We start from the raw sequence: 284,648 nt of genomic DNA on the forward strand, positions 1-284,648 counted from the left end.
TGGCAAGTTCTTAAAGAAATGGGAGTGCCTGATCACCTCATCTGTCTCCTGAGAAATCTCTATGTGGGACAAGAAGCTACAGTTAGAACTGGATATGGAACAACTGACTGGTGCAAAATTGGGAAAGGAGTACGACAAGGTTGTATATTGTCTTCCTGCTTATTTAACTTATATGCAGAATTCATCATGCGAAAGGCTGGACTAGATGAATCCCAAGCCGGAATTAAGATTGCCGGAAGAAATATAAACAACCTCAGATATGCAGATGACACAACCTTGATGGCAGAAAGTGAGGAGGAATAGAAGGAAACTTTCTAAGAGGTGTAAGCACAATTTATAAAAATCAGAAGGGTACATTGATAATAAATGGGGAACTATCGGAGGCAATAGAAATATCGAGAGGAACAAGACGGGGATGTCCACTCCCCCCCCCTCCTTTTCATACTAACAATAGAGAGCTTGCTAAAAGAAATAAAAGAAGACGATAAGATTAGAGGAATAAGAGTGGGGAAAAGTACTTATAAGATTCAGGCCTTTGCAGACGACATTATTATAATATTAGATGATCCCCTAGAAACAATTGGAAATCTGGAAAAAGTCTTTAAAAAATTTGGAGAGGTATCTGTCTGTAAAATAAATACAAAAATAAACAAAAAAAATGAGAGAAAAGGAAATTGAAGAATTAAAGAAAAAAGTGAAATGGGAAATAGTGAAGAAAGTAACATATTTAGGAATTGAAATAATGGCTAGAATATAAATTTGTTTGAAAATAATTATGGGAAGAAATGGAAAAAGATAGAAAAAGATTTAAAGAGATGGGGCAATTTAAATTTATCATTATTTGCAAGAATAGCAGCAATTAAAATGGTAGTATTACCCAAATTGTTATTTTTATTTCAAATGCTCCCGATTATTGAAAAAAGGGGAATCTTTGAGAAATGGAGAAAAGGCCTGAGCAAGTTCATATGGGAAGGAAAGAAACCCAGAATACAATATAGACTCCTGACAGACATTAAAGAAAGAGGAGGTTGGGGAGTGCCAGATCTAAGGTTATACCACGTTGCAGCGAGTCTATGTTGGATTGGGGATTGGATAAAATTAGAAAATGAAGAGATCCTAAACTTAGAAGGCTTTAATAATATTCAGGGATGGCATATGTACATGGTTGAAGAAAAGAAAGGAGGGTTTAAAGAATTCACAAATCATGTCTTTAAAAGATCTTTATTAAAAATATGGATAGAATATAAAAATATCTTAGAGCCAAAAACACCTTGGGGGGCCTCCCCCGTGGAGATGACAACAATGTTCAACAAATCAAAAAAGGAGAAGTGGCCAACTTATCAGGAGATCCTAGAAAAAGAAGAACAACAATTAAGATTAAAAACATATCAACAAATGAAGAAAGATGTACAAGCTGGCTGCATTATTGTCAAATTCAAAATTTATTTAATAAGCATAAAAAATTGGATTTCTAGAAAATAAATAAAAAATACAAGAACTATTGATTGAAAACATGAACAAACCAATGTCAAAATTATATAAATACCTGCTTGAATGGGAACTTAAAGACGAAGTTGTTAAAACCACAATGATACGGTGGGCCCAGGATATAGGGAGACCTATATATAGTGATCAATGGGAGAGGATATGTAAAGAGGGACTACGATTCACAGCATGTACAGGAATAACAGAAAATATATTAAAATTAGTTTACAGATGGCATCTAACCCCAGTTAAAATTGCTAAAATGCACAAAAATAGTTCAAACAAATGTTGGAAATATCAAGTCGAGGTTGCTAGTTACTACCACTGCTGGTGGCAAAGCGCTAAAATCTATGAATTTTGGAATGTGGTGTATGAAAAGCTAAAAAAGATGTTTACAATGATGTTTGAAAAGAAACCGGAGCTGTTCTTACTAAGTATAGTCCCCGAAAATATCCCTGAAATTAAAAGAAATATATTGTTATATGCCAGCGCAGCAGCTAGATTACTTATAGCTAAGAACTGGAAGGGGGAGAAAACGCAGACGATTCTTGAATGGCAGGAGAAATTAGTAGAGTTCAAGAACTTGGCCAAGATGACTGCAGCAATTAGAAATATTCCCAAAGAAAAATATATAATGGAATGGAAACTTGTGGAGGATTATTTGATTAAAGAAAGCTTTAATATTAATTTAGTGATTTCTTAAATTGAAGGAGGAGTAGGGAATTATAGAAATTGAGATAAGAAAATATGGAGAGATAGATATTGGAATTAATATAAACAAGAAAAATAGTTTTAGAGAAAGAATTTGGTAATTAAAGTAAAGCAAGACTAGAAGAAAGTAAGAAAAAGGAAGTGATGTACGAGCGGTAGGGAGTTATTTTTTTAATTTATATGTTTATTGTATTAATTGTAATGTTTTGTTTTGTATTTTTGATTTATATTATTTATATTATTAAGTGTTTTGAAAAATTATTTTGCGTATGATTTTGTTTTTTCCTTTGTTCTTTATTTTTCCTTTGTAAACCTTGATTTCCTTTGTATTTCTTTGTATTTCTTTTTGTTTGTGTTATGTTTTTTTCTTATAATTTGGTACTATTTGGAAGAGTTTAAATAAAGTCTTTTTTTAAAAAAAAGTGAGGAGGAATTAAAGAACCTTTTAATGAGGGTGAAAGAGGAGAGTGCAAAATATGGTCTGAAGCTCAACATCAAAAAAACCAAGATCATGGCCACTGGTCCCATCACCTCCTGGCAAATAGAAGGGGAAGAAATGGAGGCAGTGAGAGATTTTACTTTCCTGGCCTCCTTGATCACTGCAGATGGTGACAGCAGTCACGGAATTAAAAGACGCCTGCTTCTTGGGAGAAAAGCAATGACAAACCTAGACATCTTAAAAGCAGAGACATCACCTTGCCGACAAAGGTCCATATAGTTAAAGCTATGGTTTTCCCAGTAGTGACGTATGGAAGTGAGAGCTGGACCATAAAGAAGGCTGATAGCCAAAGAATTGATGCTTTTGAATTATGGTGAGAGTCCCATGGACTGCAAGAAGATCAAACCTATCCATTCTGAGGGAAATCAGCCCTGAGTGCTTACTGGAAGGACAGATCGTGAAGCTGAGGCTCCAATACTTTGGCCACCTCATGAGAAGAGAAGACTCCCTGATAAAGACCGTGATGTTGGGAAAGATGGAGGGCACAAGGAGAAGGGGACGACAGAGGATGAGATGGTTGGACAGTGTTCTCGAAGCTACAAACATGAGTTTGACCAAACTGCGGGAGGCAGTGGAAGACAGGAGTGCCTAGCGTGCTATGGTCCATGGGGTCATGAAGAGTCGGACACGACTAAACGACTAAACAACAACAGTTATTGTTAGCTAATGTCTCTTATGGCAGCAGTCAAGGCACATTCCAGGTGAAAATTAATTGGCAGACAGGGTCATCCAAGTTATAATCTCAAAATATCCCAATCTCAAAAATCATTAAAAGAAGGGAAGTTTAGCTGACCTGAGGTCCTGAGAGTTACCTTCAAGGCTATTTTGTAGTAGTTGTTGTTGTTATTTTGTAGTATCAGGGCACAATGGCGGTTTCTCGCTCCAAAACTTTCTCTGCATCCAAAAAGTTCTCATATTCAGGTAAAGAACAGCTTTCTTCAGAGCATGTGAGATTAATCTCCCTATCACACAAGGGAGGGTGTACTAACGAAGATTTCTGTATTGGCTGTCAACGTGAGTGTTAAGCAGCAAAATTTCCTCCAAGAAGTCAACATGTAAATAATTATGAATGAACTTGTTTGAATAGTATGAATGAACTGTGTATAAACCTTACCCTTCCTTTTTAACAGTAAAATGATGGCAAATCAAAGAGATGCCTTAATTCTTTATTCTTATTAGTTGCTGTCTGTTGTTCAGCTCTGGCCTAATCATGATAATGTAGCATTTAGGGGCAAAGATGCAGCCCAGTAACCCAGCACTGGAGGCCAAGATGGATAAGATCTCCACCATCACCATGTACTTCCCTTTGGTGCTCAGGTAGGTTGGGACAAAGGACAACCAAACACTGCAAAACAGCAACATGCTGAAAGTAATGAACTGGGCTTCATTGAAACTGTCAGGTAATTTGCGGGCCAGGAATGCTGCCAGGAAGCTGAAGAAAGCCAGGAGGCCCATGTAGCCCAGGACACAGGAAAACAAGGTCACAGACCCTTCATTACATTGTATAGTGATTTCTTCCATTAGTGAGTGCATGTCTAAATCTGGGAATGGGGGAGAAGTTGCCAACCAGAGAGTGCAAAGACTTGCCTGAATGAGGGAGCAGGAAAGGACAATGGAGTTGGCCAGTCTATTCCCTACCCACTTCCTCAGGCTGGACCCTGGTTTGGTGGCCATGAAAGCTACAACTACAGTAGTGGTTTTGGCTAGCACACAAGAAACAGCCACCGAGAAGATGATGCCAAAAGTAGGTTGTCTGAGAAAGCAGGCCATTTCCCCTGGTCTGCCAAGGAATAGCAAAGAAGATTGAAAGCAGAGCAGAAGAGAGATGAGGAGAGTGTAGGTGAGGTCTCGGTTGTTGGCTTTGACAATGGGTGTATTTCTGTGCTTTACAAAAACTATTAACACTAAAGCTGTGACAGTGGAAAAAGAAAGAGCAATTGAGGCTAAGCTGATCCCTAAGGGTTCTTCATAAGAAAGAAAGTTCATCGTTTTGGAGATGCATCCATGTTTGCCCATGTTTGGATATTGGTCTTCTGGGCATCTGAAACAGTCATCCATATCTGAAAAACAGTAGCAGGTCAAATTTGCTTCTCCCAAATGGCATCAGAAAGAAAGGGGAATTGTAATAATTAATAAAACAATCCAAATGCAGGAGTGTTAAATTCATTTACCTGGGAATAAAAAGCATAAATTGGCATTTGAGATGTCTTGTGCAGATTGGACAGACATGCATTCCTGGTACATCATCACTTCACTGTTTCCTATCTGGAACTGTGTATCTGGTTGTCTATTTGAGGGGTGCCCCATGCATTTTTGCACCTGACATGTGTTGTAGGGGGCACTAAGGAGAAACTTAAATGTCAGACCCAGCATCTACTACTAATAATCACACTTTGATTTCACCTCTTAAAAGCATAAATCTGTCAAACTCTCCATGACCATCATCAGGAGTGTTAACATTTCTCTACTGACTTTTTGATAGTTTTGTTTTGGCCATTTATATATATATATATATATTCTACCACAACTTGTGCCCTCTTTGAGGGATATCATAAAGTAGCTGTACAACTAGATCATTCAGACTATTTTAGGGCTTACATTCAAATCCATGTAAAATGTATTAAATGAGGCTTATTCATTTTTCAAAATGTCCTTGGGAAGATATCAGAAGTCAACAGAGAAACATTACAAACAGCATAGTAATTAAACATAGCAGTTAGCTCTAAAGAAGCAAACCATCCTAATCTTATCCAATGAAAATAAAACATGAATTATATGTCACAAACCATTCTGGTCTGCAATCTTCCCTTCTGGACATGGAGCACAATCATAGCAGCAAAATTGCTCCCCTTCCTTCCTTTTCTTCTGTTGACCAGGGGGACAGCAGTGGTTGCACACAGAAATAGGCACCACCTATCCATAAGGAGGAAAGAAAATTCAGATGGGAGCACATCTCCATTCCTCCCATATATAATTTCTTTATTTGTTTTCTTTTTTGCTCTTGAACTTGAAATACTCATTTCAGAAATTTTAAATATAAACCTGTCCTATAAAAGTACAGCACAAATCCCCAAAATCAGATGAGCTTTGGAGTTTTTTTCCAGTGGGACAGAGCCTGGAGGGCCCACAATTACAATCCAGGGATCCATGAATACCTGGTTAAAAACTTTGTGCCATGTAATCTTATCCTCATGAATGATGAATCTTCTTGCTTCAAGGTCATCATTGTCCACTTGACCAACTTTCACTCGAAGGAAGGACTTGTTTGGGAATGTGACTATGTTCATGATGTCAAGTGCACCTCCTGTTTGCTTTTTACCATTGAAACTCACTATTTCTCCAGCAGAGTTGTTAAATGCAATGTCAAGAAGAAATGGGTGGAGCTAATTGCAACATAACAAGACACAAAGGGCTTAAAAACATAACATTTGCAAGTATGGTTTAGTACAGTTCAATAATCTAAACTATAGGAATCCATTTAAGATAACCTGGAATGCCTTTCAGAAATTGAGCTTTTCTGATTGGCCCAAGCCTGAGGGAGGTCAAAAGGTCTCTAATACACAGTTTGACTGATACCACCCTTTCCCCCAGTATAAGTTCTGCTGGGTTTCCAGGTCATGTGAATTATCTGAAAGGGTTTTAGAATGGAATTCTTACCATGCTTTGACCCAGCCCACAACACCATCCTGGACTCAGCCAGCTGAGCCACAAATAACATAGGATGGATGACAGATACTGGAGCATCTTCAGTTTTATTGGGCCCATGAGGAACCTAAGGTGGCTCATCCCAAGTTTCACCCATTACAATCCACCCTCCTCCAAGAAGAAGTTGGGTTTGCATTGTACCATATTTGTGAAAAATCAGCTTTTTTGCCATCACAGATGGGCCATTAATAATGCAATGTAGATTAAATTTATTTTGAGGGGGAAATTAATCCAGATGATATCAACATAAATTCCTGCACTGCAGAGGATTGGACTAGATAACCCTTAGAATCCCTTCTCACTATGCAATTCTATGGTTCCATGATTCTAGGTTTCTCAGGGAATAAGTTGTATTTGTGGATGGTAATCTGGGTGAAGTCTCCTTTTGGACTTCTAAGGCCATTGAATTAAGAATAATTTGATTTCAATACTTTACCTTGAAAGGTTGCAGATTCTGAAGTTCATATTTTTTCTCTTGGACCATTGCTCTTTGCTTCAATCTTGTTGAGACAATGGCATGCAAAGCATGAGCCACAACATAGACAGCATTGTAGATACTGTAGCTGTGGCCAGTCATGCCCATTTCAAACTGAGGCCCAGGAAGGCTCATTAGCCCTTCATCCCCAGTACATGATTCATTGACTTCCACTGTCACACTGGGGTTTGAGAATGTACAGTCAAATGCTTGCTCCCAGAAGTCCCTGAAAAAACCATCTCCTTCTGTTTTATCAGGCTTAATGCTCTGAAGAAATTCATTGAACCCTGGAGGCTCTTTCGTATGAATTGTGAAGGAAATGGAACCTTGAAAGGGCTGAAGATCTAAAAGCTTTTGCAAACCCACTAATATGAAATCCATCTGGGTTGTGATGATCCACACCTTTCTAAATGATGAGCTTCTCTTCTTTCCAGAATCTCCTAGAAATAGTACTCCCATCCATATAAGGGTTAAAGATTCTCCAAAGATTATACATGCACTGACTTTATCATCTGTTAAAGAGAGATAAATATCGAAGAGCACATCAACTGTTTCACTAAACGTATCTATATTGGCTACGTGCGGTATTTTTTGTGTGAAGGATGAACAGATTCCATGCCTAGAAAGCAATGGTTCCAGAGTCTGCAAGAAATTTTCTCCACCATCACCTTCCACAACAAAAAGTCCAACCCATGTCCATCCAAAATGCTTTAGTAAGCTGATGATTCCCATATTCTGATGGCTGTCATTGGGAACCATGCGGTAAAATGAAAGGAACTGGTCTGCATCACTCTCCCCTGGAGGAAATGACCCATATGTGAGCTAAAAGGAAGTGTACAAACATGATAGCGTTACATATGGATGAACCTTCATTTTGATCCTGTGCCTGTTCATTCATTCATTCAACAAAGGTTAAGTCAGAGCCATTCAGTTCAATCCAAGGATTTTTCTAGATGATTTTTTCTATTGTTATGGTGATATTAAGAAATCTGAATATTTTCCTTCACCCTTCATATTATATATATTTGTGTGTGTGTGTGTGTGTGTGTGTGTGTGTGTGTGTGTATTCCATATAATACACACACACACACACACACACACACACACACACACACACACAAGAATTTAACTCTGGCTTACAAGAATGGCACCTCAGTAAACAGTTTATTTTTGAAGCATTATTATTATTGTCGTCATCTTCTTCTACATCAGCCTTCTAAATGGAATTCCAGTCAGTAATATGGCTGCTTCATTTTGCACCAATTGCCATTCCAAATATGTTGTCCAGGAGAGTCAAATGACAAATCTGGATTAGTAGCAACAGAAGAATATAAATTGTGAAAAGCCACATTCCTCAGTCCTACCTGTGGAATCTTGTAGAGGCCTATGGTGTCAGCCATAGAGAGGGAGGTATCAAAGCTAAGTCCCCCAATGATGGCTATAAGGTTTTTTTGAATGTCACATTTGTAGTTGGGGACAAATCTATGCGATTTGAAAAGTAGGTCCAAAGTTGTCCGATAGGTCATCCTTGCATCGTAATAACTGTCAAAGATGTGGAATCCAAGGGTAAGATTGGGCAAGATCTTGGGGTTCTCATTTATCTCTTTTACAGCAAATGCCAAGGCAAGGGTGTGCTGGTAGAATTTTGTCACCACACTGCAAATGAAGTTAGATATTCACAATTTCTAGTGTAAGTTCTGCAATGTGTGGAATCAACATATCAAAAAAATTTCTGTAACTCATATGTCTAAGGTAAGAAACACCATATAGCCCCAATAGCATATATTTTTCATCAGGTCATTTGCATTCTGCATATTGATTCAAGAAACCTATTATTAATCTCTTGCTTTTCCTTTTCAACTGACTAGATTTTTTTTAAAAAAAACTCTCAGCTCTTTCTGTGTTCAACCACTTCATATTCATGATTAAGTGTGCTCTGGACCATGAAGGCTACAGCCCTAAACCTACCAGGAAATAAATCCCATTGACTTATTGGTAGACAGTCCTGGATGGATTGTTGTTCTTTGGAAGTTTGGTGGACCATCAGTTTTCCATCTAGAAGGTCCCAGGTGACAACTCCAGGTAGATCTGGGAAAGTCTCTCTACTGGATACTCTGGAGATCTGCTATCCATTCCTGTTTCCAATACTGAGCAAGATCAATCAATGGTCTGACTCAGTATAAGGCAGCTTCTGGTGTTTATTTGTAGGAATGCACTGTAAGTCCATTAAAGTTAGTTCTCATTTAAACCAATGAAGCAAGTTAGCCATGACTTTTAAGGTACCACTGATCCTAAAGGGAACAAGTCTGACGACATCCAATTCAAACCTGGGCATCATAGCTGCCAAGTTTTCCCTTTTCTTGCGAGGAAGCCTATTCAGCATAAGGGGAAATCCCTTAAAAAAGGGATAACTTGGCAGCTATGCTGGGCATGTCTATTCAGAATGACATCCAACTTTGTTCGGTCGCTCTTACTCTCAGAGGACTGAAGCCTTAAGAGTTCATTATCAGAGCTATACATTGTAATGCAAAAAATCATATAAAAATTAAAATCAGAAATCAGGTGAATATTGTGTAAATATCTATTCTAAGATGCCTGCAAAACTTTGATGTGATAGAAACGTTTTCGTTAGGCGTTTAAAGATTGAAATAGAAGGTGTCTTCCTGTACCCTGTTTTTTATCAATTTAAATATACCAGAAGAATCTGTGTCACTTTTCGTAATTGGGAAGACCATTACAACAACTTTGGGGAAATGAGAATTCACTATGCCACAGTCAGCGAAATATATTTACTTTTGTCCCAGTTAGTATTTGTATTGGATCTGACCTGATTCTAAATATGTGTTGAATTGTTCTTTTATGTGCAGATGTCTTAGCTCTTTTCACGTTTCATTTCAATGATCATTTCAATGTGCTGAAAACAGAACTGGGAGCAGAAACTACCAATGTTTACTCATTCCTTTCATGTCCAGAAAGGAAATCAGTCCAGGGAATATGATCTGCGTCCGCAGCTCCAGTTGCTTGCAAGCAGAAAATGCTACACAATTTATTCCATCCCCTGCCCACCCATTTGTATTACATTTCCCTGTACATTGAAATGAAATGGCAATGTATCTTACATTTACAAAGTAAATGTTACATGAATTTACCCCATGGATAGCCAGGTGAATAATTTAGTTTTTGATGGAAGTCAAAGTTTAGTGGAATGGAATCAACACTTCCAGGGAGGGGAATTACAGGGAGGAATGCAAAGCAATGCGTTTTTAATTCCTAGTCTCGTGAAGAACACTTCAAAAACTAAGTAAATAATGAAATAATAAATAGTTTCCATGACTTTAAGAAGCATGAGCTTAGAATTTGAGATAGGAAATTGTGAGAATACTTTGTACTACTAAAAGGTGTTTTGTGGGTGGGTATTTATCAGGTGGATAGATTTTGAAACAGCGCTTGTTCTCTCTCTCTCTCTCCTCCACATTACCTGTATTTTTTCTTTCCATTTTCACCATTTCCCTCCACAATATCTATACTATGTACTACGTAGGGATTGTACATTCATATGGGGAAAATAAAACCAAACATACAAAGCCTTCTCCCCCATTTTTTATGGTGAAAGAAAAGTCTGTGTTGAACATCTCTTAGCTTAATAAACTCAGACAGTGATAGAGAATGAGAAGTGCTCAGAGATGAACCTCTTGGAACTTTCTCAATTATGTAAATGCTTCTTTGTGAACCAGTAGAATTATTCATGCACCTGAAGTATTTTTATCCCCTTATTCAGCCACTTAAAGGCCAACAAACCAGCTTGCATACAACAGCGAGAAGGAACTTACTGCTTTTAGGCATAAAATCTGGAAGACATGAGACAAAAGGAATGGGGATTTGAAGGGGTAAGTGGGGAGACCCTTACTATGGAATTGTGAACATATTCTGTGAAGGCTGTTCTCTGAAGAAAACTTCATAGAATACATAAAAGATCTGAGAAGAAATCCCACCGATGATGAGGCCACCTGGCTGGTACCATTCATGAGGAACAGGAAAGGGGCCACTGGTGGGACACCTGGTCGTATCTGCATGGCACACACCAGGCACTTGCAAAAACAGCAACACCAATAGACAAAACTTATTTCGTCTTTCCACAATCCTTGTAAAAAGAAATGCCTCCCGGTCTGTGCATTTATTGGCACATCCTCTGTTGATTTCCATCACTTTAATTGTTCTATAGTTTGCTGCTCTCGTTTCCTTTGAGAGGAAGGGATTACATTGGGTTAGGAATTTCTCTGCCAATACTATTCTAAAAGAGGTTTGAGAGTTGCATTTTAGAAACAGGGAGTTACCAATGGAGCCTTGATTAGAAGGTGAGGTTTCAATTTTGGCCAATAATGGGGAAATGTGAGAAATGAAATGAACATGGCCATGCCTGGAAGCTGCCCCTACACTAACTATTCTGCTGAATAGGGTATTATTTATTCTAACAACTTCAAGGCTTGCATATTGACTCATTTCAAGTGGCTACTGCAAAGCCCCTTGAGCTTTGATGAATTGAACAAAATACAATGATTTGGTTAATTGCATGGAGAGACATTTTTTTTCCAGAGAATTAGTGCAGAGTAGCACTTTTGGTAACCAATGCATTGGGTTGGATTTGTTTTCTAAACTGTGACTCCATGTTACCTCTGCCCACGGGTGGCCCACAAAGTGGCAAGTGGCTTGAAATCTTCCGTCATGAGCAAATATTGCCAGGAAAGTCAGAGTGAAGCCATTTCTTTTGTAGATGCAAATCACAGTCAATTCTGTTTTTGAAATATAGGCATTGTTATGATCAAGTATGATTTTAGTTCTGTGCATTGTAAGCCACCCTGAAATAATGTGATTAAGAATGATATCAAAGTCTTCAAACAACCCCATATTTCATTTATACTGGGGCTTGGGATGTAATCCTGCAACACCAGGGAAATGATCTTGGTGCCCAAAACATGCAAATCAATATCAATAAAATTCAAAAATTCAGGGGCCATTTTTTTTTTGGGGGGGGGGACCCAGTCAGTAGAGATAAAATGATCACCAGGGCTAACTGGCCAAGTTGGTCCTTCTAAGGCCAGCAAGGAGACCGGGGAAGAATTTAAATGTGGGGTCCCAGAAAGGGTTTCTTCATAGAAGAGGAAAGAGAAAAGGGAATAGAGGATCAGGCTAATTCAAATTGAAGGCCAAGTGGAATAGCTCTGTCTTACAGGCATGTCTAAATCTGAGAATGGGGGACAAGTTGCCAACCAGAGAGTGCAAAGACTTGCTTGAATGGGGGAGCAGGAAAGGACAATGGAGTTGGCCAGTCTTTTCCCCACCCACGTCCTCAGGCTGGACCTGGTTTGGTGGCCATGAAAGCTACAACTACGGTAATGGTTTTGGCCAACACACAAGAAACAGCCACAGAGAAAATGATGCCAAAAGTAGGTTGTCTGAGAAAGCAGGCCATTTCTCCTGGTCTACCAAGGAATAGCAAATAAGATTGAAAGCAGATCAGAAGAGAGATGAGGAGTGTAGGTGAGGTCTCGGTTGTTGGCATTGACAATGGGTGTATTTCTGTGCTTCACAAAAACTAATACTGTAACACACTAAAGTTGTGACAATGGAGAAAGAAAGAGCAATTGAGGCTAGGCTGATTCCTAAGGGTTCTTTATACGAAAGGAAGCTGATAGTTTTGGGGATGCATCCATGTTTGTTCCTGTTTGGATATTGGTCTTCTGGGCATCTGAAACAGTCATCCATATCTGAAAAACAGACACAGGTCGAATTCCAAATGTGATTCATATACTTCCTCTGCCTCCCAGAAACTCAGCAGTTCAGAAACAGTATTTTGAGTGTTATTCCTTGGATTTTAACCCCTATTTTAACAGTTTAAAGGGGTTGCAAATCCTTTTGTGTGCTCTCACTGAATTGAATGGGAGAACTAGATCATTTTGACTCTTTTAGATCTTAAACTCAAATCAATGTAAAATGTATTGCATGATGTTCATTCATTTTTTCAAAATGTTCTTTGAAATATAATGCAAGTCAACAAAGAAACATTCTATTAACAGCATGCGATCAGACATTAATTAGTATATTTTAGGCCCCAAAGCAGTTCTCTTATGAAAATAAAAATGAATTCTTTGTCACACACCATTCTGGTCTGAAATCTTCCCTTCTGGACATGGAGCACAATCATAGCAGCAATTTCCCCCCCTTCCTTCCTTTTCTTCTGATGACCAGGGGGGCACACACAGAAATAGGCACCACCTATCCATAAGGAGGAAAGAAAATTCAGATGGGAGCACATCTCCATTCCTCCATATATATATATATATATATATATATATATATATATATATATATACATATAATCTATTTGTTTTCTTTTTTGCTCTCGAACTTGAAATACTCATCTCAGAAATTTTAAATATAAACCTGTCCTATAAAAGTACAGCACAAATCCCTAAAAAGGTGGATAAGAAAGCTGATCACTGGTGCAACTGGCTGTTTTTGATTACAGAACAGTGTTTATTTTCAAAGCCTACAAATGAGCATTGGATTCTGTTCAATGGAATAGAGAGAGAGAGAGCAGGGCCCACAGTAATACCCCAGGACCCATACCCTTGTGCCATGTTATCATGTCCTCATGAATGATGATTTTTCTTGATTCAAGAGCATCGTCATCCACCTGTCCAACTTTCACTTGATGGAAGGACATGTATGGGAATGTAACTATATTCCAAACACAGCCACCCACCCACCCACCAACACTGCAACCCTCACCCATTCATCAACAAGAGGAGAATTAATCAATTGCTTTCCCTGGCTTTTTCTCTTTTTTTCTTAACACCCCCCCCCAGTTTTTTATGTTAACATTATTTCCATACACTCCAAACAATTCAGAATGAACTGCCCTGCAATGCACAATTTGTGGGGCTGTCCCTGATGTCCCTGAGGCTGGCTTTTGCAGCTAGTGCAAAATGCAGTGGCTCAGTTGCTGACTGGGACAGAATTTCACCATCATATTATGGCACTATTGATGATAGAACTGAAATGCCTGAAAACAAGGTCAAGGTGCAGCTTGGGATCAGAATACTTAAAAGACGCTCTTCCCAAAGTGAACAACTGAATCTAAGGATACAATTTTCCTCCTATTCAGCGTCCAACTATCCCTCTAGAAGCTTAATGGGAAGAAGGGACTAGTCATGAAAGTGTATTGAGCAGGACTTCCGGTCTGCGCCATCAGCCGCCGGCGGGGTTCGTCTCGGCTCCCGAGACACCCACCGCTACCGAGGAGGGGGGGAGTCGCGTGGGCGCCGCGACCCCCCGGAGAAGCCTCAGATTGTGCGTTCTGAGGGCTGGGATACCCAGCGGGCTCCAGAAAGCCATGGAAACTGCCCGGAGAGCCCCCGTCGGAGCCTCCGAGAGCAGGCTGCACATGGCGGAGCCTTGGGTCCATTGCTACCTCGGTAGCGGAAAGCTCCGAGCCGGAGACAGAGGAGCGGCAGATACCTTCAAATTAAGATTCGGACTGTGAGTAAGACAATTTTATTGGATTTAAAAATAAGAATTTGGACCTGGGAGGGGAATAAAAAACGGAGGTCGTTCCCCCCCCCTACCCGGAAGGCTGCGACACAACTAACTTGCCTGCAGCCGATCGAAGAGAAGGGGTGAGGATACCCCTGAAAAATTGAACTTGTGTACCCCCTTAGAAGGCAGAACTAAGGGGGGGGGGAATATATGCTTTAGACTGCATCGATAATCATATTATTGTGACAAAGAACCCCCCCCCCCCGGAAACCGGGGGCAGGAACCTAAAGCCGCGACCAGCTGACAAATATAAGGATTTACAAAGAGTAACTGCTGTGACTCTGTGATATTTTTTGGATTATATCTAAGTTGACCGATGTAATAAAGAGGAGAACTGGAAAAGTTGGACTAAGAATTTAAATTATAAAGGATAAATATGGTTGGAAATAAACAAAGGAACTAGTCTGGACATTATAGCACCATCTCTGGCGGATCAAGTTATAATTCCCACGGGAACACAGAAGGACAAAGAAGGCTGCCAGCCAAAACAACCCTCTTACAAATGGAGGAGGTCGAACTGCAGTATATTCTAGACTTTATTAAAGAAATGACAGAGGAAATACGTCATGGTAAAGGAAATATTCAGACTTTAAAAGAAGATCAGCAACAGATATATCCAATGGAGACTTTAGAATTGCAACAAGAAGAAATCATTGAACAACAGGCAGAAAATAGGGAGCAACGGACTGAGAAATCAATGCAACCTGTGAGAGAGGAAGCATTGATCACCTATGTGACTTTGGACGCTAAGGACCAAGATGGACCCTGGGATCTGGTCTGCTCAGTGAGAGAGGGCGACCAGATCCCAGAAGGAAACAAACAAGTTGAGGAGGGAGGAAAGAGTCTGGCCTTTGCCCCCCCAGTGAGAGTGAGGGGACGCAGGCCAGACAGAAGATTGGAAATAGGGGACAGTGGAAATAAATATGAGGGTGGGAGGCTGGTGGAAGAATTAAAACAATGGAAGGGGAAGAAGGAGGAATGGGATGGTTTAGATTGGTTAAGAGTGGGAGTGGGGTAAAGAAGGAATATAAGGTAGAGGAATGGATGGATTAAAATGTTTGAAATTGGATGATATGAAGACGCTGGCCGGGGAAAAAAGGGAAACTGCTACCTGGGGAGGGAGGGGGTGGGTTTGGAGGTTTAGTTAAAAGATTGGATAGAATCTGAATTAGGCAAAGGTATATCTTTTTAGGGGGAAATTATAGGCTAAAGGAAATTATTAGAAATAGTTAAGAGTAATATAGTTCAAAACCTAATAGAATTTATTGTGTGGGGTATAAAAAAGAAGTTGTGAAGTTGGATATGGAATTGACCCGGGAGGGGAGGGACGGGGAAGTCGGGGACAAGATATTGTTAGAGATACTATTTTTCTTTCTTTTTTCCTTTTTTTCCCCTTTTTTTTCTTAATTTTTTTTCTTCTTTTATTTTTCAAGCTTTTGTATTTTTGTGCTGTATTTTTTTTATTGTTAAAAACCTCAATAAATATAATTTTTTTAAAAAAAGTGTATTGAGCAGAAGGATGCAAATTTTCTTTCAACATTTTCTGCTTTCAGTTGCAAAACAAAATGGATTCACTTTGACTTTCCTGCTAGAATTCACTTGTCATGGAAGACATTGAGGTAAATGCCACCTTTTGTGCTTCTAATACAGGCTCGTCCAACAGGTAGATCATGATCTGCTGGTAGACCACTGGACCTCTGTGGTAGATCACTGGCTCCCCCCCCCCAAAGAAGCTCAACAACTTTGGCTCCCCTAAAGAAAGCTCAATATTTTTGCCCTGCACCCCTCAAAATGTGGCTTTCAACCTCCCTAAAACATCAACAACTTCGACGTGAACCCCCCAAAACGGGACTTTCCATCCTAAAAAAACCCTCAACAACTTTGACCTGAACCCCCCAAAAGGGGGTAGATCAGTGCCAGTTTTTAACTCTGTGAGTAGATCACAGTCTCTTGGGAGTTGCCCACCCCTGCTCTAATGGATAGAGGTAACATGTAGGCTTTTTGAAAATAAACTCAGGACTCAAAATGTTGTTTTTTATAAAGCGACCCTTGGAACTGAAATTAAATCTTTTACTGATTTTTCAACCTACAATTATTCAAATCACTATAATCTGTGCATCTGGTCAGAACTCCAGAGGCATTTCAGAAGGCACGAGAAAGCTGTCAATGAACAGCCATGAAAGAGATTATATTAGATGAAACTCTGCACAATGAATAGATAGGAGTAGTCAAGAGGCAGGCATGACTTTCATTCTTCTTTCTCCCTTTTTCTTTTTTTTATATTATTGGTCAGACTAGCAATCAGAGTTTTGGAAATCTCACCTATCGGCCAAAGCATGTGTTCATACTCTTTTGATTCTAAAATAAGGTGTGCCAATCTCCCTTGTTGTGCTGTAGTGACAGAGAGGTCTCATGCAATCTATGTTAAATTAGTCTGCAGGTACTGAAGGGCACAAGAGCATCCACATTTTCTGAGACGCTTGACTACAAGGATGCTGTGGTCATTCACTTTGCTTTTTCTGTTGCCTCATGTTTTGTGCAAAGCAGCTATGAGGTGCCCTGAGACTGAAACATTTCCTGTTCCCCATGAGTGGTACCAGTCAGGTGGCCTCATCATCGGTGGGATTGCTTCTCAGTTCTATTATTGCATCATTGAAGATTTATTCAAGGAAAACCCTTCACAGAATCTGTTTGATGATAATCCACAGTAAGAGACTCCCCCTCCCCCTTCATTTGTGGCATTAATCCTTCCCAGTACTTTAGTATTGTGCATCCTACTAAGTTGGCAGGCAGTAAATGATCGCTTTGACCTTTTGATTAATGATCATCCTTTCTATTTTGATAAGCAATATGGAGATGTGATTTGTACGGTATGCATAGTTTTAATTGCACCAAATGGATAGTTTTAATTGCACCAAATGGACCAACAAGAGGAGGATGGAGAGGATACTACTGTACCTAGTCTTGGGGCACAGACTCTTTTAATCTTCCTAGAACATATATCATGAATCAGGGACTGTTTGAGTGAATTTCTTTGAAATATTGCTACTTTCCTGGGCTACATGCATAGAATGGTCACCTGTAAGTTAGCCAGTTTGAGTAAAAAGAGAAAGAGGGGGAGATTGTTGTTGTCTTTTGAGGGTGGCAGGCAACTGAGATTAAAGGTCAAACAAGACATAATACAGAGATGGATGGTATATATTATTTTAGAGCCATCATAAAAGACAAAGTTAGTTCAATATACATCGGTTTGAGACAGAAATGGCCATTTGTTTTGTCTACTTCCTGCATTGTACAATTCTCCTCTGAAATTTTTAAACTGACCTCATTTGCAGCATGGTAACAAAATTCTACCAGCACATCCTGGCCTTGGCATTTGCTGTAAAAGTGATCAATGAGAATCCCAACCTCTTGCCCAATGTCACCCTGGGGTTCCACATCTACGACAGCTATTATGATGCAAGGATTACATATCGTAACACTTTGGACCTGCTCTTTAAAATGCATAGATTTGCTCCCAACTACAAATGTGACTCACAGAAAAACCTCATAGCCATCATCGGAGGACTTAGCTCTGATACCTCTTTCCATATGGATGATACTTTAAGGCTCTACAAGATTCCACAAGTAGGTTTTATGCATAGGGACATGATCAACCCCTCCCCAACAAATCTCACTTTTCTCTTACCATTCCGAAAATGATTTTGAGATTCAGAATGTGAATATGACTGATCCTGAAGCACTAGAAGCTACAATGTCTATCAGAAACATAGATTACTCCTTAACAGTAGAGATTGTTAGACTAGTGAATGCAGAGAGCATTCAGCACCTTGGACACTTCCAACACAAGCACCCTGTTGTTTAGTCGTTTAGTCATGTCTGACTCTTGCTGACCCCATGAAACAGATCATGCCAGGCACTCCTGTCTTCCACTGCCTTCCGCAGTTTGGTCAGACTCATGTTCGTAGCTTCGGTCCAACCATCTGCAACACATACATACAGCACTTTGAGTATGTGAACTGCAGTTCTTCAACCCATATGGATCAAAGAAAACTGTTATGTCTTCCTCTGCCATGTGCATTGTGCATCTTATACATGATTCCCTACAGTTGAACTAGAGTAGCATTCAGCTGGTGCATTGAGGAATTTGGCCAGCCTATCGGACATGGCAAAGATTTATCTAGGGTTAATCCAACTAGTGCGGCTTCTCTCCAATACTAAATTTCCACAAAGTAATTCCACAATAGGATTGGACTCTACAAATGAAACAAAAGGACATTTCTGACAAGACATGAATACTTTATGAAAGAAAATATCCAGAAAGTGGAAAATGTCACCACAACTCTAGAATATTGAGCTGGAAGCATCCTTCAGTTTAACTTTCTGGAAACCTCAAAATTGCTTCAACAAACATTTCTTGAATGAAGACAGACCACATGCTCAAAATAATTGTTTATACTTAGGTAGCATTATTATGTCTGTTCTTTTCCTTGTAGCTTGCATATGGCTCATTTCCCCAAGAGGAGAGTGATATAGATAGCTTCATTTCCTTTTACCGCATGGTGCCCAATGAAGCTCATCAGTATATGGCGATCATCAATTTGCTCCAGCATTTTGGATGGACATGGGTTGGAATCTTTGTTACAGATGATGACGGAGGAGAAAATTTCTTGCAGGCTCTGGAGCAATTGCTCTACCAGCATGGGATCTGCTCAGCCTTAACACAAAGAATGGGAAAAATAGCTCGTTTTGATATGTTGGGTGAATTTTTTGAGATACTTAATAGGTATTATGTGGATCTCACAAATGACAAAGCCAATGCATTCATCGTCTATGGAGATTCTCAGACATTGACCTGGCTGAGATTTGTTATATTTCTACGAGATCCTGAAAATAAGGAAAACTCAACATTAGGAAAAGTGTGGATCATGACAACACAAATTGATTTCGTATTAATGAGTTTTCAAAAGTCTTGGGATCTTGAGCTCTTTCAAGGTGCCATTTCCTTCACCATTCACTCAAAAGAGCTTCTCGAGTTCAGTGAATTTCTTCAGAGCATAAAACCTTACTGGAATCCAGGTGATGGTTTTCTTAAGGACTTCTGGGAGCAAGCTTTTGACTGTCCATTTGCAGATCTGCTCATGCAAGATACTGAAACATGTACAGGGGAGAAGAAGTTAGAGGGTCTTCCTGGCCATCTGTTTGAAATGGGCATGACTGGCCACAGCTACAGTATCTACAATGCTGTCTTTGTTGTGGCTCATGCTTTGCATGCTATTTATTCATACAGATCAAAGCACAAAAGGTTTGAACTTCAAGATCTGCAGCCTTGGCAGGTAACACGTTGCAAAATATTATTTCAGTGAGACAATTACCCGAAACCCAAACTTTATGAAATAGGACATTTTCAAAGTTATTCCATTTTGTAACTTTTCTATCTGCTATATGAAAGTAGCTCATTTTTTATACTTGTTCTGTGTTAGGTGCCGATCCATAAGCAATATTCATACAGAAGGGAGTAACATAATGCAATCCAAATAGTATTTCAGTTAGCCAATTACTCCAAAGTGACACATCATAAAATGTGATATTTTTAAATAAAAGAGTGCCCCTTTCCCTGTATGTTTAGCATGCACAGTATTTTAGCCTTCTGTTACTTTGTTATAACTTTTCCATCCACTAGACCAGGTATCCCCAAACTGCGGCCTCCAGATGTTTTGGCCTACAACTCCCATGATCCCTAGCTAACAGGACCAGTGTTCAGGGATGATGGGAATTGTAGGCCAAAACATCTGGAGGGCCGAAGTTTGGGAATTCCTGCACTAGACTGAAATAGCACATTTTTTTTATATTTGGCCTTCACTATATGTATGTATAGGGGACCCAGGTGGCGCTGTGGTTAAACCACTGAACCTAGGGCTTGCTGATCAGAAGGTCAGCGGTTCGAATCCCTGTGACGGGGTGAGCTCCCGTTGCTTGGTCCCAGCTCCTGCCAAACTAGCAGTTCGAAAGCACGTCAAAATGCAAGTAGATAAATAGGAACCGCTACAGCAGGAAGGTAAACGGCGTTTCCATGTGCTGCTCTGGTTTGCCAGAAGCGGCTTTGTCATGCTGGCCACATGACCTGGAAGCTATACGCCAGCTCCCTCGGCCAATAATGCGAGATGAGCGCGCAACCCTAGAGTCGGTCGCGACTGGACCTAATGGTCAGGGGTCCCTTTACCTTTACCTTTTATATGTATGTATATATTTCTTCCCCCCCTTTCCCTTTGAATCAGCTCCACTACTTTCTGCAAGGCATTTCATTTAACAACTCAGCAGGGGAAACAATGTCCTTTGATGAAAAAAGGGAAATGAGAAGCAGATTTGACATCACGAACATGATCACCTTCCCAAACAAGTCCTTCTTTCGAATGAAAGTTGGATGTGTTGATCCTGATGCTCTTGAAGGAGAAGCATTCATCATTCATGAAGATATGATTGTATGGCACAGAGGTTTTAATCAGGTCTCTATTCTAGAAATCCGTCTCCACTGTTCTTATGATGTGTTCTTTGGGTGTCAGGAAATTCCATTTTCTTTAACACTGCTGTTTGTATCTGATAGGGCAGAGGACAAATGTGGCTTCCTAGCACATTCAAATTTGATGTGGCTTTGAACTGCCTAGGGGAGGGGGAACCCTGCATTTCTGTAGAAGTATTTTTTTCATTTATATTTACTATACCTTCCATATATAAAAAGCAAAGATTTGGCATATCCAATGAAATTGCTTCATAGCTGCCCATTCTCTAATCTCTCTTTCTATCTGGCCACATGACCCGGAAACTGTCTGCGGACAAACGCTGGCTCCCTCGGCCTATAGAGCGAGATGAGCGCCGCAAACCCAGGGTCGTCCACGACTGCACCTAATGGTCAAGGGTACCTTTACCTTTAATAGATCCCATATGAAAGGTCCTATGTTCAATCCCTTGCATTTCCAGGCAGGGTTAAAATGAAGTCCAGGTGAGATGTTTTTCAATTGTTTTGCAGCATTTTGCAAAATATAGTGCATTTTGTTGAGCCCTCAAACTGTGTGGCTTACCTGCCAAATCAGGAGCCTTACCTGCCATCACAATCCATGAATGCAAAACTTTGGCACAGGTTTGGAGTGGATTGGACAGTATTGGATTTGGGGTGAGCAGGGTAGCACCTGGTTGGGGAATTCAGACAGTGATTGGAGAGCACCGCATAATGTTGAGTTTGTGCTGCAGAATGATTGCAAAATTTGTCATAGGTTTGGAGGGAATCCAAATAAGGGGGTTCATAGTTAATGCAGCTGTGTATGGCAGCTACTTATATTAAACCTTTTTATGCTGAGGGGTGAACTCCATTAAGAGAAGTCAAATAAGCAATTAGTTTCTCTGATCTCCTAAACTGCTTTTCTGCTATTGAAAGGTGATTCCCCTTTCTCTGTGTAATGACCACTGCCACCCTGGGAACCAGAAGAAAAAGAAAGAAGGGGAAAAGTTTTGTTGCTATGGGTGTGCTCCATGTCCAGAAGGGGAAATTTCAAACCAGGATGGTGAGTTATGTGGAAATCATATTTTGCATCCTACGAGGACACTGGACAGGGGGGGGGGGGTGAGTTGGGGCACATGATAAAAATGCCTAACATCTGTGGAAGAATGGCAGATGAAATTGATGGATTATATGGAACTTGCTGAGATGACAGGGAGACTACGTGACCAGGGAGAAGAATTGGTGGAAGAAGACTGGGACCAAATTAGAATGTATTTTAAAAAAATATTGTAGAATTGAATTTGGAAACAGATTTTCAAGTATATAGAAACTGAAGATTTTTGAATTATGTTAAAAAATGTGTGATGTTTGAGGGAAGTTTACTTTAAACCAGAATGATTTAAATTTAAGATATAGAATTTGCTAAAGAGAATTGGGAATGAACCGCAGAGGAGGGGAATTCGAGGAAGATTTTTTTTTTTTTTAAAGTCATGAAAAGTATAAGATTAGAAATTGTATTTTATGTTATTTTTATTTTTATTTTTTTAATTATTTAGGCTGCGTTGTATGTGGGTTATTTATCTATGTATGGTTAATGCTTTATGTGTTTATACAGTGGTACCTCGGTTTATGAACACAATTGGTTCCGGAAGTCTGTTCATAAACTGAAGCGTTCATAAACCGAAGCGAACTTTCCCATTGAAAGTAATGGAAAGTCAATTAATCCGTTCCAGGCAGTCCGCGGAGTAAGTGTTCATAAACTGAAGCAAACTTTCCCCTTGAAAGTAATGGAAAGTGGATTAATCCGTTCCAGACGAGTCCGCAGAGTACTTAAACTGAAGCGTTCATAAACTGAAGCATGGGTGTAATTGGTTCCGGAAGTCTGTTCATAAACTGAAGCATTCATAAACTGAAGCAAACTTTCCCATTGAAAGTAATGGGAAATGAATTAATCCGTTCCAGATGGGTCCGCAGCGTTCATAAACCGAAAATTCATAAACCGAGGTGTTCATAAACCGAGGTTCCACTGTATATAAAATACCAGTTTCTGGGAAGTGTGGGGGATGGGGAAGACTTCTGTTTCACTCAGGTCCTGCTTCCAAGCTTCCCATAGGAATCTAGTTGGCAACTGAGAGATCAGGAAGCTGAATGAAATGGGCCATTGACTCTTATCTACTTATCCCAAAGACAGTTTGAAGGATTTCGACTCAGCTATTATCAACTTAGCAGACAACCTATGATAACCTTAAGAATGAGTGAGAACAAAGCATATATATATAAACACCAAAACACATGGTTCCAATAGATTGAATTTCATGTCACCAAAGCGGTCACATGGAAGACAAAATACTGTTGAATCAATATTGAAATTTGACCTTGTTTATATTTCAGATATGAATGACTGCTTCAGATGCCCAAAAGCTCAGTATCCAGACAAGAACAAAGCTGCCTGCATTCAGAAAACGATGACCTTCCTTTCTTACGGAGAACCGTTGGGTATCAGTTTAGCATCCATTGCCCTTTCTTTCTTCCTCATCACAGCTTTGGTGCTAGGAATATTCATAAAGTACAGAGACACTCCCATAGTCAAAGCCAACAACCGGGACCTCACCTACTCTCTCCTTGTCTCTCTCCTGCTCTGCTTCCTCTCTTCCTTGTTATTTCTCGGTGAACCTAGCAAAGTCTCCTGCCTCCTCCGGCAACCAATGTTTGGCATCATCTTCTCAATGGCTGTTTCTTGCGTGCTGGCCAAAACTGTCACTGTAGTTCTAGCTTTCATGGCCACCAAGCCCGGGTCCAGCATGAGGAAGTGGATAAGAAAAAGACTGACAAATTCCATTGTCTTTTCCTGTTCTCTTATTCAATCAACTATTTGTATTGTCTGGTTGATGGCATCTCCCCCATTCCCTGAACTGGACATGCACTCTTTAGCTGAAAAAATCATTGTGCAATGTAATGAAGGCTCAGTCACCATGTTCTATTGTGTCCTGGGCTACATGTTCCTCTTGGCTATTGCCAGCTTTGTTGCCGCATTTGCAGCCCGCAAGTTACCTGACAGTTTTAATGAAGCCAAGTTCATTACCTTCAGCATGTTGCTCTTTTGCTGTGTTTGGCTGTCTTTTTTTCCAGCCTACCTGAGCACAAGAGGGAAACTCATGGTGGCTGTGGAGATCTTTTCCATCTTGTCCTCCAGTGCTGGGTTATTGGGCTGCATCTTTGCCCCTAAATACTACATCATTATTATGAGGCCTGAGCTGAACAACAGAGAACAAATTATTAAGAAAAAGTATTAAACAATTGTTTTCCCCCTCACTCTGGTAATTATTTCCATACACTCGAAACATTTACCATATATACAATATTGGGATTTATACAAAGCCCTCAGACTTCCCCCCATCTCACCCTGGTTTCCATAACAATCCTGCTAATGTTTCTAAATAGCTACAGTGGTTTTTAAGGTACTCAACAGAATTTTCCCATTCTTGTTTTAAATTTTTTATCATCTTGATGTCTGTTCTCTACGGTCATCTTTACGATTTCAGCAAAATCTTCATTTTGATAATCCACTCTTATTTTGTTAGGACCTTCTCTTCCTTCCACATGCTTTCCCAGGCTTTTAAGCCCTTCTGATAGTGTTTCATTTGCACTGGTAGCCTTCAGAATGAATTGCCCCTGCAATGGACATTTTGTGGGGCTGTCCCTAAGGCTGGCTTTTACAGCTAGTGCAAAATGCAGTGGCTCAGTTGCTGACTGGGGCAGAAATTCACCATCATGTCGTGGCATTATTGATGGAAGAACTGAATTGCCTGCAAATAAGATCAAGGTGCTGCTTGGGATCAGAATACTTAAAATACGCTCTTCCCAAAGTGAACAACTGAATCTAAAGATACAATTTCCCTCATATTCAGTGTCCAACTATCCCTCTAGAAGCTTAACGGGAAGAAGGGACTAGTCTTGAAAGTGTATTGAGCAGAAGGATGTCAATGTCTGTGGGAAGGTGGGAATGGTCTCTTGATTCCCATGCAGTGTTTTGAAGGGAGATGGTTCAATGATTCCATGACAGAAATCTTCAGATTAGAGAGATCTGTCAAATGTTTTTCACCAATCTCCTCTCACTTAAATGGCCCCAGAGACCGGAAGAAACGGTCTCTTCTGCAACCATCTCTCATTTCCAGTATAATGTACAACCATAGTTTAAACAATTTCCTCCTTCATTTTTATTCAGCTCTTAGAAAGGAGACTTAAACCTTTATAATGGAATGATAGGAGAGTACAATGATTTTCACGACTGAAGTGCAAAAATATCTGTGAATCCCTTTCAAAAGAATCATGGGGGAAATTGTGGCATTTCATGAGATGAAAAGGGGGGGGGGAGATTCAGATTTTACAGAGAAATGTAGAGCTAAATTTCTAATAGCACAGTAGCACCCTATAAGATCATGGTGTAGCTTGCAGATCTTGAAATCCAAAACTTTTATGCTACACCCCCACCACTGCAAGGCCATAATTTAGCGGTGGGACATCTGCTCTGCATGCAGAAGGCCCCAGGTTCAGTCCCTGGCATCCCCAGGTAGGGTTAGGTAGGAAACTGCCTGAGGCCCTGGAGTGTTGTTGCCAACTCAGGAGAAGGAAATAGGAAGCTAGGAGGAGAAACAGGTCTGTTTCAGTTAACAAGCAATTCATTCAATAAAATAAAATTATTAAAATAAAATAATAATTTTAAAAATATTTCAACCCAATTTGTGCTGGGGTGGTTGACTGGTTGCTGAAAGAGTGGGCAAATAGCGCCTTGTTAAGCTTGCAACACACTCCCTCCTCAGCCGCACAGTTTGGATTCCTTCTCTTTCCCCTGTTGTGTTTGTATTTAGCAACTTTTAATGTATTAAAATGGCTGCTTGCATTCATTTCTAATGCGACATCGCAACCTCGTTTGTGGTGGATATTGTCTACCAAAAGAAGAAGAAATGGAATTGGGCAAGGTCAGCATAGTACAGGGGGCTGTAAGCAGTCTGAGACACATTGAAAGTGAAAGTTGAAACCCAATTCTTTTCTTCTGGGTTCTGCAGCCTGTTGACTGAATGCAGATCACCTTTGGAGCTAACATGTAACACCTTCTTAGAGTTGTGGGGCTGCCTGATGGGATGGGCCAGCAAGGCCTCCCTGCCCCCTTAGATGTGGAACAGATGGAAATAGGTGTAGTTAAATCCAACCCTGTCTAGGTGGCAGTGTGTGACTTGACTGAGTGGTTAGCAGCTAAATTTCAACACAATCAAATTGAAGATAAATCGGGTCCTCCCTAACAAGAGGGCACGTGTTGCGGTGCGACCTGGCAACCAGACCCTGTGGTGTGGGTGGGAATGTTTGGATGGCCACAACACCCTATTGGAGGTCCCTCAATGCTGGGAGAAATTAGACCAATGGGATGCCAGCTAAAGTACATTGAGGGACCTCTACTGAAGCCCATGCACAAGTCCCTGAGCGTCCTCTTTTGTGCTTTGTGCATCGGAACACCCACCCCCCTCTCCCTATATTTATATATCCCTATATATATTGCTATGCCGTTGTGTGTCGTCTGTTCTTGGGACAGGAGCACGACAGGAATTTTCCCCACTTGGCTGATTGGCTGGTGCCATTTGGGTTTCACCTGCCATGTAGCAAATCATCACAACTTGTAAGGTTGCGGATAGGCTCTGGTTCAGGTGATTGGGGTGGCAGAAGGGTCTCGCCATCTCTATGCGATGGGTATTCTGGCTAAAGGAATCCAGAGACTCATTGGTTGGTCAACCCTGTGAGGTGTTGTGCCCTGAGCCTGAGTCCAGGGGGGCATCTGGGTGGAGGACTAGCAGGGCTCCTGCTTTCCACTGTCCCAGGTGTTCACCCAAGGTTGACCTATGGTTGGTGCCCAGGGTCAGCGCTGCCTGCAAGGGTGCAGGGAGAAAGTTGAACCAGAGCCTATGCAACCACTCACTTGATTGTAATCAATAAAGTTGTGGCCTAAATTCTGCCAAAAACCAAACCAAAATTTGAGTCATTTTGGGGGGTGGTTAAAAGGTCTACACACGCAGTTTAAACAATTTACATAAACACCCTGACTTCACTTGTGCCACACACCTTTATTTCATGTTTACTGTTGCAATAGTATAATTTCCCTCTTATGGATGATGCATTTGTTTCTTTGTGCCACAAATTTATTGTGGAGAGAAATAATAGTTGCCAGGTCATGTGGTGAAATGGGAGTTGGGCAGTGTTATTTCAACATTTGTTGCTTTGAGTCACAAAACAGAATGGATTCACTTTGACATTCCTGCTGAAGTTTTCACTTAACATAAAAATAATAATAATAACAATAACAACAATAACAACAACAATAATAATTTATTATTTTTACCCCACCCATCTGGCTGACATTAAAAGCTTCCCTAAACAGGGCTGCCTTGAGATGCCTTCTAAAGTTCTGGTAATTGTTGTTCTCTTTGACTTCTGGTGGGAGGGCATTCCACTTCAAGCTAATTGCCACTTTTTGTGCCACAAAGGGGCAGAGGCAGGGCGTAGGCAGATTTGAGACGAAACACAGAACTCAACATGATGCAAAACAACAACAAAAAACAACGACCCATCATTGGAACTACAACTTTTTAAAAGTTATTAAGTCACCGTACAATTATCCGAATCATCATAATTCGTGCACCTCGTCAGAACAACAGAGGAATAAGAAAACTGTCAATAAACAGCCATGAAAGGGATTATAATATTGTTCCGCCGAATCACAAGGAGATAGGAATAGTGGCAAGAGGCAGCCATGGCTCAATTTTTCCCCTCCCATTTTGTATTTTCTTCATATTACTAGTCTGCCTTGAATTCTGAGTATTGGAAATCTCACTTAGCACCCAAACCATGTGTTTATACTGCTTTGATTTTTAAATAAGACGTGCCAATCTCTCTTGTTTTGCTTTGTTGACAGAGCCAGACATCATGCAATCTAGTTTGCTGAAGTCATTCTGCAGATACTGATAGGCACAACAGCATCCACATTTTCAGAGAAGCTTGTCAAGGATGCTGTGGTCATTCACTTTGCTTTTTCTGCTGCCTCATGTTTTGTGCAAAGCAGCTATGGGGTGCCCTGAGACTGAGACATTTCCTGTTCCCCATGAGTGGTACCAGTCAGGTGGCCTCATCATCGGTGGGATTGCTTCTCAATTCTCTTATTCCCTCTCTGAAGATTTATTCAAGGAAAACCCTTCACACAATCTTTTTGATGATGATCCACAGTAAGAGACTCTCCTTCCCCCTTCATTGTTGGGATCAATTCTTCCAGTATTTTCTTTAGTATTGCGTATTCTACTAAGCAGACTGGCAATAAATAATGGCTTTTCTCTCTGTGAAAATAATAATACTTTCTATACTGAAAAACAATGTGGAGAAAGGGAGGGAGACTTTGTATGCCTTGTTTTAATTCCACCAACAGGGACCAGCAAGAGGGGGATGGAGGGGTTACTGCTGTGTATGTTCTTGGGGCACCTAATCTGCAAGTGTCTAATCTTCCTAGAACAGATGTCATGAATGAGACAGTGTTTGAGTCTGCTTTGTGAGATATTGACCTTATGGTTTGAGAATTGCTTTGTGAGATATAAACCTGGTTCAATATATTTCACTATTCTATGAAGTCACACCTGGCACTGACTGATAAGTGAAATAGAGAAATCTAGAAATTTTAACAAAATGTGGTATGTGTTGTGAGTCTGTTAAACTGATTGTAGCAGCAGCAAGTTGATGGGAGATTTATTCCTTTCCCAAGGTATGAGTGACAAAAAGGCATGAGCTTTGCTGTAGATACTGTGTTTCTCATATTATAAGACACGTCTTATATTTATTTTTTTCCTCAAAAAACACACTATGGCTTATTTTCAAGGGATGTCTTATTTTTTTCCTCCTCCTCCTGCCGCGGCCGGCATTGCTGCTGCGCCTATCACTATGTCTTATTTTCGGGGTATGGCTTATATTCCTTGAATGCTTAAAAATCCTGCTATGGCTTATTTTATGGGTATGTCTTAAAATATGAGAAACAGGGTAGCACGAGGTATAGATAATAAATCACCAAAATGTGCTCTTAGAGCATGCTACTTGCAATTATTTGCATGCACTACTATGGATGTTTCCTTCATTCTAATACCCATTCTAATACTCTAATACTTTTACTTTTACATTTACCCTTTTTTCCAAAACCGCAAATTCCAATTTTTTTGTTTAATTAAAATGCTTTAATGGCATGAAATTATATTCAAAAACTTTTGTCTTTTCTCTCTTCCTTGAACTGCAAATTGTTGTTGTTTAGTCGTGTCCGACTCTTCGTGACCCCATGGACCAGAGCACGCCAGGCACTCCTGTCTTCACTGCCTACTGCAGCTTGGTCAGACTCATGTTTGTAGCTTTGAGAACACTGTCCAACCATCTTGTCCTCTGTCATCCCCTTCTCCTTTTGCCCTATATCTTTCCCAACATCAGGGTCTTTTCCAGGGAGTCTTCTCTTCTCATGAGGTGGCCAAAGTATTGGAGCCTCAGCTTCAGGATCTGTCCTTCCAGTGAGCACTCAGGGCTGATTTCCTTCAGAATGGATAGGTTTGATCTTCTTGCAGTCCATGGGACTCTCAAGAGTCTCCTCCAGCACCATAATTTGAAAGCATCAATTCTCTGGCGATCAGCCTTCTTTATGGTCCAGCTCTCACTTCCATACATTACTACTGGGAAAACCATAGCTTTAACTATACAGACCTTTGTTGGCAAGGTGATGTCTCTGCTTTTTAAGATGCTGTCTAGGTTTGTCATTGCTTTTCTCCCAAGAAGCAGGCGTCTTTTAATTTCAGGACTGCTGTCACCATCTGCAGTGATCATGGAGCCCAAGAAAGTAAAATATCTCACTGCCTCCATTTCCTCCCCTTCTATTTGCCAGGAGGTGATCAGACCAGTGGCCATGATCTTGGGTTTTTTTTTTTTTATGTTGAGCTTCAGACCATATTTTGCACTCTCCTCTTTCATCCTCATTAAAAGGTTCTTTAATTCCGCCTCACTTTCTGCCATCAAGGTTGTGTCATCAGCATATCTGAGGTTGTTGATATTTCTTCCGGCAATCTTAATTCCAGCTTGGGATTCATCCAGTCCAACCTTTCACATGATGAGCTGCAAATACAAGCTGCAAAAATCATTGAACTCTGTGAAGGTTTTGTGGTTTAACAATTCAGCTTTAAATTAGTGAAATATAGAGCAATATGCTATGTATGCATTTCTGACCATGGTATAGTGATAGAGAAGTGAAGATAAGTGTAGAGGAGTTAGTTTATTCTTCTATGAAGTTTAGAATTGAATATATTTGATAGTGGTGATGAAAGCTGAAGAACCTTAAAACTGTGATAAAAAGAAACCATTTCACCCCATTTTTCTATGCCTGTCTTACATAGCAATCTAAGAGGTGACTTCTAGTATATTAAAAGTGAATGATTGCACCTAAACCAATCTTATACCAAATTTTTGGAAGTTGTTCCCATTGAATTCATTTGGACTTGCATTTGAGTAGAAATGAATGAATGAATGAAACTTTCTTTGCGTCAGCCATCAGCCTTAGCAACAAAAGAATGTTGTGGTATAGACAGAACAAAATAAAAAGTCAATTATATAAAACATAGTTTAGAATCCTGAATCAACAGTCAAATAGTGAACCTTATTCTTATTGCCCCAGCTTAAAGACCTTACAACCTTTGCTGTCATCTGCTCCTCTTGATCTGCCAGGAGAAAAGACACTGTGGCAGTGGTTGGGCGGCCTGGAATAGATAATAAAAGAGAAGTGATAATGTCACTCCTCAGGCCTTTGTAATGAGTGCAAGCCAGGAGGGCATGCACCACTGATTTGGTGTTGCCATCTCCGCAAGGACATAATCGTTTTTTGTATGGAATCTGTTGGAATCGTCCCTCAATCCAATAAATGAATACTAGAAACTGCCATGTATAAGGATGGTAGTAACTAACTAATTCAAAGAATTATAGTTGCTTTCCTGGGCTAGATGCATAGAATTGTCACCTTCATGGCCAGTTTGAGTACAAAAAGGAAGAGATGGATATTGTTGTAGTCTTTTTTTTGGGGGGGGGGTGAATACTAAAGATCCCACAAGGACTAACTAAAAGATGATAAGAGTAATATAGAAATGGCATGATGAGTAATTCATTTTATTTAGGCAGAAGAGTTTGATATGTATTATTTTAGAGCCACCATAAAAGAGAACAAGGTTGAAGTTCAAGATGTATCAGTTTGAGACAGAAATGGCAATTTGTTTTGTCTACTTCCTGCATTGTAGAATTCTCCTCTGAAATTTTAAACTAACCTCATTTGCAGCATGGTAACAAAATTCTACCAGCACATCCTGGCCTTGGCATTTGCGGTAAAAGTGATAAATGAGAGCCCCAGCATCTTGCCCAATATCACACTGGGTTTCCACATCTATGACAGCTATAATGATGCAAGGATTACCTATCGTAACACTCTGAACCTGCTCTTTAAAATGCACAGATTTGCTCCCAACTACAAATGTGACTCGCAGAAAAACCTCATAGCCATCATCGGAGGACTTAGCTCTGATACCTCCTTCCATATGGCTGATACCTTAAGCCTCTACAAGATTCCACAGGTAGGTTTTATGAGTAGGGGCATGGTTTTTTGTCCCGCAAATCACACTCATCTCTTCCCTTTCTGAAAATGATTTTGAGACTCAGAAAGTGAATATGACTGATGTTGAAGCATTACAAGCTGGAATGTCTATCAGAAATGTACATTACTCCTTACTAGTAGAGATTGCTACACCAATGAAAGTCTGAGTCAAGCATGAGAGCATTCAGCTCCTTGGACATTTCCAACACCAACACCCTGTGCCTCACATCAACTGCAAGAGACGTTGTCTCTGCAAGGAGTTGGGTTGACCTGAAGACTTACAAAGCTGAGCATAGACTTTGCCTCCTTGGAGAGCCTGGATAACTTATTAAAGGACCCTAATTTATCACAATTGGACATCTGCAGGGCTAGAGAGGTTCTGTATGTTACTCATCATCTGACTCAGATGACTTTAGGGAAATGTTTCCTCCAGCCAATGTAGCTCTGAATTAGATGTTAGTAGTTCTCCTGCCATGAAAATGGTACAATACATTTTAAGACAAGTTTCCTGCCATGCACTCTATTGCCCCATTCATAGATCATGACAGATCATTCACCTTTGAAGAGACCCCAGAGAGCCGGAATGTACCTGGCATCCACAAAACATCCACCACAAACACACACACAACACCTTAAACATGCAAACCACAGGTCTTCAATACTTAAGTATCACCACAACTCTAGAAACTGGAAGCACCCTGAAACTTGAAGCATCCTTCAATTTAATGGTCTAGAAAACTACCAGTTGTGTCAAGTAAGTAAGTAAGTAAGTAAGTAAGTAAGTAATTAGTAAGTAAGTAAGTAAGTAATCTTTTTTACGGTCACTGACCAGCACAATAATTGCATTACATCATTAATGCTTAAAATATTATTTAAAAAATTAAATAAGCTAAAATAACTTATCAAAAAGGGACCAATCAACCTTTGATCCTTATTTTTATATTAATTATTTGCGCCATAAATTATAGTGGAATCTGCCTGGCTCTGTTGAGGAGTTAATTTAAGTACTTCCTATGTAGGCGCACCGAATTCTGATAGCATTTGTGCAGAATCTTGCCACCATAGTGGTGACCTCTTGGTTAGAGCAGGCACCCCCAAACTTCAGCCCTCCAGATGTTTTGGACTACAATTCCCATCATCTCTGACCACTGGCCCTCTTAGCTAGGGATCATGGGAGTTGTAGGCCAAAACATCTGGAGGGCCGCAGTTTGGGAATGCCTGGGTTAGAGACTGAAAGGAGCAATTTAATTTGCAATTCTTCAGATCATCCAGGTAACTCATCAAATATCTTTAGGGTAGATTCATTTTGGAGGTCTCTGTAAAGGGAGCAATGAAAAAATACATGGGTGGTCGTCCCTATTTCAACAGAACTGCAGAAACATTTCTTGAACGAACAGCCAAATGCTAAAAGTAATTGTTTATACTTATCTTCATAATGTCTGGTCTTTTCCTGCTAGCTTACATATGGCTCATTTCCACAGAAGGAGAGTGATATAGATCACTTACTTTCCCTTTACCGCATGATGCCCAATGAAGCTCATCAGTATATCGCGATTATCAGCTTGCTTCAACATTTTGGATGGACATGGGTTGGACTCTTTGTTACTGGTGATGAAGGAGGAGAAAAATTCTTGCAGGCCCTGGAGCAATTGCTCTACCAGCATGGGATCTGTTCAGCCTTCACACAAAGAATGGAAAAAGCATCTCATTCCGATTTGTTCATTGAACTTTATGACATACTTGAAAGTTATTATGTGGGTCTCACAAATGACAAAGTGAATGCATGCATTGTCTATGGAGATTCTCAGACTTTGACCTGGCTGAGATGTCTTATATTTCTACGAGATCCTGATAATAAGGAAAGCTCAACATTTAGAAAAGTGTGGATCATGACAACTCAAATTGATTTTGTATTATTGAGTTATCAAAAAGCTTGGGGTCTTGAGCTCTTTCAAGGTGCCATTTCCTTCACCATTCACTCAAAAGAGCTTCTCAAGTTCCATGAATTTATTCAGATCATAAAACCTTACTGGAACCCAGCAGATGCTTTTCTCAAGGACTTCTGGGAGCAAGCATTTGATTGTAAACTTCCCAAACTGCACATGCAAGATACTGAAACATGTACAGGGGAGGAGAAGTTAGAGTGTCTTCCTGGGTTTCTGTTTCAAATGGGCATGACTGGCCACAGCTACAATATCTACAATGCTGTCTTTGTTGTGGCTCATGCTTTGCATGCTATTTATTCATACAGATCTAAGCACAGAGCAATGACAGGAGACAAAAGGTTTGAACTTCAAGATCTGCAGCCTTGGCAGGTAACACATATTTTAATATTTCAATATAATATAACTGTATTTTAATATTTTACTGGAAGGTGCCCAGAGTGGCTGGGGCACGCAGCCAGGTGGAGGGGGTATAAATTCTTCTTCTTCTTCTTCTTCTTCTTCTTCTTCTTCTTCTTCTTCTTCTTCTTCTTATTATTATTATTAACAAAATATTATTTCAGTCAGCCAATTACTCCAAGGCCAGATATCAAGTGATTACATTTTGTGAGTGTCCCCCTTTCTTGCATATTTACCATGTACAGAATTTTTGCCATCTATTGCTGTGTTATAACTTTTCCATTTGCTATATGAAAATAGTTCATTGTTTAGAATTGGTCTGCATTACACACACACACACACACACACACACACTCCTTTTTTTCCCTTTTTCTCTTTGAATCAGCTCCACTATTTTCTGCAAGGCATTTTATTCAACAACTCAGCAGGAGAAACAATGTCCTTTAACGAAAATAGGGAAATGAGAGGTGGTTTTGACATCACGAACATGATCACATTCCCAAACAAGTCTTTCCTTCAAATGAAAGTTGGACGAGTTGATCCTGATGCTCTTGAAGGAGAAGCATTCATTTTTCATGAAGATATGATTGTGTGGCACAGAGGTTTTAATCAGGTCTGCATCCTTGGACTCCATCTGTTACTCACTGTTCTTATGATGTGTTCTTTAGATGTCAGGAATTCCATTTTGTTTACAACTGTTGTTTCCATCTGATATGGCCAAGGAAAAATGTGGCTGCCTGGCACATTCAAAATTGATGCCACTTAGAAATGCCATGGGGGAGGGGGGAGTACATTTTTGTATAACTATATCTTCCATATACATAAAGCAAAGCATTGGAGTATATAAATGAAATTTCTACATAGGCACCAATTCAATACTGTAACCTCTTTTTTTTAATGTATGGAGACAATAACTCAGTAATAGAACACGTACTGCTTGCATAAGGCTCCAGGCAGCATTAAAACGAAGTCCTGGTGAGCTGTTTTTCTATTGTTTTGCAGCATTTTGCAGAACAAACTTAACATTTTGTTGAGCCCTCAAACTGTGTGGCTGACCTGCCAAACCTAGGGTCCTACAAGTCACCCCCAATCCACTAATACAAAATTTTGGCACAGGATTGGAGTGAATTGAACAATATTGGAATTGGGGTGACCAGTATAGCACCATGTTGGGGAAATCAGACACTATTTTAGGACACCTCGGAATGTGGGGTTTTTCATTGCAAAGTTTGTCATAGGTTTGGAGGGGATTCCAAATAATGGGATTCATAGTTAACACAGCCCTATAATGCATACCTTTTAGATTAAACTTTATTTGCTGAGTAATGAACTTCATTAATAGAAGTCAAATAAACCATCAGTTTCTCTGATCTCCTAAAAGGCTTTTCTGCTATGGATAGGTGACTCCCCTTTCTCTATGTAATGACCACTGCCACCCTGGCAATCAGAAGAAAAAGAAAGAAGGGGAAAAGTTTTGCTGCTATGATTGTGCTCCATGTCCAGAAGGGGAAATTTCAAACCAGGATGGTGAGTTATGTAGAAATCATATTTTTCATCCTACGAGGACACTGGGAAGGCTAGACAGTAGCATTTAAGGGGGTTATTTTAGTGCAAAAACGAGTAAGGAGGAACATGATACAAAATGGATTAAATTTTTCCATGTATGGGAATATAGAATCAACATAACACTGGATCTCAGGGACATCAAAGGTAATTGAGTGTTGGATAATTCAGAACATGCAAAAGAAAGCTAACCTATTCATGAAATGCATGATTAATCTATGGAATTGGTTTCCACAAGAGGGAATGATGGGAACAGATTAGACAAACTCATGGAGATTATTAATGGCTATGATCTCTGATGGCTTTGCAGTGCCTCCATGGACAGAATCTGCATTCTTCCAAATATGAGATGCTGAGAAGTGTGGGGGTTGGGGGAGACTTCTGTTTCACTCAGGTCCTGCTTGCAGGCTTCCTATAGGTATGCGGTTGGCCACTGTGAAATCAGGAAGCTGGATGAGATAGGTCATTGGCCTGATCCAGCAGGCTCTTATGAGAAGGCAAAATACTATTGAAAAGTAAGAAGTGAATCAGTATAATGGCTTTCAGAATCAGTGAGATCAAAGCATTTATATCTGAACAGTAAAACACATAGATCCAATAGGTTTAATTTCATGTCAGTGAAACAGTCACATAGAAGCCAAAGTACTGTTCAATCAGTATTGAAATTTCACCTTGTTTATTTTTCAGATATGAATGACTGCTTCAGATGCCCAAAAGCTCAGTATCCAAACAAGAACAAAACTGCCTGCATTCAGAAAACGATGACCTTCCTTTCTTACAAAGAACTTTTAGGGATCAGCTTAGCATCCATTGCCCTTTCTTTCTTCCTCAACACAGTTTTGGTGCTAGGAATATTCATAAAGTACAGAGAGACTCCCATAGTCAAAGCCAACAACCGGGACCTCACCTACTCTCTCCTTGTCTCTCTCCTGCTCTGCTTCCTCTCTTCATTGCTATTTCTGGGTGAACCTAGCACAGTCTCCTGCCTCCTCCGGCAACCAATGTTTGGCATTATCTTCTCTGTAGCCGTTTCTTGTGTGTTGGCCAAAACTGTCACTGTAGTACTAGCTTTCATGGCCACCAAGCCAGGGTCCAGCATGAGGAAGTGGATGAGTAAAAGACTGACAAATTCCATTGTCTTTTCCTGTTCTCTTATTCAATCAACTATCTGTACTGTGTGGTTGATGACATCTCCCCCATTCCCTGAACTGGACATGCACTCTTTAGCTGAAAAAATCATTGTGCAATGTAATGAAGGCTCAGTCACCATGTTCTATTGTGTCCTGGGCTACATGTTCCTCTTGGCCATTGCCAGCTTCGTTGCCGCATTTGCAGCCCGTAAGTTACCTGACAGTTTTAATGAAGCCAAGTTCATTACATTCAGCATGTTGCTCTTTTGCTGTGTTTGGCTGTCTTTTTTTCCAGCCTACCTGAGCACAAGAGGGAAACACATGGTGGCTGTGGAGATCTTCTCCATCTTGTCCTCCAGTGCTGGGTTATTGGGCTGCATCTTTGCCCCTAAATGCTACGTCATCATTCTGAGGCCTGAGCTGAACAACAGAGAACAACTTATTAAAAAATGTACTAAATAAATATTGTTTTCCCCCTCACTCTGGTAAATTATTTCCATACACTCAAAACATTTGCCATATATACAATATTAGGATTATACAATCCCCTCAGACTTCCCCCCATCTCACCCTGGTTTCCATAAAATGATGTCTTTTCTCTTCGGTCATCTTTACAATTTCAGCAAAATTTTCATTTTGATAATCCACTCTCATTTTGCTGGGACCTTCTCTTCCTTCCACACTCTTTCCTAACCTTTTAAGCCCTTCTGATAGTGTTTCATTTGCACTGGTAGCCTTCAGTATGAATTGCCCCTGCAATGCACATTTTGTGGGGCTGCCCCTGGGGCTTGCTTGGAATTTGAAGCTAGTGCAAAATGCAGTGGCTCAGTTGCTGACTGGGGCAGAATTTCAGCATCAGGTTAAGGCATTATTGATGTAAGAACTGAACTGCCTGCAGATGAGGTCAAGGTGCAGCTTAGGATCAGAATATTTAAAAGATGCTCTTCCCAAAGTGAACAACTGAATTAAAAATTAAAAATTAATTATTAAAAAAGTAGTAAATAATTGTTTTTCCCCTCACTCTGGTAAATTTTAAATTGTGCTTGAGATTACTTTTTCGCCACTTGTTTAATTTTATTTTATACACACAGGTCTCAGTATCCAACTTCACTTACTCTAACGTGAGTAATTAGTACCCAAATCTTGTTATATACACTGTAGATTCAGCTCTCCAAACAGTTGTACCTGTATTTAGCACTGTACACAAATAAGCAGAGTTTTCTTCCTTCTTTTACAAGATTTCAGAGGATTTTCGTGGGGTTTTCACTCTTTGGGGGGTGTCAAAATTTTGAGACTGACAACACATAAGAAATATTCCCATTGGAATTCATGGAAATTGTTGACTTGTTATGTAAATGGCCACCTAACAAACGATCTCCTGAGAATGCATTGTATTCAGATAATGAGATTTTTGAGGAGTGTGACGTACCACAGCTCTATGTGAGTATTTGGCTTTTTGTCTAGTTCAAGGTTGCCTTTTAAGTTCTTTTTAAAACAAACATTTGTAATAGTTATTCTTTCAAACATGAAACCCTTTGTTATTGCAGATAGCACATTCTTTTCTTCTTGATATGTTTTATTATTGACTTAGATATCACATAGCTATATCGAAATCTCTTTATTGCCATTCATGGCAGCTTATTCTCCCCCCTTCCCCCCCTTTAAAGCTAATTTCTTTTTCTTTTGTTTTTTATGAAGCCTGTGTCTGGTTACTAAAATTCATTAAAAATATTTGAAAAGAACAAACACATTGTGGAATGTGAATTATTTATTTTAAAAGCAAAATTATAGATTAGCCATGTCCCAAAACATATTCAGGACTACATCTGGGATGGAATGTGGGTGGTCCCCAGTTTGACCAATTATGTTTACCATTCACACTGGGGTTCGAATCCCCATGTCATGAAGCCCGCTCTATTTGAAAGCTTTACAAACTGCTCATGTTGGTGACACAGTTTTAAAATATGTATCATTTTCAGACATAATAATTCAGTTTTACTTGCAAACTGAATGTTAAAATAACCCCTTTCCAGCCCTGGGAGGAGTGTGGGGACCATTTGTGTGACACAACTACACACTGCAGCTGAAACACTAACATGTTACGACACAAAGTTTAAAAAGCTCTTCTCTATGTTTTTGGGCGAGCTGTTTTTTCTCTCTCTCAGCATACCCTACCACACAGGGCTGATGTAAGACTAAAATGTGAGTGCTCACTGGAAGGACAGATCGTGAAGTTGAGGCTCCAATACTTTGGCCACCTCATGAGAAGAGAAGACTCCCTGGAAAAGACCCTGATGTTGGGAAAGATGGAGGGCACTAGGAGAAGTGGATGACAGAGGACAAGATGGTTGGACAGTGTTCTCGAAGCTACGAACATGAGTTTGACCAAACTGCGGGAGGCAGTGGAAGACAGGACTGCCTGACGTGCTATGGATGGTCAATGGGGTCATGAAGAGTCGGAAACGACTAAATGACTAAACAACAAAAACAACAACTAAAATGAGGATGGTTAGAACCATGTACATCACCTTGACTTCAACAGAGCATAAGGCAGTCGGATAACTCGGCTGGTTGGAGCATGGTGCTGAGAATGCCAAGGTTGCAGATTTGATCCCTGTAAGGGACAGCTGCACAGGCCTGCATTGCAGAGGGTGGACTAGTCCAGGCATAGGCCAACTCTGGCCCTCCAGATGTTCGGGACTACAATTCCCATCATCCCTAGCTAACAGGACCAGTGGTCATTTGTTTTCTTTTTTGCTCTCGAACTTGCAATACCCACCTCAGAAATTTTAAATATAAACCTGCCCTATAAAGTACAGCACAAATCCCGAAAAAGTGGACAAGAAAGCTGATCATTGGTACAACTGGCTGTTTTTGATTACAGAACAGTGTTTATTTTCAAAGCCTACTTGGAGATGCAGAGGGCTGAACATGGGACCGTTGTTACACACAGAAAAGGGCAGAAAAAGGCATCATCTACCCATAATGAAGAAAGATTTTTTAAAATTACATTTTATTTAATTTATTTGTTTAATATTGCTTGTAAACTTGAAATCAACTCATCCAGGAAACTTTAAATATAATTTTAGAGCCCTAATCTTTGATTTATCTGGATCTTTATTATTACAGGCCAGTGATATTTTCAATTGTATTTGGAAATGCAGAGGATTGAACCTGAGGGGTTTGCATATCAAGCATTTTGATATACAAATGAGCATTGGATTCTGTTCAATGGAATAGAGAGAGAGAGAGCAGGGCCCACAGTAATACCCCAGGACCCATACCCTTGTGCCATGTTATCATGTCCTCATGAATGATGATTTTTCTTGATTCAAGAGCATCGTCATCCACCTGTCCAACTTTCACTTGATAGAAGGACATGTATGGGAATGTAACTATATTCCAAACACAGCCACCCACCCACCAACACCGCCACCCTCACCCATTCATCAACAAGAGGAGAATTAATCAATTGCTTTCCCTGGCTTTTTCTCTTTTTTTCTTAAGAACCACCCCCCCCCCCCGTTTTTTATGTTAACATTATTTCCATACACTCCAAACAATTTCCATATATATAATACTGGGATTAACCAAACCCCTCAGACTTGCCCCCTTCCCACCCTGGTTTCCATATTTTACCCTCTTTTCTTGCATATAATAATAATTATCCATTCTTTTTCACTTACTAATCTAATTCATTTTACTTCATGAATGGTATATCAATCCTGCTAATGTTTCTAAATAGATACAGTGGTTTTTAAGGTACTCAACAAAATTTTCCCATTCTTGTTTTAAAATTTTATCATCTTGATGTCTGTTCTCTACGGTCCTCTTTATGATTTCAGCAAAATCTTCATTTTGATAATCCACTCTTATTTTGTTGGGACCTTCTCTTCCTTCGACATGCTTTCCCGGGCTTTTAAACCCTTCTGATAGTGTTTCATTTGCACTGGTAGCCTTCAGAATGATTTGCCCCTGCAATGACAATTTGTGGGGCTGTCCCTGAGGCTGGCTTTTGCAGTTAGTGCAAAATGCAGTGGCTCAGTTGCTGACTGGGGCAGAATATCACCATCATGTTATGGCACTATTGATGATAGAACTGAATTGCCTGAAAACAAGGTCAAGGTGCAGCTTGGAATCAGAATATTTAAAAGATGCTCTTCCCAAAGTGAACAACTGAATCTAAGGATACAATTTATCTCATATTCAGAGTCCAACTATCCCTCTAGAAGCTTAATGGGAAGAAGGGACTAGTCTTGAAAGTGTATTGAGCTGAAGGATGTAAATTTTCTTTCAACATTTGCTGCTTTGAGTTGCAAAACAAAATGGATTCACTTTGACTTTCCTGCTGGTATTCACTTGTCATGGAAGACTTTGAGCTAAATGCCACCTTTTGTGCTTCTGATGCAGGTTCGTCCAACAGGTAGATGATGATCTGCTGGTAGACCACTGGATGTCACTGGTAGATCACTGGTAGATCACTGGCTCACCCCTCTCCAAGAAGGTCAACAACTTTGGCTCACCTAAAGAAAGCTCAATATTTTTGCCCTGCACCCCTCAAAATGTGGCTTTCCACCTCCCTAAAAGAAGGTCAAAAACTTCGACGTGAACCCCCTAAAACAGGACTTTCCATCCTAAAAAAAACCCTCAACAACCTTGACCTGAACCCCCCAAAAGCGGGTAGATCACTGCCAGTTTTTAACTCTGTGAGTAGATCACAGTCTCTTGGGAGTTGCCTACCCCTGATCTAATGGATAGAGGTAACATGTAGGCCTTTTTGAGAATAAACTCACAACTCAACATGTTGTTTTTTTTATAAAACGACCCTTGGAACTGAAATTAAATCTTTTACTGATTTTTCAACCTACAATTATTCAAATCACTATAATCTGTGCATCTGCTCAGGCCTGCAGAGGCATTTCAGAAGGCACGAGAAAGCTGTCAATGAACAGCCATGAAAGAGATTATATTAGATGAAACTATGCACGATGAATAGATAGGAGTAGTGGCAAGAGGCAGGCATGACTTTCAATTTTCTTTCTCCCATTTTATTTTATTTTTATATTATTAGTCAGACTAGCCATCAGAGTTTGGGAAATCTCAGCTATGAGGCCAAAGCATGTGTTCATAATGTTTTGATTCTAAAATAAGGTGTGCCAATCTCTCTTGTTGTGCTGTAGTGACAGACAGGTCTCATGCAATCTATCTTAAATTAGTCTGCAGGTACTGATGGGCACAAGAGCATCCACATTTTCTGAGACGCTTGACTACAAGGATGCTGTGGTTATTCACTTTCCTTTTCCTGGTGCCTAATGTTTTGTGCAAAGCAGCTATGAGGTGCCCTGAGACTGAAACATTTCCTGTTCCCCATGAGTGGTACCAGTCAGGTGGCCTCATCATCGGTGGGATTGCTTCTCAGTTCTATTATTGCATCATTGAAGATTTATTCAAGGAAAACCCTTCACAGAATCTGTTTGATGATAATCCACAGTAAGAGACTCCCCTCCCCCTTCATTTGTGGCATTAATCCTTCCCAGTTCCGGTACTTTATTTAGTATTGTGCGTCCTACTAAACTGGTAGGCAGTAAATGATGGCTTTGAACTTCGTGATTAATGATCATCCTTTCTATTTTGAAAAGCAATATGGAGATGTGATTTGTATTCTTAGTTTTAATTGCACCAAATGGATAGTTTTAATTGCACCAAATGGACCAACAAGAGGAGGATGGAGAGGATACTACTGTACCTAGTCTTGGGGCACAGACTCTGTTTAATCTTCCTAGAACATATATCATGAATCAGGGACTGTTTGAGTGAATTTCTTTGAAATATTGCTGCTTTCCTGGGCTACATGCATAGAATGGTCACCTGTAAGTTAGCCAGTTTGAATAAAAAGAGAAAGAGGGGGGAGATTGTTGTTGTCTTTTGAGGGTGGCAGGCAACTGAGATTAAAGGTCAAACAAGACATAATACAGAGATGGATGGTATATATTATTTTAGAGCCATCATAAAAGACAAAGTTAGTTCAATATACATCTGTTTGAGACAGAAATGGCCATTTGTTTTGTCTACTTACTGCATTGTACAATTCTCCTCTGAAATTTTAAACTGACCTCATTTGCAGCATGGTAACAAAATTCTACCAGCACATCCTGGCCTTGGCATTTGCTGTAAAAGTGATAAATGAGAATCCCAACCTCTTGCCCAATGTCACACTGGGGTTCCACATCTACGACAGCTATTATGATGCAAGGATTACATATCGTAACACTTTGGACCTGCTCTTTAAAATGCATAGATTTGCTCCCAACTACAAATGTGACTCACAGAAAAACCTCATAGCCATCATCGGAGGACTGAGCTCTGATACCTCTTTCCATATGGCTGATACTTTAAGGCTCTACAAGATTCCACAAGTAGGTTTTATGCATAGGGACATGTGCCCCCCTCCCCAACAAATTTCAGTTTTCTCTTGCCATTCCAAAAATGATTTTGAGATTCAGAATGTGAATATGACTGATGCTGAAGCACTAGAAGCTACAATGTCTATCAGAAACATAGATTACTCCTTAAGCAGTAGTGATTGCTACACTAGTGAAAGCTGAGAGCATTCAGCACCTTGGACACTTCCAACACAAGAACCCTGTTGTTTAGGCGTTTAGTCGTGTCAGACTCTTCGTGACCCCATGGACCAGAGCATGCCAGGCACTTCTGTCTTCTACTGTCTCCCGCAGTTTGGTCAGACTCATGTTTGTAGCTTCGGTCCAACCATCTGCAACACACACATACAGCACTTTGAGTATGTGAACTGCAGTTCTTCAATCCATATAGATCAAAGATAACTGTTATGTCTTCCTCTGCCATGTCCATTGTGCATCTTATACATGATTCCCAACAGTAGAACTAGAATAGCATTCGGTTGGTGCATTGAGGAATTTGGCCAGCCTATCGGACATGGCAAAGATTTATCTAGGGTTAATCCAACTAGTGCGGCTTCTCCCGAATCCTAAATTTCCACAGAGTAATTCCACAATAGGATTGCACTCTACAAATGAAACAAAGGGACATTTCTGACAAGACATAAATACTTTATGAAATAAAATATCCAGAAATTGGAAAATGTCGCCACAGCTCTTGAATATTCAGCTGGAAGCATCCTTCCGTTTCACTGTCTGGAAACCTCAAAATTGCTTCAACAAACATTTCTTGAATGAAGACCACATGCTCAAAATAATACTTTATACTTAGGTACCATTATTATGTCTGTTCTTTTCCTTGTAGCTTGCATATGGTTCATTTCCCGAAGAGGAGAGTGAAATAGATCACTTCCTTTCCTTTTACCGCATGGTGCCCAATGAAGCTCATCAGTATATGGCGATCATCAATTTGCTCCAGCATTTTGGATGGACATGGGTTGGACTCTTTGTTACAGATGACAATGGAGGAGAAAATTTCTTGCAGGCCCTGGAGCAATTGCTCTACCAGCATGGAATCTGTTCAGCCTTCACACAAAGAATGGGAAAAATTGCTCGTTTTGATATGTTGGGTGAATTTTTTGAGTTGCTTGATAGGTATTATGAGGGTGTCACAAATGACAAAGCCAATGCATTCATCGTCTATGGAGATTCTCAGACATTGACCTGGCTGAGTTGTATTATATTTCTACGAGATCCTGAAAATAAGGAAAGCTCAACATTGAGAAAAGTGTGGATCATGACAACACAAATTGATTTCGTATTAATGAGTTTTCAAAAGTCTTGGGATCTTGAGCTCTTTCAAGGTGCCATTTCCTTCACCATTCACTCAACAGAGCTTCTCGAGTTCAGTGAATTTCTTCAGAGCATAAAACCTTACTGGAATCCAGGTGATGGTTTTCTTAAGGACTTCTGGGAGCAAGCATTTGACTGTCCATTTCCAGATCTGCTCATGCAAGATACTGAAACATGTACAGGGGAGGAGAAGTTAGAGGGTCTTCCTGGCCATCTGTTTGAAATGGGCATGACTGGCCACAGCTACAGTATCTACAATGCTGTCTTTGTTGTGGCTCATGCTTTGCATGCAATTTATTCATACAGATCAAAGCACAAAAGGTTTGAACTTCAAGATCTGCAACCTTGGCAGGTAACACGTTGCAAAATATTATTTCAATGAGACAATTACCCGAAACCCAAACTTTATGAAATAGGACATTTTCAAAGTTATTCTGTTTTGTAACTTTTCTATCTGCTATATACTTGTTCTGTGTTAGGTACCAATCCATAAGCAATATTCATACAGAAGGGATTAACATAATGCAAACAAAATAGTATTTCAGTTACCCAAAATAGTATTTCAGTTAGCCAATTATCATGAAATGTGATTTTTTCAAAGTGATAACAGTTTGTGAGTGCCCCTTTCTCTGTATGTTTAGCATGCACAGTATTTTAGCCTTCTGTTACTTTGTTATAACTTTTCCATCCACTAGACAAGGCATCCACAAACTGTGGCCCTCCAGATGTTTTGGCCTACAACTCCCATGATCCCTAGCTAACAGGACCAGTGGTCAGGGATGATGGGAATTGTAGGCCAAAACATCTGGAGGGCCAAAGTTTGGGGATTCCTGCACTAGACTGAAATAGCTCATTTTTTATATTTGGCCTTCACTATATGTATATGGAGTGCCTGGCGTGCTATGGTCCATGGGGTCACGAAGAGTCGGACACGACTAAACGACTAAACAACAACAACAATATGTATGTATATATTTCTCTCCCACCCCCCTTTCCCTTTGAATCAGCTCCACTACTTTCTGCAAGGCATTTCATTTAACAACTCAGCAGGGGAAACAATGTCCTTTGATGAAAAAAGGGAAATGGGAGGCAGATTTGACATCACGAACATGATCACCTTCCCAAACAAGTCCTTCTTTCGAATGAAAGTTGGATGTGTTGATCCTGATGCTCTTGAAGGAGAAGCATTCATCATTCATGAAGATATGCTTGTATGGCACAGAGGTTTTAATCAGGTCTCTATTCTCGGAATCCTTCTGTTCTCCACTGTTCTTATGATGTTATCTTTGGTTGTCAGGAAATTCCATTTTCTTTAACATTGCTGTTTGCATCTGATAGGGCAGAGGACAAATGTGGCTTCCTAGCACATTCAAATTTGATGCGGCTGTGAACTGCCTAGGGGAGGGGGAACCCTGCATTTCTGTAGGAGTAATTTTTTCATTTATATTTACTATACCTTCCATATATAAAAAGCAAAGATTTGGCATATCCAATGAAATTGCTTCATAGCTGCCCATTCTCTAATCTCTCTTTCTATCTGGCCACATGACCCGGAAACTGTCTGCGGACAAACGCCAGCTCCCTCGGCCTAAAGAGCGAGGTTGAGCACCGCAACCCCAGAGTCGTCCGCGACTGGATCTAACGGTCCGGGGTCCCTTTACCTTTAATACATCCCATATGAAAGGTCCCGAGTTCAATCCCTTGCATCTCCAGGAAGGGTTAAAATGAAGTCCTGGTGAGATGTTTTTCAATTGTTTTGCAGCATTTTGCAAAAAAAGTTTCATTTTGTTGAGCCCTCACACTGTGTGGCTTACCTGCCGAACCAGGTGCCTTACCTGTCATCCCAATCCATGAATGCAAAACTTTGGCACAGGTTTGGAGTGGATTGGACAGTATTGGATTTGGGGTGACCAGTGTAGCACCTTGTTGGGGAATTCAGACAGTGTTTGGAGGGCACTGCAAAATGTGGAGTTTGTGCTGCAGAATGATTGCAAAGTTTGTCATAGGTTTGGAGGGGATCCCAAATAATGGGGTTCATAGTTAATGCAGCTGTGTATGGCAGCTACTTATATTAAACCTTTTTATGCTGAGGGGTGAACTCCATTAAGAGAAGTCAAATAAGCAATTAGTTTCTCTGATCTCCTAAACTGCTTTTCTGCTATTGAAAGGTGATTCCCCTTTCTCTGTGTAATGACCACTGCCACCCTGGGAATCAGAAGAAAAAGAAAGAAGGGGAAATTTTTTGTTGCTATGGTTGTGTTCCATGTCCAGAAGGGGAAATTTCAAACCAGGATGGTGAGTTATGTGGAAATCATATTTTGCATCCTATGAGGACACTGGACAGAGGGGGGGGGTGAGTTGGGGCACATTATAAAAATGCCTGAAATCTGTGGAAGAATGGCAGATGAAATTGATGGATTATATGGAACTTGCTGAGATGACAGGGAGACTACGTGACCAGGGAGAAGAATTGGTGGAAGAAGACTGGAAAAAAAATTAGAACGTATTTTAAAAAAATATTGTAGAATTGAATTTGGAAACAGATTTTCAAGTGTATAGAAACTGCAGATTTTTGAATTATGTTAGAAAATGTGTGATGTTTGAGGGAAGTTTAATTTAAACCGGAATGATTAAAATTTAAGATATAGAATTTGCGAAAGAGAATTGGGAATGAACCGCAGAGGAGGGGAATTCGAGGAAGTTCTTTTTTCTTTTTTTTCTTTTAAAAAAGTCATGAAAAGTATGAGATTAGAAATTGTATTGTATTTTATTTTTATTTTTTATTTTTTAGGCTGTGTTGTATGTGGGTTATTTATGTATGGTTAATGCTTATGTGTTTATATATAAAATAAATAAAAATTATTTTTTTAAAAAAATGCCTAAAATCATGCAAGGCACTGAGACATTAGATAAAAAAGAAAAATTACACTTCTCATAATACTAGAGCTTGGGGCATCTAAGGAATTTGAGTGTTGGATGATTCAGAACAAGCAAAATAATGTTAACCTCTTTATGAAGTACTTGATAAAACTATGGAATTTGTTCCCTCAAGAGTCAGTGATGGGCACAAATTTCGAGGGCTTCAAAGGAGAATTAGACAAACTCATGTAAGATAAGGCTATCAATGACTATGAGCTCAGATGACTTTGCTTGGCCTTCATGCTCAAATCTGCATTTTTCCAAATAAAAGTTCCTGGGAAGTGTGGGGGATGGGGAAGACTTCTGTTTCACTCAGGTCCTGCTTGCAAGCTTCCCATAGGAATCTAGTTGGCAACTGAGAGATTGGGAAGCTGGATGAAATGGGCCATTGACTCTTATCTACTTATCCCAAAGACAGTTTGAAGGATTTCTACTCAGCTATTATCAACTTAGCAGACAACCTATGATAACCTTAAGAATGAGTGAGAACAAAGCATTTTTATATGAACACCAAAACACATGGATCCAATAGGTTGAATTTCATGTCACATGGAAGACAAAATACTGTTGAATCAATATGGAAATTTTACCTTGTTTCTTTTTCAGATATGAATGACTGCTTCAGATGCCCAAAAGCTCAGTATCCAAACAAGAACAAAACGGCCTGCATTCAGAAAACAATGACCTTCCTTTCTTACAAAGAACCTTTGGGTATCAGTTTAGCATCCATTGCCCTTTCTTTCTTCCTCATCACAGCTTTGGTGCTAGGAATATTCATAAAGTACAGAGACACTCCAATAGTCAAAGCCAACAACCGGGACCTCACCTACTCTCTCCTTGTCTCTCTCCTGATCTGCTTCCTCTCTTCATTGCTATTTCTGGGTGAACCTAGCACAGTCTCCTGCCTCCTCCGGCAACCAATGTTTGATATCATCTTCTCTATAGCCGTTTCTTGTGTGTTGGCCAAAACTGTCACTGTAGTTCTAGCTTTCTTGGCCACCAAACCAGGGTCCAGCATGAGGAAGTGGTTAAGAAAAAGACTGACAAATTCCATTGTCTTTTCCTGTTCTCTTATTCAATCAACTATTTGTACTGTGTGGTTGATGACATCTCCCCCATTCCCTGAACTGGACATGCACTCTTTAACAGAAGAAATCATTGTGCAATGTAATGAAGGCTCAGTCACCATGTTCTATTGTGTCCTGGGCTGCATGTTCCTCTTGGCCATTGCCAGCTTCATTGCCGCATTTGTAGCCCGGAAGTTACCTGACAGTTTTAATGAAGCCAAGTTCATTACATTCAGCATGCTGCTCTTTTGCAGTGTTTGGCTGTCTTTTTTTCCAGCCTACCTGAGCACAAGAGGGAAACACATGGTGGCTGTGGAGATCTTCTCCATCTTGTCCTCCAGTGCTGGGTTATTGGGCTGCATCTTTGCCCCTAAATGCTACATCATCATTCTGAGGCCTGAGCTGAACAACAGAGAACAACTTATTAAAAAATGTACTAAATAAATATTGTTTTCCCCCTCACTCTGGTAAATTATTTCCATACACTCAAAACATTTGCCATATATACAATATTAGGATTATACAATCCCCTCAGACTTCCCCCCATCTCACCCTGGTTTCCATAACAATCCTGCTAATGTTTCTAAATAGCTACGGTGGTTTTTAAGGTACTCAACAAAATTTTCCCATTCTTGTTTTAAAACTTTATTACCTTGATGTCTTTTCTCTTCGGTCATCTTTACAATTTCAGCAAAATTTTCATTTTGATAATCCACTCTCATTTTGCTGGGACCTTCTCTTCCTTCCACACGCTTTCCTAACCTTTTAAGCCCTTCTGATAGTGTTTCATTTGCACTGGTAGCCTTCAGTATGAATTGCCCCTGCAATGCACATTTTGTGGGGCTGCCCCTGGGGCTTGCTTGGAATTTGAAGCTAGTGCAAAATGCAGTGGCTCAGTTGCTGACTGGGGCAGAATTTCAGCATCAGGTTAAGGCATTATTGATGTAAGAACTGAACTGCCTGCAGATGAGGTCAAGGTGCAGCTTAGGATCAGAATATTTAAAAGATGCTCTTCCCAAAGTGAACAACTGAATTTAAGGATACAATTTTCCTCATATTCAGTGTCCAACTATTCCTCTAGAAACTTAATGGGAAGAAGGGACTAGTCTTGAAAGTGTATTGAGCAGAAGGATGTCAATGTCCTTGGGAAGCTGGGAATGGTCTCTTGATTCCCATGCAGTGTTTTGAAGGGAGATGGTTCAATGTTTCCATGACAGAAATCTTCAGATTAGAGAGATCTGTCAAATGTTTTTCACCAATCTCCTCTCAAAAATTGCCACAGAGACTGGAAGAAACGGCCTTCATGTCTCTTCTGCAACTCTCATTTCCAATATAATGTACAACCATACTTTAAACAATTTCCTCCTTCGTTTTTATTCAGCTCTTAGAAAGGAGACTTCAACCTTTATAAAGGAATGATAGGAGAGTACAATGATTTTCATGACTTGTGCAAAATTATCTGTGAATCCCTTCCAAAAGAATCATGGGGAAAAGTGTGGCATTTCATGAGATGAAAGGGGGGATCAGATTTTACAGAGAAATGTAGACCTAAGTTTCTAATAGCAGTGTAGCACCCTATAAGATTATGGAGAAGCTTGCAGATCTTGAAATCCAAAACTTTCATCCCCTTCAATTGCTCTGTGCTTTGATCTGAACTAGTAAATGGGATGCAAAGGATGTGCCACAACATAGACAGCCTTGTAGGTATTCTATCTGTGGCCAGTCATGAGCACTTCACACTGAGGTCCAGGAAGGCTTTCTAGCCTCTTCTCTCCAGAACACACTTTATTATCTTCCATTGGCACATGAAGATTTGGATATACAGTCAAATGCAAAGGGGAGGGGAAAGCCTGTATGTGGCTGCTTTCCCTGGAACTCAGGGCCATTTTTGCCCTGAGAACTCCAGACAGGCACCATTCTTTGGTATGCTACACTTCCACCACTGCAAGGCCATAATTCAGTGGTGGAACATCTGCTCTGGAAGGCCCCAGGTTCAATCCTGGGCATCCCAAGGTAGGGTTTGGTGGGATCCTGCGTGAGGCCCTGGAGTGTTGCTGCCAACTCAGGAGAAGGAAATACGAAGCTAAGACGAGAAACAGGTCTTTTTCAGTATAAGGCGGCTTCTCTTGTTAACTGCTTGTCATGGTGGATATTGTGGTCTAACAAAAAAGAAGAAGAAATGGAATTGGGCAGGGTCAGCATAGTATAGGAGTGTAGTATATCTGAACTAGTAAATGGGATGCAAAGCATGTGCCACAAGATAGACAGCCTTGTAGATATTCCATCTGTGGCCAGTCATGAGCACTTCGCCCTGAGGCCAGGTAAGGCTTTCCAGCCTCTTCTCTCCAGTACACACTTTATTGTTCTGCAATATATGACACAATAAAAATGAAACATTTTTCATACAAATTACTAAAGAAAATACTACATAAATACTTTGTTAGGACCTTCTCTTCCTTCCACATCCTTTTCCGGGCTTTTAAGACCTTCTGATAGTGTTTCATTTGCACTGGTAGCCTTCAGTATGAATTGCCCCTGCAATGCACATTTTGTGGGGCTGCCCCTGGGGCTGGCTTTTGCAGCTAGTGCAAAATGCAGTGGCTCAGTTGCTGACTGGGGCAGAATTTCACCATCATGTTATGGCATTATTGATGTAAGAACTGAACTGCCTGCAAATGAGGTCAAGGTGCAGCTTGGGATCAGAATATTTAAAAGATGCTCTTCCCAAAGTGAACAACTGAATTTAAAGATGCAAATTTCCTCATATTCAGTGTCCAACTATCCCTCTAGAAGCTTAATGGGAAGAAGGGACTAGTCTTGCAAGTGTATTGAGCAGAAGGATGTCAATTTTCTTTCAACATTTGCTGCTTTGAGTTACAAAACGAAATGGATTCACTTTGACTTTCTTGCTGGTATTCACTTGTTATGGAAGACTTTGAGCTAAATGCCACATTTTGTTCTTCTAATGCAGGCTCATCTAACAGGTAGATCATGATCTACTGGTAGATCACTGGATGTCAGTGGTAGACCTAAACTAGATCACTGCCAGTTTTTAACTCTGTGAGTAGATCACAGTCTCTTGGGAGTTGCCCACCCCTGCTCTAATCGATAGAGCTTACATGTAGGTCTTTTTGAGAATAAACTCACAACTCAACATGTTGTTTTTTTAATAAAAACGACCCTTGGAACTGAAACTAAATCGTTTACTGATTTTTCAACCTACAATTATTCAAATCACTAGAATGGGGAAAACCAGAGATCTGTTCAAGAAAATTGGAGATATGAAAGGAACATTTCGTACAAAGATTACCATAATCAAGGACAAAAGTGGTAAGGACCTAACAGAAGCAGAAGACATCAAGAAGAGGTGGCAAGAATACACAGAGGAATTATACCAGAAAGATATGGAGGTCTCGTACACCCCAGGTAGTGTGGTTGCTGACCTTGAGCCAGACATCTTGGAGAGTGAAGTCAAATGGGCCTTAGAAAGCACTGCTAATAACAAGGCCAGTGGAAGTGATGATATTCCAGCTGAACTATTTAAAATTTTAAAAGATGATGCTGTTAAGGTGCTACACCCAATATGCCAGCAAGTTTGGAAAACTCAGCAAGGGCCAGAGGATTGGAGAAGATCAGTCTACATCCCAATTCCAAAGAAGGGCAGTGCCAAAGAATGCTCCAACTACCGCACAATTGAGCTCATTTCACACGCTAGCAAGGTTATTGTTATGTACTGAGCTGAATCTTAGAACAATAGGATTCAGAATCAGCGGGAGCTACCCAATCCAACTCCAGGTGGAAGTGAATCCGCAACCTGATTGGTCTGCTGGAGCAGCCAATCAGGCGGCTGGCAGAAGTGAATCTGCTACCTGATTGGCCTGTAGGAGCAGCCAATCAGGCTGCAGGCAGAAGTCAATCCATAATATAATTGGCCCAGCAGCAGCCCCGGGCCAGAATTCGCTGGCTACACAAACCGCAAACATGAACTGTCGGCCCACAAGGGGTGCCTGTTATGGGGAAGCAGGGTTGTTGTTCCCCAGCCCCTCCGCAAAAGGGTCCTCACAGCCCTACACGAGACACACCCAGGGGTAGTGAGGATGAAGGCCCTTGCCAGGAGTTATGTGTGGTGGCCGGGGATTAACAGAGAGATAGAGGCCTGGGTCCAACACTGCCAGACCTGCCAAGAATCCCGCCCGGATCCCCCAAGGGCCCCAGTCCAGCCCTGGGAGTCCGCCCGACATCCATGGTCACGCTTGCACGTGGACTTCGCTGGCCCCTTCCAGGGAAAAACATTCTTCATAGTGGTGGATTCCTACACCAAATGGCTGGAGGTCGCACTGGTACCATCCACTTCTACGGCGGCAGCCATCCGGGTACTACGTAAGCTGTTTGCGACCCACGGGCTCCCTGACACCCTCGTCTCGGACAATGGAACCGCATTCACGTCAGAGGAGTTCCAGACCTTCACAGCGCAGAACGCCATCCGCCACATCCGCTCAGCACCATTCCACCCTGCCACCAATGGCCAAGCGGAGCGCATGGTGCGGACCACCAAGGACAGCCTCCGCCGCATGACACAAGGGGACTGGGAATACCGCCTTGCCGCATTTCTTCTAGCACAGCACAGCACCCCAAGCACAACGACGGGCCGGAGCCCAGCTGAATTACTAATGGGCCGGCGCCTTGCAACTAGACTGGACCGACTTCACCCCGACAGAGCTCAGGATGAGGTAGTGGTGGGGAAAGGCAGGAACCCCCGGACATTTGTGGCCCAGGACCCAGTGTATGCAAAGAATTTTGGGGCAGGCCCAGCATGGGTACCTGCCACAGTCACCAAGGTGACCGGTCCCGTGTCGTACGAGGTACTAACGGAAGGGGGGCAATGTTGGCGCCGCCACTGCGACCAGCTACGACGACGATTCCCAGGAGGAACCCGGGAGGAGAGCGGGACAGAGGGGTCCCAAGGGGACAGCAGGGCAGTGAGGCCTGTAGAGCGAGAGGGGTGGGCAGGGGAAGCAGAAGCAGTAGGCACAGAGGGGCGCCCCGAGGCTGGAAGGACACCGGAACCAGAGCTACAACCTAGTGGTTCAGTGGCGCCAGACCAGACAGCCCTGGCACAGCCAGCAGCCTCGGAACACGAGCCAGAACCAGAACCCCTGACCAAGGAACACCCCAGGCCACAACGCACACGGAGGCGGCCAGCAGACCTTGGGGACTACGAATGCAACTTCCCGGGCAGGACTGGAACTTAGAGGGGAGGGGTGTTATGTACTGAGCTGAATCTTAGAACAATAGGATTCAGAATCAGCGGGAGCTACCCAATCCAACTCCAGGTGGAAGTGAATCCGCAACCTGATTGGTCTGCTGGAGCAGCCAATCAGGCGGCTGGCAGAAGTGAATCTGCTACCTGATTGGCCTGTAGGAGCAGCCAATCAGGCTGCAGGCAGAAGTCAATCCATAATATAATTGGCCCACAGGTGTAGCCCTGAAGTAGCCAATCACGCAAGGCCCATTGTGTAAATAATGTATATAAGCAGATGGTTTGGGGAAAAGAGCCATTCGTCTTCTCTTCTCCTTGATGACTATGAGCTGAATAAAGAGCATGAAATTCACTCTTGACTCCGAGTATATTTCAGTTATGCTTAAAATTCTACAAGGCAGGCTTAGGCAGTATGTGGACCGAGAACTCCCAGAAGTGCAAGCTGGATTTCGAAAGGGCAGAGGAACCAGAGACCAAATAGCAAACATGCGCTGGATTATGGAGAAAGCTAGAGAGTTCCAGAAAAACGTCTACTTCTGCTTCATTGACTATGCAAAAGCCTTTGACTGTGTCGACCACAGCAAACTATGGCAAGTTCTTAAAGAAATGGGAGTGCCTGATCACCTCATCTGTCTCCTGAGAAATCTCTATGTGGGACAAGAAGCTACAGTTAGAACTGGATATGGAACAACTGATTGGTTCAAAATTGGGAAAGGAGTAAGACAAGGTTGTATATTGTCTCCCTGCTTATTTAACTTATATGCAGAATTCATCATGCGAAAGGCTGGACTAGATGAATCCCAAACTGGAATTAAGATTGCCGGAAGAAATATCAACAACCTCAGATATGCAGATGACACAACCTTGATGGCAGAAAGTGAAGAGGAATTAAAGAACCTTTTAATGAGGGTGAAAGAGGAGAGCGCGAAATATGGTCTGAAGCTCAACATCAAAAAAACCAAGATCATGGCCACTGGTCCCATCATCTCCTGGCAAATAGACGGGGAAGAAATGCAGGCAGTGAGAGATTTTACTTTCTTGGGCTCCTTGATCACTGCAAATGGTGACAGCAGTCACGAAATTAAAAGACGCCTGCTTCTTGGGAGAAAAGCAATGACAAACCTAGACAGCATCTTAAAAAGCAGAGACATCACCTTGCCGACAAAGGTTCGTATAGTTAAAGCTATGGTTTTCCCAGTAGTGATGTATGGAAGTGAGAGCTGGACCATAAAGAAGGCTGATCGCCGAAGAATTGATGCTTTTGAATTATGGTGCTGGAGGAGACTCTTGAGAGTCCCATGGACTGCTAGAAGATCAAACCTATCCATTCTTAAGGAAATCAGCCCTGAGTGCTCCCTGGAAGGACAGATCGTGAAGCTGAGGCTCCAATACTTTGGTCACCTCATGAGAAGAGAAGAATCCTTGGAAAAGACCCTGATGTTGGGAAAGATTGAGGGCACTAGGAGAAGGGGACGACAGAGGACAAGATGGTTGGACAGTGTTCTCGAAGCTACGAACATGAGTTTGACCAAACTGCGGGAGGCAGTGCAAGACAGGAGTGCCTGGCGTGCTATGGTCCGTGTGGTCACGAAGAGTCGGACACGACTAAACGACTAAACAACAACAACAACATGCTTTTTCTTTTTCTTTCGTTTTTATTCTATGTGTTTAATTTTCTTTTTTTCCTATGTAATGTTGTTATTTTTCTGAAAATCCTAATAAAAATATTTTTTAAAAAAGAAGTCAACAGAGAAACATTACAAACAGCATAGTAATTAAACATAGCAGTTAGCTCTAAAGAAGCGAACCATCCTAATCTTATCCAATGAAAATAAAACATGAATTCTATGTCACACACCATTCTGGTCTGCAATCTTCCCTTCTGGACATGGAGCACAATCATAGCAGCAAAATTGCTCCCCTTCCTTCCTTTTCTTCTGATGACCAGGGGGACAGCAGTCGTTGCACACAGAAATAGGCACCACCTATCCATAAGGAGGAAAGAAAATTCAGATGGGAGCACATCTCCATTCCTCCCCGCATATATATATATTCTTTATTTGTTTTCTTTTTTGCTCTTGAACTTGAAATACTTATCTCAGAAATTTTAAATATGAACCTGTCCTATAAAAGTACAGCACAAATCCCCGAAAAAGTGGATAAGAAAGCTGATCATTGGTACAACTGGCTGTTTTTGATTACAGAACAGTGTTTATTTTTAAAGCCTACTTGGAGATGCAGAGGGTTGAACATGGGACCATTGCATTTTTTTTTATTCAGATGAGCTTTGGCGTTTTTTTTCCAGTGGGACAGAGCCTGGAGGGCCCACAATTACAATCCAGGGATCCATGAATACCTGGTTAAAAACTTTGTGCCATGTAATCTTGTCCTCATGAATGATGAATCTTCTTGCTTCAAGGTCATCATTGTCCACTTGATCAACTTTCACTCGAAGGAAGGACTTGTTTGGGAATGTGACTATGTTCATGATGTCAAGTGCACCTCCTGTTTGCTTTTTACCACTGAAACTCACTGTTTCTCCAGCAGAGTTGTTAAATGCAATGTCAAGAAGAAATGGGTGGAGCTAATTGCAACATAACAAGACATAAAGGGCTTAAAAACATAACATTTGCAAGTATGGTTTAGTACAGTTCAATAATCTAAACTTTAGGAAGCCATTTAAGATAACCTGGAATGCCTTTCAGAAATTGAGCTTTTCTGATTGGCCCAAGCCTGAGGGAGGTCAAAAGGTCTCTAATACAGAGTTTGACTGATACCACCCTTTCCCCCAGTATAAGTTCTGCTGGGTTTCCGGGTCATGTGAATTATCTGAAAGGGTTTTAGAATGGAATTCTTACCATGCCTTGACCCAGCCCACAACACCATCCTGGACTCAGCCAGCTGAGGCACAAATAACATAGGATGGATGACAGATACTGGAGCATCTTCAGTTTTGTTGGGCCCATGAGGAACCTAAGGTGGCTCATCCCAAGTTTCACCCATTACAATCCACCCTCCTCCAAGAAGAAGTTGGGTTTGCATTGTACCATATTTGTGAAAAATCAGCTTTTTTGCCATCACAGATGGGCCATTAATAATGCAATGTAGATTAAATTTATTTTGAGGGGGAAAGTAAACCAGATGATATCAACATAAATTCCTGCACTGCAGAGGATTGGACTAGATAACCCTTAGAATCCCTTCTCACTATGCAATTCTATGGTTCCATGATTCTAGGTTTCTCAGGGAATAAGTTGTATTTGTGGATGGTAATCTGGGTGAAGTCTCCTTTTGGACTTCTAAGGCCATTGAATTAAGAATAATTTGATTTCAACACTTTACCTTGAAAGGTTGCAGATTCTGAAGTTCATATTTTTTCTCTTGGACCATTGCTCTTTGCTTCAATCTTGTTGAGACAATGGCATGCAAAGCATGAGCCACAACATAGACAGCATTGTAGATACTGTAGCTGTGGCCAGTCATGCCCATTTCAAACTGAGGCCCAGGAAGGCTCATTAGCCCTTCATCCCCAGTACATGATTCATTGACTTCCACTGTCACACTGGGGTTTGAGAATGTACAGTCAAATGCTTGCTCCCAGAAGTCCCTGAAAAAACCATCTCCTTCTGTTTTATCAGGCTTAATGCTCTGAAGAAATTCATTGAACCCTGGAGGCTCTTTCGTATGAATTGTGAAGGAAATGGAACCTTGAAAGGGCTGAAGATCTAAAAGCTTTTGCAAACCCACTAATATGAAATCCATCTGGGTTGTGATGATCCACACCTTTCTAAATGATGAGCTTCTCTTCTTTCCAGAATCTCCTAGAAATAGTACTCCCATCCATATAAGGGTTAAAGATTCTCCAAAGATTATACATGCACTGACTTTATCATCTGTTAAAGAGAGATAAATATCGAAGAGCACATCAACTGTTTCACTAAACGTATCTATATTGGCTACGTGCGGTATTTTTTGTGTGAAGGATGAACAGATTCCATGCCTAGAAAGCAATGGTTCCAGAGTCTGCAAGAAATTTTCTCCACCATCACCTTCCACAACAAAAAGTCCAACCCATGTCCATCCAAAATGCTGTAGTAAGCTGATGATCCCCATATTCTGATGGCTGTCATTGGGAACCATGCGGTAAAATGAAAGGAACTTGTCTGCATCACTCTCCCCTGGAGGAAATGACCCATATGTGAGCTAAAAGGAAGTGTACAAACATGATAGCGTTACATATGGATGAACCTTCATTTTGATCCTGTGCCTGTTCATTCATTCATTCAACAAAGGTTAAGTCAGAGCCATCCATAGGTTCAAGGACAGTTCAACCCAAGGATTTTTCTAGATGGTTTTTTTCTATTGTTATGGTGATATTAAGAAATCTGAATATTTTCCTTCACCCTTCATATTATATTTGTGTGTGTGTGTGTATTATATGGAATACACACACACACACACACACACACACACACACACGGAATTTAGCTCTGGCTTACAAGAATGGCACCTCAGTAAACAGTTTATTTTTGAAGCATTATTCTTATTGTCGTCATCTTCTTCATCAGCCTTCTAAATGGAATTCCAGTCAGTAATATGGCTGCTTCATTTTGCACCAATTGCCATTCCAAATATGTTGTTCAGGAGAGTCAAATGACAAATCTGGATTATTAGCAACAGAAGAATATAAATTGTGAAAAGCCACATTCCTCGGTCCTACCTGTGGAATCTTGTAGAGGCCTATGGTGTCAGCCATAGAGAGGGAGGTATCAAAGCTAAGTCCCCCAATGATGGCTATAAGGTTTTTCTGAGTGTCACATTTGTAGTTGGGGACAAATCTATGTGATTTGAAAAGTAGGTCCAAAGTTGTCCGATAGGTCATCCTTGCATCGTAGTAACTGTCAAAGATGTGGAATCCAAGGGTGAGATTGGGCAAGATCTTGGGGTTCTCATTTATCTCTTTTACAGCAAATGCCAAGGCAAGGGTGTGCTGGTAGAATTTTGTCACCACACTGCAAATGAAGTTAGATATTCACAATTTCTGGTGTAAATTCTGCAATGTGTGGAATCAACATATCAAAAAAATTGATCATTTCTGTAACTCATATGTCTAAGGTAAGAAACACCATATAGCCCCAATAGCATTTATTTTTCATCAGGTCATTTGCATTCTGCTTTTCCTTTTCAACTGACTAGATTTTTAAAACTCTCAGCTCTCTTTCCGTGTTCAACCACTTCATATCCATGATTAAGTGTACTCTGGACCATGAAAGCTACAGTCCTAAAGCTACCAGGAAATAAATCCCATTGACTTCTTGGTAGACAGTCCTGGATGGGTTGTTGCTCTTTGGAAGTTTGGTGGACCATCAGTTTTCCATCTACAAGGTCCCAGGTGACAACTCCAGGTAGATCTGGGAAAGTCTCTCTACTGGATACTCTGGAGATCTGCTATCCATTCCTGTTTCCAATACTGAGCAAGATCAATCAATGGTCTGACTCAGTATAAGGCGGCTTCTGGTGCTTATTTGTAGGAATGCACTGTAAGTCCCTTAAAGTTAGTTCTCATTTAAACCAATGAAGCAAGTTAGCCATGACTTTTAAGGTACCACTGATCCTAAAGGGAACAAGTCTGACAACATCCAATTCAAACCTGGGCATTTCTATTCAGAATGACATCCAACTTTGTTCAGTCGCTCTTAAGGACTGAAGCCTTAAGAGTTCATTATCAGAGCTATACATTGTAATGCAAAAAATCATATAAAAATTAAAATCAGAAATCAGGTGAATATTGTGTAAATATCTATTCTGAGATGCCCGCAAAACTTTGATGTGATAGAAACGTTTTCGTTAGGCGTTTAAAGATTGAAATAGAAGGTGTCTTCCTGTACCCTGTTTTTATCAATTTAAATATACCAGAAGAGTCTGTGTCACTTTTCGTAATTGGGAAGACCATTACAACAACCGTGGGCAAATGAGAATTCACTATGCCACAGTCAGTGAAATATATTTACTTTTGTCCCAGTTAGTATTTGTATTGGATCTGACCTGATTCTAAATATGTGTTGAATTGTTCTTTTATGTGCAGGTGTCTTAGCTCTTTTCACGTTTCAGGATGATCATTTCAATGTGCTGAAAACAGAACTGGGAGCAGAAACTACCAATGTTTACTCATTCCTTTCATGTCCAGAAAGGAAATCAGTCCAGGGAATATGATAAGGAGGAGGATTGTGTTAATATTATAAGAATAAGATTCTGAATTGGATTAGAAAATCCGCCATAACTATGTAAAGAGGTTGGGAAATCCAGGAGGAGGAGAGTCGTGGAAGCCATTAATATTTTTCCTTTTTCCTTTTTTTTCTTTCCTTTTTTTTCCCTTTTTATATGTTTGCTTCCCCCCCCCCCTTTTTTCCTTGTTTTTCTTTTTTCCAGTACAGTGGTACCTCGGTTTATGAACACAATTGGTTCCGGAAGTCTGTTCATAAACCGAAGTGTTCATAAACCGAAGCAAACTTCCCTCTCTCCGCGGTGCCGGCCGGGCGACCTTCCTGAAGCCTCCTCAGAGCAGCCGCCGCCGCCACCAGACGCCAGGACTGGCCGGGGTGGCTCGCGGTGCGTCTGGCTTTGGTTGGAGCGGCGGCGGCGATGGCGGCTTCTCTCAACCCCGAGCCTCTCCACTCCGCAGGGGCGCAATGGTGAAGGCCCGGCCTCGGTTCTCTTGACCCCTCCGCGAGGCCGGGCCTTCGCCGTCGCGCTCCTGCGACGTCTCTCCAACTTCGTCGTCGCACTCCTGCAGCAGGGCTCAAGAGAAGCGGACAGCAGGGCTCGCGGAGGGCTCAAGAGAAGCGGACCTTCGCGCTCCTGCGACGCCTCTCCACAGGAGTGCTACGGCGAAGGTGGAGAGGCGTCGCAGGAGCGCGACGCGAAAGCCCGCTTCTCTTGAGAAGCCTTCTCCCCCATTTTCTATGGTGAAAGAAAAGTCTGTGTTGAACATCTCTTAGCTTAATAAACTCAGACAGTGATAGAGAATGAGAAGTGCTCAGAGATGAACCTCTTGGAACTTTCTCAATTATGTAAATGCTTCTTTGTGAAGCAGTAGAATTATTCATGCACCTGAAGTATTTTTATCCCCTTATTCAGCCACTTAAAGGCCAACAAACCAGCTTACATACAACAGTGAGAAGGAACTTACTGCTTTTAGGCATAAAATCTGGAAGACATGAGACAAAAGGAATGGGGATTTGAAGGGGTAAGTGGGGAGACCCTTACTATGGAATTGTGAACATATTCTGTGAAGGCTGTTCTCTGAAGAAAACTTCATAGAATACATAAAAGATCTGAGAAGAAATCCCACCGATGATGAGGCCACCTGGCTGGTACCACTCATGAGGAACAGGAAAGGGGCCACTGGTGGGACACCTGGTCGTATCTGCATGGCACACACCAGGCACTTGCAAAAACAGCAACACCAATAGACAAAACTTATTTCGTCTTTCCACAATCCTTGTAAAAAGAAATGCCTCCCAGTCTGTGCATTTATTGGCACATCCTCTGTTGATTTCCATCACTTTAATTGTTCTATAGTTTGCTGCTCTCGTTTCCTTTGAGAGGAAGGGATTACATTGGGTTAGGAATTTCTCTGCCAATACTATTCTAAAAGAGGTTTGAGAGTTGCATTTTAGGAACAGGGAGTTACCAATGGAGCCTTGATTAGAAGGTGAGGTTTCAATTTTGGCCAATAATGGGGAAATGTGAGAAATGAAATGAACATGGCCATGCCTGGAAGCTGCCCCTACACTAACTATTATGCTGAATAGGGTATTATTTATTCTAACAACTTCAAGGCTTGCATATTGACTCATTTCAAGTGGCTACCGCAAAGCCCCTTGAGCTTTGATGAATTGAACAAAATACAATGATTTGGTTAATTACATGGAGAGACATTTTTTTTCCAGAGATTTAGTGCAGAGTAGCACTTTTGGTAACCAATGCATTGGGTTGGATTTGTTTTCTAAACTGTGACTCCATGTTACCTCTGCCCACGAGTGGCCCACAAAGTTGCAAGTGACTTGAAATCTTCTGTCATGAGCAAATATTGCCAGGAAAGTCAGAGTGAAGCCATTTCTTTTGTAGATGCAAATCACAGTCAATTCTGTTTTTGAAATATAGGCATTGTTACGATCAAGTATGATTTTAGTTCTGTGCATTGTAAGCCACCCTGAAATAATGTGATTAAGAATGATATCAAAGTCTTCAAACAACCCCATATTTCATTTATACTGGTGCTTGGGATGTAATCCTGCAACACCAGGGAAATGATCTTGGTGCCCAAAACATGCAAATCAATATCAATAAAATTCAAAAATTCAGGGGCCATTTTTTTTTGGGGGGGGGGGGACCCCAGTCAGTAGACATAAAATGATCACCAGGGCTAACTGGCCGAGTTGGTCCTTCTAAGGCCAGCAAGGAGACCGGGGAAGAATTTAAATGTGGGGTCCCAGAAAGGGTTTCTTCATAGAAGAGGAAAGAGAAAAGGGAATAGAGGATCAGGCTAATTCAAATTGAAGGCCAAGTGGAATAGCTCTGTCTTACAGGCATGTCTAAATCTGAGAATGGGGGACAAGTTGCCAACCAGAGAGTGCAAAGACTTGCTAGAATGGGGAAGCAGGAAAGGACAATGGAGTTGGCCAGTCTTTTCCCCACCCACTTCCTCAGGCTGGACCTGGTTTGGTGGCCATGAAAGCTACAACTACGGTAATGGTTTTGGCCAACACACAAGAAACAGCCACATAGAAGATGATGCCTAAAGTAGGTTGTCTGAGAAAGCAGGCCATTTCTCCTGGTCTACCAAGGAATAGCAAATGAGATTGAAAGAGGTTCAGAAGAGAGATGAGGAGTGTAGGTGAGGTCTCGGTTGTTGGCATTGACAATGGGTGTATTTCTGTGCTTCACAAAAGCTAATACTGTAACACACTAAAGTTGTGACAATGGAAAAGAAAGAGCAATTGAGGCTAGGCTGATTCCTAAGGGTTCTTTATACGAAAGAAAGCTGATAGTTTTGGGGATGCATCCATGTTTGTTCCTGTTTGGATATTGGTCTTCTGGGCATCTGAAACAGTCATCCATATCTGAAAAACAGACACAGGTCAAATTCCAAACGTGATTCATATACTTCCTCTGCCTCCCAGAAACTCAGCAGTTCAGAAACAGTATTTTGAGTGTTATTCCTTGTAGGTCTATTGGATTTTAACCCCTATTTTAACAGTTTAAAGGGGTTGCAAATCCTTTTGTGTGCTCTCACTGACTTGGATGGGAGAACTAGATCATTTTGACTCTTTTAGGTCTTAAACTCAAATCAATGTAAAATGTATTGCATGATGTTCATTCATTTTTTCAAAATGTTCTTTGAAATATAATGCAAGTCAACAAAGAAACATTCTATTAACAGCATGCAATCAGACATTAATTAGTATATTTTAGGCCCCAAAGCAGTTCTCTTATGAAAATAAAAATGAATTCTTTGTCACACACCATTCTGGTCTAAAATCTTCCCTTCTGGACATGGAGCACAATCATAGCAGCAATCCCCCCCCCCTTCCTTCCTTTTCTTCTGATGACCAGAGGGACAGCAGTTGTTGCACACAGAAATAGGCACCACCTATCCATAAGGAGGAAAGAAAATTCAGATGGGAGCACATCTCCATTCCTCCATATATATATATATATATATATATATATATATATATATATATATATAATATCTATTTGTTTTCTGTTTTGCTCTCGAACTTGAAATACTCATCTCAGAAATTTTAAATATAAACCTGTCCTATAAAAGTACAGCACAAATCCCAAAAAAGGTGGATAAGAAAGCTGATCAACTGGCTGTTTTTGATTACAGAACAGTGTTTATTTTCCAAGCCTACAAATGAGCATTGGATTCTGTTCAATGGAATAGAGAGAGAGAGAGAGCAGGGCCCACAGTAATACCCCAGGACCCATACCCTTGTGCCATGTTATCATGTCCTCATGAATGATGATTTTTCTTGATTCAAGAGCATCGCCATCCACCTGTCCAACTTTCACTTGATGGAAGGACATGTATGGGAATGTAACTATATTCCAAACACAGCCACCCACCCACCAACACCGCCACCCTCACCCATTCATCAACAAGAGGAGAATTAATCAATTGCTTTCCCTGGCTTTTTCTCTTTTTTTCTTAACAACCCACCCCCCAGTTTTTTATGTTAACATTATTTCCATACACTCCAAACAATTTCCATATATATAAAACTGGGATTAAACAAACCCCTCAGACTTGCCCCCTTCCCACCCTGGTTTCCATATTTTACCTCTTTTCTTGCATATAAGAATAATTATCCATTCTATTTCATTTACTAATCTAATTCATTTTACTTCATGAATGGTATATCAATCCTGCTAATGTTTCTAAATAGATACAGTAGTTTTCAAGGTACTCAACAAAATTTTCCCATTCTTGTTTTAAAATTTTATCATTTTGATGTCTCTTCTCTACGGTCATCTTTATGATTTCAGCAAAATCTTCATTTTGATAATCCACTCTTATTTTGTTGGGACCTTCTCTTCCTTCCACATGCTTCCCTGTGCTTTTAAACCCTTCTGATAGTTTTTCATTTGCAATGGTAGCCTTCAGAATGAATTGCCCTGCAATGCACAATTTGTGGGGCTGCCCCTGCTGTCCCTGAGGCTGGCTTTTGCAGCTAGTGCAAAATGCAGTCGCTCAGTTGCTGACTGGGACAGAATTTCACCATCATGTTATGGCACTATTGATGATAGAACTGAAATGCCTGAAAACAAGGTCAAGGACAAAGCGAAGGTTTACAAAGGATTTAAAACCCATATAATTAGGAAATCATTGTTAAATGTATGGATGAGGTACAAGGATTTGCTAGAGAGCAAAACGCCCAGGTGGATTTCACCATTGGAGGCTAAGGCCTTTAAAAGGCGAAATATGGAAGCCAGATGGCCAAAGTATAAGGATATTTTAATACAAGAAGGAAGCCAGTACAAAATTAAACCATATGATCAGTTGAAAGATGTATTATCTGATTGGTTACAATATCACCAAATTAATGAAGTGTTTAAAATGGATAAAAAAATAGGTTTTCAAAAAGAAGAATCCAACTTGGAAATACTTTTATTAAATTCGAAAACTAAAAATTTATCCAAGATGTATAATTTATTGCTGGAGTGGCAAACCAAAGATGAACAAACAAAGTTAGTAATGATAGAGTGGGCTAAAGATGTTGGGCATAATATAATGATGCAGGACTGGGAAAGAATGTGGAAAAAATCCATAAAGTTTACTGCATGTAATGTTTTGAAAGAAAATATGTTGAAAATTATGTACAGATGGTATTTAACCCCAGTTAAGCTAGCAAGGATGTACCACACACATGATAATAAGTGTTGGAAATGCAAAGAAACAGAAGGAACGTTTTATCACATGTGGTGGACTTGCCCTAAGGTAAAAGACTTCTGGGATAAGATTCATAATGAACTGAAGAAAATGTTTAAAAACACGTTTATTAAAAAAACCAGAGGCCTTTTTGCTGGGAATTGTGGGGGAGGAGATACCAAAGAAAGAGGTTACTGTTTTTTTGTATGCCACAACAGCAGCGAGAATGTTGATAGCACAGAAATGGAAGACCCAGGACATACCTTCAGTGGAAGAATGGCAAATGAAAATGTTGGACTATATGGAACTGGCTGATCTGACCAGGAGACTCCGCGACCAGGGGGAGAAAGCGGCAGAAGAAGAATGGTCGAGCTTTAAAGTTTATTTGAAGAAATATAGTATTCTGATTGATTAATAAGATAGGGATTTTGAATGTTACTAGTAGTTGCAGTGTAGTATAAATGTAATGCGAGAAAAGATAAGACGATGGATGTAAATACTGAATAATAGAAATGAGAATTAAGAATTTGCAAAATTATAGAAATGGATTACGAGGTAGAATTGCTAAACAGGATTAATAGTGAATCGCAGCAAACAAGGAGTTGAGGAAGTCACAGCACAAGGATTAGAAAAAAGGTTAAGAATTGTGAAAGTTCTGTGCAATTTTTTACTTGTGTGTTTTTATTTGTACTTTTATTGTTAAAAAGAATAAAAAAAATTTGAAAAAAAACAAGGTCAAGGTGCAGCTTGGGATCAGAATACTTAAAAGATGCTCTTCCCAAAGTGAACAACTGAATCTAAGGATACAATTTTCCTCATATTCAGCATCCAACTATCCCTCTAGAAGCTTAATGGGAAGAAGGGACTAGTCTTGAAAGTGTATTGAGCAGAAGGATGTAAATTTGCTTTCAACATTTGCTGCTTTCAGTTGCAAAACAAAATGGATTCACTTTGACTTTCCTGCTGGAATTCACTTGTCATGGAAGACATTGAGGTAAATGCCACCTCCTGTGCTTCTAATGCAGGCTCGTCCAACAGGTAGATAATGATCTGCTGGTAGACCACTGGACCTCTGTGGTAGATCACTGGCTCCCCCCCCCAAAGAAGCTCAACAACTTTGGCTCCCCTAAAGAAAGCTCAATATTTTTGCCCTGCACCCCTCAAAATGTGGCTTTCCTCCTCCCTAAAACATCAACAACTTCGACGTGAAGCCCCCAAAACAGGACTTTCCATCCTAAAAAAAACCTCAACAACCTTGACCTGAACCCCCCAAAAGGGGGTAGATCAGTGCCAGTTTTTAACTCTGTGAGTAGATCACAGTCTCTTGGGAGTTGCCCACCCCTGCTCTAATGGATAGAGGTAACATGTAGGCTTTTTGAGAATAAACTCAGGACTCAACATGTTGTTTTTTTATAAAACGACCCTTGGAACTGAAATTAAATCTTTTACTGATTTTTCAACCTACAATTATTCAAATCACTATAATCTGTGCATCTGGTCAGGCCTGCAGAGGCATTTCAGAAAGCACTAGAAAGCTGTCAATGAACAGCCATGAAAGAGATTATATTAGATGAAACTCTGCACAATGAATAGATAGGAGTAGTGGCAAGAGGCAGGCATGACTTTCATTCTTCTTTCTCCCTTTTTCTTTTTTTTAATATTATTGGTCAGACTAGCAATCAGAGTTTTGGAAATCTCACCTATCGGCCAAAACATGTGTTCATACTGTTTTGATTCTAAAATAAGGTGTGCCAATCTCTCTTGTAGTGCTGTAGTGACAGACAGGTCTCATGCAATCTATGTTAAATTAGTCTGCAGGTACTGATGAGCACAAGAGCATCCACATTTTCTGAGACGCTTGACTACAAGGATGCTGTGGTCATTCACTTTGCTTTTTCTGTTGCCTCATGTTTTGTGCAAAGCAGCTATGAGGTGCCCTGAGACTGAAACATTTCCTGTTCCCCATGAGTGGTACCAGTCAGGTGGCCTCATCATCGGTGGGATTGCTTCTCAGTTCTATTATTGCATCATTGAAGATTTATTCAAGGAAAACCCTTCACAGAATCTGTTTGATGATAATCCACAGTAAGAGACTCCCCCTCCCCCTTCATTTGTGGCATTAATCCTTCCCAGTACTTTATTTAGTATTGTGCATCCTACTAAGTTGGCAGGCAGTAAATGATCGCTTTGACCTTTTGATTCATGATCATCCTTTCTATTTTGAAAAGCAATATGAAGATGTGATTTGTACGGTATGCATAGTTTTAATTGCAGCAAATGGATAGTTTTAATTGCACCAAATGGACCAACAAGAGGAGGATGGAGATGATACTACTGTACCTAGTCTTGGGGCACAGACTCTTTTAATCTTCCTAGAACATATATCATGAATCAGGGACTGTTTGAGTGAATTTCTTTGAAATATTGCTGCTTTCCTGGGCTACATGCATAGAATGGTCACCTGTAAGTTAGCCAGTTTGAATAAAAAGAGAAAGAGGGGGAGATTGTTGTTGTCTTTTGAGGGGGGCAGGCAACTGAGATTAAAGGTCAAACAAGACATGATACAGAGATGTATGATACATATTTATTATTTTAGAGCCACCATAAAAGACAAAGATAGTTCAATATTAATCTGTTTGAAACAGAAATGGCCATTTGTTTTGTCTACTTCCTGCATTGTACAATTCTCCTCTGAAATTTTTAAACTGACCTCATTTGCAGCATGGTAACAAAATTCTACCAGCACATCCTGGCCTTGGCATTTGCTGTAAAAGTGATCAATGAGAATCCCAACCTCTTGCCCAATGTCACACTGGGGTTCCACATCTACGACAGCTATTATGATGCAAGGATTACATATCGTAACACTTTGGACCTGCTCTTTAAAATGCATAGATTTGCTCCCAACTACAAATGTGACTCGCAGAAAAACCTCATAGCCATCATCGGAGGACTTAACTCTGATACTTCTTTCCATATGGCTGATACTTTAAGGCTCTACAAGATTCCACAAGTAGGTTTTATGCATAGGGACATGATCCCCCCTCCCCATCTCACTTTTCTCTTACCATTCCGAAAATGATTTTGAGATTCAGAATGTGAATATGACTGAAGCACTAGAAGCTACAATGTCTATCAGAAACATAGATTACTCCTTAACAGTAGAGTTTGTTACACTAGTGAATGCAGAGAGCGTTCAGCACCTTGGACACTTCCAACACAAGCACCCTGTTATTTAGTCGTTTAGTCGTGTCTGACTCTTCCTGACCCCATGGAACAGATCATGCCAGGCACTCCTGTCTTCCACTGCCTTCCGCAGTTTGGTCAGACTCATGTTCGTAGCTTCGGTCCAACCATCTGCCACACATACATACAGCACTTTGAGTATGTGAACTGCAGTTCTTCAACCCATATAGATCAAAGATAACTGTTATATCTTCCACTGCCATGTGCATCTTATACATGATTCCCAACAGTTGAACTAGAGTAGCATTCAGTTGGTGCATTGAGGAATTTTCCCAGCCTATCGGACATGGCAAAGATTTATCTAGGGTTAATCCAACTAGTGCGGCTTCTCTCAAATACTAAATTTCCACAAAGTAATTCCACAATAGGATTGCACTCTACAAATGAAATAAAAGGACATTTCTGACAATACATGAATACTTTATGAAAGAAAATATCCAGAAAGTGGAAAATGTCACCACAACTCTTGAATATTCAGCTGGAAGCATCCTGCAGTGTAACTGGAAACCTCAAAATTGCTTCAGCAAACATTTCTTGAATGAAGACCACATGCTCAAAATAATTGTTTATACTTAGGTACCATTATTATGTCTGTTCTTTTCCTATTAGCTTGCATATGGCTCATTTCCCCAAGAGGAGAGTGATATAGATAGCTTCCTTTCCTTTTACCGCATGGTGCCCAATGAAGCTCATCAGTATATGGCGATCATCAATTTGCTCCAGCATTTTGGATGGACATGGGTTGGACTCTTTGTTACGGATGATGAAGGAGGAGAAAAATTCTTGCAGGCTCTGGAGCAATTGCTCTACCAGCATGGGATCTGCTCAGCCTTAACACAAAGAATGGAAAAAATAGCTCGTTTTGATATGTTGGGTGAATTTTTTGAGATACTTAATAGGTATTATGTGGATCTCACAAATGACAAAGCCAATGCATTCATCGTCTATGGAGATTCTCAGACATTGACCTGGCTGAGATTTGTTATATTTCTACGAGATCCTGAAAATAAGGAAAGCTCAACATTAGGAAAAGTGTGGATCATGACAACACAAATTGATTTCGTATTAATGAGTTTTCAAAAGTCTTGGGATCTTGAGCTCTTTCAAGGTGCCATTTCCTTCACCATTCACTCAAAAGAGCTTCTCGAGTTCAGTGAATTTCTTCAGAGCATAAAACCTTACTGGAATCCAGGAGATGGTTTTCTCAAGGACTTCTGGGAGCAAGCATTTGACTGTCCATTTCCAGATCTGGTCATGCAAGATACTGAAACATGTACAGGGGAGGAGAAGTTAGAGGGTCTTCCTGGCCATCTGTTTGAAATGGACATGACCGGCCACAGCTACAGTATATACAATGCTGTCTTTGTTGTGGCTCATGCTTTGCATGCAATTTATACGTACAGATCAAAGCACAGAGCACTGGCAGGAGACAAAAGGTTTGAACTTCAAGATCTGCAGCCTTGGCAGGTAACACTTTGCAAAATATTATTTCAGTGAGACAATTACCCGAAGCCCAAACTTTACGAAATAGGACATTTTCAAAGTTATTCCATTTTGTAACTTTTCTATCTGCTATATGAAAGTAGCTCACTTTTTATACTTGTTCTGTGTTAGGTGCCGATCCATAAGCAATATTCATACAGAAGGGAGTAACATAATGCAAACCAAATAGTATTTCAGTTAGCCAATTACTCCAAAGTGACACATCATAAAATGTGATATTTTAAATAAAAGAGTGCCCCTTTCCCTGTATGTTTAGCATGCACAGTATTTTAGCCTTCTGTTACTTTGTTATAACTTTTCCATCCACTAGACCAGGTATCCCCAAACTGCGGCCCTCTAGATGTTTTGCCCTACAACTCCCATGATCCCTAGAAAACAGGACCAGTGTTCAGGGATGATGGGAATTGTAGGCCAAAACATCTGGAGGGCCGAAGTTTGGGAATTCCTGCACTAGACTGAAATAGCTCATTTTTTATATTTGGCCTTCACTTTATGTATGTATATATTTCTCTCCCCACCCCCCTTTCCCTTTGAATCAGCTCCACTACTTTCTGCAAGGCATTTCATTTAACAACTCAGCAGGGGAAACAATGTCCTTTGATGAAAAAAGGGAAATGAGAAGTAGATTTGACATCACGAACATGATCACCTTCCCAAACAAGTCCTTCTTTCGAATGAAAGTTGGATGTGTTGATCCTGATGCTCTTGAAGGAGAAGCATTCATCATTCATGAAGATATGATTGTATGGCACAGAGGTTTTAATCAGGTCTCTATTCTCGGAATCCTTCTGTTCTCCACTGTTCTTATGATGTGTTCTATGGGTGTCAGGAAATTCCATTTTCTTTAACACTGTTGTTTGTATCTGATAGGGCAAAGGACAAATGTGTCTTCCTAGCACATTCAAATTTGATGTGGCTTTGAACTGCCTAGGGGAGGGGGAACCCTGCATTTCTGTAGAAGTAATTTTTTCATTTATATTTACTATACCTTCAATACATAAAAAGCAAAGATTTGGCATATCCAATGAAATTGCAACCCCAGGGTCATCCACGACTGCACCTAATGGTCAAGGGTACCTTTACCTTTAATAGATCCCATATGAAAGGTCCTAAGTTCAATCCCTTGCATTTCTAGGCATGGTTAAAATGAAGTCCTGGTGAGATATTTTTCAATTGTTTTGCAGCATTTTGCAAAACATAGTGCATTTTGTTGAGCCCTCAAACTGTGTGGCTTACCTGCCAAATCAGGAGCCTTACCTGCCATCACAATCCATGAATGCAAAACTTTGGCACAGGTTTGGAGTGGATTGGACAGTATTGGTTTTGGGGTGAGCAGGGTAGCACCTGGTTGGGGAATTCAGACAGTGATTGGAGAGCACCGCATAATGTTGAGTTTGTGCTGCAGAATGATTGCAAAATTTGTCATAGGTTTGGAGGGAATCCAAATAAGCGGGTTCATACTTAATGCAGCTGTGTATGGCCGCTACTTATATTAAACCTTTTTATGCTGAGGGGTGAACTCCATTTAGAGAAGTCAAATAAGCAATTAGTTTCTCTGATCTCCTAAACTGCTTTTCTGCTATTGATAGGTGATTCCCCTTTCTCTGTGTAATGACCACTGCCACCCTGGGAACCAGAAGAAAAAGAAAGAAGGGGAAAAGTTTTGTTGCTATGGTTGTGTTCCATGTCCAGAAGGGGAAATTTCAAACCAGGATGGTGAGTTATGTGGAAATCATATATTGCATCCTATGAGGACACTGGACAGAGGGGGGGGGTGAGTTGGGGCACATGATAAAAATGCCTAAAATCTGTGGAAGAATGGCAGATGAAATTGATGGATTATATGGAACTTGCTGAGATGACAGGGAGACTACGTGACCAGGGAGAAGAATTGGTGGAAGAAGACTGGGAAAAAATTAGAACGTATTTAAAAAAATATTGTAGAATTGATTTTGGAAACAGATTTTCAAGTATATAGAAACTGAAGATTTTTGAATTATGTTAAAAATGTGTGATGTTTGAGGGAAGTTTACTTTAAACCAGAATGATTTAAATTCAAGATATAGAATTTGCTAAAGAGAATTGGGAATGAACCGCAGAGGAGGGGAATTTGAGGAAGTTCTTTTTTCTTTTTTCTTTTAAAAAAGTCATGAAAAGTATAAGATTAGAAATTGTATTTTATGTTATTTTTATTTTATTTTATTTTAATTATTTAGGCTGTGTTGTATGTGGGTTATTTATCTATGTATGGTTAATGCTTTATGTGTTTATATATAAAATACCAGTTTCTGGGAAGTGTGGGGGATGGGGAAAGACTTCTGTTTCACTCAGGTCCTGCTTGCAAGCTTCCCATAGGAATCTAGTTGGCCACTGAGAGATCAGGAAGCTGGATGAAATGGGCCATTGACTCTTCTTATCCCAAAGACAGTTTGAAGGATTTCTACTCAGCTATTACTTCTACTCAGCTATTATCAACTTAGCAGACAACCTATGATAACCTTAAAAATGAGTGAGAACAAAGGATTTATATATAAACACCAAAACACATGGTTCCAATAGATTGAATTTCATGTCACCAAAGCGGTCACATGGAAGACAAAATACTGTTGAATCAATATTGAAATTTGGCCTTGTTTATATTTCAGATATGAATGACTGCTTCAGATGCCCAAAAGCTCAGTATCCAAACAAGAACAAAGCTGCCTGCATTCAGAAAACGATGACCTTCCTTTCTTACGAAGAACCTTTGGGTATCAGTTTAGCATCCATTGCCCTTTCTTTCTTCCTCATCACAGCTTTGGTGCTAGGAATATTCATTAAGTACAGAGAGACTCCCATAGTCAAAGCCAACAACCGGGACCTCACCTACTCTCTCCTTGTCTCTCTCCTGCTCTGCTTCCTCTCTTCATTGCTATTTCTCGGTGAACCTAGCAAAGTCTCCTGCCTCCTCCGGCAACCAATGTTTGGCATGATCTTCTCTGTAGCCGTTTCTTGTGTGTTGGCCAAAACTGTCACTGTAGTTCTAGCTTTCTTGGCCACCAAGCCAGGGTCCAGCATGAGGAAGTGGATAAGAAAAAGACTGACAAATTCCATTGTCTTTTCCTGTTCTCTTATTCAATCAACTATTTGTATTGTCTGGTTGATGGCATCTCCCCCATTCCCTGAACTGGACATGCACTCTTTAGCTGAAGAAATCATTGTGCAATGTAATGAAGGCTCAGTCACCATGTTCTATTGTGTCCTGGGCTACATGTTCCTCTTGGCCATTGCCAGCTTCGTTGCCGCATTTGCAGCCCGCAAGTTACCTGACAGTTTTAATGAAGCCAAGTTCATTACCTTCAGCATGTTGCTCTTTTGCTGTGTTTGGCTGTCTTTTTTTCCAGCCTACCTGAGCACAAGAGGGAAACTCATGGTGGCTGTGGAGATCTTTTCCATTTTGTCCTCCAGTGCTGGGTTATTGGGCTGCATCTTTGCCCCTAAATACTACATCATTATTCTGAGGCCTGAGCTGAACAACAGAGAACAACTTATTAAGAAAAAGTATTAAACAATTGTTTTCGCCCTCACTCTGGTAAATTATTTCCATACACTCGAAACATTTGCCATATATACAATATTGGGATTATACAAACCCCCTCAGACTTTCCCCCATCTCACCCTGGTTTCCATAACAATCCTGCTAATGTTTCTAAATAGCTACAGTGGTTTTTAAGGTACTCAACAAAATTTTCCCATTCTTGTTTTAACATTTTTATCATCTTGATGTCTGTTCTCTACGGTCATCTTTACGATTTCAGCAAAATCTTCATTTTGATAATCCACTCTTATTTTGTTAGGACCTTCTCTTCCTTCCACATCCTTTTCCAGGCTTTTAAGCCCTTCTGATAGTGTTTCATTTGCACTGGTAGCCTTCAGAATGAATTGCCCCTGCAATGCACATTTTGTGGGGCTGTCCCTAAGGCTGGCTTTTACAGCTAGTGCAAAATGCAGTGGCTCAGTTGCTGACTGGGGCAGAAATTCACCATCATGTCATGGCATTATTGATGTAAGTACTGAATTGCCTGCAAATAAGGTCAAGATGCAGCTTGGGATCAGAATACTTAAAAGATGCTCTTCCCAAAGTGAACAACTGAATCTAAGGATACAATTTCCCTCATATTCAGTGTCCAACTATTCCTCTAGAAGCTTAATGGGAAGAAAGGACTAGTCTTGAAAGTGTATTGAGCAGAAGGATGTCAATGTCCGTGGGAAGGTGGGAATGGTCTCTTGATTCCCATGCAGTGTTTTGAAGGGAGATGGTTCAATGTTTCCATGACAGAAATCTTCAGATTAGAGAGATCTGTCAAATGTTTTTCACCAATCTCCTCTCACAAAAATGGCCCCAGAGACCGGAAGAAACAGTCTCTTCTGCAACCATCTCTCATTTTCAGTATAATGTACAACCATAGTTTAAACAATTTCCTCCTTCATTTTTATTCAGCTCTTAGAAAGGAGAGTTAAACCTTTATAATGACATGATAGGAGAGTACAATGATTTTCACGACTGAAGTGCAAAAATATCTGTGAATCCCTTTCAAAAGAATCATGGGGGAAATTGTGGCATTTCATGAGATGAAAAGGGGGGGGAATTCAGATTTTACAGAGAAATGTAGAGCTAAATTTCTAATAGCACAGTAGCACCCTATAAGATCATGGTGTAGCTTGCAGATCTTGAAAAACTTTTATGCTACACCCCCACCACTACAAGGCCATAATTTAGTGGTGGGACATCTGCTCTGTATGCAGAAGGCCCCAGGTTCAGTCCCTGGCATCCCCAGGTAGGGTTACGTAGGACCCTGTCTGAGGCCCTGGAGTGTTGTTGCCAACTCAGGAGAAGGAAATAGGAAGCTAGGAGGAGAAACAGGTCTGTTTCAGTTAACAAGCAATTCATTCAATAAAATAAAATTATTAAAATAAAATAATAATTTTAAAAATAATTCGACCCAATTTGGGGTGGTGTGGGTGACTGGTTGCTGAAAGAGTGGGCAAATAGCGCCTTGTTAAGCTTGCAAAACACTCCCTCCTCAGCCGCACCGTTTGGATTCCTTCTCTTTCCCCTGTTGTGTTTGTATTTAGCAACTTTTAATGAATTAAAATGGCTGCTTGCATTCAATTCTAATGCGACATCACAACCTCGTTTGTGGTGGATATTGTCTAACAAAAGAAGAAGAAATGGAATTGAGCAAGGTCAGCATAGTACAGGGGGCTGTAAGCAGTCTGAGTCACATTGAAAGTGAAAGTTGTAACCCAATTCTTTTCTTCTGGGTTCTGCAGCCTGTTGACTAAATGCAGATCACCTTTGGAGCTAACATGTAACACCTTCTTAGAGTTGTGGGGCCGCATGATGGGATGGGCCAGCAAGGCCTCCCTGCCCCCTTAGATGTGGAACAGATGGAAATAGGTGGAGTTAAATCCAACCCTGTCTAGGTGGCAGTGTGTGACTTGACTGAGTGGTTAGCAGCTAAATTTCAACACAATCAAATTGAAGATAAATCGGGTCCTCCCTAACAAGAGGGCACGTGTTGCGGTGCGACCTGGCAACCAGACCCTGTGTTGTGGGTGGGAATGTTTGGATGGCCACAACACCCTATTGGAGGTCCCTCAATGCTGGGAGAAATTAGACCAATGGGATGCCAGCTAAAGTACATTGAGGGACCTCTACTGAAGCCCATGCACAAGTCCCTGAGCGTCCTCTTTTGGGCTCTGTGCATCGGAACACCCACCCCCCTCTCCCTATATTTAGGGCTTGCACTTGACCTTGCTATGCCGTTGTGTGTCGTCTGTTGTTGGGACAGGGGCACGGCAGGAATTTTCCCCACTTGGCTGATTGGCTTGTGCCATTTGGGTTTCACCTTCCATGTAGCAAATCGTCACAACTTGTAAGGTTGCGGATAGGCTCTGGTTCAGGTGATTGGGGTGGCAGAAGGGTCTCGCCATCTCTATGTGATGGGTATTCTGGCTAAAGGAATCCAGAGACTCATTGGTTGGTCAACTCTGTGAGGTGTTGTGCCCTGAGCCTGAGTCCAGGGGGGCATCTGGGTGGAGGACTAGCAGGGCTCCTGCTTTCCACTGTCCCAGCTGTTCACCCAAGGTTGACCTATGGTTGGTGCCCAGGGTCAGCGCTGCCTGCAAGGGTGCAGGGAGCAAGTCGAACCAGAGCCTATGCAACCACTCACTTGATTATAATCAATAAAGTTGTGGCCTAAATTCTGTCAAAAACCAAACCAAAATTTGAGTCTTGTTTGATTTTATTTTGGGGGGGGGGGTGGTTAAAAGGTCTACATACGCAATTTAAACAATTTACATAAACACCCTGACTTCACTTGTGCCACACACCTTTATTTCATGTTTACTGTTGCAATAGTATAATTTCCCTCTTATGGATGATGCATTTGTTTCTTTGTGCCACAAATTTATTGTGGAGAGAAATAATAGCTGTCAGGTCATGTGTTGAAATGGGAGTTGGGCAGTGTTATTTCAACATTTGCTGCTTTGAGTCACAAAACAAAATGGATTCACTTTGACGTTCCTGCTGAAGTTTTCACTTACCATAATAATAACAACAACAACAACAACAACAACAACAACAACAACAACAACAATTTATTATTTTTACCCCACCCATTTGGCTGACATTAAAAGCTTCCCTAAACAGGGCTGCCTTGAGATGCCTTCTAAAGTTCTGGTAATTGTTGTTCTCTTTGACTTCTGGTGGGAGGGCATTCCACTTCAAGCTAATTGCCACTTTTTGTGCCACAAATTGGCAGAGGCAGCATGTAGGCATATTTGAGAATAAACACAGAACTCAACAATGCAAAAAAACAACAAAAAACAACAACCCATCATTGGAAATACAACTTTTTAAAAGTTATTAAGTCACCGTACAATTATCCAAATCATCATAATTTGTGCACCTCGTCAGAACAACAGAGGAATAAGAAAACTGTCAATAAACAGCCATGAAAGGGATTATAATATTGTTCCTCTGTATCACAAGGAGATAGGAATAGTGGCAAGAGGCAGCCATGGCTCTCAATTTTCCCCCTCCCATTTTGTATTTTCTTCATATTACTAGTCTGCCTTGAATTCTGAGTATTGGAAATATCACTTAGCACCCAAAGCAAGTGTTTATACTGCTTTGATTTTTAAATAAGACGTGCCAATCTCTCTTGTTTTGCTCTGTTGACAGAGCCAGGTATCATACAATCTAGTTTGCTGAAGTCATTCTGCAGATACTGATAGGCAAAGAGCATCCAAGTTTGCAGAGAGGCTTGTCTACAAGGATGCTGTGGTCATTCACTTTGCTTTTTCTGATGCCTCATGTTTTGTGCAAAGCAGCTATGGGGTGCCCTGAGTCTGAGACATTTCCTGTTCCCCATGAGTGGTACCAGTCAGGTGGCCTCATAATCGGTGGGATTGCTTCTCAATTCTCTTATTCCCTCTCTGAAGATTTATTCAAGGAAAACCCTTCACACAATCTTTTTGATGATGATCCACAGTAAGAGACTCTCCTTCCCCCTTCATTGTTGGGATCAATTCTTCCAGTATTTTCTTTAGTATTGCGTATTCTACTAAGCAGACTGGCAATAAATAATGGCTTTTCTCTCTGTGAAAATAATAATACTTTTGAAAAACAATGTGGAGAAAGGGAGGGAGACTTTGTATGCCTTGTTTTAATTCCACCAAACAGGGACCAGCAAGAGGGGGATGGAGGGGTTACTGCTGTGTATGTTCTTGGGGCACCTAATCTGCAAGTGTCTAATCTTCCTAGAACAGGTGCCATGAATCAGACAATGTTTAAGTCTGCTTTGTGAGATATTGACCTTATGGTTTGAGAATTGCTTTGTGAGATCTAAACCTGGTTCAACATATTTCACTATTCTATGAAGTCACCCCAGGCACTGGCTGATAAGTGAAATAGAGAAATCTAGAAATTTTAACAAAATGTGGTATGTGTTGTGAGTCTGTTAAACTGATTGTAGCAGCAGCAAGTTGATGGGAGATTTATTCCTTTCCCAAGGTATGAGTGACAAAAAGGCATGAGCTTTGCTGTAGATAGCACGAGGTATAAATAATAAATCACCAAAATGTGCTCTTAGAGCATGCTACTTGCAATTATTTGCATACACTAATATGGATGTTTCCTTCATTCTAATACCCATTCTAATGCTCTAACACTTTTAAATTTACATTTACCCTTTTTTCCAAAACCGCAAATTCCCATTTTTTGTTTAATTAAAATGCTTTAATGGCATGAACTTATATTCAAAAACATTTGTCTTTTCTCTCTTCCTTGAACTGCAAATTGTTGATGTTTAGTCGTTTAGTCGTGTCCAACTCTTCGTGACCCCATGGACCATAGCACGCCAGACACTCCTGTCTTGCACTGCCTCCCGCAGTTTGGTCAGACTCATGTTCGTAGCTTCGAGAACACTGTCCAAACATCTCGTCCCCTGTCGTCCCCTTCTCCTAATGCCCTCCATCTTTCCCAACATCAAGGTCTTTTTCCAGGGAGTCATCTCTTCTCATGAGGTGGCCAAAGTATTGAAGCCTCAGCTTCAGGATCTTTCTTTCCAGTGAGCACTCAGGGCTGAATTCCTTCAGAATGGAGAGGTTTGATCTGCTTTCAGTCCATGGGACTCTCAAGAGTCTCCTCTAGCATCATAATTTGAAAGCATCAATTTTCTGGCGATCACCCTTCTTTATGGTCCAGCTCTCACTTCCATACATCGCTACTGGGGAAACCATAGCTTTAACTATACGGACCTTTGTCGGCAAGGTGATGTCTCTGCTTTTTAAGATGCTGTCTAGGTTTGTCATTGCTTTTCTCCCAAGAAGCAGGTATCTTTTAATTTCAGGACTGCTGTCACCATCTGCAGTGATCATTGAGTTCAAGAAAGAAAAATCTCTCACTGCCTCAATTTCTTCCCCTCCTATTTGCCAGGAGGTGATCAGACCAGTGGCCATGATCTTGGTGTTGTTGTTTTTTATGTTGAGCTTCAGACCATATTTTGCACTCTCCTCTTTCATCCTCATTAAAAGGTTCTTTAATTCCGCCTCACTTTCTGCCATCAAGGTTGTGTCATCAGCATATCTGAGGTTTTTGATATTTCTTCCGGCAATCTTAATTCCATTTTGGGATTTATCCAGTCCAACCTTTCACATGATTAGCTGCAAATACAAGCTGCAAAAATCATTCAACTCTGTGAAGGTTTTGTGGTTTAACAATTCAGCCATTAAATTAGTGAAATATAGAGCAATATGCTATGTATGCATTTCTGACCATGGTATAGTGATAGAGAAGTGAAGATAAGTGTAGAGGAGTTAGTTTATTCTTCTATAAAGTTTAGAATTGAATATATTTGATAGAGGTGATGGAAAGCTGAAGAACCTTAAAACTGTGATTAAAAGAAACCATTTCACCCCATTTTTCTATGCCTGTCTTACATAGCAATCTAAGAGGTGATTTCTAGTATATATTAAAAGTGAATGATTGCACCTAAACCAAGTCTGCAATCTTATACAAAAATATTGGAAGTTGTTCCCATTGAATTCATTTGGACTTTGAGTAGAGATGAATGAATGAATGAAACTTTCTTTGCGTTAGCCATCAGCCTTAGCAACAAAAGAAGATTGTGGTATAGACAGAACAAAATAAGAAGTCAATTATATAAAACACAGTTTAGAGTCCTGAATTAGCAGTCAAATAGTGAACCTTATTCTTATTGCCCCAGCTTAAATACCTTGCTACCTTTGCTGTCATCTGCTCCTCTTGATCTGCCAGGAGAAAAGACACTGTGGCAGTGGTTGGGCGGCCTGGAATAGTCAATAAAAGAGGAGTGATAATGCCACTCCTCAGGCCTTTGTAATGAGTGCAAGCCAGGATGGTATGCGCCACTGATTTGGTGTTGCCATCTCCGCAAGGACATAATCGTTTTTTGTATGGAATCCGTTGGAATCGTCCCTCAATCCAATAAATGAATACTAGAAACTGCCTTGTATAAGGATGTTAGTAACTAACTAATTCAAAGAAGTATAGTTGCTTTCCTGGGCTAGATGCATAGAATTGTCACCTTCATGGCCAGTTTGAGTACAAGAAGAAAGAGATGGACATTGTTGTAGTCTTTGGGGGGGAGGGGGGAACGGATTTTAAAGATATTCACAAGGACTAACTAAAAGATGATAAGAGTAATATAGAAATGGCATGATGAGTAATTCATTTATTTAGGTGGAAGAGTTTGATATTTATTATTTTAGAGCCACCATAAAAGATAACAAGGTTGTAGTTCAATATGTATCAGTTTGAGACAGAAATGGCAATTTGTTTTGTCTACTTCCTGCATTGTAGAATTCTCCTCTGAAATTTTAAACTAACCTCATTTGCAGCATGATAACAAAATTCTACCAGCACATCCTTGCCTTGGCATTTGCGGTAAAAGTGATAAATGAGAACCCCAGCATCTTGCCCAATATCACACTGGGTTTCCACATCTATGACAGCTATAATGATGCAAGGATTACCTATCGTAACACTCTGAACCTGCTCTTTAAAATGCACATATTTGCTCCCAACTACAAATGTGACTCGCAGAAAAACCTCATAGCCATCATCGGAGGACTTAGCTCTGATACCTCCTTCCATATGGCTGATACCTTAAGCCTCTACAAGATTCCACAGGTAGGTTTTATGAGTAGGGACATGAATTTTTGTCCCGCAAATCACACTCGTCTCTTCCCATTCTGAAAATGATTTTGAGACTCAGAAAGTGAATATGACTGATGTTGAAGCATTACAAGTTGGAATGTCTATCAGAAATGCACATTACTCCTTACTAGTAGAGATTGCTACACCGATGAAAGTCTGAGTCAAGCAAGAGAGAATTCAGCACCTTGGACATTTCCAACACCTACACCCTGTGCCTCACATGAACTGCAAGAGACTTGTCTCTGCAAGGAGTTGGGTTGACCTGAAGACTTACAAAGCTGAGCATAGACTTTGCCTCCTTGGAGAGCCTGGATAACTGATTAAAGGGCCCTAATTTATCACAATTGGACATCTGCAGGGCTAGAGAGGTTCTGTATGTTACTCATCATCTGACTCAGATAACTTTAGGGAAATGTATCCTCCAGCCAATGTAGCTCTGAATTGGATGTTAGTAGTTCTCCTGCCATGAAAATAGTACAGTACATTTTTAGACAAGTTTCCTGCCATGCACTCTATTGCCCCATTCATAGATCATGACAGATCATTCACCTTTGAAGAGACCCCAGAGAGCAGGAATGTACCTGGCACCCACAAAACATCCACCACGAACACACACACAACACCTTAAACATGCAAACCACAGGTCTTCAATACTTAAGTATCACCACAACTCTAGAAACTGGAAGCACCCTGAAACTTGAAGCATCCTTCAATTTAATGGTCTAGAAAACTACCAGATGTGTCAAGTAAGTAAGTAAGTAAGTAAGTAATTAGTAAGTAAGTAATCTTTTTTACGGTCACTGACCAGCACAATAATTGCATTACATCATTAATGCTTAAAATATTATTTAAAAAATTAAATAAGCTAAAATAACTTATCTAAAAGGGACCAATCAACCTTTGATCCTTATTTTTATATTAATTATTTACTTTGTGCCATAAATTATAGTGGAATCTGCCTGGCTCTGTTGAGGAGTTAATTTAAGTACTTCCTATGTAGGCACACCAAATTCTGATAGCATTTGTGCAGAATCTTGCCACCATAGTGGTGACCTTTTGGTTAGAGCAGGCACTCCCAAACTTCGGCCCTCCAGATGTTTTGGACTGCAATTCCCATCATCCCTGACCACTGGCCCTCTTAGCTAGGGATCATGGGAGTTGTAGGCCAAAACATCTGGAGGGCCGCAGTTTGGGGATGCCTGGGTTAGAGACTGAAAGGAGCCATTTCATTTGCAATTCTTCAGATCATCCAGGTAACTCGTCAAATATCTTTAGGGTAGATTCATTTTGGAGGTCTCTGTAAAGGGAGCAATGAAAAAATACATGGGTGGTCGTCTCTATTTCTCCAGAACTGCAGAAACTGCAGAAACATTTCTTGAACGAACAGCCAAATGCTAAAAGTAATTGTTTATACTTATCATCATAATGTCTGGTCTTTTCCTGCTAGCTTACATATGGCTCATTTCCACAGAAGGAGAGTGATATAGATCACTTACTTTCCCTTTACCGCATGATGCCCAATGAAGCTCATCAGTATATGGCGATTATCAGCTTGCTTCAACATTTTGGATGGACATGGGTTGGACTCTTTGTTACTGATGATGAAGGAGGGGGAAAATTCTTGCAGGCCCTGGAGCAATTGCTCTACCAGCATGGGATCTGTTCAGCCTTCACACAAAGAATGGAAAAAGCATCTCATTCCGATTTGTTCATTGAACTTTATGACATACTCGAAAGTTATTATGTGAGTCTCACAAATGACAAAGCCAATACATTCATTGTCTATGGAGATTCTCAGACTTTGACCTGGCTGAGATGTGTTATATTTCTACGAGATCCTGAAAATAAGGAAAGCTCAAGATTTAGAAAAGTGTGGATCATGACAACTCAAATAGATTTTGTATTATTGAGTTATCAAAAAGCTTGGGGTCTTGAGCTCTTCCAAGGTGCCATTTCCTTCACCATTCACTCAAAAGAGCTTCTCAAGTTCCATGAATTTATTCAGATCATAAAACCTTACTGGAACCCAGCAGATGGTTTTCTCAAGGACTTCTGGGAGCAAGCATTTGATTGTACATTTCCAAAACTGCACATGCAAGATATTGAAACATGTACAGGGGAGGAGAAGTTAGAGTGTCTTCCTGGGTTTCTGTTTCAAATGGGCATGACTGGCCACAGCTACAATATCTACAATGCTGTCTTTGTTGTAGCTCATGCTTTGCATGCTATTTATTCATACAGATCTAAGCACAGAGCAATGGCAGGAGACAAAAGGTTTGAAATTCAAGATCTGCAGCCTTGGCAGGTAACACATATTTTAATATTTTAATATAATATAACTGTATTTTAAGATTTTTCTGGAAGGTGTCCAGAGTGGCTGCGGCACGCAGCCAGGTGGACGGTGTATAATTCTTCTTCCTCCACTTCTTCTTCTTCTTCTTCTTCTTCTTCTTCTTCTTCTTCTTCTTCTTCTTCTTCTTCTTCTTCTAACAAAATATTATTTCAGTCAGCCAATTACTCCAAGGCCAGATATCAAGTGATTACATTTCGTGAGTGTCCCCCTTTCTTGCATATTTACCATGTACAGAATTTATTGCTGTGTTATAACTTTTCCATTTGCTATATGAAAATAGTTCATTGTTTAGAATTGGTATGCATTACACACACACACACACACACACACACACACACACACTCACACATATTCCTTCTTTTTCCCTTTTCTCTTTGAATCAGCTCCACTATTTTCTGCAAGGCATTTTATTCAACAACTCAGCAGGAGAAACAATGTCCTTTAACGAAAATAGGGAAATGAGAGGTGGATTTGACATCACGAACATGATCACATTCCCAAACAAGTCTTTCCTTCAAATGAAAGTTGGACGAGTTGATCCTGATGTTCTTGAAGGAGAAGCATTCATTTTTCATGAAGATATGATTGTGTGGCACAGAGGTTTTAATCAGGTCTGCATCCTTGGACTCCATCTGTTACTCACTGTTCTTATGATGTGTTCTTTAGATGTCAGGAATTCCATTTTGTTTACAACTGTTGTTTCCATTTGATATGGCCAAGGAAAAATGTGGCTGCCTGGCACATTCAAAATTGATGCCACTTAGAAATGCCATGGGGGATGGGGGAGTACATTTTTGTATAACTATATCTTCCATATACATAAAGCAAAGCGTTGGAGTATATAAATGAAATTTCTACATAGGCACCAATTCAGTACTGTAACCTCTTTTTTATAATGTATGGAGACAATAACTCAGTAATAGAACACGTACTGCTTGCTTAAGGTTCCAGGCAGCATTAAAACGAAGTCCTGTTGAGCTGTTTTTCTATTGTTTTACAGCATTTTGCAGAACAAACTTAACATTTTGTTGAGCCCTCAAACAGTGTGGCTGACCAGCCAAACCTAGGGTCCTACAAGTCACCCCCAATCCACTAATACAAAATTTTGGCACAGGATTGGAGTGAATTGAACAATATTGGAATTGGGGTGACCAGTATAGCACCATGTTGGGGAAATCAGACACTATTTTAGGACACCTCGGAATGTGGGGTTTTTCATTGCAAAGTTTGTCATAGGTTTGGAGGGGATTCCAAATAATGGGATTCATAGTTAACACAGCCCTATAATGCATATCTTTTAGATTAAACCTTTATTTGCTGAGTAATGAACTTCATTAATAGAAGTCAAATAAACAATCAGTTTCTCTGATCTCCTAAAAGGCTTTTCTGCTATGGATAGGTGACTCCCCTTTCTCTATGTAATGACCACTGCCACCCTGGCAATCAGAAGAAAAAGAAAGAAGGGGGAAAGTTTTGCTGCTATGATTGTGCTCCATGTCCAGAAGGGGAAATTTCAAACCAGGATGGTGAGTTATGTAGAAATCATATTTTTCATCCTACGAGGACACTGGGAAGGCTAGACAGTAGCATTTAAGGGGGTTATTTTAGTGCAAAAATGAGTAAGGAGGAACATGATACAAAATGGATTAAATTTTTCCATGTATGGGAATATAGAATAAACATAACACTGGATCTCAGGGACATCAAAGGTAATTGAGTGTTGGATAATTCAGAACAGGCAAAAGAAAACTAACCTATTCATGAAATGCATGATTAATCTATGGAATTGGTTTCCACAAGAGGCAATGATGGGAATAGATTAGACAAACTCATGGATATTATTAATGGCTATGATCTCTGATGGCTTTGCTGTGCCTCCATGGACAGAATCTGTATTCTTCCAAATATGAGATGCTGAGAAGTGTGGGGGTTGGGGGAGACTTCTGTTTCACTCAGGTCCTGCTTCCAGGCATCCCATAGGTATGTGGTTGGCCACTGTGAAATCAGGAAGCTGGATGAGATGGGTTATTGGCCTGATCCAGCAGGCTCTTATGTTCTTATCCAAAAGAGGAAATAAATGACAAGGCAAAATACTATTTAAAAGTAAGAATTGAGTCAGTATAATGGCTTTCAGAATAAGTGAGATCAAAGCATTTATATCTGAACAGTAAAACAAATGGATCCAATAGGTTTAATTTCATGTCAGTGAAACAGTCACATTGAAGACAAAGTACTGTTCAATCAGTATTGAAATTTCACCTTGTTTATTTTTCAGATATGAATGACTGCTTCATATGCCCAAAAGCTCAGTATCCAAACAAGAACAAAACTGCCTGCATTCAGAAAACAATGACCTTCCTTTCTTACAAAGAACTTTTAGGGATCATCTTAGCATCCATTGCCCTTTCTTTCTTACTCAACACAGTTTTGGTGCTAGGAATATTCATAAAGTACAGAGAGACTCCCATAGTCAAAGCCAACAACCGGGACCTCACCTACTCTCTCCTTGTCTCTCTCCTGCTCTGCTTCCTCTCTTCCTTGCTATTTCTGGGTGAACATAGCACAGTCTCCTGCCTCCTCCGGCAACCAATGTTTGGCATCATCTTCTCTGTAGCCGTATCTTGTGTGTTGGCCAAAACTGTCACTGTACTTCTAGCTTTCTTGGCCACCAAGCCAGGGTCCAGCATGAGGAAGTGGATAAGAAAAAGACTGACAAATTCCATTGTCTTTTCCTGTTCTCTTATTCAATCAACTATTTGTACTGTGTGGTTTATGACATCTCCCCCATTCCCTGAACTGGACATGCACTCTTTAGCAGAAGAAATCATTGTGCAATGTAATGAAGGCTCAGTCACCATGTTCTATTGTGTCCTGGGCTACATGTTCCTCTTGGCCATTGCCAGCTTTGTTGCCGCATTTGCAGCCCGCAAATTACCTGACAGTTTTAATGAAGCCAAGTTCATTACATTCAGCATGTTGCTCTTTTGCTGTGTTTGGCTGTCTTTTTTTCCAGCCTACCTGAGCACAAGAGGGAAACACATGGTGGCTGTGGAGATCTTCTCCATCTTGTCCTCTAGTGCTGGGTTATTGGGCTGCATCTTTGCCCCTAAATGCTACATCATTATTCTGAGGCCTGAGCTGAACAACAGAGAACAACTTATTTAAAAAAGTATCAAATAATTGTTTTTCCCCTCACTCTGGTAAATTTTAAATTGTGCTTGAGATTACTTTTTCGCTACTTGTTTAATTTTATTTTATACACACAGGTCTCAGTATCCAATTTCACTTACTCTAACGTGAGTAATTAGTACCCAAATCTTGTTATATACACTGTAGATTCAGCTCTCCAAAGAGTTGTACCTGTGTTTAGCACTGTACACAAATAAACAGAGTTTTCTTCCTTCTTTTACAAGATTTCAGAGGGTTTCCACTCTTTGGGGGGTGTCAACATTTTGAGGCTGACAACACATTAGAAATATTCCCATTGGAATTCATGGAAATTGTTGACTTGTTATGTAAATGGCCACCTAACAAACGATCTCGTGAGAATGCATTGTATTCAGATAGTGAGATTTTTGAGGAGTGTGATGTACCACAGCTGTATGTGAGTATTTGTCTTTTTGTCTAGTTCAAGGTTGCCTTTTAAGTTCTTTTTTAAACAAACATTTGTAATAGTTATTCTTTCAAACCTGAAACCCTTTGTTATTACAGATAGCACATTCTTTTCTTCTTGATATGTTTTATTATTGACTTAGATATCACATAGCTATATCAAAATCTCTTTATTGCCATTTATGGCAGCTTATTCTCCCCCCTTTCCCCCCCTTTTAAAGCTAATTTCTTTTTCTTTTGTTTTTTATGGAGCCTGTGTCTGGTTACTAAAATTCATTAAAAATATTTGAAAAGAACAAACACATTGTGGAATGTGAATTATTTATTTTAAAAGCAAAATTATAGATTAGCCATGTCCCAAAACATATTCAGGACTACATCTGGGATGGAATGTGGGTGGTCCCCAGTTTGACCCATCATGTTTACCATTCAGACTAGGGTTCGAATCCTCATGTCATGAAGCCCGCTCTATTTGAAAGCTTTACAAACTGCTCATGTTGGTGACACAGTTTTAAAATATGTATCATTTTCCGATATAATAATTCAGTTTTACTTGCAAACTGAATGTTAAAATAACCCCTTTCCAGCCCTGGGAGGAGTGTGGGGACCATTTGTGTGACACACCTACACACTGCAGCTGAAACACTAACATGTTACGATACAAAGTTTACAAAGCTCTGCTCTATGTTTTTGGGTGAGCTTTTTCTCTCTCTCAGCATTCGTTACCACATAGGTCTGATGTAAGACTAAAATGTGAGTGCTCACTGGAAGGACAGATCGTGAAGCTGAGGCTCCAATACTTTGGCCACATCATGAGGAGAGGAGACTCCCTGGAAAAGACCCTGATGTTGGGAAAGATGGAGGGCACTAGGAGAAGGGGATGACAGAGGACAAGATGGTTGGACAGTGTTCTCGAAGCTACGAACATGAGTTTGACCAAACTGCGGGAGGCAGTGGAAGACAGGACTGCCTGGCGTGCTATGGATGGTCCATGGGGTCACAAAGAGTCGGACAGGACTAAATGACTAAACAACAACAACTAAAATGAGGATGGTTAGAACCATGTACATCACCTTGACTTCAACAGAGGATAAGGCAGTCGGTTAGCTCGGTTGGTTGGAGCATGGTGCTGATAATGCCAAGGTTGCAGATTTGATCCCTGTAAGGGACAGCTGCACAGGCCTGCATTGCAGGGGGTGGACTAGTCCAGGCATAGGCAAACTCTGGCCCTCCAGATGTTTGGGACTACAATTCCCATCATCCCTAGCTAACAGGACCAGTGGTCATTTGTTTTCTTTTTTGCTCTCGAACTTGCAATACCCACCTCAGAAATTTTAAATATAAACCTGTCCTATAAAGTACAGCACAAATCCCTAAAAAGTGGAGAAGAAAGCTTATCATTGGTACAACTGGCTGTTTTTGATTACAGAACAGTGTTTATTTTCGAAGCCTACTTGGAGATGCAGAGGGTTGAACATGGGACCGTTGTTACACACAGAAAAGGGCAGAAAAAGGCATCATCTACCCATAATGAAGAAAGATTTTTTTTAAATTACATTTTATTTTATTTATTTGTTTGATTTTGCTTGTGAACTTGAAATCAACTCATCCAGGAAACTTTAAATATAATGTTAGAGCCCTAATCATTGATTTATCTGGATCTTTATTATTACAGGCCAGTGATATTTTCAATTGTATTTGGAAATGCAGAGGATTGAACCTGAGGGGTTTTTATATCAGGCATTTTGATATACAAATGAGCATTGGATTCTGTTCAATGGAATAGAGAGAGAGAGAGCAGGGCCCACAGTAATACCCCAGGACCCATACCCTTGTGCCATGTTATCATGTCCTCATGAATGATGATTGATTCAAGAGCATCATCATCCACTTGTCCAACATTCACTTGAAGGAAGGACTTGTATGGGAATGTAACTACTGTATGTTCCAAACACCGCCACCCACCCACCAACACCCCCACCCTCACCCATTCATCAACAAGAGACATAGCTGCCAAGTTTTCCCTTTTCTCGCGAGGAAGCCTATTCAGCATAAGGGAAAATCCCTTAAAAAAAGGGATAACTTGGCAGCTATGACAAGAGGAGAATTAATCAATTGCTTTCCCATGCATTTACTCTTTTTGTCTTAACACCCCCCCCCCAGTTTTTTATGTTAACATTATTTCCATACACTCCAAATAATTTCCATATATATAATACTGGGATTAAACAAACCCCTCAGACTTGCCCACTTCCCACACTGGTTTCCATATTTTACCCTCTTTTCTTGCATATAATAATAATTATCCATTCTATTTCATTTCCTTATTTACTAATCTAATTCATTTTACTTCATGCATGGTATATCAATCCTGCTAATGTTTCTAAATAGATACAGTGGTTTTTAAGGTACTCAACAAAATTTTCCCATTCTTGTTTTAAAATTTTATCATCTTGATGTCTCATCTTCAAGGTCATCTTTACGATTTCAGCAAAATCTTCATTTTGATAATCCACTCTTATTTTGTTGGGACCTTCTCTTCCTTCGACATGCTTTCCTGGGCTTTTAAACCCTTCTGATAGTGTTTCATTTGCACTGGTAGCCTTCAGAATGAATTGCCCTGCAATGCACGATTTGTGGGGCCGTCCCTGAGGCTGGCTATTACAGCTAGTGAAAAATGCAGTGGCTCACTTGCTGACTGGGGCAGAATTTCACCATCATGTTATGGCACTATTGATGATAGAACTGAAATGCCTGAAAACAAGGTCAAGGTGCAGGTTGGAATCAGAATATTTAAAATATGCTCTTTCCAAAGTGAACAACTGAATTCAAGGATACAATTTTCCTCATATTCAGTGTCCAACTACCCCTCTAGAAGCTTAATGGGAAGAAAGGACTAGTCTTGAAAGTGTATTGAGCCGATGGATGTCAATTTTCTTTCAACATTTGCTGCTTTGAGTTACAAAACGAAATGGATTCACTTTGACTTTCTTGCTGGTATTCACTTGTCATGGAAGATTTTGAGCTAAATGCCACATTTTGTGCTTCTAATGCAGGCTCTTCCAAAAGGTAGATGATAATCTGCTGGTAGACCACGGGACGTCTGTGGTAGATCACTGGCTCCCCCCCCCCAAAGAAGGTCAACAACTTTGGCTCACCTAAAGAAAGCTCAATATTTTTGCCCTGCACCCCTCAAATGTGGCTTTCCTCCTCCCGAAAAGAAGGTCAACAACTTCGACGTAAACTCCCCAAAACAGGACTTTCCATCCTAAAAAAAACCTCAACAACCTTGACCTGAACCCCCCAAAAGCGGGTAGATCACTGCCAATTTTTAACTCTGTGAGTAGATCACAGTCTCTTAGGAGTTGCCCACCCCTGCTCTAATGGATAGAGGTAACATGTACACTTCTTGAGAATAAACTCACAACTCAACATGTTGTTTTTTATAAAACGACCCTTGGAACTGAAATTAAATCTTTTACTGATTTCTCAACCTACAATTATTCAAATCACTATAATCTGTGCATCTGGTCAGGCCTGCAGAGGCATTTCAGAAGGCACGAGAAAGCTGTCAATGAACAGCCATGAAAGAGATTATATTAGATGAAACTATGCACAATGAATAGATAGGAGTAGTGGCAAGAGGCAGGCATGACTTTCAATTTTCTTTCTCCCATTTTATTTTATTTTTATATTATTGGTCAGACTAGCAATCAGAGTTTTGGAAATCTCACCTATCGGCCAAAGCATGTGTTCATACTGTTTTGATTCTAAATAAAATAAGGTGTGCCAATCTCTCTTGTTGTGCTGTAGTGACAGACAGGTCTCATGCAATCTAGCTTAAATTAGTCTGCAGGTACTGATGGGCACAAGAGCACCTACATTTTCTGAGACGCTTGACTATAAGGATGCTGTGGTCATTCACTTTGCTTTTTCTGCTGCCTCCTATTGTGTGCAAAGCAGCTATGAGGTGCCCTGAGACTGAAACATTTCCTGTTCCACATGAGTGGTACCAGTCAGGTGGCCTCATCATCGGTGGGATTGCTTCTCAGTTCTATTATTGCATCATTGAAGATTTATTCAAGGAAAACCCTTCACAGAATCTGTTTGATGATAATCCACAGTAAGAGACTCCCCCTCCCCCTTCATTTGCGGCATTAATCCTTCCCAGTACTTTATTTAGTATTGTGCATCCTACTAAGTTGGCAGGCAGTAAATGATCGCTTTGACCTTTTGATTAATGATCATCCTTTCTATTTTGATAAGCAATATGGATATGTGATTAGTACGGTATGCATAGTTTTAATTGCACCAAATGGATAGTTTTAATTGCACCAAATGGAGCAACAAGAGGAAGATGGAGATGATACTACTGTACCTAGTCTTGGGGCACAGACTCTTTTAATCTTCCTAGAACATATATCATGAATCAGGGACTGTTTGAGTGAATTTCTTTGAAATATTGCTGCTCTGCTGGGCTACATGCATAGAATGGTCACCTGTAAGTTAGCCAGTTTGAGTAAAAAGAGAAAGAGGGGGAGATTGTTGTTGTCTTTTGAGGGGGGCAGGCAACTGAGATTAAAGGTCAAACAAGACATAATACAGAGATGGATGATATATATTTATTATTTTAGAGCCACCATAAAAGACAAAGTTAGTTCAATATACATCGGTTTGAGACAGAAATGGCCATTTGTTTTGTCTACTTCCTGCATTGTACAATTCTCCTCTGAAATTTTTAAACTGACCTCATTTGCAGCATGGTAACAAAATTCTACCAGCACATCCTGGCCTTGGCATTTGCTGTAAAAGTGATAAATGAGAATCCCAACCTCTTGCCCAATGTCACCCTGGGGTTCCACATCTACGACAGCTATTATGATGCAAGGATTACATATCGTAACACTTTGGACCTGCTCTTTAAAATGCATAGATTTGCTCCCAACTACAAATGTGACTCACAGAAAAACCTCATAGCCATCATCGGAGGACTTAACTCTGATACCTCTTTCCATATGGCTGATACTTTAAGGCTCTACAAGATTCCACAAGTAGGTTTTATGCATAGGGACATGATCCCCCTCCCCATCTCACTTTTCTCTTACCATTTCAAAAATGATTTTGAGATTCAGAATGTGAATATGACTGATCCTGAAGCACTAGAAGCTACAATGTCTATCAGAAACATAGATTACTCCTTAACAGTAGAGTTTGTTACACTAGTGAATGCAGAGAGCATTCAGCACCTTGGACACTACCAACACAAGCACCCTGTTTAGTCGTTTAGTCGTGTCTGACTCTTCCTGACCCCATGGAACAGATCATGCCAGGCACCCCTGTCTTCCACTGCCTTCCGCAGTTTGGTCAGACTCTTGTTCGTAGCTTCGGTCCAACCATCTGCCACACATACATACAGCACTTTGAGTATGTGAACTGCAGTTCTTCAACCCATATAGATCAAAGATAACTCTTATGTCTTCCTCTGCCATGTGCATCTTATACATGATTCCCAACAGTTGAACTAGAGTAGCATTCAGTTGGTTCATTGAGGAATTTTGCCAGCCTATCGGACATGGCAAAGATTTATCTAGGGTTAATCCAACTAGTGCGTCTTCTCCCAAATACTGAATTTCCACAGAGTAATTCCACAATAGGATTGCACTCTACAAATGAAACAAAAGGACATTTCTGACAAGACATGAATACTTTATGAAAGAAAATATCCAGAAATTGGAAAATGTCACCACAACTCTTGAATATTCAGCTGGAAGCAACCTTCAGTGTAACTGACTGGAAACCTCAAAATTGCTTCAACAAACATTTCTTGAATGAAGACCACATGCTCAAAATAATTGTTTAGACTTAGGTACCATTATTATGTCTGTTATTTTCCTTGTAGATTGCATATGGTTCATTTCCCCAAGAGGAGAGTGAAATAGATCACTTCCTTTCCTTTTACCGCATAGTGCCCAATGAAGCTCATCAGTATATGGCGATCATCTATTTGCTCCAGCGTTTTGGATGGACATGGGTTGGACTCTTTGTTACAGATGACAATGGAGGAGAAAATTTTTTGCAGGCCCTGGAGCAATTGCTCTACCAGCATGGAATCTGCTCAGCCTTCACACAAAGAATTGAAAAAGTAGCTCGTTTTGATATGTTGGGTGAATTTTATGAGTTGCTTTATAGGTATTATGTAGGTCTCACGAATGACAAAGCGAATGCATTCATTGTCTATGGAGATTCTCAGACATTGACCTGGCTGAGATGTATTATATTTCTACGAGATCCTGAAAATAAGGAAAGCTTAACATTGAGAAAAGTGTGGATCATGACAACTCAAATTGATTTTGTATTATTGAGTTTTCAAAAGTCTTGGGATCTTGAGCTCTTTCAAGGTGCCATTTCCTTCACCATTCACTCAAATGAGCTTCTCGAGTTCCATGAATTTCTTCAGAGCATAAAACCTTACTGGAATCCAGGCGATGGTTTTCTCAAGGACTTCTGGGAGCAAGCATTTGACTGTCCATTTCCAGATCTGCTCATGCAAGATACTGAAACATGTACAGGGGAGGAGAAGTTAGAGGGTCTTCCTGGCCATCTTTTTGAAATGGGCATGACTGGCCACAGCTACAGTATCTACAATGCTGTCTTTCTTGTGGCTCATGCTTTGCATGCAATTTATTCATACAGATCAAAGCACAGAGTAGTGGCAGGAGACAAAAGGTTTGAACTTCAAGATCTGCAGCCTTGGCAGGTAACATGTTGCAAAATATTATTTCAGTGAGACAATTACCCGAAACCCAAACTTTACGAAATAGGACATTTTCAAAGTTATTCCATTTTGTAACTTTTCTATCTGCTATATGAAAGTAGCTCACTTTTTATACTTGTTCTGTGTTAGGTGCCGATCCATAAGCAATATTCATACAGAAGGGAGTAACATAATGCAAACCAAATAGTATTTCAGTTAGCCAATTACTCCAAAGTGACACATCATGAAATGTGATATTTTTAAAGTGATAACAGTTTGTGAGTGCCCCTTTCCCTGTATGTTTAGCATGCACAGTATTTTAGCCTTCTGTTACTTTGTTATAACTTTTCCATCCACTAGACAGGGCATCCCCAAACTGCAGCCCTCTAGATGTTTTGGCCTACAACTCCCATGATCCCTAGCTAGTAGGACCAGTGGTCAGGGATGATGGGAATTGTAGGCCAAAACATCTGGAGGGCCGAAGTTTGGGAATTCCTGCACTAGACTGAAATAGCTCATTTTTTATATTTGGCCTTCACTATATGTATGTATATATTTACGCCCCCCTTTCCCCCTTTGAATCAGCTCCAGTACTTTCTGCAAGGCATTTCATTTAACAACTCAGCAGGGGAAACAATATCCTTTGATGAAAAAAGGCAAATGAGAGGTGGATTTGACATCACGAACATGATCACCTTCCCAAACAAGTCCTTCTTTCGAATGAAAGTTGGATGTGTTGATCCTGATGCTCTTGAAGGAGAAGCATTCATTTTTCATGAAGATATGATTGTGTGGCACAGAGGTTTTAATCAGGTCTCTATTCTGGGAATCTGTCTCCACTGTTCTTATGTGTTCTTTGGGTGTCAGGAAATTTCATTTTCTTTAACACTGCTGTTTGTATCTGATAGGGCAAAGGACAAATGTGGCTTCCTAGCACATTCAAATTTGATGTGGCTTTGAACTGCCTAGGGGAGGGGGAACCCTGCATTTCTGTAGAAGTATTTTTTTCATTTATATTTACTATACCTTCCATATATAAAAAGCAAATATTTGGCATATCCAAATGAAATTGCTTCATAGCTGCCCATTCTCTAATCTCTCTTTCTATCTGGCCACATGACCCGGAAAGTGTCTGCGGACAAACGCCGGCTCCCTCGGCCTATAGAGCGAGATGAGCGCCGCAACCCCAGGGTTGTCCCCACGACTGCACCTAATGGTCAGGAGTACCTTTTCCTTTAATAGATCCCATAGGAAAGGTCCTGAATTCAATCCCTTGCATCTCAATGCAGGGTTAAAATGGAGTCCTGGTGAGATGTTTTTCAATTGTTTTGCAGCATTTTGCAAAACATAGTGCATTTTGTTGAGCCCTCAAACTGTGTGGCTTACCTGCCAAACCAGGTGCCTTACCTGTCATCCCAATCCATGAATGCAAAACTTTGGCACAGGTTTGGAGTGGATTGGACAGTATTGGATTTGGGGTGACCAGTGTAGCACCTTGTTGGGGAATTCAGACAGTGTTTGGAGGGCACTGCAAAATGTGGAGTTTGTGCTGTAGAATGATTGCAAATTTTGTCATAGGTTTGGAGGGGATCCCAAATAATGAGGTTCATAGTTAATGCAGCTGTGTATGGCCACTACTTATATTAAACCTTTTTATGCTGAGGGGTGAACTCCATTAAGAGAAGTCAAATAAGCAATTAGTTTCTCTGATCTCCTAAACTGCTTTTCTGCTATTGATAGGTGATTCCCCTTTCTCTGTGTAATGACCACTGCCACCCTGGGAATCAGAAGAAAAAGAAAGAAGGGGAAAAGTTTTGTTGCTATGGTTGTGTTCCATGTCCAGAAGGGGAAATTTCAAACCAGGATGGTGAGTTATGTGGAAATCATATTTTGCCTCCTACGAGGACACTGGACGGAGGGTGAGGGTGAGTTGGGGCACATGATAAAAATGCCTAAAATCTGTGGAAGAATGGCAGATGAAATTGATGGATTATATGGAACTTGCTGAGATGACAGGGAGACTACGTGACCAGGGAGAAGAATTGATGGAAGAAGACTGGAAAAAAATTAGAACGTATTTAAAAAAATATTGTAGAATTGAATTCGGAAACAGATTTTCAAGTGTATAGAAACTGCAGATTTTTGAATTATGTTAGAAAATGTGTGATGTTTGAGGGAAGTTTAATTTAAACCGGAATCATTTAAATTTAAGATATAGAATTTGAGAAAGAGAATTGGGAATGAACCGCAGAGGAGGGGAAGTCGAGGACGTTCTTTTTTCTTTTTTCTTTTAAAAAAGTCATGAAAAGTATAAGATTAGAAATTGTATTTTATGTTATTTTTATTTTTATTTTTTTAATTATTTAGGCTGCGTTGTATGTGGGTTATTTATCTATATATGGTTAATGCTTTATGTGTTTATATATAAAATGAATAAAATTTTTTTTAAAAAAAAATGCCTAAAATCATGCAAGGCATTGAGAAATTGGATAAAAAAGAAAAATTACAGTTCTCATAATACTAGAGCTTGGCGGCATCTAAGGAATTTGAGTGTTGGATGATTCAGAACGAGCAAAATAATGTTAACCTCTTTATGAAGTATTTGATAAAACTCTGGAATTTGTTCCCTCAAGAGTCAGTGATGGGCACAAATTTCGAGGGCTTCAAAGGAGAAATAGACAAACTCATGTAAGATAAGGCTATCAATGGCTATGAGCTCAGATGACTTTGTTGGGCCTTCTTTTTTAAAAAATAATTTTTATTGAATTTTCCATTTTTATACAACCATCATATTATCATCACACAAATTTTTTTCTTACTCAAAACACTAAAAAGAAAGAAATAAAACAGAAAAAACAGGAATATAAGTGGACGTTGCTAAGAAAAAAAAAAACCAAACAACACCCAAAAGAATAAAAAAGAAAAAAGAAGAAAAAGGAGAAAAAATTAAAAATTAATTCCAATCTTATCTAGACATACTTCTTAAATCAACGACTTTCTCGTCCCTCCCTACCCGAGTTCTTTTTTTTTTACTTCAACTTCGCAATCTTCATAGATTAATAATTTTCTCTAATAATACATTCTCAATCTTTACTACAGCAACTAATTTTCTCTTCTCATCTCGAATTCACTTATATAAACATTAAACTAAAACACCCCTTAGCCTATAAGTATCCTAAAGGAATTTCTAATTACCTCGTCCTTAAAATTTAAACATATCCTTACCCTAAAAAACGTTTTAATTGTTAACCCCCTCCCTTCCCCGATTGGCATTCCCCTGCAAACCCCGACCAGTTCCTTATCACAGTCCATTTTCGTACCGTTCTATCCATCCCTTGTAAATATTTTCATATAAATTTCACCCTATTCCCTCTCTTGCCCATTTCAATGCAGCCCATCCTTTTCCCCTCACCCTCTTTTGTCCCAATTCTTGTACTTTGACTTTTTCTCCGTTCTTCTTGTTCTTACTCCCCCAGAACCCAATCTTAGTTAGCTCTTTGCACTTTAAGATCTTGTCCATGACCAAAGTTTGGTCTCCCTCTCTCACTGAGAGACCCCACTCCTGAGTCTCTCCGGGTGCTGAAGCCTGCTGAGTGTAGCCAGTGTCCTTCGCAGCTTCTCTCACAAGTTGCTCTAGGTTCCCGGTTTTCGGCTCGATCTCCACTTTTAAGTTCAATATATCTTCTGGAGGAGAAAGTTTTAATTGTATCTCTTCCCTGAGATTCTGTATCAATTTTCCATTTTCCCGTACATCCTTTGCCAGCTCTTGTATCTGCTCTAATAAAAACTGCATACAGTCATTTCCCAGCTGTGGATTCATTGTTTAGTCTATTTAGTTCTTTGTGTTCTCAAATTACAGAGAGAGGCTCAGATGGCTGGTTCCCACTGTAATCTCGATGTACTGCACATTTCATTTTATTGTCCAATTGTTGTTTTGCACGTAAATTCCAACTTTTGTGTTTTTTTAAACCAAAGTCTGTAACGCAGTCCTTAATAAAGCATCCTTGCTATTTCCAAACTAAATTCAAAGCTGAAACATTGTATTAGGACAATTTCCTGATCGGTGACCTCACAATGGCGTCTGGTCTTTGTTTCCAGGTTCCTGCCCCCGGGTCTCCGGAGGGATCATTCTCAATATTGCCAATTATTTGCAGAGATCAATAAAAAAAGCGCTTTCCCCTGGCTTTGCCCCAAGGGAAAGGGTTCAGCTTAATTTTTCCTAGAGGTTTTCAGAATCCCTTTCCAGCGTTTTTAGCTGCGGGCTCTGTGATTGCTTGACTGTCTCGGTAAGGGGGGAGAACGACCTCAGTTTCCTTTTTAATTCCTCTCCCGTGGCCGAATCTTCTCAATTTGATCCCAATAATTTACTCACGGTGCCAGTCTTAATTTGGAGGTATCTGGTGCTCCGCAACGTTGGCTTAGGGCTTCACTCCGCTGAGGTAGCGAATGGATCCAAGGCTCCGTCCCGGACTGACTGCTCTCGGAGCTCAAACAAGGAGCTTACCAGGCATCAACCGGAACTTTAAGGAGCTCTACTGGATCTCCACGACCCCCGAAAGCCAAATCGGGGGGTTTTCCGGGTGGCCGCGTCGCCCAGGCGGCTCACCCCTCCTCAGCGGGGCCAGGGTCCTCGGAGACCGAAAGACCTGTGCCGATCGCTAATGGCGCCAGACCGGAAGTCCAACTTTGTTGGGCCTTCTGGCTCAAATCTGCATTTTTTCCAAATACCAGTTCCTGGGAAGTGTGGGGGTTGGGGAAGACTTCTGTTTCACTCAGGTCCTGCTTGCAAGCTTCCCATAAGAATCAAGTTGGCAACTGAGAGATCAGGAAGCTGGATCTTATCTACTTATCCCAAAGACAGTTTGAAGGATTTCTACTCAGCTATTAACTACTTAGCCGACAACCTATGATAACCTTAAGAATTAGTGAGAACAAAGCATTTATATATTAACACCAAAACACATGGATCCAAAAGATTGAATTTCATGTCACCAAAGCGGTCACATGGAAGACAAAATACTGTTGAATCAATATTGAAATTTCACCTTGTTTATTTTTCAGATATGAATGATTGCTTCAGATGCCCAAAAGCTCAGTATCCAAACAAGAACAAAACTGCCTGCATTCAGAAAACGATGACCTTCCTTTCTTATGAAGAACCTTTGGGTATCAGTTTAGCATCCATTCCCCTTTCTTTCTCCCTCATCACAGCTTTGGTGCTAGGAATATTCATAAAGTACAGAGACACTCCCATAGTCAAAGCCAACAACCGGGACCTCACCTACTCTCTCCTTGTCTCTCTCCTGCTCTGCTTCCTCTCTTCATTGCTATTTCTGGGTGAACCTAGCACAGTCTCCTGCCTCCTCCGGCAACCAGTGTTTGGCATCATCTTCTCTGTAGCTGTTTCTTGTGTGTTGGCTAAAACTGTCACTGTAGTTCTAGCTTTCTTGGCCACCAAGCCAGGGTCCAGCATGAGGAAGTGGATAAGAAAAAGACTGACAAATTCCATTGTCTTTTCCTGTTCTCTTATTCAATCAACTATTTGTACTGTGTGGTTGATGACATCTCCCCCATTCCCTGAACTGGACATGCACTCTTTAGCAGAAGAAATCATTGTGCAATGTAATGAAGGCTCAGTCACCATGTTCTATTTCGTCCTGGGCTACATGTTCCTCTTGGCCATTGCCAGCTTCATTGCCGCATTTGCTGCCCGCAAGTTACCTGACAGTTTTAATGAAGCCAAGTTCATTACCTTCAGCATGTTGCTCTTTTGCAGTGTTTGGCTGTCTTTTTTTCCAGCCTACCTGAGCACAAGAGGGAAACACATGGTGGCTGTGGAGATCTTCTCCATCTCATCCTCCAGTGCTGGGTTATTGGGCTGCATCTTTGCCCCTAAATGCTACATCATCATTCTGAGGCCTGAGCTGAACAACAGAGAACAACTTATTAAAAAATGTACTAAATAAATATTGTTTTCCCCCTCACTCTGGTAAATTATTTCCATACACTCGAAACATTTGCCATATATACAATATTAGGATTATACAAACCCCTCACACTTCCCCCCATCTCACCCTGGTTTCCATAACAATCCTGCTAATGTTTCTAAATAGCTACAGTGGTTTTTAAGGTACTCAACAAAATTTTCCCATTCTTGTTTTAAAACTTTATTAACTTGATGTCTTTTCTCTTCGGTCATCTTTACAATTTCAGCAAAATTTTCATTTTGATAATTCAACCCTCATTTTGTTGGGACCTTCTCTTCCTTACACATGCTTTCCTAAGCTTTTAAGCCCTTCTGATAGTGTTTCATTTGCACTGGTAGCCTTCAGAATGAATTGCCCTGCAATGCACATTTTGTGGGGCTGCCCCTGGGGCCAGCTTGGAATTTGAAGCTAGTGCAAAATGCAGTGGCTCAGTTGCTGACTGGGGCAGAATTTCAGCGTCATGTTATGGCATTATTGATGTAAGAACTGAACTGCCTGCAAATAATGTAAAGGTGCAGCTTGAGATCAGAATATTTAAAAGATGCTCTTCCCAAAGTGAACAACTGAATTTAAGGATACAATTTTCCTCATATTCAGTGTCCAACTATTCCTCTAGAAAATTAATGGGAAGACGGGACTAGTCTTGAAAGTGTATTGAGCAGAAGGATGTCAATGTCCTTGGGAAGGTGGGAATGGTCTCTTGATTCCCATGCAGTGTTTTGAAGGGAGATGGTTCAATGTTTCCATGACAGAAATCTTCAGATTAGAGAGATCTGTCAAATGGTTTTCACCAATCTCCTCTCAAAAATTACCACAGAGACCGTAAGAAACAGCCTTCATGTCTCTTCTGCAACTTCATCTCATTTCCAATATAATGTACAACCATACTTTAAACAATTTCCACCTTCGTTTTTATTCAGCTCTTAGAAAGGAGATTTCAACCTTAATAAAGGAATGATAGGAGAGTACAATGATTTTCATGACCTGTGCAAAATTATCTGTGAATCCCTTCCAAAAGAATCATGGGGGAAAGTGTGGCATTTCATGAGATGAAAAGGGGGGGGGGGGATCAGATTTTACAGAGAAATGTAGACCTAAGTTTCTAATAGCAGTGTAGCACCCTATAAGATTATGGTGAAGCTTGCAGATCTTGAAATCCAAAACTTTCATCCCCCTCAATTGCTCTGTGCTTTGATCTGAACTAGTAAATGGGATGCAAAGCATGTGCCACAACATAGACACCCTTGTATATATTCTATCTGTGGCCAGTCATGAGCAGTTCAAACTGAGGTCCAGGAAGGCTTTCCAGCCTCTTCTCTCCAGAACACACTTTATTGTCTTCCATTGGCACATGAAGATTTGTATATACAGTCAAATGCAAAGGGGAGGGGAAAGCCTGTATGTGGCTGCTTTCCCTGGAGGTCAGGGCCATTTTTGCCTTGAGAACTCCAGACGGGCACCATTCTTTGGTATGCTACATTTCCACCACTGCAAGGCCATAATTCAGTGGTGGAACATCTGCTCTGGAAGGCCCCAGGTTCAATCCTGGGCATCCCAAGGTAGGGTTAGGTGGAATCCTGCATGAGGCCCTGAAGTTTTGTGGCCAACTCAGGAGAAGGAAATACGAAGCTAGGACGAGAAACAGGTCTTATTCAGTGTAAGGCGGCTTCTCTTGTTAACCGCTTGTCATGGTGGATATTGTGGTCTAACAAAAAAGAAGAAGAAATGGAATTGGGCAGGGTCAGCATAGTATAGGAGTGTAGTAAATCTGAACTAGTAAATGGGATGCAAAGCATGTGCCACAAGATAGACAGCCTTGTAGATATTCCATCTGTGGCCAGTCATGAGCACTTCACACTGAGGCCAGGTAAGGCTTTCCAGCCTCATCTCTCCAGTACACACTTTATTGTTCTGCAATATATGACACAATAAAAATGAAACATTTTTCATACAAATTACTAAAGAAATTACTACATAAATACTTTGTTAGGACCTTCTCTTCCTTCCACATCATTTTCCGGGCTTTTAAGCCCTTCTGATAGTGTTTCATTTGCACTGGTAGCCTTCAGAATGAATTGCCACTGCAATGCACATTTTGTGGGGCTGCCCCTGGGGCTGGCTTTTGCAGCTAGTGCAAAATGCAGTGGCTCAGTTGCTGACTGGAGCAGAATTTCACCATCATGTTATGGCAGTACTGATGTAAGAACTGAACTGTCTGTTAATAAGTAAAGGTTCAGCTTGGGATCAGTATATTTAAAAGATGCTCTTCCCAAAGTGAACAACTGAATTTAAAGATGCAAATTTCCTCATATTCAGTGTCCAAATATCCCCCTAGAAGCTTAATGGGAAGAAGGGACTAGTCTTGCAAGTGTATTGAGCAGAAGGATGTCAATTTTCTTTCAACATTTGCTGGTTTGAGTTACAAAACAAAATGAATTCACTTTGACTTTCTTGCTGGTATTCACTTGTCATGGAAGACTTTGAGCAAAATGCCAGATTTCGTTCTTCTAATGCAGGCTCGTCTAACAGGTAGATCATGATCTACTGGTAGATCACTGGGTGTCAGTGGTAGATCACTGGTAGATCATTGACTCCCCCCCAAAGAAGCTCAACAACTTTGGCTCCCCTAAAGAAAGCTCAATATTTTTCCCCTGCACCCCCCAAATGTGGCTTTCCTCCTCCCGAACAGAAGGTCCACAATTTCAACCTGAACCCCCCAAAACAGGGCTTTCCTTCCTAAAAAAGGCTCAACAACCTTGACCTGAACCTAAACTAGATCACTACCAGTTTTTAACTCTGTGAGCAGATCACAGTCTCTTGGGAGTTGCCCACCCCTGCTCTAATGGATAGAGGTTACATGTAGGCCTTTTTGAGAATAAACTCACAACTCAACATGTTGTTTTTTTAATAAAAATGACCCTTGGAACTGAAACTAAATCGTTTACTGATTTTTCAACCTACAATTAATCAAATCACTATAATTTGTGCATCTTGTCAGGCCTGCACAGGCATTTCAGAAGGCATGAGAAAGCTATCAATGAACAGCCATGAAAGAGATTATATTAGATGAAACTCTGCAAAATGAAAGAAAGGAGTAGGGGCAAGAGGCAGGCATGACTTTCAATTTTCTTTCTCCCATTTTATTTTATTTTTATATTATTGGTCAGATTGGCAATCAGAGTTTGGGAAATCTCAGCTATGAGGCCAAAGCATGTGTTCATACTGTTTTGATTCTAAAATAAGGTGTGCCAATCTCTCTTGTTGTGCTGTAGTGACAGACAGGTCTCATGAAATCTATCTTAAATTAGTCAGCAGGTACTGATGGGCACAAGAGCATCCACATTTTCTGAGACGCTTGACTACAAGGATGCTGTGGTCATTCACTTTGCTTTTTCTGTTGCCTCATGTTTTGTGCAAAGCAGCTATGAGGTGCCCTGAGACTGAAACATTTCCTGTTCCCCATGAGTGGTACCAGTCAGGTGGCCTCATCATCGGTGGGATTGCTTGTCAGTTCTACTATTGCATCATTGAAGATTTATTCAAGGAAAACCCTTCACAGAATCTGTTTGATGATAATCCACAGTAAGAGACTCCCCCTCCCCTTCATTTGTGGCATTAAACCTTCCCAGTACTTTATTTAGTTTTGTGCATCCTACTAAGTTGGCAGGCAGTAAACGATGGCTTTGACCTTTTGATTAATGATAATCCTTTCTATTTTGAAAAGCAATATGGAGATGTGATTTGTACGGTATGCATAGTTTTAATTGCACCGAATGGATAGTTTTAATTGCACCAAATGGACCAACAAGAGGAAGATGATACTACTGTACCTAGTCTTGGGGCACAGACTCTTTTAATCTTCCTAGAACATATATCATGAATCAGGGACTGTTTGAGTGAATTTCTTTGAAATATTGCTGCTTTCCTGGGCCACATGCATAGAATGGTCACCTGTAAGTTAGCCAGTTTGAGTAAAAAAGAGAAAGAGGGGGAGATTGTTGTTGTCTTTTGAGGGTGGCAGGCAACTGAGAATGAAGGTCAAACAAGACATAATACAGAGATGTATGATATATATTTATTATTTTAGAGCCACCATAAAAGACAAAGTTAGTTCAATATAAATCGGTTTGAGACAGAAATGGCCATTTGTTTTGTCTACTTCCTGCATTGTACAATTCTCCTCTGAAATTTTTAAACTGACCTCATTTGCAGCATGGTAACAAAATTCTACCAGCACATCCTGGCCTTGGCATTTGCTGTAAAAGTGATAAATGAGAATCCCAACCTCTTGCCCAATGTCACCCTGGGGTTCCACATCTACGACAGCTATTATGATGCAAGGATTACATATCGTAACACTTTGGACCTGCTCTTTAAAATGCATAGATTTGCTCCCAACTACAAATGTGACTCACAGAAAAACCTCATAGCCATCATCGGAGGACTTAGCTCTGATACCTCTTTCCATATGGCTGATACTTTAAGGCTCTACAAGATTCCACAAGTAGGTTTTATGCATAGGGACATGATCAACCCCTCCCCAACAAATCTCACTTTTCTCTTACCATTCCGAAAATGATTTTGAGATTCAGAATGTGAATATGACTGATCCTGAAGCACTAGAAGCTACAATGTCTATCAGAAACATAGATTACTCCTTAACAGTAGAGATTACTACACTAGTGAATGCAGAGAGCATTCAGCACCTTGGACACTTCCAACACAAGCACCCTGTTGTTTAGTCGTGTCTGACTCTTCCTGACCCCATGGAACAGATCATGTCAGGCACTCCTGTCTTCCACTGCCTCCCGCAGTTTGGTCAGACTCATGTTCGTAGCTTCGGCCCAACCATCTGCAACACACACACATACAGCACTTTGAGTATGTGAACTGCAGTTCTTCAACCCATATAGATCAAACATAACTGTTATGTCTTCCTCTGCCATGTGCATTGTGCATCTTATACATGATTCCCAACAGTTGAACTAGAGTAGCATTCGGTTGGTGCATTGAGGAATTTGGCCAGCCTATCGGACATGGCAAAGATTTCTCTAGGGTTAATCCAACTAGTGCGGCTTCTCCCGAATCCTAAATTTTCACAGAGTAATTCCACAATAGGATTGCACTCTACAAATGAAACAAAAGGGACATTTCTGACAAGACATAAATACTTTATGAAATAAAATATCCAGAAATTGGAAAATGTCGCCACAGCTCTTGAATATTCAGCTGGAAGCATCCTTCAGTTTCACTGTCTGGAAACCTCAAAATTGCAGCAACAAAAATTGTTCATCAAACATGTCTTGAATGAAGACAGACCACATGCTCAAAATAATTGTTTATACTTAGGTAGCATTATTATGTCTGTTCTTTTCCTTGTAGCTTGCATATGGCTCATTTCCCCAAGAGGAGAGTGAAATAGATAACTTCCTTTCCTTTTACCGCATGGTGCCCAATGAAGCTCATCAGTACATGGCAATCATCAATTTGCTCCAGCGTTTTGGATGGACATGGGTTGGACTCTTTGTTACTGATGATGAAGGAGGAGAAAAATTCTTGCAGGCCCTGGAGCAATTGCTCTACCAGCATGGAATCTGCTCAGCCTTCACACAAAGAATGGGAAAAATTGCTCGTTTTGATATGTCGGGCGAAATTTTTCAGTTGCTTGATAGGTATTATGTGAGTCTCACAAATGACAAAGCCAATGCATTCATCGTCTATGGAGACTCTCAGACATTGACCTGGCTGAGATCTGTTACGTTTCTACGAGATCCTGAAAATAAGGAAAGCTTAACATTGAGAAAAGTGTGGATCATGACAACTCAAATTGATTTCGTATTATTGAGTTTTCAAAAGTCTTGGGATCTTGAGCTCTTTCAAGGTGCCATTTCCTTCACCATTCACTCAAAAGAGCTTCTCGAGTTCCATGAATTTCTTCAGAGGATAAAACCTTACTGGAATCCAGGCGATGGTTTTCTCAAGGACTTCTGGGAGCAAGCATTTGACTGTCCATTTCCAGATCTGGTCATGCAAGATACTGAAACATGTACAGGGGAGGAGAAGTTAGAGGGTCTTCCTGGCCATCTGTTTGAAATGGACATGACTGGCCACAGCTACAGTATCTACAATGCTGTCTTTGTTTTGGCTCATGCTTTGCATGCAATTTATTCGTACGGATCAAAGCACAGAGGAATGGCAGGAGACAAAAGGTTTGAACCTCAAGATCTGCAGCCTTGGCAGGTAACATGTTGCAAACAATATATTATTTCAGTGAGTCAATTACTCGAAGGCCAGACATCAAGAGATAAGATTTATGAAAAAAGGTCATTGTTTAGTCTTGGTCTGCATTTTTATATATGTTCCTTTTTTCCCCTTTTTCTCTTTGAATTAGCTCCACTATTTTCTGCAAGACATTTTATTTAACAACTCAGCAGGAGAAACAATATCCTTTAATGAAAAAAGGGAAATGAGAGGCGGATTTGACATCACAAACATGATCACCTTCCCAAACAAGTCCTTCTTTCGAATGAAAGTTGGATGTGTTGATCCTGATGCTCTTGAAGGAGAAGCATTCATCATTCATGAAGATATGCTTGTATGGCACAGAGGTTTTAATCAGGTCTCTATTCTAGGAATCTGTCTCCACTGTTCTTATGATGTGTTCTTTGGGTGTGAGGAAATTCCATTTTCTTTAACACTGCTGTTTGTATCTGATAGGGCAGAGGAAAAATGTGGCTTTCTAGCACATTCAAATTTGATGCAGCTTTGAACTGCCTAGGGGAGTGGGAACCCTGCAGATCTGTAGAAGTAATGTTTTCATTTATATTTACTATACCTTCCATATATAAAAAGCAAATATTTGGCATATCCAAATGAAATTGCTTCATAGCTGCCCATTCTCTAATCTCTCTTTCTATCTGGCCACATGACCCGGAAACTGTCTGCAGACAAACGCCAGCTCCCTCGGCCTATAGAGCGATATGAGCGCTGCAACCCCAGAGTCGTCCGCGACTGGATCTAACGGTCAGGGGTCCTTTTAATCTTTAATAGATCCAATATGAAAGGTCTCGAGTTCAATCCCTTGCATCCCCAGGCAGGGTTAAAATGAAGTCCTGGTGAGATGTTTTTCAATTGTTTTGCAGCATTTTGCAAAAAAAAAAGTGCATTTTGTTGAGCCCCCAATCTGTGTGGCTTACCTGTCAAACCAGGTGCCTTACCTGTCATCGCAATCAATGAATGCAAAACTTTGGCACAGGTTTGGAGTGGATTGGACAGTATTAGATTTGGGGTGACAAGTGTAGCACCTTGTTGGGGAATTCAGACAGTGTTTGGAAGGCACTGCAAAATCTGGGGTTTTGCTGCAGAATGATTGCAAAGTTTGTCATAGGTTTGGAGGGAATCCAAATAAGGGGGTTCATAGTTAATGCTGCTGCGTATGGCAGCTATTTATATTAAACTTTGCTGAGGAGTGAACTCCATTAAGAGAAGTCAAATAAGCAATTAGTTTCTCTGATCTTCTAAAAGGCTTTTCTGCTATGGATAGGTGATTCCCCTTTCACTATGTAATGACCACTGCCACCCTGGGAATCAGAAGAAAAAGAAAGAAGGGGAAAAGTTTTGTTGCTATGGTTGTGTTCCATGTCCAGAAGGGGAAATTTCAAACCAGATTGGTGAGTTATGTAGAAATCATATTTTTCATCCCTAGGGCCGGTGCGTCCATTTAGGCGGTCCATTTAGGCGGTTGGAGGATGGATGGCGGCTAACAGATTGAGATTGAATCCTGACAAGACAGAAGTACTGTTTTTGGGGGACAGGAGGCGGGCGGGTGTGGAGGACTCCCTGGTCCTGAATGGGTTAACTGTGCCCCTGAAATACCAGGTGTGCAGCCTGGGAGTCATTTTAGACTCACAGCTGTCCATGGAGGCACAGGTCAACTCTCTGTCCAGGGCAGCTGTTTATCAGCTCCATCTGGTACGCAGGCTGAGTCCCTACCTGCCCACTGACTGTCTCTCCAGAGTGGTGCATGCTCTAGTTATCTCTCGCTTGGACTACTGCAATGCGCTCTACGTGGGGCTACCTTTGAAGGTGACCGAGAAACTACAACTAATCCAGAATGCGGCAGCTAGACTGGTGACTGGGAGCGGCCGCCAAGACCACATAACACCGGTCCTAAAAGACCTACATTGGCTCCCAGTACGTTTCCGAGCACAATTCAAAGTGTTGGTGTTGACCTTTAAAGCCCTAAATGGCCTCGGTCCGGTATACCTGAATGAGCGTCTCCACCCCCATCGTTCTGCCCAGAGACTGAGATCCAGCTCCGAGGGCCTTCTGGCGGTTCCCTTGCTACGAGAAGCCAAGTTACAGGGAACCAGGCAGAGGGCCTTCTCGGTAGTGGCACCCGCCCTGTGGAATGCCCTCCCACTAGAGGTCAAAGAGAACAACAATTACCAGACCTTTAAAAGGCATCTCAAGGCAGCCCTGTTTCCTTTGAAGCCGCGAGGGAGGGAAACAGAGCCCTCCCTTACGGTTCGCCCCAAAGCAGCGGGGCTGAAAAGGAGCTAAGTGTCTCCCGCGCAGCCCTGCTCCTCCAAAACAAGCCGTGAGGGAGAGAAACGGAGCCCTCCTTCAAGGCTTCAAGGCCAGCTTCTGCCTGCTCAGCCCCGCTGCTTTGGGGCGAACTGCGAGGGAGGGCTCTGTTTCCTTCCCTTGCACCTTCCTTTGAAGCTGTGGGGAAGGGAAACGGAGCCCTCCTTCAAGGCTTTGAAGCAGTGAAGCTGGTCTTGAAGCCTTGAAGGAGGGCTCCGTTTCTCTCCCTCACGGCTTGTTTTGGAGCAGCGGGGCTGTGCAGGAGACACTTAGGGCGAGCGGCAAGCGGCGAGGGAAGGCTCTGTCTGGGCCTCTTTCCCTCCCCCCCACCCCACAGTGAGCCGGGGAGAAGGGAGACATGGCCGCCCCTGCAAGAGGTGGCGACAGGATCAGTGCCCCAAAAGCACTCCTTTCGGGGCTCTCATTCCGCCGCCGCCTCTCGCAAGAGCAGGCTTCCTCCCCCCTCTCTCTTTATTTCTCTTTCGCCCTTCTCTCTCTCTCTCTCTCCCCTACCCACACCTTCCTTCCTTCCTTCCTTCCTTCCTTCCTTCCTTCCTTCCTTCCTTCCTTCCTTCCTTCCTTCCCTCCCTCCCTCCCTCTCTCTTCCCTCCCTTTCTCTCGCTATTTCCCTCTCACCCCCTCCTCCCTCCCTCCCTCCCTCCCTCCCTCTCTCTCTCTCTCTCTCTCTCTCTCTCTCTCTCTCTTTCCCTCTCACCCCTCCTCCCCCTGCACCTTTGAAGGGCCACCTTTGCAAGGAAACACTTGACCCACCCCCTACCCCTAACAGGATTCCCAAGGCTCCTGCTTCAGCTCTTCACCCCCCCCCCCCAGGAGCCCTTCAACCCCTACCTGGCTGGGAGCCCAGGGGGGCGATCCAGAGCGCCACAGGCAGGCTCTGGGTGGCATCTGGCCAGAGACGACATGTCATGCCTGTTCCCAAGGATGAGGCACAGAGGAATCTGCCAGATCCTGGGCCAGTCCATCTCCCTCACTGCAGCCAACACTGGTTGGCAGCAACAGCCCTCCAGCTTTCAGCCCTGCCTGGAGTTGCTGCCAGGGAATAGCTGCCAGGATTCCTGCATTGCAGGGGGTTGGGCTAGATGACTGATGCAGCTGTGTGTGTGTGTGTGTGTGTGTGTGTGTGTGTGTGTGTGTGTGCCTTGTGGGTCTTTCATCCCCTGCAAGAGAAAGCCCTCCCCATCAAGCCAAGGGCAACCCTTTTGCTGGGGGCACCTGCTAGAGCTCTGAAACCTGCTGTCCAAATAAATCCCCTCTCCCCAAGCCTCCCTCTTGAGCAGCCACAGACAGACCCCCGTGAAGAGGAGCCTCCTTCCATGGCTGCCCCAACCCAACCTCTTCCCGAACCCCAGATGCTGAGCTTTCATTTTTTTAAAAAAGGTCTCTAGTCCTCCCAGAGAACTTTGGAACTCCCTGCCTCGGGAAGCTAGATGGGCTCCCTCCTTGCTGGCAGATGGGAACTGACTGTGTTTTGAGGAAAGGGTCGGCGCTGTGGTATTTTTATTGTTGCTATTATCACTATTTCTAATAGATCTTTTCAATACATTGTTTTAATTCTATTTGTGTTTAATAACTTTTTAATGATTATCTTTTCCATGATTTCCATGATTTCCATGATGTGTAAAGTGGCTCTGAGTTCCAGTTTGGGGGAAAGGCAGGCAACAACAACAACAACAACAACAACAACAACAACAACGTTATGAAACAAAACCTGCAGGCAGCCTCTAGGACTAGGTGGTTTCTGTGACATGCGCCCAGCGCCTGTGTACCTATCAAGTCCTTCCCAGCTGCTGAGTGAAGGGAGGATTGTGATTGATGACTGAGCTGCTTGGACACCAGACTAGAGGGCTCTGGTGGCAGTGCAAACATGCCCCAAAACACTGTGAAGTGGCCTATGATGAGCTCAAAAGAATTCTTAAAATCACATTTCAAAAAAAAAAACCTGAAGCCTTCCTATTAGCGATAATTGGTGATGAGATCCCTATGAAGGTACACAACTTATTTCTTTATGCAACAGCAGTGGCCAGAATAGCATAAATTGGATAGAAAGAGAAAGCCCAACCAAAGAGAAACAACGGCTGCACAAATTGACAGACTTCACAGAACTTGCAAATATAGTAGCCCAAGTAAGGAATCAGAATGGGGAAAAATACAAAGGGGAAATAGTTACAGGTAGGTAGCCGTGTTTGTCTGTGGTATGAGCTTTCGTGTGCATGCACACTTCTTCAGATACACGGGTGAATAGGATAGTTTTGGGGATTTTTTTAAAAAAAATATACTAAAATCAATTTACAAGCAGGGGTATTCCTATGAACAACAGTTAAATACAGGGAGGGATCAGAAGAGGGAAAGTAGGGTGGACTAATAAACTTTATATGATGCAGCAACGTTCAATATACCATGGAAGGTCAGGTTGGAAAGTCTGCACAGAAATTATGTATGATGGTAAAGTATGATGTGTAAATAAGAAAAATGGGAAATGCATAAACAATTTTTAAAAAGGGCTTTCTGGGGTTCTGAAGAGCTGTTGTTTCCCCTATACCTTTTAATGTACTTTCCCCATTAGTGTTTCATTTTCTAGGCAGAAATTCCATAGGTTAAACCTTTTCTCCCTATGGCAATGCCATTTTGAGGAAAGTTTTGGCATGGTGGTTCTCCCCCTCATTCTGTGTTGTGCCACACCTCCCCTAACCCCACTCATGGCAACTAATTTGTGACTGGACCCTCCCTCCCTCCTTCCCTCACCCTCCCTCTCTCTCTCTTTCATCCCTTCCTTCCTTGTTTTCCTTCCTTCTTTCCTTCTCTCGCTCTTCCACCTCCCTCCCCACCCTGCACTATTATTCTGTGGTAGCAGGACTGCCACTGCTTTGGAACATGTAGCAGAGATCATGCTTACAAGGAACAGGTTGGATGTGAAATACATCTGTGTTTGAAATATGATTGGCGGAGGGGGGGAGCGCCAGAAGGTGATATTGCCTAGGGCGCAAAAAACCCTAGCACCGGCCCTGTTCATCCCACAAAGAGACTGGCCAAAGGGGGAGGGGGAGTTGGGGCACATGATAAAAATGCCTAAAATGCAAGGCATTGAGAAATTGGATAAAAAGGAAAAATTACAGTTCTCTTAATACTAGAGCTTGGGGGCATCTAAGGAATTTGTGTGTTGGGTGATTCAGAATGAGCAAAATAAAGTTAACTTCTTTATGAAGTACTTGATAAAACTATGGTCAGTGATGGGCACAAATTTGACGGCTTCAAAGGAGGATTAGACAAACTCATGTAGGATAAGGCTATCAGTGGCTTTGAGCTCAGATGAATTTGCTGGGCCTTCATGCTCAAAGGCTGTATTTTTTCCAAATACCAGTTTCTGGGAAGTGTGGGGGATGGGGAAGACATCTGTTTCATTCAGGTCCTGCTTGCAAGCTTCCCATAGGAATCTAGTTGGCCAGGAAGCTGGATGAAATGGGCCATTGACTCTTATCTACTTATCCCAAAGACAGTTTGAAGGATTTCGACTCAGCTATTATCAACTTAGCAGACAACCTATGATAACCTTAAGAATGAGGGAGAACAAAGCATTTATATATAAACACCAAAACACATGGATCCAATAGATTGAATTTCATGTCACCAAAGTGGTCACATGGAAGACAAAATACTGTTGAATTAATATTGAAATTTGACCTTGTTTATTTTTCAGATATGAATGACTGCTTCAGATGCCCAAATGCTCAGTATCCAAACAAGAACAAAACTGCCTGCACTGAGAAAATGATTACTTTCCTTTCTTATGAAGAACCTTTAGGGATCAGTTTAGCATCATTTGCCCTTTCTTTCTTCCTCTTCACTGCTTTGGTTCTAGGAACATTCATTATGTACAAAGACACTCCCATAGTCAAAGCCAACAATCGGGACCTCACCTACTCTCTCCTTGTCTCTCTCCTGCTCTGCTTCCTCTCTTCCTTGTTATTTCTGGGTGAACCTAGCAAAGTCTCCTGCCTCCTCCGGCAACCAACGTTTGGCATCATCTTCTCAATGGCTGTTTCTTGTGTGTTGGCCAAAACTGTCACTGTAGTTCTAGCTTTCATGGCTACCAAGCCAGGGTCCAAGCTAAGGAAGTGGATAAGAAAAAGACTGACAAATTCCATTGTCTTTTCCTGTTCTCTTATTCAATCAATTATCTGTACTGTGTGGTTGATGACATCTCCCCCATTCCCTGAACTGGACATGCACTCTTTAACAGAAGAAATCATTGTGCAATGTAATGAAGGCTCAGTCACCATGTTCTATTGTGTCCTGGGCTACATGTTCCTCTTGGCCATTGCCAGCTTCGTTGCCGCATTTGCTGCCCGCAAGTTACCTGACAGTTTTAATGAAGCCAAGTTCATTACCTTCAGCATGTTGCTCTTTTGCAGTGTTTGGCTGTCTTTTTTGCCAGCCTACCTGAGCACAAGAGGTAAACACATGTTGGCTGTGGAGATCTTTTCCATTTTGTCCTCCAGTGCTGGGTTATTGGGCTGCATCTTTGCCCCTAAATGCTACATCATCATTCTGAGGCCTGAGCTGAACAACAGAGAACAACTTATTAAAAAATGTACTAAATAAATATTGTTTTCCCCCTCACTCTGGTAAATTATTTCCATACACTCAAAACATTTGCCATATATACAATACTGGGATTATACAAACCCCTCTGACTTCCCCCCATCTCACTCTGGTTTCCATAACAATCCTGCTAATGTTTCTAAATAGCTACAGTACAGTGGTTTTTAAGGTACTCAACAAAATTTTCCCGTTCTTGCTTACAAATTTTATCATCTTGATGTCTGTTCTCTACAGTCATCTTTACGATTTCAGCAAAATTTTCATTTTGATAATCCACTCTTATTTTGTTAGGACCTTCTCTTCCTTCCACATGCTTTTCCTAGGCTTTTAAGCCCTTCTGATAGTGTTTCATTTGCACTGGTAGCCTTCAGAATGAATAGTCCCTGCAATGCACAAATTGTGGGGCTGCCCCTGCGGCTGGCTTTTGCAGCTAGTGCAAAATGCAGTGGCTCAGTTGCTGACTGGAGCAGAATTTCACCATCATGTTATGGCATTACTGATGTAAGAACTGAACTGCCTGTTAATAAGTAAAGGTTCAGCTTGGGATCAGTATATTTAATAGATGCTCTTCCCAAAGTGAACAACTGAATCTAAGGATACAATTTTCCTCATATTCAGTGTCCAACTATCCCTCTAGAAGCTTAATGGGAAGAAGGGACTAGTCTTGAAAGTGTATTGAGCCGATGGAAGTCAATTTTCTTTCAACATTTGCTGCTTTGAGTTATAAAACAAAATGGATTCAATTTGACTTTCGCTGGTATTCACTTGTCATGGAAAAATTTGAGCTAAATGCCACATTTTGTTCTTCTAATGCAGGCTCGTCTAACAGGTAGATCATGATCTACCGGTAGATCACTGGATATCAGTGGTAGATCACTGGCTCCCCCCCAAAAGAAGCTCAACAACTTTGTTTTTTTTATATATATAATATTTTATTAATTTTATAAAGACAACACATACACAACATATACCATAAATTCTGTCCCTTCATTTTCCCTCCACCCACAAGACCACTTCTGCCACCAGTGATACCCATGGGCATTGAGAAACAAAGGGGTCCATTTTTCAAGCTGGGCTTAACCTCCCCCCTCCTTCCTCCCCCCTCATCCCCCCCCTGCCACTGAGAGGACAGAGGCGGAGGAGCTCTGGGGTTTGGCTTATCCCCCAGCTAATTCTTCATTATAATTCAACAACAACAAAAAAAGAAGAAGAAAAAAAGGCATAAAAAAAAGAAAAGAAGAAAAAAAAGAAAAAGAGAGAAAACAAAAACTTTGTGGCTTCCACGATTCTCTTCCTCCTGGAATTCCTAGCTTCTTCAATTAGTTTTGGCGAGTTTCCTAATCTAATTCAAAATCTAATTCTTATTATATTAACTCAATCCTCCTCCTTCTTCATGCTGCCCCCCTCCGAGTCCCGTCCTGCCACTAGGGTGACCCGAGGGGTTCAGCAGTCAAAAGGTTCCATTTTTGAGTCTGGGTTTCCTTCCACCCCTCCCTCCCCCCTCCAGACACCCCCTGTCACTGGATGCCAAGAGTAGAGAGAGGGAGACAGGCAGTTCTCTACCCAGACCCGTCTCTAGTCACCAAAAACATTTAAAAACAAACTTTAACATGTTTCCCAGGCCATTCTTCTACCCCTCCAGAAAACTCTTAACCCTAAACTTTTTTTATCTCTCCCCCCCTCCCAATGTCCCTTCCCCCCCATTGGATCAGCATACCATTTAGCAGGCCAAGATTCAGACACCGTTATTCATCAACACAAAAAAAACCTTAAACTAAAATTTTCACCCCACACCAATCCTTTCTCACATCCACTTCCAGACCTTTGCACCCCCCTCTTCCTGCCTATCCCTCCCTTCACCAACACCACTCCACATTTCAGTCTTTCCAGGATTTCCATTTTCATCAATCTTCTCTTCACTTTGCTTCTCCTTGTCGGCCTCATCTCTTTGTTCAAATTTTTGTTTTTCGTCATCCAACACATGTTTTTTTGAGTCCAAATCAGTCTCAAAGTTATCCTCAAATTGTTGCTCCTCACACACAATCTCAGCATCAAAATTGTCCTCTAAATCTTGATCTTGCACCACATTCTCCGTTTCTGTTGGATTCAGACATTGCCGTTCCTTGTAAATATCTTCCCATGTTTGTAGATAGTTCAACACAGCCTCCTGGAAGGCTTGAGAAAACCTTGTTTTCATAGTTAACTTAACCACAGGCAGGCCAGAGATAAGGGCCAAAGAATGCTGGAAAATTCCTCTCTACCACGTTGTCGGCTCCATCTTGGCTGATCTTATCCTTTGTCTTAGACTTCATTAGATTTCAAATTTAAATTCCACTTAAATTACTTCTAAATCCTCTTCAATCAATTTTAACAGTCCACAGCAATAAAATCATTTTTTTTAATCCTATAGCAGTTTGACAGCATTTGACAGCTGTCAAAGCGTCCTTCCCCTTATTCCTGCTGAACCTCAAGGGGTATTGACACCGGGGGCTAGCAAGGTTTGGAAAAGTCTTTCTTTCTTTCGGGTCCACAATCTAAAAAAGAACTTTTTCCCTTTTCGGCTCAGGAATATTTAATACGCCTCCCGATTTACCATTTGGAAGAGATCGGCTTCCGTTGCTTTAAAATCTCTTCCTATCTTCAAATTTAAATTTTTTAAGGTCCGAATTGAGATTTAACTTACTTTGTACAAGTCTTTTATTTTCTTGGAAGAATCTGCCGCTTGCAGGCTGAGGACTCGGAGCTTCACTTCAAGGAGGTAAGATGAAACCCAAAAATGGCTCCCGCGACTCCACTCCGCTGGCTCTCGATCGCTCTACGGAGCTCTCGGGCAGCGGAGGAATCGCGTCTGGAGCAGGCACCTGGGCGCTATGTCACCGGGACTCTCTACCTGGTGTTTTTTCAGGGAGTCCACTCGCTCTGCGGACTTCCCCCCCCCTCCACAAAGCCCAGGGACTTCAGAGCGCGAAGTCCCTGCGTCCAACTTCACCAGCGTGACGGACCGGAAGCTGGAAGCTCAACAACTTTGGCTCCCCTAAAGAAAGCTCAATATTTTTGCCCAGCACCCCTCAAATGTGGCTTTCCTCCTCCCAAAAAGAAGGACAACAACTTCGACGTAAACTCCCCAAAACAGGACTTTCCATCCTAAAAAAAAAAAAACCTCAACAACCTTGACCTGAACCCCCCAAAAGGGGGTAGATCACTGACAGTTTTTAACTCTGTGAGTAGATCACAGTCTCTTAGGAATTGCCCACCCCTGCTCTAATGGATAGAGGTAACATGTAGGCTTTTGAGAATAAACTCACAACTCAACATGTTGTTTTTTTATAAAACGACCCTTGGAACTGAAATTAAATCTTTTACTGATTTCTCAACCTACAATTATTCAAATCACTATAATCTGTGCATCTGGTCAGGCCTGCAGAGGCATTTCAGAAGGCACGAGAAAGCTGTCAATGAACAGCCATGAAAGAGATTATATTAGATGAAACTATGCACAATGAATAGATAGGAGTAGTGGCAAGAGGCAGGCATGACTTTCAATTTTCTTTCTCCCATTTTATTTTATTTTTATATTATTGGTCAGACTAGCAATCAGAGTTTTGGAAATCTCACCTATTGGCCAAAGCATGTGTTCATACTGTTTTGATTCTAAAATAAGGTGTGCCAATCTCTCTTGTTGTGCTGTAGTGACAGACAGGTCTCATGCAATCTATCTTAAATTAGTCTGCAGGTACTGATGGGCACAAGAGCATCCACATTTTCTGAGACGCTTGACTACAAGGATGCTGTGGTCATTCACTTTGCTTTTTCTGTTGCCTCATGTTTTGTGCAAAGCAGCTATGAGGTGCCCTGAGACTGAAACATTTCCTGTTCCCCATGAGTGGTACCAGTCAGGTGGCCTCATCATCGGTGGGATTGCTTCTCAGTTCTATTATTGCATCATTGAAGATTTATTCAAGGAAAACCCTTCACAGAATCTGTTTGATGATAATCCACAGTAAGAGACTCCCCCTCCCCCTTCATTTGTGGCATTAATCCTTCCCAGTTCCGGTACTTTATTTAGTACTGTGCATCCTACTAAACTGGCAGGCAGTAAATGATGGCTTTGAACTTTGTGATTAATGATCATCCTTTCTATTTTGAAAAGCAATATGAAGATGTGCTCTGTATTCTTAGTTTTAATTGCACCAAATGGATAGTTTTAATTGCACCAAATGGACCAACAAGAGGAGGATGGAGAGGATACTACTGTACCTAGTCTTGGGGCACAGACTCTGTTTAATCTTCCTAGAACATATATCATGAATCAGGGACTGTTTGAGTGAATTTGTTTGAAATATTGCTGCTTTCCTGGGCTACATGCATAGAATGGTCACCTGTAAGTTAGCCAGTTTGAGTAAAAAGAGAAAGGGGGGATTTTTGTTATCTTTTGAGGGTGGCAGGCAACTGAGATTAAAGGTCAAACAAGACATAATACAGAGATGGATGATATATATTATTTTAGAGCCACCATAAAAGACAAAGTTAGTTCAATATACATCTGTTTGAGACAGAAATGGCCATTTGTTTTGTCTACTTACTGCATTGTACAATTCTCCTCTGAAATTTTAAACTGACCTCATTTGCAGCATGGTAACAAAATTCTACCAGCACATCCTGGCCTTGGCATTTGCTGTAAAAGTGATAAATGAGAATCCCAACCTCTTGCCCAATGTCACCCTGGGGTTCCACATCTACGACAGCTATTATGATGCAAGGATTACATATCGTAACACTTTGGACCTGCTCTTTAAAATGCATAGATTTGCTCCCAACTACAAATGTGACTCACAGAAAAACCTCATAGCCATCATCGGAGGACTTAGCTCTGATACCTCCTTCCATATGGCTGACACTTTAAGGCTCTACAAGATTCCACAAGTAGGTTTTAAGCATAGGGACATGATTCCCTCCCCCCCAAAAAATCTCACTTTTCTCTTACCATTCCAAAAATGATTTTGAGATTCAGAATGTGAATATGACTGATGCTGAAGCTCTAGAAGCTACAATGTCTATCAGAAACATAGATTACTCCTTAACAGTAGAGATTACTACACTAGTGAATGCAGAGAGCATTCAGCACCTTGGACACTTCCAACACAAGCACCCTGTTGTTTAGTCGTGTCTGACTCTTCCTGACCCCATGGACCAGAGCATGCCAGGCACCCCTGTCTTCCACTGCCTCCCGCTGTTTGGTCAGACTCATGTTCGTAGCTTCGGCCCAACCATCTGCAACACACACATACAGCACTTTGAGTATGTGAACTGCAGTTCTTCAACCCATATAGATCAAACATAACTGTTATGTCTTCCTCTGCCATGTGCATTGTGCATCTTATACATGATTCCCAACAGTTGAACTAGAGTAGCATTCGGTTGGTGCATTGAGGAATTTGGCCAGCCTATCGGACATGGCAAAGATTTATCTAGGGTTAATCCAACTAGTGCTGCTTCTCCCGAAATCCTAAATTTTCACAGAGTAATTCCACAATAGGATTGCACTCTACAAATGAAACAAAGGGACATTTCTGACAAGACATAAATACTGTATGAAATAAAATATCCAGAAATTGGAAAATGTCACCACAGCTCTTGAATATTCAGCTGGAAGCATCCTTCAGTTTCACTGTCTGGAAACCTCAAAATTGCTTCAACAAACATTTCTTGAATGAAGACCACATACTCAAATTAATTGTTTATACTTAGGTAGCATTATTATGTCTGTTCTTTTCCTTGTAGGTTGCATATGGTTCATTTCCCCAAGAGAAGAGTGAAATAGATAACCTCTTTTCCTTTTACCGCATGGTGCCCAATGAAGCTCATCAGTACATGGCAATCATCAATTTGCTCCAGCGTTTTGGATGGACATGGGTTGGACTCTTTGTTACTGATGATGAAGGAGGAGAAAATTTCTTGCAGGCCCTGGAGCAATTGCTCTACCAGCATGGAATCTGTTCAGCCTTCACACAAAGAATGGAAAAAATTGCTCGTTTTGATATGTTGGGCGAAATTTTTCAGTTGCTTGATAGGTATTATGTGGGTCTCACAAATGACAAAGCCAATGCATTCATCGTCTATGGAGATTCTCAGACATTGACCTGGCTGAGATCTGTTATGTTTCTACGAGATCTTGAAAATAAGGAAAGCTTAACATTGAGAAAAGTGTGGATCATGACAACTCAAATTGATTTTGTATTATTGAGTTTTCAAAAATCTTGGGATCTTGAGCTCTTTCAAGGTGCCATTTCCTTCACCATTCACTCAAATGAGCTTCTCAAGTTCCATGAATTTCTTCAGAGCATAAAACCTTACTGGAATCCAGGTGATGGTTTTCTCAAGGACTTCTGGGAGCAAGCATTTGACTGTCCATTTCCAGATCTGCTCATGCAAGATACTGAAACATGTACAGGGGAGGAGAAGTTAGAGGGTCTTCCTGGCCATCTTTTTGAAATGGGCATGACTGGCCACAGCTACAGTATCTACAATGCTGTCTTTGTTGTGGCTCATGCTTTGCATGCAATTTATTCATACAGATCAAAGCACAGAGTAATGGCAGGAGACAAAAGGTTTGAACTTCAAGAGCTGCAGCCTTGGCAGGTAACACGTTGCAAAATATTATTTCAATGAGACAAATACCCGAAGCCCAAACTTTATGAAATAGGACATTTTCAAAGTGATACCATTTTGTAACTTTTCCATCTGCTATATGAAAAAAACTCATTTTTTATACTTGTTCTGTGTTAGGTGCCGATCCATAAGCAATATTCATACAGAAGGGAGTAACATAATGCAAACCAAATAGTATTTCAGTTAGCCAATTACTCCAAAGTGACACATCATAAAATGTGATATTTTTAAATAAAAGATTGCCCCTTTCCCTGTATGTTTAGCATGCACAGTATTTTAGCCTTCTGTTACTATAACTTTTCCATCCACTAGACTGAAATAGCTCATTTTGATATTTGGCCTTCACTATATGTTTGTATATATTTCTCCCCTCCCCCTTTCCCCCTTTGAATAAGCTCCACTATTTTCTGCAAGACGTTTCGTTTAACAACTCAGCAGGAGAAACAATGTCCTTTAATGAAAAAAGGGAACTGAGAAGCGGATTTGACATCACAAACATGATCACCTTCCCAAACAAGTCCTTCTTTCGAATGAAAGTTGGATGTGTTGATCCTGGTGCTCTTGAAGGAGAAGCATTCATCATTCATGAAGATATGCTTGTATGGCACAGAGGTTTTAATCAGGTCTCTATTCTAGGAATTCTTCTGGTCTCCACTGTTCTTAAGATGTGTTCTTTGGGGGTCAGGAAATTCCATTTTCTTTTACACTGCTGTTTGTATCTGATAGGACAGAGGACAAATGTGGCTTCCCAACACATTCAAATTAGATGCGGCTTTGAACTGCCTAGGGGAGGGGGAACCCTGCATTTCTGTAGAAGTAATATTTTCATTCATATTTACTATACCTTCCATATATAAAAAGCAAAGTTTTGGCATATCCAAATGAAATTGCTTCATAGCTGCCCATTCTCTAATCTCTCTTTCTATCTGGCCACATGACCCGGAAACTGTCTGCAGACAAACCCCAGCTCCCTCGGCCTATAGAGTGAGATGAGCGCCGCAACCCCAGAGTCGTCCGCGTCTGCACCTAATGGTCAGGGGTCCCTTTACCTTTAATAGATCCCATATGAAAGGTCCTGAGTTCAATCCCTTGCATCCCCAGGCAAGATTAAAATGAAGTCCTGGTGAGATGTTTTTCAATTGTTTTGCAGCATTTTGCAAAAAAGGTGCATTTTCTTGAGCCCTCAAACCATAGCTGCCAAGTTATCCCTTTTTTAAAGGGATTTTCCCTTACGCTGAATAGGCTTCCTCGCGAGAAAAGGGAAAACTTGGCAGCTATGCCTCAAACTGTGTGGCTTACCTGCCAAACCAGGTGCCTTACCTGTCATCCCAATCAATGAATGCAAAACTTTGGCACAGGTTTGGAGTGGATTGGACATTATTGGATTTCGGGTGAGCAGGGTAGCACCTTGTTGGGGAATTCAGACAGTGTTTGGAGGGCACTGCAAAATGTGGAGTTTGTGCTGCAGAATGATTGCAAAATTTGTCATAGGTTTGGAGGGGATCCCAAATAATGAGGTTCATAGTTAATGCAGCTGTGTATGGCAGCTACTTATATTAAACCTTTTTATGCTGAGGGGTGAACTCCATTAAGAGAAGTCAAATAAGCAATTAGTTTCTCTGATCTCCTAAACTGCTTTTCTGCTATTGATAGGTGATTCCCCTTTCTCTGTGTAATGACCACTGCCACCCTGGGAATCAGAAGAAAAAGAAAGAAGGGGGAAAGTTTTGTTGCTATGGTTGTGTTCCATGTCCAGAAGGGGAAATTTCAAACCAGGATGGTGAGTTATGTGGAAATCATATTTTGCATCCTACGAGGACTCTGGACGGAAGGGGGGGGGGTGAGTTGGGGCACATGATAAAAATGCCTAAAATCTGTGGAAGAATGGCAGATGAAATTGATGGGTTATATGGAACTTGCTGAGATGACAGGGAGACTACGTGACCAGGGAGAAGAATTGGTGGAAGAAGACTGGAAATAAATTAGAATGAATTTTAAAAAAATATTGTAGAATTGAATTTGGAAACAGATTTTCAAGTGTATAGAAACTGCAGATTTTTGAATTATGTTAGATAATGTGTGATGTTTGAGGGAAGTTTAATTTAAACTGGAATGATTTAAATTCAAGATATAGAATTTGCGAAAGAGAATTTGGAATGAACCACAGACGAGGGGAATTCGAGGAAGTTCTTTTTTCTTTTAAAAAAGTCATGAAAAGCATAATATTATAAATTGTATTGTATTTTTTATTTTTTATTTTTTAGGCTGTGTTGTATGTGGGTTATTTATCTATGTATGGTTAATGCTTTATGTGTTTATATATAAAATGAATAAAAATTATTTTTTTTAAAAAATGTCTAAAATCATGCAAGGCATTGAGAAATTGGATAAAAAGAAAAATTACAGTTCTCATAATACTAGAGCTTGGGAGCATCTAAGGAATTTGAGTGTTGGATGATTCAAAATGAGCAAAATAATGTTAACCTCTTTATGAAGTATTCGATAAAACTATGGAATTTGTTCCCTCAAGAGTCAGTGGTGGGCACAAATTTCAAGGGCTTCAAAGGAGAATTAGACAAACATGGGGGGGGGATGGGGAAGACTTCTGTTTCACTCAGGTCCTGCTTGGTAAATTATAGGCCTATATCCCTATTAAATAGTGATTATAAGATATTTGCAGGGATAATAGCTCAGAGATTAAAGAATATACTTAAGGAAATAATCCACCCAGACCACGCAGGATTTCTCCCAGGGAGGCAGATATTCAACAACACCAGGAACATAATAGATATATTAGAATATTTGGAATTTAAGATAGATAAAAAAGCTGCCTTACTGATGTTAGATGCCGAAAAGGCATTTGACAATGTCTCATGGGAATTTTTGAAGAAACAAATAAGTATGCTTGGTCTGCAGGAAAAGATGCAGAACGCTATAGGAGCAGTTTACCAACAACAGAAGGCGAGATTAATAATAAATGGAGGTGTGACAGAATCTTTTTGGATAGAGAAAGGCACAAGGCAAGGCTGTCCACTCTCCCCCCTGCTGTATATCTTAGTGCTGGAAGTGTTATTAAATAAAATTAGAAATGAAAACGAGATAAAGGGAATAACGGTTGGGAAAAGAGAATATAAAATACATGCCTTTGTGGACGATATCGTAGTAACAGCGCAAGACCCAAAAGAAAGCATCCCAAGAGTGTTAAAAACTATAAACGAATATGGGAAAGTTGCAGGATTGAAGATAAACTATAAAAAAACAGCATTGCTAACTAATAATTTGGATAAAAAAGAAAGGGAAGAGTTAAAACAATTGACAGGTCTGGAACTAAAAAAGAAGGTAAAATATCTAGGTATCTGGATGACAGCAAAAAGATTAAAACTATATGAGGATAATTATTAAAAAGTGTGGAGTGAGATCAAAAGGGAAATGGAACAGTGGAGTAAACTACATATCTCCCTCTGGGGCAGAGTCTCAATAGTGAAAATGAATATACTCCTGAAATTGATATACCTGTTTCAGGCGATACCAATATTGGGAGGAATAAAATGCTTTGCTGAGTGGAAAAAAGACCTTACCAAATTTGTATGGAATAATAAAAGACCGAGAATTAAGTACCAGTTATTAACAGACAGGAAAGAAAGGGGGATTCTCCCTTCCCAATCTAGAGTTGTATCATGCAGCAGTAGGACTGGTCTGGTTAAAGGACTGGATAACCCTGGAAAGGCCAGAGATTCTAGACCTAGAAGGAGTAGGAAACAGATTCGGTTGGCACTCTTACCTGCTACATGGGAAAGTTAAGGTCCACAAGGGGTTTTTAAACCATCTAATAAGGAAGTCCTTGTACTTGATATGGGTGAAATACAAAGGTATACTAGAACCCAAGATACCCTTGTGGAAATCACCGATAAATGTAATCACAGTTAAAAAATTAAATATGGAAGAAAAAGTTGCCACATATCATGAGTTATCAGGAAAACATACAAAACAAACCAACATTTAAAAGATATGAAGAAATTAAGAATCATCTTTCGGTCTGGCTGCAATACTTCCAGATTAATCAGGGACTAATCGAGGACAAAAAAATGGGAATTGCAAAGGAGAAGTCTAAATTTGAAAAAGAGTTAATACATAATGACAAAAAGTTAATTTCACATATGTATGATCTGTTACTGGAGTGGGAGTTAAAAGAGGAGCAGACTAAACCATCTATGATAAAATGGGCCCAAGACCTTGGACACAATATTCTTATAGAACAGTGGGAGAGGCTGTGGAGAAAAGATATAAAATTACAATTTGCGGGAAAATATTGTTAAGATGATGTACAGGTGGTATCAGACTCCTGAAAAATTAGACAAAATGTACAAAAATAAGTCACCAAATTGTTGGAGGTGTGAGAAAGGAATAGGAACTCAAATGCACATGTGGTGGAAATGTGCAGAGATAAGTAAATATTGGAGTAACATCTATGAAGAGTTAAAGAAAATGTTGAAATGTAAGATTATAAAAAAACCAGAAATGTTCCTACTAAATATAATACCAGAAGAAATAAAAAGTGCAAACAGAATATTACTTATGTATGACATCGTAGCTGCGAGAGTTTTAATCGCAGGAAACTGGAAAAGTAAGAACCATAGCTGCCAAGTTATCCCTTTTTTAAAGGGATTTTCCATTATGCTGAATAGGCTTCCTCGCGAGAAAAGGGAAAACTTGGCAGCTATGGTAAGAACACACCCAACGTAACAGATTGGCAAATTTTAATGAAGGAATATTCACAGCTAGCCAGGGTCACTGGGAGAATTAGGGGACAAACAAAACAAACAAACAAAAAGGAATGGAGGATCTTTGACGATTATATATCAATGAGGAAAGTAATAAGATCATGAAGGCAGATTGGAACTGAACCTGCGGGAAGATAAAAGGAGAAAAACAGAGGTGAACTTTCTATGTATAATAAGATGGACTAATATAAATTGCATAGGATATGATTGGAAGATCGTTGTTATTTTTTGGTGTTTTACTATATATGTATAGATTTTTCTTTTTTTCTTTTTCCTTCTGTTTTCCCCCCCTCGCTTTTCTTTCTTTCCTTTTCTTTTTTTATTTTCATTTAGAGGAGGAAATTTGTGTATAGATTAGGACATGTTGTGGTTGAAATTGCTGTGGGTTTGCTTCCACATCTTTTCTGTTTTTTTTTCTTTTTTTTTTTTCTATCATTTTGTAAATGATGATTATGATTCTTTTGTATGGTTTTAAAGATTGAAATAAATAAAAAAACATTAAAAAGTATAATATTAGAAATTGTATTTTACTTTATTTTTATTTTTATTTTATATTTTTATATTTTTTAGGCTGTGTTGTATGTGGGTTATTTATCTATGAATGGTTAATGCTTTATGTGTTTATATATAAAATGAATGAAAATTAATTTTTTTAAAAAACATGCCTAAAATAATGCAAGGCATTGAGAAATTGGATTAAAAAGAAAAAATACAGTTCTCATAATACTAGAGCTGGGGGGAATCTAAGGAATTTGAGTGTTGGATGATTCAGAACGAGCAAAATAATGTTAACCTCTTTATGAAGTATTTGATAAAACTATGGAATTTGTTCCCTCAAGAGTCAGTGATGGGCACAAATTTTGAGGGCTTCAAAGGAGAATTAGACAAACTCATGTAAGATAAGGCTATCAATGGCTATGAGCTCAGATGACTTTTCTGGGCCTTCATGCTCAAAGGCTGCATTTTTCCAAATAAAAGTTCCTGGGAAGTGGGGGGGGGTTGGGAAAGACTTCTGTTTCACTCAGGTCCTGCTTGCAAGCTTCCCATAGGAATCTAGTTGGCAACTGAGAGATCGGGAAGCTGGATGAAATGGGCCATTGACTCTTATCTACTTATCCCAAAGACAGTTTGAAGGATTTCTACTCAGCTATTATCAACTTAGCTGACAACCTATGATAACCTTAAGAATGAGTGAGAACAAAGCATTTTTTATATAAACACCAAAACACATGGATCCAATAGGTTGAATTTCATGTCACATGGAAGACAAAATACTGTTGAATCAGTATTGAAATTTCACCTTGTTTATTTTTCAGATATGAATGACTGCTTCAGATGCCCAAAAGCTCAGTATCCAAACAAGAACAAAACTGCCTGCATTCAGAAAATGATGACCTTCCTTTCTTACGAAGAACCTTTGGGTATCAGTTTAGCATCCATTGCCCTTTCTTTCTTCCTCATCACAGCTTTGGTGCTAGGAATATTCATTAAGTACAGAGATACTCCCATAGTCAAAGCCAACAACCGGGACCTCACCTACTCTCTCCTTGTCTCTCTCCTGCTCTGCTTCCTCTCTTCATTGCTATTTCTGGGTGAACCTAGCAAAGTCTCCTGCCTCCTCCGGCAACCAATGTTTGGCATCATCTTCTCTGTAGCCGTTTCTTGTGTGTTGGCCAAAACTGTCACTGTAGTTCTAGCTTTCTTGGCCACCAAGCCAGGGTCCAGCATGAGGAAGTGGTTAAGAAAAAGACTGACAAATTCCATTGTCTTTTCCTGTTCTCTTATTCAATCAACTATTTGTATTTTCTGGTTGATGGCATCTCCCCCATTCCCTGAACTGGACATGCACTCTTTAGCTGAAAAAATCATTGTGCAATGTAATGAAGGCTCAGTCACCATGTTCTATTGTGTCCTGGGCTACATGTTCCTCTTGGCCATTGCCAGCTTTGTTGCCGCATTTGCAGCCCGTAAGTTACCTGACAGTTTTAATGAAGCCAAGTTCATTACCTTCAGCATGTTGCTCTTTTGCTGTGTTTGGCTGTCTTTTTTTCCAGCCTACCTGAGTACAAGAGGGAAACACATGGTGGCTGTGGAGATCTTTTCCATCTTGTCCTCCAGTGCTGGGTTATTGGGCTGCATCTTTGCCCCTAAATGCTACATCATTATTCTGAGGCCTGAGCTGAACAACAGAGAACAACTTATTAAGAAAAAGTATTAAACAATTGTTTTTCCCCTCACTCTGGTAAATTATTTCCATACACTTGAAACATTTACCATATATACAATACTGGGAATATGCAAACCCCTCAGACTTCCCCCCATCTCATCCTGGTTTCCATAACAATCCTGCTAGTGTTTCTAAATAGCTACAATGGTTTTTCAGGTACTCAACAAAATATTCCCATTTTGTTTTAAACTTTTATCATTTTGGTGTCTGTTCTTCATGGTAATCTTTACAATTTCAGCAAAATCTTCATTTTGATAATCCACTCTTATTTTGTTAGGACCGTCTCTTCCTTCCACATGTTTTTTTAGGCTTTTAAGCCCTTCTGATAGTGTTTCATTTGCACTAGCAGCCTTCAGAATGAATTGCCCCTGCAATGCACAATTTGTGGGGCTGTCCCTGAGGCTGGCTTTTGCAGCTAGTGCAAAATGCAGTGGCTCAGTTGCTGACTGGGGCAGAATTTCACCATCATATTATGGCATTATTGATGTAAGAACTGAACTGCCTGCAAATAAGGTAAAGGTGCAGCTTGGGATCAATATATTTAAAAGATGCTCTTCCCAAAGTGAACAACTGAATCTAAGGATACAATTTCCCTCATATTCAGTGTCCAACTATCCCTCTAGAAGCTTAGCGGGAAGAAGGGACTAGTCTTGAAAGTGTATTGAGCAGAAGGATGTCAATGTCCGTGGGAAGGTGGGAATTGTCTCTTGATTCCCATGCAGTGTTTTGAAGGGAGATGGTTCAATGATTCCATGACAGAAATCTTCAGATTAGAGAGATCTGTCAAATGTTTTTCACCAATCTCCTCTCACTTAAATGGCCCCAGAGACCGGAAGAAACGGTCCCTTCTGCAACCATCTCTCATTTTCAATATAATGTACAACCATTGTTTAAACAATTTCCTCCTTCATTTTTATTCAGCTCTTAGAAAGGAGACTTAAACCTTTATAATGGAATGATAGAAGAGTACAATGATTTTCATGACTGAAGTGCAAAAATATTTGTGAATCCCTTCCAAAAGAATCATGGGGGAAATTGTAGCATTTCATGAGATGAAAGGGGGGGGGATTCAGATTTTACAGAGAAATGTAGAGGTAAATTTCTAATAGCAGTGTAGCACCCTATAAGATCATGGTGAAGCTTGCAGATCTTGAAATCCAAAACTTTCATCCCCTTCAATTGCTCTGTGCTTTGATCTGAACTAGTAAATGGGATGCAAAGCATGTGCCACAACATAGACAGCCTTGTAGGTAGTCTATCTGTGGCCAGTCATGAGCACTTCACACTGAGGTCCAGGAAGGCTTTCCAGCCTCTTCTCTCCAGAACACACTTTATTATCTTCCATTGGCACATGAAGATTTGGATATACAGTCAAATGCAAAGGGGAGGGGAAAGCCTATATGTAGCTGCTTCCCCTGGAGCTCAGGGCCATTTTTGCCCAGACAACTCCAGACAGACCCCATCCTTTTGTATGCCACCACTGCAAGGCCATAATTCAGTGGCTGGACATCTGCTCTGCATGCAGAAGACCCCAGGTTCAGTCCCTGGAATCCCCAGGTAGGGTTAGGTAGGACCCTGTCTGAGGCCCTGGAGTGTTGTTGCCACCTCAGGAGAAGGAAATAGGAAGCTAGGAGGAGAAACAGGTCTGTTTCAGTTAACAAGCAATTCATTCAATAAAATAAAATAATTAAAATAAAATAATAATTTTAAAAATAATTCAACCCAATTTGGGGTGGTGTGGGTGACTGGTTGCTGAAAGAGTGGGCAAATAGTACCTTGTTAAGCTTGCAGCACACTCCCTCCTCAGCCGCACAGTTTGGATTCCTTCTCTTTCCCCTGTTGTGTTTGTATTTAGCAACTTTTAATGTATTAAAATGGCTGCTTGCATTCATTTCTAATGCGACATCGCAACCTCGTTTGTGGTGGATATTGTCTAACAAAAGAAGAAGAAATGGAATTGAGCAAGGTCAGCATAGTACAGGGGGCTGTAAGCAGTCTGAGTCACATTGAAAGTGAAAGTTGAAACCCAATTCTTTTCTTCTGGGTTCTGCAGCCTGTTGACTGAATGCAGATCACCTTTGGAGCTAACATGTAACACCTTCTTAGAGTTGTGGGGCCGCATGATGGGGTGGGCCAGCAAGGTCTCCCTGCCCCCTTAGATGTGGAACAGATGGAAATAGGTGGAGTTAAATCCAACCCTGTCTGGGTGGCAGTGTGTGACTTGACTGAGTGGTTAGCAGCTAAATTCCAACACAGTCAAACTGAAGATAAATCGGGTCCTCCCTAACAAGAGGGCACGTGTTGTGGTGCGACCTGGCAACCAGACCCTGTGTTGTGGGTGGGAACGTTTGGATGGCCACAACACCCTATTGGAGGTTACCTCGATGCTGGGAGAAATTAGACCAATGGGATGCCAGCTAAAGTACATTGAGGGACCTCTACTGAATCCCATGCACAAGTCCCTGAGCTTCCTCTTTGGGGCTCTGTGCATCGGAACACCAACCCCCCTCTCCCTATATTTAGGGCTTGCAGTTGACCTTGCTATGCCGTCTTGTGTCGTTGGGATAGGGGCACGGCAGGAATTTTCCCCACTTGGCTGATTGGCTTGTGCCATTTGGGTTTCACCTGCCAAGTAGCAAATCGTCACAAGTTGTAAGGTTGCGGATAGGCTCTGGTTCAGGTGATTGGGGTGGCAGAAGGGTCTCGCCATCTCTATGCGATGGGCATTCTGGCTAAAGGAATCCAGAGACTCATTGGTTGGTCAACCCTGTGAGGTGTTGTGCCCTGAGCCTGAGTCCAGGGGGGGCATCTGGCTGGAGGACTAGCAGGGCTCCTGCTTTCCACTGTCCCAGGTGTTCACCCAAGGTTGACCTATGGTTGGTGCCCAGGGTCACCGCTGCCTGCAAGGGTGCAGGGAGAAAGTCGAACCAGAGCCTATGCAACCACTCACTTGATTGTAATCAATAAAGTTGCGGCCTAAATTCTGCCAAAAAACAAACCAAAATTTGACTCTTGTTTGAATTTATTTTGGGGGGTGGTTAAAAGGTCTACACACGCAATTTAAACAATTTACATAAACACCCTGACTTCACACGACTTTATTTCATGTTTACTGTTGCAATAGTATAATTTCCCTCTTATGGATGATGCATTTGTTTCTTTGCCACAAATTTATTGTGGAGAGAAATAATAGCTGTCAGGTCATGTGGTGAAATGGGAGTTGGGCAGTGTTATTTCTGCATTTGCTGCTTTGAGCCACAAAACAAAATGGATTCACTTTGACGTCCCTGCTGAAGTTTTCACTTACCATGGAACACTTCAAGCTAATTGCCACTTTTTGTGCCACAAAGGGGCAGAGGCAGGGCGTAGGCAGATTTGAGAATAAACACAGAACTCAACATGATGCAAAACAACAACAACAACCCTCACTGGAAGTAAAACTTTTAAAAAGTTATTAAGTTACCATACAATTATCCAAATCACTATAATTTGTGCACCTGGTCAGAACAACAGAGGAATATGAAAACTGCCAATAAACAGCCATGAAAGGGATTATAATAATGTTCCTCTGTATCACAAGGAGATAGGAATAGTGGCAAGAGGCAGCCATGGCTCTCAATTTCCCCCCTCCCATTTTGTATTTTCTTCATATTATTGGTCTGTCTTGAATTCTGAGTATTGGAAATCTCACTTAGCACCCAAACCATGTGTTTATACTGCTTTAATTTTTAAATAAGACGTGCCAATCTCTCTTGTTTTGCTCTGTTGACAGAGCCAGGTATCATACAATCTAGTTTGCTGAAGTCATTCTGCAGGTACTGATAGGCACAACAGCATCCACATTTTCAGAGAAGCTTGTCAAGGATGCTGTGGTCATTCACTTTGCTTTTTCTGCTGCCTCATGTTTTGTGCAAAGCAGCTATGAGGTGCCCTGAGACTGAAACATTTCCTGTTCCCCATGAGTGGTACCAGTCAGGTGGCCTCATCATCGGTGGGATTGCTTCCCAATTCTTTTTTTCCCTCTCTGAAGATTTATTCAAGGAAACCCATCACACAATCTTTTTGAGGATGATCCACAGTAAGAGACTCTCCTTCCCCCATAATTGCTGGGATCAATCCTTCCAGTATTTTCTTTAGTACTGTATTGTGTATTCTACTAAGCTGACTGGCAATAAATAATGGCTTTTCTCTCTGTGAAAATAATAATACTTTCTATTTTGAAAAACAATATGGAGAAAGGGAGGGAGACTCTGTATGCCTTGTTTTAATTCCACCAACAGGGACCAACAAGAGGGGGATGGAGGGGTTACTGCTGTGTATGTTCTTGGGGAACCTAATCTGCAAGTGTCTAATCTTCCTAGAACAGGTACCATGAATCAGACAGTGTTTAAGTCTGCTTTGTGAGATATTGACCTTATGGTTTGAGAATTGCTTTGTGAGATCTAAATCTGGTTCAACATATTTCACTACTCTATGAAGTCACACCTGGCACTGGCTGATAAGTGAAATAGAGAAATCTAGAACTTTTTTTTAAAAAAAATAGTTTTTATTGTTTAAAATCAACAAAGCAACAAATACACACTTACATATAAAAAGGAATAATAAGGTGGGGAGAATAATAAGGGAGGGGAAAAAGAATCAGAGAAATCTAGAACTTTTAACAAAATGTGGTATGTGTTGTGAGTCTGTTAAACTGATTGTAGCAGCAGCAAGTTGATGGGAGATTTATTCCTTTCCCAAGGTATGAGTGACAAAAAGGCATGAGCTTTGCTGTAGATAGCACGAGGTATAAATAATAAATCACCAAAATGTGCTCTTAGAGCATGCTACTTGCAATTATTTGCATGAATGGATGTTTCCTTCATTCCAATACCCATTCTAATACTCTAAACGTTTTACATTTACATTTACCCATTTTCTCAAAACCCCAAATTCCCATTTTTTTGTTTAATTAAAATGCTTTAATGGCATGAACTTGTATTCAAAAACATTTGTCTTTTCAATCTCCTGTCTTCACTGCCTCCCGCAGCTTGCTCAGACTCATGTTTGTAGCTTTGAAAACACTGTCCAACCATCCCGTCCTCTGTTGTCCCCTTCTCCTTGTGCCCTCAATCTTTCCCAACATCAGGGTCTTTTCCAGGGAGTCTTCTCTTCTCATGAGATGGCCAAAGTATTGGAGCCTCAGCTTCAGGATCTGTCCTTCCAGTGAGCACTCAGGGCTGATTTCCTTTAGAATGGATAGGTTTGATCTTCTTGCAGTCCATGGGACTCTCAAGAGTCTCCTCCAGCACCATAATTCAAAAGCATCAATTCTTCGGCGATCAGCCTTCTTGATGGTCCAGCTCTCACTTCCATACATTACTACTGGGAAAACCATAGCTTTAACTATACGGACCTTTGTCGGCAAGGTTATGTCTCTGCTTTTTAAGATGCTGTCTAGTTTGTCATTGCTTTTCTCCCAAGAAGCAGGCGTCTTTTAATTTAAGGACTGCTGTCACCATCTGCAATGATCATGGAGCCCAAGAAAGTAAAATCTCTCACTGCCTCAATTTCTTCCCCTCCTATTTGCCAGGAGGTGATCAGACCAGTGGCCATGATCTTGGGTTTTTTTTATGTTGAGCTTCAGACCACATTTTGCACTCTCCTCTTTCATCCTCATTAAAAGGTTCTTTAATTCCGCCTCACTTTCTGCCATCAAGGTTGTGTCATCAGCATATCTGAGGTTGTTGATATTTCTTCCGGCAATCTTAATTCCAGCTTGGGATTCATCCAGTCCAACCTTTCACATGATGAGCTGCAAATACAAGCTGCAAAAATCATTGAACTCTGTGAAGTTTTTGTGGTTTAACAATTCAGCTTTAAATTAGTGAAATATAGAGCAAAATGCTATGTATGCATTTCTGACCATGGTATAGTGATAGACAAGTGAAGATAAGTGTAGAGGAGTTAGTTTATTCTTCTATGAAGTTTAGAATTGAATATATTTGATAGTGGTGATGGAAAGCTGAAGAACCTTAAAACTGTGATTAAAAGAAACCATTTCACCCCATTTTTCTATGCCTGTCTTACATAGCAATCTAAGAGGTGACTTCTAGTATATTAAAAGTGAATGATTGCACCTAAACCAATCTTATACAAAAATATTAGAAGTTGTTCCCATTGAATTCATTTGGACTTGCATTGGAGTAGAAATGAATGAATGAATGAAACTTTCTTTGCGTCAGCCATCAGCCTTAGCAACAAAAGAACGTTGTGGTATAGACAGAACAAAATAAAAAGTCAATTATATAAAACATAGTTTAGAATCCTGAATCAACAGTCAAATAGTGAACCTTATTCTTATTGCCCCAGCTTATTTTTTTTTAATATATTTTTATTAATTATTTTTATCAAACACAAAAACATAAAAGTACAAAAATACAAAAATACCAAAATACATCAAACAAAACAAAACAAAACATATCAACTTCAATCCATTTTTATATACATTGTCTTTTGGCTTCCCCAATTCCCCACTAACAGATTTTCCTTTTTTATATACATCTGTAGCAGTTTCTATTTCATCTTTCTTACCCATCATATAATCCCTTTAACTCTTCTTATTTTCAACTTTCTACCATTCACCAAAATTTACTACTTTTAACCTCATTTTTCTCCCTATTGCCTTAACTTCTTTATTTCCCTGGATATTCAGAATCCTAATTGTCAAATACTTTCCCTATATATATTTTAAACTTCCTCCATTCTTTTTCAACTTTGTCACTTGTTTGGTCCCGGAGTCTTCCTGTCAATTCTGCCAGTTCCATATAGTCCAGCATTTTCATTTGCCATTCCGGTAACGAGGGCAATTCCTCTTTTTTCCAATATTTTGCTATTAAAATCCTAGCAGCTGTGGTGGCATACATGAACAAGATAACATCGTCTTTGGGAATTTCTTCCCCTACTATTCCAAGTAAAAAGGCTTCCGGTTTCTTCAAGAATGTATTTTTGTAAATCTTTTTCATTTCATTATAAATCATTTCCCAGAAGCCTTTTACTTTAGGGCATGTCCACCACATATGGTAGAATGAGCCAGCATCCTCTTTACATTTCCAACATTTGTTGTCACTTTTGTGATACATTTTCGCTAACTTAACCGGCGTCAAATACCATCTGTACATCATTTTCATCAGATTCTCTTTCAACACAGTACATGCCGTAAACTTCATACCCTTCTTCCACAATTTTTCCCAGTCCGACATCATCACATTGTGACCCAAATCCTTGGCCCATTCAGTCATAACCGATTTTGTTTGTTCATCTTTCAGATGCCATTCTAGCAACAAATTATACATTCTGGACATATTCTTACTATCTGTCTCCTTATTGCCCCAGCTTAAAGACCTTGCAACCTTTGCTGTCATCTGCTCCTCTTGATCTGCCAGGAGAAAAGACACTGTGGCAGTGGTTGGGCGGCCTGGAATAGACAATAAAAGAGGAGTGATAATGTCACTCCTCAGGCCTTTGTAATGAGTGCAAGCCAGGAGGGCATGTTCCACTGATTTGGTGTTGCCATCTCTGCAAGGACATAATCGTTTTTTGTATGGAATCCATTGGAATCATCCCTCAATCCAATAAATGAATACTAGAAACTGCCTTGTATAAGGATGGTAGTAACTAACTAATTCAAAGAAGTATAGTTGCTTTCCTGGGCTAGATGCATAGAATTGTCACCTTCATGGCCAGTTTGAGTACAAAAAGAAAGAGATGGATATTGTTGTAGTCTTTTGGGGGGGGGGGGGATGAATACTAAAGATCACACAAGGACTAACTAAAAGATGATAAGAGTAATATAGAAATGGCATGATGAGTAATTCATTTTATTTAGGCAGAAGAGTTTGATATTTATTATTTTAGAGCCACCATAAAAGAGAACAAGGTTGAAGTTCAAGATGTATCAGTTTGAGACAGAAATGGTAATTTGTTTTGTCTACTTCCTGCATTGTAGAATTCTCCTCTGAAATTTTAAACTAACCTCATTTGCAGCATGGTAACAAAATTCTACCAGCACATCCTGGCCTTGGCATTTGCGGTAAAAGTGATAAATGAGAACCCCAGCATCTTGCCCAATATCACACTGGGTTTCCACATCTATGACAGCTATAATGATGCAAGGATTACCTATCGTAACACTCTGAACCTGCTCTTTAAAATGCACAGATTTGCTCCCAACTACAAATGTGACTCGCAGAAAAACCTCATCGCCATCATCGGAGGACTTAGCTCTGATACCTCCTTCCATATGGCTGATACCTTAAGCCTCTACAAGATTCCACAGGTAGGTTTTATGAGTAGGGGCATGGTTTTTTGTCCCGCAAATCACACTCATCTCTTCCCTTTCTGAAAATGATTTTGAGACTCAGAAAGTGAATATGACTGATGTTGAAGCATTACAAGCTGGAATGTCTATCAGAAATGTACATTACTCCTTACTAGTAGAGATTGCTACACCAATGAAAGTCTGAGTCAAGCAAGAGAGCATTCAGCACCTTGGACATTTCCAACACCAACACCCTGTGCCTCACATCAACTGCAAGAGACGTTGTCTCTGCAAGGAGTTGGGTTGACCTGAAGACTTACAAAGCTGAGCATAGACTTTGCCTCCTTGGAGAGCCTGGATAACTGATTAAAGGGCCCTAATTTATCACAATTGGACATCTGCAGGGCTAGAGAGGTTCTGTATGTTACTCATCATCTGACTCAGATGACTTTAGGGAAATGTATCCTCCAGCCAATGTAGCTCTGAATTAGATGTTAGTAGTTCTCCTGCCATGAAAATGGTACAGCACATTTTAAGACAAGTTTCCTGCCATGCATTCTATTGACCCATTCATAGATCATGACAGATCATTCACCTTTGAAGAGACCCCAGAGAGCTGGAATGTACCTGGCATCCACAAAACATCCACCACAAACACACACACAACACCTTAAACATGCAAACCACAGGTCTTCAATACTTAAGTATCACCACAACTCTAGAAACTGGAAGCACCCTGAAACTTGAAGCATCCTTCAATTTAATGGTCTAGAAAACTACCAGTTGTGTCAAGTAAGTAAGTAAGTAAGTAAGTAAGTAAGTAAGTAATTAGTAAGTAAGTAAGTAATCTTTTTTACGGTCACTGACCAGCACAATAATTGCATTACATCATTAATGCTTAAAATATTATTTAAAAAATTAAATAAGCTAAAATAACTTATCAAAAAGGGACCAATCAACCTTTGTTCCTTATTTTTATATTAATTATTTGCGCCATAAATTATAGTGGAATCTGCCTGGCTCTGTTGAGGAGTTAATTTAAGTACTTCCTATGTAGGCGCACCGAATTCTGATAGCATTTGTGCAGAATCTTGCCACCATAGTGGTGACCTTGTCAGGAATTCCATTTTGTTTAAAACTGTTGTTTCCATCTGATATGGCCAAGGAAAAATGTGGCTGCCTGGCACATTCAAAATTGATGCCACTTAGAAATGCCATGGGGGATGGGAGTGTACATTTTTGTATAACTATATCTTCCATATACATAAAGCAAAGCGTTGGAGTATATAAATGAAATTTCTACATAGGCACCAATTCAGTACTGTAACCTCTTTTTTATAATGTATGGAGACAATAACTCAGTAATAGAACACGTACTGCTTGCTTAAGGTTCCAGGCAGCATTAAAACGAAGTCCTGTTGAGCTGTTTTTCTATTGTTTTACAGCATTTTGCAGAACAAACTTAACATTTTGTTGAGCCCTCAAACTGTGTGGCTGACCAGCCAAACCTAGGGTCCTACAAGTCACCCCCAATCCACTAATACAAAATTTTGGCACAGGATTGGAGTGAATTGAACAATATTGGAATTGGGGTGACCAGTATAGCACCATGTTGGGGAAATCAGACACTATTTTAGGACACCTCGGAATGTGGGGTTTTTCATTGCAAAGTTTGTCATAGGTTTGGAGGGGATTCCAAATAATGGGATTCATAGTTAACACAGCCCTATAATGCATATCTTTTAGATTAAACCTTTATTTGCTGAGTAATGAACTTCATTAATAGAAGTCAAATAAACAATCAGTTTCTCTGATCTCCTAAAAGGCTTTTCTGCTATGGATAGGTGACTCCCCTTTCTCTATGTAATGACCACTGCCACCCTGGCAATCAGAAGAAAAAGAAAGAAGGGGGAAAGTTTTGCTGCTATGATTGTGCTCCATGTCCAGAAGGGGAAATTTCAAACCAGGATGGTGAGTTATGTAGAAATCATATTTTTCATCCTACGAGGACACTGGGAAGGCTAGACAGTAGCATTTAAGGGGGTTATTTTAGTGCAAAAATGAGTAAGGAGGAACATGATACAAAATGGATTAAATTTTTCCATGTATGGGGATATAGAATAAACATAACACTGGATCTCAGGGACATCAAAGGTAATTGAGTGTTGGATAATTCAGAACAGGCAAAAGAAAACTACCCTATTCATGAAATGCATGATTAATCTATGGAATTGGTTTCCACAAGAGGCAATGATGGGAACAGATTAGACAAACTCATGGATATTATTAATGGCTATGATCTCTGATGGCTTTGCTGTGCCTCCATGGACAGAATCTGTATTCTTCCAAATATGAGATGCTGAGAAGTGTGGGGGTTGGGGGAGACTTCTGTTTCACTCATGTCCTTCATTGCAGGTTTCCCATAGGTATGTGGTTGGCCACTGTGAAATCAGGAAGCTGGATGAGATGGGTTATTGGCCTGATCCAGCAGGCTCTTATGTTCTTATCCAAAAGAGGAAATAAATGACAAGGCAAAAGTATTTAAAAGTAAGAATTGAATCAGTATAATGGCTTTCAGAATAAGTGAGATCAAAGCATTTATATCTGAACAGTAAAACAAATGGATCCAATAGGTTTAATTTCATGTCAGTGAAACAGTCACATAGAAGCCAAAGTACTGTTCAATCAGTATTGAAATTTCACCTTGTTTATTTTTCAGATATGAATGACTGCTTCATATGCCCAAAAGCTCAGTATCCAAACAAGAACAAAACTGCCTGCATTCAGAAAACAATGACCTTCCTTTCTTATGAAGAACCTTTGGGTATCAGTTTAGCATCCATTGCCCTTTCTTTCTCCCTCATCACAGCTTTGGTGCTAGGAATATTCATTAAGTACAGAGAGACTCCCATAGTCAAAGCCAACAACCGGGACCTCACCTACTCTCTCCTTGTCTCTCTCCTGCTCTGCTTCCTCTCTTCCTTGCTATTTCTGGGTGAACCTAGCACAGTCTCCTGCCTCCTCCGGCAACCAACGTTTGGCATCATCTTCTCTGTAGCCGTTTCTTGTGTGTTGGCCAAAACTGTCACCGTAGTTCTAGCTTTCTTGGCCACCAAGCCAGGGTCCAGCATGAGGAAGTGGATAAGAAAAAGACTGACAAATTCCATTGTCTTTTCCTGTTCTCTTATTCAATCAACTATCTGTACTGTGTGGTTGATGACATCTCCCCCATTCCCTGAACTGGACATGCACTCTTTAGCAGAAGAAATCATTGTGCAATGTAATGAAGGCTCAGTCACCATGTTCTATTGTGTTCTGGGCTACATGTTCCTCTTGGCCATTTCCAGCTTTGTTGCCGCATTTCCAGCCCGCAAGTTACCTGACAGTTTTAATGAAGCCAAGTTCATTACATTCAGATCTTCTCCATCTTGTCCTCCAGTGCTGGGTTATTGGGCTGCATCTTTGCCCCTAAATGCTACATCATTATTCTGAGGCCTGAGCTGAACAACAGAGAACAACTTATTAAGAAAAAGTAGTAAATAATTGTTTTCCCCCTCACTCTGGTAAATTTTAAATTGTGCTTGAGATTACTTTTTCGCCACTTGTTTAATTTTATTTTATACACACAGGTCTCAGTATCCAACTTCATTTACTCCAACGTGAGTAATTAGTACCCAAATCTTGTTATACACACCGTAGATTCAGCTCTCCAAACAGTTGTACCTGTGTTTAGCACTGTACACAAATAAGCAGAGTTTTCTTCCTTCTTTTACAAGATTTCAGAGGGTTTTCGTGGGGTTTTCACTCTTTGGGGGGTTTCAAAATTTTGAGACTGACAACACATTAGAAATATTCCCATTGGAATTCATGGAAATTGTTGACTTGTTATGTAAATGGCCACCTAACAAACGATCTCCTGGGAATGCATTGGCTTTTTGTCTAGTTCACGGTTGCCTTTTAAGTTCTTTTTTAAACAAACATTTGTAATAGTTATTCTTTCAAACATGAAACCCTTTGTTATTACAGATATCACATTCTTTTCTTCTTGATATGTTTTATTATTGACTTAGATATCACATAGCTATATCAAAATCTCTTTATTGCCATTTATGGCAGCTTATTCTCCCCCCCCCTTTCCCCCCCTTTTAAAGCTAATTTCTTTTTCTTTTGTTTTTTATGGAGCCTGTGTCTGGTTACTAAAATTCATTAAAAATATTTGAAAAGAACAAACACATTGTGGAATGTGAATTGTTTATTTTAAAAGCAAAATTATAGATTAGCCATATCCCAAAACATATTCAGGACTAGATCTGGGATGGAATATGGGTGGTCCCCAGTTTGACCCATTGTTTGCCATTCAGACTGGGGTTCGAATCCCCATGTCATGAATCCCGCTCTATTTGAAAGCTTTACAAACTGCTCATGTTGGTGACACAGTTTTAAAATATGTATCATTTTCCGACATAATAATTCAGTTTTACTTGCAAACTGAATGTTAAAATAACCCCTTTCCAGCCCTGGGAGGAGTGTGGGGACCATTTGTGTGACACACCTACACACTGCAGCTGAAACACTAACATGTTACGATACAAAGTTTAAAAAGCTCTGCTCTATGTTTTTGGGTGAGCTGTTTTTTCTCTCTCTCAGCATTCGTTACCACATAGGTCTGATGTAAGACTAAAATGTGAGTGCTCCCTGGAAGGGCAGATCGTGAAGCTGAGGCTTCAATACTTTGGCCACCTCATGAGAAGAGAAGACTCCCTGGAAAACACCCTGATGTTGGGAAAGATGGAGGGCACTAGGAGAAGGGGATGACAGAGGACAAGATGGTTGGACAGTGTTCTCGAAGCTACGAACATGAGTTTGACCAAACTGCGGGAGGCAGTGGAAGACAGGACTGCCTGACGTGCTATGGATGGTCCATGGGGTCACAAAGAGTCGGACACAACTAAATGACTAAACAACAACAACTAAAATGAGGATGCTTAGAACCATGTACATCACCTTGACTTCAACAGAGGATAAGGCAGTCGGTTAGCTCGGTTGGTTGGAGCATGGTGCTGATAATGCCAAGGTTGCAGATTTGATCCCTGTAAGGGACAGCTGCACAGGCCTGCATTGCAGGGGGTGGACTAGTCCAGGCATAGGCAAACTCTGGCCTTCCAGATGTTTGGGACTACAATTCCCATCATCCCTAGCTAACAGGACCAGTGGTCATTTGTTTTCTTATTTGCTCTCGAAGTTGCAATACTCACCTCAGAAATTTTAAATATAAACCTGTCCTACAAAGTACAGCACAAATCCCTAAAAAGTGGACAAGAAAGCTGATCATTGGTACAACTGGCTGTTTTTGATTACAGAACAGTGTTTATTTTCAAAGCCTACTTGGAAATGCAGAGGGTTGAACATGGGACTGTTGTTACACACAGAAAAGGGCAGAAAAAGGCATCATCTACCCATAATGAAGAAAGATTTTTTTAAATCACATTTTATTTAATTTATTTGTTTAATTTTGCTTGTGAACTTGAAATCAACTCATCCAGGAAACTTTAAATATAATTTTAGAGCCCTAATCTTTGATTTATCTGGATCTTTATTATTACAGGCCAGTGATATTTTCAATTGTATTTGGAAATGCAGAGGATTAAACCCGAGGGCTTTGCGTATCAAGCATTTTGATATACAAATGAGCATTGGATTCTGTTCAATGGAATAGAGAGAGAGAGAGCAGGGCCCACAGTAATACCCCAGGACCCATACCCTTGTGCCATGTTATCATGTCCTCATGAATGATGATTTTTCTTGATTCAAGAGCATCGTCATCCACCTGTCCAACTTTCACTTGATGGAAGGACATGTATGGGAATGTAACTATATTCCAAACACAGCCACCCACCCACCCACCAACACTGCCACCCTCACCCATTCATCAACAAGAGGAGAATTAATCAATTGCTTTCCCTGGCTTTTTCTCTCTTTTTCTTAACAACCCCCCCCCCCCCGTGTTTTATGTTAACATTATTTCCATACACTCCAAACAATTTCCATATATATAAAACTGGGATTAAACAAACCCCTCAGACTTGCCCCCTTCCCACCCTGGTTTCCATATTTTACCCTCTTTTCTTGCAAATAATAATAATAATCCATTCTTTTTCACTTACAAATCTAATTCATTTTATTTCATGAATGGTATATCAATCCTGCTAATGTTTCTAAATAGCTACAGTGGTTTTTAGGTACTCAACAAAATTTTCCCATTCTTGTTTTAAAAATTTATCATCTTGATGTCTATTCTCTACGGTCATCTTTACGATTTCAGCAAAATCTTCACATTTTGATAATCCACTCTTATTTTGTTGGGACCTTCTCTTCCTTCGACATGCTTTCCCGGGCTTTTAAACCCTTCTGATAGTGTTTCATTTGCACTGGTAGCCTTCAGAATGATTTGCCCCTGCAATGACAATTTGTGGGGCTGTCCCTGAGGCTGGCTTTTGCAGTTAGTGCAAAATGCAGTGGCTCACTTGCTGACTGGGGCAGAATTTCACCATCATGTTATGGCACTATTGATGATAGAACTGAATTGCCTGAAAACAAGGTCAAGGTGCAGCTTGGAATCAGAATATTTAAAAGATGCTCTTCCTAAAGTGAACAACTGAATCTAAGGATACAATTTATCTCATATTCAGCGTCCAACTATCCCTCTAGAAGCTTAATGGGAAGAAGGGACTAGTCTTGAAAGTGTATTGAGCTGAAAGATGTAAATTTTCTTTCAACATTTGCTGCTTTGAGTTGCAAAACAAAATGGATTCACTTTGACTTTCCTGCTGGTATTCACTTGTCATGGAAGACTTTGAGCTAAATGCCAACTTTTGTGCTTCTGATGCAGGCTCATCCAACAGGTAGATGATGATCTGCTGGTAGATCACTGGATGTCAGTGGTAGATCACTGGTAGATCACTGGCTCACCCCTCCCCAAGAAGGTCAACAACTTTGGCTCACCTAAAGAAAGCTCAATATTTTTGCCATGCACCCCACAAAATGTGGCTTTCCACCTCCCTAAAAGAAGGTCAACAACATCGACGTGAACCCCCCAAAACAGGAATTTCCATCCTAAAAAAAACCCCTCAACAACCTTGACCTGAACCCCCCCCCCCAAAGGGGGTAGACCCCTGCCAGTTTTTAACTCTGTGAGTAGATCACAGTCTCTTGGGAGTTGCCTACCCCTGCTCTAATGGATAGAGGTAACATGTAGGCCTTTTTGAGAATAAACTCACAACTCAACATGTTGTTTTTTTTATAAAATGACCCTTGGAACTGAAATTAAATCTTTTACTGATTTTTCAACCTACAATTATTCAAATCACTATAATCTGTGCATCTGCTCAGGCCTGCAGAGGCATTTCAGAAGGTACGAGAAAGCTGTCAATGAACAGCCATGAAAGAGATTATATTAGATGAAACTATGCACAATGAATAGTTAGGAGTAGTGGCAAGAGGCAGGCATGACTTTCAACTTTCTTTCTCCCATTTTATTTTATTTTTATATTATTGGTCAGATTGGCAATCAGAGTTTGGGAAATCTCAGCTATGAGGCTAAAGCATGTGTTCATACTGTTTTGATTCTAAAATAAGGTGTGCCAATCTCTCTTGTTGTGCTGTAGTGACAGACAGGTCTCATGCAATCTATCTTAAATTAGTCAGCAGGTACTGATGGGCACAAAAGCATCCATATTTTCTAAGACGCTTGACTACAAGGATGCTGTGGTCATTCACTTTGCTTTTTCTGTTGCCTCATGTTTTGTGCAAAGCAGCTATGAGGTGCCCTGAGACTGAAACATTTCCTGTTCCCCATGAGTGGTACCAGTCAGGTGGCCTCATCATCGGTGGGATTGCTTCTCAGTTCTATTATTGCATCATTGAAGATTTATTCAAGGAAAACCCTTCACAGAATCTGTTTGATGATAATCCACAGTAAGAGACTCCCCCTCCCCCTTCATTTGTGGCATTAATCCTTCCCAGTTCCGGTACTTTATTTAGTATTATGCATCCTACTAAACTGGCAGGCAGTAAATGATGGCTTTGAACTTAGTTTTAATTGCACCAAATGGATAGTTTTAATTGCACCAAATGGACCAACAAGAGGAGGATGGAGCACAGACTCTGTTTAATCTTCCTAGAACATATTCATGAATCAGGGACTGTTTGAGTGAATTTCTTTGAATGCTCACCTGTAAGTTAGCCAGTTTGAATAAAAAGAGAAAGAGGGGGGAGATTGTTGTTGTCTTTTGAGGGTGGCAGGCAACTGAGATTAAAGGTCAAACAAGACATAATACAGAGATGGATGATATATATTTATTATTTTAGAGCCACCATAAAAGACAAAGTTAGTTCAATATACATCTGCTTGAGACAGAAATGGCCATTTGTTTTGTCTACTTCCTGCATTGTACAATTCTCCTCTGAAATTTTTAAACTGACCTCATTTGCAGCATGGTAACAAAATTCTACCAGCACATCCTGGCCTTGGCATTTGCTGTAAAAGTGATCAATGAGAATCCAAACCTCTTGCCCAATGTCACCCTGGGGTTCCACATCTACGACAGCTATTATGATGCAAGGATTACATATCGTAACACTTTGGACCTGCTCTTTAAAATGCATAGATTTGCTCCCAACTACAAATGTGACTCACAGAAAAACCTCATAGCCATCATCAGAGGACTTAGCTCTGATACCTCTTTCCATATGGCTGATACTTTAAGGATCTACAAGATTCCACAAGTAGGTTTTATGCATAGGGACATGATCCCCCCCCAAAAAAATCTCACTTTTCTCTTGCCATTCCAAAAATGATTTTGTGATTCAGAATGTGAATATGACTGATGCTGAAGCACTAGAAGCTACGATGTCTATCAGAAACATAGATTACTCCTTAAGCAGTAGTGATTGCTACACTAGTGAATGCAGAGAGCATTCAGCACCTTGGACACTTCTAACACAAGCACCCTGTTGTTTAATCGTTTAGTCGTGTCCGACTCTTCGTGACCCCATGGACCAGAGCATGCCAGGCACTCCTGTCTTCCACTGCCTCCTGCAGTTTAGTCAGACTCATGTTCATAGCTTCGGTCCAACCATCTGCAACACACATACAGCACTTTGAGTATGTGAACTGAAGTTCTTCAACCCATATAGATCAAAGATAACTCTTATGTCTTCCTCTGCCATGTGCATCTTATACATGATTCCCAACAGTTGAACTAGAGTAGCATTCGGTTGGTGCATTGAGGAATTTGGCCAGCCTATCGGATGTGGCAAAGATTTATCTAGGGTTAATCCAACTAGTGCGGCTTCTCCCAAACCCTAAATTTCCACAGAGTAATTCCACAATAGGATTGCACTCTACAAATGAAACAAAGGGACATTTCTGACAAGACATGAATACTTTATGAAAGAAAATATCCAGAAATTGGAAAATGTCGCCACAACTCTTGTATATTCAGCTGGAAGCATCCTTCAGTTTTACTGTCTGGAAACCTCAAAATTGCTTCAACAAACATTTCATGAATGAAGACCACATGCTCAAAATAATTGTTTATACATAGGTAGCATTATTATGTCTGTTCTTTTCCTTATAGATTGCATATGGTTCATTTCCCCAAGAGGAGAGTGAAATAGATAACTTCCTTTCCTTTTACCGCATGGTGCCCAATGAAGCTCATCAGTATATGGCGATCATCAATTTGCTCCAGCGTTTTGGATGGACATGGGTTGGACTCTTTGTTACTGATGATGAAGGAGGAGAAAATTTTTTGCAGACCCTGGAGCAATTGCTCTACCAGCATGGAATCTGCTCAGCCTTCACACAAAGAATTGAAAAAGTAGCTCGTTTTGATATGTTGGGTGAATTTTTTGAGTTGCTTGATAGGTATTATGTGGGTCTCACAAATGACAAAGCCAATGCATTCATCGTCTATGGAGATTCTCAGACATTGACCTGGCTGAGATCTGTTATATTTCTACGAGATCCTGAAAATAAGGAAAGCTTAACATTGAGAAAAGTGTGGATCATGACAACTCAAATTGATTTCGTATAATTGAGTTTTCAAAAGTCTTGGGATCTTGAGCTCTTTCAAGGTGCCATTTCCTTCACCATTCACTCAAAAGAACTTCTCGAGTTCCATGAATTTCTTCAGACCATAAAACCTTACTGGAATCCAGGCGATGGTTTTCTCAAGGACTTCTGGGAGCAAGCATTTGACTGTCCATTTCCAGATCTGCTCATGCAAGATACTGAAACATGTACAGGGGAGGAGAAGTTAGAGGGTCTTCCTGGCCATCTGTTTGAAATGGGCATGACTGGCCACAGCTACAGTATCTACAATGCTGTCTTTGTTGTGGCTCATGCTTTGCATGCAATTTCTTCATACAAATCAAAGCACAGAGTAATGGCAGGAGAAAAAAGGTTTGAACTTCAAGATCTGCAGCCTTGGCAGGTAACACATTGCAAAATATTATTTCAATGAGACAATTACCCGAAACCCAAATTTTATGAAGTCGGACATTTTCAAAGTTATTCCATTTTGTAACTTTTCTATCTGCTATATGAAATTAGCTCATTTTTTATACTTGTTCTGTGTTAGGTGCCGATCTATAAGCAATATTCATACAGAAGGGAGTAACATAATGCAAACAAAATAGTATTTCAGTTAGCCAATTACTCCAAAGCAACACATCATGAAATGTGATATTTTTAAAGTGATAACAGTTTGTGAGTGCCCCTTTCCCTGTATGTTTAGCATGCACAGTATTTTAGCCTTCTGTTACTTTGTTATAACGTTTCCATCCACTAGACAGGGCATCCCCAAACTGCAGCCCTCTAGATGTTTTGGCCTACAACTCCCATGATCCCTAGCTAGCAAGACCAGTGGTCAGGGATGATGGGAATTGTAGGCCAAAACATCTGGAGGGCCGAAGTTTGGGGATTCCTGCACTAGACTGAAATAGCTCATTTTTTATATTTGGCCTTCACTATATGTATGTATATATTTCTTTTTTCCCCTTTTCCCTTTGAATCAGCTCCACTATTTTCTGCAAGACATTTTATTTAACAACTCAGCAGGAGAAACAATATCCTTTAATGAAAAAAGGGAAATGAGAGGTGGACTTGACATCACGAACATGATCACCTTCCTAAACAAGTCCTTCTTTCGAATGAAAGTTGGATGTGTTGATCCTGATGCTCTTGAAGGAGAAGCATTCATCATTCATGAAGATATGATTGTATGGCACAGAGGTTTTAATCAGGTCTCTATTCTAGGAATCCGTCTCCACTTTCTTAAGATGTGTTCTTTGGGGGTCAGAAAATTCCATTTTCTTTAACACTGCTGTTTGTATCTGATAGGGCAGAGGAAAAATGTGGCTTTCCAGCACATTCAAATTTGATGCGGCTTTGAACTGCCTAGGGGAGGGGGAACCCGGCATTTCTGTAGAAGTAATTTTTTCATTTATATTTACTATACCTTCCATATATAAAAAGCAAAGATTTGGCATATCCAAATGAAATTGCTTCATAGCTGCCCATTCTCTAATCTCTCTTTCTATCTGGCCACATAACCCGGAAACTGTCTGCGGACAAACGCCAGCTCCCTCGGCCTATAAAGCGATATGAGCGCCGCAACCCCAGAGTCGTCCGCGACTGGATCTAACGGTCAGGGGTCCTTTTACCTTTAATAGATCCCATATGAAAGGTCTTGAGTTCAATCCCTTGCATACCCAGGCAGGGTTAAAATGAAGTCCTGGTGAGATGTTTTTCAATTGTTTTGCAGCATTTTGCAAAAAAAGAAAAAGAAAAAAGTGCATTTTGTTGAGCCCTCAATCTGTGTGGCTTACCTGTCAAACCAGGTGCCTTACCTGTCATCCCAATCTATGAATGCAAAACTTTGGCATAGGTTTGGAGTGGATTGGACAGTATTGGATTTGGTGTGACCAGTGTAGCACCTTGTTGGGGAATTCAGACAGTGTTTGGAGGGCACTGCATAATGTGGAGTTTGTGCTGTAGAATGATTGCAAAGTTTGTCATAGGAATCCAAATAAGGGGGTGTCATAGGAATCCAAATAAGGGGGTTCATAGTTAATGCAGCTGCGTATGGCAGCTATTTATATTAAACCTTTTTTTGCTGAGGGCTGAACTCCATTAAGAGAAGTCAAATAAGCAATTAGTTTCTCTGATCTTCTAAAAGGCTTTTCTGCTATGGATAGGTGATTCCCCTTTCACTATGTAATGACCACTGCCACCCTGGGAATCAGAAGAAAAAGAAAGAAGGGGAAAAGTTTTGTTGCTATGGTTGTGTTCCATGTCCAGAAGGGGAAATTTCAAACCATGATGGTGAGTTATGTAGAAATCATATTTTTCATCCCTAGGGCCGGTGCGTCCATTTAGGCAGTCCATTTAGGCGGTTGGAGGATGGATGGCGGCTAAGAGATTGAGATTGAATCTTGACAAGACAGAAGTACTGTTTGTGGGGAACAGGAGGCGTGCGGGTGTGGAGGACTCCCTGGTCCTGAATGGGGTATCTGTGCCCCTGAAAGACCAGGTGTGCAGCCTGGGAGTCATTTTAGACTCACATCTGTCCATGGAGGCACAGGTCAACTCTGTGTCCAGGGCAGCTGTTTAGCAGCTCCATCTGGTACGCAGGCTGAGTCCCTACCTTCCCACTGACTGTCTCTCCAGAGTGGTGCATGCTCTAGTTATCTCTCGCTTGGACTACTGCAATGCGCTCTACGTGGGGCTACCTTTGAAGGTGACCCGGAAACTGCAACTAATCCAGAATGCGGCAGCTAGACTGGTGACTGGGAGCGGCCGCCGAGACCACATAACACCGGTCCTGAAAGACCTACATTGGCTCCCAGTACGTTTCCGAGCACAATTCAAAGTGTTGGTGTTGACCTTTAAAGCCCTAAATGGCCTCGGTCCGGTATACCTGAAGGAGCGTCTCCACCCCCATCGTTCTGCCCGGACACTGAGATCCAGCTCCGAGGGCCTTCTGGCGGTTCACTCGCTATGAGAAGCCAAGTTACAGGGAACCAGGCAGAGGGCCTTCTCGGTAGTGGCACCCACCCTGTGGAATGCCCTCCCACTAGAGGTCAAAGAGAACAGCAATTACCAGACCTTTAAAAGGCATCTCAAGGCAGCCCTGTTTAGGGAAGCTTTTAATGTTTGATGGATTTCTGTATTTTAGTGTTTTGTTGGAAGCCGCCCAGAGTGGCTGGGGGAACCCGGCCAGATGGGCGGGGTATGAATTATTATTATTATTATTATTATTATTATTATTATTATTATTATTATTGCCAGTCGTCTAGAGCGCCAAAATGGAGGGGGCACAATCCAACCTGCCCAGGGCCATCCCGTCCGTTCTGCCTGCCATGCTGCGCCCTCCCTCCAGCTCCCAGTCGCGCCCTCTGGCAAGGCCAAGGGCGGGGGGCAGCCAGAGGGAGAGACGGGTAGCTGGAGGGCACAGCGCAGCGGGCAGCAACGCAGAACTCGCGCTCCGCCGGGCTGTGCCACCTCCACCTGCTCAGCCCCGCTGCTTTGGGGCAAACCGCGAGGGAGGGCTTCGTTTCCCTCCCTCACGGCTTCCTTTGAAGCTGTGGGGAAGGGAAACGGAGCCCTCCTTCAAGGCTTTGAAGCAGTGAAGCTGGTCTTGAAGCCTTGAAGGAGGGCTCCGTTTCTCTCCCTCACAGCTTGTTTTGGAGCAGCGGGGCTGCGCAGGAGACACTTGGCTCCTGCATAGCCCCACTGCTTTGGGGCGAGCGGCGAGGGAAGGCTCTGTCTGGGCCTCTTTCCCTCTCCCCCACCCCACAGTGAGCCGGGGAGAAGGGAGACATGGCCGCCCCTGCGAGAGGTGGCGACAGGATCAGCGCCCCGAAAGCACTCCTTTCGGGGCTCTCATTCCGCCGCCGCCTCTCGCAAGAGCAGGCTTCCTCCCCCCTCTCTCTTTATTTCTCTTTCGCCCTTCCCCCCTCTCTCTCCCCACCCACACCTTCCTTCCTTCCTTCCCTCTCTCTCTCTTCCCTCCCTTTCTCTCGCTATTTCCCCCTCACCCCCCTCCCTCCTCCCTCTCTCTCTCTCTCTCTCTCCCTCTCACCCCCTCCTCCCCACTGCACCTTTGAAGGGCCACCTTTGCAAGGAAACACTTGCCCCACCCCCTGCCCCTAACAGGATTCCCAAGGCTCCTGCTTCAGCTCTTCAGCCCCCCCCCCCGAGCCCTTCAGCCCCTACCTGGCTGGGAGCCCGGAGGGCGATCCACAGCGCCACAGGCAGGCTCTGGGTGGCATCTGGCCAGAGACGACATGTCATGCCTGTTCCCAAGGATGAGGCACAGAGGAACCTGCCAGATCCTGGGCCAGTCCATCTCCCTCAGTGCAGCCAACACTGGTTGGCAGCAACAGCCCTCCAGCTTTCAGCCCTGCCTGGAGTTGCTGCCAGGGAATACCTGCCAGGATTCCTGCATTGCAGGGGGTTGGGCTAGATGACTGATGCAGCTGTGTGTGTGTGCGTGCGTGTGCGTGCGTGCACCTTGTAGGTCTTTCATCCCCTGCAAGAGAAAGCCCTCCCCATCAAGCCAAGGGCAACCCTTTTGCTGGGGGCACCTGCTAGAGCTCTGAAACCTGCTGTCCAAATAAACCCCCTCTCTCCAAGCCTCCCTCTTGAGCAGCCACATACAGACCCCCTGTGAAGAGGAGCCTCCTTCCATGGCTGCCCCAACCCAACCTCTTCCCGAACCCCAGACACTGAGCTTTCATTTTTTTAAAAAAAGGTCTCTAGTCCTCCCAGAGAACTTTGGAACTCCCTGCCTAGGGAAGCTAGATGGGCTCCCTCCTTGCTGGCAGATGGGAACTGACTGTGTTTTGAGGAAAGGGCCGGCGCTGTGGTATTTTTATTGTTGCTATTATCACTATTTCTAATAGATCTTTTCAATACATTGTTTTAATTCTATTTGTGTTTAATAACTTTTTAATGATTATCTTTTCCATGATTTTAACTTTTTCTGTTTGATGTGTAAAGTGGCTCTGAGTTCCAGTTTGGGGAAAAGGCAGGTAACAACAACAACAACAACAACAACAACAACAACAACAACAACGTTATGAAACAAAACCTGCAGGCAGCCTCTAGGACTAGGTGGTTTCTGTGACATGCGCCCAGCGCCTGTGTACCTATCAAGTCCTTCCCAGCTGCTGAGTGAAGGGAGGATTGTGATTGATGACTGAGCTGCTTGGACACCAGACTAGAGGGCTCTGGTGGCAGTGCAAACATGCCCCAAAATACTGGGAGCTGGCCTATGATGAGCTCAAAAGAATTCTTAAAATCACATTTCAAAAAAAAAAACCCTGAAGCCTTCCTATTAGCGATAATTGGTGATGAGATCCCTATGAAGGTACACAACTTATTTCTTTATGCAACAGCAGTGGCCAGAATAGCATAAATTGGATAGAAAGAGAAAGCCCAACCAAAGAGAAACAACGGCTGCACAAATTGACAGACTTCACAGAACTTGCAAATATGGTAGCCCAAGTAAGGAATCAGAATGGGGGAAAAGACAAAGGGGGAATAGTTACAGGTAGGTAGCTGTGTTTGTCTGTGGTATGAGCTTTCGTGTGCATGCACACTTCTTCAGATACACGGGTGAATAGGATAGTTTTGGGGAATATTTTTTAAAATATACTAAAATCAATTTACAAGCAGGGGTATTCCTATGAACAACAGTTAAATACAGGGAGGGATTAGAAGAGGGAAAGTAGGGTGGACTAATAAACTTTATATGATGCAGCAACATTCAATATACCATGGAAGGTCAGGTTGGAAAGTCTGCACAGAAATTATGTATGATGGTAAAGTATGATGTGTAAATAAGAAAAAATGGGAAATGCATAAACAATTTTTAAAAGGGCTTTCTGGGGTCCTGAAGAGCTGCTGTTTCCCCTATCCCTTTTAATGTACTTTCCCCATTAGTGTTTCATTTTCTAGGCAGAAATTCCACAGGTTAAACCTTTTCTCCCTATGGCAATGCCATTTTGAGGAAAGTTTTGCCATGGTGGTTCTCCCCCTCATTCTGTGTTGTGCCACACCTCCCCTACCCCACCCTAATTTGTGACTGGACCCTCCCTCCCTCCCTTCTCTGTCACTTCCCTCCCTCCTTCCCTCTCCCTCCCTCCCTCTTTCATCCCTTTCTTCCTTGTCTTCCTTCCTTCCTTCCTTCCTTCCTTCCTTCCTTCCTTCCTTCCTTCCTTCCTTCCTTCTCCCTCTCTTCCCCCTCCCTCCCCACCCTGCACTATTATTCTGTGGTAGTAGGACTGCCACTGTTTTGGAACATGTAGCAGAGATCATGGTTACAAGGAACAGGTTGGATGTGAAATACATCTGTGTTTGACATATGATTGGCCGGGGGGGGGGCAGAAGGTGATCTTGCCTAGGGCACAAAAAAACACTAGCACCGGCCCTGTTCATCCCACAAAGAGACTGGTCGGAGGGGGAGGGGGAGTTGGGGCACATGATAAAAATGCCTAAAATGCAAGGCATTGAGAAATTGGATAAAAAAGAAAAAATATAGATCTCTTAATACTAGAGCTTTGGGGCATCTAATGAATTTGAGTGTTGGGTGATTCAGAATGAGCAAAATAAAGTTAACTTCTTTATGAAGTACTTGATAAAACTATGGTCAGTGATGGGCACAAATTCGAAGGCTTCAAAGGAGGATTAGACAAACTCATGTAGGATAAGGCTATCAGTGGCTTTGAGCTCAGATGACTTTGCTGGGCCTTCATGCTCAAAGGCTGTATTTTTTCCAAATACCAATTTCTGGGAAGTGGGGGGGGGTTGGGGAAGACTTCTGTTTCACTCAGGTCCTGCTTGCAAGCTTCCCATAGGAATCTAGTTGGCAACTGAGAGATCAGGAAGCTGGAAGAAATGGGCCATTGGCTCTTATCTACTTATCCCAAAGACAGTTTGAAGGATTTCAACTCGGCTATTATCAACTTAGCAGACAACCTATGATAACCTTAAAAATGAGTGAGAACAAAGCATTTATATATAAACACCAAAACACATGGTTCCAAAAGATTGAATTTCATGTCACCAAAGCGGTCACATGGAAGACAAAATACTGTTGAATTAATATTGAAATTTGACCTTGTTTATTTTTCAGATATGAATGACTGCTTCAGATGCCCAAATGCTCAGTATCCAAACAAGAACAAAACTGCCTGCACTGAGAAAAAGATTACTTTCCTTTCTTATGAAGAACCTTTAGGGATCAGTTTAGCATCATTTGCCCTTTCTCTCTTCCTCTTCACTGCTTTGGTGCTAGGAACATTCATTATGTACAAAGACACTCCCATAGTCAAAGCCAACAACCGGGACCTCACCTACTCTCTCCTTGTCTCTCTCCTGCTCTGCTTCCTCTCTTCCTTGTTATTTCTGGGTGAACCTAGCAAAGTCTCCTGCCTCCTCCGGCAACCAACATTTGGCATCTTCTTCTCAATGGCTGTTTCTTGCGTGTTGGCCAAAACTGTCACTGTAGTTCTAGCTTTCATGGCTACCAAGCCAGGGTCCAAGCTAAGGAAGTGGGTAGGAAAAAGTCTGGCCTACTCAGTTGTGATTCCCTGTTCTCTTATTCAATCAATTATCTGTACTGTGTGGTTGATGACATCTCCCCCATTCCCTGAACTGGACATGCACTCTTTAACAGAAGAAATCATTGTGCAATGTAATGAAGGCTCAGTCACCATGTTCTATTGTGTCCTGGGCTACATGTTCCTCTTGGCCATTGCCAGCTTTGTTGCCGCATTTGCAGCCCGCAAGTTACCTGACAGTTTTAATGAAGCCAAGTTCATTACCTTCAGCATGTTGCTCTTTTGCAGTGTTTGGCTGTCTTTTTTTCCAGCCTACCTGAGCACAAGAGGGAAACACATGGTGGCTGTGGAGATCTTCTCCATCTTGTCCTCCAGTGCTGGGTTATTGGGCTGCATCTTTGCCACTAAATGCTACATCATCATTCTGAGGCCTGAGCTGAACAACAGAGAACAACTTATTAAAAAATGTACTAAATAAATATTGTTTTCCCCCTCACTCTGGTAAATTATTTCCATACACTCGAAACATTTACCATATATACAATATTGGGATTATACAAACCCCTCAGACTTCCCCCCATCTCACTCTGGTTTCCATAACAATCCTCTAATGTTTCTAAATAGCTACAGTACAGTGGTTTTTAAGGTACTCAACAAAATTTTCCCCTTCTTGTTTTAAATTTTTATCATCTTGATGTCTGTTCTGTTTTTATCATCTTGATGTCTGTTGCATATGGTTCATTTCCCCAAGAGGAGAGTGAAATAGATCACTTCCTTTCCTTTTACCGCATGGTGCCCAATGAAGCTCATCAGTATATGGCGATCATCAATTTGCTCCAGCGTTTTGGATGGACATGGGTTGGACTCTTTGTTACGGATGATGACGGAGGAGAAAATTTTTTGCAGGCCCTGGAGCAATTGCTCTACCAGCATGGAATCTGCTCAGCCTTCACACAAAGAATGGAAAAAGTAGCTCGTTTTGATTTGTCAGGCAAAATTTTTGAGTTGCTTGATAGGTATTATGTGGGTCTCACAAATGACAAAGCCAATGCATTCATCGTCTATGGAGATTCTCAGACATTGACCTGGCTGAGATTTGTTATATTTCTTCGAGATCCTGAAAATAAGGGAAGCTCAACATTTGGAAAAGTGTGGATCATGACAACACAAATTGATTTCGTATTATTGAGTTTTCAAAAGTCTTGGGATCTTGAGCTCTTTCAAGGTGCCATTTCCTTCACCATTCACTCAAATGAGCTTCTCGAGTTCCATGAATTCCTTCAGAGCATAAAACTTGACTGGAATCCAGGCAATGGTTTTCTCAAGGACTTCTGGGAGCAAGCATTTGACTGTCCATTTCCAGATCTGCTCATGCAAGATACTGAAACATGTACAGGGGAGGAGAAGTTAGAGGGTCTTCCTGGCCATCTGTTTGAAATGGGCATGACTGGCCACAGCTACAGTATCTACAATGCTGTCTTTGTTGTGGCTCATGCTTTGCATGCAATTTCTTCATACAGATCAAAGCACAGAGTAATGGCAGGAGACAAAAGGTTTGAACTTCAAGATCTGCAGCCTTGGCAGGTAACACGTTGCAAAATATTATTTCAATGAGACAAATGCCCGAAGCCCAAACTTTATGAAATAGGACATTTACAAAGTGATATCATTTTGTAACTTTTACATCTGCAATATGAAAAGAGCCAATTTTTCATACTTGTTCTGTGTTAGGTGCTGATCCATAAGCAATATTCATACAAAGGGAGTAACATAATGCAAACAAAATAGTATTTCAGTAAGCCAATTACTCCAAAGCAACACATCATGAAATGTGATATTTTTAAAGTGATAACAGTTTGTGAGTGCCCCTTTTCCTGTATGTTTAGCATGCACAGTATTTTAGCCTTTTCCATCCACTAGACTGAAATAGCTCATTTTTTATATTTGGCCTTCACTATATGTATGTATATATTTCTTTTTCCCTCTTTTCCCTTTGAATCAGCTCCACTATTTTCTGCAAGGCATTTCATTTAACAACTCAGCAGGGGAAACAATGTCCTTTAATGAAAAAAGGGAACTGAGAGGCGGATTTGACATCACAAACATGATCACCTTCCCAAACAAGTCCTTCTTTCGAATGAAAGTTGGATGTGTTGATCCTGATGCTCTTGAAGGAGAAGCATTCATCATTCATGAAGATATGCTTGTATGGCACAGAGGTTTTAATCAGGTCTCTATTCTAGGAATCCGTTTCCACTGTTCTTATGATGTGTTCTTTGGGTGTCAGGAAATTCCATTTTCTTTAACACTGTTGTTTGTATCTGATAGGGCAGAGGAAAAATGTGGCTTTCCAGCACATTCAAATTTGATGCAGCTTTGAACTGCCTAGGGGAGGGGGAACCCTGCATTTCTGTAGAAGTATTTTTTTCATTTATATTTACTATACCTTCCATATATAAAAAGCAAAGATTTGGCATATCCAAATGAAATTGCTTCATAGCTGCCCATTCGCTAATCTCTCTTTCTATCTGGCCACAAGACCCAGAAACTGTCTGCGGACAAACGCCGGCTCCCTTGGCCTATAGAGCGATATGAGCGCCACAACCCCAGAGTCATCCACGACTGGATCTAACGGTCAGGGGTCCCTTTACCTTTAATAGATCCCATATGAAAGGTCCCGAGTTCAATCTCTTGCATCCCCAGTAAGGGTTAAAATGAAGTCCTGGTGAGATGTTTTTCAATTGTTTTGCAGCACTTTGCAAAACATAGTGCATTTTGTTGAGCCCTCAATCTGTGTGGCTTACCTGCCAAACCAGGAGCCTTACCTGTCATCCCAATCAATGAATGCAAAACTTTGGCACAGGTTTGGAGTGGATTGGACAGTATTGGATTTGGGGTGACAAGTGTAGCACCTTGTTGGGGAATTCAGACAGTGTTTGGAGGGCACTTCAAAATGTGGTGTTTGTGCTGCAGAATGATTGCAAAGTTTGTCATAGGTTTGGAGGGGATCCCAAATAATGGGGTTTATAGTCATAGCTGCCAAGTTATCCCTTTTTTTAAGGGAAATTCCCTTATGCTGAATAGGCTTCCTCGCGAGAAAAGGGAAAACTTGGCAGCTATGTTAATAGTTAATGCAGCTTTGTATGGCAGCTACTTATATTAAACCTTTTTATGCTGAGGGGTGAACTCCATTAAGAGAAGTCAAATAAGCAATTAGTTTCTCTGATCTCCTAAACTGCTTTTCTGCTATTGATAGGTGATTCCCCTTTCTCTGTGTAATGACCACTGCCACCCTGGGAATCAGAAGAAAAAGAAAGAAGGGGAAAAATTTTGTTGCTATGGTTGTGTTCCATGTCCAGAAGGGGAAATTTCAAACCAGGATGGTGAGTTATGTGGAAATCATATTTTGCATCCTACGAGGACACGGGCCGGAGGGGGGGGGGTGACTTGGGGCACATGATAAAAATGCCTAACATCTGTGGAAGAATGGCAGATGAAATTGATGGATTATATGGAACTTGCTGAGATGACAGGGAGACTACGTGACCAGGGAGAAGAATTGGTGGAAGAAGACTGGAAAAAATTTAGAACGTCTTTTAAAAAATATTGTTGAATTGAATTTGGAAACAGATTTTCAAGTGTATAGAAACTGCAGATTTTTGAATTATGTTAGAAAATGTGTGATGTTTGAGGGAAGTTTAATTTAAACCGGAATGATTTAAATTTAAGATATAGAATTTGTGAATGAGAATTGGGAATGAACCGCAGCAGAGGGGAATTCGAGGAAGTTCTTTTTTCTTTTAAAAAAGTCATGACAAGTATAAGATTAGAAATTGTATTGTATTTTTTTAATTTTTTTTATTTAGGCTGTGTTGTATGTGGGTTATTTATCTATGTATGGTTAATGCTTTATGTGTTTATATATAAAATGAATAAAAATTATTTTTTTAAAAAAATGCCTAAAATCATGCAAGGCATTGAGAAATTGGATAAAAAAGAAAAATTACATTTCTCATAATACTAGAGCTTGGGGGCATCTAAGGAATCTGAGTGTTGGGTGATTCAGAACGAGCAAAATAATGTTAACCTCGTTATGAAATATTTGATAAAACTATGGAATTTGTTCCCTCAAGAGTCAGTGATGGGCACAAATTTCGAGGGCTTCAAACGAGAATTAGACAAACTCATGTAGGATAAGGCTATCAATGGCTATGACCTCAGATGACTTTTCTGGGCCTTCATGCTCAAAGGCTGTATTTTTTCCAAATACCAGTTTCTGGGAAGTGTGGGGGATGGGGAAGACTTCTGTTTCACTCAGGTCCTGCTTGAAGCTTCCCATAGGAATCGGTCCAGCATGAGGAAGTGGTTAAGAAAAAGACTGACAAATTCCATTGTCTTTTCCTGTTCTCTTATTCAATCAACTATTTGTACTGTGTGGTTGATGACATCTCCCCCATTCCCTGAACTGGACATGCACTCTTTAGCAGAAGAAATCATTGTGCAATGTAATGAAGGCTCAGTCACCATGTTCTATTGTGTCCTGGGCTACATGTTCCTCTTGGCCATTGCCAGCTTCATTGCCGCATTTGCAGCCCGGAAGTTACCTGACAGTTTTAATGAAGCCAAGTTCATTACCTTCAGCATGTTGCTCTTTTGCAGTGTTTGGCTGTCTTTTTTCCCAGCCTACCTGAGCACAAGAGGGAAACACATGGTGGCTGTGGAGATCTTCTCCATCTTGTCCTCCAGTGCTGGGTTATTGGGCTGCATCTTTGCCCCTAAATGCTACATCATCATTCTGAGACCTGAGCTGAACAACAGAGAACAACTTATTAAGAAAAAGTATTAAACAATTGTTTTTCCCCTCACTCTGGTAAATTATTTCCATATACTTGAAACATTTACCATATATACAATATTGGGATTATACAAACCCCCTCAGACTTCCCCCCATCTCACCCTGGTTTCCATAACAATCCTGCTAATGTTTCTAAATAGCTACAGTGGTTTTTCAGGTACTCAACGAAATTTTCCCATTCTTGTTTTAAATTTTTATCATTTTGGTGTCTTTTCTTCATGGTAATCTTTAAAATTTCAGCAAAATCTTCATTTTGATAATCCACTCTTATTTTGTTAGGACCGTCTCTTCCTTCCACATGCTTTCCTAGGCTTTTAAGCCCTTCTGATAGTGTTTCATTTGCACTGGTAGCCTTCAGAATGAATTGCCCCTGCAATGCACATTTTGTGGGGCTGCCCCTGGGGCCGGCTTGGAATTCGAAGCTTGTGCAAAATGCAGTGGCTCAGTTGCTGACTGGGGCAGAATTTCAGCATCATGTTATGGCATTATTGATGTAAGAACTGAACTGTAGAGCTAAATTTCTAATAGCAGTGTAGCACCCTATAAGATCATGGTGAAGCTTGCAGATCTTGAAATCCAAAACTTTTATACCCCTCAATTGCTCTGTGCTTTGATCAGAACTAGTAATTGGGATGCAAAGCATGTCCCACAACATAGACAGCCTTGTAGGTATTCTATCTGTGGCCAGTCATGAGCACTTCACACTGAGGTCTAGGAAGGCTTTCCAGCCTCTTCTCTCCAGAAGACACCTTATTATCTTCCATTGGCACATGAAGATTTGGATATACAGTCAAATGCAAAGGGGGGGGAGCCTGTATGTGGCTGCTTCCCCTGGAGCTCAGGGCCATTTTTGCCCTGAGAACTCTCGACAGACCCAATTCTTTTGTATGCTACACCCCCACCACTGCAAGGCCATAATTCAGTGGTGGGACATCTGCTCTGCATGCAGAAGGCCCCAGGTTCAATCCCTGGCATCCCCAGGTAGGGTTAGGTAGGACCCTGCCTGAGGCCCTGGAGTGTTGTTGCCAACTCAGGAGAAGGAAATAGGAAGCTAGGAGGAGAAACAGGTCTGTTTCAGTTAACAAGCAATTCATTCAATAAAATAAAATAATAATTTTAAAAATAATTCAACCCAATTTGGGGTGGGGTGGGTGACTGGTTGCTGAAAGGGTGGGCAAATAGCGCCTTGTTAAGCTTGCAACAGGGACCCAGGTGGCGCTGTGGTTAAACCACTGAGCCTAGGGCTTGCTGATCAGAAGGTCGGCGGTTCGAATCCCTGTGACGGGGTGAGCTCCCGTTGCTTGGTCCCAACTCCTGCCAACCTAGCAGTTCGAAAGCACGTCAAAATACAAGTAGATAAATAGGAACCGCTACAGCGGGAAGGTAAACGGCGTTTCCGTGTGCTGCTCTGGTTCGCCAGAAGTGGCTTTGTCATGCTGGCCACATGACCTGGAAGCTATACGCCGGCTCCCTCGGCCAATAATGCGAGATGAGCGCGCAACCCCAGAGTCGGTCACAACTGGACCTAATGGTCAGGGGTCCCTTTACCTTTTACCTTTAAGCTTGCAACACACTCCCTCCTCAGCCGCACAGTTTGGATTCCTTCTCTTTCTCCTGTTGTGTTTGCATTTAGCAACTTTTAATGAAATAAAATGGCTGCTTGCATTCATTTCTAATGTGACATCGCAACCTCGTTTGTGGTGGATATTGTCTAACAAAAGACGAAGAAATGGAATTGGGCAGGGTTAGCATAGTACAGGGGGCTGTAAGCAGTCTGAGTCACATTGAAAGTGAAAGTTGAAACCCAATTCTTTTCTTCTGGGTTCTGCAGCCTGTTGACTGAATGCGGATCCCCTTTGCAGCTAACAAGTAACACCTTCTTAGAGTTGTGGGGCCGCATCATGGGGTGGGCCAGCAAGGCCTCCCTGCCCCCTTAGATGTGGAACAGATGTAAACAGGTGGAGTTAAATCCAACCCTGTCTGGGTGGCAGTGTGTGACTTGACTGAGTGGTTAGCAGCTAAATTCCAACACAATCAAATTGAAGATAAACCGGGTCCTCCCTAAAAAGAGGGCACGTGTTGCGGTGCGACCTGGCAACCAGACCCTGTGTTGTGGGTGGGAACGTTTGGATGGCCACAACACCCTATTGGAGGTCCCTCGATGCTGGGAGAAATTAGACCAATAGGATGCCAGCTAAAGTACATTGAGGGACCTCTACTGAATCCCATGCACAAGTCCCTGAGCTTCCTCTTTTGGGCTCTGTGCATCGGAACACCCACCCCCCTCTCCCTATATTTAGGGCTTGCACTTGACCTTGCTATGCCGTTGTGTGTCGTCTGTTGTTGGGACAGGGGCACGGCAGGAATTTTCCCCACTTGGCTGATTGGCTTGTGCCATTTGGGTTTCACCTGCCAAGTAGTAAATCGTCACAACTTGTAAGGTTGCGGATAGGCTCTGGTTCAGGTGATTGGGGTGGCAGAAGGGTCTCGCCATCTCTATGCGATGGGCATTCTGGCTAAAGGAATCCAGAGACTCATTGGTTGATCAACCCTGTGAGGTGTTGTGCCCTGAGCCTGAGTCCAGGGGGTCATCTGGGTGGAGGACTAGCACTGTCTCAGGTGTTCACCCAAGGTTGACCTATGGTTGCTGCCGAGGGTCAGCGCAAAGGTGCCCAGGGTCAGCCTGCAAAGGTGCAGGGAGCAAGTCGATCCAGAGGCTATGCAACCACTCACTTGATTGTAATCAATAAAGTTGTGGCCTAAATTCTGCCAAAAACCAAACCAAAATTTGAGTCTTGTTTGATTTTATTTTCAGGGGTGGTTAAAAGGTCTACACACACAATTTAAACAATTTACATAAACACCCTGACTTCACTTGTGTCACACGCCTTTATTTCATGTTTACTGTTGCAATAGTATAATTTTCCTCTTATGGACGATGCATTTGTATCTTTGCCACAAATTTATTGTGGAGAGAAATAATAGTTGCCAGGTCATGTGGTAAAATGGGAGTTGGGCAGTGTATTTTTCTGCATTTGCTGCTTTGAGTCACAAAACAAAATGGATTCACTTTGACGTTGCTGCTGAAGTTTTCACTTACCATGGGACACTTCAAGCTAATTGCCACTTTTGTGCCACAAAGGGGCAGAGGCAGGGCGTAGGCAGATTTGAGAATAAACACAGAACTCAACATGATGCAAAACAACAACAACAACCCTCACTGGAAGTAAAACTTTTTAAAAGTTATTAAGTCACCATACAATTATCCAAATCACTATAATTTGTGCACCTGCTCAGAACAACAGAGGAATAAGAAAACTGCCAATAAACAGCCATGAAAGGGATTATAATAATGTTCCTCTGTATGAAAGGAGATAGGAATAGTGGCAAGAGGCAGCCATGGCTCTCAATTTCCCCCCTCCCATTTTGTATTTTCTTCATATTATTGGTCTGTCTTGAATTCTGAGTATTGGAAATCTCACTTAGCACCCAAACCATGTGTTTATACTGCTTTGATTTTTAAATAAGACGTGCCAATCTCTCTTGTTTTGCTCTGTTGACAGAGCCAGGCATCATGCAATCTAGTTTGCTGAAGTCATTCTGCAGGTACTGATAGGCAAAGAGCATCCAAGTTTGCAGAGAGGCTTGTCTACAAGGATGCTGTGGTCATTCACTTTGCTTTTTCTGCTGCCTCATGTTTTGTGCAAAGCAGCTATGAGGTGCCCTGAGACTGAAACATTTCCTGTTCCCCATGAGTGGTACCAGTCAGGTGGCCTCATAATCGGTGGGATTGCTTCCCAATTCTTTTTTTCCCTCTCTGAAGATTTATTCAAGTCAAACCCATCACACAATCTTTTTGATGATGATCCACAGTAAGAGACTCTCCTTCCCCCTTCATTGTTGGGATCAATCCTTCCAGTATTTTCTTTATTACTGTATTGTGTATTCTACTAAGCAGACTGGCAATAAATAATGGCTTTTCTCTCTGTGAAAATAATAATACTTTCTATTTTGAAAAACAATGTGGAGAAAGGGAGGGAGACTTTGTATGCCTGGTTTTAATTCCACCAACAGGGACCAACAAGAGGGGGATGGAGGGGTTACTGCTGTGTATGTTCTTGGGGCACCTAATCTGCAAGTGTCTAATCTTCCTAGAACAGGTGCCATGAATCAGACAGTGTTTAAGTCTGCTTTGTGAGATATTGACCTTATGGTTTGAGAATTGCTTTGTGAGATCTAAATCTGGTTCAACATATTTCACTATTCTATGAAGTCACACCTGGCACTGGCTGATAAGTGAAATAGAGAAATCTAGAACTTTTAACAAAATGTGGTATGTGTTGTGAGTCTGTTAAACTGATTGTAGCAGCAGCAGGTTGATGGGAGATTTATTCCTTTCCCAAGGTATGAGTGACAAAAAGACATGAGCTTTGCTGTAGAAAGCACGATGTATAAATAATAAATCACCAAAATGTGCTCTGAGAGCATGCTACTTGCAATTATTTGCATGCACTAATATGGATGTTTCCTTCATTCAGATACCCATTCTAATACTCTAAAAGTTTTACATTTACATTTACCCATTTTCTCAAAACCCCAAATTCCCATTTTTTGTTTAATTAAAATGCTTTAATGGCATGAACTTGTGTCAAAAAACATTTGTCTTTTCCATCTTCCTTGAACTGCAAATTGTTGTTGTTTAGTCATTTAGTCATGTCCAACACTTTGTGACCCCATGAACCATAGCACGCCAGACACTCCTGTCTTCACTGCCTCCCACAGCTTGGTCAGACTCATGTTTGTAGCTTTGAGAACACTGTCCAACCATCTCGTCCTCTGTCGTCCCCTTCTCCTTGTGCCCTCCATCTTTCCCAACATCAGGGTCTTTTTCCAGGGAGTCTTCTCTTCTCATGAGGTGGCCAAAGTATTGGAGCCTCAGCTTCAGGATCTTTCCTTCCAGTGAGCACTCAGGGCTGATTTCCTTCAGAATGGATAGGTTTGATCTTCTTGCAGTCCATGGGACTCTCAAGAGTCTCCTCCAGCACCATAATTTGAAAGCTTCAATTTTCTGGCAAACACCCTTCTTTATGGTCCAGCTCTCACTTCCATACATCGCTACTGGGAAAACCATAGCTTTAACTATACGGACCTTTGTCGGCAAGGTTATGTCTCTGCTTTTTAAGATGCTGTCTAGGTTTGTCATTGATTTTCTCCTAAGAAGCAGGTATCTTTTAATTTCGTGACTGCTGTCACCATCTGCAGTGATCATTGAGTCCAAGAAAGTAAAATCTCTCACTGCCTCAATTTCTTCCCCTCCTATTTGCCAGGAGGTGATCAGACCAGTGGCCATGATCTTGGTGTGTTTTTTTTATGTTGAGCTTCAGACCATATTTTGCACTCTCCTCTTTCATCCTTATTCAAAGGTTCTTTAATTCCGCCTCACTTTCTGCCATCAAGGTTGTGTCATCAGCATATCTGAGGTTGTTGATATTTCTTCCGGGAATCTTAATTCCAGCTTGGGATTCATCCAGTCCAGCCTTTCACATGATGAGCTGCAAATACAAGCTGCAAAAATCATTGAACTCTGTGAAGGTTTTGTGGTTTAACAATTCAGCCATTAAATTAGTGAAATATAGAGCAATATGCTATGTGTGCATTTCTGACCATGGTATAGTGATAGAGAAGTGAAGATAAGTGTAGAGGAGTTAGTTTATTCCTGTTCCGCCTGGCCTTTGGGTTGGACTTAGCCTGACCCCTGTGTTTTCCTCCCTCATGGCTTGGATTTATGGACTACAGTACTTAAAATCAGGCTGCATTTTAAATTTTAATACTGTATTTTAATCTGTATTTTAATTAATTCCTTTTTATGTTTTATTGTAATTTTATTGGTGTGAGCCGCCCTGAGCCCGGTTTTGACTGGGGAGGGCAGGGTATAAATAAAAATTTATTATTATTATTATTATTCTATAAAGTTTAGAATTGAATATATTTGATAGTGGTGATGGAAAGCTGAAGAACCTTAAAAAAAGAAACCATTTCACCCCATTTTTCTATGCCGGTCTTACATAGCAATCTAAGAGGTGACTTCTAGTATATTAAAAGTGAATGATTGCACCTAAACCAAGTCTGCAATCTTATACAAAAATATTGGAAGTTGTTCCCATTGAATTCATTTGGACTTTGAGTAGAGATGAATGAATGAATGAAACTTTCTTTGCGTCAGCCATCAGCCTTAGCAACAAAAGAACATTGTTGTATAGACAGATCAAAATAAGAAGTCAATTATATAAAACACTATTTAGAGTCCTGAATCAGCATTCAAATAGTGAACCTTATTCTTATTGCCCTAGCTTAAATACCTTGCAACCTTTGCTGTCATCTGCTCCTCTTGATCTGCCAGGAGAAAAGACACTGTGGCAGTGGTTGGGCGGCCTGGAATAGACAATAAAAGAGGAGTGATAATGTCACTCCTCAGGCCGTTGTAATGAGTGCAAGCCAGGAGGACATGCACCACTAATTTGGTGTTGCCATCTCCGCAAGGAAATAATCGGTTTTTGTATGGAATCCGTTGGAATTGTCCCTCAATCCAATAAATGAATACTAGAAACTGCCTTGTATAAGGATGGTAGTAACTAACTACTTCAAAGAAGTATAGTTGCTTTCCTGGGCTAGATGCATAGAATTGTCACCTTCATGGCCAGCTTTAGTACAAAGAGAAAGAGGTGTATATTGTTGTAGTCTTTGGGGGGGGGGTGAATACTAAAGATCACACAAGGACTAACTAAAAGATGATAAGAGTAATATAGAAATGGCATGATGAGTAATTCTTTTTATTTAGGCAGAAGAGTTTGATATTTATTATTTTAGAGCCACCATAAAAGAGAACAAGGTTGTAGTTCAAGATGTATCAGTTTGAGACAGAAATGGCAATTTGTTTTGTCTGCTTCCTGCATTGTAGAATTCTCCTCTGAAATTTTAAACTAACCTTCTTTGCAGTATGATAACAAAATTCTACCAGCACATCCTTGCCTTGGCATTTGCGGTGAAAGTGATAAATGAGAACCCCAGCATCTTGCCCAATGTCACACTGGGATTCCACATCTATGACAGCTATAATGATGCAAGGATGACCTATCGTAACACTCTGAACCTGCTCTTTAAAATGCATCGATTTGCTCCCAACTACAAATGTGACTCGCAGAAAAACCTCATCGCCACCATCGGAGGACTTAGCTCTGATACCTCCTTCCATATGGCTGATACCTTAAGCCTCTACAAGATTCCACAGGTAGGTTTTATGAGTAGGGGCATGGTTTTTTGTCCCACAAATCACACTCGTCTCTTCCCATTCTGAAAATGATTTTGAGACTCAGAAAGTGAATATGACTGATGTTGAAGCATTACAAGCTGGAACGTCTATCAGAAATGTACATTACTCCTTACTAGTAGAGATTGCTACACCAGTGAAAGTCTGAGTCAAGCACTGTAGGAATTTTGCCACTTGTCTGATTGGCTGGTGCCTTGTGGTTTTTGCCTACTATATAGCAAAATGTCACAACTTGTAAGGTTGCGGTTAGGCATTGGTTCAAATTGGATGGTGGAGGGGTACGGATTTGGCTGGGCCTGCCCCTCAAAATTGCTGCTGCCTTCAGGGGTTTTCCGTTAAAGGAATCCAGGCGGGGGACAGATGGCTGGGGGAACCAATGCCTAAGCAACCACTCACATTAGTTGTCAGGGCCGTCTTAAGCATATCTGGCGCCCTGGCGCCGTGGTGCGAAGATCCCTCCGGCGGCCCCACCCCCACCCCATTTCCCAGCGGGCGCCCCCCCCCAGCCTTGCCGTAGGGCTGGCCTTGTTAGTTGTATTTAAATAAAGTTGTGGCCAAAATTAATGCCAAAAACCTTAAACTTAAATTCTGTGTGAAGTGTGAGTTACTGGTGGGAAGTCTTGGTACCTCGACACGCAAGGAAAGGAAGTATATGTTGCAGCTGTCATCCAATGCCTATATTAAGATGCATGAATTTGCTTTGGGTAATTTAATTAAGAAGGCCATTAAACTGGGAACTGGGAACCCTCTCATGCAAATTGTATCGTGAGTCCCTAAGTTAGAAGTAAAACATTTCTTCTAGTGACAGTTATGTGATGCAGACAATTGGTGCTGCACCAGAGGGGAAATGGGAAGAGCACCAGAAACTTTCTGGAGAGACTAGTATATGACCTTAATTAAATTTATGTCATTAATATAATTAAATATCTGTGATTAATATAATATTGCCTGGGCAATATTAAGTTCAGAATCCTGCATTACATTGGGTTGGACTTCTTGGAAGTCCAACTTTACAATTGTATGATTCCATGATTCCATGACTTGCCCTGTTATGTGGCTGATAGGGGCAGTAATTTTGCATGTAAGTGCTTGGTGAGCTCTCTTAGACACCTTTAAAGAGAAAGGTGAGATCCATTTATTTTCTTCTGGGTTCTGGCATCTGTACAGATCACATTTGGAGCTGACATGTAACACCTTCTTAGAGGTGTGGGGACCCAAGAGGGGGTAGGTCAACAATAGGACTGCCATACATTGGACAAAATGTTTGGGGAAACCCAGATGCATGGCAAAAACCCATTTTTGGGAGGGATATTCTCCTACCCCCCCAAAAAAGCTGAATAACATTGAGCAAAAAAGAGAAGTTCAACAACTTTTCACTTTTAACTTTTGGGAATATGGCAACTCTAGTCAAAAAGGCCTCCTTCCCCCATAAGACGTGGGGCTGATGGAAATAGGTGGCAGTGTGCAACTTACGTATGTGGTTAACAGCTAAAATAATTTGCACAATTTAAATGAACATAACCCTATGACTCACCCCGACTTCTTTTGTGTCGCACCTCTTTCTTTCATGGTTATTGTTGCAATAGTATAATTTTCCCCTTCTGGATGACACATCTGGGTCCTGCCACAAATTTATTGTGTATTATTTCTCAGGGTGGGAGGCTGAGAAAGGAGGAGTCTTTACTAGACGAGAGCCAGTAAGACTCCTTTCTCAGTATGTCAATCGATGATCCAGATAGAAAGTTGATGGAAGCTATATAGAGCAAGAGAGCATTCAGCACCTTGGACATTTCCATCACCAACCCCCTGTTCCACACATCAACTGCAAGAGACGTTGTCTCTGCAAGGAGCCCGGTTGACCTGAAGACTTAGAAAGCTGACTATAGGCTCTGCCTCCTTGGAGAGCCTGGATAACTGATTAAAGGGTCCTAATTTATCACAATTGGACATCTGCAGGTCTAGTGAGGTTCTGTGTGTTACTCATCATCTGACTCAGATGACTTTAGTGAAATGTATCCTCAAGCCAATGTAGCTCTGAATTAGATGTTAGTAGTTCTCCTGCCATGAAAATAGTACATTTTAAGAAAAGTCTCCTGCCATGCACTCTATTGCCCCATTCATAGATCATGACAAATCATTCACTTTGAAGAGACCCCAAAGAGCCGGAATGAACCTGGCATCCACAAAACACCCACCACAAACACACACACAACACCTTAAACATGCAAACCACAGGTCTTCAATACTTAAGTATCACCACAACTCTAGAAACTGGAAGCATCCTGAAACTCGAAGCATCCTTCAGTTTAACTGTCTAGAAAACTATCAGTTGTGTAATGTAATGTAAGATAAGATAAGATATCTTTATTGTCATTGTCCCCTTGCGGGAACAACGAAATTACTCGGTTGCTACATCCACTCAGATAAAGCATTCCGCATAATAAAAAATTACAAAACCTAATTAAAAACAGTAAATATAATACAAAATAACAAGTAAAATAAGATGACTTGACAGGCATATGTCAAGAATGCTTTGATGGTGTTTCCTGCTTGGCAGGGGGTTGGACTGGATGACCCTTGTGGGTCATCAACTCTATGATTCTAAGATTCTATGTCTTCAAAGTCCAGGCTTTCCATTTAAGGCCAAAATCGCTCTAGAGAAGAAACTGTTCCTGAATGTAAGGAAGTAAGTAAGTAAGTAAGTAAGTAAGTAAGTAAGTAAGTAATCTTTATTACAGTCACTGACCAACACAATAATTGCATTACATCATTCATGTTTAAAATATTTTTAAAAATTAAAAAAACTAAAATAACTTATTTTAAAGGGACCTATCAACCTTTGATCCTTATTTTTATATTAATTATTTACTTTGCACCATAAATTATAGTGGAATCTGTCTGGCTCTGTTGAGGAGTTAATTTAAGTACTTCCTATGCAGACGCACCGAATTCTGATAGCATTTGCGCAGAATCTTGCCACCATAGTGGTGACCTTTTGGTTAGAGTCTGAAATGAGCCATTTAATTTGCAATTCCTCAGATCGTCCAGGTAACTCTTCAAATATCTTTAGGGTAGATTCATTTTGGAGGTCTCTGTAAAGGGAGCAATGGAAAAATACATGGGCGGTGGACGCTATTTCTCCAGAACTGCAGAAACATTTCTTGAACGAACAGCCAAATGCTAAAAGTAATTGTTTATACTGGTCTTTTCCTGTTAGCTTGCATATGGATCATTTCCGCAGGAGGAGAGTGATATAGATCACTTCCTTTCCTTTTACCGCATGGTGTCCAATGAAGCTCATCAGTATATGGCGATCATCAATTTGCTCCAGCATTTTGGATGGACATGGGTTGGACTCTTTGTTACGGATGATGAAGGAGGAGAAAACTTCTTGCAGGCCCTGGAGCAATTGTTCTACCAGCATGGGATCTGTTCAGCCTTCACACAAAGAATGGAAAAAGCATCTCATCCCGATTTGTTCATTGAACTTTATGGCATACTTGAAAGTTATTATGTGAGTCTCACAAATGACAAAGCCAATACATTCATTGTCTATGGAGATTCTCAGACTTTGACCTGGCTGAGATGTGTTATATTTCTACGAGATCCAGAAAATAAGGAAAGCTCAACATTTAGAAAAGTGTGGATCATGACAACTCAAATAGATTTTGTATTATTGAGTTATCAAAAAGCTTGGGGTCTTGAGCTCTTTCAAGGTGCCATTTCCTTCACCATTCACTCAAAAGAGCTTCTCAAGTTCCATGAATTTATTCAGATCATAAAACCTTACTGGAACCCAGCAGATGCTTTTCTCAAGGACTTCTGGAAGCAAGCATTTGATTGTACATTTCCCAAACTGCACATGCAAGATACTGAAACATGTACAGGGGAGGAGAAGTTAAAGTGTCTTCCCGGGTTTCTGTTTGAAATGGACATGACTGGCCACAGCTACAGTATCTACAATGCTGTCTTTGTTGTAGCTCATGCTTTGCATACAATTTCTTCATACAGATCCAAGCACAGAGCAGGAGACAAAAGGTTTGAACTTCAAAATCTGCAGCCTTGGCAGGTAACACATATTTTAATATAATTGTAATTTATTATAGAAAGATTGAGGGCACTAGGAGAAGGGGATGACGGAGGACGAGATGGTTGGACAGTGTTCTCGAAGCTACGAACATGAGTTTGACCAAACTGTGGGAGGCAGTGGAAGACAGGAGTGCCTGGCGTGCTATGGTCCATGGGGTCACGAAGAGTCAGACACGACTAAACGACTAAACAACAACAACAAATTGTAATTTAATATTTTTCTGGAAGGTGCCCAGAGTGGCTGGGGAAACCCAGCCAGGTGGACGGGGTATAAATTATTCTTAGTACTATTATTACTATATTATTATTATTATTATTATTATTAGCTGGCCCTGCACACGTTGCTGTGCGTTAGTCTTTCAAATGGAGGGTAATAGCCCCCCTTCAGATCCCCCTGAGCCTCAGAGTCGCCCTGTTTTACAGGATCTCGTGGCGGAGGCGGGGTTTGTGGGTGTGGCACGTTGTTGTGGCTAATCCCTGTGACTGCCCCTATGTGTCCCAATTCCCCCCCCCCCCCGTGACCGGCATATCTCATGACGTTTTGAAGGATGGCATTTATTTTTGTCTTGTGGTTATTTGGTGGGGGATTTTTCTTGGGGGGGGGTAGTGGTGCTAAATTTTAAAGTAAAAACCCCTTGCCGTGCCCCCAAGTGCATTGCTGTGGGTTATTTCCCCCCTGGGCCTAGTGGGGGCCTGGCAGGGGCCTACATAAAACAAAGGCCGTGCTGCAGTCTGCGATCCATGCACTTTTCCTCTCCCCCCCGGGCCTAGTGGGGGCCTGGCGGCCTGGCAGGGGCCTACATAAAACAAAGGCCGTGCTGCAACCCTGGCGCTCACCCTCTCTCCCCCCCGGGGCCTAGTGGGGGCCTAGCAGCCTGGCATGGGCATAGGGGTCTGATAATGGCCGCCTTGGTGGTTTTAGTTGCTTGGTTGATGATGTCATTATTTGGTTTGTGGGTGTGGTGTAGATTTCACAGGAAGGGAGGGGTGTACTGTGGGAGGAATTCCACTTGAGGGCGCTGTTTTACTTTGTGGACAAGGAGGTTTCTACCTGCCCAGTTGTGAAATTTGAGGGATTTTTTTTTAACAACGCTCAGGGAGTGGCCTGGATCGTTGTGTCAAAATTTCGGGACGATCGGTCAAGTGGTTACGGAGAAAAGTTCAGCCAACACTTTCAAGATTTTTACATTTTTATGTATATAGATTACTAGCTGACCCGGCCACATGTTGCTGTGGTTCTTTCCTGTGACCCCCCACCACCCTGTCCCAATCCATGACGTATCCTGCCCCACCTCCCTCCACCCCGGCTCATCCCTGTGTTTCGGTAGGATACCCTTCCCTCTGTTGTCCCTGGGGAGTGTTGGCCCCTCCCCCCTGTATCTCCATACCTTGGCCCCCACACTTCAAAAAGGAACTGTCAGCTTCTAGGTTCTATTTCCCAGCATGCACTTTTGTCTGAGCCTTCTGTTGTTCCTGGGGAGTGTTGGCCCCTACCCCTGGTATCTTCCTACATTGGCCCCCACCCTTGGAGAAGGAAATGTCAGTTTCTGGGTTCCATTTCCCAGTATTTACTTTTGTCTGAGCCCTCTGTTGTCCCCTCCCCCCTGTATCTCCATACATTGGCCCCTGCGCATGCATCGTGAACATTTCTATATATTTAGATTAAGGATCGGGGGTGATTATGCGCCCTGGGATGCAGAGAACTACTTAAAAAATCCCGACTGGGGGGGTGTCAAATAGCGAAGCCCCACAGCCCCGTAGCAACAGACAGGCCCAGACAGAAGGAGGGGGGTCATATGGGCCACTTGGAGTGGGCCTCCGAATCTAAAGGGGGCCTCGGTCAGCATATTCACAATCATCAAAATGAAAAGGTAACAAAAGGGTTTAAAACAGGTCCACATTATCTACCTGGCCCGGGCCTCTGTCTGGCCCTGCAAGGGCCTGGCAACAGAAGGCGCGTTCTTAAGCACTTGAGTTGTTCAGTTCCATAAAAAAACCCAGGAAGTGGCAAGGGGAAGGTAGGGGGTTGTAAATGGGGTGGGGGGTGGCCACTGCCAATATCTGAGGACTTAAACTGGGGAGAGAAACTGCATGGTTGTTGTTTTTTAAAAAAGACACAGAGGCTTGCAATCAGTTGTAGTATATACGGTAAAGCCTAGGTTAAAAGGGACACAACTGCCCTTACTTAAAATGGCCACCGGAGCCTCACATGTGACACAACGCCCACTAAATTATAAAGCGAAAACCCCTTGCTGTGCCCCGAAGTGCGTGTTAGGAGAAATGATGAACGACTGCCTAATGCTGCCAGGCATTTATTAATGCAGCTGCCGGGAGAGGCTTTGGGCTTGGGCTTTGGGGGGTGGAATGGCTGTTTTGGTGGTTGTTGGACAGTTGCTCCCCCCACCCTACGTCAGCCCATGACCTATTTGGGCTCCTCCTACCCCCACCTCCCACCCATGGCTCCATTCGGGATAGTATTTAAAGGGCTGTAGAGCTGAGGCCTAGTCTGTAAAATGGAGCCAAGGCCTAGTCTTTAGGCTGTAAAGTAGAGGTGAGGCCTTGGCTTGGGATAGTATTTAAATGTGACCCGAGGCCTCCGCCCTGTATCTCCATTCCTTGGCCCTGGCCTGACTCTGTGGGTTGTCTGGTAATAGGCCCCCTTCAGATCCCCCTGAGCCTCAGAGTCCCCCTGTTTTACAGGATCTCGTGGTGGAGGCGGGGTTTGTGGGTGTGGCACGTTGTTGCGGCTAATCCCTGTGACTGCCCCCATGTGTCCCAATCCATGATCTATTCTGTTTGCCCCCCCCATGACCGGCGTATTTTTGTCTTGTGGTTATTTGGTGGGTGATTTGGGGGGGGGAGTGGTGCTAAATTGTAAAGTAAAAAGCCCTTACCGTGCCCCCAAGTGCGTTGCTGTGGGTTATCCCCCCCCCGGGCCTAGTGGGGGCCTGACAGGGGCCTACATAAAGCAAAGGCCTAGGGGTCTGATAATGACCGCATTGGTGGTTTCAGTTGCTTGGTTGATGGTGTCATTTGGTTTGTGGGTGTGGCTTAGATTTCACAGGAAGGGAGGGGTGGAGTAGGGTATAACGCCACTTGAGGGCACTGTTTGACTTGGTGGAAAACCAGGTTTCTACCTGCCCAGATGCGAAATTTGAGAATTTTTTTGTCCCCAACAACCCTCGGGAAGTGGCCTGGATCATTGTGTCAAAATTTCAAGATGATCGGTCAAGCGGTTACGGAGAAAAGTGCGGCTGACACTTTCAATATTTTCAATATTTTTACATATATATATATATATATATATATATATATATATATATATACACACACACACACACACACACACACACACACACACATATGCACACACACACATACAGTGATTAGACAAATTTAATTCATTCCACAGGTCTTTTCTTATAACGAAAAATTCGTCTAGCGAATCCCATAGGAATGCATTGAATTTTTTTAAAAAAATTTTTTGCCCATAGGAACGCATTAATTGAATTTCAATGCATTCCTATGGGAAACCGCGATTCATTAGACGAATTTTTCATAAAACGAATTCGTCTAGCGAGGCAACCTCCGCTAGAAAAAACCTTTCGTTAAGCAGAAATTTCGTTAAGCAGGGCATTCGTTAAGCGAGGCACCACTGTATATATATTGTTACAACAAAATATTATTTCAGTCGGCCATTTACTCCAAGGCCAGATATCAAGTGATTACATTTTGTGAGTGTCCCCCTTTCCTGTATATTTCCATGTACAGATTTTTTGCCATCTATTGCTGTGTTATAACTTTTCCATTTGATATATGAAAATAGGTCATTGTTTAGAATTGGTCTGCATCACACACACACACACACACACACACACACACACCCTTCTTTTTCCTTTTTCTCTTTGAATCAGCTCCACTGTTTTCTGCAAGGCATTTTATTCAACAACTCAGCAGGAGAAACAATGTCCTTTAATGAAAAAAGGGAAATGAGAGGTGGATTTGACATCACGAACATGATCACATTCCCAAACAAGTCCTTCCTTCAAATGAAAGTTGGACGAGTTGTTCCTGATGCTCTTGAAGGAGAAGCATTCATTTTTCATGAAGATATGATTGTGTGGCACAGAGGTTTTAATCAGGTCTGCATCCTTGGACTCCATCTGTTACTCACTTTTCTTATGATGTGTTCTTTAGATGTCAGGAATTCCATTTTGTTTACAACTGTTGTTTCCATTTGATATGGCCAAGGAAAAATGTGGCTGCCTGGCACATTCAAAATTGATGCCACTTAGAAATGTCATGGGGGAGAGGGGAAGTACATTTTTGTATAACTATATCTTCCATATACATAAAGCAAAGCATTGGAATATATAAATGAAATTTCTACATAGGCGCCAATTGGATAACCTCAGTATTAGAACACGTACTGCTTGCATAAGGCTCCAGGCAGCATTAAAATGAAGTACTGGTGAGCTGTTTTGCTATTGTTTTGCAGCATTTTGCAGAACAAACTTAACATTTTGTTGAGCCCACAAACTGTGTGGCTGACCTGCCAAACATAGGGCCTTACAGGTCACCTCGCAATGTGTGGGTTTTGATTGCAAAGTTTGTCATAGGTTCGGAGGGGATTCCAAATAATGGGATTCATAGTTAACACAGCCCTATAATGCAGATCTTTTATATTAAAACTTTATTTGCTGAGTAGTGAAGTTCATTAATAGAAGTCAAATAAACAATCAGTTTCTCTGATCTCCTAAAAGGCTTTTCTGCTATGGATAGGTGACTCCCCTTTCTCTATGTAACGACCACTGCAACCCTGGCAATCAGAAGAAAAAGAAAGAAGGGGAAAAGTTTTGCTGCTATGATTGTGCTCCGTGTCCAGAAGGGGAAATTTCAAACAAGGATGGTGAGTTATGTAGAAATCATATTTTTCACCCTACGAGGACACTGGCAAGGCTAGACAGTAGCATTTAAGGGGGTTATTTTAGTGCAAAAAGAGTAAGGGGCAACATGATACAAAATGGATTAAATTGTTCAATGCATGGGAAAATAGGATAAACATAACACTAGATCTCAGGGACATCAAAGGAAATTGAGTGTTGGATAATTCAGAACAGGCAAAAAACAAACAAACAACCTCTTCATGAAGTACAGGATTAAGTTATGGAATTTGTTCCCTCTAGAGGCACTGATGGGCACCAATTTTGAAGGCTTCAAAGGAGTATTAGACAAACTCATGGAGAATATCAATGGCTATTATCTCTGATGGCTTTGCAGTGCCTACATGGACAGAAGCTGTATTCTTCCAAATATGAGATGCAGGTTTCCCCCTAGGTATGTGGTTGGCCACTGTGAAATCAGGAAGCTGGATGAGATGGGTCATTGGCCTGATCCAGCAGGCTCTTATGTTTTTATCCAAAAGAGGAAATAAATTAGAAGGCAAAATACTATTGAAAAGTAAGAATTGAATCAGTATAATGGCTTTCAGAATCAGTGAGATCAAAGCATTTATATCACTAAAACACATAGATCCAATAAGTTTAATTTAATGTCAGTGAAGACAAAGTACTGTTCAATCAGTATTGAAATTTCACCTTGTTTATTTTTCAGATATGAATGACTGCTTCAGATGCCCAAAAGCTCAGTATCCAAACAAGAACAAAACTGCCTGCATTCAGAAAACAATGACCTTCCTTTCTTACGAAGAACCTTTGGGTATCAGTTTAGCATCCATTGCCCTTTCTTTCTTCCTCATCACAGCTTTGGTGCTAGGAATATTCATTAAGTACAGAGAGACTCCCATAGTCAAAGCCAACAACCGGGACCTCACCTACTCTCTCCTTGTCTCTCTCCTGCTCTGCTTCCTCTCTTCATTGCTATTTCTGGGTGAACCTAGCAAAGTCTCCTGCCTCCTCCGGCAACCAATGTTTGGCCTCATCTTCTCTGTAGCCGTTTCTTGTGTGTTGGCCAAAACTATCACTGTAGTTCTAGCTTTCATGGCCACCAAGCCAGGGTCCAGCATGAGGAAGTGGATGAGTAAAAGACTGACAAATTCCATTGTCTTTTCCTGCTCTCTTATTCAATCAACTATTTGTACTGTGTGGTTGATGACATCTCCCCCATTCCCTGAACTGGACATGCACTCTTTAGCAGAAGAAATCATTGTGCAATGCAATGAAGGGTCAGTCACCATGTTTTATTGTGTCCTGGGCTACATGTTCCTCTTGGCCATTGCCAGCTTTGTTGCCGCATTTGCAGCCCGCAAGTTACCTGACAGTTTTAATGAAGCCAAGTTCATTACCTTCAGCATGTTGCTCTTTTGCAGTGTTTGGCTGTCTTTTTTCCCAGCCTACCTGAGCACAAGAGGGAAACACATGGTGGCTGTGGAGATCTTCTCCATCTTGTCCTCCAGTGCTGGGTTATTGGGCTGCATCTTTGCCCCTAAATGCTACATCATTATTCTGAGGCCTGAGCTGAACAACAGAGAACAACTTATTAAAAAAAATACTAAATAAACATTGTTTCCCCCCTTACTCTGGTAAATTTTAAATTGTGCTTGAGATTACTTTTTCGCCACTTGTTTAATTTTATTTTATATACACATGTCTCAGTATCCAAATTCACATACTCTAACGTGAGTAATTAGTACCCAAATCTTGTTATACACACCGTAGATTCAGCTCTCCAAACAGTTGTACCTGTGTTTAGTACTGTACACATATAATCAGAGTTTTCTTCCTTCTTTTACAAGATTTCAGAGGGTTTTCGTGGGGTTTTCACCCTTTGGGGGGTGTCAAAATTTTGAGACTGACAACACATTAGAAATATTCCCATTGGAACTTATGGAAATGGTTGGCTTGTTATGTAAATGGACACCTAACAAACGATCTCCTGAGAATGCATTGTATTCAGATAGTGAGATTTTTGAGGAGTGTGACATACCACAGCTCTATGTGGGTATTTGGCTTTTTGTCTAGTTCAAGGTTGCCTTTTAAGTTCTTTTTTAAACAAACATTTGTAATAGTTATTCTTTCAAACATGAAACCCTTTGTTATTACAGATAGCACATTATTTTCTTCTTGATATGTTTTATTATTGACTTAGAATATCACATAGCTATATCAAAATCTCTTTATTGCCATTCATGACAGCTTATCCCCACCCCCTTTTTTCTTTTAAAGCTAATTTCTTTTTCTTTTGTATTTTATGGAGCCTGTTTCTGGTTACTAAAATTCATTAAAAATATTTGAAAAGAACACATTGTGGAATGTGAATTATTTATTTTAAAAGCAAAATTATAGATTAGCCATGTCCCAAAACATATTCAGGACTACATCTGGGATGGAATGTGGGTGGTCCCCAGTTTGACCCATTATGTTTGCCATTCAGACTGGAGTTCGAATCCCCATGTCATGAAGCCCACTCTATTTGAAAGCTTTACAAACTGTTGATGTTGGTGACACAGTTTTAAAATATGCATCATTTTCCAACATAATAATTCAGTTTTACTTGCAAACTGAATGTTAAAATAACCCCTTTCCAGCCCTGGGAGGAGTGTGGGGACCATTTGTGTGACACACCTACACACTGCAGCTGAAACAATAACATGTTATGACACAAAGTTTAAAAAGCTCTGCTCTATGTTTTTGGGCGAGCTGTTTTTTTTCTCTCTTGGCATACCCTACCGCATAGGGCTGATGTAAGACTAAAATGGGAGTGCTCACTGGAAGGACAGATCCTGAAGCTGAGGCTCCAATACTTTGGCCACCTCATGAGAAGAGAAGACTAAAATGGGAGTGCTCACTGGAAGGACAGATCCTGAAGCTGAGGCTCCAATACTTTGGCCACCTCATGAGAAGAGAAGACTCCCTGGAAAAGACCCTGATGTTGGGAAAGATGGAGGGCACAAGGAGAAGGGGACGACAGAGGATGAGATGGTTGGACAGTGTTCTCGAAGCTACCAACATGAGTTTGACCAAACTGCGGGAGGCAGTGGAAGACAGGACTGCCTGACGTGCTATGGATGGTCCATGGGGTCACAAAGAGTCGGACACGACTAAATGACTAAACAACAACAACAACAACAACAACAACAACTAAAATGAGGATGGTTAGAACCATGTACATCACCTTGACTTCAACAGAGGATAAGGCAGTCGGATAACTCGGCTGGTTGGAGCATGGTGCTGAGATTGCCAAGGTTGCAGATTTGATCCCTGTAAGGGACAGCTGCACAGGCCTGCATTGCAGGGGGTGGACTAGATCAGGCATAGGCAAACTCCAGCCCTCCAGATGTTTGGGACTACAATTCCCATCATCCCTAGCTAACAGGACCAGTGGTCATGGATGATGGGAATTGTAGTCCAAAACATCTGGAGGGCCGGAGTGTGCCTATGACTGGACTGGATGATCCTCAGGGTTCCATCAACTCAGATTCTATATAGAATCATAGAATCATAGAGTTGGAAGAGACCACAAGGGCCATCCAGTCCAACCCCCTGCCAAGCAGGAAACACCATCAAAGCATTCTTGACATATGCCTGTCAAGCCTCTGCTTAAAGACCTCCAAATAAAGAGACTCCGCCACCATATAATCTTTTTGATTTTTAGCAATTTTATTGAACTGCATGCCACAGTTCGGACTTCCGCTTGAGTCGTCTCGGAAGGTAGCTAAAAATTCCATTGCTATGGCTCCCACGGGGTAATTAGAGGCTGTGATGGGAGTAATCAGCCTCCCAAAATCTTCCTGGAGTACGGGAAGACACTGCCTCATCCGTGGCAGCCCAATAACCTAGCTCCAAATTCAGAAGGAAAGAGGAGTTGGGGGGGGGGGACTTGATGGAAAGCTCCTGAGAGAGTTGGCTCTCCTTGACACTGTACCCGAGAGCGGCCCAGGTTCCATTACCTAAGATGAAAAATTGGATTTAAGTTTTGAACATGCTCTAAACAAGGAGGGAGATATTACTCTGCTAAATAATGAAGCCACTGAGGTGCCAAAAAAAGACTGAGAGAGAAGGTAAACATAGGACTGGTATGTAAGAACGGAACTGAAAGGGGGGGGCGAGCTTTCATTTTTATTATGGTAATTTGCTTCATTATTTACTTGGTAAACCCCCCCCCAAGAAGAAACGTTTATATTACTTATAGCAAACAAGAATGGAATTCGGAAAGTTGGTATTCATGGATATAATATAACTTTAAAAATCATAAACTGTGTGGAAATAAAAATATGATATAACTAGCTGAACCGGCCATGCGTTGCTGTGGTTCTTTCCTGTGACCCCCCCACCCTGTCACGATCCATGACGTATCCTGCCCCTCCTCCCTCCACTCCGGCTCATCCCTGTGTTTCGGTAGGATACCCTTCCCTCTGTTGTCCCTGGGGAGTGTTGGCCCCTCCCCCCTGTATTTCCATACCTTGGCCCCCACCCTTCGAAAAGGAACTGTTAGGTTCTGGGTTCTATTTCCCAGCATGCACTTTTGTCTGAACCCTCTGTTGTTCCTGGGGAGTGTGTCCCCTACCCCCGGTATCTTCCTACATTGGCCCCCATCATTGGAGAAGGAGTTGTCAGTTTCTGGGTTCTATTTCCCAGTATTTACTTTTGTCTGAGCCCTCTGTTGTCCCCTCCACCCTGTATCTCCATACATTGGCCCCTGCACATGCATCGTGAACATTTCTATATATTTAGATTAAGGATGGGGGTGATGATGTGCCCTGGGACCCAGAGAACTACTTAAAGAATCCCAACCGGGGGGGGTCAAATAGCGACGCCCCATAGCCCCGTAGCAACAGACAGGCCCAGACTGAAGGAGGGGGGTCATATGGGCCACTTGGCGCGGGCCTCCGAATCTAAAGGGGGCCTCGGTCAGCATATTCACAATCATTAAAATGATAAAAGTAACCAAAGGGTTAAAAACAGGGCCACATTATCTACCTGGCCCGGGCCCTGTAAGGGCCTGGCAACAGAAGGCGCATTCTGAAGTACCCGAGTTGTTCAGTTCCATAAAAATACTCAGGAAGTGGAAAGGGGAAGGTAGGGGATTGTAAATGGGGTGGCCACTGCAAATATCTGAGGACTTAAACTGGGGAGAGAAAGTGCATGTTTTTTTTTAAACAATCAGTTGTTTCTCCTAAAATAAGACATTTGTGCAATATAAGCCATACCCTGAAAATAAGACATAGTGATAGGCGCAGTTCTGGAGGGCCCCAAGGAAGAGGTAAGGCTGGACGTGTAATAAAAAATAAGACATCCCCTGAAAATAAGCCAATGTGGGGTTATTTTAGGAATAATAAATATAAGACAGTGTCTTATTTTTTGAGAAAGACAGTAAAGCCTAGGTTAAAAGGGGCACGACTGTGGCTAATCCCTGTGACTGCCCCCACGTGTCCCGATCCATGATCTATTCTGTCCCCCCCCCTCCATGACTGGCGTATCGCATGACGTTTGGAAGGATGGTATTTATTGTTGTCTTGTGGATTTTTTTTGGCGGGGGGGTTAGTGGTGCTAAATTGTAAAGTAAAAACCCCTTGCCTTGCCCCCAAGTGTGTTGCTGTGGGTTATCTACCCCCCACCCTACATCAGCCCATGACCTATTTGGGCTCCTCCTCCCCCCCCACCTCCCACCCATGGCTCCATTTGGGATAGTATTTAATGGGCTATAGACCTGAGGCCTAGTATGTAAAATGGAGCCAAGGCCTCCTGTTTTACAGGATCTCGTGGCAGAGGCGGGGTTTGTGGCCTACATAAATCAAAGGCCGTGCTGCGTTCTGTGCCACCCGCCCCAGGCAGGCCCCGACCTCCACTTGGCAATGTTGTTTTTTTGTTGGAGTTTTTTTGGGGGGGTTAGTGGTGCTAAATGGTAAAGTAAAAAACCCCTTGCCGTGCCCCTAAGTGCGTTGTTGTGGGTTCCCCCCATGGCCTGTCAGGGGCCTACATTAAACAAAGGCGTAGTGGTCTGATAATGGCCGACTTGGGGTTTCAGTTGCTTGGTTGATGGTGAAGTCATTTGGTTTGTGGGTGTGGCTTATATTTCACAGGAAGGGAGGGGGTGGAGGAGGGTATTATGCCACTTGAGGGCGCTGTTTGAGTTGGTGGAAAAGCAGGTCTGTACCTGCGCAGGTGTGTGATTTGAGGGATTTTTGCCCCCAACAACGCTCTAGGAGTGGCCTGGATCGTTGTGTCAAAATTTCAGGACGATCGGTCAAGCGGTTACGGAGAAAAGTGTCAAACGCAGTTTCACAATTTTTACATTTATATATATATAGATTAAGACTGGCCTGGAAGACAAAAAGACTCTTTAATTTGTTGATATTGGACAGAAACAGCATATCTTCAGCTGCCGGAAACTCATTAAAAACTTGGATGGTTTTCTGGAATCTCTGTGAGTTGTGGCGCAGTAACAATTTGGAAATACACCATATTGGACCGAGCTGGAGAACTACAAACAACCATAGGGGGAGGCAAGCCTCTAATATGTGATTTACCTATACCCTTATGTGATTTGTCAAAACTCTCCTGGAAAGGCAAATGTTTGATGTTTGATGTAACCAGCTCGGGGAAATTATGGAGCAGACGCTTAGATTGGATGTTATTGGAATGATGTAAGATGGCGGCTGCCAACAACGAAGGACTGTTGGACTGATTTGAAATACTGGTGTGTGAGGAGATTTTGCAAATTTATGGAAGAGAATCAGATGATATAAAATCCACACAGAAAAATATTATTAACTCTAACTCAGAGGCTGTGAAAGAATGAAGGAGAACAACAGAAGGAAATAGAGGAATATTGGTGAATTTAGGAAATGCAGTGAAAATGAGAAAAACAGAGCCCTCCAAACCTTGAAGCACGGGGAGTCCCAAAAAATAAAAATAATTGGGCAGAATATTTGGATATGTATATGTATAATTTGGATTATTTAATGTGAATTGATTGAATTGTTAATTTGGGAAATTTAATAAAAAATGATTTTTTTAAAAAAGAACTGCATGCCAACAGGATGTAAGTGTCAAGGAAGCTATAAGCTGCAAGAGAGCTTCACTCAGAAAAAAAAATGGTCATGTTGAAATGAGAAAAATGAAATGAAACACATCTCGAAAAGAAGTGTGAGCATAATTCAAAGAGGATTTTGCAAAATACAAATACCAACACCAACACCAAATATCATTTAAATGCATTAGAAACAGGTGACCAATTGGAAGGGAGTTAGGTCTTTCAATGACAATGAAAGGTTTGTCCACAAGGGACAAATGTGTTATGAGACTAAGGTTGGGAATGGCTGTGGTTGTGTCTAATTTCTGCTTCTCTACAATGTTACAAGGGGGATCGGTGCACTTTATTTCCCTTACTGAGACCCACATATTACAGAGATTCATCACATGTGATTTGCTAATTTCCCCCACACTTATGTTGCCAGAAAGCAGGTTCTCCCCTTAAGGAGAGGCATGGGTTGCGGAAGGGTTAACAAGACATTCCCAGGTTTGTTGGGCGGGTCACTTTGGGTGGCCACTGGGGTGTTGTTGCTGGGGAGAATGTTATGTGGCAATTTTTTGATTGACAGCCACAGCCTTTATATTTGAGCAAGCACCTTATGGTTTCACTTTTGGTCTTGCAATGGATCTCCCGCCCTCCCGCCCTATATTTAGGTTTTTTGTTGTTGTGCATGACGTTGCTGTGCCTGTCATGGGGTCGTACGTTTTGCGGCGGGGGCCTAGTAGGAATTTTGCCACTTGTCTGATTGGCTGATGCCTTGTGGTTTTTGCCTACTATATAGCAAAATGTCACAACTTGTAAGGTTGCGGTTAGGTATTGGTTCAAATTGGATGGTGGAGGGGTACGGATTTGGCTGGGCCTGCCCCTCAAAATTGCTGCTGCCTTTAGGGGTTTTCCGTTAAAGGAATCCAGGCGGGGGACAGATGGCTGGGGGGACCAATGCCTAAGCAACCATTCACATTAGTTGTCAGGGCCGTCTTAAGCATATCTGGCGCCCTGGCGCCGTGGTGCGAAGATCCCTCCGGCGGCCCCACCCCCACCCCATTTCCCAGCGCGGCGCCCCCCCCCCCCCAGCCTTGCCGTAGGGCTGGCCTTGTTAGTTGTATTTAAATAAAGTTGTGGCCAAAATTAATGCCAAAAACCTTAAACTTAAATTCTGTGTGAAGTGTGAGTTACTGGTGGGAAGTCTTGGTACCTCGACACACAAGGAAAGGAAGTATATGTTGCAGCTGTCATCCAATGCCTATATTAAGATGCATGAATTTGCTTTGGGTAATTTAATTAAGAAGGCCATTAAACTGGGAACTGGGAACCCTCTCATGCAAATTGTATCGTGAGTCCCTAAGTTAGAAGTAAAACATTTCTTCTAGTGACAGTTATGTGATGCAGACAATTGGTGCTGCACCAGAGGGGAAATGGGAAGAGCACCAGAAACTTTCTGGAGAGACTAGTATATGACCTTAATTAAATTTATGTCATTAATATAATTAAATATCTGTGATTAATATAATATTGCCTGGGCAATATTAAGTTCAGAATCCTGCATTACAGTGGGTTGGACTTCTTGGAAGTCCAACTTTACAATTGTATGATTCCATGATTCCATGACTTGCCCTGTTATGTGGCTGATAGGGGCAGTAATTTTGCATGTAAGTGCTTGGTGAGCTCTCTTAGACACCTTTAAAGAGAAAGGTGAGATCCATTTATTTTCTTCTGGGTTCTGGCATCTGTACAGATCACATTTGGAGCTGACATGTAACACCTTCTTAGAGTTGTGGGGACCCAAGAAGGGGTAGGTCAACAATAGGGCTGCCATACATTGGACAAAATGTTTGGGGAAACCCAGATGCATGGCAAAAACCCATTTTTTGGGAGGGATATTCTCCCACCCCCCAAAAAAAGCTCAATAACACTGGGCAAAAAAGAGAAGTTCAACAACTTTTTCACTTTTAACTTTTGGGAATATGGCAACCCTAGTCAAAAAGGCCTCCTTCTCCCATAAGACGTGTGCTACTTACGTATGTGGTTAACAGCTAAAATAATTTGCACAATTTAAATGAACATAACCCTATGTTTCACCCCGACTTCTCTTGTGTCGCACCTCTTTCCTTCATGGTTATTGTTGCAATAGTATAATTTTCCCCTTCTGGATGACACATCTGGGTCCTGCCACAAATTTATTGTGTACTATTTCTCAGGGTGGGAGGCTGAGAAAGGAGGAGTCTTTACTAGACGAGAGCCAGTAAGACTCCTTTCTCAGTATGTCAACCGAAGATCAAGATAGAAAGTTGATGGAAGCTATATAGATATTAATTTTTCTTTCCCCTCATTTTTCTCTTTCTTCTTTTTCTTGCATTCCTGTTACTCCTTCCCTCTCTTTGTAGTATTTTCTTTGGTAATTTGTATGAAAAATATTTCATTTTTATTGTGCCATATATTGCAAAACAATAAAGTGTGTACTGGAGAGAAGAGGCTGGAAAGCCTTACCTGGCCTCAGTGTGAAGTGCTTATGACTGGCCACAGATGGAATATCTACAAGGCTGTCTGTCTTGTGGCACGTGCTTTGCATCCCATTTACTAGTTCAGATATACTACACTCCTATACAATGATGACCCTGCCCAATTCCATTTCTTCTTCTTTTTTGTTAGACCACAATATCCACCATGACAAGCGGTTAACAAGAGAAGCCGCCTTACACTGAAAAAGACCTGTTTCTCGTCCTAGCTTCGTATTTCCTTCTCCTGAGTTGGCAGCAACACTCCAGGGCCTCACGCAGGATCCCACCTAACCCTACCTTAGGATGACCAGGATTGAACCTGGGGCCTTCCAGAGCAGATGTTCCACCACTGAATTATGGCCTTGCAGTGGTGGAAGTGTAGCATACAAAAGAATGGGGTCTGTCGAGAGTTCTCAAGGCAAAAATGGCCTTGAGCTCCAGGGAAAGCAGCCACGTACAGGCTTTCCCCTCCCCTTTGCATTTGACTGTATATCCAAATCTTCATGTGCCGATGGAAGACAATAAAGTGTGTTCTGGAGAGAAGAGGCTGGAAAGCCTTCCTGGACCTCAGTGTGAACTGCTCATGACTGGCCACAGATAGAATACCTACAAGGCCGTCTATGTTGTGGCACATGCTTTGCATCCCATTTACTAGTTCAGATCAAAGCACAGAGCAATTGAGGGGTATAAAAGTTTTGGATTTCAAGATCTGCAAGCTTCACCATAATCTTATAGGGTGCTACACTGCTATTAGAAACTTAGGTCTACATTTCTCTGTAAAATCTGAATTCCCCCCCCCCCTTTTCATCTCATGAAATGCCACACTTTTCCCCATGATTCTTTTGGAAGGGATTCACAGATATTTTTGCACAAGTCATGAAAATCATTGTACTCTCCTATCATTCCTTTATAAATGTTGAAGTCTCCTTTCTAAGAGCTGAATAAAAATGAAGGAGGAAATTGTTTAAAGTATGGTTGTACATTATATTGGAAATGAGATGAAGTTGCAGAAGAGACATGAAGGCCGTTTCTTCCGGTCTCTGTGGCAATTTTTGAGAGGAGATTGGTGAAAACCATTTGACAGATCTCTCTAATCTGAAGATTTCTGTCATGGAAACATTGAACCATCTCCCTTCAAAACACTGCATGGGAATCAAGAGACCATTCCCAGCTTCCCACGGACATTGACATTCTTCTGCTCACTACACTTTCAAGACTAGTCCCTTCTTCCAACTAAGCTTCTAGAAGGATAGTTGGACACTGAATACGAGGAAAATTGTATCCTTAGATTCAGTTGTTCACTTTGGGAAGAGCATCTTTTAAGTATTCTGATCCCAAGCTGCAACTTGACCTTTTTTGCACGCAGTTCAGTTCTTACATCAATAATGCCATATATTATATTAATCCCAGCTTCCCACGGACATTGACATCCTTCTGCTCAATACACTTTCAAGACTAGTCCCTTCTTCCCGTTAAGCTTCTAGAGGGATAGTTGGACACTGAATATGAGGGAAATCGTATCTTTAAATTCAGTTGTTCACTTTGGGAAGAGCATCTTTTAAATATTCTGATCCAGGGTCGTAGCCAGGATCAAAACTGGGGGGGGGGCAAAGCCATGGTCGTTCAGGGGCGGGGGCAAGGCACGGGAGGGGAGGGGCCACGAAGTGGGAATGTGGACGGGGCTACAGGGCCAGCGGGCCTGATGACATCGTGGCGGCAGCTGCAGCGGCCACCTTGTGCTTCTGGGGCTGGCAGCGTTGGTGGCTACCCTGCTTGGCTGGAGAGGACGGGAGGGTCGGGCAGGCGGGCGAGGGCGAGGCAAGGCACGGCCGCAGCCATGACGGCTCCGAGGCGTTGCTGCATATCAGCATAATATTTCAACCATGGTTAAAGCCCCACCTTAGGAAAAAAATCCTGCATTGCAGCGGGTTGGACTAGATGACCATTGTGGTCCCTTCCGACTACAATTCTACGATTCTATTGATATATTACCATACCATATGCATCGTTCTGCTTTCTTGAATTGTCCTACTCCTAGGCATAGCAGCCAACTCCTAGAGGCCTAGGTGCCTCTCCCCCCCCCCCAATTACTGGTAAATACCGTATTTGAAAGAGTCATCCCCCCATGTTGATGGGATTTCTATGTGGGGCTTATCTGCCCCCCCCGTATTTTATTAAGGATGGAAGAGGGAGGGAAGGAAGGAAGAAATAGAGAGAGGGATAACTCATATTTGTGGGTGCCTCTGGGTGACGCTGTGATGCTGGAACTCTGCATGTACAGGAGCCTTGTAAGCAGCTTTCTCTCTGCTTGATTTACAGCAGGCACGTCCAACAGGTAGATTGTGATCTACCAGTAGATCACTGGATGTCTCTGGTAGATCACTGGTAGGTCACTGGCACCCCTAAAAAAAGCTCACCCAAAATTTTCCTCCTCCCTCAAAAAAGTTGAACTATGACCTGAAGCCCTAAACAAAAATGGGCCTCCCTCCCTCCTAAAAGAAGCTCAACAAGTTTGACCTAAACCCCAAAAAACAGGGCTTCCCTTCCTTTTAAAAAAACTCAACAGCTTTGACCTGAACCCCCCAAAAGGGGGTAGATCACCCCCAGTTTTAAACTCTGAGTAGATCAGAGTCTCTTGGGAGGTGGCCACCCCTGATTTACAGTATATAGATGCAGGAGGAGGGGCAGACTGGAACACCAATGCTTTTTATAAACATCACTGTGTCTGTCAAAGCTACAGCCCCCCCTTTCTTATTCACTTCTTTTTAGCCTTGCAGAGCCACCTTAGTCAAATTGAATCCTCTGAGTCTGCACCCTCATTAAATCACCAATAGAACTCTTAATGCTCCTGAATGCTCATTAACAACTCCCACTTAAGAACAATAGGGTGAAATGGTCAGCTATCGAATATTGCCTGGGGATATATGCTCCATTGTCTTAACTGCTTAACTACTGGTAGCCACTTTGCTTTATTTATTTGATGTGTTTTTGTTACTGCTGTGTCCCCGCCCCCCCGCCCCCCCAGCAAGTGGAGACTTAGCTGCTCTTGCTAAAGCAAAGCCCTTTCCACTTCAGTTTTTGGAGGGGAAAAGTGCTGGTTATGGTCTGTAAAATACATTAATTTTTTTGCTTCTAGGGGGGGCAGCTGCCCCCTCCTGCCCACGCCCATGTTCTGATCCCAAGCTGCACCTTGACCTCATTTGCAGGCAGTTCAGTTCTTACATCAATAATGCCATAACGATGCTGAAATTCTACCCAGTCAGCAACTGAGCCACTGCATTTTACACTAGCTTCAAATTCCAAGCAAGCCCCAGGGGCAGCCCCACAAAATGTGCATTGCAGGGACAATTCATTCTGAAGGCTACCAGTGCAAATGAAACACTATCAGAAGGGCTTAAAAGCCTAGGAAAGCATGTGGAAGGAAGAGAAGGTTCAAACAAAATAAGAGTGGATTATCAAAATGAAAATTTTCCTGAAATTGTAAAGATGACCGAAGAGAACAGACATCAAGGTGATAAAATTTTAAAACAAGAATGGGAAAATTTTGTTGAGTACCTTAAAAACCACTATAACTAATTAGAAACATTAGCAGGATTGATATGGAAACCAGGGTGAGATGGGGGGGGGAGTCTGAGGGGTTTGTATAATCCCAGTATTGTATATATGTAAATGTTTCGAGTGTCTGGAAATAATTTACCAGAGTGAGGGGGAGCAGAATTGTTTAATACCTTTTTTGAATAAGTTGTTCTCTGTTGTTCAGCTCAGGCCTCAGAATGATGATGTAGCATTTAGGGGCAAAGATGCAGCCCAATAACCCAGCACTGGAGGACAAGATGGAGAAGATCTCCACAGCCACCATGTGTTTCCCTCTTGTGCTCAGGTAGGCTGGAAAAAAAGACAGCCAAACACTGCAAAAGAGCAACATGCTGAAGGTAATGAACTTGGCTTCATTAAAACTGTCAGGTAACTTGCGGGCTGCAAATGCGGCAACGAAGCTGGCAATGGCCAAGAGGCCCATGTAGCCCAGGACACAATAGAACATGGTGACCGAGCCTTCATTACATTGCACAATGATTTCTTCGGCTGAAGAGTGGATGTCCAATTCAGGGAATGGGGGAGATGTCATCAACCACACAGTACAGATAGTTGATTGAATAAGAGAACAGGGAATCACAACTGAGTAGGCCAGTCTTTTCCCTACCCACTTCCTCATGCTGGACCCTGGCTTGGTGGCCATGAAAGCTAGAACTACAGTGACAGTTTTGGCCAGCACACAAGAAACAGCCATTGAGAAGATGATGCCAAATGTTGGTTGCCGGAGGAGGCAGGAGACTTTGCAAGGTTCACCCAGAAATAACAAGGAAGAGAGGAAGCAGAGCAGGAGAGAGACAATGAGAGAGTAGGTGAGGTCCCGGTTGTTGGCTTTGACTATGGGAGTGTCTTTGTACATAATGAATGTTCCTAGAACCAAAGCAGTGAAGAGGAAGAAAGAAAGGGCAAATGATGCTAAACTGATCCCTAAAGGTTCTTCATAAGAAAGGAAGGTCATCGTTTTCTGAATGCAGGCAGTTTTGTTCTTGTTTGGATACTGAGCCTTTGGGCATCTGAAGCAGTCATTCATATCTGAAAAATAAACAAGGTCAAATTTCAATATTAATTCAACAGTATTTTGTCTTCCATGTGACCACTTTGGTGACATGAAATTCAATCTATTGGATCCATGTGTTTTGGTGTTTATATATAAATGCTTTGTTCTCCCTCATTCTTAAGGTTATCATAGGTTGTCTGCTAAGTTGATAATATCTGAGTAGAAATCCTTCAAATTGTCTTTGGGATAAGCAGATGAGAGTCAATGGCCCATTTCATCCAGCTTCCTGATCTCTCAGTGGCCAACTAGATTCCTATGCGAAGCTTGCAAGCAGAACCTGAATGAAACAGAAGTCTTCCCCAACCCCCACACTTCCCAGGAACTGGTATTTGGAAAAAATACAGCCTTTGAGCATGAAGGCCCAGCAAAGTCATCTGAGCGCATAGCCACTGATAGCCTTATTCTACATGAGTTTGTTGAATCCTCCTTTGAAGCCTTCAAATTTTGTGCCCATCACTGACCATAGTTTTATCAAGTACTTCATAAAGAAGTTAACTTTATTTTGCTCATTCTGAATCATCCAACACTCAAATTCCTTAGATGCCCCAAAGCTCTAGTATTATGAGAACTGTAATTTTTCTTTTTTATCCAATTTCTCAATGCCTTGCATGATTTTAGGCATTTTTATCATGGGCCCCAACTCACACCCACACCCCCGGCCAGTCTCCTCATAGGATGAAAAATATGATTTCTACATAACTCACCATCCTGGTTTGAAATTTCCCCTCCTGGACATGGAACACAACCATAGCAACAAAACTTCCCCCCTTCTTTCCTTTTCTTCTGATTGCCAGGGTGGCAGTGGTCATTACACAGAGAAAGAGGCCAAACCCTACGCCAAAGGATAAATGGACATAAATCTGACATCAGGAACCAGAAGACAGAAAAACCAGTAGGAGAACACTTCAATCTCCCAGGACATTCTATACAAGATCTCAAAGTAGCTGTCTTACTACAAAAGAATTTCAGAAATAGACTGGAAAGAGAAGTTGCTGAATTGCAACTTATCACCAAGCTCAAAACCATGGAGGGACCTGGTTTGAACAGAGATATCGGGTTCTTATCTCATTATACATGATAAGCGATCTTCAGCCATCTCAACCCTTGCTTTTTCATGCAAAACCATTTGCAGTCGTTTGCGGTCATCAACAGCTATCAGTCAGTCAATCACCCATTTCCACCACCCTTCTGAGTGATCCCCCCTCCCCATCCCCACCCCTCCCCACCCCTTCTCTACATAAGTGCCTGGAAACTTCCATTTCACTGTATCTGAAGAAGTGTGCATGCACACGAAAGCTCATACCAAAATAAAAACTTAGTTGGTCTTTAAGGTGCTACTGAAGGAATTTTTTTATTTTACAGAGAAAGAGGAATCACCTATCCATAGCAGAAAAAAGCAGTTTAGGAGATCAGGGAAACTAATTGCTTTTTTGACTTCTCTTAATGGAGTTCATCCCTCAGCAAAAAAAAAGGTTTAGTATAAGTAGCTGCCATACACAGCTGCATTAACTAGGAACCCCATTATTTGGGATTCCCTCCAAACCTTTGACAAACGTTGCAATTATTTTGCAGCACAAACTCCACATTATGCAGTGCCCTCCAAACACTGTCTGAATTCCCCAACAAGGTGCTACACTGGTCACCCCAAATCCAATACTGTCCAATCCACTCCAAAGCTGTGCCAAAGTTTTGCATTCATGGATTGGAATGACAGGTAAGGCACCTGGTTTGGCAGGTAAGCCACACAGTTTGAGGGCTCAAGAAAATGCACCTTTTTTCAAAATGCTGCAAAACAATTGAAAAACATCTCACCAGGACTTCATTTTAACCCTGCCTGGGGATGCAAGAGATTGAACTCAGGACCTTTCATATGGGATCTATTAAAGGTAAAGGGACCCATGACCATTGGGTGCGGACGCGGATGACTCTGAAGTTGCGGCGCTCATATCGCTCTATAGGCCGAGGGAGATGGTGTTTGTCCGCAGAGAGTTTCCAGGTCATGTGGCCAGATAGAAGGAGAGATTAGAGAATGGGCAGCTATGAAGAAATTTCATTTGGATATGCCAAATCTTTGCTTTTTATATATGGAAGGTATAGTAAATATAAATGACAAAATTACTTCTACAGAAATGCAGGGTTCCCCCTCCCCTTAGGCAGTTCAAAGCTGCATCAAATTTGAATGTGCTAGGAAGCCACATTTGTCCTCTGCCCTATCAGATACAAACAGCAGTGTTAAAGAAAATGGAATTTCCGGACACCCAAAGAACACATCATAAGAACAGTGGAGACCAGAAGGATTCCTAGAATAGAGACCTGATTGAAACCTGATCTTCATGAATGATGAATGCTTCTCCTTCAAGAGCATCAGGATCAAAACATCCAACTTTCATTCGAAAGTAGGACTTGTTTGGGAATGTGATCATATTCATGATGTCAAATCCACCTCTCATTTCCCTTTTATCATTAAAGGACATTGTTTCCCCTGCTGAGTTGTTAAATAAAATGTCTTGCAGAAAATAGTGGAGCTGATTCAAACGGGGAAAGGGGGAGGGGAGAAATATTTACATACATATAGTGAAGGCCAAATATCAAAAATGAGCTATTTCAGTCTAGTGGATGGAAAAGATATAAAAAAGTAACAAAAGGCTAAAATACTGTGCATGCTAAACATACAGGAAAAGGGGCACTCACAAACTGTTATCACTTTAAAAATATCACATTTCATGATGTGTCGCTTTAGAATAATTGGCTAACTGAAATACTATTTTGTTTGCATTATGTTACTCCCTTCTGCATGAATATTGCTTATGGATCGGCACCTAACACAGAACAAGTATGAAAAATGAGCTCATTTCATATAGCAGATGGAAAAGTTACAAAATGGTATCACTTTGTAAATGTCCTATTTCATAAAGTTTGGGCTTCGGGTATTTGTCTCATTGAAATAATATTTTACAACTTGTTACCTGCCAAGGCTGCAGATCTTGAAGTTCAAACCTTTTGTCTCCTGCCATTGCTCTGTGCTTTGATCTGTATGAATAAATTGCATGCAAAGCATGAGCCACAACAAAGACAGCATTGTAGATGCTGTAGCTGTGGCCGGTCATGCCCATTTCAAACAGATGGCCAGGAAGACACTCTAACTTCTCCTCCCCTGTACATGTTTCCATATCTTGCATGACCAGATCTGGAAATGGACAGTCAAATGCTTGCTCCCAGAAGTCCTTGAGAAAACCATCACCTGGATTCCAGTAAGGTTTTATGCTCTGAAGAAATTCATGGAACTCGAGAAGCTCATTTGAGTGAATGGTGAAGGAAATGGCACCTTGAAAGAGCTCAAGATCCCAAGACTTTTGAAAACTCAATAATACAAAATCGATTTGTGTTGTCATGATCCACACCTTTCTAAATGATGCACTTTCCTTATTTCCAGGATCTCGTAGAAATATAACAGATCTCAGCCAGGTCAATGTCAGAGAATCTCCATAGACAATGAATGCATTGGCTTTGTCATTTGTGACACCCTCATAATACTTATCAATCATCTCAAAAATTTCGCCCAACATATCAAAATGAGCAATTTTTTCCATTCTTTGTGTGAAGGCTGAACAGAATCCATGCTGGTAGAGCAATTGCTCCAGGGCCTGCAAGAAATTTTCTCCTCCGTCATCATCTGTAACAAAGAGTCCAACCCATGTCCATCCAAAATGCTGGAGCAAATTGATGATCGCCATATACTGATGAGCTTCATTGGGGACCATGCGGTAAAAGGAAAGGAAGTGATCTATATCACTCTCCTCCTGCGGAAATGAGCCATATGCAAGCTACAAGGAAAAGAACAGACATAATAATGGTACCTAAGTATATACAATTATTTTGAGCATGTGGTCTTCATTCAAGAAATGTTTGTTGAATCAATTTTGGGGTTTCCAGACAGTGAAACTGAAGGATGCTTCAAGCTGAATATTCAAGAGTAGTGGCGACATTTTCCGATTTCTGGATACTTAATTTCAAAAAGTATTTATGTCTTGTCAGAAATGTCCCTTTGTTTCATTTGTAGAGTGCAATCCTATTGTGGAATTACTCTGTGGAAATTCAGTATTTGGGAGAAGCCGCACTAGTTGGATGAACCCTAGATAAATCTTTGCCATGTCCGATAGGCTGGCAAAATTCCTCAATGCACCAGCCGAATGCTACTCTAGTTCAACTGTTGGGAATCATGTATAAGATGCACATGGCAGAGGAAGATATATTAGATCTATATGGGTTGAAGAACTGTAGTTCACATACTCAAAGTGCTGTATGTGTGTGTTGCAGATGGTTGGACCGAAGCTACGAACATGAGTCTGACCAAACTGCAGGAGGCAGTGGAAGACAGGAGTGCCAGGCATGCTCTGGTCCATGGGGTCACGAAGAGTCGGGCACGCCTAAACGCCTTAACAACAGGGTGCTTGTGTTGGAAGTGTCCAAGGTGCTGAATGCTCTCTGCTTTCACTAGTGTAACAATCTCTACTGTTAAGGAGTAATCTATGTTTCTGATAGACATTGTAGCTTCTAATGCTTCAGCATCAGTCATATTCACATTCTGAATCTCAAAATCATTTTCGGAATGGTAAGAGAAAAGTGAGATTTTTTTGGGGGGGGGAATCATGTCTCTATGCATAAAACCTACTTGTGGAATCTTGTAGAGCCTTAAAGTATCAGCCATATGGAAAGAGGTATCAGAGTTAAGTCCTCCGATTATGGCTATGAGGTTTTTCTGCGAGTCACATTTGTAGTTGGGAGCAAATCTATGCATTTTAAAGAGCAGGTCCAAAGTGTTACGATATGTAATCCTTGCATCATAATAGCTGTCGTAGATGTGGAACCCCAGGGTGACATTGGGCAAGAGGTTGGGATTCTCATTTATCACTTTTACAGCAAATGCCAAGGCCAGGATGTGCTGGTAGAATTTTGTTACCATGCTGCAAATGAGGTCAGTTTAAAATTTCAGAGGAGAATTCTACAATGCAGGAAGTAGAGAAAAAAATTGCCATTTATGTCTCAAACAGAACTAACTTTGTCTTTTATGGTGGCTCTAAAATAATAAATATATATCATCCATCGTGCCATCTCTGTATTATGTCTTGTTTGACCTTTAATCTCAGTTGCCCGCCCCCCTCAAAAGACAACAACAATCTTCCCCTCTTTCTATTTTTACTAAAACTGGCTAACTTACAGGTGACCATTCTGTGCAAGTAGCCCAGAAAAGCAGAAATATTTCAAAGAAATTCACTCAAACAGTCCCTGATTCATGATATATGTTCTAGGAAGATTAAACAGAGTCTGTGCCCCAAGACTAGGTACAGTAGTATCATCTCCATCCTCCTCTTGTTGGTCCTTATTACATATCCATTTGGTACAATTAAAACTAAGCATACAAACCACATTTCTTTTCAAACCACATTGCTTTTCAAAATAAAAAGGATTGTCATTAATCACAAAGGTCAAAGCCATCATTTACTGCCTGCCAGTTTAGTAGGATGCACAATACTAAATAAAGTAAAAAGGTAAAGGTAAAGGGACCCCTGACCATTATTGGCCGAGGGAGCCGGTGTATAGCTTCCAGGTCATGTACTGGGAAGTATTAATTCCACAAATGAAGGGGGAGGGACAGTCTCTTACTGTGGATTATCATCAAACAGATTCTGTGAAGGGTTTTCCTTGAACAAATCTTCAATGATGGAATAGTAGAACTGAGAAGCAATCCCACCAATGATGAGGCCACCTGACTGGTACCACTCATGTGGAACAGGAAATGTTTCAGTCTCAGGGCACCTCATAGCTGCTTTGCACAAAACATGAGGCAGCAGAAAAAGCAAAGTGAATGACCACAGCACCTTGTAGTCAAGCGTCTCAGAAAATGTGGATGCTCTTGTGCCCATCAGTACAGTACCTGCAGACTAACTTAAACTAGATTGAATGATAACTGTCTGTCACTACAGCACAACAAGAGAGATTGGCACAACTTATTTTAAGAATCAAAACCGTATGAACACATGCTATGGCCGATAGGTGAGATTTCCAACACTGATTGCTAGTCTGACCAATAATTTAAAAAACTATAAAATTGGAGAAAGAAAATTGAAAGTCATGCCTGCCTCTTACCACTACTCCTATCTATTCATTGTGCATAGTTTCATCTAATATAATCTCTTTCATGGCTGTTCGTTGACAGCTTTCTCATGCCTTCTGAAATGCCTCTGGAGTTCTGACCAGATGCACAAATTATAGTGATTTGGATAATTGTAGGTTGAAAAAATCAGTAAAAGATTTAGTCTCAGTTCCAAGGGTCATTTTATAAAAACAACAACATGTTGAGCTACATGTTACCTCTATCCATTAGAGCAGGGGTGGGCAACTCCCAAGAGAGTGTGATCTACTCACAGAGTTAAAAACTGGCAGTGATCTACCCCCTTTTGGGGGTGCAGGTCAAGGCTGTTGAGCTTTTTTTAGGGAGGAGGAAAGCCACATTTTTTGGGGGAAAATAATTAGCTTTCTTTAGGGGAGCCAAATTTGTTGAGCTTCTTTTTTGAGGGGGGGGGGCAGTGCTCTACCAGTGCTCTACCACAGATGTCCAGTGATCTACCAGTATATTATGATCTGCCTGTTGGACAAGCCTGCATTAGAAGCACCAAAGGTGGCATTTAGCTCAAAGTCTTCCATGTCAAGTGAATACCAGCAGGAAAGTCAAAGTGAATCCATTTTGTTTTGTAACTCAAAGCAGCAAATGTTGAAAGAAAATTGACATCCTTCTGCTCAATACACTTTCAAGACTAGTCTCTTCTTCCCATTAAGCTTCTAGAGGGATAGTTGGACGCTGAATATGAGGAAAATGGTATCATTAAATTCATTTGTTCACTTAGGTAAGAGCATATTTTAAATATTCTGATTCTAAGCTGCACCTTGACCTCATTTTCAGGCATTTCAGTTCTATCATCAATAGTGCCATAACATGATGGTGAAATTCTGCCCCAGTGGAACTGAAAGCTGCTCGCTAAGCATATATAGGGTAAGGCTGTCAATCAATCATTTGCTACATGCAGATCTCCCCAGCAACAGCACATCCACCAATCACACATGTGGCCATCCAAACTGACCCACCTCTCCAACCCTGGGATGTCTTGTTAACCCTTCCGCAACCCATGTTCTCCTCTATGGGGAGAACCTGCTTTACCAAAATGATGGATTATGCTGAAATGGCAAAGATGACTTTGAATATCAGACATCAAGATGATAAAAATTTTAAACAAGAATGGGAATTTTTTTGTTGAGTATCTTAAAAACCACTGTAGCTATTTAGAAACATTAGCAGGATTTATATACCGTACCATTTATGAAGTAAAATGAATAAGATTAGTAAATAAGGAGATGAAATAGAATGGATAATTATAATTATATGCAAAAAAGAGGGTAAAATATGGAAACCAGGGTGGGACGGGGCAAGTCTGAGGGGTTTGTATAATCCCAGTATTATATATATGGAAATTGTTTGGAGTGTATGGAAATAATGTTGACATCAAAAACTGGGGGGGGGGGTTGTTAAGAAAAAAGAAAACAAGCCTGGGAAAGCAATTGATTAATTGTCCTCTTGTTCATGAATGGGTGATGGTGGGGGTGTTGGTGGGGGTGTAGGTGGGTAGCAGTGTTTGGAGGGGGTGTTGCCACAAATTTATTGTGTAATAAAATATTGGTTTCCCAGTCCTTTCATTAAGTGGTCATTGTTTCATAAGTGGCCATTGTTGCAAGATTTGTTGCTTTGCTTCACTCTTATTTTTTTGCTGATGTTGTTGTTGTTGTTAAATTATACCCCACCCATCTGGCTGGGTCTCCCCCGCCACTCTGGGTGGCTTCCAACAAATACCAAAATACATTAAAATATCACAGATTAAAAACTTCCCTAAACAGGGCTGCCTTTAGGTGTTTTCTAAATGTCAGGTAGTTGTTTATCTCCTTGACCTCCGATGGAAGGGCGTTCCACAGGGTCGGTGCCACTACCGAGAAGGCCCTCTGCCTGGTTCCCTGTAGCTTTGCTTCTCGCAGTGAGGGAACTGCCAGAAGGCCCTCGGTGCTGGATCTCAGTGTCCGGGCTGAACAATGGGGGTGGAGATGCTCCTTCAGGTATATAGGACCGAGGCCGTTTAGGGCTTTAAAGGTCAGCACCAACACTTTGCATTGTGCTCGGAAACGTACTGGGAGCCAATGTTATGTGGTCTCGGCAGCCGATCCCAGTCACCAGTCAAGCTGCTGCATTCTGGATTAATTGCAGTTTTCGGGTAACCTTCAAAGGTAGCCCCATGTAGAGCGCATTGCAGTAGTCCAAGCAGGAGATAACTAGAGCATGTACCACTCTGGTGAGACAGTTAACCTGGGATGAAGGGCATACGCCATTGTATCTGCCCTTATCCCAGATCACCTTGGGTTTGGATTGCTCTTATTTCTGAAACAGGTGGTAACTGGATGATGCATTGTAATGACAACCCAAAGGTACACAACATACAGCTCTACATTGCAGAGAGTTGGACTAGATGAGTCTTGGGATACCTTCCAACTATACTATTCTATGATTCTAAGTTAGTCAGCGAATAAGATGTATAATCCCATTTCATCAGCTACTTCTGGAGGATAAACTGGATGCAGCCCCACCTTGGACTACTCAATCCATTGGATGACATAGATTTTGATTTCAACACATTACCTGCAAAGACTGCTGGTCTTGAAGTTCAAATCTCTTATCCCAGACCATTGTTTTCTGCTTCAATCTACTTGAGTACATGGCATGCAAAGCATGAGCCACAGCATAGACAGCATTGTAGATACTGTAGCTTTGGCCAGTCATGTCCATTTCAAACTGAGGCCCAGGAAGGCTCCCCAACCTCTCTTCCCCGGTACATGGTTCATTGCCTTCCATTGGCACACTGGAGTTTGTGAATGATTCCTCCCAGAACTCCTGCAGAAAACCATCTCCTTCTGTTTTATCAGGTTTTAAATTCTGGAGAAATTCATTGAATTCTTGAACCTCTTTTGAGTGTATTGTGAAGGAAATCGCACCTCGAACGAGCTCAAGATCCTTTGATATGAAATCAATCTGTGTTGTTATTATCCATACCTTCCTAAATGATGAGCTTTCCTTATTTTCAAACTCTCGTAGAAATATAGTAGCTCTCATCCATATAATGGTCAAAGATTCTCCAAAGAGTATACATGCACTGATTTTATCATTGGTTAAAGAGAGAGAATTATCCCTGAGCACACCAACTGTTTCACTCAGCTTATCTATACGGCCTATTTGTGGTATTTTTTGGAACATAGCTAATCTTTAATTAGGCTTCTAAAATAAATAATTCACATTCTACAATGTGTTTGTCTTTTTCATTGTTTTCCCTGTAACCAGAATGAGGCTACATAAAAGAAAAAATAAAAGAAAAAGAAATTAGCTTTAAAGGGGGGGGGAGAATATGCTGTCATAAGTGGCAATAAAGAGATTTGGATATAGCTATGTGATATTCTGGGACGCGGGTGGTGCTGTGGTCTAAACCACAGAGCCTAGGGCTTGCCGATCAGAAGGTCGGTGGTTCAAATCCCCGTGACAGGGTGCGGTCCCGTTGCTCGGTCCCAGCTCCTGCCAACCTAGAAGTTCGAAAGCACGTCAAAGTACAAGTAGATAAATAGGTTTCCATGCACTGCTCTGGTTCACCAGAAGTGGATAAGGTCATGCTGGAGACATGACCTGGAAGCTGTACGCCGGCTCCCTCGGCCAACAAAACGAGATGAGTGCCGCAACCCCAGAGTCGTCTGTGACTGGACGTAACGGTCAGGGGTCCCTTTACCTTTACCTATGTGATATTCTAAGTCAATAATAAAGCATTCTGAGAATAAAAGAATGTTCTATCTGTAATTACAAAGAGTTTCATGTTTGAAAGAATAACAATTATCAATGTTTATTTCAAAAAGGAACTTAAACAGTAACCTTGAACTAGTCTAAAGCCAAATACTCACATACAGCTTTGGTACTTAACACACCTGAGCAGTTGTATTTGTATCCTCACAAATCTCACCATCTGAACAGAATGCATTCTCAGGAAATCATTTGTTTGGTGGCCATTTGGATAATGAGTAAACAATTTCCATTAATTCCTACTGGAATATTTCTAACATGTTATCAAATCCAAAATTTTGCCCCCCCCCCGGGGAAAACCCCCAGGAAAACCCTCTGGACCATTGTAAAAGGCAAAAAAGGAAGAGAACTCTGCTTATCTGTTTATAGTACTAACCACAAGTCCAACTGTTTGGATATCTGAGTCTGTGGTGCATATAAAAACGTTTGGGTATGAATTACCCATGTCAGAATAAGTGAATTTGGATACTGGAACCTGTATGTATAACATTAAATTAAACAAATGGCAAAAAAGTGATCTCAAGTACTTATAGTTCTGTAAGAGAGATAGAGATTTTAGTTCTGTAAGAGAGAGAGAGAGAGAGAGAGAGAGAGAGAGAGAGAGAGAGAGAGAGAGAGAGAGAGGAGGAGGAGGAGAGAGAGAGAGAGAGGGAGTTTGGTCTTCAACTCTTACCCCTATTACATATTTAAAATTTGCAAGAGTAAGGTAAAATAATAATAAAAAATGTTTAATACATTTTTCTTATAAGTTGTTCTCTGTTGTTGAACTCGGGCCTCAGAATAATGATGCAGCATTTAGGGGCAAAGATGCAGCCCAATAACCCAGCACTGGAGGACAAGATGGAGAAGACCTCCACAGCCACCATGTGTTTCCCTCTTGTGCTCAGGTAGGCTGGAAAAAAAGACAGCCAAACAGTGCAAAAGAGCAACATGCTGAAGGTAATGAACTTGGCTTCATTAAAACTGTCAGGTAACTTGCGGGCTGCAAATGCGGCAATGAAGCTGGCAATGGCCAAGAGGAACATGTAGCCCAGGACACAATAGAACATGGTGACTGACCCTTCATTACATTGCACAATGATTTCTTCGGCTAAAGAGTGCATGTCAAAATCAGGGAATGGGGGAGATATCATTAACCATAACATAGAAATACTTGCTTGAATAAAAGAGCAGGAAATTACAACTGAGTAGGCCAGTCTTTTCCCTACCCACTTCCTCACGCTGGACCCAGGCTTGGTGGCCATAAAAGCTAGAACTACAGTGATAGTTTTGGCCAACACACAAGAAATGGCTACAGAGAAGATGATGCCAAATGTTGGTTGCCGGAGGAGGCAGGAGACTTTGTTAGGTTCACCGAGAAATAACAATGAAGAGAGGAAGCAGAGCAGGAGAGAGACAAGGAGAGAGTAGGTGAGGTCCCGGTTGTTGGCTTTGACTATGGGAGTGTCTTTGTACTTAATGAATGTTCCTAGCACCAAAGCTGTGATGAGGAAGAAAGAAAGGGCAACTGATGCTAAACTGATCCCTAAAGGTTCTTCATAAGAAAGGAAGGTCATCGTTTTCTCAATGCAGGCAGTTTTGTTATTGTTTGGATACTGAGCTTTTGGGCATCTGAAGCAGTCATTCATATCTGAAAAATAAACAAGGTCAAATTTCAATACTGATTAAACAGCATGTTTGTCTTCTATGTGACTGTTTCACTGACATGAAATTAAACCTATTGGAATGCATGTGTTTTAGTGTTCCGATATAGATGCTTTGACATCACTGATTCTGAAAGCTATTATACTTTTCAACAGCATTTGGGCTTCCATGTGTCTCAGTGTTCATATATGAGTCTTTTAAACTCAGTATATTTTAAGGCTTATTAAAATCTTTTGTGTGCTAAGTTGATAATATCCTTTTAACTATATTTCTTTTTCGGATAAGAACATAAGAGCCAATGACCCATTTCATCCAGCTTTGATTTCACAGTGGCCAATCAGATGCCTATGGGAAGCCTAAAGCAGGACGTGAGTGAACAGAAGTCTCCCCCAACCCCCACTCTTTCCAGCAACTGGTATTTGGAAGATTTCAGCCTCTGATGATGGAGGCACAGCAAAGCCATCAGAGATCATAGCCATTGATATTCTCAATGAGTTTGTCTGATTCTCCTTTGAAGCCTTCAAAATCTGTGTCCATCATTGCCTCTTGAAGGAACAAATTCCATAGCTTAATCAAGTACTTCATGAAGATGTTCGTTTTCTTTTGCCTGTTCTGAATTATCCAACACTCAATTTCCTCTGATGTCCCTGAGGTCTAGTAATAATAATATAATAATAATAATTTATTATTTATACCCCACCCATCTGGCTGGGTTCCCCCACCCACTCTGGGCGGCTTCCAATAAAATATTAAAATACAGAAATCCATCAAACATTAAAAAGCTTCCCTAAACAGGGCTGCCTTGAGATGCCTTCTAAAGGTCTGGTAAGTGTTGTTCTCTTTGACCTCTGGTGGGAGGGCATTCCACAGGGCAGGTGCCACTACCGAGAAGGCCCTCTGCCTGGTTCCCTGTAACTTGGCTTCTCGTAGCGAGGGAACCGCCAGAAGGCCCTCAGCACTGGACCTCAGTGTCCGGGCAGAACGATGGGGGTGGAGACGCTCCTTCAGGTATACTGGACCGAGGCCATTTATTATGTTTACCCCATTTTCCCATGCATTGAACAATTTTATCCGTTTTTTCCTCATATTGCTCCTTACTGATTTTTGCACTAAATTAACTCACCCCAAAAGCTACCATCTAGCCTTGCCAGTTTCCTCACAGGATGACAAATATGATTGCTGTATAACTCACCATCCTGGTTTGAAATTTCCCCTTCTGGACATGGAGCACAACCATAGCAGCAAAACTTTTCCCCTTCTTTCTTTTTCTTCTGATTGCCAGGGTGGCAGTGCTCATTACATAGAGAAAGGGGAGTCACCTACACATAGAAGAAAAGCAGTTTAGGAGATCAGAGAAACTAATTGCTTATTTGACTTCTCTTAATGAAGCTCACCACTCAGCAAAAAAAAAAAGGTTCAATATAATTAGCTGCCTTACACAGCTGTGTTAACTATGGGTCACATTATTTGGGATGCCCTTCGAACCTATGACAAACTTTGCAATCGTTTTGCAGAGGGGGAAATCACATTCTAAGGTGCCCCAAAATATTGTCTGACTTCCCAAACATGGCAATACTGGTCAAATCCAATCCAATATTGTTCAATTCACATCAAACCTGTGCCAAAGTTTTGTATTTTTGGATTGTGGGTGACCGGTAGGGCACTAGGTTTGTCAGGTCAGCCACACATAATGAGGGCTCCCCAAAATGCAAAGTTTGCAATGCAAAATGCTGCAAAATGATTTTTAAAAAAGCTCACCAGGACTTCATTTTAATGCTGCCTAGAGATGCAAGGGATTGAACCTGGGACCTTTTGCAAACAATATGTGTTCTTTTATTTAGTTATTGTCTCCATACAATAGAAAAAAAGATTTTACCGAATGGGCACCTATGTAGTAATTTCATTGATATACTCCAAAGCTTTGCTTTATATATATGGAAGATATACCGTAGTTATACAAAAATTTAATGGTTTTCCCCCCTGTTATCAATTTTGAATGTGCCAGGCAGCCACATTTTTCCTTGGCTATATCAGATGGAAACAACGGTTTTAAACAAAACGGAATTTCTGACATCTAAAGAACACATCATAAGACCAGTGATGACCAGAAGAATTCCTAGTATTCAGACCTGATTAAAACCTCTGTGCCACACAATGATATCTCCATGAAAAATGAATGCTTCTCCTTCAAGAGCATCAGGATCAACTTGTCCAATTTTCATTTGAAGGAAGGACTTGTTTGGAAATGTGATCATGTTCGTGATGTCAAATCCACCTTTCATTTCCCTTTTATCATTAAAGGACATTGTTTCTCCTGCTGAGTTGTTGAATAAAATGCCTTGCAGAAAATAGTGCAGCTGATTCAAAGAGAAAAAAGGAAAATAAGGAAAGTACTGGTATATATAATGCAGACCAAGACTAAGCAATGAGCTATTTTCATATAGCTGATAATAGTTATGACACAGCAATATGTGGCTAAGATTCTGTACATGCTAAATATACAGGAAAGGGGGGCACTCACAAAATCTTATCTCTTGATGTCTGGCCTTCGAGTAATTGACTCACTGAAATGATATATTGTTTGCAACAAGTTACCTGCCAAGGCTGCAGATCTTGAAGTTCAAATCTTTTGTCTCCTGCCATTGCTCTGTGCTTTGATCTGTATGAATAAATTGCATGCAAAGCATGAGCCACAACAAAGACAGCATTGTAGATACTGTAGCTGTGGCCAGTCATGCCCATTTCAAACAGATGGCCAGGAAGACCCTCTAACTTCTCCTCCCCTGTACATGGTTCAGTATCTTGCATGAGCAGATCTGGAAATGGACAGTCAAATGCTTGTTCCCAAAAGTCCTTGAGAAAACCATTGCCTTGATTCCAGTAAGGTTTTATGCTCTGAAGAAATTCATTGAACTTGAGAAGTTCTTTTGAGTGAATGGTGAAGGAAATGGCACCTTGAAAGAGCTCAAGATTCCAAGACTTTTGAAAACTCAGTAATACGAAATCAATTTGTGTTGTCATGATCCACACCTTTCTAAATGTTGAGCTTTCCTTATTTTCAGGATCTCGTAGATACATAACAGATCTCAACCAGGTCAATGTCAGAGAATCTCCATAGACGATGAATGCATTGGCTTTATCATTTGTGAGACCCACATAATAGCTTTTGAGCATGTCATAAAGTTCATCCAACATATCAAAATGAGCTACCTTTTCCATTCTTTGTGTGAAGGCTGAACAGATCCCATGCTGGTAGAACAAGTGCTCAAGGGCACGCAAGAATTTTTCTCCTCCGTAATCATCCATAATAAAGAGTCCAACCCATGTCCATCCAAAATGCTGTAGCAAATTTATGATCGCCATATACTGATGAGCTTCATTGGGCACCATGCGGTAAAACGAAAGGAAGTGATCTATATCACTCTCCTCTTGCGGAAATGAGCCATATGCAAGCTAACAGGATAAAACCAGACAGTATATAGATAAGTATAAACAATTCCTTTTAGCATGTGGCTGCTTATTCAACAAATGTTTGTTGAAGCAATTGCTTGTTTTCCAGACACTTAAACTGAAGGCTACTGGCAGTTGAATTCCCTAGAGTTGTGGTGATACATATGTATTGAAGACCTGTGGTTTGCATGTTCAAGGTGCTGTGGGTGTGTTTGTGGTGGATGTTTTGTGGATGCCAGCGTAAATGCATGGTGGGACATCCTAAACTCCTTCCAAGCAGGATCTCTGGGGCTTCTTCAAAGAAGCGAGACATGAGTTGTCATGACCTATGAATGGGACAATAGAGTGAATGGCACGAGATTTGGCTTAAAATAGACAATTTCCATGGCAGGGGAACTACCACAATGTAATTCAGAGCTCATTGACTGGAGGATACTTCTCCCTACAGTCATCTGTGTCAGATGATGAGTAATATAATTACAGAACCTCTCTACCCATGCAAATGTCCAATAGTCAAAATAAATTAGGACCCTTTAATCAGTTACCAAGGTTCTCCAAGGAGGCAAAGTCTATGCTCAGTTTCCTAAGTCTTCAGATCAACCCGGCTCCTTGCAGAAACAACGTCTCTTGCAGTTGATGTGGGGAACAGGGTGGTGGTCTTGAAAATGTTCTAGGTGCTGCCTGTTGTCTGCTTGACTCAAACTTTCACTGATGTAGCAATCTCTACTGTTAAGGAGTAATCTACGTTTCTGATAGACATTCCCACTTGTAATGCTACAGCATTGATCATATTCACTTTCTGAAGCTCAAAACCATTTTCAGAATGGAAAGAGAAGAGTGTGATTTGTGGGACAAATAATTCATGCTCCTACTCATAAAACCTACCTGTGGGATCTTGTAGAGGCTTAAGGTATCAGCCATATTGAGGGAGGTATCAGAGTTAAGTCCTCCGATTATGGCGATGAGGTTTTTCTGCGAGTCACATTTGTAGTTGGGAGCAAATCTATGCATTTGAAAGAGCAGGTTCAGAGTGTTACAATAGGTAATCCTTGCATCATTATAGCTGTCATAGATGTGGAACCCCAGTGTGACATTGGGCAAGAGGTTGGGGTTCTCATTTATCACTTTTACCGCAAATGCCAAGGCAAGGATGTGCTGGTAGAACTTTGTTATCATGCTGCAAATGAGGTAAGTAAGGTAATGCAGGAAGTAGACAAAAAAAAAGCCATTTCTGTTTCAAACTGATACATATAGAAACCTGCTATCTTTTTTGGTGCTTCTAAAATAATACATATCAAACCCTTCAACCCAAATGAAATAATCATGCCATCTGTGTATTATGTCTTGTTTGACTTCTAATCTCTTGACTTTTAATGTCTTGTTTAATCAGTTGTTTAATGTCTTGTTTAATCAGTTGCCTGCCCCCCTCAAAAGACAACAACAATCTCTACCTAATTCTCTTTGTACGCAAGCTGGCCATGCAGATGCCATTCTATGCATCAAGCCCAGGAAAGCAACAGTATTTCAAAGAAATTCACTCAAACAGTCCCTGATTCATGATGTATTTTCAAGGAAGATTAAACACAGTCTGTGCCCCAAGGCTAGGTACAGCAGTATCATTTACATCCTTCTCTTGTTGGTCCTTATTACAAATCCATCTGCTGCAAATAAAACTAAGCATACTATCCACACCTACCTAGTGCTTTTCAAAATAGAAAGGATTCTCGTTATCACAAAGATCAAAGGCATCATTTACTGCCTGTCAGCTTAGTAGGATGCAGAATACTAAATTAAGTCCTGGGAAGCATTAATCCCAAAAACCAAAGGGGAGGGAGAGTATCTTACTGTGGATCATTGTCAAACAAATTCTGTGAAGGGTTGTCCTTGAATAAATCTTCAAAGAAGGAATGATGGAACTGAGAAGCAATCCCACCAATGATGAGGCTACCTGGCTGGTACCACTCATGTGGAACAGGAAATGTATCAATCCCAGGGCACCTCATGGCTGCTTTGCACACAACAGAAGGCAACAGAAAAAGCAAAGTGAATGACCACAGCATCCTTGTAGTCAAGCGTCTCGGAAAATGTGGGTGCTCTTGTGCCCATCAGTACAGTACCTGCAGACTAACTTAAGCTAGATTGCATGAGACCTGTCTGTCACTACAGCACAACAAGAGAGATTGGCACACCTTATTTTAGAATCAAAACAGTATGAACACATGCTTTGGCCGATAGGTGAGCTTTCCAACACTCTGATTGCTAGTCTGACCAAAAATATATAAAAAAATATAAAATGGGAGAAAGAAAATGGAAAGTCATGCCTGCCTCTTACCACTACTCCTATCTATTCATTGTGCAGAGTTTCATCTAATATAATCTCTTTCACGGCTGTTCATTGACGGCTTTCTAGTGCCTTCTGAAATGCCTCTGGAGGCCTGAGCAGATGCACAAATTATAGTGATTTGAATAATTGTAGGTTGAAAAATCAGTAAAAGATTTAGTTTTAGTTCCAAGGGTCATTTTTTTTAAAAAAAAAACAGCATGTTGAGTTGTGAGTTTATTCTCAAAAAGGCCTACATGTTACCTCTATCCATTAGAGGCACCAAAAGTGGCATTTAGCTCAAAGTCTTCCATGACAAGTGAATACCAAGGAAAGTCAAAGTGAATCCATTTTGTTTTGTAACTAAAAGCAGCAAATGTTGAAAGAAAATTGACATCCAATGCCCATTTCACCACATGACCTGTAAATTGTTTAAATTACTTAGCTGCCAAGTATCCCGTTTTTCGCGGGAAACCCCCGGATTTTAATACGTTTCCCGCTGTTCTCCTGAATGGAGAAAAATCCCGGAAATCCCCTGGATTTCCTACCTGCCAGGGAGCCTCCATTTTGGGTGCTGGGAATGTGTAGAAGCCCTATTTCTGGTGCTCACACATGGTCAGAGCGGCCCCGGAAGTTGCTTCTACGCAACGTTCGGTGCCGTGCCGCTGCTGATCCCACATTTTTCAGTTGGAGACTTGGCAGGTATGCCATGGAGACTATGCCACACCACAGACCCCGCCTCCAACATGAACCATGCCGCCCAGGGAGACCCCTCCGCCGACGCAGTACATGCTCAGAGAGCCAGCCCACCCCAGAGACCAGGACACCCCAGACCCTGGCTGTCCCAGAGGTCCAGGAACCACTGCCATGGACTACCCCACCCAACAGGCCCCTCCACAAACACACCCCTCCTCAAGACCCATCCCGCTCCGGGAACCCCTGCCGCACCGCCCAACAGTCCCCACAAAACACTCAACCACCTCCTCGGGACCCACCCCGCTCTGGGAACCACTACCTCGCAGACCACCAGACCCCGCCAAACACACAACCCACTCTCCTGGGGAGACCCTTCCACCTCCCCAGGACCCAGTCCCCCAGGCAGACCCTACCCAGACCCACACCAACCCTCACCTATCCTAACCTCCATCAACTCTTCCATTCCAAAAAGGACTTCCCAGGTAAGAAAAAATATTTTAGACCCGCCATTCTTCCCACGGCAACGCGTGGCCGGGTATAGCTTAGTACATTATATCAGCACACGTTCGGGCACTCTAGAAGGAGATTAACATGGGCAAAACACAGTTCTTGTACAATGCCTGCCTCCTATCAATTGAACTGAGTTGGACAACACACACACTAACAGCCTTGGGGTGCTTTAAAAGCTTAACACAAACATTTATTTGTGACCTCACAACTTACCTGGGGGTTACATTCATGGAATCACACCTACAGCCCAAATTGTGTATAGTTGAAACACACAGGATTCAATCATGGGTGTGATTGCCAAAGTTCTTTTTCCCAGATGCCTGCCCACTTTCCTCCCAGTTTCCACCTCCTTATATTTTTAAATTTTGTTTTCCGTGTGTGTGAAGCAAAATGCACCTGAGTTAAATGTACATAGATTGGGGTGCATTTTTATATTACTCCACTTCATTAAGAGTGATCAGGCTGAACTCCAAAAACGGTCACATGGGAGGCAGGGGAAGTATATGAATTGCATTTGGAATGTGACCCGTTTCTGTTTCTCAGATATGGATGACTGTTTCAGATGCCTAGAATACCAAACAGGAACAAACATGGATGCATCTCCAAAACGATCACCTTTCTTTCTTATGAAGAACCATTGGGGATCAGCTTAGCCTCAATTGCTCTTTCTTTCTCCATTGTCACAACTTTAGTGTTATTAGCTTTTGTGAAGCACAGAGACACCCCAATTGTCAAAGCCAACAACCGAGCCCTCACCTACACTCTCCTCATCTCTCTACTGCTCTGCTTTCAATCTTCTTTGTTATTCCTTGGCAAACCAGGGAAAATGGCCTGCTTTCTCAGACAACCTCCTTTTGGCACCATCTTCTCCATGGCTGTTTCTTGTGTGCTGGCCAAAACTATTACCGTAGTAGTAGCTTTCATGGCCACCAAGCCAGGGTCCAGCCTGAGGAAGTGGGTGGGGAAAAGACTGGCCAACTTCATTGTCCTTTCCTGCTTCCTCATTCAAGCAAGTCTTTGCACTCTCTGGTTGATCACTTATCCTCCATTCCCTGATTTAGACATGCACTCAGTAATGGAAGAAATCACTGTGCAATGCAACGAAGGGTCTGTGTCCCTGTTTTCCTGTGTTTTGGGCTAATTGGGCCTCCTGGCTTTCCTCAGCTTCCTGGCAGCATTCCTGGCCCGCAAATTACCTGACAGTTTCAATGAAGCCAAGTTTATTACATTCAGTATGTTGCTCTTCTGCAGTGTTTGGCTGTGCTTTGTCCCAACCTACCTGAGCACCAAAGGGAAATCCATGGTGGTGGTGGAGATCTTCTCCATCTTGGCCTCCAGTGCTGGGTTACTGGGCTGCATCTTTGTCCCTAAATGCTACATTATCATTCTGCGGCCTGAGCTCAACAACAAAGAACAACTAATAAGTAGAAAGAATTAAAGTCTCACTTTGTTTTGCCACTATTATATCATAAATGAAGGGTAAGGTTTAAGCACAGTTCATTTATACTATTTACACAAGTTCGTTTAAAATTATTTGCCTGTCTCCTCACACAGTTTCCGTTGGTTCTCCAAATCCTAGTTAGTCCCCTCACCTCATATATCTCTCAACTGAGAGATGCCACCAGTCCCTTGAAAGATTTGGGGGTATTTAAATAAGCTAATTAGAGCAGAGCGGGTGTTTTCTATGAAGTGAGAACCTGGTACACTAATGTGTAATAATGCTTCCATTTACTTAGCACATAGCTACCAAGTTCTCCCTTTTTTAAAGGGAAATTCCCTTATGCTGAATAGGCTTCCTTGCGAAAAAAGGGAAAATTTGACAGCTATGACTTAGCATAGCCTTAAAAAAATGGTAAGCAAAACAATATCTATAGAGAATGATGAAAAGGAAAAGGAACGAAGGAAGCAGAGGAAAGCTGAGCTCCATAGCAGGTCAACAGAGTGCCCGGCAAGAGTTTTCTAAGCAGTAATGTGTTCGGATCATTTGCTGTATGGAGTCAAGCTACAGATTACAAAGAGATAATTCCATCTGTTTCCTTGCTCTCTTTGGTTTATTGCGACCTGATTTTGATCTGACAAAACATTCTAGTCCCAAATTACAGTGCAAGAGGAAATACTTGCACTGCCACAAACATGTACTGCAATTTATTATCGTGAAAATGGCAGAAAGTGGCAAAGGATACATGAAAATTGTTTCTTTATGCCTCTGTGGAATGAGTGAATGGGGGCTTGTTGAGCTCCACTTGATTGCCCTCCATTTGACTGCCCTCTGCCCTCTCTAAGGGAAACATTTATCTATCTCACGTCAAACGTTGCATGAGAAATACGTTGTCACATCAAAGTTTCAACGTTGTCACATCAAAGTTTGGAGTTTTGATTCCCATATTCCTGGTTCAGCCTCCAATTCCCATATTCAATTCCCATATTCCTAGCTCAACATTCTGAGTTTTGATTGCCTGGTTTAAATGTGCTTCTGCCATGGATGCTTCTTTAAGTACAAAGGGATATAAACTTATATCTATATCAGGAAACAGGCCATGAATGCCAATTTCCTGATCTTCAAGTTGCTAAACTAGGACATGGAAGCCAGACGGTTATAAGATAATAAGACCATCAACTCAATCATGAAGGGATTCCCACAGATATTTGGGGGTATCAGGTACAATGAATGAATTACTTGCAATACATATAAGAACCTAAACACAGGAACGTGCCTTATACCATGATTTGGTTTGGCGCAGGAGATATAATGCCTCCTTCCTCTGCCCCCTCCCTGGTGGTATGTTTAAAGCAGGTTCTCCTCATAGAGGAGAACATGGGTTGCAGAAGGGTTAACAAGACATCCCAGGGTTGGAGAGGCGGGTCAGTTTGGATGGCCACATGTGTGATTGGTGGGTGTGCTGTTGCTGGGGAAATTTGCATGTAGCGAATGATTGATTGACAGCCTTACCCTATATATGCTTAGCGAGCAGCTTTCAGTTCCACTTTTGCTGCTCGCAACGAATCTCCCGCCCACCCTCCTCTAATTTTAGGCGCTCTTGCATTGACCTTGCTGTGCCTCTCATGGGGTCGCCTGTTTTGGATCAGGGGCCTGGTAGGAATTTTGCCACTTGGCTGATTGGCTGGTGCCAGGTGGTTTTTGCCTACTACGCTGCAATAAGTCACAACTTGTAAGGTTGGTGGTTAGGCATTGGTTCAAATTGGATGGTGGAGGGGTACGGATTTTGGTTGGGCCTACCCCTCATGGTTGCTGCTGCCTTTAGGGGTATTCCTTTAAAGGAATCCTGGGGCTCTACATGTTTGTCCGTTTATCCCCGTTAGGGGCCAGGGCCGTGCATGAGCCTCGGGGAGCATCTGAGGGATAGGATCAAGGGCGTGGGCCCTGCCCCGATCTCTCCCAGGGGGTTCTTAGCCACTAGGCTAGTGGGAGTCAGGCGGGGGACAGATGGCAAGAACCAGTGCCTAAGCAACCACTCACATTCAGTTGTATTTAAATAAAGTTGTGGCCAAATTAATGCAAAAAACCTTAAACTTAAAATATTGTGTGAAGTGTGAGTTATTGGGGGGATGTCTTGGTAACTCGGCACGCAATTAGGATGTTTTCCCCAAATGAATCATCTCCACGACCCAGATAAATTTATGATTTATTTCGGATGAGTATGCCGTGGGTTTATCCTGGAAGTTTGATTTGGGGTGCTGCAGTGTGTCATCTTCCATGTGTCTCCAGTGCCAGTGCTAGTTACCATCTACAAAAAAAGTGCTCATTTGGAGATTTGGGTTAATGTGTCATAAGAACTCTGATGATGCATAGCTCTATTTCTAAGTAATGTCTAAATAATAAAAAGCTATTGAACCCCTGGACTATTGACCTGGATGTGGGTTAGATGGGGGCCAGCAAGCTACAGTTTGCTTTCTGCCAAGCTGAAGGAAATGATAATCTACAGAATGCATCGCTTAATGAGATGGTATTTGCAGAAGGTTATCTCCTGCAGAATGCAGTGATCAGTAGGATACAGAAGGTGAAAAACAATCATTTGGGATTGTGGTTCCAATATATATATATATATATATATATATATATATATATATATATATATATATATATATATATATATATTGGAACCACCATATATATGACCACCATATATATATATATATATTGGAACCACCATATATATATATGGCTATGCATGGCCATACTTTGAACTCATTAGCAGCCCTTGCAATTCTTTCAGCAGCACCATAACATTATTGTTGAATTCTGCCCTAGTCAGCTGTCCAGCAACTGCATTTTGCACTAGATGCACTTGGTCAGAACTGTTGGTTCTTTCCATCTTTGGGCTAGTAACACCCTTGCTGCTGTTGCATACATTCCTGGTCTTTGTCCCATTCTTTTAAAAAAGTCATTATCTTCTTGATTTCTGAGTCTCCCTGTCAGTTTTGCCGTTTCAGCATAGTCCAGCAATTTGGTTTGCCATTCTTCCTTTGTCAGAACTGTTGGTTCTTACCATCTTTGGGCTAGTAGCATTCTTGCAGCTGTTGTCGCATACATAAACATAAAATTTTCTGGTCTTTTGGGATATTGGAACCTGTAATTCCTAATAGAATTGCTTCTGGTTTTTTTTAACATACGTTAATTTAAACATTTCCCCCCCAATTCATTGTATATCAATTCCCCAAAAGACTTTGTTATCTTGCATGACCACCGCATATAATAAAAGGTACCCTCCTTTTCTTTACATTTTCAACAAATATTGGAGCTTGTTCTATACATTTTGGATTACCTAGTAGGAGTTAGATACCACCTTTACATCATTTTCATATAATTTTCTTTCAGCGTACAATATGCTTTGAATTTCAGATCTGTTCTCCATAGCCTCTCCCAATCTGCCATTTTTATGTTATGTCCTACGTCCTTTGCCCAGTTTATCATATCCAATTTAACCTGTTCATCCTTTGTATACCATTCTAGGAGTTATACATTTTTGAAAGAGTTTTAATATTATTTTCTAGAAGTTCTTTTTGGAAGCTTTTGGAGGACTCCCCTGCTCAGCGCCTGAAGGCCCCAGTCCTGCCACTCACCACCTGGCCTGGGCGGGGCCTGATGGGCTTTATAAAGGTCTGTTGCTGCCGCTGCTGCTGGGCAGAGAGGGCTCCATTTTGTTTTGGGTTTTTTGTTTAAATTCCTGTTATTTTTTACCTATGTGATTTTAAACTGTATTAAGGATGTATTCTTAGTTTTAGATTTTGATTTATGTCGAAATTGTTTTCTATTCGGTTGTGTATTTTTTGATGTGGTTTATGTATTGTTTGTGACTTTTGTAATTGTGCTATTGCTGTATTGTTTTGATATTCGACTGGAAGCCGCCCAGAGTGGCTGGGGAGACTCAGCCAGATGGGCAGGGTACAAATAAAAAATTATTATTATTATTATTATTATTATTATTATTATTATTATTATTACTAAAACCTCTCTTTTTGTCTGTCTTGAAGATATCAGTTATTTACTTCATTTTCGAAGTGCTCTTCGTGAGACTAGGAAATAAAAAGGCTTTGTTTTTGTTACGGAAAAATCCAGGTGCACGGCTGCTCAGCCACCTAGCTTGCCGGGCAGAGCCCGCGGGTCCCTGCAGAACAAAGAAGGGGTCCAGCCACCAACCAGAGGAAATAGCGTAGACCAAAGTTTGTTGCACAACAGGTTCAAAGAGGAATTGAACCCAGAGCATGGGGCGACATTGACTTCCCACCACATCCCAGGATACAGTTCGCACAGCATCACTGATACATCATCCTTACAACACTGACATGTCACCAAAGGGGAGGGGTAGACAGAGGTTACACTAGTTCAACCTTGAGGAGAATGTGTTTTGGATTCAGCTGCAGAACTCCCTAGAGATTGTGACACCATTTTTTTCAGCAATCCCTTCATCTCAATCAGACACTGCACTTTTGCTATGATAAAAAAACATCTCTTTTTAAAAACCTAAGTGCATCTCCACTTACAAATGCTGAAAAAAGTACTGTAAAGTGAAACATTTTATTAAGAAACGGGAAGAATTTTGTTGCCATCCAATACATGCTGCTGGAAATCTACAGGATCCAAGATTCAAAGGCAGTGGTGTGAGTAGAGATGGGAGTAAAGGTAAAGGGACCCCTGACCATTAGGTCCAGTCGTGACCGACTCTGGGGTTGCAGCGCTCATCTCGCTTTATTGCCCGAGGGAGCTGGCGTACAGCTCCCGGGTCATGTGGCCAGCATGACAAAGCCACTTCTGGCAAACCAGAGCAGGGCACAGAAACACTGTTTACCTTCCCACTGGAGCAGTACCTATTTATCTACTTGTACTTTGACATGCTTTTGAACTGCTAGGTTGGCAGGAGCTGGGGCCGAGCAACAGAAGCTCACCCCATCGCAGGGATTCGAACTGCCGACCTTCTGATCGGCAAGCCCTAGGCTCTGTGGTTTAACCCACAGTTCCACCTGGGGAAAAACTGGAAAAATCGGGGAGGGGGACAATTTTCCCTCTGGTTTTTCCAAAGCCGTTTTTTTCTGGGGGAAATGAAAAAAAAAGTGTGTGGAATATTCAAACTATTTCCCCCCCCATTTTTTCCAGGAAAAAAAAACTTTGTTAAAAAACAGGGGGGGCTGGTCTCCCCCCCCCATTTTTCTGTTTATCCCCCAGGCCATCCCATCTCTAGGTATGAGTGATGAGAATACAGCTGCTGCATTTGACAAACAAGCTGCGCACTTGGGTCAAGAAGGCCTCCCTCTCCCCTTAGGTGTGGGGCTGATGGAAGTAGGGGAAGTTCAATCCAGCCCCTTCCAGGTGGCAGTGTGTGGCTTGCCAGAATGATTAACTGCATTATCTTAATAAAAGATATTGTGGGTTGCGGAAGGGCTGGAAAGAAGTCCTTTAAGGTTTGGGAGAGGGCAGGGCTGAGTCAGACCTGAGTCTTGGGGTGTGTGGTAGCAATGCATGTTCATTCTTTGATTGGCAGGAGGGCCCCTATTTAACCTCAGCGTCTTTCACTTTTCATCACTCTTGTAAGCGTTTTTGAATCTCCCACCCACCCACCACGTGTTTCAAAGGTTTTAGCCTGACATTGCTTTGCCTTTCATGGGGCCACCTGTTGAAGGGGCCCAGTAGGAATTTTGCCATTTGGCTGATTGGCTCTTGCCGTTTGGTTTTTGCCTACTGCTTAGCAAATCGTCACAACTTGTTAGGTTGGCGGTTAGGCTTTTGGTTAATGAACTTGGTTGGAGGAGGGGTGTGGCATCCACATGCCTACCCCTTCTTAATGTTGCTCCACATAGAAGTATTCCGTTAAAGGAATCCTGGGGCTCTCGGCTCTAGTCCTTAAATTCCCGCCATAGGCGGGGCTGGGGGGCCATTACAGAGCACGAGCCTTGGGGAACATTCCTGGTCGAAAGGGGGGAAGGCCTGGGCACATGGGGTGTTTACTTGACTTCCCTATACTCATGGGGAAGTCGGAGCTGGTCCTGTCCCAAGTGGATAGATGGTGATGGTCCTGTCCCAAGCGGGGCAGATGGAAATTGGTCCTGTCCCAAAGAGGGGGACAGATGGTTTAACCAAAAGCCTAAGCCAACGACTCAAATATAAATTGTATTTAAATAAAGTTGTGGCCAAAATAATGCCAAAAACCGAAACCTAAAATATTGTGTCTGTTGTGAGTTATTTAGGGGAGATTTCTGTCAGCCTCGTCACACAAACAGCAGCTGAGTTTGAGCAAAATCACACGCAAGAGAATTTGTACAATTTAAATAAACAGAGTCCTACAGTATGTTTCACCCTTACTTCACTTGTGTCGCACCTCTTTATTTCATGGTTATTGTCACAAGAGTATAATTTCTCTCTGCTTAATGACAAATCTGGATTTTGCCACAAATCTGTTACATACAGAAATAATAGCTGCCCAGTCATGTGGCACAAGTGGAGTTGGACAGTGACCTTTATTTCAAGATTTGCTGCTTCGAGTGACAACACAAAATGGACTCACTTTGACTTTCCTGCTGGTGTTCACTTACCATGAAAGACTTCCAACTAATTGCCTCCTTTTGTGCCACCAAGGGGCAGAGGCAGCACGTAGACAGATTTGAGAATAAACACAGAACTCAGCATGATGGGGGAGGAAAAAGAAACACCACACCTCACCTCATTGGAACAAAAACTTTTAAAAAGTTGTTATGTCACCATGCAGTTATCCAAATCACTATAATTTCTCCACCTCGTGAGAACACCAGAGGCATAAGTAAACTGTCAATAAACAGCCAGGAAGGGGATTAAGATAATGAACCTCTGTACCATGAAGAGATAGGAGTAGTGGCAAGAGGCAGCCAGGGCTCTCAATTTTCTTTCTCTCATTTTGTATCTTCTTCATATTATTGGTCTGATTTGAAATCAGAGTTTTGGAAATCTTACCTATCTGCCAAAGTATGTTTATATACTGCTTTGATTTTCAAATAAGGTGTGCCAATCTCTCTTGACAGAGCCAGGTATCATGCTATCTAGTTTGCTGAAGTCATTCTGCAGGTACTGATAAGCAAAGAGCACCCAAGTTTGCAGAGAAGCTTGTTCTAAAGGATGCTGTGGTCATTCACTTTGCTTTTTCTGCTGCCTCCTGTTTTGTGCAAAGCAGCTATGAGGTGCCCTGGGACTGATACATTTCATATTCTACATAAGTGGTACCAGTCAGGTGGTCTCATCATCGGTGGGATTGCTTCTCAGTTCTATTATTCCATCATGGAAGAAGGCTTCGTGGAAAACCCATCACAGAATCTGTTTAACCATGATCCACAGTAAGAGTTTCTCTCCCTCTTCATTTTTGTGATTAATCCTTCCAGTATTTTTTGTTTTTGCTTTTTTTAAATATTGTGTATTCTCCTAATGTGCCTGGCAGTAAATAATGGCCTTGCTCTATGTTATAATGACAATACTCTCTATTTTGAAAAGCAATGTGGAGAAAGGGAGGGAGACGTTGTATGCTTTGTTTAAATTCCACCAACAGGGACCAGCAAGAGGGGGATGGAGGGGTTACTGCTGTGTATGTTCTTGGGGCACCTAACCTGAAAGTGTCTAATCTTCCTAGAACAGATGTCATGAATCAGACAATGTTTGAGTCGGCTTTGTGAGATATTGACCTCGTGGTTTGAGAATTGCTTTGTGAGATATAAACCTAGTTCAATATATTTCAATCATCTATGAAGGCACACCTGGCACTGGCAGATAAGTGAAATGGAGAAATCTAGGAATTTTAACAAAATGTAGTGTGTGTTGTGTGTCTGTTAAACTGATTGTAGCAACAGCAAGTTGATGGGAGATTAATTCCCTTCCTAAGCCATGGGTGGAAAAAAAAAAAGGTGTGAGCTTTGCTGTAGTTAGCATGAGGTATGAATAATAAATCTTCCCCCTAAAAAAGCTCTTAGAGCATGCTACTTGCACTTCTTTGCATGCACTAATATGAATGTTTCCTTCATTCTAATATTCAAAATTCCAATTTTTGGTGGAATTAAAGTACTTCAATAAGCATTCCAAAATCTTTCTCTTTCCATCTTCCTGGAACTGCAAATACAAGCTTCAAAAATCATTGAACCCATGGAGATTTTGTGGCTTAACAACACAGCCATTAAATTAATTAAATACTGTATAGAGCAATATATTCTGTATGGATTTCTGACCATGGTATAGTGATAGAGAAGTGAAGATAAGTCTAAAGGAGTTAGTTTATTCTTCTATGAAGTTTCGAATTGAATGTATTTGATAATGGTGACGGAAAGCTGAAGACTCTTAAGATTGTGATTAAGAGGAAACATTCCATTCCATTTTGTATGTCTGTATTACATAGCAATTTAATAGGTATCTTCTGGTATATTAAAAGTGAATGATTGCACCTGATTCAAGTCTGCAATCTAATACAAAAATACTGGGAAGTTATTCCTATTGAAGTCACCTTCATGGCCAGTTTGAATACAAAGAGGAAGAGGTGGATATTGTTGTAGTCTTTTTTTGGGAGGGAAGAGATATTAAAGATCAAACAAGAGCTAACTAAAGGATGGTCAAAGTGATATAGGAATGAAATGGTGAGTGACACATTTTATTTTGGCTGAACAGTTTGATATTTATTATTTTAGAAAAACCAAAAAGGTTAACAAGGCTATACTTCAATGTGTATCAGTTAGAGATAGAAATGGCAGTTTGTTTTGTCTGCTTCCCGCATTGTAGAATTCTCCTCTGAAATTTTAAACTAACCTCATTTGCAGCATGATAACAAAATTCTACCAGCACATCCTTGCCTTGGCATTTGCGGTAAAAGTGATAAATGAGAATCCCAACCTCTTGCCCAATGTCACACTGGGGTTCCACATCTATGACAGCTACTACAATGCAAGGATTACCTATCGTAACACTCTGGACCTGCTCTTTGAAATGCATAGATTTGCTCCCAACTACAAATGTGACTCGCAGAAAAACCTCATCGCCATCATCGGAGGACTTAGCTCTGATACCTCCTTCCATATGGCTGATACCTTAAACCTCTACAAGATTCCACAGGTAGGTTTTAAGAGTAGGGACATGAATGTTTGTTGCACAAATCACACTATTCTCTTATCTTTCTGAACGTGATTTTGAGATTCAGAAAGTGAATATGACTGATGCTGAAGCATTACGAGATGGAATGTCTATCAAAAACGTAGATTACTCCTTAATAGTAGATACTGCTACACCAGTGAAAGTCTGAGTCAAGCAACCAGGCAGCACCTTGGACTCTTTCAACAACAACACCCTGTGGCACACATCAGCTGCATTAAAAGTTGTCTTTCCAAGGAGCCAGGACCACCGGAAGACTTACAAAGCTGAGCATAGACTCCTTGGAGAACCTTGGTAACTGATTAAAGGGTCCTAATTTATTTTGCACTATTAAACATCTGCATCGTGGTAGTTCTCCTACCATGAAAATAGTACATTTTAAGACAAGTCTTTAAATGCCATGCACTCTATTGCCCCATTCAGAAATCACAACAAATCATTCTCCTTTGAAGAGACCCCAGAGAGCCGGCATGTACCTGGCATCCACAAAACATCCACCACAAACACACACACACACAACACCTTAAACATGCAACCCACCTAAGTATCACCACAACTCTAGAAAATGGAAGCATCCTGAAACTGGAAGCATCCATCAATTTAACTTTCTGGAAAAATTACCAATTGTGTCAACAAACATTTGTTGAATGAACAGCCAAATGCTAAAATTAATTGTTCATACTTATCTTCGTATTGTCTGGTCTTTTCCTTTTAGCTTGCATATGGCTCATTTCCGCAGGAGGAGAGTGATATAGATCACTTCCTTTCGTTTTACCGCATGGTGCCCAATGAAGCTCATCAGTATATGGGGATTATCAGCTTGCTTCAGCATTTTGGATGGACATGGGTTGGACTCTTTGTTACTGATGATGAAGGAGGAGAAAAATTCTTGCGGGCCCTGGAGCAATTGTTCTACCAGCATGGGATCTGTTCAGCCTTCACACAAAGAATGGAAAAAATAGCTCATTTCGATATGTTGGATGAACTTTTTGACATACTCGAAAGTTATTATATGTGCCTCACAAATGACAAAGCCAATACATTCATTGTCTATGGAGATTCTCAGACATTGACCTGGCTGAGATTTCTTATATTTCTACGAGATCCTGAAAATAAGGAAATCACATCATATAGAAGAGTGTGGATCATGACAACACATATTGATTTTGTATTATTGAATTATCAAAAGTCTTGGGATCTTGATCTCTTTCAAGGTGCCATTTCCTTCACAATTCACTCAGAAGAGCTTCTCAGTTTCCATGAATTTCTTCAGATCATAAAACCTTACTGGAATCCAGGTGATGGTTTTCTCAAGGACTTCTGGGAGCAAGCATTTGACTGTACATTTCCAGATCTGCTCATGCAAGATATTGAAACATGTACAGGGGAGGAGAAGTTAGAGTGTCTTCCTGGCCATCTGTTTGAAATGGACATGACTGGCCACAGCTACAGTATCTACAATGCTGTCTTTGTTGTGGCTCATGCTTTGCATGCTATTTATTCATTCAAATCCAAGCACAGAGCACTGGCAGGAGACAAGAGGTTTGAACTTCAAGATCTGCAGCCTTGGCAGGTAAAATGTTGCATACAAAATATTATTTCAGTGAGCCAACATTTTGTGAGTTTATTTAGCATGTACAGAATATATCCATCTATTGCTGTGTTATAACTTTTCCATATGCTATATGAAAATAGCTGATTGTTGACACTTGGTCTTCATTATATATATTTTCCTTCTTTTTCCTTTTTCTCTTGAATCAGCTCCACTATTTTCTACAAGGGATTTTATTTAACAACTCAGCAGGAGAAACAATGTCCTTTAATGAAAAAAGGGAAATGAGAGGTGGATTTGACATCACGAACATGATCATATTCCCCAACAAGTCCTTCCTTCAAATGAAAGTTGGATGTGTTTATCCTGATGCTCTTGAAGGAGAAGCATTCATTTTTCATGAAGATATGATTGTGTGGCACAGAGGATTTAATCAGGTCTGAATCCTAGGAATCCTTCTGTTCCTCACTGTTCTTATGACGTGTTCTTTAGGTCTCGGAAATTCTGTTGTTTCTATCTGACATGGCCAAGGAAAAATGTGGCTGCCGAGCACATTCAAAATTGATTCTACTTAGAAATGCCAAGGAAAACCCCCCGTACATTTTTGTATAACTTTAACTTCCATATACATAAAGCAAAGCCTTGGGGTAATTAAGTGAAATTACTACACAGGCACCCATTCTTTAATGTCTTTTTCTATTGTATGGAGACAATAACTCAGTAATTGAAAATGTATTGCTGGCGAAAGGTCCCAGGTTCAATCCATTGCATCTCCAGGCAGGGTTAAAAATGAAATACTGGGTTGTTGTTTGGACCAAGAATCATACTTGGCACAAGGCAGCTGTCTGAACAGCACAAGGCAGCTCCTTGCTAACCTACAGCAAAGTTTTTCAGTTGTGTTGCAGCATTTTGCAGAACAAACTGCATTATGGAGAGGCCTCAAACAGTGTGGCTGACCTGTCAATCTTGGGGCCCTACCAGTCACCCCAATCCACTAATGCAAAATTTTGACACAGGTTTGGAGTGAATTGAACAATATTGGACTTGGGGTGACCAGTATAGCAACATGTTGGGGAAGTTAGACACTATTTTGGGGTGCTTCAGAATCTGGGTTTGTTTTTTTCTGCAAAATGATTGCCAAGTTTGCAATAGGTTTGGAGGGGATCCCAAATAATGGGATTCATAGTGCAGCTCTTTTATATTAAAATCTCTTTTTTTGGTGAGTGGTGAACTTCATTAATAGAAGTTAAATGAGCAATCAGTTTCTCTGATCTCATGAACTGCTTTTCTGCTATGGATAGGTGATTCCTCTTTCTCTGTGTAATGACCACTGCCACCCTGGCAATCAGAAGAAAAAGATAGAAGGGGAAAAGTTTTGTTGCTATGGCTGTGCTCCATGTTCAGAAGGGGAAATTTCAAACCAGGATGGTAAGTCATGCAGCGCTCATATCTTTCTTTCTACAAGGACAATGGCAAGGTTAGACATTTGAGGGGGGTATTTTAGAGCAAAAAGCGAGTAAGAAGCAACATGATTAAAAATGGATAAAATTGTTCAATGCGTGGGAAAATAGGATACAAATAACACAAGATCTCAGGGACATCAACGGAAATTGAGTGTTGGATAATTCAGAAAATGCAAGAAAAACAAACAAAAAACCTCTTCATGAAGTACAGGATTAAGTTATGGAATTTGTTCCCTCTAGAGGCAGTGATGGGCACAAATTTTGAAGGCTTCAAAGGAGTATTAGACAAACTCATGGAGAATATCAATAGCTATTATCTCTGATGGTTTTGCAGTGCCTCCATGGACAGAAGCTGTATTCTTCCAAATATGAGATGCTGAGAAGTGTAGGGGTCGGGGGAGACTTCTGTTTCACCCAGGTCCTGCTTGCAAGCTTCCCATAGGTATGTGGTTGGCCACTGTGAAATCAGGAAGCTGGATGAGATGGGTCATTGGCCTGATCCAGCAGGCTCTTATGTTTTTATCCAAAAGAGGAAATAAATTAGAAGGCAAAAAACTGTTGAAAAGAAAGAAGTGAATCAGTATAATGGCTTTCAGAATCAGTGAGATCAAAACATTTATATCACTAAAACACATAGATCCAAAAGGTTTAATTTCATGTCAGTGAAGACAAAGTACTGTTAAATCAGTATTGAAATTTCACCTTGTATATACTGAGTTTATGAGTTTATATGAACACTGAGAAACATGGAGGGCAAAATGCTGTTGAAAAGTATAATAGCTTTCAGAATCAGTGAGGTCAAAGCATTTATATCGGAACTCTAAAACACATGCATTCCAATAGGTTTAATTTCATGTCTGTGAAACAGTCACATAAAAGACAAAGTGCTGTTTAATCAGTATTGAAATTTCACCTTGTTTATATTTCAGATATGAATGACTGCTTCAGATGCCCAAAAGCTCAGTATCCAAACAAGAACAAAACTGCCTGCATTCAGAAAATGATGACCTTCCTTTCTTACGAAGAACCTTTGGGTATCAGTTTAGCATCCATTGCCCTTTCTTTCTTCCTCATCACAGCTTTGGTGCTAGGAATATTCATTAAGTACAGAGACACTCCCATAGTCAAAGCCAACAACCGGGACCTCACCTACTCTCTCCTTGTCTCTCTCCTGCTCTGCTTCCTCTCTTCATTGCTATTTCTGGGTGAACCTAGCACAGTCTCCTGCCTCCTCCGGCAACCAACGTTTGGCATCATCTTCTCTGTAGCCGTTTCTTGTGTGTTGGCCAAAACTGTCACTGTAGTTCTAGCTTTCATGGCCACCAAGCCCGGGTCCAGCATGAGGAAATGGATGAGTAAAAGACTGACAAATTCCATTGTCTTTTCCTGTTCTCTTATTCAATCAACTATTTGTACTGTGTGGTTGATGACATCTCCCCCATTTCCTGATTTGGACATGCACTCTTTAACAGAAGAAATCATTGTGCAATGTAATGAAGGCTCAGTCACCATGTTCTATTTTGTCCTGGGCTACATGTTCCTCTTGGCCATTGCCAGCTTTGTTGCCGCATTTGCAGCCCGCAAATTACCTGACAGTTTTAATGAAGCCAAGTTCATTACCTTCAGCATGTTGCTCTTTTGCAGTGTTTGGCTGTCTTTTTTTCCAGCCTACCTGAGCACAAGTGGAAAATACATGGTGGCTGTGGAGGTCTTCTCCATCTTAGCCTCCAGTGCTGGGTTATTGGGTTGCATCTTTGCCCCTAAATGCTACATCATTATTCTGAGGCCCGAACTGAACAACAAAGAACAACTTATTAGAAAAAAAGTTAAACAATTGTTTCCCCCCTCACTCTGGTAAATTTTAAATATGTGATAGAATATCTCTATCTATCTATCTATCTATCTATCTATCTATCTATCTATCTATCTATATCTATCTTATAGTAGCAAAGGTACTTGAGATCACTTTTTGCCACTTGTTTAATTTTATTTTATACACACAAGTCCCAGTATCCAAATGCTTTTTATACGAAAATTCACATATACCTACGTGAGTATTTTGTACTCAAACCTTGTGATATGCACCACAGATATCCAAACTGTTTGAACTGTGTTTTGTACTGTAAACACATAAGCAAAGTTGTCCACCTTGATTGCCTTTTACAAGGCTTTAGAGGGTTTTCCTTGGTTTATCAGCCTTTGGGACATCAACATTTTGAGGCTAAGATCACATTAGAAATATTCCCTTAGGAATTAATGGAAATTGTTGACTTGTTATGCAAATGGCCACCTAACAAATTATTTCTTGAGAATACATTGTTTTTGGATAGTGAGATTTGTGAGGATACAAATGAAACAGCTTAGGAGTGTTAAGTAACACAGCTGTATGTGAGTTTTTAGCTTAGTCTAAAGCTAAATACTCACATGCAGCTGTTGTATTTAATATTTGTATTCTCACAAATTTCAAATTTCACTATCCGAACATAATGCATTCAAGGTTCAAGGTTACCTTTAAAGTTATTTTTTTGATATGAACATTTTTAATGGTTATTCTTTGAAACACGAAACCCTTTGTAATTACACACAACACATTCTTTTCTTCTCTGTATGTTTTATTGTTGACTTAGAATATCCTCATGCCAGAGAATATTGCAAAACAAAAAACAAAAAAAACAACCTAAAATGAGTATTTACAGGAATTAGTATATTAGGGAAATGTGCATTGGACTGATGAGAATATGTGAAGAAATATAAACCAAGATAAAACGAAATTGAAAGAATCGCCCATACGGAGCCACTGAGCTTCAAAACATCCATGTATATCCATCCACTTGGAGAAAAGTCTCATTGAATTCAGTTCAATATAGCAAAAAGACATTTATGAGTCAGAAATCACTTCATGAGATATGTGAAGTAGAAGACAGCTTCTTCTTCTAAGTCTTTATTTCCTCAACAGTTGATTTTTTTAATTAAAAAAATCAACTGTTGAGGAAATAAAGACTTAGAAGAAGAAGCTGTCTTGTTCTGATTCATTAGTGATTGCTCCTGCATGTCTACACAGCTTTCACGCTGCGACAGAGAGCGGAAAGAGTCTTGTTAGCACAAAGATGAAAGAATGAGAACATCCCAAAGATCACTGGTCATTGTCAGATCACTTCCTGGTGCAACTGGACTTCTCCACAACCCTTCCCCTCATCAGGGAGGTGGGACCGATTCAGATGGTCCGCCCCCGCCACTTAATGGATCCAATTGGCTTCCAGAGAGTGGTAGGGGATGTTTTATCCCATGCTGATGGCCTTTCAGCTGATTCCCTGGTGGCCCGCTGGAATGTGGAGTTAACCAGGGCTATTGACTGTCTGGCTCCGAAGCGCCCTCTCCGATTGCATGGAGCCCGGACAGCCCCGTGGTTTTCCCCGGAGCTGAGGGTGATGAAACAATCGCTGAGACAGCTAGAGCACCAGTGGCGGAAAACTCATTCTGAATCAGACCGGACACGGGTTAGAGCTCAACATCAAGCCTACCAAGTGGCAATGGCGATGGCGAAGAGGACCTTCTTCACCGTTTCTATTGCATCTGCAGAAAACAGCAGCAGGAGACTTTTTCAGGTGGTTCACAATCTATCAGAACCACCTTCATCATCGGGGCCTGGTAGGGACCCCAAGATCTCCTGCAATGCTTTTGCAAAGATTTTTGCAGATAAAGTCGCTCAGATTCGGAAGGAGGTAGACTCCACCGTGGGAGCAGGGCCAGGGCAGGAGAGTGCTAGAGCCCTGTCTGGTCATGTTATATGGGATCAGTTCCAATCTGTTACCTCCGAGGATGTGGACAGGCTGCTTGGACGAGTGAAACCAACCACCTGTCTCCTTGATCCTTGCCCATCCTGGCTAATAAAAGTGAGCCGGGAAGGGCTGGGTGATGGGCTCTGCGGGGTGGTGAATGCTTCCCTCCACGAGGGAGCCTTCCCAGACCCACTGAAAGAGGTGGTCATTAAACCGCTTCTTTTAAAAAAATCTTTAGACCCGGCCAATATGGCCAAGTACCGCCCAGTCTCAAATCTACCATTCTTGGGCAAGGTGATTGAGCGGTTGGTTGCTGAACAACTCCAAGCATGCCTGGAAGAAGTGAACCATTTGGATCCCTTCCAATCGGGATTCAGGCCTCACCATGGGACTGAAACTGCCTTGGTCGCGCTGGTCGATGATCTCCGGCGAGCTAGGGACAAAGGTGAGAACTGTTTCCTAGTTCTGCAGGATCTCTCAGTGGTCTTTGAAACCATCAAGCATAACATCCTTCTGTACCATCTAGAGGGGCTGGGAGCTGGGGGCACTGTCATACAAGTGGTTCCGCTCCTTCCTCCTGGGTCATGTTCAGAAAGTGGTGTTGGGGGAGGAGTGTTCAGACCCCTGGGCACTCACTTGTGTTGGTACTGACCTTTAAAGCCCTAAACGGTCTCGGTCCTGTATACCTGAAGGAGCATCTCCACCCCCATCATTCAGCCCGGACACTGAGATCCAGCACCGAGGGCCTTCTGGCGGTTCCCTCATTGCGAGAAGTGAGGTTGCAGGGAACCAGACAGAGGGCCTTCTTGGTAGTGGCACCGGCCCTGTGGAACGCCCTCCCAGCAGATGTCAAGGAAATAAGCAATTATTTTACTTTTAGAAGACAACTGAAGACGGCTCTGTTTAGGGAAGTTTTTAATGTTTGATGCTGCACTGTTTTTAATATCCGGTTGGAAGCCGCCCAGATGGGTGGGGTAATAATAATAATAATAATAATAATAATATATTATTATTATTATTATTATTATTATTATTATTATTATTAAAAACAATGGCAAGAAAAACTGGTGAGTTATGTGGAGTTGGCAAAGTTGACATATAAACTATGTGAGAAGGACAACTGTGACTTCAAAGAAGAATGGGAACTTTTTACAAACTATTTAAAAAAGACAACAAAAGGATCTGGACTCCTTGGCTTGTTTTGAATAAACATCCACAATTTATTAGTAGAACATATGATAGATAAGGCAATAACATGTACAATTTTATAACATGCAGAAAACAATATGTAAAAACAAATCAGAAAGGGGAGCTGAGGGAAGTCCTTAGAGGGTGGGAGAGGGTGGGGGAAGGGGGGAAGGGTGAAAATTGTAAATGGCTATGTCATTGGTAATGTGTATTGTTTAAAAAATCTATTTGTTCAATAAACATATTTTTAAAATAAAAATAAAAATGATATTTTCTTTCCCCTTCTCCCCATTCATTATTGCTGCTAATACTCTTCAATGGCTGGGGAACCATTAAGTTGGTCACTCTTGGAGAGTGAGAGAATTTTATGGGTTTTCCAATGAAATTAGGGGTTTTCTGGTTGGCCTGCCTAGCACTCCTCTTGCCTCATAGTGTAATGGTGGGGTTTATACAGCCATTGAATCAATGGATTCCAAGTACCTTCAACATCCCTGTGGAGCAGTATTATCCCTGAAACGAACAATAGCCTCACCATGCACATTTATTTGGGGGTTCGTTCTGGGTTGAGTAGTATCAGCGTCAACCCAGGATAGGTATGCCTGATAAACTGCCCCTCACAGGGCAGATTGGGGTTGGTTTTGGCTGCTGCAGAAGACCATGCTCCTAATCTCCTTAGTGCTAATTATATGATGTGGTCTATGTGATTTGAGCATTAGGAAATTTGAGGCAGGGTGTCATCAGAAAACTGATTGTACTCAGCTCTGTTTTGCTGTAACATCTAAATCATGAGATTGAGAAATCCCTGCTTTGCAGTCACAAAGTAAATAGTTTCACCATGATTTTCCAGTTTGCTTGCTTTGAAAAATTCCAATTTTGGGGACACTAAGAGGCAGAGGCAATATGTAGTCAGACTTGGATAAACAAATCGAACCCAACGTGTTTGTTACAAAAAGTGTGAGGCAAAATTATTATCTCTTCCAGCAATTATCCAAATGATTATATTTAGTTCACTTGGCCAAATCTTAAGAGACTTTCTGTTTGCACATAAAAAAGTCAGAACTTTAAAGGATGTTGGCACTCTTATCTATACATCAAGGCATGCATTTGCCAGGTTTTGATTCTAATATGTAGCTGACAATTCACTCTTTGAGATTTATCACTGCTTTTATTTCCATTGTCAGTCATCATCCAATACTGCCGATTCCTTCTGAAAGAAACCAAAGCAGCAAATGCACAAACTATAAAATGATTGAAACATCTGAAAACATCTAAAAGTAATCTGAGTACAGATATAGACTGGGAAACATCTCTGCTTAAGAGATTTGTTGTAGGGGAGAAAAACTACACTGCTAAGATGTTGTGGCTATTGATGTTGCTGTTCCTGCAAGTGCCTGTCGTGTGCAGAGCAGATACTATCCGGAGTCCAATGAAAGATCCTATTCCTGTTCCTCATGAGTGGTACCAGCCGGGGGACTTCATCATCGGTGGGATTTCTTCTCAACTCTTTTATGTTTTCTATGAAGTTTTCTTCAGAAAACACCCTTCACAGAATCTGTTCGATGTTTCATAGTAAGAGTCTCCTCCCTACCCAACAAGTATCTTTTCTTTTTTGTTAAGTTTGCAAGTTTGATGGTTGAGACTGTACATTGTACATTGAAATTTATAAGCTGCTGAGCTAGATTTTGAATTCTACATTTCTAATTCTTTGATTTTTTTATGTTGCATTTTAATACATTTCATTTGCAATGGCATATAAATCAAAGGAAATTCAATAAAATACATAGAACGTAAAAAGTAAATAAATCACTAAAATACAATTAAATATTATCACAAATATTTAATGTGAATGTCCTGTGAACCACTTGACTGAATTTGTGGATCACTAGAACTCTGGATAAAAATATTCCACAGATTTATATTTCCAATAAAGTGTTTATGAAACAAATGTATTAATCTAAATACTTCATGCTAGAGACTATTGCAAAAACAAACAAACGCCAAAAATGGTATTTACAGGAATCAGTATGTCAGGCAAGATTTCATACAGCACTTGAGGTTATTCAAGGTAAATGAGTATAGGAAACAAACTTTTCTGAGTCGGAAAGCACTTCATGAGATATGTGAAGTATTCAGCTACCTAAAGAGAAGGATGAGGGGAAGGGATTTTTTAATAAAAATTTTTTTAACTGAGCTGCAAAAGTTGAGGAAGGGATGAAAGGCAGGTGTGTCAAAGAACCATGCAGAACACAGATGCCCTGATGAATTGGACATTTTCATCAACTGTGTGTTATCTGATAGCTTAGAAACATGAATTGCAAAAGGCATAGCTTCATTTCAATAAAAATCATTTGAGACAAAGATGGATAAAACGGTGGTGTGTTGATTTTATGCATTGTAGAATTCTCCTCTGGAATTGTATATTGATTAACTTCATTTGCAGCATGGTGACAAAATTCTACCAGCACATACTTGCCTTGGCATTTGCTGTGAAAGAGATCAATGAGAACCCCACAATCTTGCGCAATATCACTCATGGGTTCCACATCTATGATAGCTATCATGATGCAAGGATGACCTATCGTACCACGTTAGACCTGCTCTTCAAATCACAGAGTTTTTACATCAACTATAAATGTGACACCCAGAAAAACCTCATGGCCATCATTGGGGGACTTAGCTTTGATACATCCTTCCATATGAGAGACAACATAGGCCTTTACAAGATTCCACAGGTAGGATCTCTTTATAGCAGGGGCAGCATAATGACTTCCAGGGTGAATAGACCCCTGATCTTCTTTCTGGAGCTGAATTTTGGCACTTTCTATAGAATTTATAAAACATTAATATTAAATATGTAACCAGTAGGATGAATATACAGTGGGAAGGAAGGGCTAGCAGTAAGTTCTGGCAATGAAAAACTGAGATAGCAGTGCAATGAAAAAAACTGCAAATGAAAAGAAGTATTTCAAAATCATTTTCCAAGGTTAGTAACATGGAAAATTGACCAAGCTGGTAGAAAACTGTGTCTTTATTATTTCAGAATACTTCTCAACAAAAACAGTAATTTGAATGATGCTGTTTGTGATATTATTGCCTTTCATTAGAAGCAAATATGTGTTTTTCAATGAGCAAAGTCTCGCTACCCTTCCTCCCTCTCTTCTGGGCCTGGCTATTTTGACTTGTATTTTCCAGCTCTAAAGTTCTATGATTCAGACTACTGGCCATTTTTTATCCATTAATTTGATATTCCTTCCCCAAGTCCCCCATGTTCATATTTAGAGCTCCCATAACCTTTTAAATCCAAAGGGGGGGAAAGGAAAAAGAAAACTGTACTTGTTGCCATTTTGTTTGGTGTGTGATGCCTGAGAAAAGTCATTAACTGTGCCAGCCCTTAAAATATCTACAGGTAATATCTAGTGCCCTCATTGTATAGTTTTTGTCACATTTTCTTTAAATATGCATTCATTGTATAGTTTTTGTCACTTTAAATTTGCACCTATTCGCCTTGTATTTTTGCATGTTATATTTACATTTTAGGACCAACCCTACTTTCTTGCTTGTCATTCATTCATTGATTTTACACACACACACACACACACACAGAGAGAGAGAGAGAGAGAGAGAGAGAGAGAGAGAGAGAGAGAGAGAGAGAGAGAATGCTCAAAGTGGATTACTACAAAGGAACAGGGATATATTTCAAACAAACACTACGAAAACAATTCCATAATGACATAACAAAACAATAAAAACAATAATTTCATAGTTACACAGAAAAATTATAGTGAATGTAATTGGCATCTGTCTTCCTTGAGAGATGATGGAGTATGTTTCCAGGGGTGAAGTCAAACCTCAAGAATTATTTTGTTATATTGGCTGCACTAGCAGCTCTGATGTGACCTCCCCAGGGCACAAGCCTGGGCAGTATGTATGGAGGTCCAGTCCTACTCTGCCCAGATGAAAAGACATCTCAGCCTTGCTGATATGGTCCAGAGGAAAACAGAGCAATACATTTTGCAACAGCTTGGCTGCAGATGTTGCAAGACGAAGGTGTACAAGATGCCTTGCAACCGTATTAGGAACTCGACTCCAGATTTGTGAAGAGTTTACTCCTTAATCTTCCCTTCTCCTGAAGACATACCAAAAAAACCCCACCATATTCCAATACTGTAACACAAACAAGAGTACTTAAGATGCAGCATCCGATAGCAAAAATAAGACGGGAGCTTCACTAATTCACCTTTGTCCTAGAAACAACCCTCCCTCGCCTGAAGAAGCTGTTTATGAGGCTTTCAAGGGAAAATATAAGGGTAGCTGGAAACACCTGCTATGATGCTGCTCTTCTTTCTGTTGTATGCTAAATTATTGTAAGCACCCCAGTACCTGCTGTTAAAGGGCAGTCTGGAAAGAAAATGATTGTATTAATTATCACTTTTCTTGATATGATTCCAAGCTTCAAAAAGTGTCTATACAGAAAACTTAAATATGAGAGGCATATTCCCATAAAGGGTCTAATATGGTGGAGGAAAGATTTTTTGAATCATGAAAATATCTCAATAACTGTAGAAAATTGACTGAAGTCATTGCTCATAATGTGTTTCAGTAGTATTGGTGCATTTTTTGTAGCTCACTTATGGCTCATTTCCCACTGAGGAGGAGAGTGAGGAAAGTCATATTTCTTCCTTCTACCGTATGGTTCCAAATGAAGCCCATCAACACATGGGAATAATCAGCTTGCTTAAGCATTTTGGATGGACATGGGTTGGAATCTTTGTTGTGGATGATGAAAGTGGAGAACATTTCTTGCAGACTATGGAACCATTGTTATCCAAAAATGGAATCTGTTCAGCCTTCACACAAAGGCTCCCAAAACTACCCCGTTTCGATGACTTTGATGAAGTTTATAGTGTATTATTAAGTAGTTACAAGGTTATCAAAGATGGCAAATCCCAAACATTGATTATCTATGGAGAATCTATGGCACTCATATGGCTGACAGCTATTTTCTTTACAAGAGGTCCTAGAGAAAATTATATATCATCAGTTACAAAAGTTTGGATCATAACAACTCAGATTGATTTCATGTTGTTGGGGCTTCAAAGGAGTTGGGATTTTCGTCTCTTCCAAGGTGCCATTTGTTTCACAATTCACTCAAAAGAGCTTCTAGGGTTCCATGATTTTCTTCAGACGATAAAGCCTGGTGGTGTGAAAGGAAATGGTTTTCTGAATGACTTCTGGGAGCAAGCATTTGACTGTGATTTTCCCAACCCCAATGTGCCAATGGACACAAGTGAACAATGTACTGGAGGGGAGAGACTGGAGAGCCTTCCTGATCCATTCTTTGAAATGGGCATGACTGGCCACAGCTATAGCATCTACAATGCTGTCCATGTGGTGGGTCATGCTTTACATGACATTTCTTTAAAAAGATCCAAACCCAGAGCAATGATGGGTCATAACATATTTGAACTTCAAGATCTGCAGCCTTGGCAGGTAATGTGCTGAAATGACAGTAAGTCAACACTGTCATTTGCAGAAACACACACACACACACACACACACACACACACATATATATATATATATATATATATATATATATATGTATATATGTATATATATATATATATATAATATGCATTAACTGATACTCTGAATCTTATTATTTTACAAAGCTTTGTATATTTACATTATATTTTTCACATTCCAGCCTGGAAAGACATTTTGTCTTCAGTGCATTATGTAGGATTTTGTTTTCTATGGCAAAATAGTAGATTCTTCACTTTTGGTCTATCTTAAATAATAATATGAAACACTAATAGTAAAATGTATTATGTTCAAAATTTCTATTTCTCCCCCCCCCTTTGTCTTTTAAACTTTCAATTAGCTCCATCTTTACCTTCATAGCATTTCATTTAACAACTCAGCTGGAGAAACTCTGTCCTTTACTGATAAGAAGGAAATTGGAGGTGGATTTGACATCATGAACATGGTCATGTTCCCAAACAGGTCCTTCCTTCGAGTGAAAATTGGTGAGGTGGATGATACTGCCCCTAAAGGAATGAGATTCATCATTCATGAGGACATGATAATGTGGCATAAAGGTTTTAACCAGGTCAGCATCCTAATAGTGTTTTGTTGTTGTTGTTGTTGTTGTTGTTGTTGTTGTTGTTGTTGTTGTTGTTGTTGTTGTTGTTGTTGTTTTGGGGGTCTGCTCTAACCTACAAATGAGTCCTGACGGAAGAGTTATTTTTTCTACAAACCCTCTGTCTTTCTATTGAAAAATGTCACAGGGATAAAACTGCTGTCTAGCTAAATGAAAGCCTAAGCACAATACAAAATTGAGAAACAAAGTTATATTTTCTGCCATGTTATATGTGCATCAGGCTTTTCAAGACCCAGAAAACTAGCACACTGAAAGCCTAGTTGCAACACTGAACCGTCAGCAATCAATGGTATATTTGTTGTAGATTAAACCTATGTGTCCGGGACGGGGCAGAGAGTTCAGAATTACAACAGGGGTTTGATGTAGATCACAGCTCAGAGGCACATGACGGGAAAAGCTGGGAAATAATGGGAGAGGAGAAAGAAGAAGCACAAATGGGGAACAGCTGATGGACACAGTGTCTTTAGAAAGCATTCCAGACCCTCCCTCTCCCAGAACCTGGTGAGCATTGAAAGTAGGAGAGCAGAGAGCTAGAAGCAGAGGGCATATCTCAGCACCCACAGTGACATCACATGAAGGGATAAATTGAGGGAGAGGGGACTCACTTGGGGCAACGACATTATTCCAAGAGCCTTCATTTCCAAGCCTCACACTGTGAATGTTGAATAAAAAGCAGTTAGTAAGAACTTTTCTTTGTCTTATCCATTCCTGCTGACTTGACATGGGGGTTGGATCCACTGCCACATGACACTATGCATCATTTGAGGGATCTCAAATTGGGTTATCTCTGTTTCCATTGCATAAATCTAAAATGAAATCACGCTTGACATGTGAAGTCCCCTCTTCCGATTCTTTGCATGTCTAAATTCGATTGCTAAGCATCAGAAACAACTTTTGATAATGTTAGAAAGCAAGAGGACTTGAAGGTCAGACTCCAGATTCCAGATAAATTCTATGCAAAAATTCATTTTAAAGGAAATTCGGTAAGAGAACTTCTCCAACCTGAAACTCCTTTCCTATTTGTGGATAGGTGATGCCCATTTCTGTGTGCAATGAACACTGCCCCCCTGGTCATCAGAAGAAAAGGAAGGAAGGTGGAAAATTTTGCTGTTATGATTGTGCTGCATGTCCAGAAGGCAAGATTTCAGACCAGAATGGTACATGATGTAGAAATTATTTTTATTTTCATCACAAATAATTGTCACTGATTCTGCCTAAGAACTAATTAGAAATGTTTATTTACCATGCTGTGCATGTAAGTAAGCTATCCTGCTTGGTAAGGTAAAGGTAAAAGGACCCCTGACCATTAGGTCCAGTCGTGACCGACTCTGGGGTTGCACGCTCATCTCGCATTATTGGCCGAGGGAGCCGGCGTACAGCTTCCAGGTCATGTGGCCAGCATGACAAAGCCGCTTAGAATCATAGAATCATAGAATCATAGAGTTGGAAGAGACCACAAGGGCCATCCAGTCCAACCTCCTGCCAAGCAGGAAACACCATCAAAGCATTCTTGACATATGGCAGTCAAGCCTCTGCTTAAAGACCTCCAAAGAAGGAGACTCCACCACACTCCTTGGTAGCAAATTCCACTGCCGAACAGCTCTTACTGCTCTGGTTTGCTTGTGGCAAACCAGAGCAGCACATGGAAACGCTGTTTACCTTCCCGCTGTAGCGGTTCCTATTTATCTACTTGCATTTTGACGTGCTTTCGAACTGCTAGGTTGGCAGGAGCTGGGACCAAGCAACGGGAGCCCACCCCGTCACAGGGATTCGAGCCGCCAACCTTCTGATCAGCAAGCCCTAGGCTCAGTGGTTTAACCACAGCGCAACCTGGGTCCCCTATCCTGCTTGGTATGAAGTGTAAATATATTTCTGCTGACCTCCAGTACTTAGAGAAACTAATATTCCTTGAGCAATGCTATCTGTATGGATTTGCTAATGAAACAACCCCTGTGTTGCAGACTTGAGTCAAAATACCAAAAAAAGAGGCAACACGTTGACCAATTCCAACTGGTGAAATGCATCTGTTTTTATCTTTATAAACTATAACGACATGCGAGACAGTGATCCAAGGTAATCATACTGTTTCGGCTTGGTCTTCTTCAGTTTTTTAACTTAGTGTTTGTATACAATCTGCAGAACAGGGGTCATACACATATGTAACCCCTGCTCTATAACGTATGTCATTATAGTTTATAAAGATAAAAACAGATACATTTCACCAGTTGGAATTGGTCAATCTGTATGGATTTGGCAGTAAGCCTCAATGAAGACCAAATGATTTAGTTGACCATATACTTTAAGATACCCCAAAAAGTGGACACATGAAAATAGCTTAAGCAATACTATTATAACCTCAGCAGTCAAGTGATAATGATGATAGAAATGATGATGGTGATGACTGATTCAGTGGGTCCAGATTTGAGATCTAAACTTGATTACCCTGTTTCTCTTAAATTAAGACATAGTCATAAAATAAGCCGTAGCAGGATTTTTAAGCATTCAAGGAATATAAGCCATACCCCGAAAACAAGACATAGTGATAGGCACAGCAGCAATGCCGGCCGCGGCAGGAGGAGGGGGAAAAAATAAGACATCCCCTGAAAATAAGCCATAGTGTGGTTCTTCGGAGGAAAAATAAATATAAGACAGTGTCTTATTTTTGGAGAAACACGGTATATGCCGCAGGTTCTGGGTCTAACAGTTGTTTCAGCCCAGTTCCCTCTGCAACAGGTGCCACAGTAAGGGGGAGGCCTTGCCCCATTCCATATCAGCACAAATAATATTTAAGAGTCAAAGATAAATCTTTGGCATATATGCTGTGAAAATAAAATTAATGCACTTAACATTATTTTTTGACATTTATGGATAAGAAGAAAAATTAAGAAGAGCAAAATCTAACTTACAGAAGGATAATTTAGAAACCCGAGTGAAATCATAACTCCCTGGATCAGTAAGGGTAAGACTGGTAACCAGGCAAGAGGATCCCAAAGAAAAAATAGGTTAAGGAATAAGAACAGCAAAATCTAAGCACACAATGAGCATCCCAAAGAGAAGACCAATTAGATCCCCGAAGATGGGATAGTTATACTACATTTCCTTTGAAAAATACAAATGTATTTTTCATATTTGTATATTATGTAATTGCCAATTCTCTTAAATCCTCAATGATCAGAGAAACACTATATTATTGTAACTTAACAAACCTCCACCCACTAACAAAAACCTTCTTCGTAAGACAATACTGATATACTTTATTTTTGCATTTCATCTTTTTCAGAATGGAATGTGATTGGCTCATATAAGATGCATAATTTCAAAGATACGGGAATATCTGTCAGTGTGATGCAGGAGTTGGTAAATTTTGTTGTAGGTGTGAATTGATTAATTCAAAATTTTTAAAAAAGTGGTGTGAACTCTAACACTTAAGGCTATCAAAAAGTTAAGATTCCTTTAATTCCAAGTAAAATAAAAAAAATTCCTTCAAGACCAACACGGTCTTCAAGACCAACACGGCTACCTACCTGTAACCTTTAATTCCAAGTTTGCTAAATTTTAATGTGGTGCATTGAGTTATGGTAAGATAATGAATGCTATAATTAGCTGTGGGGCCTCATCTCTTCAACCATCCGAAATTGGTGCAACAGCTGGAATATTTGGCACATATTGGTACTGATAATAATAATAATATTGAGCCTGGTGTACTATCAAAATAAATTACATTACCATCTACTCACTAAGAATTAGCAAGTATATATGGAAGGCAAAAAAAAAAAGCTTATGAATTGTCTTTGGAATTTGACCTACTTCTGTCCTTCAGATGTGAATGACTGCTTCAGATGCCCAGAAGATCAATATCCAAACAAGAAAAGAAACCAATGCATCTCCAAAACTATGAGCTTTCTTTCCTATGAAGAACCTTTTGGGATCAGCTTAGCTTCCGTTGCTCTTTCTTTTTCTCTTCTCACAACTCTGGTGTTAAGCACTTTTGTGAAGCACAAAGATACCCCCATTGTCAAAGCCAACAACCGAGCCCTCACCTACACTCTCCTGGTCTCCCTATTGCTCTGCTTCCTCTCTTCTTTGTTGTTCCTCGGCAAACCTGGGAAAGTGACCTGTCTTCTCAGGCAACCTGCTTTCGGCATGATCTTCTCTATGGCTGTTTCTTGCATGCTGGCCAAAACGATCACTGTAGTTGTAGCTTTCATGGCCACCAAGCCAGGCTCTCGGATGAGGAAGTGGGTAGGGAAAAGACTGGCCTATTCTGTTGTAGTTTCCTGTTCTTTTATTCAAGCTAATGTTTGTTTTCTGTGGTTGATGACATCTCCCCCATTCCCTGATGTAGATATGCACTCTGTAACCACAGAAATCATTGTGCAATGTAATGAAGGGTCTGTGACCCTGTTTTATTGTGTCCTGGGCTACATGGGCCTCCTGGCCATTGTCAGTTTCATTGTGGCATTTCTGGCCCGCAGATTACCTGACAGTTTTAATGAAGCCAAATTCATTACCTTCAGCATGTTGCTCTTTTGCAGCGTTTGGCTTTCTTTTGTTCCAACCTATCTGAGCACCAAAGGGAAATACATGGTAGTGGTGGAGATCATCTCCATCTTGGCCTCCAGTGCTGGATTATTGGGCTGCATCTTTGCTCCTAAATGCTACATCATTGCCTTGAGGCCAGAGTTGAACAACAGAGAGCAACTAATAAGGAGAAAGAATTAAAAGGAATCTTAGGGATTTTTCTTTATTGTCTTCTATACATGAAGTGGTATTGTTTAAGACCAAGGCCATTTTACCTACTTCCTCCTCTAGAGATTCTGATGTTATTCCATTGCCAAACCAATGTCACCTTGTTTTCCAGGGATAGTCCCAGATTTACAGAAGATATCCCAGTTTCTGATGTGATCCCTGGATATCCTAGTTTTCCTTAGGATGTCCCTATTTTCATTGGAGAAATGTTGAAAAGTATGGAACAGGATTTTCTCATTTTCATCACAGAAATGTTGGAGGGTATGATATAACTTAGAAGAAACCCAGTGCAGGGCTGCAGAGCTTAGAGAGATGGGGGAAGGAAGTACAGGTGGGTTGAGGTGGCTCTGAGTTGGTGCCCCAAAACCACACAACTAAGGAAAAAGAGGTGTGAAATGGGGGAATTGTACATGTTAGGAAGATGTGATAGTAAAGCACAGGGGATACACACACTATAGAATGCAGTCCATTTACCTACCACACAATTTTAAAAGCTTATTATGAGATTCCTTTCTCTATTAAAAAGCAATGTGGAGATGGCTATGGAGACTTGCGTTTTGTATGCTAAGGACCACCAAGAGGGGTATGGAGGTCATATTGCAGTACCTGGTCTTGGGGCACAGGATCTGCAAGTGCCTAACCTTCCCAGAGCAAATTTCATGAATCAGGCACTGTTTGAGCGAATTGCTTTGTGAGAAATAAACCTTTCTCTATAATTTTCACTCAGCAGTGAAGGCACAGTTGGCACTGACTGATAAGTGAAATAGAGAAATCTAGAGTTGCGCATGCCCCAGAGAAGATCCAAAACCAGCATCCACTTGATACAAGAAGTCTCTTTTCCAAACTACATGCAGTGGTCTGCCTTTGTTCATTTCGAAGGGACGTCATGACATCTCCCCACCCCCCTTCGTGCACCAATCTTCCCCATAAAACAGATGGTGATTGCCCAGGATTTTAGGATGTTCACTCAAAACAAAAATGTAGTAGCAAGGATGTAGAATCAAAGAATTACACTGTTGGGAGGGACCAGAAGGGTCATCTAGTCAAACCCCCTGCAATGCAGGAATCTCAACTAATGCATCCATGACAAATGACCATCCAACATCTGCTTAAAAACTTCCAATGAAGGAGACTCCACACACCCCTCAAGGGAATCTATTCCACTGTCAAAAAGCTCTTCCTGGGGGAAAGTTCTTTGTGATGTTTAGTCAAAATCTCTTTTTTTGTAACATAAATCTATTGGTTCGAATCCTACCCCCCAGAGCACAGAAACACGGCTTTCTTCATCTTCTATGTGGCAGCTATGTGGAGCTTTGGCCCCGCAAAAAGTACCAAGGCAGTGTGTTTTATTTGCAACACGGAGGCCTGGAAGTCTGTCTTCAGCAGTTAAATTTGAGTTTGTGAACTTGTTTCAGCTGGATCAAGATCACCTGTCAGGAAGTGGCAATGGCATTTGGTTGGGAGATATTTGCTCAGGCCTTCTGGATTGGCTGTGTGAACAGGTTGATGTAGCAGAAGTTGGACAAGAGTTGGTCCTCCCTCCTGGCAGAAATGACATTGTGAAGGATCGGCATAATATGGGAGGGCTATAAATGGCCTGAGGGGAGGATTGAACATGGCACCTGCAAGCTTGGTGCTGTGGTATCTGCCGGGTAGCAATGTGCATCTTGGTCACCCATTGAGACCTTGCTTGCTGGGCTTGCACCACAACATGGTTCAACAGTGACCGACTCCCATCAAATAGATTTGGTGTGGTCTAAACCCAGTGGATTCACTCCATCAAAATGGGACTGATGTGGGCAGTATTTTGCAGGTGAATATTTGATGAGTGCTCTTAGATACCTTTAAAAAGAAATGTCAGACCCAATTATTTTCTTTTGGGTTCTGGGGCCTATACGTTGAGTACAGATCACCTTTGGAGCTCACATGTAGCATTTTCTTAGAATTGTGGGGCCCCAAGAAGCGGTGGGTCAACAAGGCCTCTCTCTCCCCCTTAGGTGTGGGCCTAATGGAAGTAGGGGAAGTTAAATCCAACCCCTTCGAGGTGGCAGTGTGTGCTTTGCCAGGATGATTAACAGCTGAGTTAAAGCAAATTCACACTGAAGAGAATTTGTACAATTTGAATAAACACAGTCCTATGTTTCACCCTTTCTTCAATTGTGTCACACTTCTTTATTTCATGGTTATTGCCACAATAGTATAATTTCCCTCATCTTGATGAGACATCTGGATTTTGCCACACATTTATTACGTAGAGAAATAATAGCTGCCCAGTCATGTGGCAAAATGAGTGTTGGACAGTCACTTTTCATTCAAGAGTTGCTGCTTGTCACAAAACAAAACAAATTCACTTTGCTGCTTGTCACAAAACGAAACAAACTCACTTTGACTTTCCTGCTGATGTTTTCACTTACCATGGAACACTTCAAGCTAATTGCCACTTTTTGTGCCACAAAGGGGCAGAGGCAGGACGTAGACAGATTTGAGAATAAACACAGAACTCAACAAAATAAAAAAATTCCTTCCAGTAGCACCTTAGAGACCAACTAAGTTTGTAATTGGTATGAGCTTTTGTGTGCATGCACACTTCTTCAGATACCTTCAGGTATTAATTTCTTTTTAATTTGTTTCAACTACGTCAGAGCAACATGGCTACCTACCTGTAAACAGAACACAACATGATGCAAAAACAAAACAAAACAAAACAACAACTCTCATTGAAACTAAAACTTTTTAAAAATTATTATGTCACCGTACAATTACCCAAATCACTATAATTTGTCTACCTAGTCAGAACACCGGAGGCATAAGAAAACTGTCAAAAAACAGCCATGAAAGGGGTTATAATAATGAACCTCTATACCATGAGGAGATAGGAATAGTATCAAGAGGCCGCCATGGCTCACAATTTTCTTTCTCCCACCCCCCCCTTCATATTATTGGTCTGCCTTGAAACCAGAGTATTGGAAATCTCACTTAGCACCCAAAGCATTTGTTTATACGGCTTTGATTTTTAAATAAATTGTTCCAATCTCTCTTGTTGTGAACTATTGACAGAGCCAGGTATCATGCAGTCTAGTTGGCTGAAGTCAATTCTACAGGGACAGATAGGCAAAGAGCATCCAAGATTGCAGAGAAGGTCGTCTACAAGGATGCTGTGGTCATTCACTTTGCTTTTTCTTTTGCCTCCTGTTTTGTGCAATGTAGGTATGAGGTCCCCTGAGACTGATACGTTACCTGTTCTACATGAGTGGTATCAGTCAGGAGGCCTCATCATTGGTGGGATTGCCTCTCAGTTCTGTTATTCCACCTTGGAAGAAGGCTTCATGAAAAACCCTTCACAGAATTTGTTTGACCATGAGCCACAGTAAGAGTTTCTCTCCCTCTTCATTTTTGGGATTAATCCTTCCAGTATTGTTATGTTTTAGTATTGCATATTCTCCTAAACTGACTGCCAGTAAATAATGACTTTGCTCTATGTGATAATGAGAATACTCTCTATTTTGAAAAGCAATGTGCAGAAGGGGAGGGAGACAAGGAGCAACAAGAGGGTTGTGGAGGGGTTAGTGCTTTACATGTTCTTGGGGCACATGATCTGCAAGTGTCTAATCTTCCTAGAACAAATGTCATGAATCAGACACTGTTTGAGTCTGCTTTGTGAGATATTGACCTCGTGGTTTGAGAATTGTTTTGTGAAATATAAATATTTTTCATTCAGCTATGAGGTCACACCTGGCACTGGCAGATAAGTGAAATAGAGAAAACTAGAGAAATCTAGAAATTTTAACAAAATGTAGTGTGTGTTGGGAGTCTGTTAAACTGATTGTAGCAACAGCAAGCTGATGGGAGATTATTTCCCTTCTCAAGCCACCGGTGATAAAAAAGAGGTATGAGCTTTGCTGTAGGTAGCATGAGGCATAAATAATAAATCTTCTTTAAAAAAGAAAGCTCTTAGAGCATGCTACTTGCACTTATTTGCATGCACAATATGGATGTTTCCTTCATTCTATTACTCATAATTCCATTTTTTGGTTTGAATTAAAATACTTCAATGACATGAATTTGTATTCCAAAACTTTTCTCTTTCCATCTTCCTGCAAGCTTCAAAAATCAGTGAACCCTGTGGCGATTCTGTGGCTTAACATCACAACCATTCAATGAATGAAATATAGAGCAAAAGATTCTGTATGCATTTCTGACCATGGTATAGTGATAGAGAAGTGAAGATAGGTCTGGAGGAGTTAGTTTAGTCTTCTATGAGGTTTAGAATTGAATATATTTGATAGTGGTGATGGAAAGAACCTTAATATTGTGACGAAGAGAAAACATTTAACCCCATTTTTCTATGCCTGTCTTAAGAGGTGATGTCTGGTATATTAAAAGTGAATGGTTGCACCTAAATAAAGTCTGCAATCTTATACAAGAATACTTGGAAGTTATTCCCATTGAACTCATCTGAACTTGCATTTGAGTAGAAATGTATTGAATCACAGTGTGGTAGGTTGGTTCTGATTAGTTCTTTTTTTAAAAATGTTGCTTTTAAAGTAATCACTAGCTTGTCTCATTTTAACTTGTTTATTTAACTGAACACTATGAAGCAAATCATAGTGCAATCCTAAAAATGAATACCAGAAACTGCCTGGTATAAGGATGGTTGTAGTAGTAGTTGTTGTTGTTTAGTCATTTAGTTGTGTCCGACTCTTCGTGACCCCATGGACCAGAGCACGCCAGGCACTCCTGTCTTCCACTGCCTCCTGCAGTTTGGTATATGCCTGTTGTTTTTGTCCATGGAGTTTTCTTGGCAGGTATACTGGAGTGGCTTGCCGGTCTCTGCTCCAGGTGTATCATTTAGTATCCAGGTGTATCACATTTAGTCAAAACTCTCCGCTATGACCTGTCTGTCTTGGGTGGCCCTGCACGGAATAGCTCATACGATCTCTGAATTATTCCAGCCCCTTCGCCACAACAAGGCGAATGATCTATGAAGGGGAAGGATGGTAGTAATTGTAACTAATTCAAAGAAATATTGTTGCTTTCCTTTGCTAGATGACTAGAATAGTCACCTTCATGGCCAGTTTGAGTACAAACAGAAAGAGGTGGAGATTGCTATAGTCTTTTTTGGGGGGGAGGGGCAGATATTAAAGATCAAACAAGGCCTAACTAAAAGATGGCCAAAGTAATCTAGTATTACATATTATTTAGGCTGAAGAGTTTTATATTTATTATTTTAGAATCACCATAACAGATAACAAGGTTATAGTTCAATACGGTATGTATCGGTTTGAGACAGAAATGGCAATTTTTTTGTCTGCTTCCCGCATTGTAGAATTCTCCTCTGAAATTTTAAACTAATCTCATTTGCAGCATGATAACAAAATTCTACCAGCACATCCTTGCCTTGGCATTTGCAGTGAAAGTGATAAATGAGAACCCCAACATCTTGCCCAATGTCACACTGGGATTCCACATCTATGACAGCTATAATAATGCAAGGATGACCTATCGTAACACTCTGAACCTGCTCTTTAAAATGCACAGATTTGCTCCCAACTACAAATGTAACTCGCAGAAAAACCTCATTGCCATCATCAGAGGACTTAGCTCTGATACCTCCTTCCATATGGCTGATACCGTAAGCCTCTACAAGATTCCACAGGTAGGTTTTATGAGTAGGGGCATGAATTTTTGTCCCACAAATCACACTCGTCTCTTCCCATTCTGAAAATGATTTTGAGACTCAGAAAGTGAATATGACTGATGCTTAAGCATCACAAGATGGAATGTCTATCAGAAACAAAGATTACTCCCTATCAGTAGAGATTGCTACACCAGTGCAAGTCTGAGTCAAGCAGGCAGCAGGCAGCACCTTGGACATTTCCATCACCAACCCCCTGTTCCACACATCAACTGCAAGAGATGTTGTCTCTGCAAGGAGCCAGGTTGACCTGAAGACTTAGAAAGCTGACCATAGGCTCTGCCTCCTTGGAGAGCCTGGATGTCCTAATTTATATTGCACTATTGGACATCTGCAGGGTTAGAGAAGTTCTGTATGTTACTCATTATCTGACTCTGATGACTGTAGGAGATGTATCCTCCAGCCAATGTAGCTCTGAATTAGATGGTGGTAGTTCCCCTGCCTTGAAAACAGTCCATTTTAAGCCAGGTCTCCTGTCATCCACCCTATTGCCCCATTGACAGGTCATGAAAACTCATGCCCCACTTCTTTGAAGAGACTCAAAGGTGTAGCTCAAGGTGTCCCACCATGTATGTACCCTGACATCCACAACACATCCAACACAAAAACACCCCCAGCACATTGAACATGCAAACTACAGCTTTTCAATACTTAAGTATCCACAACTCAAATTAAATTTCAACTGGAAGCATCCTTCAACTTAACTGTCTGGAACACTAGCAATTGTTTCAACAAACTTTTGTTGAGTAAACAGCCACATGCTAAAGGTAATTCTATTAACTTATCTTTATCATGTCTGTTCCCCCGACCCCTTAGCTTGCATACGGCTCATTTCCGCAAGAAGAGAGTGATATAGATCACTTCCTTTCCTTTTACCGCATGGTGCCCAATGAAGCTCATCAGTACATGGGGATTATCAGCTTGCTTCAGCATTTTGGATGGACATGGGTTGGACTCTTTGTTACGCATGGTGATGGAGGAGAAAATTTCTTGCAGGCCCTGGAGCCCATGCTTTACCAGCATGGGATCTGCTCAGCCTTCACAAAAAGAATGGAGATAACATATCATCTCGATATGTTGGATGAACTTTATGACATACTCCTAAGTTATTATGTCGGTCTCACAAATGACAAAGCCAATGCATTCATTGTCTATGGAGATTCTCTGACATTGAGCTGGCTGAGATGTGTTATATTTCTACGAGATCCTGAAAATAAGGAAAGCTCAACATTTGGAAAAGTGTCTATCATGACAGCACAAATTGACTTCATACTCTTGAGTTATCAAAGTCTTGGGATCTTGATCTCTTTCAAGGTGCCATTTCCTTCACCGTTCACTCAAATGAGCTTCTCAAGTTCCATGAATTTCTTCAGAGCATAAAACCTTACTGGAATCCAGGCGATGGTTTTCTCAAGGACTTCTGGGAGCAAGCATTTGACTGTGCATTTCCAGATCTGCTCATGCAAGATATTGAAACATGTACAGGGGAGGAGAAGTTAGAGTGTCTTCCTGGCCATCTGTTTGAAATGGACATGACCGGCCACAGCTACAGTATCTACAATGCTGTCTTTGTTGTGGCTCATGCTTTGCATGCAATTTATTCATACAGATCAAAGCACAGAGCAGTGGCAGGAGACAAAAGGTTTGAACTTCAGGATCTGCAGCCTTGGCAGGTAACATGTTGGAAACAATATATTATTTCAGTGAGTCAATTACTCAAAGGCCAGACATCAAGAGATAAGATTTTGTGAGTGCCCCCATTTCCTGTATATTTAGCATGTACAGAATCTTAGCCACATATTGCTGTGTCATAACTATTTATCAGCTCTATGAAAATAGCTCATTGTTTAGTCTTGGTCTGGCTTTTTATATATGTTCCTTCTTTTCCCTTTTTGTCTTTGAATCAGCTCCACTATTTTCTGCAAGGTATTTTATTTAACAACTCAGCAGGAGAAACAATGTCCTTTAATGAAAAAAGGGAAATGAGAGGTGGATTTGACATCACGAACATGATCACATTTCCAAACAAGTCTTTCCTTCAAATGAAAGTTGGAAGAATTGATCCTGATGCTCTTGAAGGAGAAGCATTCATTTTTCATGAAGATATGATTGTGTGGCATAGAGGTTTTAATCAGGTCTGAATCCTAGGAATCATTCTGTTCTTCACTGTTCTTATGACGTTTTCTTTTGGTGTCAGAAAATTCCATTTCATTTAAAACTGTTGTTTCTATTTGATAGGGCCTAGGAAAAATGTAGCTGCCTAGCACATTCAAAATTGATGCTGCTTTGAAAAGCTAGGGGGGGGGGGGTAGCCTACATTTTTGCAGAAGAAAATTTTTGATTTATTCTTACTGTACCTTCCATATACATAAAGCAAAGCTTCTGGGGCACATCAATGTAATTACTACATATGCACCCATCTGGTAACCTCTTTTCTTATTGCATGTAGACAATAGCTGAGTATCGATTGGAACCCAAAAAATGGAGCAAGTTAAATGCTATAAATACTTGGGTGTCACCTTCCACTATAACTTAAAATGGGTGACACATCGCAACAGAACAATTAATTTAGCAAGATGCGTTTTTCATTTTCTTGGTGGGAATCAATTTGTACCTGCAGCAATTGGTGCCTATAAGGCAAAATCCGCCTCCCAGCTTCTATACGGGATCCCCCTATGGGTATCCAGCTTTAACAACAAAGTAGAAGGAGTCCAATCATCCTTCTTTCGGCAAATCCTTTGAGTACCAAAATGTGTGCCATACTTGGCTATCTGTGCAGAATTGGGCCAACACGTCCTTGAGACAAGAGGTTGGATCATTACTTTTAAATATTGGCTAAAAAATTATTTTAATACAGAACCAGATAGCCTGATATCCTATCTTCTAAAAGATAGCTACAGCTTTATATGGTTCTCTAATATCTCCAACAAACTCAGGCAACTAGGCTTCTCAGTGGACTCCCTCTTGACATATGAGGACTCATATATCTTTACTCTTATTAAGCAGAGACTGCTTGATATTGAATTCCAGAAACTTCATCCTGCCCAACCTCTAGTATGCTCGCCTGCCTTCTTGGGGCTGCCGCTGCACCAAGGATTGATGCCTAATTATTTATATGACCTGGTATCCCCTTTTTTATCGCAGAGTATTTATGTTGGTTTGCCTAAATGCTTTTCCGTCCTCCGTGTTATCCGGAAGACTCAAAGGCATCCCCTACTGGAATAGATTATGCCCTTGTGGCCAGAAAGAGGTAGACTCTATGGCTCACATGATTCTGGACTGTCCCCTTCCTATTTTTTTTGCCCCCCCCATCCTTTATGAGACCTGGAACCCTCCCCAACAAGGAAACAGTGGTCCAGCTCTTGTTGAGGGATGAATTCACCGAAATTACCAGAATTACGGCCCATTACTTGTCTATAATTTATGTAATTAAAATCAATACATCTAGCCTTCAACAATGATAGCTGAGGATCCCTTGTTTGCCCTTTCCTCCTCCTGCTCTCCATTATTTCTGTATGATGTAGAGTCACTATTTATACTAATGACCTATATGTTTTGTATGTTTTGTCTTTGTTTTATATTATATATATATATATATATATGCCAATAAAGGTGTTGAATTGAATTGAATAGCTGAGTAATAGAACACATATTGCTTGCAAAAGGTCCCAGGTTCAATCCCTTGCACCTCCAGGCAGGGCTAAAGGAATTCCTGCTGAGACATTTTTCAATTATTCTGCAGCATTTTGCAGAACCAACTGCATTTTGGTGAGCCTCAAATTGTGTGGCTGATCTGCCAAACTCGGGGCCCTACCAGGCACCCCATTACACAAATGCAAAACTTTGGCACAGGTTTGGAAAGAATTGGATTTGGGTTGATCAGTATAGCAACAAGTTGAGGAAGTCAGACACTATTTTGGGGTACCTCAAAATTGGGGGGGGGGTTGATGCAAAATGATTGCAAAGCTTGTCATATGTTTGGAGGGGGCCCCAAATAATGGAATTCATAGTACAGCTCTTTTATATTAAACCTTTTTTTGCTGAGTGCTGAACCTCATCAATAGAAATCAAATAAACAATTAGTTTTTTCTGATCTCCTAAAAGACTTTTCTGCTATGGATAGGTGATTCCACTTTCTCTCTGTAATGACCACTGTCACCCTGGGAATCAGAAGGAAAAGATAGAAGGGGAAAAGTTTTGTTGCTATGGCTGTGTTCCATGTTCAGAAGGGGAAATTTCAAACCAGGATGGTAAGTTATGCAGCACTCATATATTTCTTCCTACAAGGACAATGGCAAGGTTAGACATTTGAGGGGGGTATTTTAGAGCAAAAAACATTTATATCTAAATACTAAAACACAAGGATCCAATAGGCGTAATTTCATGTCAGTGAAGAAGACAAAATATTGTTCAAACAGTATCGAAATTTGATGTTTTTATTTTTCAGATATGAATGACTGCTTCAGATGCCCCAAAACTCAGTACCCAAACAAGGACAAAACTATCTGCATTGAGAAAACGATGACCTTCCTTTCTTATGAAGAACCTTTAGGGATCAGTTTAACATCAGTTTCCCTTTCTTTCTTCCTCATCACAGCTTTGGTGCTAGGAACATTCATTAAGTACAAAGACACTCCCATAGTCAAAGCCAACAACCGGGACCTCACCTACTCTCTCCTTGTCTCTCTCCTGCTCTGCTTCCTCTCTTCATTGTTATTTCTGGGTGAACCTAGCAAAGTCTCCTGCCTCCTCCGGCAACCAACATTTGGCATCATCTTCTCAATGGCCGTTTCTTGTGTGCTGGCCAAAACTGTCACTGTAGTTCTTGCTTTCCTGGCCACCAAGCCCGGGTCAAGCATGAGGAAGTGGGTAGGGAAAAGACTGGCCTACTCAGTCGTAATTTCCTGTTCTCTTATTCAATCAGCTACTTGTGCTGTGTGGTTGATGACATCTCCCCCATACCCTGATCTGGACATGCACTCGTCAACAGAAGAAATCATTGTGCAATGTAATGAAGGCTCAGTCACCATGTTTTATAGTGTCTTGGGCTATATGGGCCTGCTGGCCATTGTCAGCTTCATTGCCCCATTCGCGGCCCGCAAGTTACCTGACAGCTTTAATGAAGCCAAGTTCATCACATTCAGCATGTTGCTCTTTTGCAGTGTTTGGCTGTCTTTTATTCCAGCCTACCTGAGCACAAGTGGAAAAGGCATGGTGGCTGTGGAGATCTTCTCCGTCTTGGCCTCTGGGGGTGGGTTACTGTGTTGCATCTTTGCCCCTAAATGCTACATCATTATTCTGAGGCCTGAACTGAACAACAGGGAGCAACTTATACAAAGAAATAATTAAATAATTTCTTTTGGCCTTACCTCATTCTGGTAAATTTTAAATACCTGAAAGGTAAGGGTTGAAAACAAAATTTTCTTTTTCAGTCTATTATTACTATTATGTGTTTAAAGCCATCTGTCTTGGGGCATCCTTTCTATTGCTGCTCCATTCCGCTTCTCTTTTTTGGATAACCAGCGTCATATTACCAACATGCTTAAGTCTAATTAATGCATTAATTAAGTCTAATTAATGAATCAGTGCATTAATACCATAGAATAAACTGTTCTGCTAGGCTTAACTCACCTTGGAACAAACTAGGTAATCAAAATTGTGTTCCACTTCAGTCTCCCTCAGAAACTCCATGTGTGAATAGGTTTGTGATGGTTTCTATGTGGCTCTGACTAGCCACTCTTGAGTTTATATATCGATCATTTAGGAACTTTCACCATTTTGTCACCAGGTTTTACTCCTTGTATTCTGAAGCACATGAACCTGACATTTGAAGAGTTTTTAATTCAACTGTTTTTATCTTACCAAACTTGTGGTCTTTTTCCTACACTGGGGGAAGTGGGAAAATTTTGAACTCACTTTAGAGGGCACATTTTAAGGTTAGACTGCCTATATTTCCATGCTATACTGCATAATTTGTGATTTTAAAGTCTCTGCTAGTGTTCTCTCACCAAATAGAACTTGCCCCACACCTGGATCTTGGCAGGCACCAGAAATTATGCAGTGTTCCATGGAATATGAAGAAAGTTCACAACAGTAGTATATAGGAGTCAGTGACAAAGATATTAGGGGGAAAAATAGACTAAAGGATGAAACAGAGCTGTAGGATACTTTGGCAGGTAGAAGTACACAGCAAGGTTATGGAAAGCGGACACCTGGAACAAAATAACATTCTTGGCAATGCATTCCTTTTTATTACTGATATCCTCCGCCACAGTGATAAATTCATCCTCCCCCATAACCCCAGATTTTTCTTTTGTTCTTTCCAAGTGGCAATATCTTTGAAAATATTTAGATTTTTTTGCTGTCAGCCACACCCCAAAATATTTCACCCTTTTTTCTATTGATAGTTCTGTTTTTATTGTAATTCCATTTTTGTGTTCTGCCATATTTTTTACCAACATTTTGGTTTTATTTTTATTTAACTTAAATCCCGCTACCCAGCCCAACTCCAAAATTCTGTCTGAAACCCTTGGTATGCTTACTAACAGGTCTTCTACTGTTAACACCAAATTGTACACCAAGGCTATCAGTTTATATGCTTTGTTTCCAACCATAATACCTTTTATTTCATCATCTGATCTTACACATGTCACAAAGTATTTCTAAGACTAATATGAACAGTAATGGAGACAGGGGACATCCCTGTCGTGTACCTTTTACAATTTTACATTTTTCTGTTATCACATTGTTCACTATCAGCATAGCCGGTTGTTCTGAGTACATTGCATCTATTTCACTCCAAAATGATTCTCTAAAATTCATCATTTCCATCCTTTACCCCCTAAACATTCAGGACACCTTATCAAAGACCTTCTCTGCATCTATAAACATTAGTTCTGCTTGCTTATCATTCCTAGCCTCCAAATATTCTATTATATCAATTATTTTACTTACATTATCTTTCATTCGGCAGCCAGGTAGAAAGCTCTCCTGATCTTGAAGGATCAGATATTCTTTTAAGCCATTTTCATATGATTTGCCTTTCCAAACACATTTAATGCTTCTGGCCACCTCACTTGCTGGTCATTCATCTGGCTGAGAATTACCTGTGTACTCAGAAGGCTGTTGACTTAGACTTGGCCATTTAAAAAGGCATAGTTTGGTTTTCTGACAGCCACCTGGAAATGTGAATCACCTGGTCATCTAGGATGCAGCAACACTATTGGTGGGTATCTTGGGCCCCACAAAAAGCACCAAGGCAGTGGCACAGGTTGTATTTGCAAATGAAGGCCTGGAAATCTGTCACCGCCTTTTACATGTGAGCTTGTGAACTTGTTTCAGTTGGATCAAAATCACCCGTCAGGAAGCAGCAATGGCCTTTGGTTGGAAGATATTTGCTCAGGCCTTCTGGATTGGCTGTGGGAACAGGTTGGTGTGGCAGAAGTTGGACAAGAGTTGGTCCTCCCTCATGGCAGAAATGACATTGGGAAGGATGAGCATAATATGGGATGGCTATAAATGGCCTGAGGGTCTGGTAGTGGCCCAAAGGGCCATAATGAATGTGATAATGTGAACCCCTATTAATCCGAGAATATGCTTCTAATAGAGAAGTTATGGTAACCTGTTGCTTTATGAAACTGATGATTTGGCAAGATGCCGTCCATCACTGGGACAGAAGGACAGCTAATACATCAATCACAAAGATACAGCTCGTAAGTTGATACATGGTACAAATGGCTACACGTAACACAGGTTCCCAACATGCATACTAACAAAATGTAAAATAACATGGTGAGAATTGAAGTTTAGTTAACAATGTTCATTGCGCAATGCTCATTAAACATGAAATTTGGTAATGATGTACATGATTGGTTAAAACTGAAATCCTTTGTTTGAAATGTTATAAATACCCCCTGCCCGTACCTTTGAGTAGGTTTGCAGTTTTGCGAAAATATGAGACTGCAACCTATTGCTTTGCAATAAACAACAATGGACTCCTAAATCCTCTTGTCTCTGAGTTTTATTGGCGTAACTGATATGATAAGCCATTTTGGGCTTAAAACAATGGGAGGATTCAACATGGCACCCACAAGCTTGGTGCTGGGGTATCTTCCTGGTAGCAATCTGCATCTTGGTCACTCATTGAGACCTTGCTTGCTGGGCTTGCACCACAACATGGTTCAACAGTGGCCAACTCCGATGGAATAGATTTGGGGTGGTCTAAACCCAGTGGATTCACTCCATCAAAATGGGGCTGGTGTGGGCAGTATTTTGCAGGTGAATATTTGATGAGTGCTCTTAGATACCTTTAAAAAGAAATGTCAGACGCAATTATTTTCTTTTGGGTTCTGGGGCCTATACGTTGAGTACAGATCACCTTTGGAACTCACATGTAGCACTTTCTTAGAGTTGTGGGCCCCCAGGAAGCAGTGGGTCAACAAGGCCTCTGATCCCCGCTTAGGTGTGGGACTGATGGAAGTAGGAGAAGTTAAATACAACCCCTTCGATGTAGCAGTGTGTGCTTTGCCAGAATGGTTAACAGCTGAGTTCAAGCAAAATCGCACTGAATAGTTTCACCCTTACTTCAATTGTGTCACACCTCTTTATTTCATGGTTATTGTCACAATATTATAATTTGCCTCATCTTGATGTTTTGATTTTGCCACACATTTGTTAACGTGTAGAAATAATAGCTGCCCTGTCATGTGGCAAAACTAATGTTCGAAAGTCACTTTTCATTCAAGATTTGCTGCTTCCAGTCACAAACCAAAACAAGGCTCACTTTGACTTTCCTGCTGATGTTTTCACTTACCATGGAACACTTCAAGCTAATTGCCACTTTTTGTGCCACAAAGGGGCAGAGGCAGGATGTAGACAGATTTGAGAATAAACACAGAACAAAATAAGAAAAATCCTTCCAGTAGCACCTTAGAGACCAACTAAGTTTGTAATCGCTATGAGCTTTTGTGTGCATGCACACTTCTTCAGATACCTTCCGATATTCTTCCAATATTAATTTCTTTTAAATTTGTTTTGACTACGTCAGACCAACACGGCTACCTACCTGTAAACAGAACACAACATGATGCAAAAAAGCAAAACCAAAGAAAACAACTCTCATTGAAACTAAAAATTTTAAAAGTTATTAAGTCACCGTACAATTATCCAAATCACAATAATTTATTCACCTGGTCAGAACACCACAGGCATAAGAAAACTGTCAAAACACAGCCAGGAAAGGGGTTATAATAATGAACCTCTGTACCATGAGGAGATAGGAATAGTATCAAGAGGCAACCAGGGCTCCCAATTTTCTTTCTCCCATTTTGTATTTTCATCATATTATTGGCCTGCCTTGAAATCTGAGTGTTGTGTATTGGAATTCTCACCCAGCACCCAAAGCATGTGTTTATACTGCTTTGATTTTTAAATAAGGTGTGCCAATCTCTCTTGTTGTGCTCTAGTGACAGAGCCAGGTATCATGCAATCTAGTTTGCTGAAGTCATTCTGCAGGTTCTGATAGGCAAAGAGCATCCAAGTTTGCAGAGAGGCTTGTCTACAAGGATGCTGTGGTCATTCACTTTGCTTTTTCTGCTGCCTCCTGTTGTGTGCAAAGCAGCTATGGGGTGCCCTGAGACTGATACATTTCCTGTTCCCCATGAGTGGTACCAGTCAGGTGGCCTCGTCATTGGTGGGGTTGCCTCTCAGTTCTATTATTCCATTATTGAAGATTTATTCAAGAAAAACCCTTCACAGAATCTGTTAGATGATAATCCACAGTAAGAGACTCTCCCTCCTCCTTCATTTTTGGGATTAATCCTTCCAGTATTTTTTATTTTTTTTAGTATTATGTATTCTCCTAAAATGACTGGCAATAAATAGTGACTTTGCTCTCTGTGATAATAATAATACTTTCTATTTTGAAAAACAATGTGGAGAAAGGGAGGGAGACTCTGTATGCTTGGTTTTAATTCCACCAACAGGGACCAGCAAGAGGGGGATGGAGGGGTTACTGCTGTGTATGTTCTTGGGGCACCTAATCTGCAAGTGTCTAATCTTCCTAGAACAGATGTCATGAATCAGACACTATTTGAGTCTGCTTTGTGAGATATTGACCTCATGGTTTGAGAATTGCTTTGTGAGATATAAACCTGGTTCAACGTATTTCACTATTCTATGAAGTCACCCCTGGCACTGGCTGATAAATGAAATAGAGAAATCTAGAATTTTTAACAAAATGTAGTATGTGTTGTGAGTCTGTTAAACTGATTGCAGCAGCTGCAAGTTGATGGGAGATTAATTACTTTCCCAAGCTATGATTGATAAGAAAAAGGTATGAGCTTTTCTTTAGTTCTTTAGTTAGCTTGAAGTATAAATGATAAATCTTCTTTAAAAAAAGCTCATAGAGCATGCTACTTGCACTTATTTGCATGCACAATATGGATGTTTCCTTCTATTACTCAAAATTCCATTTTTAGTTTGAATTAAAATTCTTCAGTGACATGAATTTGTATTCAAAAACGTTTCTCTTTCCATCTTCCTGCAAGCTTCAAAAATCATTGAACCCTGTGGAGATTCTGTGGCTTAACATCACAACCATTCAATGAATGAAATATAGAGCAAAAGATTCTGTGTGCATTTCTGACCATGGTATAGTGATAGAGAAGTGAAGATAAGTCTGGAGGAGTTAGTTTAGTCTTCTATGAGGTTTTAGAATTCAACATATTTGATAGTGGTGACGGAAAGAACATTAAAATTGTGATGAAGAGAAAACATTTCACTCCATTTTTCTATACCTGTATTACATAGCAATCTAAGAGGTGACTTCTTGAGAGCCAGTGTGGTGTAGTGGTTAAGAGCTTTTAAAGTAATCATTAACTTGTCTTATTTTAACTTGTTTATTTAACTGGAAACTGTTTTTAAAGCAAATGCATAGTGCAATCCTATAAATGAAAACTGTACCAGAAACTCCCTTGTATAAAGATGGTAAATAACCTGGGCTAGATGCATTGAATAGTCACCTCCATGGCCAGTTTGAGTACAAAGAGAAAGAGGTGCACATTATTGTAGTCTTTTTTGGGGGGGGAACGAATATTAAAGATCACACAAGGACTAACTAAAAGATGATAAGAGTAATATAGAAATGGCATAATGAGTAATTCATTTTATTGGTGTATCTGAAGAAGTGTGCATGCACATGAAAGCTCATACCAAAATATAAACTTAGTTGGTCTTTAAGGTGCTACTGAAGGAATTTTTTTATTTTGCTTCGACTCAGACCAACACGGCTACCTACCTGTAACTCATTTTATTTAGGCGATAGAGTTTGATATTTATTATTTTAGAAGCACAAAAAATATAACAAGGTTATAGTTCAATATGTATCTGTTTGAAACAGAATTGGCAATTTGTTTTATCTATTTGTTGCATTGTAGAATTCTCTGAAATTTTAAACTAACCTCATTTGCAGCATGATAACAAAATTCTACCAGCACATCCTTGCCTTGGCATTTGCAGTGAAAGTGATAAATGAGAACCCCAACATCTTGCCCAATGTCACACTGGGGTTCCACATCTACGACAGCTATTATGATGCAAGGATCACCTTTCGTAACACCCTGGACCTGCTCTTTAAAATGCATAGATTTGCTCCCAACTACAAATGTGACTCGCAGAAAAACCTCATAGCCATCATCGGAGGACTTAGCTCTGATACCTCCTTCCATATGGCTGATACCTTAAGCCTCTACAAGATTCCACAGGTAGGTTTTATAAATAGGGACATGAATGTTTGTTGCACAAATCACACTCTTCTCTTATCATTCTGAACGTGATTTTGAGATTCAGAAAGTGAATATGACTGACGATGAAGCATTACAAGATGGAATGTAGATTACTCCTTACCAAGTAATGACTGCTACACCAGTGAAGGTCTGAGTCTAGCAGGCAGCAGGCAGCACCTTGGACACTTGCACCACCACCACCCAGTTCACACATCAACTGCAAGAGACATTGTCTCTGCATGGAGCCAGCTTGACCTGAAGATTTGAAAAGCTGACCATAGACCATGCCCCCTTGGAGAGCCTGTAAAACTGATTAAAGGGCCCTAATTTATTTTCCAGTACTGGGAAACTGCAGGGCTTGAGAGGTTCTGTATGATACTCATAATGTCTGTTCTTTTCCTTTTAGCTTGCATATGGCTCATTTCCCCAAGAGGAGAGTGATATAGATCACTTCCTTTCCTTTTACCGCATGGTGTCCAATGAAGCTCATCAGTACATGGCAATAATCAATTTACTCCAGCATTTTGGATGGACATGGGTTGGACTCTTTGTTACAGATGATGACGGAGGAGAAAATTTCTTGCAGGCCCTGGAGCAATTGCTCTACCAGCATGGGATCTGCTCAGCTTTCACACAAAGAATGGAAAAAATTGGTCGTTTTGATATGTTGGGCGGACTTTTTGAGATGCTTGATAGGTATTATGTGGGTCTCACAAATGACAAAGCCAATGCATTCATCGTCTATGGAGATTCTCTGACATTGAGCTGGCTGAGATCTGTTATATTTCTACGAGATCCTGAAAATAAGGAAAGCTCAACATTTAGAAAAGTGTGGATCATGACAACACAAATTGACTTCATACTATTGAGTTATCAAAGGTCTTGGGATCTTGATCTCTTTCAAGGTGCCATATCCTTCACCATTCACTCAAATGAGCTTCTCGAGTTCCATGAATTTCTTCAGATCGTAAAACCTTACTGGAATCCAGGCGATGGTTTTCTCAAGGACTTCTGGGAGCAAGCATTTGACTGTACATTTCCAGATCTGCTCATGCAAGATACTGAAACAAGTACAGGGGAGGAGAAGTTAGAGGGTCTTCCTGGCCATCTGTTTGAAATGGGCATGACTGGCCACAGCTACAGTATCTACAATGCTGTCTTTGTTGTGGCTCATGCTTTGCATGCAATTCATACATACAGATCAAAGCACAGAGCAATGGCAGGAGACAAAAGGTTTGAACTTCAAGATCTGCAGCCTTGGCAGGTAACATGTTGCAAACAATATATTATTTCAGTGAGTCAATTACTCGAAGGCCAGACATCAAGAGATAAGATTTATGAAAATAGTTCATTGTTTAGTCTTGGTCTGCATTTTTATATATGTTCCTTCTTTTCCCTTTTTCTCTTTGAATTAGCTCCACTATTTTCTGCAAGGCATTTCATTTAACAACTCAGCAGGAGAAACAATGTCCTTTAATGAAAAAAGGGAAATGAGAGGTGGATTTGACATCACAAACATGATCACATTTCCAAACAAGTCCTTCCTTCAAATGAAAGTTGGACGAGTTGATCCTGATGCTCTTGAAGGAGAAACATTCATTTTTCATGAAGATATGATTGTGTGGCATAGAGGTTTTAATCAGGTCTGAATCCTAGGAATCATTCTGTTCTTCACTGTTCTTATGACGTTTTCTTTTGGTGTCAGAAAATTCCATTTTATTGAGAACTGTTGTTTCTATTTGATAGGGCCTAGGAAAAATGTGGCTGCGTAGCACATTCAAAATTGATGCTGTTTTGAAATGCTAAAATTTGGGGGGGGGGGTAGCCTACATTTTTGCAGAAGAAATTTTTTGATTTATACTTACTGTACCTTCCATATACATAAAGCTAAGCTTCTGGGGCACATCAATGTAATTACTACATATGCGCCCATTTGGTAACCTCTTTTCTTATTGCATGTAGACAATAGCTGAGTAACAGAACACGTATTGCTTGCAAAAGGTTCCAGGTTCAATCCCTTGCACCTCCAGGAGGGGCTAAAGGAATTCCTGCTAAGACGTTTTTCAATTAACCTGCAGCATTTTGCAGAACAAACTGCATTTTGGTGAGCCTCAAATTGTGTGGCTGATCTGCCAAACTCGGGGCCCTACCAGTCACCCCATTACACAAATGCAAAACTTTGGCACAGGTTTGGAAAGAATTGGGGACAATATTGGATTTGGGTTGATCAGTATAGCAACAAGTTGAGAAAGTCAGACACTATTTTGGGGTACCTCAAAATTGGGGGGGGGGTTTGATGCAAAATGATTGCAAAGCTTGTCATAGGTTTGGAGGGGACCCCAAATAATGGAATTCATAGTACAGCTCTTTTATATTAAACCTTTTTTTGCTGAGTGCTGAACCTCATTAATAGAAATCAAATAAACAATTAGTTTCTCTGATCTCCTAAAAGACTTTTCTGCTATGGATAGGTGATTCCCCTTTCTCTGTGTAATGACCACTGTCACCCTGGGAATCAGAAGGAAAAGATAGAAGGGGAAAAGTTTTGTTGCTATGGCTGTGTTCCATGTCCAGAAGGGGAAATTTCAAACCAGGATGGTAAGTCATGCAGCGCCTGTTACACAATTAAAGAAAATTTCCTTAAAATGATGAACCGGTGGTCTATGACTCCAGCAAAATTGGCTAAAATGAATAAAAAGATTAGTAAGAAATGCTGGAAATGTAATAAAAAAATAGGGGAGTCTTTTCCACATGTGGTGGACGTGTCCCAAAATTTAAAAATTCCGGGACATGATTTATGAAGAAATTTTAAAAAAACATATTTAGAAATACATACTTTAAAAAACCAGAATTATTTTTATTAGGAATTTGCACAAAGGACATTTCAAAGGAAAAGAAAAGAGTCTTTCTATACGCAATCATGGCCGCAAGGATCGTGATAGTGAAACATTGGAAATGTAATACAATCCCAACAAAAGAAGAATGGCTCTTAAAAATAAGTGAATATTTAGAACTTGCCAAATTAACGGACCTAATAAGAAATCACTCAAAAGAAAGAACAAGGAGAGAGTGGGCTGTCTTTATAAATTACATGGAAAAAGAAGGCTTCCAGAACATCACTTGGCTTTAAAGGTAAAGGGACCTCTGTCCATTAGGTCCAGTCGTGACCGACTCTGGGGTTGCGGCGCTCATCTCACATTATTGGCCGAGGGAGCTGGCGTACAGCTTCCAGGTCATGTGGCCAGCATGACAAAGCCGCTTCTGGCGAACCAGAGCAGTACACGGAAACGCCATTTACCTTCCTGCTGTAAAGGTAAAGGGACCCCTGACCATTAGGTCCAGTCGTGACCGACTCTGGGGTTGCGTGCTCATCTCGCATTATTGGCCGAGGGAGCCGGCGTTTGTCCGAAGACAGCTTCCAGGTCATGTGGCCAGCATGACAAAGCTGCTTCTGGCGAACCAGAGCAGCACATGGAAACGCCGTTTACCTTCCCGCTGTAGCGGTTCCTATTTATCTACTTGCATTTTGACGTGCTTTCGAACTGCTAGGTTGGCAGGAGCTGGGACCAAGCAATGGGAGCTCACCCCATCACAGGGATTCGAACCGCCGACCTTCTGATCAGCAAGCCCTAGGCTCAGTGGTTTAACCACAGCGCCACCTGGGTCCCTTTTTACCTTCCTGCTGTAGCGGTACCTATTTATCTACTGGCATTTTGACGTGCTTTCAAACTGCTAGGTTGGCAGGAACTGGGACCGAACAACGGGAGCTTACCCCGTTGCAGGGATTTGAACCACCAACCTTCTGATCGGCAAGCCCTAGGCTCTGTCGTTTAACCCACAGCGCCACCTGTGTCCCTAGCATTCAGAATAAGTGAGATCAAAACATTTATATCTGAACACTAAAACACAAGGATCCAATAGGTGTAATTTCATGGCAGTGAAGAAGACAAAAAATTGTTCAAACAGTATCGAAATTTGACCTTTTTTATTTTTCAGATATGAATGACTGCTTCAGATGCCCCAAAACTCAGTATCCAAACAAGGACAAAACTATCTGCACTGAGAGAACAATGACCTTCCTTTCTTATGAAGAGCCTTTAGGAATTACTTTAGCAGCAGTTTCCCTTTCTTTCTTCCTCATCACAGCTTTGGTGCTAGGAATATTCATTAAGCACAAAGACACTCCCATAGTCAAAGCCAACAACCGGGACCTCACCTACTCTCTCCTTGTCTCTCTCCTGCTCTGCTTCCTCTCTTCATTGTTATTTCTGGGTGAACCTAGCAAAGTCTCCTGTCTCCTCCGGCAACCAACATTTGGCATCATCTTCTCAATGGCCGTTTCTTGTGTGCTGGCCAAAACTGTCACTGTAGTTCTTGCTTTCATGGCCACCAAGCCCGGGTCAAGCATGAGGAAGTGGGTAGGGAAAAGACTGGCCTACTCAGTTGTAATTTCCTGTTCTCTTATTCAATCAGCTACTTGTGCTGTGTGGTTGATGACATCTCCCCCATTCCCTGATCTGGACATGCACTCGTCCACAGAAGAAATCATTGTGCAATGTAATGAAGGCTCAGTCACCATGTTTTATAGTGTCTTGGGCTATATGGGCCTGCTGGCCATTGTCAGCTTCATTGCTGCATTCGCGGCCCGGAAGTTACCTGACAGCTTTAATGAAGCCAAGTTCATCACATTCAGCATGTTGCTCTTTTGCAGTGTTTGGCTGTCTTTTATTCCAGCCTACCTGAGCACAAGTGGAAAAGGCATGGTGGCTGTGGAGATCTTCTCCGTCTTGGCCTCTGGGGGTGGGTTACTGTGTTGCATCTTTGCCCCTAAATGCTACATCATTATTCTGAGGCCTGAACTGAACAACAGGGAACAACTTATACGAATAAATAATTAAATAATTTCTTTTGGTCTTACTTCATTCTGCTAAATATTAAATATCTTAAAGGCAAGGGTTGAAAGCAAAATTTTATTTTTCTGTCTATTATTACTATTATGTGTTTAAAGCGATCTGTCTTGGTGCATCCTTTCTATTGCTGCTCCATTCCGCTTCTCTTTTTTGGATAACCAGAGTCATATAACCAACAACATGCTTAAGTCTAATTAGTGCATGAATTAAGTCTAATTATTGAATTAATGCATTAATACCATAGAATAAGCTGTTCTGCCAGGCTTACCTCACCTTGGAACAAACTAGGTAATCAAAATTTTGTTCCCCTTCAGTCTACCCAAGAAACTCCATGTGTGAAGAGGTTTGTGATCATTACTATGTGGCTCTGACTAGCCATTCCTGAGTTTCTATATCGATCATTTAGGGACTATCACCAGTGAAGGCAGTGAAGGTCCTGTGTGAGTGTCTGGAGGCGGTTGGAGGATGGGTGGCAGCTAACAGATTGAGGTTGAATCCTGTCAAGACAGGAGTACTGTTCTTGGGGAACAGGAGGCGGGCAGGTATGGAGGACTCCCTGGTCCTGAATGGGGTAACTCTTCCCCTGAAGGACCAGGTGTGAAGCCTGGGAGTCATTTTGGACTCACAGCTGTCCATGGAGGCACAGGTCAATTCTCTATCCAGGGCAGCTCTCTGCCAGCTCCATCTGGTACGCAGGCTGAAACACTACCTGCCTGCGGACAGCGGCATAGCTAGTCCCCTGGCCGCCTGGGGCGGCAAACCCAAAGGCACCCCCCCAAGCGTGCACAGGAGGGATATGATGCTAGGGCATGTCATTTAAGGACGGAATTATATTTTTTTGCGAATTTGCTCAATGAGGGGTTCTAAAAATATGTTATTGCACATGAGGAATCCAAATCTGCAATTGTTTTTATGGTGGGTTGGTGATTAGCTTGGTAAATTGAGATCTGTTTGAAATACACTAAAAAAAAGCCAAAAACTCGCATTTTGAAGCGAAGTTGAAGTTTTTAATCATTTTATACAAGCGAAAATATAAAGAAATTTTGTTTCCAGCTGTAACAACATATCATTACTTTATCTTATAACGTCGTATTATAGTAAAAAAAGAAAAAAAGAAAAATAAATGAACAACTTCAAGGGCTGGTGTCACATGATGATGTATTTGCTGAGGGCCCACATCTGAGCAGGAGAGCCACTGGCAGAAGCCCCCTGGATCATGCTCTTCAAAAGAAGTGTACACTGTAAAAATTTGATTCCTATAGAATCTAAAGGCCTGCTCTTGATACTCCCAAAGATGGTATCAGACTTAGAGAAACCATATTCCATGCAGGTCAAGACTTCTGTTCATTTAATGGTTCTGAAGCAGGAGAATATATAGTATTTCCATCCTTCCATCACTGTGATAGAAGGGTTACCATAATGCTTATTATCTATGCTACTATTGAAGGAACTAAAATCTTGTCTTTCTTAAAATGTGGCAATCCTTCTATTAAGATTGGGTGCCTGTCCAACAGCCTTAATCCTACACTATCAGAATGCTGTTTTTGCACCCCCAATTTATCCAATAAGGAAAGACCGTCACTCGACTGAACTTTGGTAGCTCTACTTTACAGTGTATTTTTAACACCTCCAAAAAGTTTATCCAGTCCTCTGCATAGACTTCATTAGCGTGTTAATCATCATAGCTATTCTTCAAAGAAAACATGCTTTTCTCCTTCATGGGAATAAAATTCTGTTTGCAAAGGGTGGGAGTGAGCAACAAAGGGACACAATTCTCTGCTGAATATAGTGTGTGTGTGTGTGTGTGTGTGTGTGTGTGTGTGTGTGTAATAATAATAATAAAATGATGTTGGTGGGTGAGGATCCCAGCTCCTTTGATGACCACACAATTGTTCTGGTACCAGAGATGCTCTGTAACATATTCAAGCAAGACACCAGCCCCCAGTCTCCAATGCAACACAGAAGACAATTGCTAGGGCTGGTTAGATGTCCTCATGCCACCCCATTCTGTCTATCTCGGATAGACAATAAATCTACTTGTCAGAGCATTTCGGCTTTGAAACCCCAACGACCTCAGTAGGTGGACTGGTGGTAGAAAGCAAAAAAGATATCACATACTGTTGTATAATATTAATATTAATAGTACAGATAACTAAAATACATATATAAGAGAACTACAATACAGTGGTACCCCACAAGACAAATGCCTCATGCAACAAAAAACTCACAAGATGAAAGCGTTTTGCGTTGCGCAAGGCGTCTCGCAAGACGAAGTTTCCTATGACCGCGCTTCACAAGATGAATAGGAACGCATTAACTAAATAGGTAGACCGGGTAAACCAGGAAAATTTTTAACCATGCTTCACCTATACAAAGCAACTCGCAGAACGAATTATTTTCATCTTGCAAGGTACCACTGTATCTTGTAATCAATTTTAGGCACTTATCTGTTTTCATGAAAACTGGAGAATAACCTATACGTTTAAATGACAGATTTTTTTAAAAAAAATGTTAAAAAGTAGGAACTTTTCACATAGAGATTTACCGAGCAAGACCTAAATATTTACAAGTAACCAAAATATATTTCAAATTACCTCATCATATCACAACTTTTTAACACCCCTCAAATCAGGATTTTTAAAGATGGAAAATTCAACACGCCCTAATATGACGTGGTGCCACGGTGCCACAGCAGGCAGCGTCCGGCGGCGTCCGGCAGGCCTCTCCCTCTCCCTCTGGCCCTCCCTCCGCCCGTCCTTACCGTGCTCGAGGCAGTTCTCCTCACAGCCAGTTTGCACTGGCTCCGCAGGGGCTGGTCCTGCTTGCCCGCTGCCTGGCTTTCTTCAGGGCCATCATGGAGGCAGGCGAGGGCTGCACTGCTGGCGGAAGGTGGCTCCTCCGGCAGGGAGGAGACGCCATGGAGGAGCCGGGCTGAGATGCCGCCAGAGCTCTTTCCGCAGCGCACTCCGGCCTCACCTCCATGTGGGCGGTGAGGGGCACTCACAGCGGTGGTGGCGGCCATCAGAGGTGGTTACCCCCATCCAGCCTGCTGCCCCCCCCCCTCGCCCAGCCTGCCGCCCAGGGCAGCACGCAATGCGCTCTACGTGGGGCTACCTTTGAAGGTGACCTGGAAACTACAACTAATCCAGAATGTGACTAGTGACCGGGGGTGGTGGCCGAGACCATATAACACCGGTCCTGAAAAAAATAACATTGGCTCCCAGTTCATTTCCGAGCACAATTCAAAGTGTTGGTGCTGACCTTTAAAGCCCTAAATGGCCTTGGTCCAGTATACCTGAAGGAGCATCTTTTTGTAATCTGTTTTGTAATCTATTGGATGTCCCTGGGTGAAAGCGTGGTTATAAAGAATGTAAATTATTAAAAAAAACTTATTCAAGTGAATTGTGTCACACAGTATTTGTGTCACAAAGACAGGACACCTCATAATATAATTTAAAAACTGGCAGGGAGAAGCCAGCACTTTCCTTAGTATCTCTTAGCAATTTATATTTTAGTCTCGATTTCTTCCCCTGACAGATAAATTTAGGAATATCTTTCTGCCATTGTTTGAAGTGTCCTGCTCCACTGACTACTGGGACCGTCAGGAATAAAAATAACATTCTTGGCAATGCATTCCTTTTTATTACTGATATCCTCCCCCACAGGGATGAATTCATCCTCCCCCATAACTCCAGATTTCTCTTTATTTCTTTCCAAGTGGCAATATAGTTATCCTTGAAAATATTTATAATTTTTTGCTGTCAGCCATACCCCCAAATATTTCACCCCTTTTTCTATTGATAGTTCTGTTTTTATTGTGATTCCTTTTTTTGTGTTCTGCCATATTTTTTACCAACATTTTGGTTTTCTTTTTATTTAACTTATATCCCGCTACCCAGCCCAACTCCAAAAATTCTGTCCTAAACACTCAGTACGCTTAACTAACAGATTTTCTATTGTTATCACCAAATAGTACACAAAGGCTATCAGTTTACATGCCTTGTTTCCCAACCGTAATACCTTTTATTTCATCATCTGATCTTACACATCTCACCAGTATTTCTAAGACTGATATAAACAGTAATGGGGACAGGGGACATCCCTGTCTTGTACCTTTTACAATTTTACATTTTTCTGTTATCACATTGTTCACTATCAGCATAGCCAGTTATCCTGAGTGCATTGCATCTATTCCCCTCCAAAATGATTCTCTAAAATTCATCATTTCTGTCATTTCCCCCCTAAACATTCAGGACACATTACCAAAGGCCTTCTCTGCATCTATAAACATTAGTTCTGCTTGCTTATCATTCCTGGCCTCCAAATATTCTATCAGTTATTTTCCTTACATTATCTTTCATTTGGCAGCCAAGTAGAAAGCTCTCCTGATCTCCTGGATCAGATATTTTTTAAAGCCATTTTCATATGATTTGCCTTTCCAAACACTTTTAATGGCTTTGGCTTTCCAAACACATTCGATGCTTCTGGCCACCTGACTTGCTGGTCATTCATCTACCTGAGAATTACCTGTGTACTCAGAAGGCTGTTGACTTAGACTTAGCCATTTCAAAAGGCATAGTTTGGTTTTCTGACAGCCACCTGGAAGTGTGAATCACCTGATCATCTTGGTTGCAGCAACACTATTGGTGGGGAGTGTGAGCTCCACAAAAGCTCCAAGGCAGCGGCACAGGTTGCATTTACAAAGAAAGGCCTGGAAATTTGTTACCGCCTATTAAATTTGAGCTTGTGAACTTGTTTCATCTGAATCAAAATCACCTGTCAGGAAGTGGCAATGGCATTTGGTTGGGAGATATTTGCTCAGCCCTTCAGGATTGGCTGTGGGAACAGGTTGGTGTGGCAGAAGTTGGACAACAGTTGGTCCTCCCTCCTGGCAGAAATGACATTGGGAAGGATTTTGGGGCGGTCTAAACCCAGTGGATACACTCCATCAAAATGGGGCTGATGTGGGCAGTATTTTTGCAGGTGAATATTTGATGAGTGCTCTTAGATACCTTTAAAAAGAAATGTCTAACCCAATTATTTTCCTTTGGGTTCTGGGGCCTATACGTTGAGTACAGATCACCTTTGGAACTTACATGTAGCACTTTCTTAGAGTTGTGGGGCCCCAGGAAGCGGTGGGTCAACAAGGCCTCCCTCTCCCCGCTTAGGTGTGGGACTGATGGAAGTAGGGGAAATTAAATCCAACCCCTTTGAGGTGGCAGTGTGTGCTTTGCCAGAATGATTAACAGCTGAGTTCAAGCAAAATCACACTGAATTTCAATAAACACAGTCCCATGTTTCACCCTTACTTCAATTGTGTCACAACTCTTTATTTCATGGCTATTTTCACAATATTATAATCTTGATGGGGGGATTTTGCCACACATTTGTTACACAGAGAAATAATATCTGCCCAGTCATGTGGCAAAACTAGTGTTGGACAGTCACTTTTCATTCAAGATTTGCTGCTTTCAGTCACAAACCAAAACAGGCTCACTTTGACTTTCCTGCTGATGTTTTCACTTACCATGGAACACTTCAAGCTAATTGCCACTTTTTGTGCCACAAAGGGGCAGAGGCAGGACATAGACAGATTTGAGAATAAACACAGTACTCAACATGATGCAAAACAACAACAACAACCCTCATTGGAAGTAAAACTTTTTAAAAGTTATTAAGTCACTGTACAATTATCTAAATCACTATAATTTGTCCACCTGGTCACAACACCACAGGCATAAGAAAAGTGTCAAAAAACAGCCGTGAAAGGGGTTATAATAATGAACCTCTGTACCATGAGGAGATAGGAATAGTATCAAGAGGCAACCAGGGCTCCCAATTTTCTTTCTCCCATTTTGTATTTTCATCATATTGTTGGCCTGCCTTGAAATATGAGTGTTGAGTGTTGAGTGTTGAGTGTTGGAAATCTCACCTAGCACCCAAAGCATGTGTTTATACTGCTTTGATTTTTAAATAAGACGTGCCAATCTCTCTTGTTGTGCTCTATCGACAGAGCCAGGTATCATGCAATCTAGTTTGCTTAAGTCATTCTGCAGGTTCTGATAGGCAAAGAGCACCCAAGTTTGCAGAGAGGCTTGACTACAAGGATGCTGTGGTCATTCACTTTGCTTTTTCTGCTGCCTCCTGTTGTGTGCAAAGCAGCTACCAGCTGCCCTGAGACTGATACATTTCCTGTTCCCCATGAGTGGTACCAGTCAGGTGGCCTCGTCATTGGTGGGGTTGCCTCTCAGTTCTATTATTCCATCATTGAAGATTTATTCAAGAAAAACCCTTCACAGAATCTGTTTGATGATAATCCACAGTAAGAGATTCACCCTCCTCCTTCATTTTTGGGATTAATCCTTTCAGTATTTTTTTTTAAGAATTATTTTATTCTCCTAAAATGACTGGCAATAAATAGTGACTTTGCTCTCTGTGATAATAATAATACTTTCTATTTAGAAAAACAATGTGGAGAAGGGGAGGGAGACTTCGATGGCCTTGTTTTAATTCCACCAACGGACCAGCAAGAGGGGGATGGAGGGGTTACTGCTGTGTATGTTCTTGGGGCACCTAATCTGCAAGTGTCTAATCTTCCTAGAACAGGTGCCATGAATCAGACAATGTTTAAGTCTGCTTTGTGAGATATTGACCTTATGGTTTGAGAATTGCTTTGTGAGATCTAAATCTGTTTCAATATTTATCATTCATTATATTTCATTATTCTATGAAGTCACCCCTGGCACTGCCTGATAAGTGAAAGAGAGAAATCTAGAATTTTTAACAAAATGTGGTATGTGTTGTGAGTCTGTTAAACTGATTGTAGCAGCTGCAAGTTGATGGGAGATTAATTCCTTTCCCAAGCCATGATTGATAATTATAGATATATATAGTTAGCATGAGGTATAAATGATAAATCTTCTTTAAAAAAAGAAAGCTCTTAGAGCATGCTACTTGCACTTATTTGCATGCACAGTATAAATGAATACTGTACCAGAAACTTCCTTGTATAAGGATGGTAACTATAACTCTAACTAAAAGATGGTAAAAGAAATATAGAAAAGAAATATAGAAAAGACATATAGAAATGGCATGATGAGTAATAGAGTTCGATATTCATTATTTTAGAAGCACAAAAAAGATAACAAGGTTATAGTTCAATATGTATCAGTTTGAGACAAAAATGGCAATTTGTTTTATCTATTTGTTGCATTGTAAAACTCTCCTCTGAAATCTTAAACTAACCCCATTTGCAGCATGATAACAAAATTCTACCAGCACATCCTTGCCTTGGCATTTGCAGTGAAAGTGATAAATGAGAACCCCAACATCTTGCCCAATGTCACACTGGGGTTCCACATCTACGACAGCTATTATGATGCAAGGATCACCTTTCATAACACCCTGGAACTGCTCTTTAAAATGCATAGATTTGCTCCCAACTACAAATGTGACTCGCGGAAAAACCTCATTGCCATCATTGGAGGACTTAGCTCTGATACCTCCTTCCATATGGCTGATACCTTAAGCCTCTACAAGATTCCACAGGTGGGTTTTAAGAGTAGGGACATGAATGTTTGTTGCACAAATCACACTCTTCTCTTATCATTCTGAACGTGATTTTGAGATTCAGAAAGTGAATATGACTGACGATGAAGCATTACAAGATGGAATCTTAATAAAAAACGTAGATTACTCCCTATCAGTAGAGATTGCTACACCAGTGCAAGTCTGAGTCAAGCAGGCAGCGGGCAGCACCTTGGACACTTCCAACACCAATACACAGTTCACACATTAACTACAAGAGACATTGTCTCTGCAAGAAGCCAGCTTGACCAGAAGATTTACAAAGCTGACCATAGACTATGCCCCCTTGGAGAGCCTGTATAACTGATTAAAGGGCCCTAATTTTTTTCCAGTACTGGGGAACTGCAGGGCTTGAGAGGTTCTGTATAATACTCATAATGTCTGTTCATTTCCTATTAGCTTGCATATGGCTCATTTCCCCAAGAGGAGAGTGATATAGATCACTTCCTTTCCTTTTACCGCATGGTGCCCAATGAAGCTCATCAGTACATGGCGATCATCAATTTGCTTCAGCATTTTGGATGGACATGGGTTGGACTCTTTGTTACGGATGATGACGGAGGAGAAAATTTCTTGCAGGCCCTGGAGCAATTGCTCTACCAGCATGGGATCTGCTCAGCCTTCACACAAAGAATGGAAAAAATAGCTCGTTTTGATTTGGTGGGCGAAATTTTTGAGATGCTTGATAGGTATTATGTGGGTCTCACAAATGACAAAGCCAATGCATTCATTGTCTATGGAGATTCTCTGACATTGACCTGGCTGAGATCTGTTATGTATCTACGAGATCCTGAAAATAAGGAAAGCGCATCATTTAGAAAGGTGTGGATCATGACAACACAAATTGATTTTGTATTATTGAGTTTTCAAAAGTCTTGGGATCTTGAGCTCTTTCAAGGAGCCATTTCCTTCACCATTCACTCAAATGAGCTTCTCACGTTCCATGAATTTCTTCAGATGGTAAAACCTTACTGGAATCCAGGCGATGGTTTTCTCAAGGACTTCTGGGAGCAAGCATTTGACTGTCCATTTCCAGATCTGGTCATGCAAGATACTGAAACATGTACAGGGGAGGAGAAGTTAGAGGGTCTTCCTGGCCATCTGTTTGAAATGGGCATGACTGGCCACAGCTACAGTATCTACAATGCTGTCTTTGTTGTGGCTCATGCTTTGCATGCTATTTATTCATACAAATCCAAGCACAGAGCACTGGCAGGAGACAAAAGGTTTGAACTTCAAGATCTGCAGCCTTGGCAGGTAACATGTTGCAAACAATATATTATTTCAGTGAGTCAATCAGCACGAGGCCAGACATCAAATGATAACATTTTGTGATTATTATCCTTTCCTGTATATTCAAAAATTCTGTTAATACTAAATGTACAGGAAAGGATCATAATCACAAAATGTTATCACCTGATCTTTTCCATCTGCTTTTTGAATATAGCCAATTGTTGCTGCTTGGTCTTCATAATATACATTTTCCTTCTTTCCCCTTTTTGAATCAGCTGCACCATTTTCTGCAAGGGATTTCCTTGAACAACTCAGCAGGAGAAACAATGTCCTTTAATGATAAAAGGGAAATGAGAGGTGGATTTGATATCATGAACATGATCACATTCCCAAACAAGTCCTTCCTTCAAATGAAAGTTGGACAAGTTGATCCTGATGCTCTTGAAGGAGAAGCATTCATCATTCATGAAGATATGCTTGTATGGCACAGAGGATTTAATCAGGTCTGAATTCTAGAAATCTTTCTGTGCCTCACTGTTCTCATGACGTGTTCTTTAGGTCTCGGAAATTCTGTTGGTTCTATCTGATATGGCCCTAGAAAAAATGTGGCTGCCGAGCACATTCAAAATTGATGCTACTTAGAAATGCCAAGGAAAAAACCCCATACATTTTTGTATAACTATGTCTTCCATATACATAAAACAAGACCTTGGAGTATACAGGTGAAACTTGGAAAATTAGAATATTGTCGAAAAGTGCATTTATTTCAGTAATGCAACTTAAAAGGTGAAACCAATATATAAGATAGATGCGTGACATGCAAAGCAAGATATGTCAAGCCTTTATTTGTGGTAATTGTAATTAGTTGTCATTAGGAGGGTCAATTATAAATGGAATATAATTAATGAAATGTAATAGTGGTGTTTATTTTTGTATTATTGTAACAATTTGTTTTATTACTGTGGAGTTTCCAAAAGAAAGCATTTGTAAAAATGAAAAAAAAAAGTTGCATTACTGAAATAAATGCACTTTTCGATGATATTCTAATTTTCTGAGTTTCACCTCTATAAATAAATTACTACATAGGCACCCATGTTGTAACCTCTTTTGGTAATGTATGGAGACAAGAACTTAGTGATACAAAAGGTACTGCTTGCAAAAGGTCCCAGGTTCAATCCACTGCATTTCCAGGCAGGGTTAAAATGAAGTTCTTGTGAGCTTTTTTTCAGTTGTTTTGCAGCATTTTCCTGAACAAACTCACCATTTTGGACAGCCCTTGAACTGTGTGGCTGACCTGACAAACTTAGTGCCCTACCGGTCACCCAAATCCATTAATGCAAAACTTTGGCACAGGTTTGGTGTCTATTGAACAATATTGGTTTGGGGTTGACTAGTTCTGTACCATGTTGGTTGGGGAAGTCTGACAATATTTTGGGACACGACACCTCAAAATGTAGGGGGGGGGGTTGTTGCAAAGTGATTGCAAAGTTTGTCATAGGTTTGGAGAGGATCCCAAATAATGTGATTCATAGTTGACACACCTGCATAATGCAGCTCTTTCATATTAAACCTTTATTTGCTGAGTAGTGAAATTCAGTAATAGAAGTCTAATAAACAATTAGTTTTTCCTAGCTTCTGAACTCCTTTCCTGCTATTGATAGGTGATTCCCCTTTCTCTGTGTAACGACCACTGCCACCCTGGCAATCAGAAGAAAAAGAAAGAAGGGGAAAAGTTTTGCTGCTATGGCTGTGCTCCATGTTCAGAAGGGGAAATTTCAAACCAGGATGGTAAGTCATGCAGCGCTCATATTTTTCTTCCTATAAGGACACTAGCAAGGTTAGACGGTAGCATTTGGGGGGGGGTGTATTGTAGAGCAAAAAGTAAGGAGCAACATGATAAAGATGAATAAAATTCTTCAATGCATGGGAGAATAGGATAAACAGAACACTAGAGCTTGGGGCATTTAAGAAGGTTGAGTGCTGGATGATTCAGCACAAGCAGAAGAAAACTAACTTCTTCGTGAAGTTCATGATTATCCATGGAATTTGTTCCTACAAGATGCAGTGGGTGGAAATCACTTGGAAGCCTTTAAAGAAAAACTCCTTTTAGACAAACTCATGGAGGATAATGTTATCAATGGCTATGACCTCTGATGGCTTTTTCTGGGCCTTCATGCTCAAAGGCTGTATTCTTCCTAATATGAGTTGTTAGTAAGTCGGGGGGGGGGGGCTTCTGTTTCATTCTTTTCCTGTTTGCAGACTTCCCATAGGAATCTAGTTGGGGACTGAGAAATCAGGAAGCTGGCTGAAATGGGTCATTGACTCTTACGTTCTTATCCAAAAAAGAAATACAGTTAGAAGGATTTCAACACAAATATTATCAATTTAGCAAGCAAATGATTTTAATAAGCCTAAAAGTACACAGAGTATAAAACACTCATGTATGAAAAATGAGACAAATGGAACCAATAGGTTGAATTTCATGTCAGCAAAGAAGTAGTATGGAAGGCAAAATACTGTTGAAAAGTGTAATAGCTTTCAGAATAAGTGAGATTAAAACATTTATATCTGAACACTAAAACACATGGATCCAATACGTTTAATTACATGTCAGTGAAGCAGTCACATAGAAGACAAAGCTCTGTTCAATCAATATTGAAATTTGACTGTGTTTCTTTTTCAGATATGAATGACTGTTTCAGATGCCCAAAAGCTCAGTATCCAAACAAGAACAAAACTATCTGCATTGAGAAAACGATGACCTTCCTTTCTTATGAAGAACCTTTGGGTATCAGTTTAGCATCATTTGCCCTTTCTTTCTTCCTCATCACAGCTTTGGTTCTAGGAATATTCATTAAGTACAGAGACACTCCCATAGTCAAAGCCAACAACCGGGACCTCACCTACTCTCTCCTTGTCTCTCTCCTGCTCTGCTTCCTCTCTTCATTGTTATTTCTGGGTGAACCTAGCAAAGTCTCCTGTCTCCTCCGGCAACCAACTTTTGGCATCATCTTCTCTGTAGCCGTTTCTTGTGTGTTGGCTAAAACTATCACTGTAGTTCTAGCTTTCATGGCCACCAAGCCAGGGTCCAGCATGAGGAAGTGGATGAGTAAAAGACTGACAAATTCCATTGTCTTTTCCTGTTCTCTTATACAATCAACTATTTGTACTGTGTGGTTGATGATATCTCCCCCATTCCCTGAACTGGACATGCACTCTTTAACAGAAGAAATCACTGTGCAATGTAATGAAGGCTCAGTCACCCTGTTCTATTGTGTCCTGGGCTACATGTTCCTCTTGGCCATTGCCAGCTTTGTTGCCGCATTTGCAGCCCGCAAGTTACCTGACAGTTTTAATGAAGCCAAGTTCATTACCTTCAGCATGTTGCTCTTTTGCAGTGTTTGGCTGTCTTTTTTTCCAGCCTACCTGAGCACAAGTGGAAAATACATGGTGGCTGTGGAGATCTTCTCCATCTTGGCCTCCAGTGCTGGGTTATTGGGCTGCATATTTGCCCCTAAATGCTACATCATCATTTTGAGACCTGAACTGAACAACAGGGAGCAACTTATAAGAAAAAAGAATTAAAAAGTTTTTTCTCCCTTCACTCTGGTAAATTTTATATATGTGGTAGTTAAGAGTTGAAGACCAAATACTCTCTATCTATCTATCTATCTATCTCTCTCTCTCTCTATCTATCTATCTATCTATCTATATTCCTGTAGCAAACGTACTTGAGATCACTTTTTTGCCATTTGTTCATTTATATTTTCTATACGCAGGTTTAGAAAAATTTTCTGTATAAAAAATCTCTTATTCTAACATGAGTAGTTAGTACCCAGACCTTGTTATTTGAACCACAGATTCAGATATCCCAACAGTTGAACATCTGAAGGCGGTCCTCTATCGGGAGGTTTTTAATGTTTGGTGGTTTGTTTTTTAATTCAAGATTTTCTTGATTTACAAAAAGACATGCAATGTCTCTCGTAACATTTTTACAAATTGGTTCCATTTGTTGAGACATTGGGAAGAACGAGGGGGGTAGACGTAGATGGGGGAAGATGGGGGAGTCAGGTGACAATGTTTCTATTTTTCTTAATATATGTGGGGGGAGGGTTTGTCAGCGTCGCTTGTGCAGGTTCTTTGTTGTTTCCTTGTGTTCCTTTGGTTATTATATTTTTTTAGATATGCTGTAAGCTGTCCAGAGTGGCTGGGGAAACCCAGCATGATGGGTGGGGTATAAACAAAATAAAATGATGATGATAATGATAATGATGAAAAGGCTTTAGACCAGTTCAGTTCAAGATTACTTTTAAATTTCTTTTTTGGAATAAACATTTGTAATTGTTACGATATAGATCATGAAACCTTTTCTAATTACAGACACATTTTTGTTCTTGGTATGTTTTTAGTATTGACTTAGTACAGGCATCCCCAAACTTCGGCCCTCCAGATGTTTTGGACTACAATTCCCATCTTTCCTGACCACTGTTAGCTAGGGATCAAGGGAGTTATAGGCCAAAACATCTGGAGGGCCACAGTTTGGGGATGCCTGACTTAGTACATCACATAGCTGTATCCTGTATTTCTTCATTGCCATTTGTGACAGCTTATTATCTCTCCCCTTTCTTTTAAAACTGATATCTTTTTCTTTTCCCCCCTTTTCTATGTAACCTGTGTCTGGTTACTAAATTTTAATTTAAAAAGATTGGGGGGGGGGGGGACAAAACACACTCTGGAATGTGCATAGTTTATTTAAATTAAGCATTTGCCATGTCCCAAAATTTATTCAGGAGTGCATCTGGGATGGGGTGTGGCTTGTGTTTGCAGTCATGGGATTGTTTTCTATCACATGACAGTGAATGTTTTCATTCCACAGTGTGGGAAGTGATGGAGACAGGAGACAGTTTTGTATTACTGTGTTCTGTGATATGGGACTATTGTCCTTTGTTTCTTTCTTTTTGCTGTCTCATGAGAAAGAGGAAGAAGATTCATCAGAACGTTCTGAGTGTATTATATGTAAAGAAAGTAGATTAGCCAAAATGCTGTTCTGCTGAGTTCTGCTGTTCCTAAACGTGCTAATGCCTCTTTGTATCAGTCGCTGTGATGTTCAGGCTGGAGAAAGCTTTTGAGGCTCCCGACCGACCAGGAGGGAAAGAACATGCCAGTCAGGCATGCGTCTCTACCAGAGTCCTACACGCAAGTAGGGTGATCCTAACAAAACTAACCCCTTTCCAGCCCGGGGAGGTGTGTTGGGACCGTTCGTGTGACACACCTACACACTGCAGCCAAATAACTAACCTGTCATGTCACAAGACGTAAGGCCGCCTCAGCGGGAAGGAAGGGGCGTCGCCCAGAGCATAGCTGTCAACCCTCCCTTTTTTTGCGGGAAACTCCCTTATTCCAAGCCACAGCTGTCAGCCTTCCCTTATTTCCTGAAAATTCCCTTATTCCAGCGCCGTTTCCCGCTGCTATCCTGAATTGTTAGATATACCGTAGACCAGGCATCCCCAAACATCGGCCCTCTGGATGTTTTGGACTACGATTCCCATCTTCCCCGACCACTGGTCCTGTTAGCTAGGGATCATGGGAGTTGTAGGCCAAAACATCTGGAGGGCCACAGTTTGGGGATGCCTGCCGTAGACTGTCCCCGGGACAGGTGAGGCTGCTGATCCCTTATTTTCAAATCTGAAAGTTGACAGCTATGGCCCAGAGGCATCCGCGGCTTTGGATTGGCTGCAGGAGCTTCCAATGAAACATATCTTGCAAAAGAAGTGCAAGCACAATTCAAAGAAGATTTTGAAGAGAGAAAAAACCACACAGACCAACAACAAAATATTATTTAAATGTATAAGAAACAGGTGATCAGTTGGAAGGCAGTTAGGCCTTTCTCTTTCTTCTTTCTCTTTCTTAAAAAATTAATATTTTTTTGACAAAGGAATAATAATAAATAAATAAGAATGAAAATGTGCACCCCACCCCCCAGGCCATTCCATTGTAACTATCCAACCTCCCAAAACTTCAACACCTCCTGTGATGGTTTGACCCCATCTTGTTTTGACAGTACAAATTCTACAAAACCCTCCATATCTCCACAAAGTCATTTCTCCTGCATATTCCCCATCTTACCTTAATAGCACATATTAATTTATCATTAATAACTATATCCCACACCTCTTTGTACCATCCTTCCATTTTATATTCACCTTGCCCCTTCCACTTACTAACTGTAATATCTTGTGAGGAAGGCCTTCATAGCCTGTGTACCTTCCACCCCATCGTATAATTGATAGTAATGCTTGTTGTTGTTGTTTAGTTGTTTAGTCGTGTCCAACTCTTTGTGACCCCATGGACCAGAGCACACCAGGCGCTCCTGTCTTCCACTGCCTCCTGCAGCTTGGTCAAACTCATGTTCGTAGCTTCGAGAACACTGTCCAACCATCTCGTCCTCTGTCCCCTTCTCCTTGTGCCCTCAATATTTCCCATCATCAGGGTCTTTTCCAGGGAGTCTTCTCTTCTCAAGATAGTAATGCTCCCTCTGGACTTTCAGCCAGCTTTAACCCAGTGATTTCAGTTCTCTCTTTAAACACCCTTTGCCAAAGTTAGGCCTTTAAATGACAATGAAGTGAAAGGAGGAAAAAGAGACTGTAGAAAAACTGAATGAATTCTTTCCATATGTTGTCACCACAGCAGAAGATTTAGGACAGCTCCTTCTGCCTGAAGTAACTTTCTCAGGAAGGGAATGTGAGGAACTGTGGCAAAGGTGGTGACAAAAGGTAAACTTCCAGGACTTAATCAGTAGTGGATGGAATAGAGGGGAAGGAACACTCACCGTTCCTCTCATGCAAATTGGCTCATGAGTCCCTAAATTAGAAGTACAATATTTCCCTTATACCTGTTCCAAAAGTAAAGCCTCAAGAATGAGAACAGGGAAGGGAGGAGAAAACCCTACATGTCTCAGCTCAGTTAAATGAGTCATCAAAAGGCACTGGTGTTTTGAAACCTTGTGTCTTGTGCCTGATCTCTGTTACTCAAGTTTGTAGCTCTCCTTGGTGCTGGGGTATCTGCCGGGTAGGAATCTGCATCTTGGTCACCCATTGAGACCTTGCTTACCTTTAAAGAGAAATGTCAGATCACCTTTGGAACTCACATGTAGCACCTTCTTAGAGTTGTGGGGCCCCAAGAAGTGGTGGGTCAACAAGGCCTCCCTCCCCCCCTTAGGTGTGGGTCTGATGAAAGTAGGGGAAGTTAAATCCAACCCCTTCTAGGTGGCAGTGTGTGCTTTGCAAGAATGGTTAATAGCTGAGTTCATGCAAAATTACACCGAAGAGAATTTGTACAATTTCAATAAACACAGCCCTATGTTTCACCCTTACTTCAATTGTGTCACACCTCTTTATTTCATGGTTATTGTCACAATAGTAATAATACTCCTCATCTACATGGCACATCTGGATCTTGCCACATATTTATTACGTAGAGAAATATTAGCTGCCCAGTCATGTGGCAAAACTAGTGTTGGACAGTCACTTTTCATTCAAGGTGTGCTACTTTGAGTTACAAAACAAAACAGACTCACTTTGACTTTCCTGCTGGTGTTCACTTACCATGGAAGACTTCCAACTAATTGCCTCTTTTTGTGCCACCAAGGGGCAGAGGCAGCACATAGACAGATTTGAGAATAAACTCAGAACTCAGCATGATGGGGGAGGAAAAAGAAACACCACACCTCACCTCATTGGAACTAAAACTTTTAAAAAGTTGTTATGTCACCATGCAGTTATCCAAATCACTATAATTTCTCCACCTCATCAGAACACCTGAGGCATAAATAAACTGTCAATAAACAGCCAGGAAAAGGATTAAAATAATGAACCTCTGTACCATGAAGAGATAGGAGTAGTGGCAAGAGGCAGCCAGGGAACTCAATTTTCTTTGACTTTCCTGCTCACTTTGACTTTCCTGCTGAAATTTTCACTTACCATGGAACACTTCAAGCTAATTGCCACTTTTCATGCCACAAAGGGGCAGAGGCAGGACGTAGACAGATTTGAGAATAAACACAGAACTCAACATGATGCAAAACGACAACAACAAGAACCCTCATTGGAACTAAAACCTTTTAAAAGTTTTTAAGTCACCATACAATTATCCAAATCACTGGCCACCTGGTCACAACACCACAGACATAAGAAAACTGTCAAAAAACAAGCCATGAAAGGGGTTATAATAATGAGCCTCTGTACCATGAGGAGATAGGAATAGTATCAAGAGGCAGCCATGGCTTCCAGATTTCTTTCTCCCATTTTGTATTTTCATCATATTATTGGCCTGCCTTGAAATATGAGTGTTGAGTGTTGGAAATCTCACCCAGCACCCAAAGCATGTGTTTATACTGCTTTGATTTTTAAATAAGGTGTGCCAATCTCTCTTGTGCTCTAGTGACAGAGCCAGGTATCATGCAATCTAGTTTGCTGAAGTCATTCTGCAGGTTATGGGGGGGAAAGGAGCACCCAGGTTTCCAGAGAGGCTTGTCTACAAGGATGCTGTGGTCATTCACTTTGCTTTTTCTGCTGCCTCCTGTTGTGTGCAAAGCAGCTACCAGCTGCCCTGAGACTGATACATTTCCTGTTTCCCATGAGTGGTACCAGTCAGGTGGCCTCATCATTGGTGGGGTTGCTTCTCAGTTCTATTATTCCATCATTGAAGATTTATTCAAGAAAAACCCTTCACAGAATCTGTTAGATGATAATCCACAGTAAGAGACTCACCGTCCTCCTTCATTTTTGGGATTAATCCTTCCAGTATTTTTTTCTTAGTATTATGTATTCTCCTAAAATGACTGTCAGTAAATAATGACTTTGCCCTCTGTGATAATAATAATACTTTCTATTTTGAAAAACAATGTGGAGAAATGGAGGGAGACTCTGTATGCCTGGTTTTAATTCCACCAACAGGGACCAGCAAGAGGGGGATTGAGGGGTTACTGCTGTGTATGTTCTTGGGGCACCTAATCTGCAAGTGTCTAATCTTCCTAGAACAGGTGCCATGAATCAGACAATGTTTAAGTCTGCTTTGTGAGATATTGACCTTATGGTTTGAGAATAGCTTCGTGAGATCTAAATCTGGTTCAATATATTTCACTATTCTATGAAATCACCCCTGGCACTGGCTGATAAATGAAATAGAGAAATCTAGAATTTTTAACAAAATGTAGTATGTGTTGTGAGTCTGTTAAACTGATTGCAGCAGCTGCAAGTTGATGGGAGATTAATTCCTTTCCCAAGCTATGATTGATAAGAAAAAGGCTTTTCTTTAGTTAGCTTGAGGTATAAATGATAAATCTTCTTTAAAAAAAGCTCATAGAGCATGCTACTTACACTTATTTGCATTCACAATATGGATGTTTCCGTCATTCTAATACTCAAAATTCCATTTTTTGGTTTGAATTAAAATTCCTCAATGACATGAATTTGTATTCCAAAACGTTTCTCTTCCCATCTTCCTTGAACTGCAAATGCAAGCTTCAAAAATCATTGAACCCTGAGGAGATTTTGTGGCTTAACAACACAGCCATTTAATTAGTGAAATATAGAGCAAAATATTCTTTATGCATTTCTGACCATGGTATAGTGATAGAGAAGTGAAGATAAGTCGAGAGGAGTTAGTTTAGTCTTCTATGAGGTTTAGAATTGAATATATTTGATAGTGGTGATGGAAAGAACATTAAAAGTGTGATGAAGAGAAAACATTTCACTCCATTTTTCTAAAGCTGTCTGACATAGCAATCTAAGAGGTGGCTTCTGCTTTATTAGAAGTGAATGATTGCACCTAAATCAAGTCTGCAATCTTATACAAAAATACTTAGAAGTTATTCCCATTGAACTCACCTGCACTTGCATTTGAGTGGAAATGTATTGGATCACCCTGTGTTGGGTTGGTTCCGATTAATCCTTTTTAAAAACTATGTTGCTTTTCATCCTTAACTTGTCTTATTTTAACTTCTTTATTTAACTGAAATCTGTTTTTAAAGCAAATGCATAGTGCAATCCTATAAATGAATACTGTAACAGAAACTTCCTTGTATAAGGATGATAAAAGATGGTAAAAAACATATATAAAAGAAATATATAAATGGCATGATGAGTAATACATTTTATTTGGGCTGAAGAGTTTGATATTCATTATTTTAGAGGCACGAAAAAGATAACACAGTTATATTTCAATATGTATCTTTTTGAAACAGAAATGTTTCATCTATTTGTTGCATTGTAGAACTCTCCTCTAAAATTTTAAACTAACCTCATTTGCAGCATGATAACAAAATTCTACCAGCACACCCTTGCGTTGTCATTTGCGGTGAAAGTGATAAATGAGAACCCCAACATCTTGCCCAATGTCACACTGGGGTTCCACATCTATGACAGCTATTATGATGCAAGGATCACCTTTCGTAACACCCTGGACCTGCTCTTTAAAATGCATAGATTTGCTCCCAACTACAAATGTGGCTCACAGAAAAACCTCATCGCCATCATCGGAGGACTTAGCTCTGATACCTCATTACATATGGCTGATACCTTAAGCCTCTACAAGATTCCACAGGTAGGTTTTATGAGTAGGGACATGAATGTGTTGCACAAATCACACTCTTTTCTTATCATTCTGAAAGTGATTTTGAGATTCAGAAAGTGAATATGACAAGATGGAATGTTCATCAAAAACGTAGATTACTCCTTACCAGGAATGACTGCTACACCAGTGAAAGTCTGAGTCAAGCAGGCAGCAGGCAGCACCTTGGACACTTCCAACACCAACACCCAGTTCACACATCAACTGCAAGAGACATTGTCTCTGCAAGAAGACGGCTGGACCTGAAGATTTAAAAAGCTGACCATAGACTATGCCTAGTTGTATAGCCTGTATAACTGATTAAAGGGCCCTATTTTTTTTGCAGTACTGGGAAACTGCAGGGCTAGAGAGGTTCTGTATAATACTCATAATGTCTTTTCTTTTCCTATTAGCTTGCATATGGCTCATTTCCCCAAGAGGAGAGTGATATAGATCACTTCCTTTCCTTTTACCGCATGGTGCCCAATGAAGCTCATCAGTACATGGCGATCATCAATTTGCTTCAGCATTTTGGATGGACATGGGTTGGACTCTTTGTTACGGATGATGACGGAGGAGAAAATTTCTTGCAGGCCCTGGAGCAATTGCTCTACCAGCATGGGATCTGCTCAGCCTTCACACAAAGAATGGAAAAAATAGCTCGTTTTGATTTGGTGGGCGAAATTTTTGAGATGCTTGATAGGTATTATGTGGGTCTCACAAATGACAAAGCCAATGCATTCATTGTCTATGGAGATTCTCTGACATTGAGCTGGCTGAGATCTGTTATGTATCTACGAGATCCTGAAAATAAGGAAAGCGCATCATTTAGAAAGGTGTGGATCATGACAACACAAATTGATTTCATATTATTGAGTTTTCAAAAGTCTTGGGATCTTGAGCTCTTTCAAGGTGCCATTTCCTTCACCATTCACTCAAATGAGCTTCTCAAGTTCCATGAATTTCTTCAGATGGTAAAACCTTACTGGAATCCAGGCGATGGTTTTCTCAAGGACTTCTGGGAGCAAGCATTTGACTGTGCATTTCCAGATCTGGTCATGCAAGATATGGAAACATGTACAGGGGAGGAGAATTTAGAGTGTCTTCCTGGCCATGTGTTTGAAATGGACATGACTGGCCACAGTTACAGTATCTACAATGCTGTCTTTGTTTTGGCTCATGCTTTGCATGCTATTGATTCATACAAATCCAAGCACAGAGTAATGGCAGGAGACAAAAGCTTTGAACTTCAAGATCTGCAGCCTTGGCAGGTAACATGTTGCAAATAAAATATTATTTCAGTGAGTCAATCACCACAAGGCCAGACATCAAATGATAACATTTTGTGATTATTATCCTTTCCTGTATATTTAAAAATTCTGTCAATACTAAATATACAGGAAAGGATCCTAATCACAAAATGTTATCACCTGATCTTTTCCATCTGCTTTTTGAATATAGCCCATTGTTGATGCTTGTTCTTCATAATATATATTTTCCTTCTTTCCCTTTTTTTCTCTTTGAATCAGCTGCACCATTTTCTGCAAGGAATTTCCTTTAACAACTCAGCAGGAGAAACAATGTCCTTTAATAATAAAAGGGAAATGAGAGGTGGATTTGACATCACGAACATGATCACATTCCCAAACAAGTCCTTCCTTCAAATGAAAGTGGGACGAGTTGATCCTGATACTCTTGAAGGAGAAGCATTCATCATTCATGAAGATATGCTTGTATGGCACAGAGGTTTTAATCAGGTCTGAATTCTAGAAATCCTTCTGTGCCTCACTGTTCTTATGATGTGTTCTTTAGGTCTCGGAAATTCTGTTGGCTCTATCTGATATGGCCCTAGAAAAAATGTGGCTGCCGAGCACCTTCAAAATTGATGGTACTTAGAAATGCCAAGGAAAAAACCCCATACATTTTTGTATAACTATGTCTTCCATATACATAAAACAAGACCTTGGAGTATACAGGTGAAACTTGGAAAATTAAAATATTGTCGAAAAGTGCATTTATTTCAGTAATGCAACTTAAAAGGTGAAACCAATATATAAGATAGATGCGTGACATGCAAAGCAAGATATGTCAAGCCTTTATTTGTGGTAATTGTAATTAGTTGTCATTAGGAGGGTCAATTATAAATGGAATATAATTAATGAAATGTAATAGTGGTGTTTATTTTTGTATTATTGTAACAATTTGTTTTATTACTGTGGAGTTTCCAAAAGAAAGCATTTGTAAAAATGAAAAAAAAAATGAAAAAAATAAGTTGCATTAGTGAAATAAATGTACTTTTCGATGATATTCTAATTTTCTGAGTTTCACCTCTATAAATAAATTACTACATAGGCACCCATGTTGTAACATCTTTTGGTAAAGTATGGAGACAGGAACTTAGTGATACAATAGGTACTGCTTGCAAAAGGTCCCAGGTTCAATCCACTGCATTTCCAGGCAGGGTTAAAATGAAGTTCTTGTGAGCTTTCTTTCAGTTGTTTTGCAGCATTTTCCTGAACAAACTCACCATTTTGGACAGCCCTTGAACTTTGTGGCTGACCTGACAAACTTAGTGCCCTACCGGTCACCCAAATCCATTAATGCAAAACTTTGGCACAGGTTTGGTGTGAATTGAACAATATTGGATTGGGGTTTACCAGTACTGCACCATGTTGGGGAAGTCTGACAATATTTTGGGACTCCTCAAAATGTAGGGGTTTTTTGCTGCAAAGTGATTGCAAAGTTTGTCATAGGTTTGGAGGGGATCCCAAATAATGTGATTCATAGTTGACACACCTGCATAATGCAGCTCTTTCATATTAAACCTTTATTTGCTGAGTAGTGAAATTCATTAATAGAATTCTAATAAGCAATGAGTTTTTCCTATCTTCTGAACTCCTTTCCTGCTATTGATAGGTGATTCCCCTTTCTCTGTGTAATGACCACTGCCACCCTGGCAATCAGAAGAAAAAGAAAGAAGGGGAAAAGTTTTGCTGCTATGGCTGTGCTCCATGTTCAGAAGGGGAAATTTCAAACCAGGATGGTAAGTCATGCAGCGCTCATATTTTTCTTCCTATAAGGACACTAGCAAGGTTAGACAGTAGCATTTGGGGGGGGGGTGTATTGTAGAGCAAAAAGTAAGGAGCAACATGATAAAGATGAATAAAATTCTTCAATGCATGGGAGAATAGGATAAACAGAACACTAGAGCTTGGGGGCATTTAAGAGGTTGAGTGCTGGAAAGGAAATTAACTTCTTCGTGAAGTTCATGATTATCCATGGAATTTGTTCCTACATGATGCAGTGGGTGGCAATCACTAGGAAGCCTTTAAAGAAGGTTTAGACAAACTCATGGAGGATAATGTTATCAATGGCTATGACCTCTGATGGCTTTGCTGGGCCTTCATGGTCAAAGGCTGTATTCTTCCAAATACGAGTTGTTAGTAAGTCGGGGGGGGCGGGGGCTTCTGTTTCACTCTGTTCCTGTTTGCAGACTTCCCATAGGAATCTAGTTGGGCACTGAGAAATCAGGAAGCTGGCTGAAATGGGTCATTGACTCTTACGTTCTTATCCAAAAAAGAAATACAGTTAGAAGGATTTCAACACAAATATTATCAATTTAGGAAACAAATTATTTTAATAAGCCTATATGAGTATAAAACACTCATATATGTAAAATGAGACACATGGAACCAATAGATTGAATTTCATGTCAGCAAAGAAGTAATATGGAAGGCAAAATACTGTTGAAAAGTGTAATAGCTTACAGAATAAGTGAGATTAAAACATTTATATCTGAACACTAAAACACATGGATCCAATACGTTTAATTACATGTCAGTGAAGCAGTCACATAGAAGACAAAGCTCTGTTCAATCAATATTGAAATTTGACTGTGTTTATTTTTCAGATATGAATGACTGTTTCAGATGCCCAAAATCTCAGTATCCAAACAAAAACAAAACTATCTGCATTGAGAAAACAATGACCTTCCTTTCTTATGAAGAACGTTTAGGGATCAGTTTAGCATCATTTGCTCTTTCTTTCTTCCTCATCACAGCTTTGGTTCTAGGAATATTCATTAAGTACAGAGATACTCCCATAGTCAAAGCCAACAACCGGGACCTCACCTACTCTCTCCTTGTCTCTCTCCTGCTCTGCTTCCTCTCTTCATTGCTATTTCTGGGTGAACCTAGCAAAGTCTCCTGCCTCCTCCGGCAACCAACGTTTGGAATCATCTTCTCTGTAGCCGTTTCTTGTGTGTTGGCTAAAACTATCACTGTAGTTCTAGCTTTCATGGCCACCAAGCCCGGGTCCAGCATGAGGAAGTGGATGAGTAAAAGACTGACAAATTCCATTGTTTTTTCCTGTTCTCTTATTCAATCAACTATTTGTACTGTGTGGTTGATGACATGTCCCCCATTCCCTGATTTGGACATGCACTCTTTAACAGAAGAAATCACTGTGCAATGTAATGAAGGCTCAGACACCATGTTCTATTGTGTCCTGGGCTACATGGGCCTCCTGGCCATTGCCAGCTTCATTGCTGCATTTGCAGCCCGCAAATTACCTGACAGTTTTAATGAAGCCAAGTTCATTACCTTCAGCATGTTGCTCTTTTGCAGTGTTTGGCTGTCTTTTTTTCCAGCCTACCTGAGCACAAGTGGAAAATATATGGTGGCTGTGGAGATCTTCTCCATCCTGGCCTCCAGTGCTGGGTTATTGGGCTGCATCTTTGCACCTAAATGCTACATCATCATTTTGAGACCTGAACTGAACAACAGGGAGCAACTTATAAGAAAAAAGAATTAAAAAGTTTTTTCTTCCTTCACTCTGGTAAATTTTATATATGTGGTACTTAAGAGTTGAAGACCAAATGCGCTCTCTCTCTCTCTCTCTCTCTCTCTCTCTCTCTCTCTCTCTCTCTATATATATATATATATATATTCCTATAGCAAAGCACAGATTCAGATATTCCAACAGTTGAACATTTGAAGGTGGTCCTGTATTGGGAGGTTTTAATGTTTGGTGGTTTGTTTGTTTTTTAATTTGAGATTTTCTTAATTTACAGAAAGACATGCAATGTCTCGCATAACATTTTTACAAATTGGTTCCATTTGTTGAGACATTGAGAAGAACGAGGGGGATAGAAGTAGATGGGGGGAGATGGGGGGTCAGGTGACGATGTTTCTATTTTACTTAATATATGTGTGGGGAGGGTTTGTCAGTGTCGCTTGTGCGGGTTCTTTGTTGTTTCCTTGTGTTCCTTTGGTTATTATATTTTTTTAGATATGCTGTAAGCTGCCCAGAGTGGCTGGGGAAACCCAGCATGATGGGTGGGGTATAAACAAAATAAAATGATGATGATGATAATGATGATGATGAAAAGGCTTTAGACCAGTTCAAGGTTACTTTAAAAATTTCTTTTTTGGAATAAACATTTGTAATTGTTACGATATAGATCATGAAACCTTTTCTAATTACAGACGCATTTTGTTCTTGGTATGTTTTTATTATTGACTTAGTACATCACATAGCTGTATCCTGTATTTCTTTATTGCCATTTGTGACAGCTTATTATCTCTCCCCTTTCTTTCTTTTCTATGTAACCTGTGTCTGGTTACTAAATTTTAATTTAAAAAGATTGGGGGGGGGACAAAACACACTCTGGAATGGGCATGGTTTATTTAAATTAAGCATTAGCCATGTCCCAAAATTTATTCAGGAGTGCATCATATTTCGACATAATAATTCAATTTTACTTGCATCCAGAGGTTAAACTTGTTAGGATTCTTGCTCCATATTTGCAGACATGGGATTGTTTTCTATCACATGACAGTGAATGTTTTCATTCCACAGTGTGGGAAGTGATGGAGACAGGAGACAGTTTTGTGTTCTGTGATATGGGACTATTATCCTTTGTTTCTTTCTTTTTGCTGTCTCATGAGAAAGAGGAAGGAGCTAAGTCAGAACGTTCTGAGTGTATTATATGTAAATAAAGTAGATTAGCCAAAATGCTGTGCTGCTGAGTTCTGCTGTTCCTAAACGTGCTAATGCCTCTTTGTATCAGTCGCCGTGGTGTTCGGGCTGGAGAAAGCTGTTGAGGCTCCTGACTGACCAGGAGGGAGAGAACATGCCAGTTGGGCATGCGTCTCTACCAGAGTCCTACACGCAAGTAGGGTGATCCTCACAAAACTAACCACATTCTAGCCCGCGGAGGAGTGTTGGGACCGTTTGTGTGACACACCTACACACTGCAGCCAAATAACTAACCTGTCATGACACAAAGTTTAGAAAGCCCTGCCCTCTGTCCTTGGGCTAGCTGCTTTCTCTCTCTCAGCATACGCTACCTCATTGGGTTGTTGTAAACATCTGAATGGGAAGAACCATGTACATTACCTTGCTCAGAGTATGGTGCTGATAATGCCAAGGTTACAGATTTGGTCCCCGTAAGAGACAGATGCATAGCCCTGCATTTCAAGGGTTGGATTAGATCAGGGGTCAGCAAACTTTTTCAAGAGGTGGCCGATCCACTGTCCCTAAGCCCTGGTGTGGGGGCTGGACCCACCCTCTCCCCAAAAGATCCCCCCTCTCCCAAAAGGACCCCTGCTGCCACGCATGCTGCAGCCGCTTACACCACCTCGTCTTCAGCAGCATAGTAGTCCTCTTCTGCCTTGGTCAGGGGTCCGTGGGTGCAGAGCCCATGCCGCAGGCTGGGGCGGCGGAGAGAGCCTCCCCACCACCGCTGCTTCTTCCCACTCGGCTCCTTGCCATATGCAGCCGCCTCAGCGGGAAGGAAGGGGCGTCGCCCAGAGCATAGCTGTCAACCCTCCCTTTTTTTGTGTGTGGAAACTCCCTTATTCCAAGCCGCAGCTGTCAGCCTTCCCCTTTTTTGCTGGAAATTCACTTATTCCAGTGCTGTTTCCCGCTGCTATCCTGGATTGTTAGATATACCGTAGACTGTCCCCGGGACAGGTGAGGCTGCTGATCCATTATTTTCAAATCCAAAAGTTGACAGCTATGGCCCAGAGGCATCCGCGGCTTTGGATTGGCTGCAGGAGCTTCCAATGAAACATATCTTGCAAAAGAAGTGCAAGCACAATTCAAAGAAGATTTTGCAAAAATTAAAAAAAAAACCACACAGACCAACAACAAAATATTATTTAAATGCATAAGAAACAGGTGATCAGTTGGAAGGCAGT

The 284,648-nt window shown here is 41.1% G+C and overlaps 22 protein-coding genes and 2 pseudogenes across 23 annotated transcripts; 19 read left to right on the forward strand and 5 right to left on the reverse strand.

Moving 5' to 3' along the window:
• Nucleotides 1–1,306: 1,306 nt before the first annotated feature.
• On the reverse strand, nucleotides 1,307–13,599 carry LOC132593012 (vomeronasal type-2 receptor 26-like). The gene is made up of 5 exons (XM_088654864.1): nucleotides 13,503–13,599; nucleotides 10,783–10,963; nucleotides 8,240–8,531; nucleotides 6,837–7,697; nucleotides 1,307–1,414 (listed from the first exon to the last, which is right to left on the reverse strand). The coding sequence occupies exons 1-5, from the start codon at nucleotides 13,597–13,599 to the stop codon at nucleotides 1,307–1,309; spliced, it is 1,539 nt and encodes a 512-aa protein (XP_088510990.1).
• On the reverse strand, nucleotides 3,854–5,599 carry LOC148684118 (vomeronasal type-2 receptor 26-like). The gene is made up of 2 exons (XM_088655710.1): nucleotides 5,482–5,599; nucleotides 3,854–4,755 (listed from the first exon to the last, which is right to left on the reverse strand). The coding sequence occupies exon 2, from the start codon at nucleotides 4,751–4,753 to the stop codon at nucleotides 3,854–3,856; it is 900 nt and encodes a 299-aa protein (XP_088511836.1). The 5' UTR covers nucleotides 4,754–4,755; nucleotides 5,482–5,599.
• A 4,208-nt stretch (nucleotides 13,600–17,807) lies between the features above and the next one.
• Nucleotides 17,808–24,260, forward strand: LOC118078941 (vomeronasal type-2 receptor 26-like). The gene is made up of 5 exons (XM_088654865.1): nucleotides 17,808–18,098; nucleotides 18,968–19,807; nucleotides 20,750–20,977; nucleotides 21,904–22,030; nucleotides 23,359–24,260. Exons 1-5 carry the CDS (start codon nucleotides 17,808–17,810, stop codon nucleotides 24,258–24,260), a joined length of 2,388 nt encoding a protein of 795 aa, XP_088510991.1.
• Nucleotides 24,261–31,349: 7,089 nt separating this feature from the next.
• On the forward strand, nucleotides 31,350–37,157 carry LOC132593013 (vomeronasal type-2 receptor 26-like). The gene is made up of 5 exons (XM_088654866.1): nucleotides 31,350–31,640; nucleotides 33,118–33,975; nucleotides 34,388–34,615; nucleotides 35,403–35,529; nucleotides 36,253–37,157. The coding sequence occupies exons 1-5, from the start codon at nucleotides 31,350–31,352 to the stop codon at nucleotides 37,155–37,157; spliced, it is 2,409 nt and encodes an 802-aa protein (XP_088510992.1).
• Nucleotides 37,158–42,820: 5,663 nt separating this feature from the next.
• On the forward strand, nucleotides 42,821–48,894 carry LOC132593014 (vomeronasal type-2 receptor 26-like). The gene is made up of 5 exons (XM_060281377.2): nucleotides 42,821–43,111; nucleotides 43,977–44,816; nucleotides 45,472–45,699; nucleotides 46,633–46,759; nucleotides 47,990–48,894. The coding sequence occupies exons 1-5, from the start codon at nucleotides 42,821–42,823 to the stop codon at nucleotides 48,892–48,894; spliced, it is 2,391 nt and encodes a 796-aa protein (XP_060137360.2).
• A 7,088-nt stretch (nucleotides 48,895–55,982) lies between these two features.
• Nucleotides 55,983–63,808, reverse strand: LOC148684119 (vomeronasal type-2 receptor 26-like). Its single transcript, XM_088654867.1, has 5 exons — nucleotides 63,712–63,808; nucleotides 60,977–61,157; nucleotides 58,431–58,722; nucleotides 57,053–57,913; nucleotides 55,983–56,294 (listed from the first exon to the last, which is right to left on the reverse strand). The coding sequence occupies exons 1-5, from the start codon at nucleotides 63,806–63,808 to the stop codon at nucleotides 55,983–55,985; spliced, it is 1,743 nt and encodes a 580-aa protein (XP_088510993.1).
• A 4,064-nt stretch (nucleotides 63,809–67,872) lies between these two features.
• Nucleotides 67,873–73,446, forward strand: LOC118078942 (vomeronasal type-2 receptor 26-like). The gene is made up of 5 exons (XM_060281378.2): nucleotides 67,873–68,163; nucleotides 69,006–69,863; nucleotides 70,439–70,666; nucleotides 71,489–71,615; nucleotides 72,545–73,446. Exons 1-5 carry the CDS (start codon nucleotides 67,873–67,875, stop codon nucleotides 73,444–73,446), a joined length of 2,406 nt encoding a protein of 801 aa, XP_060137361.2.
• A 6,879-nt stretch (nucleotides 73,447–80,325) lies between these two features.
• LOC148684120 (vomeronasal type-2 receptor 26-like) lies at nucleotides 80,326–86,161 on the forward strand. The gene is made up of 5 exons (XM_088654868.1): nucleotides 80,326–80,616; nucleotides 82,091–82,770; nucleotides 82,885–82,948; nucleotides 84,396–84,522; nucleotides 85,272–86,161. Exons 1-5 carry the CDS (start codon nucleotides 80,326–80,328, stop codon nucleotides 86,159–86,161), a joined length of 2,052 nt encoding a protein of 683 aa, XP_088510994.1.
• A 5,207-nt stretch (nucleotides 86,162–91,368) lies between these two features.
• LOC132593015 (vomeronasal type-2 receptor 26-like) lies at nucleotides 91,369–99,328 on the forward strand. Its single transcript, XM_060281379.2, has 5 exons — nucleotides 91,369–91,659; nucleotides 92,508–93,365; nucleotides 93,948–94,175; nucleotides 95,103–95,229; nucleotides 98,424–99,328. The coding sequence occupies exons 1-5, from the start codon at nucleotides 91,369–91,371 to the stop codon at nucleotides 99,326–99,328; spliced, it is 2,409 nt and encodes an 802-aa protein (XP_060137362.2).
• A 4,234-nt stretch (nucleotides 99,329–103,562) lies between these two features.
• On the forward strand, nucleotides 103,563–112,555 carry LOC132593016 (vomeronasal type-2 receptor 26-like). Its single transcript, XM_060281380.2, has 5 exons — nucleotides 103,563–103,853; nucleotides 104,732–105,589; nucleotides 105,741–105,968; nucleotides 106,893–107,019; nucleotides 111,651–112,555. The coding sequence occupies exons 1-5, from the start codon at nucleotides 103,563–103,565 to the stop codon at nucleotides 112,553–112,555; spliced, it is 2,409 nt and encodes an 802-aa protein (XP_060137363.2).
• A 3,842-nt stretch (nucleotides 112,556–116,397) lies between these two features.
• Nucleotides 116,398–126,223, forward strand: LOC118078940 (vomeronasal type-2 receptor 26-like). Its single transcript, XM_035102948.3, has 6 exons — nucleotides 116,398–116,555; nucleotides 117,187–117,478; nucleotides 118,337–119,194; nucleotides 119,620–119,847; nucleotides 120,878–121,004; nucleotides 125,322–126,223. The coding sequence occupies exons 1-6, from the start codon at nucleotides 116,398–116,400 to the stop codon at nucleotides 126,221–126,223; spliced, it is 2,565 nt and encodes an 854-aa protein (XP_034958839.3).
• An 8,035-nt stretch (nucleotides 126,224–134,258) lies between these two features.
• LOC148684121 (vomeronasal type-2 receptor 26-like) lies at nucleotides 134,259–145,213 on the forward strand (annotated as a pseudogene).
• A 499-nt stretch (nucleotides 145,214–145,712) lies between these two features.
• Nucleotides 145,713–152,640, forward strand: LOC132593018 (vomeronasal type-2 receptor 26-like). Its single transcript, XM_060281382.2, has 3 exons — nucleotides 145,713–145,814; nucleotides 146,793–146,919; nucleotides 151,736–152,640. The coding sequence occupies exons 1-3, from the start codon at nucleotides 145,713–145,715 to the stop codon at nucleotides 152,638–152,640; spliced, it is 1,134 nt and encodes a 377-aa protein (XP_060137365.2).
• A 311-nt stretch (nucleotides 152,641–152,951) lies between these two features.
• Nucleotides 152,952–156,354, forward strand: LOC148684122 (vomeronasal type-2 receptor 26-like). Its single transcript, XM_088654869.1, has 5 exons — nucleotides 152,952–153,568; nucleotides 153,683–153,746; nucleotides 154,165–154,368; nucleotides 155,419–155,545; nucleotides 156,296–156,354. The coding sequence occupies exons 1-5, from the start codon at nucleotides 152,952–152,954 to the stop codon at nucleotides 156,352–156,354; spliced, it is 1,071 nt and encodes a 356-aa protein (XP_088510995.1).
• Nucleotides 156,355–164,014: 7,660 nt separating this feature from the next.
• Nucleotides 164,015–174,951, forward strand: LOC118078098 (vomeronasal type-2 receptor 26-like). Its single transcript, XM_035101825.3, has 5 exons — nucleotides 164,015–164,305; nucleotides 167,562–168,413; nucleotides 172,348–172,575; nucleotides 173,216–173,342; nucleotides 174,047–174,951. The coding sequence occupies exons 1-5, from the start codon at nucleotides 164,015–164,017 to the stop codon at nucleotides 174,949–174,951; spliced, it is 2,403 nt and encodes an 800-aa protein (XP_034957716.3).
• An 11,695-nt stretch (nucleotides 174,952–186,646) lies between these two features.
• LOC132593019 (vomeronasal type-2 receptor 26-like) lies at nucleotides 186,647–192,536 on the reverse strand. Its single transcript, XM_088655713.1, has 5 exons — nucleotides 192,246–192,536; nucleotides 190,540–191,397; nucleotides 189,887–190,098; nucleotides 188,278–188,405; nucleotides 186,647–187,548 (listed from the first exon to the last, which is right to left on the reverse strand). Exons 1-5 carry the CDS (start codon nucleotides 192,534–192,536, stop codon nucleotides 186,647–186,649), a joined length of 2,391 nt encoding a protein of 796 aa, XP_088511839.1.
• Nucleotides 192,537–198,238: 5,702 nt separating this feature from the next.
• Nucleotides 198,239–203,780, reverse strand: LOC148684123 (vomeronasal type-2 receptor 26-like). The gene is made up of 5 exons (XM_088654948.1): nucleotides 203,490–203,780; nucleotides 201,750–202,607; nucleotides 201,284–201,511; nucleotides 200,347–200,473; nucleotides 198,239–199,140 (listed from the first exon to the last, which is right to left on the reverse strand). The coding sequence occupies exons 1-5, from the start codon at nucleotides 203,778–203,780 to the stop codon at nucleotides 198,239–198,241; spliced, it is 2,406 nt and encodes an 801-aa protein (XP_088511074.1).
• A 12,629-nt stretch (nucleotides 203,781–216,409) lies between these two features.
• LOC118078099 (vomeronasal type-2 receptor 26-like) lies at nucleotides 216,410–221,609 on the forward strand. Its single transcript, XM_035101826.2, has 5 exons — nucleotides 216,410–216,700; nucleotides 217,452–218,309; nucleotides 218,498–218,725; nucleotides 219,590–219,716; nucleotides 220,681–221,609. The coding sequence occupies exons 1-5, from the start codon at nucleotides 216,410–216,412 to the stop codon at nucleotides 221,607–221,609; spliced, it is 2,433 nt and encodes an 810-aa protein (XP_034957717.2).
• Nucleotides 221,610–226,168: 4,559 nt separating this feature from the next.
• Nucleotides 226,169–235,603, forward strand: LOC118078107 (vomeronasal type-2 receptor 26-like). 2 transcript variants are annotated; one of them, XM_035101832.2, is made up of 6 exons: nucleotides 226,169–226,287; nucleotides 227,159–227,450; nucleotides 229,342–230,208; nucleotides 230,603–230,830; nucleotides 231,912–232,038; nucleotides 234,702–235,603. In XM_035101832.2, the coding sequence occupies exons 2-6, from the start codon at nucleotides 227,160–227,162 to the stop codon at nucleotides 235,601–235,603; spliced, it is 2,415 nt and encodes an 804-aa protein (XP_034957723.2). In that variant the 5' UTR covers nucleotides 226,169–226,287; nucleotide 227,159. The 2 variants fall into 2 exon arrangements, with proteins under 2 accessions (XP_034957723.2, XP_088511754.1); XM_088655628.1 differs by lacking the exons at nucleotides 226,169–226,287; nucleotides 230,603–230,830 and having other exon boundaries at nucleotides 227,160–227,450.
• A 5,392-nt stretch (nucleotides 235,604–240,995) lies between these two features.
• Nucleotides 240,996–246,674, forward strand: LOC118078100 (vomeronasal type-2 receptor 26-like). Its single transcript, XM_088656108.1, has 4 exons — nucleotides 240,996–241,286; nucleotides 243,233–243,460; nucleotides 245,449–245,575; nucleotides 245,773–246,674. The coding sequence occupies exons 1-4, from the start codon at nucleotides 240,996–240,998 to the stop codon at nucleotides 246,672–246,674; spliced, it is 1,548 nt and encodes a 515-aa protein (XP_088512234.1).
• On the forward strand, nucleotides 241,411–243,158 carry LOC148684124 (vomeronasal type-2 receptor 26-like; annotated as a pseudogene).
• A 6,122-nt stretch (nucleotides 246,675–252,796) lies between the features above and the next one.
• Nucleotides 252,797–258,006, forward strand: LOC118078126 (vomeronasal type-2 receptor 26-like). The gene is made up of 5 exons (XM_088655782.1): nucleotides 252,797–253,087; nucleotides 253,515–254,372; nucleotides 254,524–254,751; nucleotides 255,580–255,706; nucleotides 257,105–258,006. Exons 1-5 carry the CDS (start codon nucleotides 252,797–252,799, stop codon nucleotides 258,004–258,006), a joined length of 2,406 nt encoding a protein of 801 aa, XP_088511908.1.
• A 7,269-nt stretch (nucleotides 258,007–265,275) lies between these two features.
• On the forward strand, nucleotides 265,276–270,423 carry LOC118078108 (vomeronasal type-2 receptor 26-like). The gene is made up of 5 exons (XM_088655635.1): nucleotides 265,276–265,566; nucleotides 266,005–266,862; nucleotides 267,114–267,341; nucleotides 268,500–268,626; nucleotides 269,522–270,423. The coding sequence occupies exons 1-5, from the start codon at nucleotides 265,276–265,278 to the stop codon at nucleotides 270,421–270,423; spliced, it is 2,406 nt and encodes an 801-aa protein (XP_088511761.1).
• Nucleotides 270,424–277,149: 6,726 nt separating this feature from the next.
• LOC118078123 (vomeronasal type-2 receptor 26-like) lies at nucleotides 277,150–282,258 on the forward strand. Its single transcript, XM_035101844.2, has 5 exons — nucleotides 277,150–277,440; nucleotides 277,860–278,717; nucleotides 278,976–279,203; nucleotides 280,363–280,489; nucleotides 281,357–282,258. The coding sequence occupies exons 1-5, from the start codon at nucleotides 277,150–277,152 to the stop codon at nucleotides 282,256–282,258; spliced, it is 2,406 nt and encodes an 801-aa protein (XP_034957735.2).
• Nucleotides 282,259–284,648: the final 2,390 nt, after the last annotated feature.

The sequence above is a fragment of the Zootoca vivipara genome, chromosome 12 (genome assembly GCF_965207765.1).
Source record: "Zootoca vivipara chromosome 12, rZooViv2.hap1.1, whole genome shotgun sequence".
NCBI lineage: Eukaryota > Metazoa > Chordata > Lepidosauria > Squamata > Lacertidae > Zootoca > Zootoca vivipara.

Bases quoted from the DNA above. Each gene is read 5' to 3' on its own strand.
- LOC148684123 (XM_088654948.1), bottom strand. From the start codon at position 203,780: ATGATAACAAAGTTCTACCAGCACATCCTTGCCTTGGCATTTGCGGTA. The intron at 201,512-201,749 runs GTAACTTGTTGC...TCTTTGAATCAG, and splicing joins AAGATCTGCAGCCTTGGCAG to CTGCACTATTTTCTGCAAGG. The intron at 199,141-200,346 runs GTGAGTTATACA...TTTATTTTTCAG, and splicing joins GGAAATTTCAAACCAGGATG to ATATGAATGACTGCTTCAGA.
- LOC132593013 (XM_088654866.1), top strand. From the start codon at position 31,350: ATGGTAACAAAATTCTACCAGCACATCCTGGCCTTGGCATTTGCGGTA. The intron at 31,641-33,117 runs GTAGGTTTTATG...TTTTCCTGCTAG, and splicing joins GCCTCTACAAGATTCCACAG to CTTACATATGGCTCATTTCC. The intron at 34,616-35,402 runs GTCTGCATCCTT...TGCTATGGATAG, and splicing joins GGCACAGAGGTTTTAATCAG to GTGACTCCCCTTTCTCTATG.
- LOC118078108 (XM_088655635.1), top strand. From the start codon at position 265,276: ATGATAACAAAATTCTACCAGCACATCCTTGCCTTGGCATTTGCAGTG. The intron at 265,567-266,004 runs GTGGGTTTTAAG...ATTTCCTATTAG, and splicing joins GCCTCTACAAGATTCCACAG to CTTGCATATGGCTCATTTCC. The intron at 266,863-267,113 runs GTAACATGTTGC...TTTTTGAATCAG, and splicing joins AAGATCTGCAGCCTTGGCAG to CTGCACCATTTTCTGCAAGG.
- LOC132593012 (XM_088654864.1), bottom strand. From the start codon at position 13,599: ATGTCCTTCCATCAAGTGAAAGTTGGACAGGTGGATGACGATGCTCTT. The intron at 8,532-10,782 runs GTAAGGGTCTCC...CTTCATTTGCAG, and splicing joins AATATGTTCACAATTCCATA to TGTGGTGACAAAATTCTACC. The intron at 1,415-6,836 runs GTAAAGTATTGA...TAATGCAGCCAG, and splicing joins AGAATCTGCAACCTTTCAAG to CTTGTACATCTTTCTTCATT.
- LOC148684118 (XM_088655710.1), bottom strand. From the start codon at position 4,753: ATGGATGACTGTTTCAGATGCCCAGAAGACCAATATCCAAACATGGGC.
- LOC118078100 (XM_088656108.1), top strand. From the start codon at position 240,996: ATGATAACAAAATTCTACCAGCACATCCTTGCCTTGGCATTTGCAGTG. The intron at 241,287-243,232 runs GTAGGTTTTATG...TCTTTGAATCAG, and splicing joins GCCTCTACAAGATTCCACAG to CTCCACTATTTTCTGCAAGG. The intron at 245,576-245,772 runs GTAAGTTATGCA...TTTATTTTTCAG, and splicing joins GGAAATTTCAAACCAGGATG to ATATGAATGACTGCTTCAGA.
- LOC132593019 (XM_088655713.1), bottom strand. From the start codon at position 192,536: ATGGTAACAAAATTCTACCAGCACATCCTGGCCTTGGCATTTGCTGTA. The intron at 190,099-190,539 runs GTAACAAGTTGT...CGTTTGAATCAG, and splicing joins AAGATCTGCAGCCTTGGCAG to CTCCACTATTTTCTGCAAGA. The intron at 188,406-189,886 runs GTCTCTATTCTA...CCTTTGGCGTAG, and splicing joins GAAGATCAGGTTTCAATCAG to GGTTTGGCCTCTTTCTCTGT.
- LOC132593016 (XM_060281380.2), top strand. From the start codon at position 103,563: ATGGTAACAAAATTCTACCAGCACATCCTGGCCTTGGCATTTGCTGTA. The intron at 105,590-105,740 runs GTAACATGTTGC...TCTTTGAATTAG, and splicing joins AAGATCTGCAGCCTTGGCAG to CTCCACTATTTTCTGCAAGA. The intron at 105,969-106,892 runs GTCTCTATTCTA...TGCTATGGATAG, and splicing joins GGCACAGAGGTTTTAATCAG to GTGATTCCCCTTTCACTATG.
- LOC118078123 (XM_035101844.2), top strand. From the start codon at position 277,150: ATGATAACAAAATTCTACCAGCACACCCTTGCGTTGTCATTTGCGGTG. The intron at 277,441-277,859 runs GTAGGTTTTATG...TTTTCCTATTAG, and splicing joins GCCTCTACAAGATTCCACAG to CTTGCATATGGCTCATTTCC. The intron at 279,204-280,362 runs GTCTGAATTCTA...TGCTATTGATAG, and splicing joins GGCACAGAGGTTTTAATCAG to GTGATTCCCCTTTCTCTGTG.
- LOC118078942 (XM_060281378.2), top strand. From the start codon at position 67,873: ATGGTAACAAAATTCTACCAGCACATCCTGGCCTTGGCATTTGCTGTA. The intron at 70,667-71,488 runs GTCTCTATTCTC...TGCTATTGATAG, and splicing joins GGCACAGAGGTTTTAATCAG to GTGATTCCCCTTTCTCTGTG. The intron at 71,616-72,544 runs GTGAGTTATGTG...TTTATATTTCAG, and splicing joins GGAAATTTCAAACCAGGATG to ATATGAATGACTGCTTCAGA.
- LOC118078099 (XM_035101826.2), top strand. From the start codon at position 216,410: ATGATAACAAAATTCTACCAGCACATCCTTGCCTTGGCATTTGCGGTA. The intron at 218,726-219,589 runs GTCTGAATCCTA...TGCTATGGATAG, and splicing joins GGCACAGAGGATTTAATCAG to GTGATTCCTCTTTCTCTGTG. The intron at 219,717-220,680 runs GTAAGTCATGCA...TTTATATTTCAG, and splicing joins GGAAATTTCAAACCAGGATG to ATATGAATGACTGCTTCAGA.
- LOC132593014 (XM_060281377.2), top strand. From the start codon at position 42,821: ATGGTAACAAAATTCTACCAGCACATCCTGGCCTTGGCATTTGCTGTA. The intron at 45,700-46,632 runs GTCTCTATTCTC...TGCTATTGAAAG, and splicing joins GGCACAGAGGTTTTAATCAG to GTGATTCCCCTTTCTCTGTG. The intron at 46,760-47,989 runs GTGAGTTATGTG...TTTCTTTTTCAG, and splicing joins GGAAATTTCAAACCAGGATG to ATATGAATGACTGCTTCAGA.
- LOC118078098 (XM_035101825.3), top strand. From the start codon at position 164,015: ATGATAACAAAATTCTACCAGCACATCCTTGCCTTGGCATTTGCGGTG. The intron at 164,306-167,561 runs GTAGGTTTTATG...TTTTCCTGTTAG, and splicing joins GCCTCTACAAGATTCCACAG to CTTGCATATGGATCATTTCC. The intron at 172,576-173,215 runs GTCTGCATCCTT...TGCTATGGATAG, and splicing joins GGCACAGAGGTTTTAATCAG to GTGACTCCCCTTTCTCTATG.
- LOC148684119 (XM_088654867.1), bottom strand. From the start codon at position 63,808: ATGTCCTTCCATCAAGTGAAAGTTGGACAGGTGGATGGCGATGCTCTT. The intron at 61,158-63,711 runs GTATGGGTCCTG...TGTTTTTGCAAG, and splicing joins CATGATAACATGGCACAAGG to TGCCTGGTGTGTGCCATGCA. The intron at 57,914-58,430 runs GTAGGACCGAGG...ACTTCCTTTTAG, and splicing joins GCCTCTACAAGATTCCACAG to CTCACATATGGGTCATTTCC.
- LOC118078941 (XM_088654865.1), top strand. From the start codon at position 17,808: ATGGTAACAAAATTCTACCAGCACATCCTGGCCTTGGCATTTGCTGTA. The intron at 20,978-21,903 runs GTCTCTATTCTA...TGCTATTGAAAG, and splicing joins GGCACAGAGGTTTTAATCAG to GTGATTCCCCTTTCTCTGTG. The intron at 22,031-23,358 runs GTGAGTTATGTG...TTTATATTTCAG, and splicing joins GGAAATTTCAAACCAGGATG to ATATGAATGACTGCTTCAGA.
- LOC118078126 (XM_088655782.1), top strand. From the start codon at position 252,797: ATGATAACAAAATTCTACCAGCACATCCTTGCCTTGGCATTTGCAGTG. The intron at 253,088-253,514 runs GTAGGTTTTATA...TTTTCCTTTTAG, and splicing joins GCCTCTACAAGATTCCACAG to CTTGCATATGGCTCATTTCC. The intron at 255,707-257,104 runs GTAAGTCATGCA...TTTATTTTTCAG, and splicing joins GGAAATTTCAAACCAGGATG to ATATGAATGACTGCTTCAGA.
- LOC148684122 (XM_088654869.1), top strand. From the start codon at position 152,952: ATGGTGCCCAATGAAGCTCATCAGTATATGGCGATCATCAATTTGCTC. The intron at 153,569-153,682 runs GTTAGAGGGTCT...TTCTTCATACAG, and splicing joins ACATGTACAGGGGAGGAGAA to ATCAAAGCACAGAGTAATGG. The intron at 154,369-155,418 runs GTATGGCACAGA...TGCTATTGATAG, and splicing joins TCATTCATGAAGATATGCTT to GTGATTCCCCTTTCTCTGTG.
- LOC148684120 (XM_088654868.1), top strand. From the start codon at position 80,326: ATGATAACAAAATTCTACCAGCACATCCTTGCCTTGGCATTTGCGGTA. The intron at 82,771-82,884 runs GTTAGAGTGTCT...TTATTCATACAG, and splicing joins ACATGTACAGGGGAGGAGAA to ATCTAAGCACAGAGCAATGG. The intron at 84,523-85,271 runs GTGAGTTATGTA...TTTATTTTTCAG, and splicing joins GGAAATTTCAAACCAGGATG to ATATGAATGACTGCTTCATA.
- LOC118078107 (XM_035101832.2), top strand. From the start codon at position 227,160: ATGGTGACAAAATTCTACCAGCACATACTTGCCTTGGCATTTGCTGTG. The intron at 230,209-230,602 runs GTAATGTGCTGA...ACTTTCAATTAG, and splicing joins AAGATCTGCAGCCTTGGCAG to CTCCATCTTTACCTTCATAG. The intron at 230,831-231,911 runs GTCAGCATCCTA...ATTTGTGGATAG, and splicing joins GGCATAAAGGTTTTAACCAG to GTGATGCCCATTTCTGTGTG.
- LOC132593018 (XM_060281382.2), top strand. From the start codon at position 145,713: ATGATCACCTTCCTAAACAAGTCCTTCTTTCGAATGAAAGTTGGATGT. The intron at 145,815-146,792 runs GTATGGCACAGA...TGCTATGGATAG, and splicing joins TCATTCATGAAGATATGATT to GTGATTCCCCTTTCACTATG. The intron at 146,920-151,735 runs GTGAGTTATGTA...TTTATTTTTCAG, and splicing joins GGAAATTTCAAACCATGATG to ATATGAATGACTGCTTCAGA.
- LOC132593015 (XM_060281379.2), top strand. From the start codon at position 91,369: ATGGTAACAAAATTCTACCAGCACATCCTGGCCTTGGCATTTGCTGTA. The intron at 91,660-92,507 runs GTAGGTTTTATG...TTTTCCTTGTAG, and splicing joins GGCTCTACAAGATTCCACAA to ATTGCATATGGTTCATTTCC. The intron at 93,366-93,947 runs GTAACATGTTGC...CCTTTGAATCAG, and splicing joins AAGATCTGCAGCCTTGGCAG to CTCCAGTACTTTCTGCAAGG.
- LOC118078940 (XM_035102948.3), top strand. From the start codon at position 116,398: ATGAGGTGCCCTGAGACTGAAACATTTCCTGTTCCCCATGAGTGGTAC. The intron at 116,556-117,186 runs GTAAGAGACTCC...CCTCATTTGCAG, and splicing joins CTGTTTGATGATAATCCACA to CATGGTAACAAAATTCTACC. The intron at 121,005-125,321 runs GTGAGTTATGTG...TTTATTTTTCAG, and splicing joins GGAAATTTCAAACCAGGATG to ATATGAATGACTGCTTCAGA.